This window comes from Bos taurus, chromosome 5 (genome assembly GCF_002263795.3).
Source record: "Bos taurus isolate L1 Dominette 01449 registration number 42190680 breed Hereford chromosome 5, ARS-UCD2.0, whole genome shotgun sequence".
Taxonomy (NCBI): Eukaryota; Metazoa; Chordata; class Mammalia; order Artiodactyla; family Bovidae; genus Bos; species Bos taurus.
Genome location: NC_037332.1, coordinates 107,528,727 through 107,779,009, shown reverse-complemented (window position 1 = coordinate 107,779,009; position 250,283 = coordinate 107,528,727). Strand labels below are relative to the sequence as shown.

At 42.2% G+C, this 250,283-nt stretch overlaps 3 protein-coding genes and 2 non-coding genes across 63 annotated transcripts; 4 read left to right on the top strand and 1 right to left on the bottom strand.

Annotated features, from left to right (window-relative positions):
- The first annotated feature begins 44,578 nt into the window (after positions 1-44,578).
- On the top strand, positions 44,579-70,299 carry RAD52 (RAD52 homolog, DNA repair protein). Of its 10 annotated transcripts, XM_059886321.1 has the most exons (14): positions 44,579-44,672; positions 53,734-53,804; positions 59,131-59,217; positions 60,061-60,158; positions 61,150-61,251; positions 61,351-61,492; positions 61,585-61,652; positions 63,759-63,877; positions 64,504-64,579; positions 67,548-67,744; positions 67,888-68,033; positions 68,770-68,859; positions 69,151-69,366; positions 69,792-70,299. In XM_059886321.1, the coding sequence occupies exons 4-14, from the start codon at positions 60,078-60,080 to the stop codon at positions 69,851-69,853; spliced, it is 1,299 nt and encodes a 432-aa protein (XP_059742304.1). In that variant the 5' UTR covers positions 44,579-44,672; positions 53,734-53,804; positions 59,131-59,217; positions 60,061-60,077; the 3' UTR covers positions 69,854-70,299.
- A 581-nt stretch (positions 70,300-70,880) lies between these two features.
- WNK1 (WNK lysine deficient protein kinase 1) lies at positions 70,881-201,223 on the bottom strand. Of its 36 annotated transcripts, none has more exons than XM_059887115.1 (31): positions 199,687-201,223; positions 145,273-145,445; positions 137,398-137,618; positions 135,334-135,491; positions 116,603-116,691; positions 114,576-114,795; positions 112,957-113,290; positions 112,024-112,211; positions 106,362-107,603; positions 104,024-104,107; positions 97,541-97,690; positions 95,885-96,361; positions 94,891-95,169; positions 94,119-94,216; positions 93,755-93,917; positions 93,116-93,232; positions 92,601-92,774; positions 92,313-92,370; positions 92,053-92,175; positions 90,166-91,568; positions 88,981-89,064; positions 87,433-87,516; positions 86,746-86,806; positions 84,370-84,452; positions 82,429-83,075; positions 81,498-81,697; positions 79,947-80,141; positions 79,001-79,093; positions 76,503-76,544; positions 73,998-74,185; positions 70,881-73,571 (listed from the first exon to the last, which is right to left on the bottom strand). In XM_059887115.1, exons 1-31 carry the CDS (start codon positions 200,458-200,460, stop codon positions 73,254-73,256), a joined length of 8,520 nt encoding a protein of 2,839 aa, XP_059743098.1. In that variant the 5' UTR covers positions 200,461-201,223; the 3' UTR covers positions 70,881-73,253. The 36 variants fall into 36 exon arrangements, with proteins under 36 accessions (XP_059743098.1, XP_059743101.1, XP_059743099.1 ...); XM_059887118.1 differs by having other exon boundaries at positions 79,022-79,093; XM_059887116.1 differs by having other exon boundaries at positions 92,053-92,172.
- A 138-nt stretch (positions 201,224-201,361) lies between these two features.
- Positions 201,362-222,460, top strand: LOC112446768 (uncharacterized). Of its 15 annotated transcripts, none has more exons than XR_009494655.1 (6): positions 201,362-202,430; positions 203,366-203,470; positions 206,569-206,685; positions 210,699-210,898; positions 212,639-212,855; positions 222,076-222,460. XR_009494655.1 is itself a non-coding variant. In XM_059887140.1 (2 exons), the coding sequence occupies exons 1-2, from the start codon at positions 201,534-201,536 to the stop codon at positions 203,402-203,404; spliced, it is 936 nt and encodes a 311-aa protein (XP_059743123.1). In that variant the 5' UTR covers positions 201,362-201,533; the 3' UTR covers positions 203,405-203,472. The 15 variants fall into 15 exon arrangements, 1 of the variants encoding a protein (XP_059743123.1); XR_009494661.1 differs by having other exon boundaries at positions 203,362-203,470; XR_009494656.1 differs by lacking the exon at positions 206,569-206,685 and having other exon boundaries at positions 210,706-210,898.
- On the top strand, positions 222,424-222,484 carry MIR2437 (microRNA mir-2437). Its single transcript, NR_031054.1, has one exon. It is a non-coding gene; the product is annotated as a microRNA mir-2437 (primary transcript).
- A 12,087-nt stretch (positions 222,485-234,571) lies between these two features.
- On the top strand, positions 234,572-234,678 carry LOC112446903 (U6 spliceosomal RNA). Its single transcript, XR_003034981.1, has one exon. It is a non-coding gene; the product is annotated as a U6 spliceosomal RNA (small nuclear RNA).
- The last annotated feature ends 15,605 nt before the right edge of the window (positions 234,679-250,283 follow it).

Sequence of the window (250,283 nt, the reverse complement as noted above, 5' to 3'; positions counted from 1 at the left end):
ACTTTCAGAGCCATAAGGTGAAATAGGTATCCTGTTATTTAAGTGTTTATGTTAGTGAGGTGACTTTTAGAAAGCCCTACAACAGACTGGTTCCAGATAGGAAAAGGAGTAAGTCAAGGTTGTATACTGTCACCCTGCTTATTTAACTTCTAGGCAGAGTACATCATGAGAAACGCTGGGTTGGAAGAAGCACAAGCTGGAATCAAGATTGCCGGGAGACATATCAATAACCTCAGATGTGCAGATAACACCACGCTTATGGCAGAAAGTGAAGAGGAACTAAAAAGCCTCTTGATGAAAGTGAAAGAGGAGAGTGAAAAAGTTGGCTTAAAGCTCAACATTCAGAAAACGAAGATCATGGCATCTGGTCCCATCACTTCATGGCAAATAGATGGGGAAACAGTGTCAGACTTTATTTTTTGGGGCTCAAAAATGACTGCAGATGGTGACTGCAGCCATGAAATTAAAAGATGCTTACCCCTTGGAAGCAAAGCTATGACCAGCCTAGACAGCATATTGAAAAGCAGAGACATCACTTTGCCAACAAAGGTCCGTCTAGTCAAGGCTGTGGTTTTTCCAGTAGTCACGTATGGATGTGAGAGTTGGATTATAAAGAAAGCTGAGCACTGAAGAATTGATGCATATGAACTGTGGTGTTGGAGAAGACTCTTGAGAGTCCCTTGCACAGCAAGGAGATCAGCCCTGGGTGTTCTTTGGAAGGAATGGTGCTAAAGCTGAAACTCCAGTACTTTGGCCACCTCGTGCGAAGAGTTGACTCATTGGAAAAGACTCTAATGCTGGGAGGGATTGGGGGCAGGAGGAAAAGGGGACGACAGAGGATGAGATGGCTGGATAGCATCACAGAATCGATGGATGTGAGTCTGAGTGAACTCCGGGAGTTGGTGATGGACGGGGAGGCCTGGTGTGCTGCGAGTCATGGAGTCACAAAGAGTCAGACACGACTGAGCGACTGAACTGACTGAAGGATGGAGGTCATTAGCAAAGGACTCAACCAGGGAATACAGGGTTGGAACTTCAGCCCCACCCCCTTACCTCCACGGAGGGGCGAGAAACTAGAGGCTGAATCAGTTGCCAATTACCAATGATTTGATCAATCATATCTAAGTAATGAAGCCTTCACAACAGTCCACAAGGACAGGGTTCAGAGAGCTGCCTGTTGGTGACTGCCTGGAGAAGTGGGGAGAGTGGCAAGCAGGAGGGGGCTTGTTATCTCTGTGCCCTCTCCCCATGTCTTGCCCTGTGCATCTCTTCCATCTGGCTGTTCTTTTTATAATAATAAACCAGTCATCCAGTGTGTAAAAATTTTTCTCTTGAGTTCTGTGAGCCACTCTGGCAAATTAATCAAACCCAAGAACGCAGTCGTGAGAATCTCTGGTTAATAACCCAGTCAGTCAGAAGTACAGGTCACAGCCTGGACTTGCACTTGGCATCCTGAGTTGGGAGAGATTGTTGGAACCTGTAGTTTGTGACCAGTGGGTCAGAAGCACAGGTAACAACCTGGCTTGCACCTGGCATCCTGAGATGGGGGAGAGAGGTGTACAGTAGTCTGTGATCTGCACAGCCTGATGCTGTCTCTGTGTAGATATGTCAAAATTGAGTTGAGGTGTAGGACACCCAGCTGGTACCCAGAGACTTGTTCCTTGTTGGTGTGGGGAACCACCCCACTCCTCACATGTTGGAATTACATGCAGAACCCAGTTACTATCCATATTACACGAAAAGAAAATGTCCTGGGAAACATGTCAAGGGTGTAGCTGGACAACCATTTGATAAAGAGATCATGGGTCCAATTGATGGATTTCATCAGTCATCTCATAAGTAGCCAGAAATAGAACTAAGATTATACCGGCAGAAACACTGCCAGTTTGGACTAAGGGCATAGAGACAAGACGATGGAGGAATGCTGTCAGACTCCTGAGACTCTTAGGACAGGACACTAGAGCTATCTGGCTGCCAGTTACATTACCCGTCAAGAAAACGGAAAAATGACAACAAACGCGATTCAGAGATCAACACCGCTGCTACTCCAGCCACCAGCCCACAGAATACAAGTCTGGGGGGCAAGGCTGTCTCCTTGGTTTAAGTGGAGCCTGCTACCAACCAGTGCCTCAGGAATAAAACTGCTGCCCAGGGCTGAGGGGATGGAGTCACCACTCAGGACCAAGAGGATAAGGTTGCCACCCCGGTGGGCTCAGAGGGCAGAGCACTGAGCCCAAAAGGGTTCTTCTTGAGCCTTAAAAGAGGCTCAGTTTGGGGCATGCTTTGGACCCATGCCCTTTTCTGATCTCTCTCTTTCTGAATGGAATATCTCTGTATGCCTGTCTCAGCATTGTATTTTGGAAGCACTTAACTTGTATCACAGGCTCACAGCTAGGGAGGAATTTTGTCTTAGAATGAATCATATCTCAAGTTTCAACCATACCCAAGGGTCAGATGAGACTTTGTGCTTAGAGTCGATGCTGGAATGAGTTAAGACTTGGGATTGGGGTGAATGTGTTTTGCATGTGAGAAGGACAAGAATTTGGGGTATCCACAGGACAGAGTGTTTTGGACTGAACTACGTTCTCCCAAAATTTATGTGTGGAAGCCCTAACCCACATGTGTCTGTATTTGGCGACAGGGTTGTTAAAGAGCCAACTGAGGTTAAATGAGGTCATATACAGTCTGTGGTATTTTGTTATGTCAGCCCTAGTGGACTGATTCAGACAGCACCAGGAAAAAACAGGCAACTCACAAAATGAGAAAAAAAAAAATTGCAAACCATATACCTAATATTTTATCTAGAACATTTAAATTATTCTTAAAAACTCAATAATAAAAATACAACTCATTAAAAATAGGTACAGGATTTGAATAGATATTTCTCTAAAGAAGTTGTATAAATAGCCAGTAAGTACATATAAAAATGCTCAACATCATCAGTTATTAGGGAAATCCAGTGGAATCCACTTCACACCCATTAGGATGGCCATAATCAAAAAGGTGTGTAACTGTCAGTGAGAAATCAGAACCCTCATAGACACCTGGTGGAAATATAAAATGGTACAGTCACTTTGTGAAACAGTCTGACCCTTACCTTCTAGGGACTTCCCAGACAGTCCGGTGGTTAAGACTGCCCTTCTACTGCAGGGAGCACGGGTTTGATCCCTGCTCTGGGAACTAAGATCTCACATGCCACATGGTGTGGCAAAAAAAAAAAAGGCAATTATACACCTAGCTGTATATGTAACAGAATTTAAAATATCCACACAAAACCACAATAATTTGTATATGAATGCTGCTGCTGCTAAGTAACTTCAGTCGTGTCTGACTCTGTGCGACCCCATAGACGGCAGCCCACCAGGTTCCCCTGTCTCTGGGATTCTCCAGGCAAGAACACTGGAGTGGGTTGCCATTTCCTTCTCCAATGCGTGAAAGTGAAGTCGCTCAGTCGTGTCTGACTCTTAGCGACCCCATGGACTGCAGCCTACGAGGCTCATCTGTTCATGGGATTCTCCAGGCAAGAACACTGGAGTGGGTTGCCATTTCCTTCTCCAATGCATGAAAGTGAAAAGTGAAAGTAAAGTCGCTCTGCCATGTCCGACCCTCAGCAACCCCATGGACTGCAGCCTACCAGGCTATAGCCTCATTATTCACAATTGCTGAGCAGTGGAAACTAAATCATGAATAAATTACCAAAAACCATAATTTTTAATTTCTGGCCTGCAAGAAAGTAAAGGAATTGTTCTCAAAGACTGACTAGCTTATAAAAAAGCAAATATTTATTTCTAACTTAGCTGGAGTTTGACAGCCGGAGGAGGGGCGGTCAGCTGCTGTGCTGTGCTGTATCAGATCCACCTGTCACCTGCGTTCTATTTTCCTCATGATGGAAAACAAGCACACAGGAGGTAAGCCGAGGAAACTCATTGCAGCCTCTGCTCAGGTGTGTCGTATGTCATTAACCAAAGTAAGTCACGCAGCAAGGTCCAACATAATGGTGTAGGAAAGTATATGCCTTTCCCCTTAAGAAAACTTCCTAAAAAATTGTGCACATCACTTGTTTATATCCCATGGTAAGAGCTTAGCTCATGGTCATTCCTTGCTGAAGGGTCAATTGGGAAATAAAAATTTTATTGTGGATGGGCAAGTGTCCAGTTAAAATTAAGAAGTTATATTACTGAAATAATATAGAGATTACTCTCTAACAACAATAATATAGATTGAGAGACAACTATCAATCTGCCAGAAACTTCTAAAACAATTGTTTAGTTGCTCACTCATGTCCAGCTCTTTGTGACCTCATGGACTATAGCTCACCAGGCTCTTCATGGAATTTTCTCAGCAAGAATACTGGAGTGGGTTGCCATTTCTTTCTCCAGGGGATCTTCCTGACCCAGGGATCAAACCCATGTTTCCTGCATTGGCAGGCAGGTTCTTTACCAGAGAGCCACAAGGAAAGCCTCTAAAACAATTAATGATATTTTAAAATTTTAAATAGACATTAGATGCATCTGAAGAACAAAATGAGGTAGAAGATGCAGTGGAAGAATTAAACTGCCTAATTAAACTGCTTAATAAACTCTCAAACTGCTTAGAATGCAGCACAGAGAGACAGGGAGATGAAAATATGATGAGTTTAAAGATGTGGTAGAAAAGGCAGTCTCCTTCTTTAAGCCTCCTAAGAGTATTTTAAGGAGATTATAATGGAAGGAGGTGAGTGAGTGTTCATATAATGGGTGAGGACTTTCCAAACCAGTAAGCAAAATAAATCTACAGATCAGGAGTTGCTAAGAACAGAATCAGTCAAAAGAAATCCAGCCTAGATACAATGTAGTGGAACTGAGAACCTAAAGGACAACACGTCTTAAATTCACTTGTGTTGGTTTCCCTGGACTACTGGAACAGAATGCCACAGCTGAGTGGCTTAACATCATAGGAATTTAGAGTCACAGTTCTAGAGGCTCAGTTCAGTTCAATTCAGTCCCTCACTCATGTCCAACTCTTTGTGACCCCATGGACTGCAGCTTGCCAGGCTTCCTGTCCATCACCAACTCCAGGAACTTGCTCAAACTCCTATCCATCGAGTAGGTGACGCCACCCAACCATCTCATCTTCTGTCATACCCTTCTCCTTCCTCCAGTCTTTTCCAGCATCAGGGTCTTTTCCAATGAGTCAGTTCTTCACTTCAGGTGGCCAGAATATTGGAGCTTCAATATCAGTCCTTCCAATGAATATTCAGGACTGATCTCCTTTAGGATGGACTGGTTGGATCTCCTTGCAGTCCAAGGCACTGTCAAGTCTTCTCCAATACCACAGTTCAAAAGCATCAGTTCTTTGGTGCTCAGCTTTCTTTATGATCCAACTCTCACATCCATACATGACTACTGGAAAAACCACAGCTTTGACTTTTCGGACCTTTGTTGGTAAAATAACTTCTCTGCTTTTTAATATACCATCTAGGTTTGTCATAGCTTTTCTTCCAAGGAGCAAGTGTCTTATAATTTCATGGCTGCAGTCACCATCTGCAGTGATTTTGGAGCCCAAGAAAATAAAGTCTGTCACTGTTTCCATTGTTTCCCTATCTGCCATGAAGTGATGAGATTGGATGCCATGATCTTTGTTTTTTGAATGTTGAGTTTTAAGCCAGCTTTTTCACTCTCCTCTTTACCGTTCATCAAGACGCTCTTTAGTTCTTCACTTTCTGCCATAAGGGTGGTGTCATCTGCATATCTGAGGTTACTGTTATTTCTCCTGGCAATCTTGATTCCAGCTTGTGCTTTATCCAGCCCGGCATTTCACATGATGTACTCTGCATAGAAGTTAAAAAAGCAGGGAGACAGTTTACAGCCTTGAAGAATTCCTTTCCCAATTTGGAACCAGTCTGTTCTTCCATGTCCAGTTCTAACTGTTGGTTCTTGACCTGCATACAGGTTTTTCAGGAGTCAGGTGAGGTACTCTGGTATTCCCATCTCTATCAGAATTTTCCACAGTTTGTTGTGATCCACAGTCAAAGGCTTTAGCATAGTCAATGAAGCAGATATTTTTTTCTGGAATTTTCTTGCTTTTTCTATGATCCAGCGGATGTTGGCAATTTGATCTCTGGTTCCTCTGCCTTAGAGGCGTGTGGTCTAAAATCAAGGTGACAGCAGGGCCTTGCTCCCTCTAAACAGGAGGGGGAGTCCTTTTTGCCCCTCCCTTGTTTCTGGTAATCTGCTGGCAGTCTTTGGCATTCCATGGCTTGCATCTGCAGCACTGCACTGTCTGCCTCCGATCTGTGTATCTGTCTCTTTTCCTCTTCTGATAAGGAACCCAGTTATATTGGATTAAGGGCCCACCCTCCTCCAGTACAACCTTACCTTGACTAATTGCATCCAAAATAATGTCCCATTCTTTAACACTGGAGGTTAGGACTTTAACCTGTCTTTGTGAGGAATACAGTTCAACCTATAACAGGAGATCAAATAAAAGATCAACTCACTTACAAAGGAATAGTAATTAGACTGATGGCAGACTTATGAACACACAAGGGAAGCCAGAAGATAATAGAATAATGCCTCCAAGTGCTGACGGAAAATAACTGTCATCAGAATCGTGTCCCCAGTAACACTAATGGACAAGATCAAGGGCAGAATAATGACAGTTTCAAATAAACAAAAGCACATGGTTTATTACCAACTGATCTTCATTAAAGGAAAATCTAAATGATACTTCAGAGAAAAATAATCCTAGAAAAGGGTTTGAAAGACAGCAAGATGATGATAAGAAAAATTCATGAACATGTATGTATAAACACTATTTGTCTGTAACTTCCCAAAACTGACTGAAGAAGTAGAAGTCTGAATGTTCCTTTAGAAAAGAAGTTTGGTTGGTAGTAAATCAATCAAAAATCTTCCACTTAAAAAAATGCCCAGAATGTTTTATAGATCTGTTTCTTGGAAATATTCAAGGAAAAGTTCATTTTAAACTTATTCCAAGTCTTCTAGAGAATTTACAAAAAAAAAAAAAATAGAGTGAGAGAAAACTCTCCACTCCAACTCATTTAATGAAGTTATCAAATATTGATACAAAAGCCAGACAGGGATAGTATAAGAACATTAAATTACAAAGCAATCATATGAAGAAAGGTGCAAAGATGTTAGTAGCAAACTGATAAAATGTATTTAAAAAATAGTATAACTAAGTTGAGTTTACCCAAGTGTACAAACGTGAATTAATATTAGAAAATCAATGCGATTTACTATAATATATTGAAGAAATCATATCAATAAATGCAGAAGAAATATTTTTATGACAAAACTTAGCAAAATGATTATGAAGGAAAGCTATAATAAAAAGCTACAAATGTGTATAGCAAACTATTTTTTTGATGGAAAAACACAGAAAGCATCTCTTTAAATTTAGGGACAAGACAAAGCCACTGTTGTCACTTCCATCAGTGTTCTATCCTCATCTTAACTAGCATACCAACACAGGAAAGGAAATTTATAAGGATAATACAGGAAGAGATGTAACTATTATTATTCACAAATGAGATGATTGTCATCTCAGGGTTTTCTGCGTTAAAAAATTGACAGACTAGGAACTTCCCTCACAGTCCAGTGATTAAGACTTCATGCTTGCACTACAGGTTCAATCCCTGGTTGGGGATCTAAGATTGCATACGCTGTGTGCTGTGGCCAAAAAAAACACACAAAATTGACAGACTGAAATCAGACTTACTAAAATAATTTAGTACTGTATCTAGATAAAAAATAAATGTACAGAACCAAGCATATTCTACACCCTAATTAGAAAATCTAATTTTAAAAAAATGATAACCCATGAAAAATACATATGCATGACCCATAAACATATTACTGCAGATGGTAACTGCAGCCATGAAATTAAGACACTTTCTCCTTGGAGGAAAAGCTGTGACAAACCTAGGCAATGTATTAAAAAGCAGAAATAGCACTTTGTCAACAAAGATCCATATAGTCAAAGCTATGGTTTTTCCAGTAGTCATGTATCAATGTGAGAATTGGACCATTAAGAAGTTTCTGTGATGAAAAATTGATGCTTTCAAACTGTGGCATTGGAGAAGACTCTTGAGAATCCCTTGGACAGGAAGAAGATCAAACCAGCCAATCCTAAAGGAAAGATGCTGAAGCTGAAGCTCTACTACTTTGGCCACCTGATTCAATTGGAAAAAAACTCTGATACTGGGAAAGATTGAGGGCAGGAGGAGAATGGGACAACAGAGGATGAGATGGTTGGATGGCATCACCAACTCAATGGACATGAGTTTGAGCAAATTCTGGGAGTTAGTGAAGGACAGGGAAGCCTGGCGTGCTGCAGTCCATGGGATTGCAAAGAGTAGGACATGACTGAGAACTGAACAACACAAACATATGAGAAGCACAACTTATGATAAAAAGAAATGTAAATTAGAAGCACAGTGAAATATTTCTCATTAATAGATCGGGAAAAATTCAAAATCTTGACAACACTCTGTGGGTGTGGCAGTGAGGAAAAATACAAAAGAGAGAGACCCTCATACACAGCTGATAAGGATATAGAATGGTGCAGCCCCTCAAAGGAGTCATTAAGAATTATCAAACAAAACTACCTGTGTGTACCTTTTAACTCAGCTATCCCTTTTCTAGGGATTTACCCTGAATAGGCACCTCCACAGACATTACACAACATACACATAAGGTTAGCCACTCAGGCTTTATTTGTAGTAGTAAAACATTGGAAACAGTATAAACTATGATAAATATATGCAATAAAGAAATGCAAATATAATAACCTATACTGGAAAAGGATCTGGAGAAATATACATACATGTGTATAAATATATATTAACTTTTACTGTACATCTGAAACATTGTAAATCAACTACTTCAATTTATAGAAATACGGGTAAAAACAAATGAGAAAGATTTCTGTAGACTGATAAAAAAGTGCTGTATAGGAAACATTGTTAAGTGCAAAAGAGCATATAGTATGTTACCTTTTGTGTAAGAAAAAAAGGAAGTGTTTGCTTATTTTCCTGAAAAGAAACACAGGAGGGATAAACCATATATTAATTGTTAGTTATTTAGTATGATAAACCATATATAAATTATCTCCTGTATAAGCCTGCTAGGGCTGCCATAACATACCACAACCTGAGTGGCTTAAACAACAGAAACTTTCTCAAAGTTCTGAGGTTGGAAGCCCAGGACAAGGTGCCAGAAAAATTTGGTTTCTGGTCAGGCATCCTTTCCTGGCTCGCAGATGGCCTCCTTGCTGTGTCCTCACTTGGCCCTTTCCCCGTGCAAGTGCACAAGGAGGGAGAGAGCGCCCAGGTGTCTCTTCTCAAGGACACCAGTCTTCTCTGATCAGAGACTCACCCATATGATCTCATTTAACCTTAGTTTCCTCTGTAAAAGCCCAGTTTCCAAATACAGTCACATTAGGGATTCCTGCTTCACCATACACATTTTGGTGGTCGCTAAGTTGTGTCCGACTCTTGCGACCCCTTGGACAGTGGCCTGCCAGGCTCCTCTGTCCATGGGATTCTCTAGGCAAGAATAATGGAATCGGTTGCCATTTCCTTCTCCAGGGATCTTCCCAACCCAGGAATCAAAGCCAGGTCTCCTGCATTGCAGGCAGATTCTTTACCAACTGAGCTATGAGGGAAGCCCAATACACATTTTGGAGGAACGCAAATACGTAAGTTACCTCTGGGATTTGAGTGGAATGGATGGATATAGTAATGAGATTTCTCAGAGCGTATCATTATTTATAACGTTTTACATTTCTAGTCACATAAATGGTTTACATATTTTAAGTATATGAGTTCAAAAAACAATGAAGCAAATGAACCTAATTTTATCAAATTGATATGTAACCACATTGACAAAAGTTTCATTGAAGTCACTTTTGAACATAGTATTCTCATGTACACCCTGGTAGATAGTCTAACAGCTACAAAGAAATTTTGAAAGTTACTTCGGCTTGTTATTGGTAGCATCAGTGGAATAGCAGTTCTGGAACTAGTTAATCTTTTTTGTAGAACAGAACAAACCAGTGACTATACTGGTGTCATTATGTGAGGTAGGAAGTTCACATGTGGAATGGGGGAAGGGGAAGAGGAACCCTGCAGTGGGATTTGGATTGAAGGTGTCCATGTGAACTGATTTTCCCCTGGACCTGTCCACTCGAAGGGTCTGCAAGCAAAGAAGTTCCAGTAGCAGGGACAACACAGCAAGAGCCAGGTGATACCTGCACACACTGTGGAATGGGTTACAGGAGAGGAATCCCTAGTTAGGGAGCTCCAGGTTTTTATAACAGGCTGCATGCAGACATGCCTGAATTGTGCCTTATGCATTATAGATATTACCTTATTATACTGGATAATAATAATGTTGTTCTGGTGGGATACATTACCTCTAGCCTCCAAGGCTACTCACTGTCAGCTTTAAAAATAAGATAGGTCATATGTCACCAGCAAAATGAGTTTATTTGGGAATAGCTAGAGGAGTTGCAATTCAGGAATGCAAGCTCTGGCAGACCATGGGCATCAGAGAACAAAAGAGGGGAACCTGCTTTTATAGAGAAATTGGGGGTTAGGATGGGCTGTTTAAATGAAAGTTCACCAGAGGAAAGTAAGAGTTCAGGGTGGCGCTAATTCCTCTTTGACTGAGCTGCAGAGCTTTCCATTGGATGGGCTTGTTGCTGGGCGAGAAGAAAATTTTCCTTTCTCCTGCTGGGCTGTAGCAGAGAAGGCAATGGCACCCCATTCCAGTACTCTTGCCTGGAAAATCCCATGGACGGAGGAGCCTGGTAGGCTGCAGTCCATGGGGTCGCTAGGAGTCGGACACGACTGAGTGACTTCAGTTTCACTTTTCCCTTTCATGCATTGGAGAAGGAAATGGCAACCCACTCCAGTGTTCTTGCCTGGAGAATCCCAGGGACGGGGGAGCCTGGTGGGCTGCTGTCTATGGGGTCGCACAGAGTCGGACACAACTGAAGCGACTTAGCAGCAGCAGAAGCAGCTGGGCTGTAGAGGGACCTTCTTACTGGAGATGCAAACAGGTCTGTCCTATTTGGGGTACTTGACAAGGAGTGTTAGGGCATGAGAGTTCCCTCTAAAGAATTTCCTGACTTTAATTGTAGTTGAAGTTTCCTGTGTTAATTTTCACATCGTTATTCAAATACTTTGAAAAGATAATTCAAAACAAAAGGACAATTTGTGGCTCTCCGCTCACAAGTCATGAAGAAACATGAGATCATGGAGAACTATCTCCCAGTAGGCAGTTTGTCGGTCATTCTACAAAGCAACCGGTCATAGTTCATTAAAAATATTAATGTCTGGACTTCCCTGGTGGTCCAGAGGATAAAAATCTACCTGCCAGTGCAGGAGACGGGTTCAATCCCTGATCTGGGAAGATCCCACATGCTGCAGAGCAACTACGGCCATGTACCACATCTAGAGAAAGCCCACACAGCAACAAAAGACCCACTGCAGTCAATGAAATAAAAGCATTTTTAAAGTATTAATGTCCAAGCAAACCTTGTTAGTGGCCTGCCCACATTCCCTCAACGTTTCCACCTCAGTGTGCTGTCTTGGTGTCTCTCTTCCAGATTTTGCATTTCTTTGCCTGAGTGTTTTTTGCCTGAGCTTCTGCCTAAGGCTGATGGGGAATCAGCTCCTTTAGGAGCAGCTCGTGAACAATGACTGATAAAAGTTGGAACATAGATTACCCCAGGTCCCTTGCCTTCTGTGTGGGTGGCTCTGAGGCATAGGTTGTAACTGACTCCCTGAGTTCCCCAACAGTAGAAAGCAGCTTCCTTCCATCATAACTGGCTTGATGACATACCCTATTGTTTGGTCTCTTTCCCTGTCTCGCGTCCCTGTGACATTACTGGTGTTTCCTGAGTTTACCTCTCAAATAAGCTACTTCCAGTTGAATCCTTGTCTCAGGTCCATTCTGGTAGAACTCAAAATAAGACGTCCCTGTGGAAATGTCAAACATGCAGTCAGATATGAATCTGGAATTCAGAGAAGAGGTTCGCTCAATTTGTGAGTCGTCAGCAGAAAGATGGTAATTGTTCCAGTTATCTATTGCACCAAGAGAGATTACCCTAAAATTTCAAGGCTGAAAACAACCACTTTTTTTCTTTTTTTTTTGTAACTTACAATTTTGTGGATCAGAAATTCAAGCTTGTCAGCCAGGCAGTTCTTCTGTTCCACATGACATCATCTGAGGTCAGTCATTCCATGGTATTCAGCTGCCTCTGCAGGTAAAACTGAGCAGAGATAGGAAACCGAAGATATGAACGGGGATGAAGTCCAAGCTCTGAAACTTCCAATAGTAAGAGGCCAGCGAGCTGAGGAAGAGCCAGCAGCAGAGAGTGGGCACTGCCTGCATTGTATGCTGCTGATAAATCAACGCACATTAAAAACTGACATTGTGAATATCTGTTGGGACCCAGAGATATTGAATAATGTCCTCCCAACTGAGAAGGACCTTTGAGACCAAAACATGAAGGAGGAAACCCCATAAAGTGCAGTCAGGAAGTTTATGTTGGCAACTTACAGGCATGGTCCTGTGGACCAGCATCCAGGGGCATTCACAGCTGCACTCTATATGTCACCAGAAGGGGTACCAGGGACTGGAAGGGGCCAGGCTGAAAATAGAACCTGCTACCAAGTGGGAAGCACGTCCACAGTGATGGGAACGCAGGGTTTTTCTTCCCCCAGGGGTATCTCGTGATCATTAACCACCTGCATCAGGACAAGGCATTCTTCCAGGTTCCATATCAGATGAAGGCAAGGGTAAATGTTGATAGGAAACTTAGAGGACTCGGATGCATTCCTGTGAGTGAACTGCAGCTCAGTCACGTGGAACAGGGAGGGGTAGGACTAGCGGCCCAAAATGGGGCTGACAAATGGAGTCAGTATGGTCCAGCCACATGGCATCACGTGGACCATGGCAAGAGCAGGTATTCAGGTGAGTCGAAAGTTTGATTAATTGGTTCAAGGGAGAATGGGATGGGTGGAAATAGAATTGTGTTAGCGGTTCTTCAGAGAATTTCTGTTATATACAAGAATGGGGAGATGGGAGGTCAGCATTGTGTTCCCACGTCCCTTTCTCTTCCAAGATTCCATCTGACGTCATCCACTTCTGCACTTCTGGTTTGGAACTTGTACATGGAGGCGTACTGGCTGGTGTGATAGCTTGGGATCCCCCTTTATTACCCCTTTATTATTTGCATAATGAGAAGATAACTAAACTTTAGTAATAAGTATCTCCTATGGCACTTTTTAACTCCAAAGCTGCAGGGAGGAGGAGTATGAGTATGGTTTTTTTTAATCATTATTTCACCATGCACAGTATTACCTAACTTTACCCATTATATTTGAAGTTTTTATACTTGATAAATGTCCATATTTATGTGTAGGTAAAAAAGGATTTGCCATAGTGAGGTTTATAGTTTTATGTCAAATTAAGCAGGCACAAATAGTAGAAGGCATTAATAGCAGAGTCTCAGGGGCAACACAGTTCAGTTCAATTCAGTCACTCAGTCGTGTCCAACTCTTTGCAGCCCCATGGACTGCAGCAAGCCAGGCTTCCCTGTCCATCAAAAACTCCCCGAGCTTGCTCAAACTCATGTCCATTGAGTCGGTGATGCCATCCAGCCATCTCATTCTCTGTTGTCCCCTTCTCCTCCTGCCTTCAGTCTTTCCCAGCATCAGGGTCTTTTCCAGTGAGTCAGTTCTTCGCATCAGGTGGCCAAAGTATTAGAGCTTCAGCTTCAGCATCAGTCCATCCAATGAATATTCAGGACTGATTTCCTTTAGGATTGACTGGTTAGATCTCCTTGCAGTCCAAAAGTCTTCTCGAACACCACAGTTCAAAAGCATCAATTCTTTGGCACTCAGCTTTCTTAATGGTCCAACTCTCACATCCATACATGACTACTGGAAAAACCATAGCTTTGACTAGACAGCCCTTTATTAGCAAAGTAATGTCTCTGCTTTTTTAATATGCTATCTAGGTTTGTCATAGCTTTTCTTCCAAGGAGCAAGCATCTTTTAATTTCATGGCTGCAGTCACCATCTGCAGTGATTTTGGAGCCCAAGAAAATAAAGTCTGTCACTGTTTCCATTGTTTACCCATCTATTTGTCATGAAGTGACCAGATGCCATTATCTTAGTTATTTGAATGTTGAGTTTTAAGCTACTTTTATCACTCTCCTCTTTCACCTTCATCAAGAGGCTCTTTAGTTCCTCTTCACTTTCTACCATAAGGGTGGAGTCATCTGCATATCTGAGATTATTGATATTTCTCCCGGCAATCTTGATTCCAGCTTGTGCTTCACCCAGTCCAGCATTTTGCATGACATACTCTGCATAGAAGTTAAATAAGCAGGGTGACAATATACAGCCTTGATGTACTCCTTTCCCAATTTGGAACCAGTCCATTGTTCCATGTCCAGTTCTAACTGTTGCTTCTTGACCTGCATACAGGTTTCTCAGGAGGCAGGTAAGGTGGTCTGACATTCCCATCTCTATCAGAATTTTCCAGTTTGTTGTGATCCACACAAAGGCTTTAGCTTAGTCAATGAAGCAGAAGTAGATGTTTTTCTGGAATTCTCTTGCTTTTTCTGTGATCCAACGGATGTTGGCAGTATGATCTCTGTGGTTTGTCTGCATTTTCTAAATCCAGCTTGAACATCTGGAAGTTCTCAGGTCACATACTAATGAAGCCTAACTTGGAGAATTTTGAGCATTACTTTGCTAGTGTGTAAGATGAATGCTGGGCTCCATATTGTGTCTTAATCTATCCTTGCCCAGTTTCCTTATCGAAACTGCAGACAATAATAGTAAAGGTGTTATAAAGATTAGATAGGAAAAGATCAATGCATGTAAAGTGCTCAGACTAGTGCATGTGACTCTTTGCGACTCTATGGACTAATAAACTCTTCCTAAGTACATAGTGGAGCTTCCCGGGTGGTGCTCATGGTAAAGAATCCTCCTGCCAATGCAGGAGATGAGGCTTCAATCCCTGGGTCAGGAAGATCCTCCGGAGGACATGGCAACCCACTGCAGTATTCTTTCTTGGGAAATCCCATGGACAAAGGAGCCTGGTGGGCTACAGTCCATGAAGCTGCAAAGAGTCAGACACAACTGAGCAACTGAGCACACACATACACAAGTATATAGTAAGTCCTTGATAAAGTTAGCGAGTGTGTTATTACTGAGCAGCGAATCTACTGTCAGTAGAAGACATGACTTACAGTGGCTTAAATAAGAAGAGATTGTTCTGATGACCCAGCAGGCACCCTGGAGCTAGGTGGTACTAAAACCAGCTCATCTCTACAATGCCAGGGCTTTGCCCCACGTCAGTTCCCTTAAACTTTCCCTCGTGATTACACTCCCGGCAGTCACCACAATCTCAAACAAAGGCATTCAAAGGCAGAAAGCAGGAGGCAAGGAAACAATTTCTGCTCCGGTGCCTTTCTCTTACTAGGGAGGAAACCACCTCTCGGTGGTTGTGTTTGTGTTGTGTTGCGTTGTGTTTTTCAAGATTGCCTTAGTTTGAGAAAGCCCTCTGACTAAGAAATGGAAGTGCTGGCTGTTGGTCCTAAGTGCACTGATAAGGTCCATGCAAGGGGCAAGATGTTCAAGGCACCCACTTGCCGCTGAAAGGGCATCTGATGTTGGGCGTGTACACACTGGAATACTACTCAGCCACAAAGAGAAATGATGCCATTTGCAGCAACATGGATAGACCTAGAGATTATCATACTACGTGAAATAAGACAAAGACAAATATCATGTGATATAACTCACATGTGAAATCTACAGTATAACAGAAATGAACATATCTTCCAAACGGAAACAGCCTCACAGACAGAGAACAGACTTGTGGTTTCCAAAGGGGAAAGGGAGTGGGAAAGGATAAATTAGGAGCTTCAGATTAGCAGATACTGCTATATATAAAACAGATAAATGACAAGGTCCAACTGTATAGCACAGAGAACTATATTCAGTATCCTATAATGAACTATAATGTGGAAACATGTTTTAAATAAAGGGCACCTGAAATCTTACAGATTCAAGAACAAACTTCTAATTTCTATCACCAGATCTGCTCTTCCCCATCTCAGTAGCTGGCACTCCATCCTTCCAGTTACTCAGACCAAATGCTGGAGTCCTCCTTAACGCCTCTCTTACACATCACGTTCAACTAGTTAATTAATGCTGTCAGATCTGCCTTCAGATTCTATCCAGTCACTCCCATCACCCCTGTCATTACCATGCTGGCCCAACACACTATCATTCCTCACCTCCATTATTTTAGTCCTTTTCTGACCACTCTCTGCTTTCTCCCTACCCCCACTATCCTTTTAAAAGGTAAATCATAATTATGTCATCTTCTGGTTCAGAACTCTCCAATCTCACTCAGAGTAAAACCTGGTTTCTTATGGCCTACAATTCCTCTAAGAGAGTCAGTCCTCCTGACTCTGACCTCACCTGCTCCTTATACCTTCTAGCTCATTCTGCCCAGCTGCACTGACTTCCTTGCTGTTCTTCAGTCTGGCTGAGCATGGTCCCACCTCAAGACCTGCTCCTCCTGACAAGCACACAAAGCTTGACCCCTTACCCCACTTCCTTCAGGCCCCCTTGTCCCCACTACTGCCACCTTCCCTGGCCTTCTCCTGTCCTCCCTGCCTCCCCACTGTTTTATTTTTCTCCATCTGACTCGCTGTGTATGTGTATTTATATACAAGGACGAAGTATGCTTCCTCGGAGAAGGCAATGGCACCCCACTCCAGTACTCTTGCCTGGAAAAATCCCATGGACGGAGGAGCCTGGTAGGCTGCAGTCCATGGGGTCGCTAAGGGTCGGACAGGACTGAGCGACTTCACTTTCACTTTTCACTTTCATGCATTGGAGAAGGAAATGGCAACCCACTCCAGTGTTCTTGCCTGGAGAATCCCAGGGACGGGGGAGCCTGGTGGGCTGCCGTCTATGGGGTCACACAGAGTCGGACATGACTGAAGCGAGTTAGCAGCAGCAGCAGCAGTGTGCTTCCTTACTTTTTTCCTGTCTCTCCCACAGAAATGTAAGTTCTGTGAGGGAAGGAACTTTCTTTTATTACCTGTTTTAACCCTAGTGCTCGAAACCTGGTAGGCACTTGGGGGAAAAAATTGCTAAATGAATGAGCAAACAATGCTTAACATTCGGGTTATTTAAGCTTTGTACAAAGGTTTATGCATATTTCCGTATTTTATGGTTGATAACTTTTGTGAATAATTCTCAAAATGAGAAGGTAAAGACATTTTTTGGCTTCTAGTAAAAGTTATCAAACTGCTTTTCAAAATATTTAAGCCAGTTAAGCAGAAGATGGAGGCTTCCCGGGTGGTACAGTGGCAAATGATCCGCCTGTCAATGCAAGAGATGTGGATTCGAGCCCTGGTCAGGGAGATCACCTGCAGTAGGACATGGCAACGCACTCCAGTGTTCTTGCCTGGGAAACTCCATGGACAGAGGAGCCTGGCGGGCTCCAGTCCATGGAATCACAGAGTTGGACACAACTGAGCCCAAGCAGAAGGAACCAGTTATGTGATGCTCCTGCTAGACATTCTTGGTTGAAACTTTTGCATGTGTTTTGTAGGAAAGACTAGCAAAATTGATTTTTTTTCCATATTTATCTGTAGCCATCAACAGTGCTGTTGTTTTTTCCCTTCAGTTTTATTGAGATGCAGTTGACATACAGCACTATGTAAGTTTAGAGTGTTCAGACTAATGATTTGACGTACATACATCATGAAATGATGATCACAGTAAGTCTAGTGAACTCCCATCACCATAAGCAGATACAAAAATTAAAGACAAAATTGTTTCCTTTTGATGAGAACATCAATAGTATATTTAAATGAATTAATATTACTTTAAAAAATTAAAATCTCACCCACTGGCTTTCTTGTATTCATCCACCTTTTTGGTTCTGACCTATCCTTGTTGTTGTTGTTCAGTCGCTCAGTCGTGTCCGACTCTTCACGACCCCATGGACTGCGGCACGCCAGGCTTCCCCGTCCTTCACCGTCTCCCGGAGCTTGCTCAAACTCATGTCCATTGAGTCAGTGGTGCCATGCAACCATCTCGTCCTTTGTTGTTCCCTTCTCCTCCTATCCTTAGTGATTTTAATTAAAGGTGAACTTATCAACCTACTTTAAACACTCCTTCCTGTTTTCCTGCACTAAGGGTCATATTGGCCTCACAAGTTCTGGATTCTAAGTCCTGTTTATTAGCATTTATCTTACTTATAGAATTCTCACACCAGAGGGAAAGGCAGTTCTTTCTGCCTCCATGACTATGCCCTTTTAAAAAATACCAGGCCCCTCCCCATGATATTTTCTTTATCCTGATAATATGAATATATGTATAGCTTATATATGACCTCTTGAGTATAGTTTATACAGTTGTATTTTTTCTGTTTTTGGCTGTGCTGGGTCTTAGTTGCAGAATCTTAAGCTGTGGCATGTAAACTCTTAGTTGCTGCACATGGGATCTAGTTCCCTGACCAGGGATGGAACCCAGGGCTCCTGCATTGGGAGCATGGAGTCTTATCCACTGGACCACCACAGAAGTCCCACAGCCCTGGGTTTTTTTGGCCACACCGTGAGAAAAATGTATGAATATATATTGGTCTCTGTCCCTGCCTCCTTGTATCTTGCTCAGTGGTAAGAGTGTCAGAGCATCTTTTGTTCTAATATTTGATCTTTGACCTTGGTTCCTGACACAGAGACTTAGGAATCCCTTGGCATTTCTTGTGTGATAGGAGTGTCTTTTGTTCTAGTGAGGTGACTGTGGTGGGCTTCTCAATAACTTCAGAATGGGGCGAGGGCAGTGCTGGGCACCAGAAAGACCAAACCATGATTAGAAGTTCACCCCTCATCACCTCTGAGAAGAGGAAAGGGGCTGAGAACGGAGCTAATGACTGATCATGCCTCTGAGATGAAGTCTCCACAAAAACCCCAGAACTGGGGTTTAGAGAGCTTCTGGTTGGTGAACATGTCCACATATTGGGAGGGAGGCATGCCCCAACTGAGGCATGCCTCAGGGACAGAGGCTGTCATGCTTGGGGCCCTCCCAAATCCGGGCCCTGTGTATCTTCTTATCCGGCTGTTCATTTGTGTCCTTTGTTACATAATACACGGGTAAACGCAGGTAACTGTCTCCCTGCATTCTGTGACCCGTTCTAGCAAATAATCAAGGAGGTGGGCAATAGGAACCTCTGATTTGTAGCCAACTCAAACAGCTTTTGTGGGTAACCTGGGGACCTATTTTTTATTTGCAAATGGCATTTGAAGTGAGGGGCAGTCTTGTGGGACTGAACCCTTAGTCCGTAGAGTCTGCCTAACTGCAGTTAGTGTCAGGATTGAATGGAATTGTAGTGTCAGCTGGCAGTGTAGAGAACTGCATGATCCGTGGGAAACTCGCACACTTGATGCTGAAAGAGTGAGTGTGTCAGTATCATGACAGTAAAGGAGAAATACACAGGAGGAGAAGGGCAGGTTATCCCACGTACCTTCTCACTCATTTCATTTTCTTGTTTGCAAAGCCACTGTATCAGAGATGCCTTCCCCGAATCATCCCTTGATCTAAACAGCACCACCGTTCTCATTACTCTGGCTTCTGCCTCAGTCTTGGTCATGGCACCTCCTTCTACCAGCCAGACTTTATAACTGTTTGCTTGCTCATCTTTTCTCTGCCTTCTAGGATACAAGTTCCAGGGGAGCCCAGACTTTGTTCTTTGCTCCATCCTCAGCTCCTGGATTAGTGCGTCTCACATAGGAGTGGTTTAATAAATATTTATTTGATGAAAGATGAATAAATGAATGAATAATAAGTACTACCCATTTACTATACTACGGGAGCCCTTGACTGGTAAAATATTTGGAAGTGACATGTTACACAGCACTCTACACAAAACAGAAGAAACCCGCACATCTCGTGTCTGCGTGCATGATGTCACTTCAGTCATGTCTGACTCTGTGAGACTATGGACCAGAGCCCTCCAGGCTCCTCTATCCGTGGGATTCTCCAGGCAGGAATACTCGAGTGGGTTGCCATGCCCTCCTTCAGGGGATCTTCCCGATCCAGAGACTGAAGCTGAGTCTCCTGTGTCTCCTGCACTAGCAGGCAGGTTGTTTACCACTGTGCCACCTAGGAAGGCCCACACATCTCACAGGGAAGCTTAAGACCATTTAAACTACATAAATGAGCACTTTTCTTTTAAACCTTTTTCTTCTATGCACAGCAAAGGAAACTGTCAACAAAATGAAAAGACAACCTGTGGAATGGGAGAAAGTATTGTAAGTGATGCAACTGACAAGGGGTTAATATCCAAAATATGCAAAGAGTTCATGCAATTCAACATCAAAAAACAAATGAGCCAATCAAAAAATAGGCAGAAGACCTAAATAGATACTTTCCCAAAGAAGACATACAGATGGCTAACAAGCATATGAACGGATACTCAACATTGCTCATTATTTGAGAAATGCCAACTCAACCACAGTGAGGACAAAATGACCATCTCAGAAAGTCTCTGGAGAGGGTGTGGAGGAAAGGTGTTGGTGGGAGTGTAAACTGGCGCAGCCACTATGGAGGACAGGATGGAAGTGCCTTATAAAACTAAACACAGAGCTACCATATGATCCAGCAGTCCCACTCCTGGGTATATCTGGGAAAAATGAAAACTCTAATTAAAGAAGATACATTCACCACAACATTCATGGCAGCACTATTTACAGTAGCCAAGAAATGAGATCAGCCTAAGTGTCCATCAACAGACAAATGGATAAAGAAGATGAAATATATATATGTACACAATTGAATATTACGTGCCATAAAAAGAATGAAATAATGCCATTTGCAGCAATGCAGATGGACCTCAAGAATATTACGCTTTGTGAAATAAACCAGAGAGACAAATACTGTATGACTTTACTTATATGTGGAATCCCAAAAATAATACCAGTTAATATGTATGCAAAAAAACAGACTCACAGATGCAGAAAACAAGCTGGTGGTTACCAGAGGTGGGTGGGAGGAAGAGACAAATTAGGGGTATGGGATTAGTGATGCAAACTACCACACATAAAATAGATAAGCAACAAAAAATTTATAGCACCAGGAATTATTTGTCTTGCTTCCCTGGTAGCTCAATGGTAAAGAATCTCCGTGCCAAGCAGGATTTTGATCCATGGATTGGGAAGATCCTCTAGAGGAGGAAATGGCAACCCACTCCAGTATTCTTGCCTTGGAAATCCCATGGAGAGAGGAGCCTGGCATCCACAGAGGAGTTACATCCATGAGGTCGCAAAGAGTCAGATACAACTTAGCAACTAAACAACCACCAAGAAAGGTATAATGGAATACAATCTGCAAAAAAAAAAAAAGCAAACCATGCTGTACACCTGAACCTAATCCAACATGGTAAATCAATTATACTTCAGTGAAAATTAAAGTTGTTCTATTTTTGTTCCAGTCCCTCATTCATGCTCCTTACATCTAGTCTGGCTTCTGACGTCTCTTCCCTCAGCTTCCAGATGACCACCTCCTCTCTATGTCTCTGTGCTCCTGTATCCCGCCCTGGTGTCTCTATTTCCTCCTCTTACAAGGACACCAGACAGATTGAATCAAGACCCACCCTAACACCCTCATTGTGCCCTCTTAGCGCAGTAGGCAGCGCGTCAGTCTCTGAAGGTCCTGAGTTTGTGCCTCAGAGAGGGCAGATCATACCTTTGGACTTCCCTGGTGGCTCAGACGGTAAAGCGTCTGCCTACAATGTGGGAAACCCAGGTTCGATTCCTGGGTTGGGAGGATCCCCTGGAGAAGGAAATGGCAACCCATTCCAGTACTCTTGCCTGGAAATCCCATGGATGGAGGATCCTGGTAGGCTACAGTCCATGGGGTCACAAAGAGTCGGACATGACTGAGCGACTTAACTTTCAACTTTCACCTCTTTACAGGCCTTATCTCTAGTTACAGTCACAGTCTGAGGTACTGGGGCACAAGCTTCAATGGGAATTTTGGCACAACACAAATCAGTTCACAAGTAGCTTCTAGGCTTCCCTTCTTACCTCACTGGCCATTCTCTTTGAGCTTTCTTTGTTCCTTCTCTTTTGTCTTGCCTCTAATGTTGCAGTGCTCAGGATTCAGTCTTTGGGATCCCTTCTCCTTGTTATCTACACTTTATTCTTACATTATCTCATCTACTCCCATGGCTCTAAATATTATTGTGTTGGCCAAAATGCTCCTTTCCCTTTTCCTGTAAGATGGCTCTAGTAGCCCTTAGGTGTCTTCAACTTCATTTGAAACAATTTTGTTAGATTGTATTGTGACAGCTATCAGATCAGCATGCATTTAAAAAAAAATCAAAATGGATGAATTTTTGTGTAGCTATTTTAATATTGAAAATGGAAGAGAAAAAGCAACATTTTTGACATTATGCTTTATTGTTTCAAGAAAGGTAAAAACACAATTGAAATGCAAAAAAAGATTTGTGTAATGTATAAAGATTGAACCTGTCAAACCTGATTTGTGAAGTTTCATGCTTGAGCTTTCTCGCTGGATGGTGCTCTACAGTGGGATAGACCAGTTGAAATTTATAATGTCAAATTGAAAAACTAATTGAGAAAGTCAACGTTATATCATGCAGGAGATAGCTGATATACTCTAAATATCCAAATCAAGCACTGAAAATCATTTGTACCAGCTTGGTTATGTTCATCGTTTTCATGTTTGGGTTCAATGTAAGTTAAGTGAAAAAAATCTTCTTGACTGTAATTCCACATATGATTTTCTACTTAAACTAATGAAAATGTTCCATTTTTAAAACAAATTTTGACGAACAATGAAAAGTGGATACTGTGCAGTAAGGTGGAATGGAAGAGATCATAAGGCAAGTAAAATGAACCACCAACAACCACATCAAAGGCTAGTCTTCATCTTAAGAAAGTGATGTTGTATATATGGTGGGATCAGAAGGGAGTCCTTTGTTATGAGCTCCTTCTGGAAAACCAAACTATTAATTCCAACAAGTATGGCTCCCAGTTAGACCAACTGAAAGCAGCACTTGATGAAAACCATAAAGAATTAGTCAACAGAAAATTCATTGTCTTCCATCAGGATAAGGCAAGGCTGCATGTTTCTTTGATGACCAGGCAAAACTGTTACAACTTGGCTGGGAAGTTCTGATTGATCCACCGTTTTCACCAGACACTGCACCCTTGGATTCCCATTTGCTCTTGTCTTTACAAAGTTCTTCTAATGGAAAAGAGTTCAATCCCCTGGAAGACTGTAAAAGTCACCTGTAACAGTTCTTTGCTCAAAAAGATAAAAAGTTTTGGGAAAATGGAATTATGAAGTTGCCTGAAAAATGGCAGAAAGTAGTGGAACAAAATGGTGAATATGTTGTTCAATAAAGTTCTTGGTGAGAATGAAAATGTGTCTTTTATTTTACCAAAAAACCGAAAGAACTTTTTGGCCAGTCCAACGCCTACATACCAGTGACACCTGTGTGTACATTTCTAGCTCTGACCTCTCTCCTGACTTCTACTCTGATGCTCTCTAGCCTTGCCAGTTACCTCACCTCTCTGAAATGCACTTTTCTTACTATGAATAGCAGTAACAGTGCCTAGTTCTTAGAGTATTTTGAAAATTTAGCACAACAGTGCATATTAAACACAGCATACTGTTAACAATTAACATCAACTTTATTTTTATGTCTTTGGAATTTCTCCATGAAGATGTTAAACCATATGCCTAAATGCTTCTTTCTCCAGTGAGTGGAGTGGCAGTGCCTTGGTAAGCAGTGGAGCTGCCGTCATACAATAGACAAGGACAGGAAATGAAAGAACTCCCTGTCCCCCAGGGATCATGGCTGCATTCAGAGGGGCAGAATGTTATTACTGGATTGGGAACCTGGCTGAGTCACGCACACTAATACAGTGATGCTTGAGAAAGCTGCCTCCCAGCCTCCAGCAGCCAGACTCCACCCAGTCACTGAAGCACTGCCCTCTCTATTTCACGTAAAACAGAAGGAACTGTGAATCATCATGTCGGCTCCATACCACCCACATGCTTCCAACTGCAGCCTGCATTAAATGTGAAGTCCATAATAGGCCAGCCACCAGCCAACCACGTCATGTCCTGGCCCCAGTCTGCTATGGCAGACGACATCAAAAAAAAAAACCCAACTATGCAAGAGGTGGAACACTTCCCAGCTAATGTTATGAGACAAACTTTAACCTGATGTCAAAACTAGACAAATATAAGAAAACTTCAGACCAGTATCTCCCATGTATATACTACAGAGGTCTCTAGAAAACTGTAGCAAAACAAGTCTAGCAAAATAAAAACCTTTATGACCAAGTGAGTTATTTCCCCAAGGACACAAAATTGATATAACATTGGATTAGAACAGGACAGAAAGCCCAGAAAGAAACCCACAAACCTGTGGTCAGTCAGTCCGTGACAAAGGAGGCAAGACGACACAATGGTGGAAAGACAGTCTCTTCAACAAGTGGTGCTGGGAAAACAGGACAGCTACACGTGAAAAAATAAAATTAGATTATTCTTTAACACCATACACAAAAGTAAGCTCAAAATGGTTTAAACACCTAAATGTGAAACTGGACACTATGAAACTCCCAGAGGAAAACAGGCAGATCACTCTTTGACATGAATTGCAGCAATATCTTTTTCAGTCCATCTCCCAGAATAATGGAAATAAAAACAAAAACAAATGGGACCTACTTAAACTCAAAAGCTTTTGCACAGCAAAGGAAAGAATCAGTTCAGTCTCTCAGTCATCTCCGACTCTTTGCGACCCCATGGACTGCAGCACACCAGGCTTCCCTGTCCATCACCAACTCCTGGGGCCTACTCAAACTCATGTCCATCGCATTGGTGATACCATCCAACCATCTCATCCTCTGTTGTCCCCTTCTCCTCCTGCCTTCAACCTTTTCGAGCATCAGGGTCTTTTCAAATGAGTCGATTCTTCACATCAGGTGGCCAAAGTACTGGAGCTTCAGCATCAGTCCTTCCAATGAATATTCACAACTGACTTCCTTCAAGATGGACTGGTTGGATCTCCTTGCAGTCCCAGGGACTCTCAAGAGTCTTCTCCAACACCACAGTTCAAAAGCATCAATTCTTCAGCGCTCAGCTTTCTTTATAGTCCAACTCTCACATCCATACCTGACTACTGGAAAAACCATAGCTTTGACTAGATGGACCTTTGTTGGTAAAGTAATGTCTCAGCTTTTTAATATGCTGTCTAGGTTAGTCATAGCTTTTCTTCCAAGCATCTTTTAATTTCATGGCTGCAGTCACCATCTGCAGTGATTTTGGAGCCCCAAAAAATAAAGTCTGCCACTGTTTCCATTGTTTCCCCATCTTTTTGCCATGAAGTGATGGGACCAGATGCCATGATCTTAGTTTTCTGAATGTTGAGTTTTAAGCCAACTTTTCCACTCTCCTCTTGTACTTTCATCAAGAGGCTCTTTAGTTCTTCACTTTCTGCCATAAGGGTGGTAGAATATCTGAGGTTATTGATATTTCTCCTGGCAGTCTTGATTCCAACTTGTGCTTCATCCAGCCTGGCATTTTGCATGATGTACTCTGCATGTAAGTTAAATAAGCAGGGTGACAATACGCAGCCTTGATGTACTCCTTTCCCAGTATGGAACCAGTCTGTTCTTCCATGTCCAGTTCTAACTTTTGCTTCTTGACCTGCATACACATTTCTCAGGAAGCAGGTCAGGTGGTCCAGTATTCCCATCTTTTTGAGAATTTTCCACAGTTTGTCCTGATCCACACAGTCAAAGGCTTCGGCATAGTCAATGAAGCAGAAGTAGATGTTTTTCTGGAACTCTCTTGCTTTTTTGATGATCCAGCAGATGTTGGCAATTTGATCTCTGGTTCCTCTGCCTTTTCTAAATACAGCTTGACCATCTGGAAGTTCACGGTTCACGTACTGTTGAAGCCTGGCTTGGAGATTTTTGAACATTACTTTGCTAGTGTGTGAGATGGGTGCAATTGTGCGGTAGTTTGAACATTCTTTGGCATTGCCTTTCTTTGGGATTGGAATGAAAACTGACCTTTTCCAGTCCTGTGGCCACTGCTGAGTTTTCCAAATTTGCTGGCCTATTGAGTGCAGCACTTTCACAGCATCATCTTTTAAGATTTGAAATAGCTCAACTGGAATTCCATCACCTCCACTAGCTTTGTTCGTGGTGATGCTTCCTAAGGCCCACTTGACTTTTCATTCCAGGATATCTAGCCATAGGTGAGTGATCACACCATCATGGTTATCTGGGTCATGAAGATCTTTTTTGTATAGTTCTTCTGTATATTCTTGCCACCTCTTCTTAATATCTTATGCTTCTGTTAGGTCCATACCATTTCTGTCATTTATTGTGCTCATCTTTTCATGAAATGTTCCCTTGGTATCTCTAATTTTCTTGAAGAGATCTCTAGTCTTTCTCATTCTATTGTTTTCCTCTATTTCTTTGCATTGATCACTGAGGAAGGCTTTCTTATCTCTCCTTGCTATTCTTTGGAACTCTGCATTCAAATGGGTATATCTTTCCTTTTCTCCTTTACCTTTGGCTTCTCTTCTTTTCTCAGATATTTGTAAGGCCTCCTCAGTCAACCATTTTGCCTTTTTGCATTTCTTTTTCTTGGGGATGGTCTTGATCACTGCCTCCTGTACAATGTCACAAAACTCCATCCATAGTTCTTCAGTCACTCTGTCTATCAGATCTAATCCCTTGAATCTATTTGTCACTTCCACTATATAATCATAAGGGATTTGATTTATGTCATACCTGAATGGTCTAGTGGTTTTCCCTACTTTCTTCAATTTAAATCTGAATTTGGCAATAGGGAGCTCATGATCTGAGCCACAGTCAGCTCCTGGTCTTGTTTTTGTTGACTGCATAGAGCGTCTCCATCTTTGGCTGCAAATAATATAATCAGTCTGAATTCAGTATTGACCATCTGGTGATCCCGCAAAGAGCAATATTGCATAGGAACCTGGAATGTTAGGTCCATGAATCAAGGCAAATTGGAAATGGTCAAACAGGAGATGGCAAGTGTGAATGTCGACATTTTAGGAATCAGCGAACTAAAATGGTCTGGAATGGGTGAATTTAACTCAGATGACCATTATAGCTACTACTGTTGCCAAGAATCCCTTACAAGAAATGGAGTAGCCATCATAGTCAACAGAAGAGTCCAAAATGCAGTACTTGGATGCAGTCTCAAAAATGACAGAATGATCTCTGTTCGTTTCCAAGGCAAACCGTTTAGTATTATGGTAATCCAAGTCTATGCCCTGACCAGTAATGCTAAAGAAGCTGAAGTTGAACCGTTCTATGAAGAACTACAAGACCTTCTAGAAATAACACCCAAAAAAAGATGTCCTCTTCATTATAGGGGACTAGAATGCAAAATTAGGAAGTTAAGAGCTACCTGGAGTAACAGGCAAATTTGGCCTTGAAGTATAAAATGAAGCAGGTCAAAGGCTAACAGATTTTTGCCAAGACAACACTGGTCATAGCAAACACCCTCTTCCAACAAAAGAAAGAATAAACAAAATGAAAAACATCCCACATTCAGGAGAAAATACTTGCAAATGCTGTGACCAACAAGGGATGGCTCCAAAATTTACAAACAGTTCATGAGGCTTAATATCATCAAAACTAACAACTAATTAAAAAATGGCCAGAAGACCTAAATAGGTATTTCTCCAAAGAAGACATACAGATGGTCAAGAGGCACATGAAAAGATGTTCAGCATCTCTAGTTATTAGAGAAATGCAAATCAAAACTACAATGAGGTATCACCTCACACCAGTCAAAATGTCCATCAACAAGAAATCCATAAACAATAGGGATGGTCCAGTGGCTAAAACCCAGAACTCCCAATGTAGGGCACCTGGGTTCAATCCCTGGTCGGGTAACTAGATCCCACATGCCACAAAGAAGGTCAGAGATTATGAGAGCTGCTACTAAGACCCAGTGCAGCCAAATAAATAGTTTAAAAAAAAAATAAAAGAAATTCACAGAAAATAAATCCTGGAGAAGAGAGCAGGGAACTCTCCTATACTGTTGGTGGGAATGTAAAATGGTACAGCCACTGTGGAGAAAAATATGGAACTGTTCTCCTGAAAAAACTAAAAATAGAACTACCATATGACCCTGCAACCCTACTCCTGGACATAAATCCAGAAAAAAATGGTTCAAAAGGATACATGCACCCCAGTGTTCATCATAGCACTGTTTACAATAGTCAAGACATGGAAGCAACCTAAAGTCCATCTTAAGAAAATGATGTTATATATAATATGGTTGGATTGGACAGAGGAGTGGGTAAATATGTGGTGCATATATACAATGGATTATTACTCAGCTATTAGAAAGAACAAAGTAATGCCATTTGCAGCAACATGGGTGGATCTAGAGATTGTCATACTGAGTGAAGTAAGACAGAGAAAGAGATACAGTGTATGATATCCCTTACATGTGGAATCTAAAAAGAAATAATACAGATGAACTTATTTACGAAACAGAAACAGACTCACAGAGAACAAACTTATGGTTTCCGGCAGGAAGGATGGGAGAAAGGATAGTTATGGAGTTTGGGATCGACTTGTACACACTGCTATATTTAAATTGGATAAACAACAAGAACCTACTGTACAGCACAGGGAACTCAGGTCAATGCTATTGGCAGCCTAGATGGGAGGGGAGTTTGGGGGAGAATCAGTTCAGTTCAGTTCAGTCATGTCCGACTCTGTAACCCCATGGACTGCAGCATGCCAGGCCTCCCTGTCCATCACCAACTCCCGGAGTTTATTCAAACGCATGTCCATTGGGTCAGTGATGCCATTCAACCATCTCATCCTCCGTCATCCCCTTCTCCTTGCACCTTCAATCTTTCCCAGCATCAGGGTCTTTTCCAGTGAGTCAGTTCTTCACATCAGGTGGCCAAAGTATTGGAGTTTCAGCTTCAACATCAGTCCTTCCAATGAATATTCAGGACTGATCTCCTTCGGAATGGACTGGTTTGATCTTCTTGCAGTCCAAGGGACTCTCAAGAGTCTTCTCCAACACCACAGTTCAAAAGCATCAATTCTTCAGCGCTCAGCTTTCTTTATAGTCCAACTCTCACATCCATACCTGACTACTGGAAAAACCATAGCTTTGACTAGATGGACCTTTGTTGGTAAAGTAATGTCTCTACTTTTTAATATGCTGTCTAGGTTGGACATTGCTTTTCTTCCAGGGAGTAAGCATCTTTTAATTTCATGGCTGCAATCACCGTCTGCAGTGATTTTGGAGCCTGCAAAAATAAAGTCTGTCACTGTTTCCCTGTTTCCCCATCTATTTGCCATGAAGTGATGGGACCAGATGCCATTATCTTAGTTTTCTGAATGTTGAGTTTTAAGCCATCTTTTTCACTCTTCTCTTTCACTTTCATCAAGAGGCTCTTTAGTTCTTCTTCGCTTTCTGCCATAAGTGTGGTGTCATCTGCATATCTGAGGTTATTGATATTTCTCCCGGCAATCTTGATTCCAGCTTGTGCTTCCTCCAGCCCTGCATTTCTCATGATGTACTCTGCATGGTGGAGAGTTCTGACAAAATGTGGTCCACTGGAGAAGGGAATGGCAAACCACTTCAGTATTCTTGCCTTAAGAACCCCATGGGGGAGAATGACATGTATATTTATGTCTGAGTCCCTTTGATGTTCACCTGAAACTTTCTCAACATTGTTGATCTACTATACCCCAATATAGAATTTAAAATTTTTTAAAAAACACAAAAAATACAAGTACTTTATTGCTAAAAAATGCTAACCATCATCTAAGCCTTCAGCAGATTGTAAACTTTTTGCTGGTGAAATGTCTTGCCTCTATGTCGGTGGCTACTAACTGATTAAGATGGTGGTTGCTGAAGGCTAGGTGGCTGTGGCAAGTTCTTAAAATAAGACAAAAGTGATATTTGCCACATTGATTGACTCTTCCATTTGTGAACAATTTCTATGTAGCAGCAATGCTGTTGGTTTGCATTTTACCTACAGTAAGATTTCTTTCAAAATTGGAGCCAGTTCCCTCAAATCTTGCTGTTGCTTTGTCAACCAAATTTATGTCATTTTCTAAATCCTTTGTTATCATTTCAACAGACTTCACAGCCTCTTTACCAGGAGTAGATTCCATCTCAATAAATCACTGTTTTTGTTCATCCACAAGAAGCAACTCTTCGTTCCTTAAAGTTTTATTGTGAGACTGCGACAATTCAGTCCTATCTTCAGGTTCCACTTCTAATTCTAGTTCTCCTGCTATTGCCACCAGGTCTGCAGTGACTTCCTCCACTAGTCTTGAACCCCTCAAAGTCATCCATGAGGGCTGGAATCAGCTCTTTCAAATTCTTGTTCATGTTGATATTTTGACCTTTTCCCGTGAATCACAAATGTTCTTGATGGCATCTAGAATGGTGAACCCTTTCCAGAAGGTTTTTCGTTTATTTTGCCCACATCCATCAGAGGAATAACTATTGGGTCTTAGCCACCAGCTGGTCCATGCTCCCAAGACAGGGGGCCTAGGGTTCAATCCCTGGTTGGGGAACTAGATCGCACATGCCACAACAGAGATCAGAGATCAGAGGTCCAGAGTACCACAACTGAGACCTATACAGCCAAATAAATTTAAATAAATAAATTTTTAAAATAAGAATCATTTACACCTTGATCCATCAGCTGCAGAATGGATGTTGTACCAGCATGGATGTAAACACTAGTAATCTCATTGCCCATCTTCCATCAGAGCTCTTGGGTGACCAGGTGCATTGTCAATCAGCAGTAATATTTTAAAAGGAATCTTTTTCTTTTTTCCTGAGTAGTAGGTCTCAACAGTGGATTAAAATATTCAGTAAACCATATTGTCAAAGATGTGCTGGTTTCTTTTATCCAGACCCCTCAGACTTTCTCCATATCAACAATAAGGTTGTTTTACTTTCTTATCATTCTTGTGTTCACTGGAGTAGCACTTTTAATTTCCTTCAAGAACTTTCCCTTTGCACTCACAACCTGGCTATCTCTTTGGTGCAAGAAGTCTAGCTTTTCTATCTCAGCTTTCAACGTACCTTCCTCACTAAGCTTAGTTCATTTCTAGCTTTTGGTTTAAAAAAGAGTGTGACTCTTCCTCTCACTTGAACAGTTAGAGGCCATTGTAGGGTTCTTAATTGTGTCTCGGGGATCCCTAGGGAGGCTCAGGGAGAGGGAATGAGATGTGGGAGGGTGGGTCAGTGGAGCAGTCAGAACATGTATAATGTTTATGCGTTAAGTTCACTGTCTTACACTGGTGCAGTCCATGCTGTCCCAAAACAACTACAACAGTAACGTCAAAGACCACTGCTCACAGATCACCATCACAGATACATTGACAGTGAACATTCTTGAAGTATTGTGAGAGTTACCAAAGTGACACAGAGACACGAAATGTAACAGCAAATGCTGTTGGACAAATGGTATTAATAGACTTGCTCGATGCAAGGTTGCCATAGTTCTTCAATTATAAAAACAAAACTGCAGTATCTGCAAACTGCAGATAAGTGAAGAGCAATAAAACGAATAGTTTCCTGCACTGTATTTTGTACCTACTAAGTGATCAATAAATATCTGTTGAATGAATGCAGTATAATCGGTTCACTTTTTATTTGGGAAAACGAAACCACCGTCATGTGAAAGAGACATTCAGCTTGTTCTGTGTGGTCCCAAAGGACGGATCAGGCAGTGCAGAACTCTGATAGAGAAGCTCTGTTTTCCAGTTCCAGTTGCCCAAGGATAGATTTACTGACCTGTGAATGAGGTCTCCACCAGCAGAAACGGAGAGATCACTGAAGATGCAGAGAGTTGAATGTTTCTCAGCTCTGAGGCCGGACCACTCCAGTTGAAAGTCTGGGTAAGCCACTTGCTATCTGGGAAGTTTTGGGGCAAATCAGTAAATCTGGCTGTGCCAGTCTCTGTGTCTACAAAGTGGGGATGCTTTCTTTGATGCTCAGATGCAGTTATTTCAACATTTCTAAATCAGGATGCTTATCACAGTCATTGTCAGCCAGATGGCAGCAGTGGCATAGTTGTCTGCCCGTGTTGGGCATACTTGGAATGAGCTGTGTGCAGTTGTAGGACTCCGTGTGTACTGAGCTTGACTGTCTTTTAAAAAAATGTCTTTGAAAAGACTGTGGCATAGATCGGTATTGAAAATTAACATTTTTTGTGTATGCAGAAAGATAAGGGAACAGCAGTGGGGTGTAAATTTCAGATTAGTGAATGCTGTTTACTGTTGATTAGATTTTTTCTTTTCTTCAGGGTTAATAACCTAGTGATAAGTCTTGAACTCGACAGCATCTGAGATTCAGTGAATGTGGCATCTCACTAGTTACCTCGTGAGGTTATTATAAAGGTTGTAAAGTTGTAAGGATTAACACCTGTCTGTAAATGGCCTAGAACGGGGCCTGGTGCAAAGTCAGCACCATGAAAGTACTGTTGTTTTATTTTTAAATACTTAGTCATCACTGATTTCAACAGTTTCTGCCTCTCATCTAGCTTCTGAGAGGTGCCATAAGCATTAAGGTCATGGAGACTGCAAAAGAACAGTCAAGGTTTCTCTAAAATAGAGTCTCAGAAATTCAGAGTTGATGCTACTGAAGTTGAGGAAAGCCTCTGAAAATACAGGAAGTTTTTATAGAACCAGACATTTTAAACTCAACAAGACTGATTGAAAAAGAAGACTCTGGAAATAAAAAATCAAGATTGGGGCTTCCCAGTGGCTCAGTGGTTAAGAATCCGCCTGCCAATGCTGGGGGACACAGGTTCCATCCCTGATTTGGGAAGATCCCACATGCCGCTGAGCAACTAAGCCTGAGCACCATAACTCCTGATGCTCATGTGCCCTGGAGCCCATGCTCCACAACAAGAGAAGTCGCCGCAGCAAGAAGCCCGTGCACCACAGCTAGAGAGTGGCCCCTGCTCTAACTGGAGAAAGCCCGGGCGCAGCAGCAAAGACCCAGCGTAACCACAAATAAATTTTAAAAATCAGGGTTATGGCAGCACCGGCCTTCTCTCTCTCATTCTCGGCAGCTTGTGTGCTGACCCACATTTCCCTCCACCACGTCACAGCCTGGCAAGGATTCCACCATTCTGAAGATTTATCACTTATAAAAGACGCAATTTCACTCTAAACCCCGACTGACCCTGCAGCAACAGGAGAAAGCCAGTGCTTCTCCACACTTCCTTGCCTGCCTCTGCCTCAGACCCAGCAAAGCTACCCGTTCCCAGGAAGTAGCTTAGTTGGGAAAAGATGTTTTGCATTGAAACAGTTCTGATACCAGCTGGCTCCATCTCAGAACACCTGTTTGGGTATGAAATGATAATTACTGAAAGAACACAATATGGAGATTTCCCCTTGACAGCTGCTCTTGTGTTCTCAAAGCCTCTTACTTCCTTGTTAAGAAATAGGTAGTAGAATGCATAGGAAACCAGGGCTTGTTATGTGTACCGCCTGGGCTGAGACTCACACCTGTATATTGTATCTTCTAGTGTGTCAGCCCCTGCTTTGCAGCATACAGCAGTTAGCCAGTCATTGGTTAAAATTTCCCTTGTCTTATTCCAAGGACTAAGTTCACTTCTGCCAGAGCTTCATGAGGGTCAAGCAATGGGGGAAGGCTCCAGGGTTTGGGGAAGGAGTCAGGGGTCTCAGGAGACCTGCCAGCTCTCTCACCCCAGGATACCAAGGGAGTAAAGACATGAAGGACCAGCAGGCTCTGAAAGTATTTTAGATTGCTACCCACCCTTCTTCAACTCCCCTCTTTCTGGCTCGAAAAGTGTGAAGATTCCATCATTTACACCAGATTGACAACCCAGGTAAGGAAACTCAGTTTTCATTATGGCTGGTTTAATGTGTGCTTGCAGGCAGGTTCACAAAAACCAGCAGCAGTACTGGGAAGCAGAGAATTTGCACAACTTGCCAGAGTGTGTTCCAAGTTGATAAAATAATGCTCTTGTTTTGAGGTATGATTCAATGTGGCCTGTCTCTACCATGAAGAATCAGGCTCAGGATAAAGTGTAATTATAAAATCCTGGAGCATCTTAGAAGGAAGTTGCTCGATAAACATCAGGTGCTTTAATATTGCTGACTCAGTCATTGTGAGAAGACTTGCAGAAGCATCAGGCTCCAGGTGTGGAGGTGACACTGAAAGCGTGAATGCCTCCACTGCCATAAAACTGTATTTTTTATTATTATAAAAATAATACCCACTTATTATGGGAGGATACAAAAATGTGTAAATTTAAAGAAAAATAATGTCACCTATATAGTCCCATGAAATTAAAAGACACTTTCTCCTTGGAAGAAAAGCTATGACCAACCTAGACAGCATATTAAAAGCAGAGACATTACCAACAAAGGTATGTCTAGTCAAATCTATGGTTTTTCCAGTAGTCATGTATGGGTGTGAGAGTTGGACCATAAAGAAAACCGAGCACCAAAGAATTAATGCTTCTGAACTATGATGTTGGAGAAGACCCTTGAGAGTCCCTTGGACTGCAAGGAGATCAAACCAGTCCATCCTAAAGGAGATCAGTCCTGGGTGTTCATTGGAGGGACTGATGCTGAAGCTGAAACTCCAGTACTTTGGCCACCTGATGCGAGGAACCGACTCATTGGAAAAGACCCCAATGCTGGGAAAGATTGAAGGCAGGAAGAGAATGGGACAACAGAGGATGAGATGGTTGCATGGCATCACCAACTTGAAGGATATGAGTTTGAGCGAGCTCCAGGAGTTGGTGATGGACAGGGAAGCCTGGCATGCTGCAGTCTATGGGGTCACAAAGAGTAGGACATGACTGAGTGAACTGAACTGAACTGATACAGTCCCATCCCCCAGAAAAGTTTGATGTTTCTTTTTCCTCTTAAAAAGATAAGTAATACATAATACATATGACACAAAACTAGTATCATATTGTATTTACAGTATTTTAAAACTTTTACTTGAAATAGTTTTAAACAACACAAAGTTGCAAAAATAGAACAGCACAAGGAATACCTGTGTACCCTCACCTCATCTGCATTATCTGTATTCTCTCCAGCTAGCCATCCATCATATATCCATCTATCTGTAATTAAAGGGTGAGTTTCCTCTATCAAAGCTCTCTTACCCCTAAACACTTCAGTGTATATTTCCTAAGGAAAAGGATTTTTCTCCTTTAAGGTGACCACAGTTGTCAGCCTAACAGATTCATAAGCTTATGTTGATTTAAGAATTTAATCTGTCATCCATATCCCAATGTAATCAATTAAGTGAAAAACATTCTTTATGGCAGTTTTCCCTCCAGCACAGGATCCAGTCAAGGGTCATTTCATTGTCAGATCTCTTTAGCCTTCCTGATCCTGGGACATTTTCATGTTGTTGTTAGTCCCTCGGTCGTGTCTAACTCTGCGACCCCATGGACGGTAGCCCGCCAGGCTCCTCTGTCCATGGGATTTCCCAGGCAAGAATACTGGAATGGGTTGCCATTTCCCCCGCCAGAGGATCTTCCCCATCCAGGGATCGAACCTGCATCTCCTGCATTGGCAGGCGGATTCTTTACCGCTGTGCCAGCAGGGAAGCCAGGATATTTACATATTTATCTTTTGTGACACTGCCGTTTGAAGAAAGCAGTGTCTCCACCCCTGTCCCCTAACACACAGCTTTCCCCTTAACTGGATGTTCCTTCTTCTGCATTTGTCCGGGGTTTCTTTGTGGTCCGACTGAGGCTAGCATTCACCATTGGATGCTGAGTAGGTGAAGCTGTGTCCTCCTTGGGGTGTCACACCTGGAGACAGTGCCCTGCTGTCCTCACTGACGACGCTAATCTGATCACCTAGTCAGGGCCTGTGTTTGCCCAGTTTCTCCGCTGTGCCATTACTGTTTGTTTGGTTTTGCTTATTTTCCAATCTTCCTTTGCAGTTTATGTCTGTGGGGAGACAGTTTAGGATCATGCAAATATCCTGCTCCTCCTCAAAATCTTCCCTGAGATTTAGCATCCATTGATGATGCTTTCCTGCTTCAACCTTGACCATGACAGTTGCCAGATCCACTCTAGCGCCTCCTCAACATTTTCCAGTTGGCTCTTATCACTCTTTTTTTTTTTTAATTGGTAAGGACTCATTAATTCTTCTCCATACAATTTCTCACACATCCAAAACAGTCAGATAATCTCTCAGCACCACTTCCCCCTATGGACCCTTCACCTGGAGCTCTTCCCCTCTTCTCCACTTCAGACCTGTGGTCTGCTGCCTGCCGCAAAGCTGCCTCCCCGAGATTCTCACTTCTTGCCATCTAAGGAAGTTCATGCCTCTTTTTTTTCTCCTGTGTTGGACCATGTTTCCTGAAACCTGCGCCTTCCTCTTTCGTAGTTTCTCTGTTTTGAAGAGAAGACATTATTCTCTAACCTCCTGAGAAAAGGCAGGCAGCCTTTTTTTTTTTTGGAGCATACGTGTGTCTAAAAATGTCTTTGCTTTTTCTCTCACTTTATTGATAATTTGGGTATTGAATTCCGGGTTTGAAGTCATTTTCCCCGAGACTCCTGAGGACATTGCTTCAGTGTGTTTTAGCTTCTACTATTTGCTGCACAGGAAGCCAAAGCCAGTCTGATTCCTGGTTCTTTTGATGTAACCCGAGACTTTGTATATCACGTTTTGGTTTTCATTCTGCATATTTTCATTTAAGATTCTTGTTTCCTCTACCTCTTATGATCTAAAATTTCTCAGTGTAGCTCCTTGTTAACTCATCCCACTGAATTCTGGGATGGGAACTTTCAGTTTGAAGACCTGTGTCTTTCAGGTCGTAAGAGGCTTTTTGTTTTTTTGTTCATTTCTTCCAGGTGTTTTCTTACTCTCTTTCTGAAACACATATTCAGACGTTGGACTTGCTTGACTAATGCTTTAATTTTCATAGTTTCTCTTTTATTATCCATCTCAACCAACTTTCTGGGAGTTGTTTTTTTTAACTTTATCTTCCAAACTTATTAGTGACATTTTTATGTTGGATATTATATTTTAAGTTTCTAAATGCCTTCTTTATCTAATATATTTTTTCTTTTCTTTTTTTAGAGCATACTGTCTTGTCTTATCCTAGAATGTTATTTATTGATTTTTTTTGGAAAAAAATTTGTTTTCCTTCTCTCTTGGGTTCTTTTTTCATTTGTTTTAATACCTTTTATCTCAAAGATATTCCTTGTGATCCTTTACTGTCTTCATAGTTAATAACAAGGTATTACATCAGCTCATATGGAAGCTCTCTGATTTGCCTCACTGTTCAGTTCAGTCACTCAGTCGTGTCCGACTCTTTTGCGACCCCATGAATCGCAGCACGCCAGGCCTCCCTGTCCATCACCATCTCCCGGAGTTCACTCAGACTCATGTCCATCGAGTCAGTGATGCCATCCAGCCATCTCATCCTCTGTCATCCCCTTCTCCTCCTGCCCCCAATCCCTCCCAGCATCAGAGTCTTTTCCAATGAGTCAACTCTTCGCATGAGGTGGCCAAAGTACTGGAGTTTCAGCTTTAGCATCATTCCTTCCAAAGAACACCCAGGGCTGATCTCCTTTAGAATGGACTGGTTGGATCTCCTTGCAGTCCAAGGGACTCTCAAGAGTCTTCTCCAACACCACAGTTCAAAAGCATCAATTCTTTGGCTCTCAGCTTTCTTCACAGTCCAACTCTCACATCCATACGTGACCACTGGAAAAACCATAGCCTTGACTAGACAGACCCTTGTTGGCAAAGTAATGTCTCTGCTTTTCAATATGCTATCTAGGTTGGTCATAACTTTTCTTCCAAGGAGCAAGCGTCTTTTAATTTCATGGCTGCAGTCACCATCTGCAGTCATTTTTGAGCCCCAAAAAATAAAGTCTGACACTGTTTCCACTGTTTCCCCATCTATTTCCCATGAAGTGATGGGACCGGATGCCATGATCTTCGTTTTCTGAATGTTGAGCTTTAAGCCAACTTTTTCACTCTCCTCTTTCACTTTCATCAAGAGGCTTTTGAGTTCCTCTTCACTTTCTGCCATAAGGGTGGTGTCATCTGCATGCCTGAGGTTATTGATATTTCTCCTGGCAATCTTGATTCCAGCTTGTGCTTCTTCCAGCCCAGTGTTTCTCATGATTTACTCTGCCTAGAAGTTAAATAAACAGGGTGACAATATACAGCCTTGACGTACTCCTTTTCCTATTTGGAACCAGTCTGTTGTTCCATGTCCAGTTCTAACTGTTGCTTCCTGACCTGCATACAGGTTTCCCAAGAGGCAGGTCAGGTGGTCTAGTATTCCCATCTCTTTCAGAATTTTCCACAGTTTATTGTGATCCACACAGTCAAAGGCTTTGGCATAGTCAATAAAGCAGAAATAGATGTTTTTCTGGAACTCTCTTGCTTTTTCGATGATCCAGTGGATGTTGGCAGTTTGATCTCTGGTTCCTCTGCCTTTTCTAAAACCAGCTTGACCATCTGGAAGCTCATGGTTCACGTATTGCTGAAGCCTGGCTTGGAGAATTTTGAACATTACTTTACTAGCGTGTGAGATGAGTGCAATATGAGCATTCTTTGGCATTGCCTTTCTTTGGGATTGGAATGAAAACTGACCTTTCCAGTCCTGTGGTCATTGCTGAGTTTTCCAAATTTGCTGGCCTATTGAGTGCAGCACTTTCACAGCATCATCTTTCAGGATTTGAAATAGCTCAACTGGAATTCCATCACCTCCACTAGCTTTGTTCGTAGTGATGCTTTCTAAGGCCCACTTGACTTCACATTCCAGGATGTCTGGCTCTAGGTGAGTGATCACACCATCGTGATTGTCTTGGTCATGAAGATCTTTTTTGTACAGTTCTTCTGTGTATTCCTGCCACCTCTTCTTAATATCTACTGCTTCTGTTAGGTCCATACCATTTCTGTCCTTTATTGAGCCCATCTTTGCATGAAATGTTCCTTTGGTATCTCTAATTTTCTTGAAGAGATCTCTAGTCTTTCCCATTCTGTTGTTTTCCTCTATTTCTTTGCATTGGTCGCTGAGGAAGGCTTTCTTATCTCTTCTTGCTGTTCTTTGGAACTCTGCATTCAGATGCTTATATCTTTCTTTTCTCCTTTGCTTTTTGCTTCTCTTCTTTTCACAGCTATTTGTAAGCCCTCCTCAGACAGCCATTTTGCTTTTTTGCATTTCTTTTCCATGGGAATGGTCTTGATCCCTGTTTCCTGTACAGTGTCACGAAACTCTGTCCATAGTTCATCAGGCACTCTATCAGATCTAGTCCCTTAAATCTATTTCTCACTTCCACTGTATAGTCATAAGGGATTTGATTTAGGTCATACCTGAATGGTCTAGTGGTTTTCCCTACTTTCTTCAATTTAAGTCTGAATTTGGCAATAAGGAGTTCATGACTGAGCCACAGTCAGCTCCCGGTCTTGTTTTTGTTGACTGTATAGAGCTTCTCCATCTTTGGCTGCAAAGAATATAATCAATCTGATTTCAGTGTTGACCATCTGGTGATGTCCATGTGTAGAGTCTTCTCTTGTGTTGTTGGAAGAGGATGTTTGCTATGACCAGTGCATTTTCTTGGCAAAACTCTATCTTTGCCCTGCTTCATTCCGTATTCCAAGGCCAAATTTGCCTATCACTCCAGGTGTTTCTTGACTTCCTACTTTTGCATTCCAGTTCGAGACGAGCAACCGCACGTCCAAGGAGCGGTGGCTGCACGGGTGCAGGAGGGCCTAGAGGAGCTATTCCACATTCAAGGTCAGGAGGGGCAGTGGTGTGGAGATACCCCTCGTCCAAGGTAAGGAGCAGCAGCTGTGCTTTGCTGGAGCAGCCGTGAAGAGATACCCCACGTCCAAGGTAAGAGAAACCCAAGTAAGATGGTAGGTGTTGCAAGAGGGCATCAGAGGGCAGGCACACTGAAACCATAATCACAGAAAACTAGTCAGTCTAATCACACTAGGACCACAGCCTTGTCTAACTCAATGAAACTAAGCCATGCCCGTGGGGCCACCCAAAATGGGCGGGTCATGGTGGAGAGGTCTGACAGAATGTGGTCCACTGGAGAAGGGAATGGCAAACCACTTCAGTATTCTTGCCTTGAGAACCCCATGAACAGTATGAAAAGGCAAAATGATAGGATACTGAAAGAGGAACTCCCCAGGTCAGTAGGGGCCCAATATGCTACTGGAGATCAGGGGAGAAATAACTCCAGAAAGAATGAAGGGATGGAGCCAAAGCAAAAACAATGCCCAGTTGTGGATGTGACTGGTGATAGAAGCAAGGTCTGATGCTGTAAAGAGCAATATTGCATAGGAACCTGGAATGTCAGGTCCATGAATCAAGGCAAATTGGAAGTGGTCAAACAGGAGATGGCAAGAGTAAACGTCAACATTCTAGGAATCAGTGAACTAAAATGGACTGGAATGGGTGAATTTAACTCAGATGACCATTATATCTACTACTGTGGGCAGGAATCCCTTAGAAGAAATGGAGTAGCCATCATGGTCAACAAAAGAGTCCGAAATGCAGTACTTGGATGCAATCTCAAAAACGACAGAATGATCTCTGTTCGTTTCCAAGGCAAACCATTCAGTATCACAGTAATCCAAGTCTATGCCTCACTGTAGGCCAGCTTTTTAAAAAATATTTTAATTAAAAAATTTGAAACCGCAATAAGATACACATAATATTTACCATCATAGTATTTTCAAGTGTACATCTCAGAAGTGTTATGGACACTCACATGGTTGTACAGTTAAACTCCAGCTCTTCTTCTCTTGCAAAATTGAAAGTCAATATTCATTGAACAGCAACTATCCATTTCCCCCTCCCTCCAGACCTTGGCAACCACTTCTGTCTTTATGATTCTGACTACTTCCGGTCCTCTAAGTGCAATCATACTGTGTCTCTCTCTTTTGATGGGCTTCATAATGGCCTCAAGGTTCATCCATATTGTCCAGCGTTTGTCAGAATTTGCTTCCTTTTTAAGGCTGTGAAACATAGTCCATTGTGTATACACATCACGCTTTGTCTATCCATCATCTGTCAATGACACAGACACAGGAGATGCTTCCGTCTTTTGACTAATGCTGCTATGGACATGGATGTGCAAATACCTCTTGAAGACTCCGCTTTCAGTTCTTCTAGGTATATAACTAGAAGTGGAATTGTCAAGTCATATGGTAATTCTATATAACTTTTTGAAGGCCTACCATTGTATTTGCACCATTTTATATTCCTATCAGTAGTGCACAGTATTCCCATTTTTGTACATCCTTTTCAACATTTGGTGTTTTTTTTTTTTTTTTTTTTTTTACATAGTAGCCATCCTAATGAGTGGGCAAGCAGTTATATGTGTATAGTTTTAGGCCCTGCTTTTTCCACAGAAAGTGATCTTGAACATTTTTTTTCCATGTCAATAGGTATTTTTTAAAACCTGATTTTTAATGGGTGTCCTATTTAACAGATTTCATAATGTTAACATTTTGTGTCCAGTAATTTTTCAGGTATAAATAATGTTATATAGAATATTCTTATAAAGAAATCTTTGTGTACATCCCTGACATTTTCTTTAGTGGCTCATGTTCTAGAGGCTGAATTCCTGGATAAGAGGGTGTTTTTGATATGTATTGCAAGATTGCTTTTCTGCAAGCCTGCATCAGTTTATATTCTTACCAGCAGTATTAAAGTATCATCTGTGCTGCATATTATCAGACAAAATATTTCAATGTATGATCATAAATACAAGGTCAGAAAGACTATATATATCATTAGATAACAGTGGTCAACTCTCAGAATAGTTCTGGTTTTTCATACAAGTGGTAATGTAAAATGCTAGATGAATTTTTATCATTTGTGTTTTTCAGTTAAGAATGTATTAATGTAAATTTTTATAAAACATTTTAATTTCCTAATGTAAAAAAGAAATGGTTGAAATTATGCACTTATTTCAATATGTATGCTTTTTTGTTTTATTAAACATTTTTTCCTACTTATTATCTTTCTCCTTTTGCGAAATAGCCACTCAACTTATTTGTCTAATTTCTTGAGTTGTTAAAACTTTTAATATATGAATTCACTTCATCATACATGTCAATAATATTTCCCCCTTTTTCTTGTTTATTCTTCAGAAGCTAAAGTTAAATATAGGTAGCTACATTTATTCATCTTTTACTTTATGATTAATTTATCAGCTTTTACAGTTAGAAGGCTTTTCTTCATTCTGAGGTCAGATATTAATCTGCCTATTTTTTATGTGTTATTGTTGTTATTGTATGGGTTTTATGTGTTATTGAGGTCGTGTCCAACTGTTTGTGACCCCACGGACTGCAGCATGCCAGGCTCCCCTGTCCTTCACTATCTCCCGGAGTTTATTCAAATGTATGTCTATTGAGTCAGTGATGCTATCTAACCGTCTCATCTTCTGCCCTCTCCTTCTCTTTTTGCCTTCAACCTTTTCCAGCATCAGGGTTTTTTCCAATGAGTAGACTCTTCACATCAGGTTGCCAAAGTATTGGAGCTTCAGCATCAGTCCTTCCAGTAAATATTCAGGACTGATTTCCTTTGGGATTGACTGGATTGATCTCCTTTCAGTCTAAGGGACTCTCAAGAGTCTTCTCCAGCACCACAGTTTGAAAGCATCAATTCCAGAAAAGATCCCAGAATCAGGATCTTTTCTAAAGGGTCAGTTCTTTGCATCAGGTGGCCAAAGTACTGGAGCTTCAGCTTCAGCATCATTCCTTCTAAAGAGTATTCAGGACTGATTTCCTTTAGGATGGACTGGTATGATCTCCTTGCTGTCCAAGGGGCTCTCAAGAGTCTTCTCCAACACCACAGTTCAAAAGTATCAATTCTTTTGTGCTCAGCCTTCTTTATGGTCCAACCCTCACATCCATACATGACTACTGGAAAAACTATAGCTTTGACTAGATGGACCTTTGTCTGCAAAGTAATGTCTCCGCTTTGGAATATGCTGTCAAGGTTGGTCATAGCTTCCAAGGAGCAAGTGTCTTTAATTTCATGGGTGCAGTCACCATCTGCAGTGACTTTTGGAGCCCAAGAAAATAAAACCTGTTACTGTTTCCATTGTTTGCCCATCTGTTTGCTATGAAGTGATGGGATGGGATGCCATTATCTTCGTTTTCTGAATGTTGAGTTTTAAGCCAGCTTTTTCACTCTCCTCTTTCACTTTCACGAAGAGGCCCTTCAGTTCCTCTTTGCTTTCTGCCATAAGGAAGCAAGTGAAGTCGCTCAGTCGTGTCTGACTCCTTGCGACCCCATGGATAACAGCCTACTAGGCTTCTCCGTCCATGGGATCTTCCAGGCACGAGTACTGGAGTGGGTTGCAATTTCCTTCTCCAGGGGATCTTCCCGACTCGGGGATCGAACCCAGGTCTCCAGCGTTGTAGGCAGACACTTTTACCGTCTGAGCCACCAAGGAAGTCATTCTGCCATAAGGGTGATATCACCTGCATATCTGAGGTTGTTGATGTTTCTCCCAGAAATCTTGATTCCAGCTTGTGATTCATCCAGCCTGGCATTTCACATGATGTACTCTGTATATAAGCTAAATAAGCAGGGTGATAGTATACAGCCTTCAGGTACTCCTTTCCCAATTTGAAACCAGTCCATTGGCCTGGGGACCCAGCGGCAGGGGGCGTGTTCCGGAGAGCCCGTCCCCCTGCAGTCCCTGCCGGGCTCTGATGACCACAGCAGCCTGGATGAACCGGGGGCGCCAAGCAACCGCGCAGTCCTTGCTGGGCTTGGGGCGCAGAGGGCGGTGCCGCGAGCTCGCAAGGCGCCAGGGGGCAGCAGAGGACACGGCGGCGCAGGGCATTCGGGAGCCGAGCGACCGGCACGGAGGTCCGGGTAGCACTGCCACCTTGCTTGATGGCTCTCAACAGATGGCTCTGCTCCCATCTGCTGACTTGACTTGCGGCTCCTCTTCCTATGCCCCACAGTGGTCCGGCGCGAGTTCAGTTAGACCTACTCCATTCCCACAGTCCTCTGCTCAGCCATCCTAAGTAGGATCGGGTTCGGGCCGCCCCGCCCCGGGGCGTTGTCGCCCAGACCTTCTCCCCATGGTCCTCTGCGTGCCCTTCAGGCCTCCTCGTCCGTTGCGGTGTCTCCGAAACCTTCTTCCCAGGGTCCTCTGCGCGGCCGTTGAAGCTCCCTTATGCGTGTTGAGGTCACCCCCACTGTACCGGTTTCTGCCAGACCTTCTTCCCAGGATCCTCTGCGCGGCCGTGCCTATCGCCTTTCGGCGCGTTCAGGCCCTCCGCCCACGTGGTCTCGCCTTGACCTCAGGGTCCTCTGAGTATCGCGCCTAGTGCCCTTCCGCGCTTTCGGACCGCCTCCGCTGGTGTGGTCTCGCCCAAGCTTCTTCCCAGAGTCCTCTGCGCGGCCGTGTCTAGGGCCCTTCCTCCCTCGCGGTCTCGCCCAGACCTTCTTCCCAGGGTTCTCCAAGTGGCCGTGCCCCAGGGAATTTCTGCGCGTTCAGTCTGGACAGACCTCTGTCCGCTCTGCGCTGCTGAGGCGCGTAAGTGGAGTCGCGGCCGGGTGGGAGCTCGCCTCGCGGGTCTCGGCTTAGCGGTCCAGCGTCCAGCGGTGTGTGATAAGCCGTGAGGGCGCCGGGCCGGGCGAGCGGGCGGGCAGCCAGGGCCGGGGCCGCGGGGTCAGTGATGCCCGGGGCGGGGACCGAGGGCGGATCAGCCGACGGGCCCCAGGCGGCAAGCGGCTGCGGCCCGGAAGGCGTTGGGGTTTCGGCGGAGTTTGACAGGTCAGCGCGTAGTCAGCCCTTGTGGCGCTTTCAAACAACCGAGCCGCAATCCACACACGGTGGAATCCCTCTGTCTGAAGAGACCGGCTGCGTGGCTTCGGCGCGTTCGCCGGGCCGGGCCGCGGTCGCCGCTGGTGCGGAGCCTGGGGGTCGCCCAGAGCCCCGCGAGCTAGTTAGCGGACGCGGCTCACCTGGTCCGGCCCGGGTCGGCGCTCTTCGGTGCGCGGCCGCTGGGCGGCGTTTCGTCTAGGGGGGACCTTGCTTTTTCTCCGTTAACTGATGGGCGTTTGGGCTTTTGCGCTTTCTGGTCTCCCAGCCCGTTTAAGGTCTGTTCCTCCCGGGGACTCACAGACCGAGGCACAAACTTCTGAAATCTAAATTCTCCCCCAACCTGGAGCTCCGGGCCCGGGTCAGGCGTTTGGGCGGCCTCGGGTCTGGTTGTTTCGGGAAGGTTTGTACAGTTTTCTGTTCTCAGTACAGCACTCCTGGACCCTTGGCGGTCACGAGCAGAGCAGCCTTCGTGTGCGGGGCTCGCTGGAGACGCCGCCAGGCCGGCCGTCCAGTGTTGGGCACCGGGTGGGCTGGACACGAGCGGACGGATGATGTAGCAGAGCCGGGGGACGGGGGAGCTCATCTCCGAGCAGACCTAGCGCGTCTTCCGTGTTTTGTGTGTTCACGGACCGGTCCCCGAACAGAACCAGCCCTCAGGGCGCCTGGCCGGTGTGCTGGGTGACCCTCGCGCTGTCCCTGCCGAAGTCCGGCAGGCCGCACCTCTGCCAGCTTGTTTCAGACTGTAAACCAGCGGCCTCGTTGTCCTTCAGGCCACAGTTTACGCTTTTTATTCGTGACTCCACTGTTTCTTTAGCACATCTTTAAAAAATTGGAAGATTCTTTAAATTCTGTAATTCTTTACAATTTTCCAGTTTCGCTCGCACGACATCGTGCGCATAAGGTTGTGTGACAACCCTCGTTTTCCCACTACCCCTGCCCTGCCCCTCCATCCTTCCCTCCCGCACTGGCACCACCGCTGAGCTCACTAGTGAGTCCGCTTCTCTTTTGTTGACTAGTTTGTTGTGTTGTTTCAGTTCCACCTGTGAGTGACATCACACGGTGTTCATCGTTCTCACTCTGACTTACTTCACTTAGTATAACGCCCTCCCAAGTCCATCCCTGTCTAGAAGGTCCTCCAAACTTGTTGATGCAGAAAGGCAGGCGTGTTTCCGATGAGCTTTGTTCAGGTGTGAGTTAGGTGCTGTCCACTGTGAGTTCAGTGTTAAGGAACCAACACTGTGTCTTATATAGGCTGCCTTTAATTGAAACATGCAAAGCAAGGCTTTGTACTGACTGGTTGATGGAAATGAAGCAACTGGAGGCTCGCACTGGCGGATACCTAACCGTGCTTCTGCAGGAGCAGTGGCTGGGTCTAGGGTCAGTCAGTGCTCAGATTACCTGTGGAACAGATCACCACCAACAGTGAGAGTGGACTCTGTGATCAGTTTAATTACTCAGAAAGCTCTGTGGGGATATTTATTCAATTTCTGTGGCTTCTAACATTTTTCCACTCATGGTATTCATTTTTAATAAAGCCCTGGCAGTTTTGAAGTGGAGAAGAGCTAAAATAAAGCTACCATTCTCTTTATTCTACAAGTAGGGTAGGGACTGTGCTAAGTCCTAGAGATCCAGTCAGTAGTTAGTATATGGCCCCTGTGTTCTCAGCAGTAGCGTGGATTATAGTGTTACCTGTGCTGCGTGCAGTCGTGTTTGACTCTTTGTGGCCCGCCAGGCCGCCTGTCCATGGGATTCTTCAGACAGGGATACTGGAGTGGGGTGCTATTTCCTCCTCCAGGGGATCTTGCTGACCCAGGGATGGAACCCATGTGTCTTGCGTCTCCTGCATTGGCAGGCCAGTTCTTTATTGCTGAGCTACCTTGGAAACCCATGTGCTGTGATGTCTGTCTAAATGCTGTGGGAATTTAGGATTCATTCTGTTCCGAGTGTAGTGAGGTGTGTCAGGTTTCAAGGAAGAGAGGACATTTTGATATCTTTTTTCTTCTTAAATAATGGTTTTTCTACTCTTGCTAAATTTAAGAAAAGTTTTACAAGCATGAGAGCAGCATGTACATAAGTGAAAATAAAAGAAAGAATTTTGGTATCTAGTCTTGTTGGTCTTTATCCTCATAGTCAGCACTTCACTGATTACTGAGCTTGGTCAGCTCTGCCTCAGTGACGCACATACAGAATCCATCATGCTTGTCATCTGTGGCTGTCACTTAGGTTGAGCCTCTGTCGTTTTCCTCTGCTGACTGTTGTAATGTAGACTCCAACTGTGCTCTCCTGCAGTTATTCACTGATGACAAGGAACGTTTCCAGGTGAAAATATTGTATAATTCTCAACTTAGAATTTCCACTGCTCCCCCATGTTTACAAACTAAAGTTTTAAGCTTTGAAAAGTGGTTCATTCATGATAACACTACCGGAACGGTGTGTGTGACAGGAGGTCCATCTGCTCACCATTCAAAAGCCAATAAACAGGCCAGGTTGCTGGAAAGGAAAGTTTGCTTTGTTTCAGATGCTGGCAACTGAGGGGAAGTGTGGTGGACATCTGTCCAAAGACTGACTCTGCACCCTCTGTCCCCACAAGCAAGGGATGAGAGCTTTTATAGCTAGAGCTGGAGGGGGAGCGGTGCGGGCTACATGCAGAAACAGCACAGTCATCTCTTAGTCATCTTCAGATTGGTCCTCACTGGTCTTCCTAGCATCATCTTGGTGGTTTTAGGCACAATTAATCTTCAGTTCTGGGGTGCACTTCTTCCCATTTCTTTGCAGTTAGTTCTCAGAATTGTGGCAGCTTAAGTCCTGGGTTCAGTCTGGCCATAAAGTAGTTATGGCCATCAAGTAGTTAACTTCTCCACCTGTTGTTTTAGTATCTGTAAGACAGCTCATAGGATACGGTTCAAGGTATTACCTATAGTCCTTGAGAAAAAACTAAAGGTCCTTGACTACGCTTCATGACTACGTTATTATTTAGTCTCCTTCAACTGTTTTCCTTTGTTTCCACATTTTTCACTTTTCTGATTAAACTCATTCTTTGGAATTTTCCACAGACAAAAAGCAAGCAGAGGACATGGGTGGGGGGCAATCCCCCAACCCCTTTAAGCATTAAACTTAAAGCCAGCAGTCCTACACATCATGAGTAGTTATACCCTGTGACAACGTTCAGTTCAGTCACTCAGTCGTGTCCGACTCTTTGTGACCCCTTGGACTGCAGCTCGCCAGGATTCCCTGTCCATCACCAACTCCTGGAGTTTACTCAAACTCATGTCCATTGAGTCCGTGACGCCATCCAACCATCTTATCCTCTGTCGTCCCCTTCTCCTCCTGCCTTCAATCTTTCCCAGCATCAAGGTCTTTTCAAATGAGTCAGTTCTTTGCCTCAGGTGGACAAAGTATTGGAGTTTCAGCTTCTACATCAGTCCTTCCAATGAATATTCAGGACTGATTTCCTTTAGGATGGACTGGTTGGATCTCCTTGCAGTCCAAGGGACTCTCAAGGGTCTTCTCCAACACCACAGCTCAAAAGCATCCATTCTTTGGTGCTCAGCTTTCTTTATAGTCCAACTCTCACATCCATATGTGACTACTGGAAAAACCATAGCTTTGACTAGACAGACCTTTGTTGGCAAAGTAATGTCTCTCCTTTTTAATAAGCTGTCTTGGTTGGTCATAACTTTTCTTCCAAGGAGCAGGCAGCTTTTAATTTCATGGCTGTGGTCACCATCTGCAGTGATTTTGTGACAACATTACTAGACAGTTTTTCCATCCTGAACATTAGTGTCGAAAGTATCATTAGAAACAAAGCAATTACTTTCTATTGAGTGTCTGTTAACCAAAATCAGATCAATATTCCAGGAGAACTTTGCTTTTTTAACAGAGGGGAAGAAAAGGAAAGTTAAGTCTTGTATTTAGTTTACTGTTAATAGCAAAATTTATATACCTAATTATATTTAGTCTAATCTTAATCTTACAACGTAAATTTTTTTCAAAAAATTTTTTAATAAACTTTTTATCATTTTTTGGATTTGAATAAATTTGTCCTATATTTTCCCCATTGAGAAACAGCTGTAGGACAAAATTATTACCATCATTTTTTTCAATAAAAATATTTTTGTATGCCTTTTTTTTGCCAACAACACGTTGTCTTACTTGTTTTTACATACCGAATGCTTTCCTTATTATTTTTACACATCACAGTTTTTAACCCTGGAAACCATAACAAAACCAAGAAACAGGTAATTGAAATGTTATACCAGCATTTTCTGATTGGCAAATGTAGGAACATACTCCATAACCTCAAAAAACATACACTTTTAATAGCATAATTTTTTTAATAGTACATGTATGTTTAATAAACCCAAACATCTTTAGTTTTCCTCTTGGTTTTATAAGAAGACAAAAGTAGGTAAATTTAGATTTGTTTGATTTGTAAGCACTTATATTTTTTTAAACCAATTAAGTAGAGCTTCTTTACAAATTAACCTCAGCAATATCATCCAAAGACAAAAACACATACTGAGACATGCAAACATCCAAACAGAGATCTCACTGTTTTATCTTTTTACATTTTATGAATTAGGCATTGCAGTTAATCTTACCAGTTTATGGATAATAGAATAGCCAAATTTACATACTCAATTTTAAAAGGTTTTTTTCCTTTTTTTTTTTCTTGGCTTGAAGTTTCACAGTTAATCCAAGGCTGGAGTTCCAAGCAACATGGACTATGTTTGTATTTCAGGGACATGATAAGTGTTAATCTCAAATTTTTCCCTAGGCTTATTTTTGTTTCCTCAGGGTCTGAAAAAAAGCATTTTATCAAGCCAGCTTTTCCTAACTGTATATGTAAAGAGAACTGGCTTTTTTTGAATTTTAAGAGTTCCATTTTAACCTCTCTTCTCTGGAGTCTAAAGAATTCTGTTGCCATACATGGTCCAAAAAAAAAAATCATCTTTCTTTAGTCATAATTTTCCAGCTAAAATTTTTCTTAATGAATTGAACCTGAATTTCCATTTTACATAAGGCAACAAGAATACCAGTCACACAGATGGAATACACGCTCACACACCAATTGACAGATCTGTCATAAACCCTCTTCAAGGGTGACCAGTACGGAGTCACAAACAAACACTTCCCCAGAACGTCAAGAACACCCACGTAGCACTGTGCGTGTTAGTTGCTCAGTCGTGTCCAACTCTGCAGCCCCATGGACCGTAGTCCACCAGACTCCTCTGTCCATGGGATTCTCCAGGCAAGAAATACTGGAGTGGGTTGCCATTTTCTTCTCCAGAGGATCTTCCCGACCCAGGGATCGAACCCAGGTCTCCTGCATTGCAGGCAGATGCTTTTGCATCTGAGTTACTAGCACTCACAAATAGGAAGTTTGCCTGTGTGCACACCGGTGGACTTCCCTGGTCTTAGGGCTCATCATCTTGTCCCAAATGTAAGTTTTTATTCCACCAAGGAAAAGTGTACATTGGCAGCCAGTGCTGAGCAGAGGGAGGATCCTCAAAGCAAAAGGTTTTGGCAGCTGCTGAATATCCCCCAAATGCCCTACTTGGGCTCATTCACCACGGACAGGTGGATACAGCATCATGGCCACAGCTCTCCTCTGGAAGACCCAGGAGAGCCCGGTGCTGTGAAAGCACAGGAGCCAGCCCCGAATTTGCACCAAAATCTGTTACTGAAAGGGTGTGGAAGGTGGGGTTCGGCTGCTCATCACTCAAAAGGTCAGTAAACAGGCCAGGTTTGGTGGAAAGCTTGCTTTATTTCAGATGCCGGCAACTGTGCCGGGCAGTGGAGGACATCTGTCTGAAGGCCATCCCCCCTGCCCCCGGCACACAAGCAGGGGGTGAGAGCTTTTATAGACAGAGTTGTTGGGGGGTCTACATGTAGAAACAGCACAGTCCGCTCTGACAGTCGTCTTCAGTCGGTCATCAGTGGTCTGACCAGCACCATCTTGACTGTTTTGGGTACAATTCCAGGATCCACTTGTTCCCATTTCTTTGCGGTCAGTTCTCAGGATTGTGGCAGCGCATGTCCTGGGTACAGTCTGGTCATCATGTAGGTAACTTGTCTACCCGGTGTTTTAGTATCTGTAAGACAGCTTGTAGGATATGGCTCAGAATAATATCTATAGCCCTTGAAAAAGAACTATAAAGCTCTTTGTGCTTAAGGACTACATTATTATTATTTAGTCTCCTTTTACTGTTTTCCTTTGTTTCCTCATTTTTCACTTTTCTGATTAAACTTAGTTTTTGATTAAAGTTTTCCATAGACAAAAGTCAGGCAGAGGACATGGTGGGGAGCAAGGACCATAGGGCCCTGCTCTGTTTCAATAATGCCCTGTCTTGTCTTTAATAAAGATGAGAAGAGGTCAGACAAGAGAGTGGGCTCAGTCACTCAGTCGTGTCTGACTCTTTGTGACTCCATGCACTGTAGCCTGCCAGGCTTCTCTGTCCATGGGATTTCGCAGGCAGGAATACTGGAGTGGGTTGTCATTTCCTTCCTCCGGGATCTTTCCGGCCCAGGGATCGAACCTGAGTCTCCTGCGTCTCCTGCATTGGTAGGTGGAGTCTTCACCACTGAGCCACGTGGGAAGCCCAGACAAAAGAGAAAGCCATCCTTATGTGGCATGTCTCCTTCCCACCTTCCTTCTGCCCTCCACCACTAATTAGAAGTGCTTTTAGGTGAGAAGGAAATAGATAAGAATAAAGGCATTGGGGGCAATCTTACTTATCTTCTCAGTTCAGTCACTCAGTCTGACTCTTTGCGACCCCCCAGACTGCAGCACGCCAGGCTTCCCTGTCTTATCACCAGCTCCTGGAGCTTGCTCAAACTCATGTCCATCGAGTCAGTGATGCCATCCAACCATCCAGTGCTCTGTTGTCCCCTTCTCTTCCTGCCTTCAATCTTCCCCAGTATCAGGGTCTTTTCCACTGAGTCAGTTCTTCACATCAGGTGGCCAAAGTATTGGAGTTTCAGCTTCAGCATCAGTCCTTCCAATGAATATTCAAGATTGATTTCCTTTAGGATTGACTGATTTGATCTCCTTGCAGTCCAAGGGACTCTCAAGGGTCTTCTCCAACACCACAGTTCAAAAGCATCAATTCTTCGGCACTCAGTTTTCTTTATAGTCCAACTCTCACATCCATACATGACTACTAGAAAAATCATAGCTTTGACTAGACAGACCTTTGTTGGCAAAGTAATGTCTCTCCTTTTTAATATGCTGTCTAGGTTGGTCATAGCTTTTCTTCCAAGGAGCAAACATCTTTTAATTTCATGGTTGCAGTCACCATCTGCAGTGATGTTGGAGCCCAAGAAAATAAAGTCTTGTCACTGTTTCCATTGTTTCCCCATCTGTCTGCCATGTAGTGATGGGACCCAATGCTATGATCTTTGTTTTTTGAATGTTGAGTTCTAAGCCAGCTTTTTTACTCCCCTCTCTCACTTTCATCAAGAGGCTCTTAGTTCCTCTTTGCTTTCTGACATAAGGGTGGTGTCATTTGCATATCTGAGGTTGTTGATATTTCTCCTGGCAATCTTGATTCCAGCTTGTGCGTCATCCAGCCTGGCATTTCTCATGATGTACTCTGCATATACGTTAAATAAGGAGAGTGACAGTATACAGCCTCGATGTACTCTTTTTCTTCTTAATATCACTTGAGTTCATCAATTTCTTGCTTACAACCACTGTACCTAGTTCAGGCTCTTACCTACCAGCCCCCAGAGCCTTTTTTTTTTTTTTTGTCATATGTTTTTATTTCTTTGGGAAAATACCTATCAGAAGACAATTCTTGGGTCATGTGGAAAATTCATGTTTAATTTCTAAAGAAGTTATCAGATTTGTTTGCAAAATTATAAAACCACAAAGCGTCTAGAAGAAAACATTAAAAAAATAGCTTCATAATCTGGAATGGTGCAAAGGTTAGACTCAGAAAGCAACAACCTCTTAAAAAAAGAATAGTTTGGATAACATCGAAAGTGAAAACTTCTCATTTAAGGTAACTCTACAAATGAACAGGCTCTGACACCTGTTTGACAAAGCACTGATGTCCAGGGTTTGTAAAGAACCACTGGGGTTCAAGGGCTGGAACCAGTCCTTTGTCGCTGCTGCTCTGCCCCCTGGGATGCTTGGCTTCATCTTCAAGCCGTTCTTCTTCCGTGAAGAGTACCCTGTGTTTACAGCCGTCAGCGGTGCATGAGTGTTCTGGCTGCTTCACATCCTTGACAACTTTTGGTGTTGTCAGCCTTTATTTTTAGCCATTCTAGTGGGTGGAAAGTGGTGTGTCATCATGGTTGGTTTTAATTTTAGTCCTCGATTCCGAACAATGCTGAGCACTTTCTCCCGTGTTTATTGACATTTTATATCTTCCTTTGTGAAGTGCCTGCACAAATCTTTTGCCCATTTAAAACTGGGTTAATTGTCTTTTTATTTTTGAGTTGTAGGGGTTCTTTATATGTCCTTTTTATATCCTGGATATCAGTCTTTGCAGTTGCCCCTTCATTTTCTTAAGAGTTGTTTTGATAAGTAGAGTTTTACATTTTGATGTAGTCATATTTGTCTTTTTTTTTCCTTTAATAATTATGGGTTTCTAGGTCATAAGTAAGAAATCTTGGCTACCTCCAGGTTGTGAAGATATACTTCTGTATTTTCCTGTAGAAGTTTTAGTTTTAGCTTTTATGTCTAGGCTAAAATCCATCTCCAGTTTTTGTGAATGATGTAAAAATTATTTTGTGAAAAATATTAAATGTTCTTCCCGTACAGATCTCCAGTTGTTCCAGCGTCACGTGTTGAAAATGCCATTGTGCTGCACTGGAGCCTCTGTTGGGATTCAGGTGGTGGCTGATTTCTGGACCCTTTTTCTGCTCCAGTGTTTCGTCCTCACCGCTGCTTTTTGCTGTTTTGTTTTGTGTTTCACATTGTTAGCTGCTTTTGACTGTGCTGGTCTTCGCTGCTGCCCCGCCTGTCTCTAGTTGTGAGTGGGGCTCTCTGTTTCGGTGCGCAGGCTTCTCGCTGTGGTAGCTTCTCTTGTTGGGGAGCACAGGCTAGCGCATGTGGACTTCAGTAGTTGGGGCTCCCAGGCTCTGCAGCACAGGCTCAATAGTTGGGGGCCACAGGCTTAGTTACTGTATGGCATGTGGGATCTTCCCAGATCAGGGATCAAACCCGTGTCTCCTGTATTGGCAGGCAGATTCTTTACCACTGAGCTAATAGGGAAGCTCCCCACCATCCCCACAGTGTTTTAATTATAGTAAGTCTTAAAGTCATGCAGTGTAGGTCAGCAACTTCTTTGGTTTTCAAATTTGATTTGGTTAGTTTAGATCCTTTGCATTTTGTTTGAATCATCATCCTAGCAGTTTCCGCAAAAAAGTCTGGTAGGATCATGATTATGCTGTTATTGCCACATCATTTAATAGGGTACATTTTTGAGAGTGGTCTTATTAATGTTCCCTTTTGCAGATGAGAAAATTGGGGCCCAGAGAGGTTAAGGAAGTGTCCTGTTTAAGTCCTTGGAGCTCAGTCCTGACCCACGTTGGACTCTGACCCTCATACTTTGCTTTACCACTGGGGATGGTTGCTGACCTGCAGGCCGCAGCTGCCACCCCTTCTGTGGTTACGTTTTTGTTTCTTTCTTTTTGGTTTTCATTGTTTTTTTAAATTTTTATATTAGAGCATAGTTGATTTACAATATTGTGTTAGTTTTAGGTGGACAGCAAAGAGATTCAGTTATACATATACATGTATTTGTTCTTTTTCAAATTCTGTACCATTTAGGTTATTACAGAATTTTGAGTAACATTCCCTGTGCTGTACAGTAACTGGTCCTTGTTGGTTTTCTGTTTTAATAGATACCTATCAGTGTAGCAGCGAGTACATGTCACTCCCAATCTATCCCTTTCCTCTACCCTTCCACCCCAACCATATGTTTGTTCTAAAAGTCTGTGATGTGAATCTGTTTCTGTTTTGTAAAGAAGTTCATTTGTGTAATAAAGTTTTATTGGGACACAACCACACTCATTCATTTGCATATTGTTAGTGGCTTTTTGGGAGAAGGCAGTGGCACCCCGCTCCAGTACTCTTGCCTGGAAAATCCCATGGACGGAGGAACCTGGTGCGCTGCAGCCCATGGGGTCGCTAAGAGTCAGGCACAACTGAGCCACTTCACTTTCACTTTTCACTTTCATGCATTGGAGAAGGAAATGGCAACCCACTCCAGTGTTCTTGCCTGGAGAATCCCAGGGACGGGAGAGCCTGTGGGCTGCCGTCTATGGGGTCGCACAGAGTCGGACATGACTGAAGTGACTTAGCAGCAGCAGCAGCAGTGGCTTTTTGTTCACTCACTAAGTCATGTCCGACTCTGCAACGCCATGCTCTGCAGCGCACCATTCCCTGTCCTTCATCTCCCGGAGCTTGCTCAGACTCATGTCCATTGAGTCAATGATGCCATCCAACCATCTCATCCTCTGTCATCCCCTTCTCCTCCTGCCTTCAATCTTTCCCAGCATCAGGGTCTTTTCCAATGAGTCAGCTCTTCACATCAAGTGTCCAAAGTACTGTAGCTTCAGCATCAGGCCTTCCAATGAATATTCAGGACTGATTTCCTTCCTGACTGGTTGGATCTTCTTGCAGTCCAAGGGACTCTCAAAGGTCGTCTCCAGTGCCACAGTTCGAAAGCATCAGTTCTTCATTGCTCAGCCTTCTTTATGATTCAATTCTCACATCCATATATGACTACTGGAAAAACCATAGCTTTGATTATATGGACCTTTGTTGGCAAAGTGATGCCTCTCCTTTTTAATATGCTGTCTAGGTTTTCATAGCTTTCCTTCCAAGGAGCAAGCGTCTTTTAACTTCATGGCTGCAGTCACTGTCCTAGTGATTTTGGAGCCCAGGAAAATCAAGTCTGTCACTGTTTCCACTGTTGCCCCATCTGTTTGCCATGAAGTGATGGGACTGGATGCCATGATTTGTTTTTTGAATGTTGAGTGTTGTTTTTTTTAATAGCTTTATTGACGTTCACCCATACAATTCACCCACTTTAAGTATATAATTCAATAGCTTTTATATTTGCACACTTGTGAACTATCACCATCATCGGTTTTAGAACATTTTCATCACCCTGAAAAGTAACCCTGTGTCCAATAGCAGTTACTCCCCGTTTGCCCTGTTGTGCCTCCTGCCCCAGCTTATGGCAGCACTGATCATTTTTTTATAGTGGTTTAGTTGCTAAGTTATGTCTGACTCTTGCGACCCCAGGGACTGTAGTAGCTCACCAGGCTCCTCTGTCCATGGAAAGTTTCCAGGCAAGAATACTGGAGTAGGTTGCCATTTCCTTCTCCAGGGAATGTTGAGTTTTAAGTCAGCTTTTTCACTCTCCTCTTTCACCTTCATCAAGAAGCTCTTTAGTTCCTCTTCACTTTCTGCCATTAGAGTGGTATCATCTCCATATCTGAGGTTGTTGATATTTGTCCCAGGAATCTTGATTCCAGCTTGTGAGTCATCCAGCCCAGCATTTCACCTGATGTACTCTGCATATAAGTTAAATAAGCAGGGTGACAATACACAGCCTTGATGTACTCCTTTCCCAAATTTTGAACCAGTATGTTGTTCCATGTCCGGTTCTAACTGTTGTTTCTTGACTTGAGGTTTCTCAGGAGGCAGGTAAGGTGATCAGGTATCCCCATCTCTTGAAGAATTTTCCACAGTTTGTTGTGGTCCACATAGTAAAGGCTTTAGTGTAGTCAATGAAGCAGAAGTAGATGTTTTTCTGGAATTTCCTTGCTTTTTCTATGATCCAGTGGATGTTAGCAATTTGATCTCTGGTTCCTCTGCATTTTCTAAATCCAGCTTGTACATGTGGAAGTTCTCGGTTCGCATATTGTTGAAGCCTAGCTTGGAGAATTTTGAGCATTACCTTGCTAGCTTGTGAAATGAGTGCAGTTGTGCAGTAGTTTGAACATTCTTTGGCACCGCCTTTCTTTGGGATTGGAATGAAAACTGACCTTTTCCAGTCCTGTGGCCACTGCCAAGTTTTCCAAGTTTGTTGGCATATTGAGTGCAGCACTTTCACAGCATTATCTTTTAGGATTTGAAATAGCTCAGCTAGAATTCCATCACCTCCATTAGCTTTGTTCACAGTTATGCTTCCTGAGGCTCACTTGACTTCGCACTCCAGGATGTCTGGCTCTAGGTGAGTGATCACACCATCATGGTTATCTGGGTCATTAAGACACTTTTTATACAGTTTTTCTGTGTCTCCTTGCCACCTCTTCTCAATCTCTTCTGCTTCTATTAGATCCTTGCAGTTTCTGTCCTTTATTGTGCCCATCTTTGCATGAAATGTTCCCTTGGAATCTCTAATTTTCTTGGAGAGATTTCTAGTCTTTCCCATTGTACTGTTTTCCTCTGTAGAGGAAATACCCTGCTTCATTTTGTACTCCAAAGCCAAACTTGCCTGTTACTCCAGGTATCTCTTGACTTCCTACTTTACATTCCAGTCCCCTGTGATGAAAAGGGCATCTTCTTTTTGGTGTTAGTTCTAGAAGGTCTTGTAGGTCTTCATAGAACTGTTCAACTTCAGCTTCTTTGGCATTAGTGGTTCGGACATAGACCTGGATTACTGTGATGTTGAGTTGTTTTGCCTTGGAAACAAACCAAAATCATTCTGTCGCTTTTGAGATTGCACCCAGGTACTGCATTTCGGACTCTGGTTGACACTGAGGGCTGCTCCATTTCTTCTAAGGGATTCTTGCTGATGGTCAGCTGAATTAAATTCTCCCATTCTCGTCCATGTTAGTTCACTAATTCCTAAAATGTCGATGTTCACTCTTAGCATCTCGTTTGACCACATCCAGTTTACCTTGATTTAAGGACCTAACATTCCAGGTTCCCATGCAATCTTGTTCTTTACCGCATCAGATTTTACTTTCATCACCAGACACATCCACAACTGGGCGTCCTTTCCATTTTGGCTCAATGTCTTCATTCTTTCTGGAGCTTTGTCTTTGCTCTTCCCAGTAGCATATTGGACACTACTGACTTGGGAAGCTCAACTTTCAGTTTCATATCTTTTTGCCATTGCATAGTGTTCATGGGGTTCTCAAGGCAAGAATACTGGAGTGGTTTGCCATTCCCTTCTCCTGCGGACCACGTTTTGTCAGAACTCTCCACCATGACCCAACAAGGGCTGCTGTCATGCTGCAGTGTCAAAGTGAAGCAGTGACGGAGACTGTAGAACCTGTCACACCTAACACGTTTATTCCTGACCCTTTATGGAAAAGGTTTGCTGACCCCTGCTTTTTAAATTTTTGTTTAAGTAATACATGTATGTATTTGAAAAGGAAATAACACTGAAATTTTTATCTTTAAAAAGACGAGCCTTGCTGCACTGTTGTTCACACCGGCACCACTCCTCAGGGATGCTTCATCCTTTTAAGTGTCTTCTCTGGCATTTATCGTTACATTCTGATAATATTCTCACTGCACTGTTTTTTAACAATTTTAGACACTAATTATTGACTAGGCCACTCTTTTTAGTGCAAGATTATAAATAAATTTATCATTTCTTAGCTGAAAGGTAACGTTTTATGATCATTTAGTTTTCTGCATTTTCATAATGTACATAAAGAAATTAACAAGCATTCAGCAATAGTTACCATTTATTTAATACTTCATATGTGCCAGGCACCTTCTAAGGCAGGTTTTAAAAACTGAAGTGTAGTGGATTTAGTGTTGTGTGAATTACTGCTGTACTGCGCGGTGATTCACTGATACATATATATACACTTTTAAAGTATCCTTTTCCTTATGGTTTATCATAGGGTGTTGGACATAGTTCCCTGTGCCGTACAGTAGGGCCTGTTGTTATCCAGTCTGTGGAAAATCTTACACCTGCTAACGCCAGCCTCCCACTCTCCGCCCCACCCCCGCCTTGGCAACTACCTGTCAGTTCTCTCTGTTCCTGATTCTGTTTCATAGATAGGTTCGTTTGTGTCTTAAGTTCCACACGTGAGTGATATCATGTGGTGTTTGTCTTTCTCTTTCTGACTTCACTTAAGTATGATCATCTCTAGTTGCATTGATGCAGTTTTATGCAGTTTCACACTAATCTTTACAGAACTCCTAGAAAGTGTAGGCACTATTGTTATCTCCATCTTCCAGATGATGAAATGTCACTGGAGAGCTTATGTGAGACTTCTCTTGGTCAAGACCTCATGGGTGATGGAGCCAGAAGTCAGCATTCGGAATGTGAGCTCTTAAACACTGTTCTGTAATGCCATGTGTGGAATCATATACTACTTGATGGTCACAGATTTGTGGCTCTGTAGGTAATCTGAGGATTTATACGCAGAGATTCATGCACAGGTCCGCTGAGGCCCCACTTGGAATCTGCTGGGTGTGCGGCAGGGCGGGGCCTCAGGTAGCAGGGGGCCCTCCCGAGGTAAGGCTGTGCACTGCCAGCCTGCGCACTAGCGTGGGCTTCATCTGACACACTGGCTCTCAGCCTGGAGCTGATGTCAGAATCGCTGGGTGGGCTGGCTTCTGAGTCAGTTGGTCTAGGGTGCGGCCTGAGCAAGGTCCCGGGAGATAAAGAAGCTGTGGGGACCATGGGTGCTCAGCGCTGTGTTCTTTGTGGACACGGGGTCTTCTGTGCCACACGACCCTTCCATGGCATCATGGTCCATGACAGTTCGGCTGCTGTGGCTTATGTTTCCTCTTTGACCCCACAGAGGTCAGGGTCACGATGCTCATATAGTTGGTGATCGTAAGCTGGTTATTGGCTCTTCCCTAGCGTGCTTTTGTAGTTTTGATTTTTTCTATTGCAAACATTGTAATTATAACATATACCACATTCTTACTGCAAAAATCACCTTTAGTAGCAGCGCCACGCTGGCAGAACTCAGCAGAAAGGTAGAAGCAGCCCCTGAGGGGTTCAGAGGCCTATTCAGCGACAGCCAGGCACTGAGGAGCTGCGCCCCTGGCCTGTGTTTAAGGCCCGTGGAGAACGTGACTTCATCTGATTGTAGCAGAGACTTGCTTTTCACCATTAGCCTTCTTTCAGACCTCTGTTTTGCTCTTCTGTTTATTTAGAGTCAACCTGAACCAGCATGTCCGGGACTGAGGAAGCAGTCCTTGGAGGCCATGACAGCCGGCCTGCCGGTGGCAGCCCCGTGTTATGCTTCGGTCAGGTGAGTGTGTCCTCCTCCCTGGAAGGTATGAGGTAAGTGAAAACCAGGACGGTCTGGGGAAGCAGTGTGTACAGCACCATTATATACATGTAAGCTGTTATTTTCATCTAGAGACTTCATTTGGGCATCTCTGTTGAGCTCTGAGAGTGTATTGGAGCTTCAGCAGTGCTGGGGGCTACATTTAGATGTAAATTGTTTTTGAATAGGTTGCATTTTCATATGCTGTAACATTCCAAGTGGAGCAGACTCTGTGTGAAAAGTCTCAGTGTTTGCTGTCACTCCTGTCCCCATGGCACTTGGATCTCTCTTTTTGGAGGCATCCAAAGTTTCTGGGGTTTATGGAGATACTCTTTGCATATAAGGGGGATTCTTGCTTTGTCCACCCACATTCTGTCTGTCTTAGCAGAGATCTGTGTGTATCGTTCCACTTGAATGGGGCCAGGGGCGAACTACCAAGGCGTCGAAAATCTCATCACAGAGCGGTGCAGTTCTCCGTGTGCAGGACGGGAAACGGTTGAATTGGAGGGCACACGGAAGCAAGGCTTCCCGCCCTGTTTTCTCCTCTTTCACGTCTACATAAAGGTCATGAGAGATTCTGAGACGGGAAGTCTTAGTCTCTTGGTTGTGGTTGGAGAGAGTTGTGGTAACATGGTAGTCACGTCTGAGGCAGTGGTTCTCCCAATGTGGTCCAGTGACCCTGGGGTCCATAGGACCTTCCAGAGCCTGTGAAATCAAAGTTATTTTCATAATACTACTAAAGTACTCTGCCTTTTTCACCCTCATTCTTTCATGAGTGAGGGTGGAGTTTTCCAGAGACTGCATAGCGTGTGCCGATGTCATTGCTCTGCTAGTTACTGGAATGTGTGCCTGTGAAGTTTTAATTCCTTGTATTGATAGACAACCCACATGAACAGCAGCTCATGGGATCCTCAGTACGTCTGAGCGTAGGATTGGCAGAAATGTCAGTTCAGTTTCCCCTTTCTGGTTCCAGTACCAGTACACAGTGGAAGAACACCAGGCTATCCAGAACGCCCTGAGGCAAAGGCTGGGCCCAGAGTACATCAGTAGCCGCATGGCTGGAGGAGGCCAGAAGGTAGGCAAATTTTCTGCCTGAAAAGTGGGGGCCCGTGATGCTGACTGTTGGACGGCGAGGAATTTTAACAAGGTGTTTTGTCTTCTTTATTTTTCCCAGGTGTGTTACATCGAGGGTCACAGGGTCATTAATCTGGCCAATGAAATGTTTGGCTACAACGGCTGGGCGCACTCCATCACACAGCAGAACGTGGGTGAGCACGCCCTCCTGGCATTGCCGCCTCCCGCCGGACGCGCCGCGGGTGAGGGCCAGGGGGGCGTGCTCCGTCCCGGCAGGAGGAGCACGGGTGAGGCAGGTCAGCACGCCCTCACCTGGCTGTCTTTCCCACCCTAGATTTTGTTGACCTTAACAATGGCAAGTTCTACGTGGGCGTCTGTGCGTTTGTGCGAGTCCAGCTGAAGGTGAGGGTGACGGAGGAGACGTGCGGCGGGAGAGAGAGCGGGCGCGGAGGCTCTGGGCCAGAGTGGGCTGTGCATTCACTCGGCCTTACTCAGGCGCCCGAGAGAATTTTGAGGAGCTTGTTCTCCTGCACATTTTTAAGTGACTATTTTCACCACATAGACAAACAGTTGCAAGGGTGCATTTTTTGGCATATTGTAAAATTCTACATTCTAAAATAAATCTGCTACATCTTTTTAAAATGTACCAATGGATTCTATATATTAATACCATAGAAGATGACATACTGTCATCTATTTTTAAAAATATGTATACAAGCTACTTTTTATTTGAGCAAGTTACTCTTTAGTCATCAGAAATTTAACATTGTTTCTTCTTGAATACATATTTCCATCCCATTTCTCCACCGGCTTTTTTTTTAAAATAATGCAAAGTGATGCTTTGTTTATTTTTGGCTGCATTGGGTCTTCATTGCTTTGCAAGGGCTTTTCTCTGGTTGCGGTGAGCAGGGCTACTCTGGGTTACAGCACCTGGGCTTCTCACCGCAGTGGCTTCTCTCGTGGAGCACAGGCTCAGCAATGGGGCTGTGGGCTCTGGCTCGGGCGAGCAGGTTAGTTGCTCCATGGCACATGGCATCTTCCGGGACCAGGAATCAAACCCGTGTCCCCTGCATTGGCAGGCGGATTCTTACCCACCACACCACCAGGGAAGTCCCCTACTGGCTTATATTATATGATTGAACATCTTTTATTAATAACTATTATACTTCTCTGCCTGTGTATGTTTGTGTATGTGTAAAAATTTGGAGGGGGGAGTAAATTTCCAGTGATCTTAAGGCTCTCTATTAAAACATTTCTTCTGGATTGAGTTACTATTAATATTACAGGTGTTATTAACACACAGTAGAGTCAATTGTGTTTATTTTGAAGAGACAGCAAAACTACATCATAATATAAAATTTTATGGAAAATGCATTTCTTGACAAGATGGATGAAGCGTTTTTTTCTATTGTTAATATATCTATAGTTAATATTACTTATTCCTAAACATTTAGAATTAATTCTGCTCTGACTTATTTTTGTAAATAGTACTGAAAACCTTGGGCTTCCCGGGTGGCGCAGTGGTAAAGAAACCCGCCCGCAATGCAGGAGATGCAAGAGACACAGGTTCGATCCCTGGGTCGGGAGGATCTCATGGAGAAGGAAATGGCAACCCACTCCAGTATCCTTGCCTGGGAAGTCCCAGGGACAGAGGAGCCTGGTGGGCTATGGTCCATGGGGTCACAAAGAGTTGGACATGACTGAGCGCACACACACACAAATTGAAATCCTTATTCACATTCGCTGGGACTGGAAAGAGTTTCATTATAGTGCTGTTCATCTCTTTGACTGTTTCTGAGTTGTATTTCAGAACCCCAGTGTTACCATCAGGAGTTACACTCGGCTGTCAGCTGACAATTACACTCGGCTGTCAGCTGACAAGTTCACCAGGCTGCCTTTGCTTTTGGTGGAAGCCGAGAAGCATATCCCACCTGACTTGTGAGAGGGTTTGCTAGCCAGTCATTAGAATCAGTTATATATAGTATTTCAAATTTTCCTTTTTCCTGGTATCCCCAAGGTTTTTCTTTTTTTAACTTTTTCATATTGGAATATAGTTGACCAATAATGTTGTCAATTTCAGGTGTAGAGCAGAGGGGACTCAGTTATACATGCATCGTTCTTTTTCCAATTGCTGCCCCATTTAGGTTATTACAGAATGTTGTGCTGAGCTCCCTGTGCTGTACAGTATGGCCTTGTTGGTTATTTTAAGTACAGCAGTGTGTATATGTCTATCCCACTCTCTGTCCGTCCCCACAGGCTTTCCTCCTGTGCGGTAGTGCACCTTAGTAAGACCTGGGCTGGCTTAGACACGTGCCTTCTTATGTAAAGAGGGAGAGAGAGAGAACTGTCTTGACACTGAGCCCTGGCACCTGTGGGTCCAGATCTAGTCCAGGAGGCGGCCCCGGCCTGACTGTCGCCCAGTCTGAGCGTGGCTGCTTGATGACGAGAGCTGTGAGGGATGGGCTCTAACCCCTCACGGTGGGGCCTGAACACCTTTTCTGCCCCCAGGATGGCTCGTATCATGAAGATGTGGGCTACGGTGTCAGCGAGGGCCTCAAGTCAAAAGCCTTGTCCTTGGAAAAGGCCAGGAAGGAGGCAGTAACAGATGGGCTGAAGCGGGCGCTGAGGTAGGCAGGCGCCGGCTGCTTTCAGACCTGTCCCCGGCCCCGCCCCCGCCTCACCCTTAGCCCCAGACGGCTCGTTTCCTGCTGTCTTTCCCTTCTGCATCCTTACTCCAAGGCCCTCTTTGGGGAATACGAGGTAGGAGCCTGTTCTGTGCTGGACTTTGCCTTCCCCACCCCTGCCCTCCACATGAGCCCACAGGTTGCTTCCTCGTTGTCTGTAACGCACCTGCATAGTTCTTTGTTATGTGTGTGCAACACAATTAACTTAGTTACACAGAGCAGGATTTTAATCTTTTTGGGGGTTAAAGATGCCTTTGAGAATTGAATTACCAGAAAAAAATACAGATACAACTTGCTTTAAAAATTCGCAGTGCCACAGCCTGTAGGGGATCTGAGCTGCTCAGTATGGAAGTCTAGTCGTGAAGGTTGTGCCCTGAGCGCTGTGCTTATGCACTGGGGTCGCAGCGGTCCCTGGGAGGGGTCTTAGCCCTGGAGCTTGCGTTCCACAGCGGGAAGGACCAGCCGGCTTTGTGAACGACTGACTCACCCTGTGCTCCGGGGGCAGGGACGTGCGACTGTCCTGCTCACTGCTGTGTTCTCAACCCGCTTCCACTCTGTTTTACCCTTAGAAGTTTTGGGAATGCACTTGGAAACTGTATTCTGGACAAAGACTATCTGAGGTCACTGAACAAGCTTCCACGCCAGGTACGTTGGAAGTGGGGATGGTGACTGATCCCCTCGTGTCTGAGTATGTGGTGATGGAAAGGGACGTGTCGGCCGGCTCTGTAGAGGGTCGGGAACGTGCACTTCCGCTGTCTTGAGCTAGCAGGAACCAGTGGGCTCGTTTACCACCGAGGACGATGAAGCAGAGTCCACGGTGGAGAGGAGTGTGCTTGGCAGAGCTCTGAGAGATGGGAGCACAGGGCCCTCCCAGCCCATTGCCATTTCTTCCAGACACCCAGAGCCTCACCAGCCCAGCCCTCCCTCTTCCGCAGCTCTGCGCCTGGAGGGGCTGGATTCCCATTTGTGTGGGTGCATGTCACGTGACTGCACTCGCCTTTGGAGAGAGGGGTCTGGAGTCCAGCGTGACCTGGGCTGGCCGGGCGCGGGAACGGCCCTGAGGCCTGCTGAGTGTGTCTGTGGTTCCTGGGGCCCCTGCAGAGCTGCCACCTGCCTGGCAGCCTCCCTCTGCTGTACTTCCGGGTCTTTTTCTTGTGCTGCCCCTCATAGAGGTGTGTGTCAACTGGCAGAACTTCGTTTCTTTCTTTCCTTTTTTAAAATCTTTTTAATCTATTATTGGACTCAGTTTGCTATTAATAATATTGTTTAGGACTTCTGTATCTTTTTCATGAGGGATATTGTAGTTTTGTTTTGTAGTCATAGTAAGAAACAAACAGGAGCCCCCAGTGGTGCGGCGGTAAAGAATCCGCCCACCAGCGCAGGAGGGCCCTGGAGAAACGGACGGCAGCCCGCTGCACTGCTGCCCTGCGCCAGGCCGCTGCCGGCCAGTGCCCGAGCAGCCCACCTCCGCTGCTGTGACTCTGCTTTGGTCTCACGGTGGCCTGAGTGTTGGCACCTCTTAGCTGGTCACTGCAGCTCCTACAGGGGAGTTCCGTCTGTTTACGGATACCTTGGTGTCACTGGGAGGGAGGGCCTGGAGCCTCCTAGGCAGCCATTTTGTTGACCTGACTGTATTTTTTCACTTTTTTTAAAATGAAGCACAATATATACACAGCTGTGAAAGTCATGATGGTACAGCCTGGCGAGTTTTTGGAAGTGAACACAGCTGTCTACACCTCAGATTAGGGAAACCGGACATAACAATTCTCTAGAAATCTTCTGCTCCCCCCACTCCACGCACTGTTTTTTTTAAAACTTTTGGCCGTGCTGTAGCTTCGTTGCTGTGTCAGTACCTGTGCTTTTTGTGCACAGGCTTCTCACTGGTAGCTTCTCTTGTGGAGCACAGGCTCAGCATGTGGGGTCTTCCTGGACCAGGGATTGAACCCGGGTCCCCTGCATTGCAATAGTTCATAGTTTACTGAACCACCAGGGAAGGCTGACTTTCTTTTTAAAGCAACTTTTTTTTTTTCAGTCTTTTAGTCAGGTTTATTCCTGCTTTTAAACTTTATATAAATGGAATTGTATGGTGTGTGCTTTATAAAGTGTTAAAAAGTACAACATAGCTATGTAGACAATGGGCACGTGATAAATGTTCAGCTGGATGAATTTTAAGGCACACACACCCACGTAGCCAGCACGCGAGTCAGGTCGAGTATCACCGCTTCCCGGAGTCTCCGGGTGCTCCCCCCGCCCCCATCACTGCTGAGGAGACCACGCTCACCACGGGCTAGTTCTGATTGTTCTTTGCTTTTGGGACTCACATTATGAACTGTTCTGTGTCTGGCTGTCATTCCACGTGTGTGATTCATTTGTGTTGAATGTAGTGGCATCTTCTGTGACATGAGTCTACACTTGGTTTTGCCATTCTGACTTAATAGACGGTGGAGATTTTCGTAGCTTTTGGTTGAATAGGGCTGCTGTTAGCATTCTTGAGCATGCCTGGGTGTGCACACACGCATTTACTGTGGAAATTATTAGCGAAGCTCAGAGGGTTGGGCATATGCTTGGTTTTAGTAGGTTCTACTTCCAGTTGTCCAGTATGGCACATAGCAAGTATGTGAGTTCCAATTATTCTGTATATTCAACAGCATTTAGCTTTGTCTTAAAATTTTTTTCAGTGCTCATTTTCAATTTTTTTTTGTGGTGGTAAAATATACATAAAATTTACCTTCTCAGACATTTTAAGGGTGCAGTTCAGTTGTACAAAACACTCTGCTAACTGTAAAGTGTTAGCATTTGACAGTCTGTAACTGTCTGTAACTCTTTGCTGTTACAAAACAAGTTCTACCCACTGCACGGTGACCCCAGCTCCCTCTCCACACAGCCCGGCACCCTCTGCCTTGTCTCTGCTTCTCGCTCCCCTTGGTGCCTCTTGTCAGTGGAGCCATCTTTGTTCCTGGCCTGTTTCACTGAGCATACCATCCTCAAGTTTCCTAGCGTAAGCTCATTTCCCCTAAAGTTTCCTTTTTTTTTGGCAGCAGCATGTGGGGGCTCAGTTCCCTGGCCAGGGATTGAACCTGGGCCTTTGGCATGAAAGCCTGGAACCAGGGAACTCCCTGCAGAAGCTCATTTCTTTTTGACTGACTGACTTCCCAATGTAGATAAGAAATTTCACAGTGTAATTTTCATTTTTAGGTTATCTTTACCCAAACGTAGTCGTCTCAACCTGATACTCCGCTATTCTGTGAGCCTCACATTACTGAGTGAGGCTTTGCTTGTGGAGCACAGGCTCTGGGTTTCTGTAGTGTGACTGATGATGCATGATCATTTCCATAGGAAAGTGTGTCAGGCACAGTTGCCAAGTAAAGATTGAAGTTAGATTTTACAGAGCATTTTGCCCTAAATAAAAACTGAAGTGAAAACTCTGTTAACACAAAATGGCACAGGTGGAAAATGCAACTGTTTTACTCCACATAGAGTTGAAGTTACTTGCACTTGTGGATCCTCTGTCTCAGCTTCTCAGGACCTCGAAGGAATGAGGGCAGCGAACTGTGGAATGTGTTCAAGGAAAGGGCAAGAGCAACTGAAGGAAATTATTCTCTCTCCTTATTAGCCGCCTCTTGAAGTGGATTTAAGTAACGCAAAGAGACAAGATTTTGAACCATCTGTTGAACAAGCCAGATATAGCAGCTGCCAACAGAATGTGACTCTGGAACCCCCTAAAGCCCAGGAGGTGACCTCACCTTGCAGACTGAGCCACTCAGCTGGCCCCCACGCTATGACGCAGGGGGACAAGGAGAGCAGCTCCAGGTATGGCCGCCTGCCCTCTCTGCTCCTCCCCCCACTTGCACCTTCTCAGCAGCACGTGGGTCCCTGAGCCCCCTTGGGAACTGTGTGCTGTTGACCAGGTAACTCGGAACCCTCCCCTACACCTCACTGGTCTCCTGTTGCAGAAGCCTGGCCCCTGGTACCGCAGAGAGCGAAGCCACGCTCCAGCGGAAGCTCCGGCAGAAGCAGCTGCAGCAGCAGTTCCGCGAACAGATGGAGAGACAGCAGCGGGCCGCCACCTCTGCTCTGCCCGCCGGAAGGACCGACCAGGGTGAGAGGCTGGGGGCACCTCTGCCTGGAGCGGCAGGTTCGGTCCAGGCCAGGGCTCGGCACACATGGGGCCAGGGCTTTCAAGCGCCGGGTCCTGCCCCATGTTTCCCCATGGGTGAAGAAAACAGCCCCTGACGTCTCCAGAGCCGGACCTCTCCGGTGCCAGAGCTGCTTCGGGCCTCAGTTACTCTGGCCACACAGACATGAGCTCCTTGTGAGGCAGAAAGTTGGGTGTGCAGGTGATGGGGCTTCTGGCAGTTCTTTCTCCATGAGCTCGCGTTTTTTTCCGAGTCCAGATTCACTGGGAGTAGTAGTTTTGAAGTCTTTTCCAGAGACTATAAACAAAGACAAAAATGGATTTTTCCCAGCTTCTCCTTAAAAATTATTACGGTTCTGAGGCCTTGGTTTCTGTTTAGTTCTTTAAAACTCCCCTCAGCACTGGCCAGCTGAAATTAATGAAGGGAAAAGCCCACAATGGATTGTGCTGGGGCTGTTCTTAGTAAGTATTATTCTGGTCTCTAGCTTCCAACCCAGACTTTTCAGTTTTTTCTCTAGGTTGATGAGAAGAATATGGTGTTTTCAGCCCTAGTCTATACAGATGAGTAGGTGGGACTGGACGCAGGGCCCCGAGCTCAATGCTGGCTCTGCGGGGTGTAACCAGGCAGCTCTGCACGCACCCCTGAGGCTGCCCAGCCCCCCGATGACGACAGGAGCTCAGCCTGCCCCTCTCTCTGCAGCGCAGCCGCCACCGGTGCCTGCTGCCAAGCCCAGCCTCCCCAGGACCCACTCACCTCCAGAGCCACTCACCCAGAGAGACCTGCTCCCAGGTAAGCGGAGCTAGAGGCGTGACCTAAGGCCCAGTCAGTACACACGCCAGGTGCCTGTGAGTCACTGGTCGTCACACACACACCTCAGAAGAGGCACAGGGATCTTCACTTCTGTTGGTTCTGCACCAAGGGATGCGAGTGGCCCGATGCTGGGTTGACTGCTCGCACATGTGCAGCTCCTCTGCTGCACCTTGGAGAGGCCTGGTGTCCTTCCACAGGACGGGGCTCTCACCACACAGAACCTTCTCGTGACCTGCTCTTTTCTCTTGTCTGTTACATTTTCCCTTGCAGACAGTCTTGAAATGTGGGACATGGCTTTGGATGCAGAGGACAGCGTGCTCAGGCCCTTGTTGAAACCAGAACCACCGCAGACCCCTGCCATCTCGGTCCTAAAGAACCACATGGAGACCCAGAACAGGATCCCACCAAGCCTTTGCCACCAGAATCCACAGGCACAGTCTGGACCCTGGCACCTCCAAACTCCCAGCCTTAACCAACACACCACAGGTAGCCGAGTGTTCTAGGAGCAAACACCAAGCGGAGCCTGGGTGTGTGTGATTCACTGAGTCAAAAGCAGAATGACATTCCATTTTAAGAAGTCTGGTGGACTCCTGTCAGAGGGGCAGCAGTTTAAGAACGTGGAGGACTACTAGTTTAAAAGCCAGAAGTTCCCCTGGGGTCCCGACCTGAGGGCTAACTCTTCAGCTGTATTTAACAGCTGTGGTTAAACGCAGACCCATCACGATTTCACCTGTAGCTTGGTCTCGTGTTAAAGGAGGGATCTGTCCTTAACAGTTTTCATTCTTGGGCTTTTGTGGTTTAAAGTAGGTCCAGTAGGACTGTTAGCTAATGACTTCTGGATTGCATCAGCTGTTAGTTTACTCCTGATTTTAAAGTCACTGCAGCTGTCTGAACAGTTTCCTTCTCCACAGGCGACTGTGATTCCTCTAGGAAGATTCAGGACATGAAGAAAAGGAAACTGGATCCACCTTAACCACAGCTCAGGTCACCTCCTAAACTCTGTCCTGATGGGACTTCCTTTTGGTCATGAAATGACTGCTCCTGCCTGAGGAGTGCGCTGTGCTTCAGGGCTCCACCTGCTTCATCCTGAATTCTGCCTGAGGACTCAGCACCTGCTCACATCAACTCGGGCATCACATCAAGCTCTGTAGAGACTCGGTGCCTTTTCTTGGGCTCCTCACTCTTTATTCCTAAGCTATTATGTTAATGAAGACAGAAATCACCTCGGCCTGTGGTACATCCCTGAGTGACTGCTGACCTGTTGCCGTGGGGCCCCCCGTTTCCTAACGCTGTCACGCAAGATTGCAGTCTTCATCACTATTGTTCATTGGCTCATGAAACTACTTCCCTTTTCTCCTAAGACCAGAGAAAAGGCATTTTTAAGAAAGCAAAATTAAATCCTACCCTGTAACAATATAACAGGCATGCCTCTTCTTATTGCACTTCACATTGTTTTTAAAAAACAAACAGGTTTTGGCCACCCCGTGTGGAGCATTTTAAAGATTTTTAAGATACAATGCTAGTGCACATTTCAACTACAGTGTCATGTGAACAGTATTCATATGGATCAGAAAACCAAAAATCTGATGGAAGCAGCCATTCAGTTTCAGTCCAGAGGCAGCTGGAGCCCAGGCCTGTCTGTGACGTGGTGCCCGAGACAAGGACCCCCATGGCAGGCCTCGGCCACCCAAGCACCCCCGACCCCTCACCTGAGCTGCAGAAAATTTTTTTCTGGTTTTGGTTATTGTTACCGCTATCTTCCTTGTCTGCAGCATCTCAGTTAAGGTCAGAATCACTGAAAAAGTTTCTGGAGATAGGAATCCAGTTATAAATTGCATACAAGTCATATCAGCTAATGTGATCACGAAAAGGCACCTGCTGAAAATGAATCCCCACAGCTCAATAAAACCAAGTTTGGTTTACTCGCGTGGCTTCGTCACATGTCCACAAGCACAAAGTGCACCCACAGCGCCAAACAGGAGTGACGGCTGCCAAGAATCCCCAAGGTTTGAATTCAGTTTATTTTTGTTTAAACAGTGTACATTGTTAAATAACGTAAGGAAAACATTTATAATTCAGAAAGATTTTTTTAATGTGGAAAAAGATACTCAAAGTGTACTATTAACACGAAAATAATTTAAACAGTTCAGTAGCACTGGTTCATTCCTCTAGGTTTCAGTTATTTCATCCACAGGAGGGGAAAAAAATCAACAGTAAGTAAAACCAGTTCTTACTTTCCATGTGAGTGAAGAGACCTCAACATCATTAAACCAAAGTGACCAGAGTCGTGCTGCACTTGGCTCCCTCCTTGGGTACAAAGTCCGTCCCCTCTGTCCACGTGTCCATTTCCCATTTCCTCAGCACTTCTTGTTCGGTCCTTACTCTTACCATTTCTCAAGGATTACAGGCAGAGAAAAAGTTTCAAAGCAAAGCTTGGAGCACCTGCCCTTCTCATCTCTTACCTTCCTAAAAGCCTCAGCTTTCGTTTGCATCTTTGGGGCCTTGGCTAACTTAAAAGAAAATGGCCAACGAAGGACAGGACAGCCAGGCTCTTCCTGTCATGGAGATTCCTGGGTTGGGCCACTGAGGTGGCTCAGGGTCAAGAGAAGAAGCACCCCAAGATTAAGAGTCCTAGCTTCTTGCCCCATCTTCTGGGAGAACAGAGATCCCCAAAATAGGCAATGGGAGGATATTTCCTGAAGTTTCTGAAAATAAAGAGAACTGCCCATCACAACCAGGCATAGCACTAAATAATACTGGCTGGTTGCAGTTATTACTTGAGGGGAGTCTTTATATGAGAATATCCATTGTCACTCTAGAAACAAAGGTAGCCGAGAGATTATGACCCTGCAACCCTCTGGACATTATACAGAAGTGAGGAGGAACAAGCAGCCGTTCCTACGGTGCTTATTTCAGATGTGGGGCCACTTGCCACAACTGCAGGACCCCACGTTGAGAAATACACGGTACATTTGCACCAAGAGGAAAGGCAAGGCAAACAATTTTTCTTAGAGCAACTTTCTGCATCTGAGACGTTTCACTATCACATTTCCCAACTTAAAAACCAGCCCCTACCCGCTTCCTTTCTCTTCAGCCATTTCTTCTCAATCTTCTGAGTTCAAGCCCAGCGCAGGTAAGTAAGGCTTAGGGCAGCCGCTGGCCAAGCACCACGTCTTCAAAACACATCTGTTCTGCAGCCTCTAGTCTCTCGGCACCAATCGCACGCCACGCTCAGCCTGGTAACTGCCCGACTTGGTGACAGCCTCCCTCCTCATTTGTCCTGAAACAGTTTTCTGCTTTAACCACTGATGTCAACTTAACTTCTCACCCTGCTCATCTTACAAAACTGCTAAATGACTTGAAAAAAATACCCTTCCAGTTTCCTTACAACACAGTCCACTGCTGGGTCACACGGACCCACGCTCTCCTTCCACACACCCTCGCTGACCAGCTGACCAGGGTCTGACGAGAAGTTGATGCAACGGCAGAAGCGATAGAAGTCCAAGGCACTAAGCATCCAGCAAGCGGTACTGGGAGGACGGAAGTATTCAAGTAGAGTGATTTATACAATTTTACATTCACATTTATTTATCTAATACAATGGAAATACAAAGGAGAAAAGTGAAATCTCAGTAAGTAAAGGACAGAGCTAGCCTTTTTAAGCCTTTCATATTTTACTCTTAAACTACTGTTGTCCAACAACATTTATACATCACAGTGTTTCCACATCAAAACTGATGGCAAAGTTACATGTCCGCAGGGAACTTAATTTTTTTCCTAATTGCTAATGCTGCAGTCAAAGCTGCGAATATCATTTGCTTAAAGCACTAATGACCTATTGTAAGAAAGGGCTGAAACCTCCATCCCTCCCCTGGTGTCTGCACTGGGTTCTAAAGACTGGCTGGATTGGGGTCGGGGGTAGGGGGAGACAGGAGAAAGAAAAACAGTGGGCGACAGGGTAGGAGAGAGCCCAATAGTTTAAATTTTTTGTCTTGTGGTTTATATTCTTGAGGGAGTAAGTAAGGGGTTGGGGTGGCTACCAAAATGAAGAGCCCCACCACCTGAAAATGTAGACGGCTCTGCTTTTCCAGAGCTCTCTAGGAGCCTTCTGACCAACCCCACTTCCCAATGGCTCGCTGCTGGGTCTGGGCAACGACAAAGCGCACACAAGACAGCTGCCCTCCCCTCCTCCCACTCAGGCGATGGTGAGGGCGGGGGGCTCCACTCCAAGGGCTCTAAGCGGGATTAAAACATTCCTTTCTGGCAAGAAATGACCAGTTAAATGCAGCACTAGTAGTCAGCATATAGGCTATGCCCCCGACCCCCCACATTCCATCTCCTGTCCCCAAACCTGCCCCAGGATCGCCTCGGGTCTACGTGGTCCGCAGGTTGGAACCTGGGGGGTTGCTGATGGATTTCTGCAAGTTGCTGATGTTGAAATTCTGTAAGGAGGCTGTTCCCACAGGCTGGAACTGGCTAAGCGGCTGGGGTGCCGGGCCACCCGTCCCGCTCCACTGCGTGCCAAACGGGGGGGTAGGGAAACCGTACTGCTGAGGGGGGCACATGGACTTGGGGAAGTGCCCTAGAGAGGTAGCTGACGCTGCAGAGCCGGGGGCAGAGCCGCCCAGGTTTGAGGTCATGGAGACGCACAGCTGACCGGGCGCAGAGAACTTCCTTGCCATGCCAGGGCCCTGGAGAGAGAACAGGCGGTGAAGCCGTGCAGGTGGGACGGGTACAGGGCGAGAGAGAGTTCTAGGCCTGGGCTGCTCTGACCTTACAGGGTCGGGAGAACAACTCCCAGACAGCCTTTCATCACCATCACTGGCTCCTGACACTCACCACATACCTGTTCTGACTGGAAGGGGGTGGCATCGCATGCCTCGCATGAGTGGCGCAAGCACACACCATTCAGAGTGTTAAGGAAAAGGGAAGAAAAACTGGGCTGACTCAGTTCAGAGCAAGGAATCCAGGGAAAGAAACTAAGAAGGGACCTAGCTGATTGCTGTCTTTTTTCCCGGAAGTGCTAGCACTCAGGAGCCCCTGGAGGTGGTCACGGCAGGGTCCCCGTGCCCAGCGACACTCGGACAGGCAGGAGGAAGCACGAGGGGTGCGCTGACCTCATAGCTCACGTGTCCTTTGCTTCCCCGCCTGCCTGAGAGACTCATGGCGTCCCGGGCCCAGTTGTCCACCAGCTTGTGCAGGTCGTCCGTGAACATGCCCTTCCTGCTGGACGTCACGGCAGGAGGTGGAGCCGGGGCGGCCTGGCTGCTCACGGCTCCCCCAACGGCGTTGGTGCTGCTGGTCCCTGAGGTCAGAAGAAGCAACAAGGCACGCCCGTTAGAAGGGACTTGGGTGGTGACTTCGGGAGAGGAGAGACCTCCCACGATGATGAAGGGCAAGCCCAGGACGGGGGGATGAGCCAGGGAGCCATGCAGAAGGGAGGTTTCAGGGTCTCAGGAGCCAAACGCTGCGTATAGCAGGGCCGGGGGAGGCTCTCCTCAGGAGCTGCTGGGAGGGAGGAGGGCCGGGGCCTCGCTCCGCCCGTCCCCACGGTGTCGGGAGCGCGGACACTTGGTGCTGGGCCTGTGCCCAGTGCCCGCTGAGGAGAGCTGTGTGGTGTAGCCACCAAGCCTGGCTGCCCTGAATGCTGCAGGACAGGGCAAGAGCCGAGGGCCCCCTGAGCACGGGCAGGGTCCTCGCGGGAGCCGAAGCACTGCGAGCACAGGCCTGAGGAGAGCTGGGCTCCCAAGCCACGGGGGAACGGGGTCCGGGACGCGCTCAGCCGTTCTTCCACAGAGAGGGAGACGAGAGAACGCGTGCTCTGTTCAGAAAGCTTCTTCGCCTGGGCCCATAAACATGAATGCAAACATCAACTTGGGAGAGTGAAGGCTCAGCCTCTCCCAACTCCCTGTGAGGAAAGCACGAGGAGGTCTCTGTGCTGCGCCCAAGCCTCTTGGCTCCAGGAAGACACGGCTGCACGGCGGCTGGCTTCTCCCCGCCCTGCCCCTCCCCAAAGAGCAGGCACTCTCTGTGCACCCAGGGAGGCAGGGGGTGCGGGGAGCAGAGGCTCTGGGGCTGTGATGAAGGGTCTCTATGGTTTCATGAGGAAGAAAGGAGTCTGTGTCCTGCCTGATTTCGGCTCTGCTGGAGGGCACACTGGCGATTATTCGAGAGGCAGGTTTGAGGGAAGAGGGAAAGAAGAGTCAGGGTCTTGTGTATTCCCCGCACCCCCACTTTCTTACCAGATCTCACATGTGCTGCAGAATAACTGTAAGCGGCCACTGTAAGGCATGAGCCAAGAGGACTCCAGATCCCCAGTCAAGGCCAGGGCTGAATGTCTACGTGCGGACACTGCCCGCTGTCACAGTCCAGCAGCGCCAGAAGCAACTCGCCCCCCACCCCCCAGGCCCCACGACGGGGGTGGCTCACCCGCCTGGGCTGGGCACCCAAGCCCGAGTGCGGGAGGAACAGCTGTCGTGAGGTGAGGCTGCCCAGCGCAGAGGTCCCGTGCTTCTCAGCACCCAGGCAACACAGCGGGCGGGGGCCGGGGCCGAGTTCCTTACAGGGCGGCACCCAGGAGGACAGTGGGACGCACAGGACACAGGCTTCCGGGACGGCAGCAGGGAGGCAGCGCAGGCGGGGACGGGGGTGGGGGTGGGTGTCAGCGCATGCACGAGGACCGTCTCGCCCCCCGCCCCCCGTGTGCGTGACCACGGCGGTGTGAGCTTGGTGGCGAGTGAGACGATGAGGACGACACAGAGGTCACAAGTGAGCAGAGCTGTCAGCAGCCACGGAGGGGAGCGCAGCTGCCACAGGCCGGCTCAGCTGGGTGCCGAGGCCCCTCGACACTGGGTGCAGCGTGGACACCGGGGGAGCGCCAGCCACACAGGCCACCTTCTCATCCTGGCTTCTGCAAACCGCCTTCCCACAGGAGGGTGACACACACCCCCCAGCTTTCCAAGCAGAAATTAACTCTAGGAAAAGCTGGCTTGGCTACTAAACCCAGGAGAATGGGGGTGCACGTGGTTGGTGGCAGCAGGAAAGCGGTGACGAAACCAGCAGAGCAGGTGTTTCTGAGACACGGCCAGCCTTCAGAGGACACTCACTGTCCTTTAAACCCTTCTCAGTTCTGCTCAAAAATTCTAAAAGCAGTGAGTGCATGCTTTCTCACCAAAAATGTTCTCCTGCCATATAGTCAGCCCCCCACCCCTGCCCCCTTCTAGTAACAAGAGCCCACTATGAGCCACGCTTACTGCCCGCCTCCCAAGCACCGTTTTCTGGAAGAGCCCCTTGGCGGCAGCTGCCATTGTCTGCACCATCTACACAGCTGGCTGACTCCTCAGGGGGCGCGAGGCAGCCCCACTCGCCCTACACACACCCGCGGGCGCCCCCACCCACAGCTGTCACAGAGCCGGGTGTGGGCTGTCACCGAGAGCATGGACTGTGAGGGGACTTGGAATCTGGAAGGAGAGCCAGTGGCAACCACTGAGTGTGTTGAAGACGACACCAGAAAAGGGTGCAGGGCTGGGGTCCAGGAGTCGAGAGGCTGCGGGGCGCAAAGAGCTCAGGGCGACGGGCTTCACAGTCAGGGACCAGAAGTAACGGAAAGAAAGGATAATTACTACAGAGCTGGTTGCAAGGGCAGACTTTTTTCACCATCTTCCCTGAAGCACAAAGAGAGAGCAGTGTGTTAAAGATTAGGAAACAGAAGTAGAAATAATTAGACTCTCCAAACAGCACACCAGGGCCCAGCAGGAGAGAGGGAGGGGAGAGGGCCTGGGCTGCGCGGGGGCCCCTCCCGGCCCACGGCCCCACCCCACGCTGTCTGGAGGAGCGAGCCCCACACCAGGCTTCTGGGGCTCTGGCCTCACTGCTGGAACCTCGAATACCCAGGCAGTCTCTCCACGCCCTGGCCCCCTCCTGCTTCTCCTGCTGGGCTGTTAGGACGCACTGCATTAAATGCATTCACAATTCCACCACAGGAGGCTGACAGGTGGCACCATCATTACAGTTCTCATTTAAACTGGCTAACACACTATTTCCAAACCCTAGACATACATACTAACCCCGTCCCCCCTAGAAAAATCTTTTAAAAGTATGTGGAAAACGAGCAACTTTCAAACAAAAATAAAGCATGAAGCCAAGCCGTGCTTCCAAACCATTATCTGTTTTGAGCACAGAGTGAAGCACCCCAGACTAGTTAAGACCCCAACACCCGAGAGCCCAATATCTCTGTCCATATTTGCTCTTTCAACTTTTTTTTCTTTTTGGCCACACCACACTGCTTTTGGGCCTTTAGTTCCCCGACAGGGACTGAACCAGGGCTCGGCAGTCCTAAACCACTGGGTTTATTTGCTTTAAATCTGCATCTTGCGATCTGCTCACAAAGGCTTACATGATGGACACTGACGTGCCTTCAACGGAGGCAGGATCTCTCATTCATCTGAACGACACTGTAACACCACCTACCTTTCCAAGTGCGATGGGAATGTTCTGAGCTAACCGAAGAGGTGCCTGTCACACAATACCTCCCTCACAAAAATGCCCTGGTCTTCCTCCTTCCCTCTGAGACACTACAGGCCACATAACACCGGACTGACACCTCCAAACACTTGTCCCCTGCTGTTACTGTCCCTTCAGTCATCTAACTGGACACAGGACTTCAAGTGCTGACTTAAGTGCCGAGGAGCTAACACTGTTGGTCAGCCTAGCCTAGCCAGGCCCTGACAGCTCAGCTGGTAAAGAATCTGCCTGCAATGCAGGAGACCCCGGTTTGATTCCTGGGTCCAGAAGATCCCCTGCAGAAGGAACAGGCTACCCACTTCAGTATTCTTTGGCTTCCCTTGTGGCTCAGCTGGTAAAGAATCCGTCTGCAATGCAGGAGACCTGGGTTCCATCCCTGGGTTGGGAAGATCCTCTGGAGAAGGGAAAGGCTACCGACTCCAGTATTCTGGCTGGAGAATTCCATGGACTGTGTATAGTCCATGGGGTCACAAACTGTTGGACACGACTGAGTGACTTTCACTCACCCACTAAGGCTTGCTAGGAAAGCCGTTGCCCTACCAAGCGGGGAAGGCCTTCCACCTCCCTCTGGGCTACACAGCCCTGGACTAGTGTTGTATGAGGCCCAAGGACCTCTGAACCACACTCAAGAGACGACGACAGTCCGAGCACATGCACTTAAAAAGTATGTCAACAGCCACATCAGAAGTTTGAGGCCTTAACAGAGAAGATCTTTTAAGCTCTAAACAAAGGTTTTTTACTTAAACCTCAGTTTTGTTTTTAAAATTCTCATTTCAACATATGCTTATCAACTACTGGAATGTGCCAGGCTGATTAGAGAGAAAAGACGTGTGCTTCCCTGGGCTCCTGCCTCGTGCCTGTGATCTCACCGGGTCTGTGCAGGACCACCCACACTCCACATGCAGGGAGGTGGGCTGGAGAGGCAGGAGCCTTGTTTTGGGGAAGAAAGCTGAGAAGTCCCAGCGATTTTGTTAAAAAGCCCATCTTGGCTTGCAGGTGCTGCCCCTCGGTCTTAGTGAGCTTAATTTATAAGACGAACTACACCAAAACCCTCTTTGAAACCCTCAGAGGGCAGTGGTGGTGAAAACATCCAGGGAAGAGATTCCAGCATCTTTACAATTGATAGGTGGTTATGCTTAACTGAGATTACGAAAACAAAAACAAAAACAAAAAAAACAACTTTCAATCTACTCTGAAAAATAATACAAAAACAGGGGTTCAGTTCTCCCTGCAGCGGCGGTCAGGAAGCTTGCTGTGACTCCTAATGCCAGAGCAAGGGGTAGCACTATGCATGGCTGGGCGCGCAGGCATCACTATGCTGAACGACCCAGCAGTCCCTTGCCCTGGACACCGTGCTGCCCTCTGGCACAGGCTGAGGAAGAGGCAGTTCTACCAGAAAATTCATTTTGAAGTTTACAGAAACCTATGATCAGATCTCCATCTTCTATCGTAATTAACAGAGGCCCAAACTTCTGAGGGCGACACTAGCTCAGCCAAGCCACCGCAGAGACGATGCACAGACACAGATGAGGGTGGACTGCGTGAGACAAGACCCGCGGCAGACACAGGGGCGAGGAAGAGTAAAGGTGTTACACACAAAGAGCCAAGCAGGGCGTACTCAGAAATCGCGTCCTCCTGCCGCCAGCTTTGAACGTCACCTGCTCGGACGCACAGTTAAACTTGGCACAGCCTGTGAGAGGGGAAGAACGGGGAGAACAGGGAGAGAAGAGACAGAACACAGCTACGAGACGTTAGAACCCGAGCTGAGAGCCAGATGTACTAGGACGGCACACAGAGGGACGAGCCTGCAGGACAGGCCTGCGCGCCAGAGGCAGGGGTCAGGTCTGTCCCCCACCAGCCCAGACTGCGCCACCCACCAGCACGCTCAGAGACAGGCTAATCTCTAACCTTCGCAAAGCTGCAGCAAAGGCACCTCCGTTTGCCATCTAGATTCCCCTCATTCTTTTCCACCCAGATGCCCAACAGCTTTTAAGTTTTGTCTAATGTTACTAAAAGGTCTTTCCTCTACAGGAATGTTCTGAGTGATCACTTTATTAAACCTCTGTTTATTAAATGACCTATACTTGGGAAGTAGATTAAAGGTAGCAACTTGAATTTTAGGGCTATTCACTTTAGTATGTCTCTCTCACACTTAGAAATTATTAAAGTCTACATTGGCTGAACAAATGCATTAACTTTCAGAAAGGGCTAAAACACCTAAGAATCTGGTTTCAGGAAACCCTAGTCCAGTATTAAATCATAAGTTCCAAATCCCAAAGGAGTCCTGCACCACACTGAGGCGTCACAGGGCTACTTTCTGCTGTAATCCCTTGAAGAAAACCTACTTCCACCAGAACGGAGCAGTGATCCCACCCAAGCGAGTTGCTACCCACCCCCCTCTGCAGCCCAAAGAACCATGTAGGCAGCAGGTTCCAGGTCAGCTGCTCCCCCAAGCCACCCGCCTGCCCCAGGCTTCTGCCCTGCATGTGGCTGTGTCTGCATTTCAAGGCTCCCGGAGGATGGTGGCTGCCCGTGGCTCTCACCTTGACCTGGCGCAGAAAGGCTTGGTACTGAAATGGCACCATCGCTGGTAAAGGCCGAGTACAGGTTGTCACTGGAAGGAGATGGCTTCACAGGCTGTAACAGCTGGTTGGGCCCTGTCTCCGGGACGCTGCCAGGAGCGGGGAGGGTCTGCTGAGGGTGCAAGACTGAAGCTGCACTCTGGCCAGACAGGGTACCTGTCAGAAGACACAGTGGTGTGAGGCAGGGCACAGCTCTCCCCCTGCCCTGGACAGTACTGTCTGCTGTTTGTCCCACCAAGGGAGTGATAACAGGTCAGAAGCTACAGACCAAAGGGCAAAAGCCTCTGGACGGGATGGGGAGTAAGAGATGAAGGAGAGGCAACAGGGCTGCAGGACCCCGTCCCTGAAGCTGCTGAGCTGCAGATAACCCGGGGGACTCAGGAGTCCAAGCTGGGTAAGATGACAGCACGTGCAGGAGACAAGGGAACGCCACTGCGTGACCTCAGCCCTGCCTTTTACCCTCTCATAGCTGAGAGTGGTCCACAGACAGTCTCTCCTTAGTCCTTCTGGTCCATGTGTCAATCAAGTACAAAGAGGTGTCAAAAAATGATACAGGGATTATAGAGTAATGCATATTTAGAGTTATTTTTGATAGGCAGCTTTCACTCATTAGCCAGGTGTCCTGAAGTGGACACCTGGCTATTCCTTAGTATAATTAGTGGAACAGAAGTACACTCCAAAAGAAGGCTGAAATTGGGATCAGAATCTAAATTAGCTGCTGTGACTTATGATCTCACATCTCATAATGAATTGGCTCTAACATCCCAGAGAAAAGGTTTGGGCCCCTGAAAACTTGCAGAGAATGGGAAGCTATTAGGCCTGCAAGTGCTGTCCAATACAGTTAACATGAGAACTGAAGAGCAAGTGCCAAGTGTACTGGAGTATAAGTATGTAAGTGTGTTACAGCTGCTTTTACTTACAACTAGTTATCTAACATTACCATAACTTCACCGAAGGGGAAAAACTCTACATAATAGAGAAAAAACAGGCAAACCACAAAAATAAGAGATTATGATTTAACTATTTTTTTGACTATAAATACTAGCATGTTCTTTATTCCCATACAGCTAAATAAAACAAAACTTTAATCAAGGACATTATCACATGACATACCCAAACACCTATATGAAATTTACATTCATCCCAATTGTGATTATGACCACTCCACTCATTAAAAAGAGAGAACTGACCTGGACTTTACTAAAGAGAAAACAGTGTGTTTTCTTCCAGCTGCCTAGGAGTTTGGGGACATGTGAGTTCTATGAGTCAAGAACAACTACACATGAAGGAAACCACCAGACAGCAATACAGGCAACACAGGAAAAGGCCACAGTACTACCCTGTCTTCCAGGCTCAAAAAGAGGTTCTATAAACATGGGGAGTGAAGGCAAGGAAGTGAGACTATAGGAAAGTCAAACTCCTTCACAATTAATTCAACTCAAGTAGCCAATATTCAACAGCTTCTACACACAGATGGAGACAGAAACACAAGACAGGATGGCCACGGCTGACCTGGTCCAGGGCTTTTATTCCCCAAAGAGCTGCTGCGACTGGACTTGCTCCCTTTGCTTTTGGTGGGTCGCCTCCTTCTCCCTGCAAGGGGGGCTGCTGGGGGAATGATGACAGCAGGAGGAACCTTGCCCAGTTTGGTGTATAAAGACTCAATTTCGTGCTTCTGGCGACTCTGCAGGTCCTGAATCTCTTTAAGATGTCTACAAAAGATAACCAAACAATTAAAAAATAGAATAACCACCTCTGTTCCAAAAAGAATTAACATGATTTCACCTTCACGCACAGGTTTACTTACTAATGAATCTGTCCCTCAAATGCACTTAATCTAACTTCTACCAGCTTGAGATTCTCGTCTGTCAGCTCTTCTTGCTGGCCTCTACCACCCAAGCCAATTCCAAAAAGCTCCTAAGTGAAGTGAAGTCACTCAGTCGTGTCCAACTCTTTGCGACCCCATGGACTGTAGCCCACCAGGCTCCTCCATCCATGGAATTTTCTAGGCAGGAGTACTGAAGTGGGTTGCCATTTCCTTCTCCAGAAAAAGCTACTAGCCAACCACAAATGGCTGATGATGTTCCAGAAGGATTTCCTGACTTTGAGGCTCTATACAGGATACTGAACTGGCAACTCAAATCCAGTTTGTCAACTGTGACCAAGAAAACCTGTTCAAGTATTCTACACCCCAGTGCCATTACCAGATTCATTCAGTAGGCTAAGAAATGGTCAAGATTAGGTTAATAACGCTGAAGTGCTAGTGTTAAAAACCACATGTAGCAGTCATGCACAGGTGCTGAGGCAGTTCTGTAACTAGGGATGCCCTGAGTCCTTCCAAGAACTACATCCAGAGGCCCCGCTCCTGTGTCACCTCTCCAGCACCAGGAACTGGGTCCTCACACAGCTCTGCCGGCCACCCTCATGGGAGAAACACACTCACTTTTCCCGTAGTCGGCGAAGCTCTAACTTTAAGTCCTCGTCTTCAATGTCTGACTCATTGTCGCTGCTCATGTAGGAAGAGTTGAAGGAATTGCTGAGGCTCTGACTGAGGCTCTGGGCAGGAAGGCTCTTGGAGCTCAGCTGCGGAGGGGAGTGAGGGCTCCCTGAGCCAGCATCCACGTCCCGGCTGAGGAAGGCAGCCTCCAGGTCGGAAGACGGCCCGTTCAGATGCGAAGGCTCAGACAGTTCGGGTTTCTCTTTCTTTGGCGTCACGGTGGGAGGAATGTCGTGTTCTGAGTCCATGAAAGGAGAGACCACTGGCTCCTCTCCCTTCACCTCAGCCATCTTGTCTTCAGTTCTGGACACAGAGAAGCGACCCACTCTGCTCGCTGTGGTGGTCACCTGAAAACGGCCCACCTTGCTAGGCTGCCCAGCTTCTGAGGCAGGTGGCTGGTGGGCGCTGTCAGGCATGTCTGCAGAGGCGCCCCGGACGGCCAGCCCGTTGGGCTCTGCTTTCACCACGGTGCTCTCGGGGCTGCTGCTTGACAGCACCGAGGACTCTGACGTGCTGGATGCGAAGTGGACAGACTTGGCATCCTCCGACTTACTTTTACCCTCCTTCTGGGGGTCATCCATTGCAACTGAGACCTGACACAATAGACCAAAGTGAGACTAAAGAACTCCCAGACACTCCATTTTCACAACAGATGATAAAACAGTGAAGCACTTCAAGTCCCAGTCTGAGTAGGCTGATCATTTGTTTACACAGGCCCTCCACCTCAGACTGCGAAAACAGAAGGAACCGCACTGCAGAGCATGACACGTCTGCACTGAGATGTGCAGTCAGATGCCCATTCTGAGCAGCTGGCTAAGCCCAGCAAATTCGCTACTTCCATTATCTCCTGTTGTGCACAGGACTCAGATCACATCTTATTAAAATATAAATAACAACAGGTCACAGAATATTGACGATTGCTTGTAAACAAGAGAAACTACAAAGATTACATCCAATAAATGTTAAATGACAGCTAAGCTTCAAGAAATAGGACAACTAGCTAGCGCTAAAGGAAGGATCCAGATTCCTGTGCTAGTTCAACAATGTATTAGAAATACAGTCAGTGAAGCCGCAAACTCCGAGAACACTTTACAAATAAGAAGAATGTGATCCAATACCCCCAGCTTCAAGTGCTATCCTGAGAATAGCTAGAAAGTAGCTAAGAAAACAGAAAAAGATTTTTTAATCCCAAAGCATCTTTATCTCATACTCTTTTTTTTTTTTTTTAACTTTACAATATTGTATTGGTTTTGCCATATCCCTATCACTAACCCAGAAAATATTCACTTGTTTCCCAACTGGGAAAATATAATTACATGGTGTCATTTGATGCTGACTCAGTATTTTCACTATGGAAATCAAACTTAAGTTATCCTAAACATGAAAACTTTTTTATACAAAGATGTTTACTGTTACTTATTAAAAAATTAGAAACTGCCTAATGACTGACAATAGGAGAATGGCTAGGTAACCCTACCCCTAAATGGGAAAAGCTACAGAGAGCTATCAGAAAAGAAGCAGGGTCAATGTCAGGTCCACACATGCACAGAGCAAAAGGAAAAGAGGAGGATGGGCAGGGAGGACAACTGTCCACTGCTTCTCTAAGTATTCTTCAGAGTACTTCAGAATACCACTCTGAGTATTCTTCATTTTCCTGAATGAGCATGTGTTATTTTAAGAGAGGAAAATGATAAACAGCTCTAAAGTGCTCCTAAAAAAGACATATCATTGATGGCAATTAGGTCCCCAAAGACAGATGTAAGTTTCTTATATACACACTCCCACCCCGGAATCGGAAATCCCTTATCATACATACACCACCACTCACCATATCGGGGATCGATCCTTCGTTACACACACACTACCCCTTAAAAGCGAGAGTCTCACCTGAAATCGCCCCATCTTCAGAACACCAGCTGTGGAAGTGGGCGCAAGGACAGGAGCTTCTGTGACTTGAGAGACTGAAAGAACTACACCGAGGAGGAAGAGAACGAATGTCAGCATCTTTTTAGCAGCTTCCTTTCCCTAGCCAGAAGCAGAGTCAACAGAAACTGCGCATTCCAAGAAGAAACTCGTTAGAGGAGAGGAACACTTCCTTTTGTCTGTCCCCCTTCGCTGCGCCCAAAAGGGGAAACGGTTACTGCTCACCTTCCTACCAGACACCTTCTGTGTAAAGATTACATCGCTGTGAAACCCTCTGTCTCCCCTGTATACCATACAGAGGACAGCACACCACGTGGAGGAATAAAAGCCACACAGCAGCAACGCGGCTTCCTGGCTTAGCTCACACGAGAAGAGATACTAAGGCTGACGGGCAGGGACACTATAGCTCTGCCCTGTAACTCAAAGATCATGAGATTCTGTTGAGGACACTAAAGACCCATTTTAAATGGGAACTAGCTATAGCAGACTTTTATAGCAGCAAATGCTCTAATATGTATATTCTTATATTAAAAATCTGTACAGTAAATTAAGAATGGGAGTACTGAATCACTGCCATTTAAAACTCTGACAGACATAAACTGATCTCCAAAAAGGCTATATATATACACCAAGTCTCCAGTGGCTATTAACTTATGAATTTACCAAGGACAGGGGAAAAATATGACGACTTGTAGTTTTATTCTACTGTTCTGTTTCATAAAGGAAGTTAAATATTTTCACGTCTATGTTTGTGTTTTTTTCCCCCGTTATCTTTCTTTTAATTTTGGTCTATGCCAAATTTACAGAAATTCTTTATACTGGCAAAACAAAGTCCTTTTTGTGACAGGCATATACAACACACACATTTCCCAGGTTTTCATTTATCTTTATCTTTGGACGTAACAGTACTTTTCCTCCATGCAGAAATTGAAAATCTATTAATGCTTCTGGGCTGGGTATTAAATGTAATAACAACATCTTTCTCTGTATCAGGGAGTAACAAACTATGATCTGTGAACCAAATCTAGCCCACAGATTGTTTTTATAAATAAATTTTATTGGAACATAGCTCATTCATTTATTATCTATTACTTCTGTGGAGCTACAATAGGTTAGATATTTGAGTAGTTGTGACAGAGACTGGATGGCCAGCAACACCTGAAGCATTTCCTCTCTGGCCTCTTACAGAACAAGTTTGTCAACTCTGCTCTAGATAGTGGGGAAAAAAAGATCCCTTTTGTTTTCTTACAGTTCTGCTTTATGGCAGCATTTTCCATCTCTGTTCCACTCTGAATTTATTTTGGCCTAGGCTAGTGATACATCTTTACTTTTTTCCAGATGGCTGTCCAGTTGTCCAAACTACTTAGTGAAATACCCCATCTGTCTCATTGACTTAAAGGCCACCCTTTTCATATTCTACATTCCATTTTAGTTTGTCCATTTCTAGACTTTCTAATCTATTCCACTGATTTTCAAGTCACTTCTTTCAAAATAAGAGCCAATTCATAGTGTGACTGTCTTGAAAATAATTTAATTTAGAAAGGTCTTAAGTGAAACTTAGCACTTTTAAGGAAGACAGGAAGTAGTAAGAGCATTCAGGCAATCTTACTAATAGTTATACAGGGAATTATACTTATGGCAGGTGATGTTGAGGAGGATGGTTATCTGGGAAAAGGCAACAACAAAAAAAGTGTCAAATTTCCCATGTTCGGTGGGACTGATGGTGAAAAGAGATTTACAACAAAACTTTATAACAACAATAGTTGATATGAACCTACAACTAACATCATGATAAAAGCTGTAATAAAACATTTAAGCTGTTGGTATGGATAATTTTTACAGAATTAAATTTTTTTGGAAATGTGTCTTTTAAAAACAGATTATTTTATAGACATGCCAATTCTAAACAATTCAGAAATAGACAAATAATGTTTAAAACTGAGAATCTGAACTCTTACATGTGCATTTTCACCATCCATGCTGTTCAAGCTTCTATATTTCTATACATCTCAAAAACTAAGAGGCTGTGAATAAATTAACTTTTATCAATATGCTTGAATTTCCTTGTTATGTTTTAGCAAGGATCTGGCCTAGCTAAAAACAGAGTTTTATGCCAAGAAACTATCATTACCCCCTAGGAAGCCACCACTCAAAAAGAAGTAAAAACCTCATGACCCTACTGCTCTAGATGTTAGTATCAGTTCTTGTCAATCAGGAAATACGTAAGAATGTCCTCTGACAGTCTCAAGGACACCTGCAAACTCTCAAGAACGTGTACCTCCCCCCATCAACTACAGGAAGGCCTGGCGTGGGAACAGAGAGGAAGAAGGGTGCTCTCACCATCCTTTGGAAGTTGGGCTTCGGTCTCCACAACTGCTGTTGGAGCCACCACAGACACGGGCTGCAAGACACACACAGACACCACCACGGCTTTAGCGTCAGAGGCTGAGTAAGAGGGTCTCTTCCCTGCTGCCTTTCCACTGGCCAGAAAGACAGGATGTGTGAAGAAACGCTTTTGTCTAAGGTGATTTTTCTTTAATAACCTAAAAACTAGTCTGATATAAAGAAAGATGGATGTTTCAGAGATTTTTAAAAGAAATTTTGAGTCTTAACCTTTCCAAATCCCTTTCTTAATTTTTCTTATGGAATGCTTAAACGTGGATATTCACAGAAAGGTAACTTAAATCAGAACATTATTTTGTCACAAGCCTAAAAGGAAGACGTTAAGACTTCAAACTTAAAAGTGTGGCCTCCTCCCAGGCATAAACACGGAATCCACAGGGCTGGTCTGTGGGAGAGCTCTAACTACAGGGAAGATGAGAAAATCAAAACCAATGTCTTGCTCGGTTATGCTACTAGGTCAGTGTTACTCCTTCATTAACCATCTCATTTCTGTTGACTGGAGCAAAAGCAAAGACTCCACTTCGGTGCTAAAGGTATTCAAAGTGGTCAAGGTCACAGCTTACATCCCAGGAACATAACACATGAGGGTTATGGGGAGATTTTATCAAGGTCATCAGAACTCACTCCAACGGCAGACGTCAGCATGCCACTCTCGGGACTGAGGGTTCTTCTCAGCTGAGCGTCCAGGTCTCCCAGGGGCTGCGGGGGCTGAAGGACACAGCATGGTGAGCACAGCCTTGGGCACGGCCAGTGCCAACGCACACGGGACACACTGCTTCCTGCTCAGACCACATGGCATGTCCTTCTCTGCTCACTCAGTACTAAACCCAATAACCTACACTCATCTTAGCTTTCCTGCTTGAATGATTCACCAAGCTCTCTAAACAGTATCATCAAGTTCTCAAGATACACAAAAACCCAGTTACATTTATGGTTTTACAGTTTTGAGGTCTTCTTTCTTATATCTGTCCTCTCCATAAAAATATATTCTGAAACATGTACAGGGTTGACTGGCAGATTAGCCGTATTGTTCCCTATTTTCTTCTTCAGTTTGGTCTTCTTCCTGAGGACCTGTCCTTGTGAATAACAGTAGGTATTAGCACACCGTCACTGCCTTGGCTTCTATCAACCGTGCGTCTCTCTAGCCTTCCTCTGCTTAGCCTCACTCCCAAAGGTCTAATTTGCAGTTTCTCATTTCACATTTTGGGCCTTCTGAGGAACTGGAATACATGTTTTTAATGAGAAAGTAAGTTCAAGACTTTCACATTCTTTTCCAAAGTTTAGCAGCTGATGGAGTGGGTTCTCTATTGGAGTTATTACTTTATTTAGCAAGTTGCTTAAATTATGGTTTTACTGTGTATCTGGGATCAATTTCCCATGTTTTTTCTTACATCTTATTCTAAAGTTAAGTCCCTAATTTATTTTCACTGTTTACTAGCTTGTCCCGTGTCACAAGCTCTTACATAGCTACAATGGGATCATGCCCAGTACTTTATAGGAATTTGACTCATGTGTGGTATTGGGGGTAGACTGGGAAAGGCCATATTAATTCACAGACTGTAGGTGATTCTGACCCCGAGTGAGCAGAACGGGTGTGAGATGGGATCTCATTATTATGTCACTGGTTTCACTTGTCTCTGAGCAATCTCATGTTAGCTGAGCTCTGCTGGGTTTTGGATTTTAAGATTAATACCTGTTTTTCATAACCATGACCCTCTCATACCCAATTACGTACTTCATTAGGAGGTCACTGAGAGAAATGTCAAACATTCAAGAAAAAAAAGGCCGTTATCAGTTATCAGGGTGGCACCCTTTTCTTAGGAACTTTCACCATTAATTTAGATTACATAAAAATTTTTCACTTGCACAATGGTGTAATCTTTCAGTATTCTACAAAAGTATGAATGACAAAGCAGTTCTATCTTTTGTCAAAATGTCACGTTTGCTATTATTTCCATAAGATATGAAAAAATATTAACAGTAAATGATTTCTAGATGATTTGCTTCTGACTTTAAGTAGGGCCTATATCATCAGCTACGGTGTTTTAAAAGCAAGTTGTTACTAAGTTATAACCAAACAGGAGCCAGAGGCAAGATCCTGCAGTGGAGAACTGCAATAAGCTTTGAGAAAGAAAGGAGGCACAAACAGAAATTTGCCAAGTTGCAGGGCACCTGAGTTAGTGAAGGTCCTGGAAAAGGTGGCAGCTGCTCGCTGGGTGGAGTACCAGCTGGAAGTTCAGTGCCCATGGGCAGCACCTACAGACAATGAAGGGAAATTCAAGTCCGTGAGATGCTGAGCAGAGACAGCATACAGAGAGCAAACCGACTAATTCAAATGCAGAAGCGTAGGAACAGGACGCATCTGGTTAAGGGAACTCTGTTGCCTTGGTTACACTCTGGTATCTATCGTAAATAAAGGACGTTATAACCGTGGCACTCTTAGAAGGGTTACCATGATATACCAATACAATGAACAGAACTTAGTAAAAGGCTGTTCCCGAGAGAAAGCAGAGCAGATGAAGGCTGTTGAACATGAGGCACAGGCCAGGCCCTCGCAAGCCTGTCTGGCACAGTGTCATCAGGCTGTCTGAGGGCACAGCACAGTTTAGAAATAACTATGGGGCAGGTCTGATAGCAAAAGGCATCAGAAATCTAATGCTATCAAGTCATCTGTATGCTGTCTGAGTGAAGCCACTGTACTACCCCTCTGTACAAGGGATCTCACGCCGAAGGCAAGGCAGAAAGAGGGGGAAGCACACAACAGGGGAAACACAGCCTTGTTATCTGGAGAAGAGCAGAGACTGAAGATGGCAGAATGAGAGGAAGGCTCCACAGCAGAACCAGCAAACACATTCTAGTAATCGTATCCTTAACGTTAGATTCACTTCTCCTTCCATCAAATTTACCACCAACTTCCAACTTTTTATAAACTCCAAATTGTGTGTCTATGGAATCTGAGCAAAGCAGAAAGCCTGCTTCATTCTCATGGAAACAAAGACTGTGAACTGCTGTGGCCAGGCACAGCTGCCTCAGGAGCACCCCACACCCTGTGGGGTACGGGCTTCTTCAGTCTCAGTCTGCACCAGTTCAGAAACAACGCCTGTATTTTACCTTCTATACATTCTTAGAAAATCTTATAGTTAACCCCCAATCCTGCCACATTTCAAAAGAGAAAAATCTCCAAGTTCAATGAACATGTATTCTAAAATCACCTTCAATTAATTTAATAAATATCTACTATAAGGAAGCCAAGCATCATTGTAACTATACTACAAGGCTGAACTGAAAAAGTGTACTTGAGGGTGGGGGATAGGGAAGAACAATATTTTCCCAACTATTTCAAAATAAGAATCTTACTGGAGGCTTAGTTAAAGGTGGCTTTGCTGGAGCAGTTTCAAGTTTCACTCCTGGCGCAGAGCTGACTGGGGTGGAAACTTGACCAGGAGTGACCATTGGTATAACTGACAAGCCAGCTGCTCCTAAGGGCAGACTGGTTGGTGGCAAGCAAGTACTGGCAGTGGAAGTCAGAGGCTTGCTTGGTGCAACAGCAGTGGTTGGGAGGCCTGCTGTGACAGCGGTCTCTACAGTGAGCGAGGTCTCCAGAGAGACGGGGGCGTGTTGGGCTCCAGAAGAACTGTGCTCACTAAAGAGAGATCGCAGCTTTTCCTCCAAAGTCTTGATGTCGTCGATCCCGGGAGCTTTGGGTTGAGTGTCGGCGTCTATCTCGGGACAGTGAGTGTGGGGCTGGTTGGGGAGTGGAGCGGGCTGAGGCTGACTATGAACCAGGGTCTGTTGCACAGCAGGCACGCTGACAACAGGTTGTACCAGGGGTGGAATACCGGGTACCTGGGGCAGTAGAGGTGCTGACATGGGTCCTGCCTGGGAGAGTACGGGAGTAGAGGTTACGACTGATGGGAGGACCAAAGGGTGAGCCGCAGCAGTAGGCTGAGAAACAGCACTGGACACTCCTGCTCCAGGGGCGGGAGAGGACGAGGTGGCAGGAAGGGACAGAGCCAGGCCAGTGGTGCTACTATGGGCCGTCTTATCCAGTGCGTGGGCACTGACCAGCACTGTCTCTGCCAGAGCTGGGGCAGAGGTACTGCTGCTGAGAGCAAGGGACGGCAGTGCCGTGAGGCTAGGGCCCAGAGCGGCAGCGGGCACGGCTGTCAGCGTGGCCACCCCGGTCGAGCTGCCTACCGCGGGCTGAGACGGCACAGGCGGAAGCTGAGCAGCAGAGGCAACAGCGCTGCCCACAGCAGAGGCTGGTGTCAGGGATGCGGGTGCAGAGGGGAAAGTGCCTGCACTGGAGGCCCCGCTGCCAGGGGTGGGAGCCTGTGCCGCCTGGGGCGCTGGTAGTGCCGAGAGAACTGCAGGGATGGTGACGCTGGGGGCCACGCTGGAAGGTGCCAGGGACTCAGACACAGGGGGTACAGGGAGACCACTGGGAGGCATGACACCTGTTCCAGGGGCCACTGTCACCTCAGTCTGAATGACCGATGTGGTCACGTCACTAAGAGGGTGGCTTGGGGCAGGGGCTGACACCGAGGCTGCGGCTGCTGCGGCTGGGGCTCCAGGGGCACTGCTCAGGGTGGGAGGCACTGCTGGAAACACGGGGCCTGTCTGACCAAAGTGGGGAGGGGCCGTACTCGGCCCTTCTGCCATCCGAGCATGTCTAAGTTCAGAAAAGGCCTGCTGCAGACTAAGGGATGAGGCAGAGTGAGACAAGTTCATTCCAGGGCCAGCAGATGTGGAAGCAGCAACTGCAAAGGAAAAGGAAAACTCAGACTCAGTTCGTTGTAAAAAGCCAGTTCAGAAGGGTGCCCTCACCTATCCTTGGGAATCTTAACAGTGCCACACACCCAAAAGGTACATGAACCCTCCTGAGCAGGTGTCAGCATGTGACAGGGGAGCTCAAGCAGAGTAGGTCATCTTGTATGAATATGTACTTCTGAAGGGACACGGAGGGACCGCAAGCTGTCCATGGTAGTAGGCATGGAGACACACATGGTGCTGAACCCACTCGGCTTCGGTCATACAGGCTATGTCTAGTGTGGCCTCCTTCCATGCCCATTTGCTTACATCCACTCTGTTCATCATCTATTTCCCTTCTCCATATGTTTATCTGTTGGTTAGTCAATTTTCTACTCCTCTCTACTGTCTACATGTCGTCATTTGACCAAGCTTCCAATCTAGGAGGGAGAGACATAGGATTTATACACGTATGTGGGATAAACAATTTCTTACCCGTATCTGAAATTTCAGTGAAAAGTTTTGATTCTCGTAATCGACTTTCTGGCACAGGACTTACTATAAACCGTCTTCCAGCAGAATGAACAACTTGAGTTAAAGAACTGGCAGGAATGCCTGCTTAAAAAGAAACAAACCACTTAACTGTGCTATTATTACATACACAGTCACCAACACAAAGCTTCAAAATTTCATCATTAGCACACACCTTCTTAGGTAAAAGGTTAGAATAAACAATAAAAAGAAAAGAAATTCACCTATCTGTTGTGGCAAGGAAGATGCAGGAATTGGTTGTTTGAACTCTCCTTCCAATTTCTACAACAAACAAAAGGGATTAAATGTGTTCTCTAACTCAATCTTAATGATCAAGCAAAGCAAATGGCCACATGCAAAGAGAATATAAATGCTGATCGTCGCAGTTACAGGTGTGATGTGGTATCACTGGACGCTCGCAAAGTGTCAGACTAGACGGCTCAGACTCCGCAAGGCAAATTCAGCATACTTTTACCATAAACAGAGCTTCACCATGGGAATGATGAACCTACCTGGGTGCCTGAGAAGCCATAGTCATCCTTGCCATGGAGACTCTCCAAGCTCTGGTCACCCTCTGGCTCCACGCTGACATCCTCACTGAGCATCTCGTCAGCTTTCTCAATGATCTCCCGCACTTGCTCCACAAACGCATCTCTCTCCAGTGCCAGAATAAAGTCATTGTTCACCTGTAAGAGGAACGCGGCGTCAACCTTCCGTACAGTGCTGGGGCTTTAGTCATCCCCACCTTCCGTACAGTGCTGGGGCTTTAGTCATCCCACCACCACTTCTGCCCGTCTGTGTAACACCCATACTGGATTTGATTACCACATAAGTCGGTTCTTCAATACCTAGTTATACACGACCTAGAAAAAAACACCTCTAAATCACAGGTTTGGTGTGCCAGTTAAATTCACACTGAAATAAATATGTTACTGTCAAAACAATTCACAGAATACTGCACATGCGCCTACGGCAGTGGATATAAAGATCAAGGACATAGGAAAAGTCTGGAACTCCAGAGACGTACCATAATTGTGGCTATCTCCTCAGGGTTGTCACCATCTAAATCAAATTTGAATGTAACCATCTTCCGATTGTGAGTCTCTAACTGACATTCTACCACCCGATCTCCCTTATTTGAAACCTAAGAAGAAAAAAAGAAAGGTACTTCATATCTCAGAACACCACACTCAGCTCTGGGACTGAATGTGACAGGTAACACAGGCCAAGCACTGCCTCTTATACTACTAACAAGGAATCCTGAAGAAAATATCAGCCTTTCAGCTACTTATATACTTATGGAGAAGGAAATGGCACCCCACCCCAGTATTCTTGCCTGGAGAATCCCATGGACAGATGAGCCTACTGGGCTACAGTCTATAGGGGTGCAAAGAGTTGGATACAACTGTAGCAACTTAGCATGCACTTGCATACATCTTTCACTAAAGGGTCTGGAAGAAACGTAAGGTCTTTGTTCTACAAATAAAACCGTATTTTTTCCCTAAAAGATAAGACAGTGCCTTCTCATAGAAAGATCGAATGTAACAATATCATTTGGGTGATTAAAAAAAAAAAAGATCCCAAACTTTCATCAATATACCCAAGCTTTATAAATATTTAAAAGTTATTAGTCAACTACATGAGGCCAGAAGTCAGCAACACTTACATTGAGAATTCTCAGTTTGGGGCGGGAAGGCTTCTCGTGACGAGAGCGGCTCCTTATAGACTTCCGATGCAGCCGCTTCGTGGTCCTGCCCTCGTGCCTCCCGCTGGATGAGGGGACATTCTCGTTGCCATCACTCAGGCCTGAAGCCACATCTGAATGTGCGCTGCAAAGACAATGTGCAGTTTATGGTGCAACGTCAACCTCCCTTCTATTCATCCTCCCACCAAGAGCGGAGAACTGCCCTTCATATTTCAACCTCCCTTCTACTCCATCCTCTCGCCAAGAGCGGAGAACTGCCCTTCACATTTCTACCTCCCTCCTATTCCATCCTCCCGCCAAGAGCGGAGAACTGCCCTTCACATACCTGTCTATAGAAGAGACCACCGCGGCTGGCTGGGCAGGCTGTGGCTGAGCCCCGGGAGCTGGCTCTGGAGGAGCCACCTGAGAGACGACCTGAGTGCTCTGTGAACAGAAAGGGAAATTCACACCTCGGCCATAAAGCAGTTTATTACTGACCATCCCCAACTACTAGTCTTTATTTTCCTTATCCCTCCCCTAAGTCCTAAAAGCACTATAACTCTCAATTTCAGCATCTACAGACAGTCGTCTTAAAGTTGCGAAGGAAATTTCTAAAGCTAGTCTCTGGTACAGACTGCATGGTATGTCATCAGCCAGAGGAGCGGCCAGGCAGCAAGAAACTACAACCTGCCATGCGCCAGCATCTCACCACAATGTGCAACCCGGCAGGCAGAGCAAATGCAGAAGACGCTCAGAGCTCTCTCGGAGGGGGCAGAAAGGGCCACTGGGAGCATAGCGGGGGAAGCTATTCTGGTGACTGCCCACGGCAGGAACTTGTGAAAGAAAGGGTTAAGAACGACGGCTAGAGGGCCAGCTAGAGAAGTGAAGTGCTAACAACCGTTATTCTTCTCAAGGCACACTCACTTCCCAACAGAACAGCCAGTGGCAACAAGGCCCCCACACTGGCATTTCATTCTGCTGTAAGAAAAAGTCATTCACAAGTTAGTTTGAAATAGTTTCCAAATGAATCCTAAGCCAGGGAACCTATGTTTCTCCTTTGTCATTTCTATCCCACTGTATGTATGCTTCAGATATAAACATGCAGGAACTCCATTTACCTCCAGAGCTGCTTGCTGGGAGGATGTGGTGGGGGCTTGTGCTAAGCTCACTGCCGGCTGGGACACCTGGACCTGTCCTCCTACACTGCCCACAGGAACCAAGAGACTGGATTCCACATAGGGCTGCACCATTGCAGGAAAGTAACCCGGGGCAGCCAGCGCCTCTGTCGGCATGGGAGGGGACAGGACTGCAGAAGGCAGGCACACAGAAGCTGCGCTGGAGGAGGGGGCAATGTTTGAGTCTCCTGGGTACTGCGATGGCAGTCGAGGTGGGAAGCCCTGTGACAGAAACGAGGAAGGGAAATTAGTGCAGGTTGGGTCATCAAATGAGCAAAACAGCAAGACATGCAAGGGAAAGAGAAAAAGAAAGGCAAGCACACAGCAAAGAAAGTAGCCCAATCTCTAATAATTTAAAGAAGATTTTCAAATGAAATGATTGACTGATTTCGATTTAGAGGACAGGACAGTACCTAACTGAACTTTTAAACTGCTACTTTTTCCGAGATCATTTTAAATAGGAAGAATAAACATAATTCCTCCAAAAAAAACCACCTACTTTCCAGGCAGTCCAACATGAAAATGCAAAAACTCTTGAAGGTATCAGTCATGCCAGTCACATAACGACTTGCTAGTATTCTAAATCTAAACCCTGAAGGTTTCCATTGATACCATGTTGGCTACCCATTACTCCTCCCATAAAAAAACGCAGCCTGATACAACCTACTGTTGAGTCATACCGAGCTCTCAGCCCACAGTGAATGTGGAGAGAGCCATTTTTCTCTCAAGGAGGGGTCTTGGAAAAGATGCAAATGATTCAGACATCTCTACTGGGTCCTTTCTCAGATGTGGACTATTTTGGCATGTCTGGTTGAGAATAGCAACCTGTGTTATTGCTGGTTATTATGATATTCAGTTACTCGGTTTTTAAGTCCCTGATGTTCTGTCATTACGACCAAACGCTCTGGGGCCCTTCATCTGCCAGCCAGCACAATACCTGGTAGAGAATATCTCCAGGGGGAAGTGGCACCTCGGCAGTCTGTCCAAGGCTGGCGGGGATCCCCATGGACTGAACTGCTGGCTGCAGGAGCTGCGGGTGAGCCTGACTCGGCAGCTGGGTCACAGGCTGCAGGAGGGCAGGAAGCTGACTAGGGACCACAGTGGGTGCCCCGGGGACGGCCGCCGCCGCAGCAGATGAAGCCAAGGTGAGCAGAGGCTGACTAACGCCAGCTGCCATCGTGACCGGCAGGGGTGGGAAGCCTGGCTGAGCCACAGACACGTGAGGAGGAGCAGAGGGGAGCTGAGAGATGGGGGGCAGCTGAGAGACGGGGTACTGGGGCAGTAAAGAGGGTGGGAGTGGCTGTCCCACAGGAAGGAAGTGAGCACCAGCATGGACGGGAACGACTGAGGGCTGTGTTGCAACTGGGATCTGAGGTTCGCCTTGGAGAGTTGGTACTGGCTGGGAAACTGGAAGCTGGGAAGGTAAAGAAAAACAAAACAGACAGACTTAAAAAAAAAAAAAAGCAAGGCTGCCAAAAGCAAGACTTGTTTATTAGCCAAAAAGAAAGAAAATTAAAACAAACACCAATCCCTGCATATATTAGTAGTAATAAGTTAACGTGCCAACAGGATGAGGGAGAGGCAGCTGCAGACGGGCGGCTGATGGACTGCTGCTGTTCTAAATCTGTGCTAGAAAATTCCACTCACACTTCACCATCAACAACAGAGAGCTCTTGCATAGGAAATGTCTTCTGCACATCCTGACTGAGGCATGTTTCACAAGCCATAATCCACTGGCACGTTTGCTGTCGCTAAACTTACAACTGCTATTATAGTAATGGCTGAAATTCAAAGGACTTTCTCCCCAGTGGACTTATAGCTCATCCATATTGCTTCCACAGTTCTCATGTCCCACCCAGGCCTGTAAGAGTAGGTCTATGACCATATTCCACTAATTGCAGGATGTAACCATGCCTTTCCACATGGTCATTTTAACACTTATGAAATTAAGATATAACTTACAATTAATGGTGCGTCAGTTCTCAGTGTTACCTAAAATAACGGTGCATTTTACAACTGACAGAGTCTCAGATGTGACAAAATATGACAGGAACAATACATTGTATCAAAATACAAGCACAAGTCCCATCCTTAAAGTTGAAAAAATGTCACTCAGAAAGGTGTATCTTCAATAGGGCTACTTTTCAAGTGACTAGAAGGATTATTTAGGGGAGAAAAAAAAAATCACTCCGTATAGGGTTTTTTTATGACTGTCAGAAGACAATGAGGGCAGGGAACAACATGTAAGTCTATGTGAAAACACGGCATAACTGCAAACCTAGAACAGATACAACTGACAATTCTAGAAAATGTCATCATTGCAGCCCTTTATCAGTTCTACATCTGTCAAACTTATTTTAGGCTGATAAACCTAAAAGTTGAACATTTTTGGATTACCACTGCTTTATAAACCCATTTATATTAATCAATTCATATGTACAAAAGACACGCCATGGACAGAGGAGCCTGGCGGGCTGCGGTCTGAGCGACTGAACGGGAACAATGCACAGAAGTAATGTTCATTCCACTTTGCAGTTTTACCACCAGGGAAGCAGAAGTCATGCGGTGCTCCTTCCAGAAGTGTGGCACTCACCTGTTTTCCCGCGGACACGTGTGGCAAGGCCTGTGGAGGTGGAGGCTGACTCACAGGCTGTGCAATCGTGGCCTCGCTGGGGGCCGATGTCTGAGGGAGCGGATACTGCACCGCCTGCTGAGAGGGGGCTGTTGGCTGCACTCCTTGCTGCTGAGAAGAAAACCATCACTCAGTTTTATTTCAAGTCATTAACAGCATGTTTCTAAGGCAGTACATCTGCTTATCAGTGTCTGTAAGAGATGGCAATTTTAGTAATCAAGACATGCACAAAGTCAAACTCACCAATTCCCCTTTATACATCTTCATTTTTCCTCTGCTGCTCTGTGTGATGGGTCAACCAAGAACTAACCCATGTTTCCGAGTCTGAGTCACCACTGGTTCTTCACCTGACATGCTTCTTGCCCCAGGAGCAGCTCAGATATTTAGACACCTTCAGATCCAGGTTCAAACAGATGTTCTCTCCTCCAAATGCCCTCCCCTCTTTGCTCCCATTTCTTGATAGCAGCTCTCAATGTGGTTCATATTATCTTAGTCTAGTTTCTCAACTGTGTAATTAATTTGCTTAAAGAACAGCTCTGACAATAGCTACAAAATAGAAGAAAACCACTGAATTTTGAACTCTGCCATAGACTAGCTCTTATACCTTTGTGATTGCTCATTTTACTGCCAAAATGAGGTTTCTTTCTTTGAAAACAAGGGCACAACCACTCAATTTGAAGTGCAGCAAAGTGAACGACATCTGGGAATCCAGCATGTGCTGGACCCTCTGGTATAATATGTCTCTACTCAAAGCTGACATGTAACCGTACCCAAATACTAAATTTTGCAGTAAAATTAATGGCCCCCTCTAGTTGAAACTCTGAACTTCACAGCTGACTTTGAAGATTCTCTAATACCTATCAGTAATTTAAAAATTAATTTTTAAATACAAAACAAACACCTGTTTGTAATAAAAATTTTAACCATTATATTACATTAATAGAGTTAAATGAAAACACCCAACCTCATTTCTCCAGATATAACCACAATTAGTGGTCTGGTGCACTTGCTTTATGGATTTTCTGCTACGCATGAGTGGTCACTTACACACATTGATTTAAAAAAAAAAAAAAAAGCCCATTTTTATAAATACTATTCTCTGACCTACCACTTTCATTTATCTATGGTACCAATATCTTAATGATGAACATTTGCTTGACTCAATATTTTGTTACTTAAAATAATGCTACAAACAATAACAGATTTCCACATATGTCCTGGTCCATACAACGAACTAGTTATTGCTGATACAAAGATAAGCTATCTGTGTGTATGTGTTTGTGTGTATGTACCTAATTGAAATACAACAGGTAACACAGATTTGATATATGTACATACTGCAAAACACTCACCACAGTAAGTCTAGTTAACATTCATCACCACATATAATTCATATTTTTTTTCTTGTGATGAGAACTTTTACAATCTTCTCTTAGTGGCCTTCAAACATATAATACAGTATTATCAACTTTAATCATGATGCTATACACTGCATTCCCAAGATTTTTGTTTTACTATTTATTATGCATCTGGACACCTCAATAAGCATCCTAGATTTTGTTAGGTAATCACCTGTAAATAATATATCTGTTCTCCATGATATTTATTTCTTATTTCTTATTACACCAATTAAAACCTTCAAAAGAATTCTGAAATGTAATAGTGACAGTAATTGTGTTTTATTTAATTATTTCCGATACTGTATCCTTATTAACTTTAAAAAATTACGAACTAATGGCTGTTGAATTATAAAAAATTTATTTTCAGCAACTAAGATATATCATAAATACCCAACTTTAAGGCAACTCTGAATATAAGACAATTATGCCCATTTTCCCACTAAAAACTAAAATAGTAGAAAATGCTTTTGGTTAACTTGAATATATTGAAACTTTAAGGAATTCACATGGAAATATCTAAGTTAGCTAAGCCATTAATTTACATAGCTAAGTAAGACTGTGTATTATATAAACAGACTAATTCAGAAATACTGCTTCCCTTGCCTCATTCCAGTTCTTCACATGCAATACATCAGCATCTTTATCTTGAGGAGACCTAGACCAGGAACAGTCTCACTTTTCTGGCACACAACACAGTACCTTTCCTTTAAGTTGTGTCTTGAGGTGAAATCTGCAGTGATAGTAGATTTGTCTGACATCTGTTTGGTTAATATTAGGATAGATGTAGTGTTCTGCAATTGCTTCACAGGAGTATATTCATGTAACCTTTAAGTTATTTACAGTGAACCTGGAATAGTGAGGTTGTTCCCCTAAGAATAAGATGTATGATGTCTCAGCTTATATAAAACCAACTCTGTTAGACACTGCCTACAAACATTCCCAACCATACACATACCATTTAAGATCCTTACAGGCACATCTGTTCTCAACAGTCTTACTTTAGTCCATTCATATTTTTTATGTTATTGTTCAAAGCAAAGAGCAGTGAGAGCCCTCTGATATGAACACTGGATCAAGGTCTGATTATCTAGTGGTCCCCTTTGTTATAAGGGGTAAATCTGAGGAAAACCTCCACCTTATATTTATACATATGATTTACCTCTCCCCTGACCTCCATCATTGTGGAACCTTGCTTACATCAAGGTTTGGACTTAATTAGCTCTTTTCAAAAAGAGCTTCACCTTCACTTTTCCCCGCTATGTTTTAGGCCATATGTGGGATCTTAGTTCCCTGACTGGGGGTCGAACCCCTGTCCTGGTCTGCATTGGGAGTGCTGAGTCCTAATCACTGGACTGCCAGGGAAGTCCTGATTTATCTGTATTCTGGTTACACTGAAGCCAAGGTTGGTTGGTTTGTCTCACAGCTGTCTACCTTTCTGCCTTCCACCTTGCTTATACTGCCCCCTAGACTCCTTATCCTTCATTTGAATATAACTCATAATCACAGTCCAGTTCAAAGGCTTTCACAAACCTACTGATATCCCCCTCTGCTCAGAAGAGATATAATTTCCTCCTTTCATGGAGTCAGACTGCTTGGGTTTAAATACCCTCTCTGAGAAGCTGTGTACATCTGGGTAAAGCAATCAGCCTCTCCAGGTCTCGTCTCAGCTTTCCCATCTGTACAATGGAAATGATGGTACTTGGAGGATTCATGTAAGGACCAAATAAAAAACCAGGTAGAGTGCTTCGCACATTGTGTATAATGTTACTATTATCCTCACTCCTTTTGTAGCGGCTGACATACATGTTTACCAGATGACTCAGGCTCCCTGAAACTAGCCTTCCACAGGCCATCTGGCCCCGTGGCCAGTGATGGGCTGTCCATCACTGCCCACTCAGCACATGGTCCTTCAGAGCATGAACTCAGTTTGGAAAAAAACTGTTTAATTAGTTGCTGTGTGTGTGTGGACTGTCAAAAATAAGCAGTTTTATAGACATACCCTCACTCCTTGCTTAAAGTAATAGAGAGGCACGTATGCCAGCTAACCCTTAAAGAATTTACAGAAAAGTGGCACCTCTGAACAAGCCAGGAGTATATGGTATGGTTTTTTTGCACAATCACCCTGGCTAATAATCAACACTTTAGCCAAACAAATGTTGTTTTAGCGTAACAGCTTGATACCATGCTTTGCATAAAACTGCCTCATGAAATCAGTTCACATAACCTATACAGACTGTGTACGATTTATCGGACAAGGGTGCTTGAAAAACAAAAAAATACTCCTAAGCCTGCGTTGAACAGAAAGTAAGAAATACTTAAGTCTCTACATGTGTTCTGCTGGATGAAATTAAGTCAGTAGGGTAGCTCATGACCTTTCTTGGCGGCAAAATACTGTTTTCCAAGAGAAAGGTATTTTTGGTACCACTTTAAGACACAACATACCATTAGAAGAGATTCCTGAGGAAAACCTGAAAAGACACAATGCCTTATTCATTTTATTTCAGAAACACAGAAATAAAGAAAATTTCAGCTAAAGTTCATCTCTTTCCTTTCACTAATAAAATTAGAGATGGTTTCCTAAGGAGGCACTGGGCCCTGACAGTACGTAAAACATAAATCACATCTAAAAAGAGACTCTAATTGAATAGTACAGAAGATTTACCATCTTTCTTTTCTATATATGGAATCCCAGAAGATAAAACTAACTAAATGCAGCTTCTTGGGCACCTTTGCATAATCCTGAGTCCCCAAAGAACTTTAATATAGGGGGGAAAAAAAACTACTGGAAGAAATCTTAGGTTCTGGTAACATTTCATTCTATCTGCCTACTAGCTATGCAACCCTGGAAAAGTCAGTCCATACTGCATACATTCATGCAGACTGTGATTCTACTTAATTCATCCTATATTTAAAATAAAAGTGTCTGAAGAAAAGCATCACTGCAACAGGCACTTTCGTCTGTACCGCAGAGATAGCCATTTAGTCACACCTTTTCCCAGAGAGTCAGCCACCTAATTCCTTTCAACTGAGAGTTTGCAGAGCTGCCCGCCCGACTGCGCACCCTCTTATCACTGCTACTCTCAAGGGCTTCCTGCACTGTCTGCTTCATTACATGCCCGAATATGAGACATCTAACAAATTCCTTTGAAAAGGAAAAAGAGCATACACTGAAACCTGTACATTTTACCGGTATTGGTAGGAAACTGGTACCAACGGCAGTGTCTGTTCTCACCCAGCTTTATGGAACTTTAAATCTGTGTTCTTATCAGAGGTTGTTAATGTAATTAAACCTGTTAAGGGTGGCAAAAATGTGACTACTTGAATTTAACTATAATTACATACAGATTAAGATACTTGTCTGGAAGAAAGGGCAGAAGCAAGACAAAACAAGTTATTTCCAGCCCTTCCATTCTATAAGACAGAGATGTTGGTCACAGAGAAAATGGATTATGTAGGTACCTCAGAGATAATACAGATCACTGTAATATAGTGAATATTACAATAAAGCGAGTCACATGAATTCTTTGGACTGAATTCCTCGTGCATATAAGTTATGTTTATACCTTACTGTAGTCTATTAAGTGTGAAATAGCAGTATGGCTAAAAAGACAATGTATGTACCTTAACTTAAAAATACTTTATTGCTAACAGATGATCACCATCACCTGAGCCTTCAGCAAGTCATAATCTTTTTGCAATAGTAACAAAGATCACTGATCACAGATCACCATAACAGAATAATAATGAAAAAGCTTGGAATACTGTGGGCATTACCAAAATGTGACACAGAGGCACAAAGTGAGCAAATGCTGTTGTAAAGGTGGTGCCGACAGACTTGCCTGAAGCACGATTAACACAAACCTTCAATTTTTTGTTTAAAACAACAACAAAAAAAATTGGTACCTATGAAGCACAATAAAACAAGGTTTGGCTATATAGCCAAGTTAATCTTGTACAAAGAACACCTCATCTTAAGCCAGCATCACGACTACATGATCACATGCTGGATGATAAGCAGGCCATCTGTAATAAGAATTAAAAACTTAAGTTTCAAAAATTAATAAAAACAAGCCAATTCAGAATTTGGTGGTTTGAAAACACACTTTGTAGGGAACTATTAACAATATAGTTCATTGGGAAGTTTTTATGACACATGTAGTGACTATAAATTTTATTTGTAACGGATAATAAATACTCAATTGTGCCCCTAAAGCATTATTTCCTTATAAATAACTACTGCTAACTAATAGCAATGATGATCTACAGATTCATAATTTTAGAATCAGCAGTTTTGCTGTTGAATACTTCAGCACTGTATCAATCTCTTGAGCTCTCTGTACCTTTGGGAACAAACTCCCCCAATCAGAAGTTTAGAACATGTTATAAAAGTTTCTGAAAACGGTTCCTAGGCTTTCATTCGCTTTAGCATAAAATCTGATACCCCATCCCACAGATTAGAAATAATTAAAAAGGTGTGTAGAATCATTAGAGTCAAGCACAAGGAAAGCAATGGTAAAACGTTCATAAAAGAACAAATCATGAAATATACAGAAATAAAATTGATATTCTGTGTAGAGTTGATCCTTGAATAACATGGATTAGAATGGCACGGATTCACTTATACGTGAATTTCTTTCAGTACTATACAATCCAAGATTAATGAATCCATGGATATGTAACCATGAATAGGGAAGACCTACTATAAAGTTACACAGATTTTCAACTGAACAGAAGGCCTGTGCCCCTAACCCCCCGTGTTGCTCAAGGGTCAACCACATTGTTAAAACAGCATAGAATCATCTGTTTAAGAAGGCACATAAATTATTTCAGGAAAAATTCTTTTGAATTTTAATATGTGTCTAATCTAATAGACTATTCAAAAATACATTAAACAAAAGATTCTTTAAAATGTTACCGAAGACAAGAAATGTTATGTTTCTCGATTTTCCTTTCAAAAACTTAGCAAGCCACTTACATCAGGAACCCAATTCATGAAAGATGTAAACAGGGTTCTGGATAAAGCGCAGCAATGAGTTGCTCTCACCTGCTGAGAATGCTGCATGGGTTGGGAGGATGGAACCCCTGTTAAACTACTTGAAGATGGCTGACCCTGGCTCTGCCCCTGTGCCTGAAGGAAAGAAGTGAATACAAAAAATTAGAGCAGCCCAAAGGTACCCATGCACAGAGGTCAGGGTTCTGCAATAAACATATGAGTTCCTGAGAGTCTGCCTGAGCAAGATGAAACATTAGCTTGATCAAGTATGGAGGGAGAGATGGCTGGGGCAGGTTTTTAAAGAGAAGGGTAGAGAAGGATCATATTATAGAACATACCATGCAAAAACCACTGATGGTTAAAACCTAACCTATCCCACTGCTCAGGCTATAATTTTTACCAAAATAGTAAGATTCGTAATAAAATTGTTACTGAAAATCAGGAAAAAAGTAACCAGACTATCAATTTGAAAAACCTATCTGAACAAAGAAAAGGGGGTATTTAGATAATGTGACTTTGGTTCCTTTTGCTATTTCTTATAGTGATATAGTGACTTTTGTCAAAAATGTAAAAAACAAAAACCTGTTACTACTACTGCCAAGTACCTAGAGCAATGGTTCTCAACCAGGGCCACTTTGGGTACCCTACACCCTTCCCAGGGACATTCGGCAATATCTGGACGTGTTTTTGGTTGGCACAGCTGGGAGAGGTAGCTGCTCCTGGTATTTAGTGAGTAGAGGCCACAGATGCTGTTAACATCCAACAAATGCACAGAATAGCCCCCACAACTAAGAATCACCTAATCTAAAATGTCAATCAGGGTGAATCTGAGAAACTCTCACCTAGAAGAAGTTAAACAAGAAGGTGAGAGTTGAAAGAAGAACTTGGCAGAGGTGAGTTATGAAGACGAGAAGCCCCACCTCTGCTGTCCATCTCAGTTCAGAGGCACTTCTTTGGAGCCTACTTGGATAGGACATCCAGTCCAACTGCATCTTAGCCATCTGAGCATACACTCCTGCTGCACCTTTCCTGTAGACTACCTGATGTTTAAAATTTCATTCTGGAAGTTCACAGAGTCAAAGTGGCAGTGCGCACATCTAGAGCAGAGCTGACAACCAGTGTGTTAACGTGAGCTTATCACACTGCATGTGCACGCAGCACAAATTTCCAAGCTCTGAATCTTTCTGCTTCTTAGTACTACTCTAGGTAACTAGTATTTGATGTATATTTTGGGGGATACTTTTGCCTCAGATGAGGGAAGAACACAGGAAGAAAGTATGAAGAACATACAGTAATTTATATAAAAGTGAGATCACTTAAAACATCCAAATAACATCCTGAATACGTAACTTAAAAGTTTCCTAATTAACTGCATAGTCTCCTACATAAGACTTATACATTGGACAAAATGCATCAAGGGAATATATAAAACAGTCAATACTGATTCCACTTCTTGAATCCTACTATGTCCATCACTTTGTCTTTAGTTGCAAGAGGCTGCATACGTTCACATACATAAACAGAATTTAATCTGTTGAGGAAAAATCTAAGAACCGAGATATCTCATGTTCCTTACCTTGCAACATATGTATCACAAATTCTTAAGACAAAAGCCCCATTACCCATACTAGATTCTAATTTAGTTACTAAAAATTAGAATTAGTCAACTTTATGGATTAACATTTTATTTGAACATATAATACATTGTGACTTGTTGGATGCCATTTTTAAAGGGCATCTTCATTTGTTAAGACAAATTCCTAAGGTGTTTCCTGTCTTTTAAGATCCTTTCATATTAGTGGAAATTCTATATATTCCTAATACTACTTCAAAAAAAAAAATTCCCTATTTTCCATTCTTCTCATTTTAGGGGGAAAAAAATTATCTCCTCCAAGTTTTAAAAACTAGCCATGTTTGTTTCTAGGGAGAAAGAAACATTTTACAGTACTGTTTGTAAATAATCAATGCTCTGTCAACTTTATAGACACTAACACGTTCACAACTAGCTGAAAACTCCATCCATTCTATTGAGCTGACCAAAAAGTTTGTTCGGGTTTTCACATACCATCATACAGAAAAACTCGAATTAACTTTCTGGCCAACCCAATACGTTACTGGACAGAAATAACTGATTCTGACAAGTAATTAAAATTCTAAGTTTTTGTGTTCTTTTTTCCAAGGGTTTGTACACATTATAGGTCAATCAAGCCGCTTCGGTCTCAAATTTTGGTCTTAAATACAAGTAGTTTAAAATCACCCTTCCCGCTCAATGGAGAAACTCCACAATAAATTAAACAATATCCCTGATGAATGGAAAAGAGGGACAGAAAACTTAAATGTAACTGTCACAGCAGGGTAGTGTAAAAGAACCGTGAAGTTTTCCTATAACCTGTGGATGGAGTGCAGATCCTCCTGAAGAAAATGAGGCGGATAAAACCTGCGGAGAGGTGGCTCCTTGGGGGAAACAGAAGAAGAGTGGGGATTCTTGTAACACTGTCTGAGGCACGCGGATAAAGGGTAATGAGACGTCAGAGCCAAAAGGAGCAGCTGCTCCCCCTGTAGGGGGAGGTGACTGAAATTCACTGGGGTCTGAAGAAGTGACCTGGGAGGAATCACTGGAGTACTCTGGGCTTCCTATGGGCCAGGTCTGTCCGGTGGGCTCCACCACAGAGATGGTCAACTCTGGGGCCTGGGGCATCTGCTGTTCTTCAGTCACAGGCTGCAGGCGGCTGTGTAGTCCTGCAGGTTGAAGAGGTGGTTCTTCCTGGTTCGAGTCCACAGCAACCTGCCGATTTCGGTAAATGCGCTGAGGTAAAACTCCTCCCCCTCCTTCTCCTGAAGAGGAGCTTGGAGTATGAACGTGAAACTCAAACACACAACTGCTTCTGCTCTCGTTGTTATGAGTTAACACAGCAGGTGCAGAATGAGGAACAAAGACAGGGTGAAACTTCAAGCGTGTGGCATCTGTACTGATAGGTGCAGAAACGCTAGACTGGGGAGAGCCTGGGCTCAGTCCCGAATCTAATCTTACATTCTGGAGGTGTCCTACCAGGAAAGCCTGTCCCGATGGAAATTCAAAGACAGAACTGGAGGTGGGGCCCCCGTGCACTGGCTTCTGCTCAGGTGTCTGCTTCATAGGACTTGACAGGACTGGTGAGCTGTATGGAAAACCCTCAAACTGTTCTGCCACCTGGGCCTGGTAATGTACCCCGGCTAGATACACTGCTTCTGGAGGGAGGAAGTAGTGAGCTTCTTCTGGAAGCATCAGTCCAGCTCTGTAGTCACTGTAAACTGGAGCTGGCTCGAACACAGGATGGGCCTGCACCTCACACAGCTCTCCAGCAACTCTACTGGCTGCAGTGCCCCACATAACTACAGTCTCTGGAGTCCAGTTAGGTGGGCTGCCACCAGGTGGAAGAAGACTCTGCCCGACAGTCCTCAGCAGGGGTTGGAACTGGTGAGTTTGGGCTTCCAAGAAGGAGGTGCTCTTACGCCGCTGGGCAATGGCCACCTTCGGTGGACAGGTGGGAGGTGGTGAAAAAGAAACTGGACGTTCATGAATAGTTGGGAAAAATATCTGTGATTCTGGGTATGTTGGGGTCCCCCCACGCGGATGCGCCATGGACTGAGGCTGTATCAACATGAATAAGACAAGTAATTCATACATTCATATGTGAAATTACATCAGACATGCACAACTGGGCAGCTCTGTGTAACCCTACAAAACGGTTACACCAAATTTATAATTAATAAAGAAATACAATGCTTTTGGAAATTATGTGCATAGTAAAAACCCATTAAATACATCCAGGGTCAATAAAACTATTCTGTGGGGATCTTTGCATTAGATAAGAGCTGCTTTTCCACAATGCTCCCCTCCTCAAAGGAAAAGAAGAATTTAACCTTCCTAGTGACTATTCTGCTTTTACCCACAAGTAACATGCTCACCTATGACTGTACCAAATCTTCCTACCCTGAAGCCTTATTGTCTTCTGCTATGTTAAGAGGCTCCAGGGTTCATTTCTGATTAACTAATGTCATGTCTTCTAACTAGAAATCAGAAGAGATTTCTGGTGGGTAGTGAAAGATACACAGCTTGGCTGGTGAGCATCATGTCTTTCCCCGTCTGCCCCAAACCATATGCAGTTAGTTTTATTACATGAAACATGTTACAGATGCCAAACCACTGAATGCCCACTTTTCTGATACCAGTTTAAGGGTCGACTAATTTGCTGTTCAAATCAGGTGAAAAGGGTAATGTAAATAGCCAACTTGATTTGACAGCATTTTTTGGTCACAGAAGCAGTTCTAGGTTAAACACTCTCAAAATGAGAATTGTACCCTGTCAAATGCAAATGGTACACACTGTAATAATTCACTTTCACGGGCCCTTTTTTAAAGGATAGATCAGTTTCACTCTTTCAATAGGAAAGATCCTATCAAAATCGGAAAACGGCTCCACTGTTACTTCTTCACAACAGTTAAAATGAGGTTTCTATTTTGAATCGGAATGCTCTGGTTTATTGTTGTTTATTCAAGAGTATTCCGAGGCCACAAGACACTATACAGTTAATCACTGTCCTAAGTACAAATCTGAAGGTTTTGGGATTCCTAGATCAGAATGCTAACCAAACCCTCTATCTGGAAAAGCAGCAGCAAAGTCCCACAGTGTTTGAAATAACCTTAACAGATAAACACATCTACAGACATTAATGGGCCAAAGCAAACTGCATGTATTTTGCGTGCATCTAACGTACTGCCAGAGTCAAGGTCCATTATTCAATCTAAAAAAAAAAAACTTGCCAAGAGGGAACATTATGCGGCCTTTTAGTTTGTTGATCCCTCATTTTAAATAGGTAACAAATTAAAAGCAACTTTCTCTCTTCAATTATTCCTCACTGACTATGGGAAAAAATGCAGCATTATTGGTATCTCTCTGGAACAAAGTGAAAACATATTTCAGTAATTTTTGATAAAGAGAAAGTTTGCTTTCGAAAAAGCCAACGAGTTTAAAATAAAATAACACACATTCTCTTTGGTAAAATGTGAAAATGCAAGGAGTTTAATACACTGGTAGGGGATAGGAGATTATAATATAGGCTAAATTTTGCTGCTCACAAACTGCTATGTGCCAAGGGTGTTATAAGCATTCTCTCTGATTGCCTCCTTGCTTTTCTCCCCATTACAGCCTTATAACAAATTACAGGAAAAACCTATTTCCTAAAAATGTACTAAGTTCAGTCCTGCTTTTTAATCGTTATTACAACTCCTGATGCCTGGATGTATTCATTGGTGATAAATGTTCATCTGTCAGGAAGTTGATGTTACATACAGCACTGACAAAGAGGGAAGGCAGGCTGGAGCGTCGGCACTTGCGCTGAGAGGCAGAGTACATAGGCAGGACCCTCTCCAATGCTTTAGAAAGCTTTTCGGCAAAAGTTTCCTCGGGGGCAGTCCGGAGGAGGGAAGGAGAAAGAGGTGCGGACAGCACTGGTGGTGGGGTGGAAGGAGCACTGGGAGAGATGCGGGACAGAGAGGGGACAGCAGGAAGATGGGGGACACAAACCGACATGCTACGGCCACGACGAGGCTAAACAGAAAACAAACACACACGTGAAAAACACAGCACTCTGAAAACAAAACAAAATGTACAATGGTAACAGGGCACAGCTGACATAAAGAAATGTTCCATCCTCCCCCCATTCCACGAAGTCATTTTCTGAGGAGACAGAATTCCACAAAGCACACTTGGCAGACCGTACTATTCTCTCTACACTGTTGGTCAAATACAGGTTTCTTAAAATTAACCACCAAAATAATGATCAAGTACCTTCCTAAACATTCTGAAATAACATTAATTGTTATGAGTGTATGAATAAGAATGACCAACTGAGGCAGCAGAACAGACTGGGAAAACGATGAGTTCTGGCTTGCAGTCTCTGCAAACTTGTTAATAAATTCTATCAGTTTAATGCACATTATAAGATGCAGAAGATCTTAAGACTGGATTGCTCTGTTGGAGCTCTGGGAACCTCAGACATACAAGATTTCTCAATCCGATTTTAGAAGGCAGTAGACAAAAAGTTGCTGGCCGATAGAATAGTTTATCACATTTGCCTATCTGTCTATAAAGCTAAAAGTCATATTCCAGGAAAAGCATTAGTTTTCTAGACATAATTCGTAATAGGTACGGGAAATATTCTGTATTTTTACTAATGTAGTCAATGGAAAAATATCTAAACTGTGAATCTCTAAAGAATAACGTTAAATTTTTTTCAGCCATATCAGAGGTTCAACTTTGGTTTAAAAGTTTAAAGCATCTTAAGATTTCAATATAGCTACAAAGCAGCAAATCTAAAGCTCTAAGGCTGTCCTGAGCATGTCTGTTATTTCCTTTTAGAAACTGTGAGCTGTTTAATTAATTAATTTTTCCCCCACTCTTGCTTCTCTTGTATTTTTCAATTTTACTCGTAATCGATATACTATTGCAAGCCATGGTAAATACTTCCTGGAATTAGGACTGATTACAAAAGCTTTGAAAAATCCTCAATATTTAGTAATTCTTCATGACACTTCCATAGAATATTATCATTAAAAGGCAGGAATGTTTGCCTTTTTTCATTTCATTAATGGTGTGCTTTTAGAACATTAATAAATATAGCTATATTTGTGGCTTAAATATTTAGCATCTTCGTAAATGGTCAATCCTTTTCCATTTCTAAATAGAGACCCAAAGTTCATATCCTGTGATGCAGGAAGCCAAGAGATTAAAAAGTTTTAAAAAAAAATCTATAGTTATGATGATCCAGAAGAAATCAACTAGAGTAGAAACTGATAAGAAATGCTGACAAATAATATTTGTTACACCACAGAAATACACTTGTACAGTCTGTATAAAGCTGTTCTTCCCTACCTACTTATTTTAAAGGTCAGAGAAGTAGATTGCTATTACAACTGGAAGTTTTCTTTCTGTAATTGTGGCCGTTCATCTTAAGATGTAGCCAATGCAGAACTAACTAACGGACTCTCAAACAAGCAAACATCTTTTATTCCAGCTGTAGGGTAAGAGACCAGAACAAGCAGAAGTATTTTCTTACCAGAGAAAAGAGTTTCATTCAATGAAGAACAAGAGTTCCACAAATCCAGATTAAAAGTTTCTGAGACAGAGGGGCAATCTATCTGCCTAAAGATCTCACTAAACAAGAGCACTGTAGTGACCAGTTATTCTCAATTCCGTCCTGAGGCAGAAGATGCATCTTGTTCACTTCTGAAGACTTCATGGAAGGTTGACCAAAGAAATGGGGTATTATCTACTGGTCTATTTGAACATTCTCTGTATGAGAAGCAAGAGTGGCTAACGTAAAACATGGGTAGTAATGTGTGTGTGTGTATGTGTATATATGCATAGGTACAAATGCACAATATATACATCAGGATATAATTGCTACAAATTAAATCTGAAAATAAATCAGTCATAAAACAGATACCAAAATAAAGGGGAGAAGCAAATGAACATATACTGGGGAAGGAACTTGTGTCCAACACAGACTTTAAGGCAAGAACACGCATAGCAACTGATGATTAAACACAAGCGCTAAATTAAATGGTCATTCCTTTTCTCTTGTGTACTCACATGCAGCATTCTATAATGGTTTGAAGGTCTTACCTGTGTTTTACACAATAAGACATCTTACAGAAAATACTTAGTAATTCTTTCAAGTAACTTGAAAAACTCTCCTTGCCCCCCACCCCCAAACCATTTGTATGTCTAACTTACATTGCTTTGAACAGTTTCAACTTTAAAGTGCTAGAGAGCATGATCTTTAATCAAATGCTGATTAGTTTAAATCCTGTGAACAGTGTCTTCACAGAGTAATGCATGTATCCCACCCTGCCTGAACCACTCCGACGGCACTCTATAATAAATAACCTGCCTCTTCTGGAAAGGCACCACTTGTACTTTTCACTTTGGACTCGTGCTGTCACTCATTCAGCGGCAGAGTGTGCCCTGAGCATGTTACAGGCGTGCGCGCTCTTGCGCAGTTACTCACCAAACTTGAGGGTGGATATACCGCATGGGGCTGAGCCTGCGTTTGGACAACAGATGCTGTGTGCCCTGGGAGGGCGCCAGTGGAAGGTGCCTGCTCATGCTGGGACCCGTACGAAACTGTCTGTTGGCTGCTGACTCGAGATTCCGTGAAGACAGAAGACCCCTGACCACTGTCAACCGTCCCGTCAGCTGAAGGAGAAGTTGCCAAAATACAAGACAGAGAGACAAATCATGAAAAGGAGATTCACATTTTCGCATCACAAACCCCTGATTTTAGAGTTAATTGGTCTTATCTTTGCACAGACCTGAACTAAATAAAGAATGACTAGTTTTAATAAGTAGATTTCTTTGTTTAATGGAGGAATCCATGTAGAAAAGTTTCATCTTAAAAAAAAAAAAGAAAATCCCCTGGCCATCACAGAATTTACCACCTGATGAACAAGGGGGAATAAAACAGAACAGTTGTTAATAGGCCTGAAGTTTGACACAGCTTCCAAAGTCTGAACCATGGAGACCAGCGGGTTCTAATTAGTTAACTAGTAGCCTCATTAATTTCTAGTTTATACGTTATTCAGCTTTGCTAAAAGAGCTGAAATCAGTTTAAGCAGTTCAATATTAAGTAGCTAAGATAAACCTGTCACATTTCACTATTAAGAAATTGTAAAAGGTAGGAATCTACAAATAGAACATCCAAGATGCTGGAACCTGCAGAATTTCTCACATCCTAATCCCATTTCTCCACTGTCCCATTCTTCTATGCTATTAGATGTGAACGTAAGAACCAAAAGGAAACAGAGACAGAAACCATTTCAAACCTCTTTTTTATATGTTAGATTCACAATTCAAAACCAAGAGGCCAGTGCAAAACGATGATCAGGAAGACAGAGTCAGCTAAGAGCGTGCCTAGCAACCTCACTGGGCCCCTGATACTCACATATCACAGACACACCAGGCTGCTGGTACTGCAGCTGCTGGTGCTGGTCGGCCTCAGGCTCTTCTGGCTCTACCTGCGTGGAGACGGACGCAGACGCAGCAGAGGCAGCGGGTCCACCAGTGCTGGTGGCAGGGGGCTGCTGGACTCCGGCCTGGGCAGTGCTGGGCTGCTGCTCCACCTGCTGCTTGAAGCTGCTCTCCTCCTGCTTTCTTTTTTCTTGCTCCTCCCGCACTAATTGACGCTGTTCTCGTTTTCTCTTAATTAACGACACTCTATCTTTGATGGCTTTTGCCATGGTCTTGTGATCACCTTCACAGACATACCCAGAATCTACCTACAGGATGAAAGGGTACATCAGGAAGCAGCAGGATAGCAAAAGAAAACAAACCAAACACAAACAACAGCCTTTGGGGAAAGGAAAACAGAGAAGGAGAGGGAGAAAGAATTGTCCGAGGACTGACCTTTACCAAACAGTGAAACCACTGGTCTGCACTATGCACTTGCCCACCGTTTTTGCAGATACTCATGGAGTAGATGCTGTTATCTTTATACAAACTCATGAAGTACATGTACCTTCACTAATTATAACAAATCAACAGGGAACCTAAGCATCCAAGTGGTAAAACCAAAAGGCTCATTTTACTATACTCAATTCCCCACTCACACATAACCATCAGTATGAACCTGTGTTGCTTTTACTTCTTTTCACTAGAAAGGAAAGAAAAGAAAAGAAAGTGAAGTCGCCCAGTCGTGCCTGACTCTTTGCGACCCCACAGACTGCAGCCCACCAGGCTCCTCCATCCATGGAATTTTCTAGGCAAGAGTACTGGAGTGGGTTGCCATTTCCTTCTCCAGGGGATCTTCCCGATGCAGGGATTGAACCCAGGTCTCCGGCACTGTGGGTAGACGCTTTACCATCTTTTCACTAGACAACCACTTAACCAAACAAAATAACTGTGGTAAATATATGAAGGTTAAAAATAAAAACTCAAATAATATAAAAACCTGACAATTAAAAATAAGTACCTCTCTCATGCTGACTGCTTCTCAGATATAAGTACTGAATGGCTCTGACACATTCGGGCAGAGACTGTCTGCATCTCTGCGCAGTAAATGGCTATTAAGGCACCATGGAAAGCCTAAGCTTGGCAAAGCGTTTCCTTGAAAACGACTGGCCAAAGCTGCCTACTAATGATCTATCCTGAAAATTTTCTTTGACATAAAAACAATGTGTGATCTGCTTATTGGGTTTATTACCCAGATAACTGACCAAAGGCTAATGTATCAATATGCAAAACAATTTTTTATTCTAACTAAATAGGTTACACTAATTAGAAGTCAGTCAACCTTACAGACTTTGAAAATGACTTCAAAATGTCCTCCAGTTCATTCCCTCTCTGTGTATCTGCCTGCCTGCCTGTCTGTCCATCCACCTATCACTATACATAACTATGCATATACATGTCTTCTAAAATAAGAATAAATCTTGGGACCATTAATGTAATTTTTTATCAATAGAATATGACATACACACTGCTTCATAAATTGCTTTTCTATCAATAGTATCAACGTATATAAATCAACATAAAATTTAAATGGCTTGATCAGTGTTAATTTACCATTTCTTGAGCAACGTCTTCTGGCACATCTTTCTCCAAGTCAAAGGAAAACTCGATAGCTTCATTGTCTTTGTATTTCCCCTTTAGTTTCTTAATATCTTCAATACGTAGCCATAATTTAATGGCTATCTTTTCTCCATCATCTTCTTCTGCTAATTCTACCCGTACCCCTGTTTCCTCCTGGAAGAAGGCATGGTTCAAAAGGTCTTTGATAGAGTATCTTCAAAAGAGAAGGGAAAGAAACAAAAAACAAAATGCCATTAGATTTAAAAGATAATTCTCAAATATGTTATGTTTAGAATAATGAAAAAGGACTACAAAAAGAACAGGAATTTTCTAATTCATTTCTATACTGCTTCATTTAAGCATTGATTACAGTTTTATTCAAGTTATGGAAGATCAAAACAATCTCATTTATGAATAAGGGCTGAAAGTGATACTTTTTATTACTGGAGTATAATTGTCTTAAAACGTTGTGTTAGTTTCTGCTGTACAACAAAGTGAATCAGCTATATGTACACATACAGCCCCTTCCCTCTTGAGCCTCCTACCCCTCTAGGTCATCACAGAGAACCCAGCTGGATTCCCTGTGCCATACACTTTTCCTAGTAGGTACCTATTTCACACATGGTAGTGTATATATGTAAGTGCTACTCTCCCTGGAAGTTATATTTTTAAATGTGTTATATACTGCTTATTTTAATAGTTAACCAAAGTCTTGTATATGTGATCTCATCTGATTTCTGGTATCCAATGAGATACCATTTCCTGATCAGCAGGAAATAGATGGATTCTGAGAGAGACTGACCATCTTGCTCAGTTATAAAAGTCATAAATCATGGAATCAAAACTCAAAAACCTTTTATTTCTATAGTACATTACCTTCTAATACAGCAATTTTTCTTTACACAATAAATCCTCTCAATTCTCGGTTCAGCACCTAGTGTACTAGGCAAGCAGAAGTCTGATTATGAACAGTTTTCTCTAGATAAATGGTCTCAGAATACCAGTAATCTAGTAAACTGTTCCATCCAGACAAGAAACAAGAGGACCACATTCTATGACTGGAGACAAATATTCCTTTATGGTTTTTTAAAAAAATGTTCTTCAAGAGATTAAGGCGTCTCCTTTTCAATCAGTGTATATAAAAACAGAAACCCAAACTAAATTTCTACTAAAAAGCCTTAAAGATCAAGATCTTATTAAGCTCTTCCAAATAACAAAGTTATGAAAAGAATATGAGACTGGAGAAGTGAAGATATGGAATTCTTTAATTTGGCTGAAATACCTGATCACTCACATTCTTCAAGAGGTAGATTATGTTCAATTTACACTTTGTACTAGTGCGTCTACTTTTTCTTCTGTGGAGAGTGACGGGGATGGTTGAAGGTAGATTATTTTTCAAAAACAGACACTGGACCTTTGCCATGCCTAACGGGTGATGAATCAGCTATATGGCAGATCAGATACTTGCCACTCCTCTGAGAAAAGCCCTCTGTTAGCATAATGACTAAGCCAGATCTCCTCCCAAGCCCTGGGTGAAGTTGTCTCTTCTTACTCAAAGGAATTTTGACATTTTGCTCTTCTTCAATTCTGGCATAGCAACAGTAAATCGAGACCAACATAGCTGAGTTGATTTTAAAGAGCCAAAATTTTACTTCATCTTTAGAATTTAACTGGTAAACAGCTAAGGAAGAGATCTACTGTATCAGGATAGAACCTAGTGAGTTTTACAAATCAGGTAGATGCTATAAGTAAGTAGCTCTTATCGAATGTAGAAGCTACATTTAAGGTGGTTCTGGTATATTCAGTCTACCAAACCACATTTTTACGATATTTCAGTATACTAAATCTGAATACTACCTCCAGTGGACAGAACTTTACTTTCAAAGATATTACAAGACATAAACAGAGAAACTAACCACAAGTCAAGTATTACATACACCTTAGGTTGACGGTTCTATTCAAAGCATATTATACTTGAAGTTTCTGTTTAAGCAATATCCAGGTCAAAAGAGGCAACTTACCTTTCATCTTTGTTTTGCCGTATGCATCCTTCAATAATTTCCTTCACTTCAGGAATTGCTACTTTGTCAAAACTGGCTGGCTTCACCCCCTGAAAATCATAAAAATGGCAACAGGAACACATCAATGAAGGCAGTGACTTTGAACTTGAATTTGAACTTGCCTCCTAAGGTTCTACCAGACTGCCTTCTCACCATCCTGGCTTTTTCCTGGTTTGCCTGCAGGATCTAGTTCATGCAGGGTCAAAGCTGGGTAGTACCAATTTAGCCCCTCCAAGGTAACAATAGGGAATAGTTAAGAAAGCGGAGTCACTTCCATGGCCACGACATTGCTGGTGACAAAAGCAGACTATCGTTAGCATCTTTTGCTATGTTTCAGGTAATGGAAATTTTGGCTAAAACAAAGCCCAAATGTTCTAATTGGTTAGAAGATCTTTTGTTCAACCTTGTTCCCTAACACATTAATCAACATAACATGCAACTCTTTTGAACAGAGAACCCATGTGTGGGCATGAATTCACACGCTTAGTCTGGCAGGTATTCTATCATTACAGTACTCCTTAACAAACTCAGTAAGAAGGGAAGAATTTAGACTGGTTTGGTATAGTAACTGAAGAGCAAATTGTCTTGTACATATGAAAACATAAAATGACAACACATCAGACACATCTGAAAGACAAACTTTCTAATTAATTTCAGAAAAAAATTTAACATCACTATTATATTAAATAGCATCATTGTAATAGTTTAAGAATTTTCACAAAAGGTAAATTCTTTGCCAACAAAAATTTCAGCGGTGTGTGGAAAATGTATATAAGATAGAAGAATAACAACCTACTCCTGTCTGAGAGGTGGTGTGGAGAAGAACATCTCATTATCTATTCCTGCCTCTTCTAAGTCACACAGACTGAGCTGAAGTAGCAACACAATATACTTTCCAAGAGGCACAGTAAGTCTATGACCACCTAACACACAGCAAGGAGGAGACAGGGACTAGAATTAATCATCTAATATCTCGGTGACAATACATATTATTTGAATTTTTCCTCAATCTTCTTATTTTTCAAGTCTAGCTAAGTCTTCCCCACCAGTCCTTGTCTTCACATAATCATTCTAATAAAAACAAAAAACAATGTCATTGAAGGAAAAGCCTGCTTTAATTGAGCAAGCTGGTATGGTATGGCATGGTATTTTAAATTAAAGCTAAAGAAAACAGGAACTGTTTTTTTTTTTTTTTTTTTAAAGGATGATGCTCACTAAAAGTTCTCTGGTAGCAGAAACACTGGAGATTTTTTATATTTGCTTTTAATTTTTACAACAAACATGTGAAAGCATAAAAGCAAACTTTTAAGATGCCAATTATAAATATAATGGGAAGAACAGTCTAAAATACTTTTAAAAAAATAAAATAAGATACTGTATATTATAAGTTCCTAGAACACTCACTATTGGCAGAAAACTATCTGAAAGATTCTTCTTTGGTAAAATTAGACACTAATACACAGCTGGCCTTTCATGTAAGGACACTTCAAATGTTATAGGAAAGAAGTTAAAGAGGATATAGAACAGGATTAGAAGACATGTTCCCACTTCCATAAACACACGCATTTTAGAGGAATGAGTCTGACCTTCTGGCAACTCTACATATTGAGTTAATAAATCACACATATACTGACTATATTAAGACTCCTCCATTTCAATTTAGCATAGGCATACTGGAAAGACGAAAGGATAGAGCATAAGACTTGAATTAGGCGTGAGCTGGACAAGCAGAAGCAGCTCTGAGCTTTGTTTCCCTGTCTAGCAAAGGGGGATAATACCTGTTTAACTATATTCATGGGAACTAGAATCATATGTGACTATCCAAGTTGAAAGCTCTGGATTATTAAGTTTGCTGACCTAAGGCACCTTTGACTTCAAAAGTAATCACCAAAGGTAATAAGGCTTAGAGTTAAAAAGAAAGCATACAATTCTCTTTGAAAAATCATCACCAAGATCCACAGTGAACATGCTTTCAGCTTTGGTTATCCTTAAAAACAATCCTCTTGTTAACCCGACCTATGCAGACAAACACACTCACAACAGGAATTTCTATTTACAGGTAGAAAAGCGAGTTGAACAACCGAGATACCAGATCACAGTCGCAAAACCAGCAACTATGCATCATATAACACACTGACTCTACTAGGGTAAGCTGCTTTCTCAAAGTATAGCCAAGATTCAGGTACAGAAAACTCTGCATCACTACTGTACAACTGCCACCGCCACTGCCATATTCAGCTGCTACTGCTGCCTTAAAGAACACTGCAGGCACTAAGACAGCCAATACAACAGAGACAGTCCAGCAGCTTGTATTCAGACATCACCCACTAAAACAATGAAAAAGACAAGAAGAAATTTAACCAAGCACCAGAAGTCAGGGTTATCCAAATATATATCAAAATATCTAACAGAGGTATTCTGAATCATGTGGAAAGAAGCAAGGATATATAGGAATTATATATTAAAAGTGACCAAAAAAAAAGGAAAAATAAGCATAAAACGTCAATGACCTTGAATGTGACCTACTGAAGTCATCTGGGGCACTTGATGGAAAGCCACTTAAAATCAACAAGCACATGTTTCAATACACAAGATGCACCATACTCAGAAGCTTCTTGTTCTATCTAAGAGAACTGTTTTTTAAATAATTGATAATTTTTTAAAAAAGTTGATTTAAGATTATTCCAAAACATGATTTAAGCACCAGACAGAACAGTAAGAAAATGTTTTCATGATAATATTTCATCTTTTTTCCCTGAATTTATTTCAAAAAAGATGATTAACTTAAGAGTCTAAAAATCCTTCAAATGACACCTCTTTTCTATACTCTGATTTAGCCCCACACAGTCTTATTTCAGTTCTGTTCTGACCAACACAAGCAAAGTTTTGCTCATCTATTCTGAATGAGGTTCAAGAACACAAAACAGAAAAGAGTACTAAGGAATATAAATTGAGCTAATGTTTTACACATAAGAAAACCTAAGTTAAAGACTGGCACCCTGTCCCTTCACCCTTCCAGAGCTAGCAACCTGCCAACTCCAGAAACACTCTTCCTCACTGCTGTGATTCACAAGACCTCTCTTCAGGCAGAAGTGCCATAAAATGTTTCTTTGACATGAAACGGTGGCTTGTTATTCTGCATTACACACAAGTACTTCTTCAACAGCTAATGTATATCCATTTAAGACACCTTTGAGATTAAAATTATATATTCTCATAAATGAAACAAAAAGGTAACTTTTATGCAATCTTAAATGGAGAACAAAAAGAAAAAAACAATTGTGATTCTCCAAGGGTACATCAGAGTTGATATTTTTAAAAAAAAACTGACATAAATCTTTATAAAATATGTTGCTTTATTTAAACTAAGAAAAACTCCAAACTTATATGCATCTCACAGACTGAGTTTTTCTGTCAATTCTATATACTTATAGTTTGCAGCTAATCTGCTGAAAAAATAAAAGTGAGTCATAATAAAAATTAAAATGAGTCATAATATAGTATTCTCCAGTTCAATTTTCTCACTCTTAAAAACTGTCAGCACTTGCTTCTTAAAAACTTAAGCTGCAGTGTGTGTCAGGGTAACATTTTTCTCTTCCTAAGAGTAAAAATTCTCCTAACCACTCAGAATTGAGAAAAGTCTCCTTCCTCCTCATAGAAAATGCTGTGTAAGTTAACTGCAGAACTAATTTATTTTGAAAAGCATTCTGAACTAACAATCCCAATACTTTAACTAAAATCTTCCATACGTAAATATCACAACACACCTTTGGTATATATTGGAAATTCTTACCCACCTCATTTATACAATCCTTTTGAGAGCAGCAGCAGCAATGAGAATTTACGAAGACAAACACTGAGCAAAAATCTCTCTTTGTAAAATCCATCAGAAAAGGCAAAACAGACTTGTTAGAGGAAAATGGGGGGGAGGGAATTGTATAGGATATAAGTTAACAGGATAACTTAGCCCACAGCATAAGCAAGGCAGACATCAAAATCAGGCTGAAGATGAATTTTCTGTTTAACACTAGCCATGCTTCCACGACCCTCAAACATGGGTTTGCTCTGCTCAGCCAACAATCTCCTTATTACTTACTGATCAGCCCTTTAAACACAACTACATGCTGAACAGCAGGCAAACTTATTCTGCTTCTCCTCCCCCTGCCTCTCCCTCAACAGCAGCAGGTCCCTACACAAACACAATTCTTCACTTGCTCAAAGCTCCACCCTCGCCATGTCCACAGGTTCCGCCTCCTTGACACTAACACCTACACTAGAAATCTGTTTATCTGAACACCCGCTTCCCCCTACTTCTGTTGACACTAAGCTTCAAAAGAAAATGGGGAATGAATTCAGTGACCAAAATGTAAACTCAGAATATACAGCCTAAAGAACACTGGACAAGAAAGAAAACCCCAATACTGGGGTTGAGCTCCCAGTATACAGAGTTCAGTCTATAGATACCTAGTCTGTGTGACCGGGGCCATATTCTTTAAACTCACTTGAAGTGAGCGTAACAGTTCCTGTTTACCTAATTTAGAAAGTGGTGACATTAAGGTAAACTGTCTTACCACGGTCTCGTGGTACATTAAAAAAATTTTAACAGCTGCGAATTAGTACACAGAAGTGGTAAGAATTTATTCTTCTCCTTTTCCTTCCCTAAAAGCCTTAATATATAGATCTACCTAAAGACATCTCCATTTACCAGGAAGAGCTCATGGACCCAAATGACTCCTGCTTTGATCCTGGTGATTAAAGAAAGGTTTCTCCTCATAGCATTTAACAAAGATGACAGAAAAAGCACTGCTCCTGGCAGTGTTATGATGGGTAACATAACAAAGTGCTGTCCCTTGTAATGTGGTAGGCCTGAATCCCCATTAAGGCAGTGCATACTGAGGCTTCAATCACTCAGGAACAGTAGCATAATGGCTTAGAAGTTATTTGATAGGAATATCTCTATTCTAAAGGCTAGAAATGACTTAACTCCAACAATTTTCCTGCTCAACATAACTCATCACTACCAAGCACACCAAGTAGGTAGTGCACAAGGCCAAGATTGGTCCTAACTACAGCAGGTAGTCCAACACTACCTTTAGCTTCAGAGTGTGAGCAAGCCTGCTCAAGACTATGATTAGATAATGAAAACGAAACAGAGGAAAACAGGTATCATGTTCTCTGCTTCATAGGTTTATCAGATATAAGTATGTGAGAATGTTTTTAAACTTTACTGTGCAACAAACAAAACCAAAACTCAGGCAGCTTTTTTTGGACAAAGGTAAAATATAGGGACAAATATCTAACTCTGTGAAGACCAGTCTTTTTAATATACCAAAATTAAGAGTTTTCACTATGTACAATAAAATACCATTCACATATGTGTAACAGTTTATAGGTTTAAATCGTCCTTCTCTTCAACTCTGCCTTTCTCTGGACTTCACCAATTTCTTTTAAAGGCATCATTATTTCCATGATCCAGAATAGAAACCTTACTCATTCTCAGATGCGTCTTCACAACATTTAAGTACTATTATTCTCTGGGAGCTCCTTAAACAAAGAGAAACGTTTAAAACAGCAGGTAACAGCGAGCTGCTAGTACTCCTACTTCCCCTCCAATGGCTAAAGGTCTCTGGCTGGACAAAAGTGAGATTTTTACTGGCTTGTTACTTCTCAACATCATTGCTTTTTCTGCATAACTGTGACCACCAATCCAGACTGACAACATCAGTTCAGTTCAGTTACTCAGTCATGTCTGACTCGTTGCAACCCCATGGACTGCAGCACGCCAGGCTTCCTTGTCCATCACCAACTCCCAGAGCTTCCTCAAACACATGTTCATAGAGTTGGTGATGCCATCCAACCATCCCATCTTCTGTTGCCCCTTCTCCTCCTGCCTTCAATCTTTCCTAGCATCAGGGTCTTTTCCAGAGAGTCAGTTGTCAGTTCTTGACATCAGGTGGCCAAAGTATTGGAGTTTCAGTCCTTCCAATGAATATTCAGGACTGATTTCCTTCAGGATTGACTGATTTGATCTTGCAGTCAAAGGGACTCTTCTCCAACATCACAGTTCAAAAGCATCAATTCTTCAGTGCTCAGCTTTCTTTATGGTCCAACTCTTATATCCTTACATGTCTACTGGAAAAACCATAGCTTTGACTAGACGGACCTTAGTCAGCAAAGTCATGTCTCTGCTTTTTATTACACTGTCTAGGTTTGTCATAGCTTTTCTTCCAAGGAGTAAGCGTCTTTTAATTTCATGGCTGCAGTCACCATCTGCAGTGACTTTGGAGCCCAAGAAAATAAAGTCTGTCACTGTTTCCATTGTTTCCCCATTTATTTGCCATGAAGTGATGGGACTGGATGCCATGATCTTCGTTTTTTGAATGGTGAGTTTTAAGCCAACTTTTTCACTCTCCTCTTTCACTTTCATCAAGAGGCTCTTTAATTCTTCTTTGCTTTCTGCCATAAGGGTGGTGTCATCTGCATATCTGAGGTTATTGATATTTCTCCTGGCAACCTTGATTCTAGCTTGTGCTTCATCCAGCCCAGCATTTCACATGATGTACTCTGCATATAAGTTAAACAGGCACATTTACAGTATACAGCCTTGAAGTACTTCTTTCCCAATTTTGAACCAGTCTGTTGTTCCATGCCCAGTTCTAACTGCTGCTTCCTGACCTGAATGCATACAGGTTTCTCAGGAAGCAGGTCAGGTGGTCTGGTATTCCCATAAGACTCTTGAAGGATTTTCCACAGTTTGTAGTGATACACATAGTAAAGGCTTTAGCATAGTCAATGAAGCAGAAGTAGATGTTCTTCTGGAATTCCCTTGCTTTTTCTATGATCCAACGGATGTTGGCAATTTGATCTCTGGTTCCTCTGCATTTTCTAAATCCAGCTTGAACACCAGGAAGTTCTCGGTTTACATGCTGTTGAAGCCTAGCTTGGAGAATTTTGAGCATTACTTTGCTAGCATGTGAGAATGAGTGCAATTGTGTGGTAGTTTGAACATTCTTTGGGATTGCCTTCCTTTGGTATTGGAATGAAAACTGACCTTTTCCGGTCCTCTGGCCACTGCTGAGTTTTCTCAAATTTGCTGGCATATTGAGTGCAGCACTTTCATGGTAGCATCTTTTAGGATCTGAAATAGCTCTGCTGGAATTTCATCACCTCCACTAGCTTTGTTCACAGTGATGTATCCTAAGGCCCACTTGACTTCACACTCCAGGATTTCTGGCTCCAGATGAGTGATCACACCACCGTGGTTATCTGGGTCATTAAGATCTTTCTTGTATAGCTCTTCTGTGTATTCTTGCCACGTCTTCTTAGCATCTTCTGCTTCTGTTGGTATTCCATCTCATTTCTGTCCTTTATTGAGCCCATCTTTGCATGAAATGTTCCCTTGGTATCTCTAATTTTCTTGAAGAGATCCCTAGTCTTTAGCATTCTGTTGTTTTCCTCTATTTCTTTGCATTGATCGCTGAGGAAGGCTTTCTTATCTCTCCTTACTATTCTTTGAAACTCCGCATTCAGATGGATATATCTTTCCTTTTCTCTTTTGCCTTTGGCTTCTCTTCTTTTCTCAGCTATATGTAAGGCCTCCTCAGACAACCATTTTGCCTTTTTGCATTTCTTTTTCTTGGGGATGGTTTTGATCACTGCCTGCTGTACAATGTTACAAACCTCCATAGTTCTTCAGGCACTCTGTCTATCAGATCTAATACCTTGAATCTATTTGTCACTTTCACTGTATAATCCTAAGGGATTTGATTTAGGCCATACATGAACAGTCTAGTAGTTTTGCCTACTTTCTTCAATTTAAGTCTGGTTTTTGCAATAAGGAGTTCACAATTTGAGCCACTGTCAGCTCTCAGTCTTGTTTCTGCTGACTGTATAGAGCTTCTCCATCTTCGGCTGCAAAGAATATAATCAATGTGATTTCACTATTGACTCTCCAGTGATATCCATGTGTAGTCATCTCTTGTGTTGCTGGAAGAGGGTGTTTGCTATAACCAGTGCTTTCTCTTGGCAAAACTCTGTTAGCCTTTGCCCTGCTTCATTTTCTACTCCAAGGCAAAACTTGCCTGTTAGAAGTATCTCTTGACTTTCTACTTTTGCATTTCAGTCGCCGAGGATGAAAGGGACATCTTTTCTGGTGTTGGTTCTAGAAGGTCTTGTAGGTCTTCATCTATATCTGTCAACATCTCACCTCCTTAAACTAAGACCAAGTTAAGATGGGCCTCACTGCTGCTTTTCTCTCCAGTATTTATTTTACACCATGGCCTGTTCAATCACCTAGCTTCATCCAATCATCTGACACTTAACCATTTCCAATTGTCTGATATCATTTAATTCGTATCACATGACTCAAATATGGTTAATAATTCCCCACACTTACAAGATGGCCATAGGATCAGAGAGCTAGAAAGAATCTGAGCTAGAGTCCCTACCTGCTCACACAAGACAACTGTAAAAGACAACTGTACGCCAGAAAGATTAATGCCATGTCAAGGTCAGAATTCAATACCTCATGGAACCTATGAGGAGTCATGTCCAGTCCAGTCTGGTATGTATCAGACACCTACTAGATATACTGCATCATCAGTAGCACCTGGAATACAACAGAATATATTCTAGGAAGTAAGGGCCTAGTCAATGGTAAAGTAAAAACGAGAATCCAAATTCAATAATGTCTAGTTCAATGTTTCAGTCCATATTACAGTACTAACTTAATCTGGGGCAGAAAGCCCTCACAAGCCAACTTCTACCTATTCCTATCTCCCCAAGTAAGTCTAGTGAAACTGGTTGCTTTTTCACTGAATACTACACATTTTCACAAGCATTTTCTTTCTACTGCTCCCTTTTTTAGTCAACTGAGTCCTACCTCAGTATTCAAGGTACACCTCAAACCACCCAGAGACAAGGAAAAACTACAATGTATCTGTATCAACCTTCTGGCACACAGATTATCTACAAGATCCCAAGAAGCTCAACACTGTATGCTGCACTTAAAACACAGCTGCTAAGTTGTTTCAGTCATGTCTGACTCTGTGCAACCCCATAGACAGCAGCCCACCAGGCTCCTCTGTCCATGAGATTCTTCAGGCAAGAACACTGGAGTGGGCTGCCATTTCCTCCTCCAATGCATGAAAGTGAAAAGTCAAAGTGAAGTCGCTCAGTCGAGTCTGACTCCTAGCAACCCCATGGACTGCAGCCCACCAGGCTCCTCTGTCCATGGGATTTTCCAGGCAAGAGTACTGGAGGGGGGTGCCACTGCCTTCTCCTTAAAACAGCAGCAACCATCTTTCTACATCCTAAGTAGATGTAGAAAGTAGATGTAGTAAAAACTACAGTTTTTACTTGTAGTCTAATGCTGTGAGAATTACAAAACAACATTTAGTTGGGATAAGGAAAATTAGTTTTTCTGAGAAATTCTCTAACAAGGATTTTAGGACTATTGTTTAGCATCTAAAACGTTGGGAATGATTTCCAACTCTGTGGTTTAAGATTAATGGTCTGATTTATTACGTCTGGATATTAGGACCCTTTAATATTAATCAAACCATAGGAGAGTACTACAGTGACTTTGAGAATCATGCAAAATGTTCCCAGGATACACTAGATGATACACAAAGTTTTTGCCTATGTGTGTAAACTAAATTTACTAGATGGAAATAGGAATAAAATTTATAAAGCAATCATTTCAGCTAATTCCAAGTGGATTTAGATCTCTGGGACATCACCAAAAAATTCCAACTGCTAATGAAAAAAATACAACGTTTTTCTCAACTTTTCAATCCCTATCTAATCAGGAATCAGCTCCACGTGTTTCTGTAAAAAAAAAAGTACGCTGAAATGCAATCTGTTATATAAAGACCAAAAGGAATTTCACTCCAACTGCTTTAATTCTGTTTTTCCCAGACAGAATGTTCAAACCTTGCAATCCAAAGGCTAATGGAATCAGTGACAAAGTCAAATTACACAAACAAAGTAATTAAAAATCCCCATTATTTCTACCTTGGTTGTCAGAAGGCTGGATTCAGCCAGATTCTTACTGGTATGAACCATTAGTTTACAGGAATTTGAACAAACCTTATGATCCCACTGGAAAACAAGCCTTTTCAAACTCCCTACCAAATCTGACTGGCTCTATCCAAGGCAATTAGCTGACCTCCTGATTCCCTGAGGCTGATTACTCTCTGGATCCATGGGAGCCTGTGCACTGCTCCAAACACAAATGCACTATCCTCTACACCAAAAACTGATGCCACTGTGATTCCTTTACTTGCAGACAAAAATTGTGCTAAGTACCTCAGCACTCTTATTTGGATTTTTTCAATGCCAGTGGGAAATTTCAAGATAACTTGAAGTTTTTCTCTTTTGAACAGGGGCTCAAACCTATGACACCAATGTTAAGACTTATCAATCTTAGACTCAAGGCTGTATATTGTCACCCTGCTTATTTAATGTCTACGCAGAGTACATCACGCGAAATGCTGGGCTGGATGAAGCACAAACTGGAATCAAGATTGCCGGGAGAAATATCAATAACCTCAGATATGCAGATGACACCACCCTTATGGCAGAAAGCAAAGAAGAACTGAAGAGCCTCTTGATGAAAGTCAAAGAGGAGAGTGAAAAAGTTGGCTTAAAATTCAACATTCAAAAAACAAAGATCATGGCATCCAGTCCCATCACTTCATGGCAAATAGATGGGGAAACGATGGAAACAGTGACAGACTTTATTTTCTTGGGCTCCAAAATCACTGCAGATGGTGACTGCAGCCATGAAATTAAAACACGTTTGCTCCTTGGAAGAAAAGCTATGACAAACCTAGACAGTGTAATAAAAAGCAGAGACATGACTTTGCTGACTAAGGTCCGTCTCGTCAAAGTTATGGTTTTTCCAGTAGTCTGCTATGGATATGAGAATTGGACTATAAAGAAAGCTGAGTGCCTAAGAACTGATGCTTCTGAACTGAGGTGTTGGAGAAGACTCTTGAGAGTCCCTTGGACTGCAAGATCAAACCAGTCAATCCTGAAGGAAATCAGTCATGAACAGTCATTGGAAGGACTGATGTTGAAGCTGAAATTCCAATACTCTGGCCACCTGATGCGAAGCACTGACTCACTGGAAAAGACACTGATGCTGGGAAAGAATAAAGGTGGGAAAAGAAGGGCACGACAAGATGAGATGGTTGGATGGCATCACCGACTCAATGGACATGAGTTTGAGCAAGCTCTGGGAGTTGGTGATGGACAAGGAAGCCTGGCGTGCTACACTCCATGGCGTCACAAAGAGTTGGACACATCTAAGCGACTGAACTGAACCAAACCCATGTACTCTCAGGTCTTCTCCCTTGAAACCTAGGGGGAAAAAGTTTAAAAACAAAGGCAAGCAAAGGAATAAATTCTAAGGTTTGTATTAGTTAAGAGATGCTTAAAACGGATTTTAAGATTAAATCTTAAATGGATTAAATTCCATTTAACATGGATTTTATGCATGCATTTAACATGCATAACATTAAGGATTTCTGATCCTACAGTTAGTATTTCTCCTTCATGTCCTTGGGCAAAATGCTTAACCCCTGAATCTATTTTCTTACCTGTGAAATTTAAGTATTATCTACTTACCAGAATACAAAAGATTAAAATAAGATAGTATATGTAAAGCACTTTGCAAGGTGATTGGCAAGAGGCAAGATAATAAATGCTAGCTCATTTGCACTCATTTAAAACTTAGTGTTAAGTTCATTAAACACATTTTAAACACTGCTGTTTGTTGAATGTCACTAGATAAAAGAATTGAACAAGAGACAGCTTATTTTACTACCTGCCATAATGATGCTAATGCTAATAATAATGGTAATACTTAGTTCAGTTCAGTTCACTCGCTAGGCCTCCTTGTCCATCACCAACTCCTGGAATTTACCCGAACTCATGTCCACTGAGTCGGTGATGCCATCCAATCATCTCATCTCTGTTGTCCCCTTCTCCTCCTGCCTTCAATCTTTCCCAGCATCAGGGTCTTTTTAAATGACTCAGCTCTTCACATCAGGTGGCCAAAGTATTGGAGCATAAGCTTCAGCATCAGTCCTTCCAATGAATATTCAGGACTGATTTCCTTTAGAATGGACTGGTTGGATCTCCTTGCAGTCCAAGGGACTCTCAAGAGTCTTCTCCATCACCACAGTTCAAAGAATCAATTCTTCAGCGCTCAGCTTTCTTTACAGTCCAACTCTCACATCCATACATGACTACTGGAAAAACCACAGCCTTGACTAGATGGACTTTTGTTGGCAAAGTAATGTCTGCTTTTTAATATGCTGTCTAGGCTGGTCACAGCTTTTCCTCCAAGGAGTAAGCATCTTTTAATTTCATGGCTGCAGTCACCATCTGCAGTGATTTTGGAGCCCCCCAAAATAAAGTCTGTCACTGTTTCCCCATCTATTTGCCATGAAGTGATGGGACCAGATGCCATGATCTTTGTTTTCTGAATGTTGAGTTTTAAGCCAACTTTTTCTCTCCTCTTTCACTTTCATCAAGAGGCTCTTCAGTTCTTCTTTGCTTTCTGCCATAAGGGTGGTGTCATCTGCATATCTGAGGTTATTGATATTTCTCCTGGCAATCTTGATTCCAGCATGTGCTTCATCCAGCCCAGCATTTCTCGTGATGTACTCTGCATATAAGTTGAATAAGCAGGGTGACAATTACAGCCTTGACATACTCCTTTTCCTATTTGGAACCAGTCTGTTGTTCCATGTCCAGTTCTAACTGTTGCTTCCTGACCTGCACACAGATTTCTCAAAAGGCAGGTCAGGTAGTCTGGTATTCCTATCTCTTTAAGAATTTTCTACAGTTTGTGGTGATCCACACAGTCAAAGGCTTTGGTATAGTCAATAAAGCAGAAGTAGATGTTTTTCTGGAACTCTCTTGCTTTTCTGATGATCCAACAGATGTTGGCAATTTGATCTCTGGTTCCTCTACCTTTTCTAAATCCAGCTTGAACATCTGGAACTTGATGATTCACGTACTGTTAAAGTCTGGCTTGGAGAATTTTGAGCATTACTTTACTAGCATGTGAGTTAGGTACTGACTGCTAACTGTATTTAGGCACTTTTCTCATTTATCCTCAGTACTAGTTTAGGCTCAGAGAAGTTAATTAACTTGCCCCAGGTATCACAGCCAGGAAATGACAGTGGCAGGATCTGAACACAGGTAGACCCACCTCCAGAGCCCACTTCCTCCATGGCAACACTGTGTTTCACTCCCTATAGTTCTGGATTCATGCATTCATCTCACAAATACTGAGTGCCTTGTACCCACTGGGTCTAAACACTAGGAATATAGCCCAGAATAAGCCAAATAACACCGCCAGCCCAAGAATATGTTCTAATTGGGGCTTTAGGTAAACACAGTAAGGCTGTGACAAAAGTCATGAAAAAAAAGAAAATAATAAGGAGACAGAAGTAAAGTGTGTGCACTTGTAAGGTCATTTTAGATGGATGGACAGGGAAGGCCTCTCTGAGCAAGCACAGACAGTAGAACCTGAATGAAATGCATGTGTACAACAATGACACACAACAGTTTATCATCAGTGCACCACAGAATGTAATTATTCAGCTGGTAAATTACACATCTCCACCCTTCACGTTGGCAGTTACACACAGGTTTAAAGGCCCTCAGGTCACAGACTGACACTGCACTAGACATTTATGGATTCAGTACAGAATTCTGATATAAGCAGGGGACCTGGAATAACAGAATAACAAATAATCCTGTTATATTCTAGATATGTAATCACAGGCTATCCATTCTGAGCTTCAGACTATTTATTTACAAAATGTAGATAATAATACTAGTAAATCGCTCCTGGCCAGGGTTGTTGGAAGAATTAAATTACATAATATATGCAAAGTGCTTAATGCAATGTCTGAGACTAGCATGTACATGTGTTAATACACTGCTAACATCTGCTATTTACATGGCAGTTGTACCACTGCAAGGTCAGACATGTAATACACTATTTCAAGGTCTATTTCAGTAGAAGCATCACTATTGCTTATATAATCATATAAATCACTGTATAACCTAGGTACTTAAAACTCTCCACACATTTATCTCAGCACCCAAAACATGGGGGAAAAAAAAGCGGCTAGAAAATTTAAAAAGGACTAGTAAAAACTGCCCCTTTTATTTCTTCAATGGAAGTCAGAAGATGGGAATGGAGGTTGGTGAAACCAAGACAACACTTCCCAAATAAGAAATACAATAATTGACAGTACAGAATAATGAACTGTGGATAATATGGAACTCAATTTTCAAAGCTAAGAGGAAAAATAAAGAACACGTAAATGCTTTCAGTATTCTTAGAAATTAAGGATTCCAACAGTTCAACTGACTTAATACCTCAAGCTTTTTATTCCAACTTTTCTGCAGCTTGACTTACTTACTATTTTGCATTTTTAAAAAGCAACTACTGAATACGACAAAAAAAAAAAAAAAAAAAAAACAACCGCAATTAAATAGGGTTAGATTTCGAAGTCAATTTGTTTACTTATAATGTTAGTAAAAATGTTCCATGAACAATGGAACAAAAATTTAGTCAAATAATGTTTGCTGTTACAATAGTCTTTTTTTTTTTTTTTTAATTTAACCAAAAATAAGGTATACAGACCTGGAAGGGACCTGTGGTGATCACTGTTCCAGCTTACACTTCTCAAAACTTTAACATACACAAAAAGTATCTTTGGATCTTGTGAAACGCTGGTTTTGACCCAATCTGTCTGGGATAGGGCCAAAATTTTACATTTTGGGGGACTGCACGTTGCACAGCAAATATCTAAATAGTGATGTGAGAACTGACAGAAGAACACATGAATAGATGACTTTATCAAATGCCTTTCTAATCCTGGAATTCTGACTCTGTCAAAGTTACTGTTTTCTGCTTGATTTATACCAAGTAGTTTCCCCCATTTTACAGAATATATTGTGTATGTACATATATAAAGTTTATCAGTTTCTAAGCCACTACTTGATTTCACATCAGTAGGATAAAGTTAATATTTCTAAGGTGATCTTATTTGCAGGGTAAATTCAACTCCTCGAAACTTACTAGTGTCCGACTTGACTATTATCTGGGATTCCTTTAACTGAATCATTTATTCTTTAAAATAGCACTGAGTACCTACAACACGCTGAATGCTATGCTACAAACACAACACTGTAAGCAAAGATTTAATAAATCAGGCTCTAGGACAGTACCTTTTAAAACACTGTATATTTCATCCCTTCTGTTCCCAACTCCTCTCCAGGTGAGGGTGGCTATAGGTTCAAATAGTTTAAACAATGAGAAAAGAAGGAAGAAACTACAGAAATATAAAAGACATTCATACGATGCAATATTATTCAGCCATAAAAAGGACTGAAGAACCAATTCATGCTAAAACATGGATAAACCCTGAAAACACTATGCTATATCAAAGCATAACACAAAAACAAAGTCTAACACAAAAGGCCATATATTTAATGATTCTATTTGTATGAAATGTGCATAACAGGTCAAATCACAGAGACAGAAAGCACATTAGTGGCTGTCAGAGGAACGACTGCTAATGGGTATAGGGCTTCTTTCTTGAGGTGACAGAAAGGTTCTGGCATTAGTGGTGATGACTGCAGAACACTGAAAACACTAAAACCCACTGAATTTTACACCTTAAAATGATTTAAACAGTTAATTTTAAGGTATGTAAATTTTTATCTTAAAAAAACCCCCACACAACCCATTGAGAGACTGAAAAAAGTTAAATACCATACTAAGACTATGGAAACTGTGATGTTGGTCTTCTTAGGGTCTATTAAGCTAACACCAGACTTTTTTTATTTGAGAAGGGGATTCTCCTCTCAACTGAGCTAGAGCTCGCATTTGCAAATAAAGATTCATCTGTTAATTGATTACACTGTTTCATATGCATTATCTTAAAATCAAATTGTTTTCTTTACTTTTACCAAATAACTACTTACATAAACTTTTACCTAATTTTATGGCAGTACTGTCTGTGCCTGACAGTCTGAAGTCAAAGAACTCAAACCATTGGTTTTAGCCCTGAGCCTCTGGTGAATAGCTTTTTACCGATAGGGCTGACTCCATCCTTCACGTACTCATCTTACTTAGTCATTATTTTAACTAGGTAAGCATATTTGGTGGGTAAGTATGAAACAGGGTAGAATTTAATACAGGTCACCCTTTCATTCTGCATTAAAAAAAATTGGTACTACCATGTAATTTATAACTTAATTTTTTTACATAGGAGAGTTATTTTTTGGACTTCATTTAACAAAAAGAAACTAAAATTCCATGATCCTTTGAGATATTTTAAGTACCAACCTTTATTTGTTTAGAGAAATAATCAGGAGTTGAATTCACAAGATTAATCAGAGACACCTACCCCTAGACCACTAGTAATGCCTGGGCAGTCTCTCTGACAGCAAAGCACTATCTGATAATTCTTAACAAAATCTACCAAGTTTCAAGTTAGAAATACTGCAAGATCCACAAAGAAGGGCAGTAGCTGAAAGAGACAGTAGAGAATGTTTATTTAGCTAGCTTATGTGTACTTAATTCTTCTGGTCTGTTCACTATCAAAACATTCAGCATTGCTAGAAGGTAAACAAAGTATTTCTGTGAATAGGTATTTGTGTTTAAAATCTAGAATTATCACCTCAAGCAATAATGCTAGGTTTAACATGCTATCTACTCTTTGGCAATAGAAAGAATAAATATGGCCAGTGAAAAATGGTTATTACATTAAAATCTCTTATGTTCTCACCACTGAAGTGATAATTCTACTCTTAAGAGAGAGAAAAGACTGCTTACAAATTATCAGAGCTGATTACTGAAGTAACTACTTGTGTACATTGAGATTCTCCTGTCTACTCCAAGTATAGAGGCTAATGGCACTCTAACAGAACATCACTGCTACTTCGACAGATCAGTAATTATTTACAGAACTCTTCAGAGAACTTTTTAAGTTTTGGTGGCATATATTTAGGAGTTGGCAACTTTCTGTTAAGAGCCAAACAGTACATAATTTAGGCTTTTGGAACTAAACAGTCTGTTGCAATTACTCGACTCTACTATTATAATATGTGAAAACAGACATAGAAAATACAGAAACAAATGAGTGGCTATCTTTACTTTCTTCATGGATACTGAAATTTGAATTTCATATAATTTTCACATGCCATCATATACTATTCTTCTTTTGATTCCCCCCTCAACCATTAGGAATGCAAAAAGCATTCTTAGCTCATAGGCTGTACAAAAATGGGTAGCAGGATGGATTTGGCCCATGAACCTTTGCTAATTCCTGGTTTAGAGTATAATGGAATGAAGAAAAGTTACAGATGGTTTAAGTGAGTAAATAAATTACACTAACCATTCTACATACAAACTGTAAATTTTATAGTCCTAAAATTAAGGTATTTAACCTCATAATCAAGTTCAATATTCAGTTTGATCTCTGTTCAAAGGATATGTATTTACAAAGGGTATTTTCATATTATTGTTTGTTTTCATAAAGATTAAGCGGAAAAGAACACCTTAGCTTAACTGAATTCTAATCTATAAAGAAAACTGATCTCTCAGCCATCTGCTGTGGCCACTTCTAATCCTTTATTTCAGCCTATTAGTTATTCCTTCAGATTACTGCAATACTTCTTAACTGGGTTTTCAACTTTTATTAGTTTCCTAATATATCCATCCTCTATCCTGCAGTCAAAATAATCTTTTAAAAATTTAGGTCTGATATTATAACACCTACCAAGTGTGGGGTTTTCTTTTTTTCGCTGTACCGAGTGGCTTGTGGAATCTTAGTACCCAGTCCAGGGATCAACCTATGCTCTCAGTAGTGAAGACACAGCGCCCTAACCACTGGACCGCCAGCGGAGTCCCATGACACCTACCATGTCTTACAGTGGCTGCAATGGTTCCCCCAGCGCTCAAGCAGAGTCTCAACTTTCCTTTCCTCCCTTATCCCTTGTCTCTTCTTTTTCCTATTTCCAAACTGCAGACACACAAATTATAGATTTTTTTCACATGCAGTATTATCTTAGTCACTCCCTGTTTCACGTAATTTCCCTCACCTGTTCAAACTCAATCAGGCACAATTACTACATGCTTTGTTACATACTGACCCTAGGAAAACTGTTTTTATACCCTATGGTAACTGTCTGGTTTACTTGTTTACTGTTTACTACTCCTTCACTGAGTAGTAAGCTCTTGATAGACAGGTTTGTCTTTTACTTAGCAATAATATTCAATACCTAGGATCTAGTAAGAAGTCTGGAACATAACAGAGATTTAAATATTTGTTGGATGAAACCATGAGCTATTATGGGTTGAACAGTGTCACCCCCACAAAAAGATATGTTAAAATTCTAACCCTCAGTATCTCAGAATGTGATCTTATTTGGAAACAGGATCACCGCAGGTGCAATTAGTTAGAAGAGCCCAATCTGGAGTGGGCTGGACACAACGCAATCTGACCAGTGTCCTTATAAAAAGAGGAGACATAGAGAGATGAGGGGTGAACACCGTGTGATGCTTTCTACTGTTGTTCCCTTCTGCATGGTTTGACGTTACCCAGCTTCTTAGATATGGCCTAAGATCACCAGTCAGTTCTGACAGGACTTACGCTGGTCACACGACGGTAGATCTGTGCAGCGTTCTGACACTCTGAGTACGGGTATTCAGACGTGGCCATCTCGAGCATGCACATCCCAAAAGCATAAACATCAACGGATTCATCGTACTTCTCTTCATACATCTCAGGGGCCATGAACTCTGGGGTACCTTAAATTAAAAGAATGATTCAGACTCAATGTGAGGAGAAACTGCAGATGTACTTAAGGAGGCGGGGGGGGCGGGGGGGCGGGGGGGCGGGGCAGCAGAGGGGCTCATCTGTGAGAGAGAAGTATGTAGAAGGGGTAAAGATGAAAGAAAGACAGGTAGGAAGTGGGGGGAGAGGAGAGAAATCACCTTAGTCTGCTCCATCAAATCTGTTACAGACCTCTCACAGCAATTCCTTTATAAAAAGAAGAGGACCATGCATCTGTTTATTTACTGTTTCAAGTGGATTACTGTTATACAATGTCAAAATAGAGCCTCACATAAAAGATAAACTGATATAACTCATATGAAAACAAATGGAAGAAAAAGGTAAGAGAACAGCAAAGAGTAAAGCAGAGAAAATGGCATCTATCTGTAAGACAGGATGATAGGTTAAAAAGATAAAAATACTTGTCTGCCCCCTACTGTATGAGAGCTGTAAAGTTAACATTTAGAGCTAGTCTCTTGCCAATAACAGTCTATTGATCAACTTCACTTTTAAGGCAGCTTTGCAGTGTAAAAAAAAAAAAAACCTGACATTCAGTGCATTTTTAAAATAATACAGTGTAAACGTCTGTGAGGCCACTCACCCTCCCCGTAGTCTGCGAATCTACTGCAGGTGTAAGAAATGTGAGGGACACCCTACAGACACACACACACCATTCAGTCTGTATTTGTGTTCTCATACTGAATTAAGAGTGTGGTGTGATTCCACACACCAAGTTTCCAATGTTTCCAAAGAAATTAAGCCCAGATACCTCAAATTACAGAACATTTCTAAGAACAGGCTTGCACAATACAATTTAAACAAGAAAGAAGAAAAAACTCTTGGGCCAGAGATTAACATACCAAAGACAATCAAAGAACTGTTTCCTTTATAGGCAACAGGGAAGGCAGAAGGGAAATTCAGCTTTAAATAACTCCCCAGAACACTATTTTTTTATCAGGATGTGCAAATTACTGGTATTCTGTGTTCTTTCTTACTAAAACATAGGATTCTAGCCCACTTAAAAATGAGTAGTTTTCTTGCTGTTGTCATTGTCACCTTTTGAGAGAATAGAGTTCATGAAGATTTCAAGCTTTCAAACTGTCGCACCCTCTTCAGAAGGGAAAGCTTATAAAACAATAGGCATTAAACTATATTTTCAGCTGCAATGTCCTGACACACAGCCTTGTCCTGTAAATCAATGACTGTCGAGGAGGGCAATTGGCCCCACAGGGGACATATTTGGCTGTCACGACTGGAGGGAGGTGGACAAATGGGCATGCTACCAGCATCCAGAAAGCAGAGACCAGGGGTGCTGTTAAGTCATCTTACAACGCACAAGACGGTCCTCACAACAAAGAACCATCCAAACCAAAGTGTAACTAGCACTGAGACAGAAAACTGTTTTAAGCAGATCTTTTGAAGAGCAGAAGAAAAAGTTGATAATGAACCATTATATTTTTACATTTTAAAAGTTTTAATAGGCAGATTTTTTGAATATAAATATATACAACAGACTTTTTCAGAAATTAAATTATATATAAATTCAGTTTCTTTCATGGGGAAAGTTAACATAGTTTATCTATTATATAAGTGTATGATACTAAGCATCAACAAAATGACCCAAGAAGGTGATAGTGCTATTACATAAGGTTTTGTCAACAAAGTTCACCTTACTTCTATTCATGTAACTTCACAAAACAATTGTCTTCAGGATGCTTCTAGAGGCATAAATGCAGAGAACTCCATATCACTTCCTGGGTTCAAGCTATGAATTTCTGAAGGTTTATTTCACATTATAAAAGCTCTGACAGAGTCAGGTTTCTAAATAAAGTGAATGTCAGAAAGCCAGTCAGACTTTCACAAGGTACCTGTGAAACATACCTATCACACTCTTGGCAAAAGAAGCCCGCTTCAGGGTGGCCAGACCTAGGTCTCCAATCTTGACTGAGCCTGTGGGGCCAGTGATAAAGATGTTGTCACACTTAAGATCCCGGTGAATAATAGGTGGAGTTCTAGTATGAAGAAACTGAAGTCCTTTAAGAATCTGACGGCACCAGCTTCTCAAAACTTTGATCTTCATCACCTTAAACCTTTTCAGGTACCTAGAGAAGGCAAGTTACACCAAACAGGTTATCAATGATATGCGTTTACTGCTTTGAAGAGTTCCATTAAATTCTAGCATATCTAAGATGGGAATATCAAATTTAGAATATTAAGATTCAGTAACCTAAGGTTAGCACTACTTTTAGCAAGGTTAAAGGGGATAGGATAACAAGTAGTTGGCAAGCAAATTCTGATAACAAAGCACAAAAAACAAATTCCTTAAAATTAGATCACTGCCAAGATGACTGACAAGAGGTAGAGTTTGACTTCTGGTAAATGGTGGAGCAACCCTTACTGGATGCAGATATAAACTCCAGTGAATATACGTGCGCGAGCGAACACATACACACACCTGAAGATTCTATAGATCAATCAAAATCAGGCACAAATTGGAAGGGAGGACACATGAGAAAAAAGGGTAAGCACTAGTCTGTGCAGGTTGCTCAAACCTGGACACAACCCTGTAGTTTTATTGGTTGAGGAATAAATACAAGGACAGAGTTCAAGATGACTGCAGCACCTAAAACAGTGTGTTCAATACAATTTTCTACAATAAAAGTCCGTCCAATACAATACCCACTAGACAATGAAAATATTTATATTTAAATGAATTAGATACATTAAACTTAAAAAGGTCATCGCCCAGCTGCACCAAATTTCAAGTGCTCAACAACTGCACATGGCAAGTGGCTACCATTTTGGATGGTGCAGATTACAGAACATTTCCATCACCACAGAAAGTTCTGTTGGACAACAGAGATCCTGAAAGGTGGCAGGGGTGGGGGAATCCAGAAAGGAGGTACAGAAGGGGCACTCCAAGTTCTGCATATTCACTCTGCCCAAATCTCTGGCTAACCTCTCAAATATATGTGTATGCAGCAGATTACAAGCAACCCAGCTAAAGCTAAAAGAACAGAGTTTTCTGACAAACTGAGGTCAGATGCTATTTCATCTGGACATAGAGAAAAAAATGAAGCACACAAATGGTAAATATAAAAGAATATACTTTCCTAGCATTATCTTTGTTACATGTGACTACCTAAAGGAAAATTTATAACACTGTGTTACAGGATCTATACAACAGACATACATAATATAAAGCTTATAGCATAAATTATAAGTACTAGAGATAAATGGGCCTATATTTGTGCAAGTTTTCTTTATTTTACATAAAATTGTACAGTATCAACCATAAGCATGCTGTGAAAAGTTAAAGATTTAAGTTTAAATAAAGATTTAAAGATTTAAACTGCTAAAAAAAAATACCTAAAATGTACACATACACACAAGGAAGATTAACTAAAAAGAAATTCTGCTTCACTTGGGGGGTGGATAAGAGATAATTAAAGAAAACTTAGGATGAAAGTTGGTTTTATGGTTTAAAAATATATAAAGAGTTAATCCTGGAGAATGAGGAAAAGGTTGTCAAAGAAGAGTAAGGCATTTACTGAAATGAAGGAAGTGTTCTATATGTTAACAGTTGTTTTTTTTTTAAAAACAGTTTTGATCAAAACTTATCAAATGATAGAACTATGATTAATATTTTCACTGCTTATAAACGTCATTATAAGGAAAAATCAAGCATACAAATATTGGAACTTTGATGAAATGTGTATGTACTCAAGTGTTTACTGATGTCTGCAACTTAACCTGGAATGAAAAAAGAGGGGGATGACTAGATGAACATATTTGGTAAAGCAGACACAACAGAGGTTAACTAAATTAAAGAATCTAGGAAGAGACTATGTATGTGTTCACTATATAATTCTTTCAACTTTTATGTATAATTGAAAAATTTTAGAATAAAATGTTGGGAAATGTCAATTATCTCTCCTTACAACTGGAAGAAAAAATAAAGAATACATATATATATATACATTTAAGCTTATATATGCATGAGAAACAATGAAAAATAAGAATTAAAATTATGACTTTTTAAGAGAAAAAATATTGGGGAAAAGATGAGGCTAGCTTGTATCTCTTTCACATCTACAAAATGATAAAATATAATAGATTGTCTATTAAACTTGTATCTTATAACCTTATTAAATGTTTAGAATCACTGGAATTTTCTATGTAAACAATTACATAATCTGCAAACAGGAGCAGTTTTATTTCTTCCTTTCCTATCTTTTTGTTTTTTCCTGGTTTCCCCATTCTTGTTCTGGGCAGGCCCCTTTAGAACAATACAGAACATAAGCAGTGAAAGCAGGCATCTGTGCTGTGTTCCTCACCTCCCAGGAAGTAGTGATGTATAAAGCTTTTTCACAGATGCTCTTAGCAGTCTGAGGAAGTTTCCTACCACCCCAAGTCTGCTAAGAGTTGTTAGTAAGGAATAGATGCTGATTTGTCAAATACTTTTTCCACATATACTGAAATGATCATACAGTTTTTATTCTGTTGCTGCTAAGTCACTTCAGTCGTGTCTGACTCTATGCGACCCCATAGACGGCAGCCCACCAGGCTCCCCTCTCCCTGGGATTCTCCAGGCAAGAACACTGGAGTGGGTTACCATTTCCTTCTCCAATGCATGAAAGTGAAAAGTGAAAGTGAAGTAGCTCAGTCGTGTCCGACTCTCCGTGACCCCATGGACTGCAGCCTACCAGAATCCTCCATCCATGGGATTTTCCAGGCAAAGGTACTGGAGTGGGGTGTTAATGTGTTGAAAAACATTAATTCATTCTATGTTAAACCAACTTGGCAATCCTGGGATAAACCCTATTTGTCACCGACATACTGAAATTCCCATGGATAGCAAGGAGATCAAACCAGTCAATTCTAAAGTAAATCAATCCTGAATATTCACTGGAAGGACTGATGCTGAAGCTGAAGCTCCAATACTTTGGTACCTGATGTGAAGAGACGTCTCACTGGAAAAGACCCTGATGCTGCGGAAGACTGAGGGCAAGACGAGAAGAGGGCAACAGAGGATGAGATGGTTGGATGGCATCACTGACTCAAAAGACATGAGTTTGAGCAAACTCTGGGAGACAGTGAAGGACAGGGAAGCCTGGCGTGCTGCAGTCCATGGGGTTGCAGAGTCTACTATGACTGAGCGACTGAACAACAACAGTGTGATGGCTAGAATCCAATTTGCTATTATTTTGTAAAGGAATTTGGTACCTATATTCACGGGGGACACTGCTCTATCAAGTTCTTTTGCTGTATCTTAGGATTTTGGTATTGGGGTTATGCTGGCTTCAAAAAAGGAACTGGACACTATTCTTCCACTCTGTTTTTTGAGAAAAGTCAACACACTTGGTCCCCCTCCACTAAAATAAAGTATGATAAATACATAGAACATAAAATGTACCACCTGAAGTTGTTGAAGTATTAGTCACTCAGTTGTATCCAACTCTGAGACCTCATGGATTATAGCCCACAAGGCTCCTCTGTCCATGGGATACTCCAGGCAAGAATACTAGAGTGGGTTGCCGTTCCCTTCTCCAGGGGATCTTCTCAATCCAGTGATTGAACCTGGGTCTCCCACATTTAGGGCATTCTTTACTGTCAGAGCCATGTTCATATTATTATGCACAATCATCACCACCATCCATCTCCAGAACTCATCTTGTGAAACTGAAACGCTATACCCTTTAAACAGTGACGCTCCACTTCCCCTCCCCACTGAGGCCATGCAACTATCACCCAACTTTCTGTCTCTATGAATTAGCCTACTCTCAGTATCTCATGTAAATGGAATCATACAGTATTTGTCTTTCTGTGACTGGCTTCTATCAGGTAGCACAATGCCCTTAAAGTTCATTCCTGTTATAGCATATACCATATATTTCCTTCTCTTTTAAAAAGGCTGAAAAATATTCCATTGTACATATACACCACACTTTGCTTATCCATTCTTCCACTGATGAACACGTGGATTGCTTCGACTTTGGGTCCATTGTGAATACTGCTGCTATGAACACGGGTGTACAAGTATGTCTTTAAGACCCCGTTTTTAATTCTTCTGGGTATATACCAAGAAGTGGAATTGTTGAACCATATGCTAATTCTATTTTTTTATTTTATTGAATAAATTGTATAGTTGATAACGTGCTTTAATTTTTACTACACAGCAAAGTGACTCAGTTATACATATATATATTCCTTTTCATATTCTTTTCCATTTATTTTTTTATTGAGATGTAATTAACATATGTTGGTTTAAGATATACAATATGATGATTCAAATATGTATATATTGTGAAATGATCGCCACAGTAAGTCTAGTTAAAATCCATCACAAAACTCCAACTTTTTTTTTTTACTGTGATGAGAACTTTTAAGATCTACTCTCTTAGCAACTTTCAAATATACAGCACAGTATTATTAACCGTAGTTACCATGCTATACATCACATTCTTAAGACTTTTATTTACAACTGGAAGTTTGCACCTTTTGTCCACCCACCCATTTCATACTCGCATGCACTTGCCCCTGCCTCACCAATCTGTTCTCTGTTATCTATGAGTTTGGCTTTTTGGTATTGTTCATATGGTATTTGTCTTTCTCATTTCACTTAGCACAACCCCCTCAAGAGTCCATCGATGTTTTTGGCAAGATTTTCTTCTTCATGGCTGAATAGTATTTTATTATAGATATACATACCATATTTTCTTTATCCATTTATCCATCAATAGACATGTAGGTTGCTTCCATGACTTAGCTAGTGTAAATAATGCTGCAATGAACATGGGGGTACATATTATCTTTTTAAGTCTGTGTTTCAGTTTCTTTGGTAAATACTCAGAAACTGAATTGTGGGGTCATATAGTAGTCCTGTTTTTAATTTTTTGAGGAGCCTCTGTACTGTTTTCCATAGTGGTTACACCAATTTAATCCCCACCAACAATGCACAACAGTTTTTTATTTTCTCCATAGCACTTGTTATCTGTCATTTTGATAACAGCCATTCTTTTTTTAAAAAAAGAAATTATTTATTTTTGGTTGCTGGGTCTTTGTTACTGCACGTGGGCTTTCTCTAGCTGTGGCGAGCAGGGGTTACTCTAGTTGCAGTATACATACTGGCTTCTCATTGCTGTAGCTTCTCTTTTGCAAAGCACAGGCTCTAGGGCATGCTGGCTTTACTAACTGCAGCTCGTGGGCTCAGTAGTTGCAGCGCATGGGCTCCAGAGTACTGGCTCATTAGTTGTGGCACACAGGGTCAGTCACCAACGGCAGGTGGGATTTTCCTGAACCAGTATTGAACCAGTATTCCTCACATTGCAAGGGAGATTCTTAACCACAGGATCCTCAGGGAAGCCCTGATAATAACCATCCTAACAGGTTACCTCATGTGGTTTAGATTTGTGTTTCCTTAATGACAGGACACTGAGCATCTTTTCATGTGTGTATTAGCTATGTCTGTATCTTCTTTGGAGAAATATCTATTCAAATTACTTGCCCATTTTTGAATTGAGTGTCAGCAGGAATGTAAAATGAGTCAGCCATTGTGGAAAACAGTTTGGTGGTTCCTCAGAAAGGTAAAGAATTACCATATGACTCAGCAATTCTACTCATAGGAACATAGATCTAAAAGAAATAAAACCAGGTACTCAAACACTTGTACACAAATGTTCAGAGCAGCATTATTCCCAATAGCCAAAAGGTAGAAACAGCCCAAATATTTATCAGCAAGTGAATGGATAAACAGATTGTGGTTTATCCACAAAACATTATTTAGTCATAAAAAGGAATAAAGCATAGATATATGCCACAACATGAACCTTGAAAAGATGGTAAGTGAAAGTAGCCAAGGACAGACACATATTTTATATTCCATTTATATGAAATATCTTGATCAGATAAACCCTTAGAGACAAAATAGTTGGTAGGGAGAATGGAGAGTTGTTTGATGGGTTTTAGTTTCGGAAGATGAAGAAGTCTTGAGATTTGTTTACATAGCAACATGAATGTATCTTAAAGTACTAAACTATATACACTTAAAAATGATGAAGACAGTAAATTTTATGTGTTTTTTACCACAGTAAAAAAAAAAAAAATTCCCATCCACAAATCCTAGAGATCAGCTAGTCCAACCATGCATTTTACACATGGAGAACTGAGGCCCAGGGAAGGGGCTCTCATTGCCCTAAATCCCAGCTGGCCAAAGTCAGAGCAGGGAGCAGACACCAACTACGGTCCAGAGCTCTTTCTACTTTACCTCTTGCTGCCTTTGCTATGAGGCTCAGAAACTGAAACAGATGAGGATGGGAAAAGAGAACATTAAACTTAAAAGAAAAATGCCTAAAAACTTAATTGTATGCAATTAAAGAAAAAATATATTGCGTGTGGGAGAAGGCAATGGCACCCCACTCCAGTGCTCTTGCCTGGAAAATCTCATGGACGGAGGAGCCTGGTAGGCTGCAGTCCATAGGGTCGCTAGAGTCGGACACGACTGAGCGACTTCACTTTGACTTTTCACTTTCGTGCATTGGAGAAGGAAATGGCAACCCACTCCAGTGTTCTTGCCTGGAGAATCCCAGGGATGGGGAGCCTGGTGGGCTGCCGTCTATGGGGTCGCACAGAGTTGGACACGACTGAAGCGACTTAGCAGCAGTAGCAGCATATTGCATGTGAAGGGGGATGGGGTGTTCTTTTAAGGTGACAAAAATGTTTAGGAACTTGACAGATGTGGTTATAAAACACTGTAAATGTAATAAATACCAATGAATTGTACACCTTAAACAGGATAATTTTATGTTGTATGAATTTTATCAAAATTAAAAAAACTACTGTGTACTGACAGAATGACAACCCACTAAGTATTCAAACCAGAAAAAGAATCTCAAGAAGATACACACAACTATTACCAATTTTCCTTAATTTCACAAATTTCCTTAATTCATTCAAATATTTATCGAGTCTCAGGTACAGTACCAGTCTAAGCACAGTCTAAGAAAAGAAAAAGACATGTGAATAAGAAGAATCCTGGAGCACAGTCTAAGAAAAGAAAAAGACATGTGAATAAGAAGAATCCTGGACAACTTAGAATAAAGATGTTGCCATAAATATTAGAAAAGTTGGAAGGGAAATTAGAATTTGCAGGGAGAGATAATCTGTTGGCTTTTCACATGTCACTTTTATGCATCCACGGGCACAGGCACAGGGGTACATCCAGGAGACCCAGGACTATCCATACTTGACCTATCCATATTCCTGGAAGAGGTGATTGATCTAACTGTTTTGGCTTCAATTTCTGATGCTCCTGTGGGAAACTGAATTATCTGTATAAATGTCACAATACAATTGGCATTCAATACAAAATTTGCAAGGACATAGCAAAAACTGCCCAATATGAAGTGATAAAATAAATCGGTAAAACTTGTCAATAAGCTTCAGCTTCATTTCAACCACTAGAGGGCTCCCTTGTCACTTGATTTCTGATCTCTCAGCCACTCAACTTTAGAAACGGCATTCACCATGACTTAAAAGTAACTAGGCTTATTCTGTGACAACGTCTCAGTTAATACTTACCAACACATAATTACCAGACCACTTTATACACCAGAGGACCTTGTGAGCAGGGAATGTGCTCCCATACTAACGTTTCCTCCTTAGGATGTTGGGCAACAAGAACTGATAAGGCCTGAAATAAGAGATTCAAGTTCTCTTCTATTTCCTCGTCAGCTTTTCTAACAGTGATAAACTTACGTTTTAAGAGTTCCAGATGTCATCAGTTCAGTCACCAACACAATGCACTTCTTTCCCTTTACTGTGGATTCCCAGGAATCATAGAATCGAACAATATTGGGATGCTGAAGACCCTTTAACATTTCAGCCTCTTCTTTAAATCGCTGCCTCTCAGACTTTGTTAACTTTCGATCCTATAATCAAAAAGCAAAAGAGAATATGATTTAAGATTAGGAGTTTGGGACTAAAATAGGTATACACTACCATATTTAAAGCAGATAACCAAAGGACCTACTGTATAACACAGGGAACTCTGCTCAATATTCTGTAATAAACCAAAAAGGAAAAGAACTTGAAAATGGATACATGTATAACTGAATCACTTTGCTGTATATCTGAAACTTAAAAAAAAAAACAGAATATGGTTTAAAATAAAAAAAACACACCAAGCCACATAGTCACACTTAGATGCTAAACATGTGCTATATTATAATGACCAACAATGTTAAAATAAAACATCCTAACACTGAAGTTGGGAGAAGGCAATGGCACCCCACTCCAGTACTGTTGCCTGGAAGATCCCATGTATGGAGGAGCCTGGTAGGCTGCAGTCCATGGGGTCGCTAAGAGTCGGACACGACTGAGCGACTTCACTTTCACTTTCCACTTTCATGCATTGGAGAAGGAAATGGCAACCCACTCCAGTGTTCTTGCCTGGAGAATGCCATGGACGGAGAAGCTTGGTGGGCTGCAGTCCATGGGGTCGCACAGAGTCGGACACGACTGAAGCGACTTGGCAGCAGCCGCAGCAACACTGAAGTTACTAATAATAACTTCATCAGCCTGTTACGGGGAGTATGAGAACAGGCTAAACTGTATTTAAGAAAACTCTCGATTATAAGGTCACGCTTGAGATTATTTTACTATCTTCACGGTTAATGTGTGCTTCAGATACACAGTTTTTAGGTACCGTTAATTTACCAATTCCAAGGTAAGTCACCTATTGACAGAGACATGCAATTTAATAATGAAACAAGATTGCATTTTGGAAGTAGTGAGATCTTAATTTCTCCCCTCTCCCCCACAAGGAAATTGAGGGATGACTGTGTATGCCTTCATTTCATAGGACTGTTATAAGAAGTAATCTACTAGGCATGTTTCTATCATATATTTAAAGTGCCTGGCACTTTACGGGTTAATTCACTTCTTATCTGAGATAAATGGAGAAAAGCACTTAATCTGATGTTCTTCCTTTAACAAAGCACCATACACACAAACTCTGCATTGCCCTGTAAATTAAAGTTTAAACTGTCAACTACCAAAGCACGTAATACATATTTTAACAAACTATTCCAGGCATACAATAACATAATGTGTTTAAACACTAAAGACGTAATGTAAACTCTCCTGTGTAACTAGATAGCCTTTCCCATTGCTGCCCTTGAATAACTCTTGGTAAAGAATCCGCCTGCAATGCAGGAGATTCCAGTTTGATTCGTGGGTTGGGAAGATTCATTGGAAAAGCAATAGGCTACCCATTCCAGTATTCTTGGGCTTCTTTTGTGGCTCAGTTGGTAAAGAATCTGACTGCAATCTAGGAGACCTGGGTTCGATCCACCAGTACTAGTACCCACTTCCACTACTACTACTACTGTTACTATTACTACTACCCTGATTAGATATACCATTCCTATCTTAAAATACCACACTAGGCATTCTTTGAAATTACACTAGTCATTAGATCTTCTAGGAGAGCTTATAAATATATACATTAATAATGCATACTATATCACAAATTCAAAAGGTTTAATAACTATTTTAATACAATTTGTTTTCAATATACAGCCTTGACGTACTCCTTTTCCTATTTGGAACCAGCCTGTTGTTCCATGTCCAGTTCTACCTATTGCTTCCTAACCTGCACACAGATTTCTCAAGAGTCAGGTTAGGTGGTCTGGTATTCCCATCTCTTTCAGAATTTTCCAGTTTGTTGTGATCCACACAGTCAAAGGCCTTGGCATAGTCAATAAAGCAGAAATAGGTGTTTTTCTGGAACTCTCTTGCTTTTCAATGATCCAACAGATGTTGGCAATTTGATCTCTGCTTCCTCTGCCTTTTCTAAAACCAGCTTGAACATCTGGAAGTTCATGGTTCACGTACTGTTGAAGCCTGGCTTGGAGAATTTTGAACATCACTTTGCTAGTGTGTGAGATGAGTGCAATTGTGTGGTAATTTGAGCATTCTTTGGCATTACTTTTCTTTGGGATTGGAATGAAAATTGACCTTTTCCAGTCCTGCGGCCACTGCGGAGTTTTCCAAATTTGCCGGCATATTGACTGCAGCACTTTCACAGCATCATCTTTTGGGATTTGAAATAACTCAACTGGAATTCCATCACCTCCACTAGCTTTGTTTGTAGTGATGCTTCCTAAGGCCCACTTGCCTTCACATTCCAGGATGTCTGGCTCTAGGTGAGTGATCACACCATGATTACCTGGGTCATGAAGATCTTTTTTGTATAGTTCTTCTGTATATTCTTGCCACCTCTTAATAGCTTCTGCTTCTGCTAGTTCCATCCCATTTCTGTCCTTTATTGAGCCCATCTTTGCATTTGGTATCTCTAATTTTCTTGAAGCGATCTCTAGTTTTTCCCGTTCTACTGTTTTCTTCTATTTCTTTGCACTGATCACTGAGGAAGGCTTTCTCATCTCTCGCTATTCTTTGGAACTCTGCATTCAAATGGGTATATCTTTCCCTTTAAACCATGCCTCTTAGTCAACAAGACTGGCAACTGTCCCAGAAAAACCTCAGTGTCAATTCACTTTTCCTACTCTGGTTTCTAGTTTCTTCTTAGTTTTTAAACCTTGGAAATCATCCTGACATCCCCACAAGCTCAACTATGCATTTAAAAGGATAGGATTTTGTAGTTCTTCTCATTAAAATTTTCAAAGTATCTGGTATTATACAGTGGGAAGAATTTTCAGCTTGTTTCATTTTCCATTTACTGACAATAGTGTTTATTAATGTATGTTTTATTAAAAAACTATTGTTTACCATATATTCTTACACGTCCTCATTTCAGGAAACTATTCCAAAAAGAAAACCTAGATCACCTGTTAACTCTCATACATTACTGCTGAATTATGAAAACTTAAAGAAACTGTAACGTTAATCTACTCTCAGAACAATCAGAAGACTAATCACACATGAGCCAAATGAATTATAATATTCTACCTACCATTAAGTAATATTTAATTTTTATATTTTCATATATAGTCTACTACTTGTCTTGGTAAGTACTCTTATTTTCTGAGGCATACAACATTCATTTCAGTTTTAGCGATTATTGTCTCTCTTCATAAATGGTTAATTAGATTTTAAATACTTGAGTACCCTGTGTCAGGCAATAGGATACGACAAACGTAAGAGACAAGTTTCCTGCTAGTCTAGACCTTCCAATGTAAGAGGCAGAGGCATTAACTTAATAGATATTAAAAAGAGAAAACATTTTTATTTGTATTTATAAAAAGAGTACTTCGAGAGCAAGTACTGGATATAAGACCCAATTCTGTGTGCACAAGCTAGTGTTGTCCCCCACCATAGCAGGCTACCCTAAGCACTGAGATCATGGGCATGGAGCTCTAGTGTTAGAATACCCAAAATGCTTAAGACCGCAAGAGTCTGCAGAAAGTGCTAAAGGCAAACTTGGAAATGCAGGATATAGACTGGAGGCAAGGAGGCTCAGAACTTTAATAACGGTGAGCTACGAGATTTAAACTTATTCACTTAAATGTGTTTATTCAACCAGAGTTTAGAGCCTCTGGAAAGTGTATCACTTACAGTAGACCACTGCAGCTGAAACTTGGAATTTACATTGTACCGGATAAGGTAGTTTACAGTACTTAATAGTAAACAAAATGTTTTCTCTCAACTGGTATAGCCAGAAACTGTCACTAGAGGTTAACCAAGACTGTAGCATAATCACTCTACATTGTTACTTAAATTTTAATTTATAATCTACATAAAGATTGTTTCTATGCTATCCACAAGTGTTTTAACATATACAAGACTTGTAAACCTTTTCTCCAGAAAACTCAAACCAAAGTAATTTATTCATGTCTTTCTCTACTGCCTCCATCCTATTTCATTCAAGCTGTCACGATCTCCCTCTGGATTTCTGCAGTAAACCTACTAGCTGTTTCCACACATCTAATCTTATTACCCCTGTACAATGTGTATTCCACTCTGTCCAAATACAGTCAGAATATTATAACATCAATTTAATCAATTCTATGGTATGCCCACTTCATCAATTCTTAGAAATGTCATTTTCCACATTTTTAACATCTCTGAAATTAGAGTGCATCATACAACTGGAATCTCAGACTCAGTGAAGTACTGTATGTCATAATCCTGTTTAAAACTCTCTACTAGCTTTCTGCAGCCTTTAGGATAAAGGTAGAAAACCCCCATGACCTACGAGGTCCTACACAATACAACCCTTGCCCACTCTCAGAGCCTTCTTTCTTGTCACTCTCATGCTTCCTTTCTCAAGCATGCCATGCCTCTTCCCATTCAGGTCCCTCACACATGCTTCCTTCTATACAGGATGCCCTCCCGTGGGCCTTTTATGCCCGGTTAATGTCCAGTCATTCACACACGGACAGCACTGTTGACTGCCCCCTACTCTAGGTTATATCATCCCCTCCTGCCTATCTGTACAGTGACATGAACTATCTATATGCCTCTTTCAGAGCTCTTAGTCACAAGTAATATTATAGTGAGGCTTATTCTAAAAGCGGTGACAAAATGCCTTTTCAGGGTTCTATCTTTAGCATCTGACAACTTAGCATTGTTCAGCTGCCATGTGTTAAATGAATTCATGAATGTGCTTTCCAAAAACTAAAGTGTGTGTACATTCTTCACAAGTAGTTAGCACTTCCTCAGGAATAAAATAAATTCTTACGACTTAAAAGAAAGGTAAGGATTAAATTTGGGCCTCTGAGACTCAGTAACTTAACACAACTCAAACACTACGACCAATCTGCAAAGGTCAAGGCTGCCACCATTTTGATTTTTAAAAGGATTTGTTAAAAGCCATTGTAAAAAGTCTGCCAACTACTCATTTATAGGAAAATATAAAGGGGGGGGGGTGCGCTAGTAACGAAACAGGGACTTCTTCCTCAACAAAAATCTACAACCAATTTTCTTCTACAGAATAAATACGCTGAATGCAACTTTTATCTAATTTTGCCTCAAAGTCATCTATACTGTAAATGGAGACTATTTTATGTGTCTATTATAGATTTTTATCCTCCCTGAAAGCTATTGATGACTTATTTTAAGGGAACCTTCTTTAACATTAGAAATATGAGAACAGGACTTCCCTGGTGGTCTAGAGGTTAACTTGGAATGCAGGGGACATTGGTTTGCTTCCTGGTTCAGGAAGATTTCTACATCCCGAGAAGCAACTAAGCCCATAAGCCACAATTACTGAGAGCACCTGCAGCAACTACTGAGCCAGCACCTGATAACTACTAAAGCCCTCAGGCCCTAGAGCCTGTGCTCTGCAACAAGAGAAGCCACCACAATGAGAAGCCCACACACCATCAAGTAGCCCCACTTGCTGCAACTAGAGAAAAGCTCATGTGCAGCAATGTAACACTCACCACACCCCCAAAATTAAAATAGATTAAATTAAAAAAAAAAACTATGAATACATATTACCGACTAAGTAGGGAAAAAGTCCAACCAAGTAATTTGGTGTTTCTTTCAATAATCTGTTAACTTGTTCTATCTATAAGACTTCTTAATCTAGGACAATTTCACATCTCAGAGAACTACACTATTTTAGCATCCACAAGAATTTGTAAAACAATGTAAAAGAGATGAAAACTAACAGAAGCACACAGACCATAAGCACACCTGGGGCTTCTTAATTAATATTTGTCAAGTGTTTGCTATTTGCACCAACTGGTTGTTTTACTTCTGTTCCCATTCTCAGAAAACCCATGAGATACAGAAATTTAGAGTCTCCCTCAAATTCACAATGAGAAGCAGAAGCACAAATTAAATTAAGATTTGATTCATAGCTCATGTTCCATTCACTAAACTAGACAAACATATCTTAATTTTTATATAGCTCCTAGAACATTTTTCTTCTCAGAAGAGCCATGTTGATATTTGTTATTAACTAGGGATCACTGAAAAGAACTAGGCACTTTACTAAATTATAAACTACAGTTGAAGGTAAAATAAGAGGAGTATATATTGTTTAAATACTATCATTTGTCAAATGTAACAAAAAAGAAGTAAACTCACAGATACAGAGAACACACTTGTGGTTACCACCGGGGGAGGGGGACAGTATGGCGTTGGGGGGGGGGTGGGAAGTACAAACTGCTGCGTATGTGACAGGCTATACAGATGTGCTGTACAACACAGGAAATACAGCCAATATTTTGTAATAACTGTAAATGGACTGTAACCTTTAAAAGTTATATAAAAAAGAGAGACTTGGACACTTAAAAAAAACATTGCTAAGTGACAAATTATCATGAAGTCAATGGTAAAATTTATTTTTTATTTTATTTTTTGGCCACACCATGCAGCATGTGAGATCTTAGTTTCCTGAGCAGGGACTGAACTCAAGGCCCCTGCATTAGGAGCAGAGTCTTAACCACTAGGGAAGTCCCTATTTCTAACTCTAAGTATCAAAGAAAATTTCGAGCAGATTAACACAGCTGTTGCTTTTTGGCATCTTTTTCTCCAACACTATCAAACTGGGTATTTCTGGGGGCTTGCTACACTATCCCTACTGCAACACTCATTACCTTCGGTGTAAATGAGAGCTGATGCAGCTAACCCACTCTATTCGTTTCATTCATTTCTTTCCACCTACATAAAATTGTTTTGACAGGCTAAATGAACAAAACCAAGGATCACTGTCACATGGCCTCCCATAACATGCACAGTTCCAGGCAGCTGGGGGTGGAGGTGGGGAGCCTAACAACAAGTGAAACAACCGTTCATCTCAGTGCCGTCCAAATAACAGTGCTCAGGAGATTATTTGCTGATGCAATTTCTTCTTGGGTGAGAAATGCAATGTAGAATGACCTACAGCAATTTGACTCTCCAGTTCCTTGCTCTGTATATTTTAAACATCCTCTGGAAGCATTTTCTCATTCCCTAAATTTCAGTATTCTCTAAAACAGCAATCCTATGCCTTCCTATTGATTATTTTATCAGCCCCAGAAACAAACCTTCCAAACAAATTGCTTAACTGAAACAGTGAGCTTGATTTTCATAAAATCAAATCAGAAATATTTCCTTTATTAGTTAATTAACATCTGTACCCCCAGAAAATTTGACACTTGAGACTTATTAACATTTAAACTTCTATGCATTTTATTTTTAGCAATATTCAAAATTTTACTACTAAAATAAGAACACATATGATAAGTCTACCCATCAAAATATGGGTGGAGAGCAGTGTCTGGAGCTCCTTGATTAGAGTATGTGAGGTCAATGCTGGAGTCCTCCCTGTTTATCACTGTCTGCACCACACTGACTTCACACAGCCCTGAGCACCTACTCCATCTTTTATAGTGATACGAATTGCTGGGTGTTGGAATATGGAAATAAAAACTTGTCTTCAGGCATAGAGAACAGCAGTTTGAACCACTGTTTGGGCCCATGCAGCATGGGTTCCAGTAAATATTTACCAAAAATTTAAATTATTATTCTGTATTTTGAAAGAAAGTTATCACATAAAGTTATCACGTAAATGACTAAGTCCAGATTCCTCTTTTACACAGGCCTTCATGGTCTAAAATAACAATTCAAAGATAGTATTTGAATTGAAATACTTAACAAAGAAAAGTATTTTGTACTCTTAAAGTCTTCTATCTACTAAATACTTTGCTTTTTAACTACAGGTAACATCTTCTTCTTCTTGAAAATCCCCAAATAATCAGACTTGAGGCTTGAAGGCTTGAGGAAAGGTGGGGAAAATAACTAATAGAAGCAAAATAATGATGCTCATGCAAAAACTCTTAACTGTTAACAACAACAACAAAGATTAATAGGGCTTTTAAGGTGTTGTGAAATACCCTGTGAAAATTAAACCTGAGTTTTACATGGCCAAATCTACAGAGTAAAGCCATGGTGGCTCAGTGGTAAAGAACCTGCCTGCAGGAGACACGGGTTTGATCCCTGGGTCGGGAAGATCCCCTGGAGGAGGAAATGACAACCTACTTCAGTATTCTTGTCTACTAAATCTCATGGCCAGAGGAGCCTGGCTGACTATAGTCCATGGAGTCGCAAGAGTCGGACATGACTGAGCGACTAAACAACAAATTCCTTCTACAAATTTCATTATGACCTTCCAATATGATACCCTTAGGAACAGGGTCTATCCTGTAGAGAAGAGAGTCTATTTGAATTTTCCTCAATAGGTCAAGTCATCAAAAGAAGAGCAAAAAAGAACCTAGCTGTTCTAACTCCTCCTCCACTGCTCCCTTCTCCCTCTGGCTCATCTTTATTCGCATTTTATTTTCTTACAAAACGTTCTCTGTTTCAAAGCAGGAAGAAAAAATAACCTACTTACACAAGAAAGTCTAGAGTGCTCTCTCAAACCAGACTTGTGCTAATTTATTTAATAGTTCTACCATTAAGCATCCTCCACGTCATCCCAAATCTGGGCCACAAATAAGTAAATGTGGGGCTTGAGATTCTCACCACCCTTCTTTTTTCAGAGGCACAAAACCAAAAGGAAATAAAAAATATCTAAAGCCTGGTACATATAGAAAGCTTTATGTTAAGACTAAAAAATGTAGCAGATACTTGTAATAGCTGAACCACAAAAGAATAAACATATTTAGTCCTATCAGAAAATAGCTATTTTCACTAAATGACTTACAATATCTATTGTTTATAATACAGCAAAATTCAGAACACTACCTAGTCTCATAAATAGGTTTCATTGAGATAAATTAGATTTATCTGAATGTGAATGCAGTTAACTGAGAGGGCTAAATTCCAATGGTTATCGGGTAGGAACTTATTCTAAAACTTTCTAAGCAAAGAAAAGAAGGCCAAGGGGGGACAAGGAGAGTTGAAGGTGGATGCAAAGATCAAAAAACTCTTGATAATTTACAGGAAGAAAATTTTACACTTCAGAGACAAAAGTTACTCTGCAATGGATACCGAAAACAAAGTCCAAATGAAATGGGGTTGATGTATGGTCACCAAGGGAGAGACCAACGAAACAAAACTTAGTGGGTCATCCTGGTAAGAACTGGCCAGCATTGGGAACTTAAATGTGGTGGGTACACATCACAAAACAGCAAGAGTTTTATCACAGAATTCAGAGTCTGATATCCAAACTGTTTTGTTTTGTTCAGGAAAGAAGTCAATAAAGTCCAGTCCAGTATATAAGAACACGGGCTTCCCTGATGGCTCAGTGATAAAGAACCACCTGCCAATGCAGGAAACTCGGATTCCATCCCTGGGTTGGGAAGATCCCCTGGAGAAGGAAATGGCAACCCCCTCCAGTATTACTACCTGGTAGATCCCATGGACAGAGGAGCCTGGTACAGTCCACGGGGTCACAAAGAGCCAGACACGACTAAGCATGTAAAAATACAATGCGTGAGCTTTTCTACGTGCCTGACAAGATATTAATCCAAGAAAATTAGAACAAAGCCAAAAAACTTTTAATTAAAAAAAAGGAGAGAAGACTCTTTAACATAGCCATTCATATGAACTTTAAATACTTATATACCCTCTTTTCTTCTAAAATCCTCTCATTAGCTCAGCCTTAACCTCTCTCTTTACCATACCCACTTCCGAGGCAGTGAATTCATACTTAACTTTACAAGGAAACTCAGAAGTACAGACAGCAGTAAGATTTGAAGAGTAAGGAATGAAAAACAAACCCAGAAAGCCTGATTTGCACAAGTACATCCATCTTTAGAGTTTTATATTGAGAATGAATACTTGATATCCTCATGCTTATCAAGGTCAAGACTATTTTAATGTACTGTTTTACCAATTCTGGAGTACAAATTATTATTTACAAATGTCTACTGGACATTTTACAGTCAAAACTTCGATGTATCTCCTACTCTACAAAGTTTCTTCCACAAATCAGCTTATCCACTTCAATTTCCTTGTTTCTCTCTGTCTTTCCAAGTAGTAAAGGTGGAATCTCCTTTAATCTCTGAAATTTCATCATTTTCCACGTGTCCTTTACATTATTGCAACCCAGTAAAAGGTATAACTACGTCCTATCAAAAAATCTATCGCCTAATTACGCTTTTTTCCACCTCATTCTATCCTTTAGATTCATATGTTCTCCAAAATACTTTTTAATCACACCAAGTCCCCTGCTCTGAAATAGTAAGTGTAAAATTAGCCAGTCAATTTTGCCTCATTACAAGAATCCTCTGGGGTAGCCAAGGATTCTCATGCACTGCCCTCACCCTAGTGAATCAATCAACAGGGGAAAGAATTTCTTACAACCACTAAGTTTGAGAAACCCTCGGGTACATCAAATCCATGTTCCAAAGCCACTCAGATCCAACTTTTCTTCTACACTTTCCAAAACAACCCATACAGGTAGGAATGAATACTGTGATCCACACAGCATACTCATCTCTTCTTCTGCACTCCTGTAACTAAAGAAACTGCCATGAGTTTTCTTGCTGTAAAATGCAAACATCATCCTTCTTGACTAAGTTATTCTGAGGAATCGACATACTGCATGCAAACTTTTAAAACTGTGAAAATCATTACACAAAAGAACAGAATTTTTATGTCAGATACTTCATTCATAGGGATTTATTCGATATATATTCATGAATACAATTCACAGTTGGCCAATTTTACACTGCAGTGGAATAGACTACTGAAGAAGTCATCTGGAGAAGTTAGCATTTTCTTAATTTGGGACTGCAAGACATATCAAGAATGGGTAAAACAATTCTGGAACCTGAAGTCAAGTGGACCTTAAGAAGCATCACTATGAACAAAGCTAGTGGAGGTGACGGAATTGAATTCCAGCTGAGCTATTTCAAATCCTAAAAGATGATGCTGTTCAAGTGCTGCAGTCAATATGCCAGCAAATTTGGAAAACTCAGCAGTGGCCACAGGACTGGAAAAAGTCAGTTTTCATTCCAATCCCAAAGAAAGGCAATGCCAAAGAATGTTCCAACTACCACACAATTGCACTCATCTCACACACTAGCAAAGTAATGTTCAAAATTCTCCAAGCTAGGCTTCAACAGTACATGAACTGTGAACTCCCAGAGGTTCAAGCTGGTTTTAGAAAAGGCAAAGGAACCAGAGATCAAATTGCCAACATCCACTGGAACATCGAAAAAGCAAGAGAGTTCCAGAAAAATATCTACTACTGCTTTACTAACTACACCAAAGCCTTTGACTGTGTGGATCACAACAAAATGTGGATTATTCTTCAAGAGATGGGAATACCAGACCAACTGACCTACCTCCCGAGAAATCTGCATGCAGGTCAAGAAGCAACAGTGAGAACTGGACATGGAACAACAGACTGGTTCCAAACTGGGAAAGGAGTATGTTAAAGCTGTATACTGTCACCCTGCTTATTTAACTTACATGCAGAGTATGTCATGTGAAATGCCGGGCTGGATGAAGCACAAGCTGGAATCAAGATTGCCAGAAGAAATATCAATAACCTCAGATACGCAGATGACACCACCCTTATGGCAGAAAGTCAGAAGAACTAAAGAGCCTCTTGATGAAAGTGAAAGAGGAGAGTGAAAAAGTTGGCTTAAAAGTCAACATTCAAAAAAAAAAAAGTCAACATTCAGAAAACTAAGATCATGGCATCTGGTCCCATCACTTCACAGCAAACAGATGGGGAAACAATGGAAACAGTGATAAAGACTTAATTTTGGGGGGCTCCAAAATCACTGCAGATGGTGACTGCAGCCATGAAATTAAAAGATGCTTGCTCCTTGGAAGAAAAGCTATGACCAACCTAGACAGCATATTAAAAGGTCTGTCTAGTCAAAGCTATGGTTTTTTCAATAGTCATGTACGATGTGAAGGTTGGACTATAAAGAAAGCTGAGCGTTGGAGAAGACTTTTGAGAGTCCCTTGGACTGCAAGGAGATCAAACCAGTCCATCCTAAAGGAAATCAGTTCTGAATATTCACTAGAAGGACTGATGCTGAAGCTGAAACTCTATCCAATACTTTGGCCACCTGATGTGAAGAACTGACTCACTTGAAAAGACTCTGATGCTGGGAAAGACTGAAGGCAGGAGGAGAAGGGGATGACAGAGGATGAGACGGTTGGATGACATCACTGACTCAATGGACATGAGTTTGAACAAGCTCCAGGAGTTGGTGAAGGACAGGGAAACCTGGCATACTGCAGTCATGGGGTCATGAAGAGTAAGGCACGACTCAGTGACTGAAGTGAACTGAAAAAAATTCTGTGCTCGACTTAGAGAATGAATTACAAATTTATATACATATGAAAGTGAAAGAAAGTGTTAGTCATTCAGTCGTGTTGGACTCTTGGTGACCCCATGAACTGTAGCCCACCAGACTCCCCTATCCATGGAATTCTCCAGACAAAAATACTGGAATGGGTTGCCATTTCCTTCTCTAGGGGATCTTCCTGATCCAGGGATCAAACCCAGGTCCTCCTGCATTGCAGGCAGATTCTTTACTGTCTGAGCCATGGGTTTCCCAAGTTATATGTGTATATTCTGGTTCAACTAGTTGAACAGAAGATTTAAGGCAGTTTGCTTTTTTAATTAACTACATTAGCAACCAGATGATAACCTAAGTGGCAGTTTATAAATTCAAGTCATTGTTAATTTTGTTAATAAACTAAGTTTGGCTGTAAGCAGGTTGGCATGCCCTAAAATGTCAGCAAATTTCCCAATTAGTTACTCTGAATTCCTTTAGCAGTTAAAGGGAGTATTTCTGCAGTTATCATTTGTAATTAAAGACATTCTCATAGGAATAAAGTATTTATAAAGGAAAACTGCATTATAACTGCAAAATAAACATTAATTTGATTTCAGTTTAATTTGAAAAACTGAAAGTATATTTTGATTTTATAGTTAAGATCTATAAAACACAAGGAATATATATTGTTTTCTACTTACACAAATAATATGTTAACAATTTAAGTTAACTTCAAACCCATTAGGAGGCTACCATAAAAACAAAAAACAAGAACAACTTAGAAATTTAAATGTTAGCAAAAATACAGAGAAACTGGAACCTTTGGGCATTATTGATAGAAATATAAAATGGTATAGCCACTGTGGAAAAGTGTGGCAAATTTACTCAAAAATCTAAACAGAATTAGCATATAATCCAGCAATTCCACCTCTAGGTTTATACCCAAAGAAACTGAAGCTGAGACTCACACAGATAACAACTTTTATACCACTGTTCATTGCAGCAGTATTCACAGTAGACATAGTGTGGAAACACCCCAACTGCCCAACAACAGATGAATGGAAAACAAAACCTGGTAAATATGTAAAATGGAATACTACTGAACCAAATAAAACTGTCGTATTTGTCAGTCATAATGACTGAATACAGTAGTATGAGTCAATCTTATGTATGACTGAATTATTTTCCTTTTCATGTCTTCTCCCAGCAGTGTGGAAGGTACCTTATTTCATTCTATCAGAGTTTCCTTTACTTGTCCAACAACACTCTTTGCCTTACATCTAGAGTCAGGCTCTCTGGAGTGCCTTACAGTAGTTTAAACCATGTTTACCACCTTCCTTACCTCTTCTTGCTACAGTTATCTGGAAATTGATTAATGCTTCCTTTTTGATTCCATAGACCATTCATCACAAATTCCCTTTACAGCCATGCTTACATTTTTAACAACTTCATTTATATTGTCAGTCATTATAAAATAGCTTCAATTCTCGATGCCTTAAGTCCTGTTTCAATACTCTAATTCCTTTAAATAGTACACGCCATGGTCTTCTGGGAGTCTGACTTTGCATCTTTAGTATTAATAAATAACTGTATTTCTCCACATGGACATTTATAAGCTGCCCTTTTTCCTAATCTTTAAAGTTCAATTATTTTGCTAGAGTCTTTGTCTAAGATGTGTATTTGTTGGTTTTTGATGAGAATGAAGTAATGAGTTCTTTCTGTCTGTATGCAAAGAACTTTTTTAACTCAGAAAAATCATCTTCTAGGCTATCAATTATTGGTCCCTTTAGAAACTCAACTATCCATAAATTGTTTCTCTCTTCTTTGAATTCACTTCTCATTATTACTGACTTTCTGTGGCATCTGCTTTTTTTTAAATGATATTCAATGTAGATTTAAATTCTGCTATTGTTGTCTTGAATTGTCTTCTCAAGCCCCCCTTAAAGTAGTCTTTCTTTCTCTCATGCCAGAAATCCAAGTTTCCATGCATCTTACTGAATATGTTAGCATTTTAATTTATACTTTTGGATCCTGCATGATTCTTCCGAATTCTCTTATACCCATGCTTTTTTCTTTTGGCTCTTTCTTGAACGAAGATCGATCTTCCAAACTTGTGTTTATAGCCCCACTGTGAGCCACACATATGGAAGGCAGGTGACTGGGAGGGGAAAAAAAATTGACAGCCATGCAGCAGGAAACCTGAATGCTAGAGAAAAGCTCAATGATTTTGTATTTTTTCTCTTTAAAATATTAAAAACTCATTGCCAAATTACAAGGTGATCAAAAAAGATGAAGCCAAAAATGTGGGGCGGGAGGGGAGAGGCGGGAGAGAGAAAAAGATTTAGAACTGTCAGTTCAGTTCAGTCACTCAGTCGTTGTGTCCGACCCCATGGACTGCAGCACGCCAGGCCTCCCTGTCCATCACCAACTCCCGGAGTTTATTCAAACTCATGTCCATTGAGTCAATGATGCCATCCAACCATCTCATCCTCTGTCGTCCCCTTCTCCTTCCCCCTTCAATCTTTCCCAGCATCAGGGTAACTTTTCAAATGAGTCAGTTCTTCGCATCAGATGGCCAAAGTACTGGAGTTTCAGCTTCAGCATCAGTCCTTTCACCATACAAATAAATATGCCCCAGAAAAAAAAAAGAGAGAGAGAGAATAGGGAAAAAAAAAAACAGGAGTAAAAATCAGCACATTCCCCAAAGCAGCAAAACATTTACAAGGGTCCATTAACAAACTGCCCAACACAAAGGATGGCATAGAAAAGTTAAAAACAAAAAGGATGCTCATGAGAACCAATTATTCCAAGTTAATAGAGGCTGATAACAAATTTTTAAAGGATTTACGTGTGATATTATGGTTTTAGGATTCTTTCCATAATCTTTTCTAAAGGAAATCGACCATTTTTTCTTAGTATATTATATGACAGTAACCTTATTTTTATCCTAAATTTACTATTTAGTTCTCTTGTACATGCCTCATTTTAACAGACAACAGGTAGACCAATATATTAACACACTGTCCTTCATAATTTTATAGATTTTTCAGGTCATCCAATTTTGCTAAGCTCTGCCTTAAATAGTTCTTTCATAGACAGCTGACAATCTGGTAACTCAATGATTCTAAAAACCACAAAGAAAAGGTCTGACTTGTTCTTCATGACATAGCCCTTTAATGACTTGGCAACCGCCATCATTGCTAGACCCCAGAGATTTTATTCTTTAGATGGAGAGGGCTGGCTGTGCTCCACTGCTTCAAGTTTATTCCTTAGCAGTAGGAGGATGACACAAGTGTCTTGGCCTTATTTCTTAATTACAGTAGCTACAATGTATTACTCACCAAGAACTAGTTACCTTACTAAAGAGTCCATATGTAGTCCCATTTATTCTGTGTATCAACCCGTTTAGGGAGATGCTATCATTATCTTCATCTTACAAATGAAGAAAATGGAGGCTTTTAATGACCTAGCTGGAATCTGAATCCAAATCATGTCTCTTTTCCTCAGTTCAGTTCAGTCGCTCAGTCGTGTCCTATTCTTTGCGACCCCATGAATCGCAGCACGCCAGGCCTCCCTGTCCATCACCAACTCCCGGAGTTCACTCAAGACTCACATCCATCCAGTCAGTGATGCCATCCAGCCAGTCTTTTCCTCAGACTTCAGTAAAAACTCCAGAAGGACAGAATAGTCACAGAAAAATGGTTACCATTTTTAAAAGATGAATATATATTTGTGCAAAGGTCTGGAGAACCGGAAGCACATGAAAATGCAAAAAATACATGGTTGCCTCCGGGAATAGCAGTGAAAGCAGGACAACACAGACAAGGAGAAACTTTCAGGTTCTGTTGTAAACATCTGCATACAGCTTTATTATTAAACAATTCAAATTTATTCCTATGTGCATGGTTTTCTCTTACAAGAGTCACAGATTACAAAAATAATAAGAAAAAAAAAGTCTTATTAACCAGAAGTAAAATTACTATGGTTCTGTGCTAAGCTCTTCCACCTTTGTATCTTTGCTCTTCCTCAGCCTGTAACACATGTATTTCCCTCCCCGCCTTCACATGGCTAATTTCTTCCGCCAGAAAACGCATATATATGGAATTTAGAAAGATTGTAACAATAATCCTGTGTACGAGACAGCAAAAGAGACACTGATGTATAGAACAATCTTATGGACTCTGTGGGAGAGGGAGAGGGTGGGAAGATTTGGGAGAATGGCATTGAAACGTGTAAAATATCACGTATGAAACGAGTTGCCAGTCCAGGTTCGATGCACGATACTGGATGCTTGGGGCTAGTGCACTGGGACGACCCAGAGGGATGGTATGGGGAGGGGGGAGGGAGGAGGGAGGAGGGAGGAGGGTTCAGGCTGGGAAACACATGTATTCCTGTGGCGGATTCATTTTGATATTTGGCAAAACTAATACAATTATGTAAAGTTTAAAAATAAAATAAAATTAAAAAAAAAAAATTTTTTTTCAGATATTAAAAAAAAAAAGAAAAAGAAAACATCCTTGACAAACTCTTGCACTTTGAGGGGGAGGTAGGAAGTAGTAGTGCTTCGGATTTACCCAGATGGTTAAGAAAGTTCCTGTCCTTAGGAAGACAGACAGTTCAGTATAATGGGAAATCCTACAGTTCTTCTCTTCCATTGTGCGGACTCTGGCTACAAGGCTGAGTAAAATCAAACTGCTATTCCCAACTGAAGCCCAGTAGTGGGATATTATGACGCATATTTAAACCTGGACTAACAAATGATTTTCGATCCCCAAAAAATAAAGTCTGACACTGTTTCCACTGTTTCCCCATCTATTTCCCATGAAGTGATGGGACCAGATGCCATGATCTTTGTTTTTTCAATGTTGAGCTTTAAGCCAACTTTTTCACTCTCCACTTTCACTTTCATCAAGAGGCTTTTGAGTTCCTCTTCACTTTCTGCCATAAGGGTGGTGTCATCTGCATATCTGAGGTTATTGATATTTCTCCTGGCAATCTTGAATCCAGCTTGTGCTTCATCCAGCCCAGCGTTTCTCATGATGTACTCTGCATAGAAGTTAAATAAACAGGGTGACAACATACAGCCTTGACATACTCCTTTTCCTATTTGGAACCAGTCTGTTGTTCCATGTCCAGTTCTAACTGCTGCTTCCTGACCTGCATACAGGTTTCTCATAAGGCAGGTCAGGTGGTCTGGTATTCCCATCTCTTTCAGAATTTTCCACAGTTTATTGTGATCCACACAGTCAAAGGCTTTGGCATAGTCAATAAAGCAGAAATAGGTGTTTTTCTGGAACTCTCTTGCTTTTTCGATGATCCAGCGGATGTTGGCAATTTGATCTCTGGTTCCTCTGCCTTTTCTAAAACCAGCTTGAACATCTGGAAGTTCACGGTTCACATATTGCTGAAGCCTGGCTTGGAGAATTTTGAGCATTACTTTACTAGCGTGTGAGATGAGTGCAATTGTGTGGTAGTTTGAGCATTCTTTGGCATTGCCTTTCTTTGGGATTGGAATAAAAACCGACCTTTTCCAGTCCTGTGGTTACTGCTGAGTTTTCCAAATTTGCTGGCATATTGACTGCAGCACTTTCACAGCATCATCTTTCAGGATTTGAAACAGCTCAACTGGAATTCCATTACCTCCACTAGCTTTGTTTGTAGCGATGCTTTCTAAGGCCCACTTGACTTCACATTCCAGGATGTCTGGCTCTAGGTGAGTGATCACACCATCATGATTGTCTTGGTCATGAAGATCTTTTTGGTACAATTCTTCTGTGTTTTCCTGCCACCTCTTCTTAATATCTACTGCTTCTGTTAGGTCCATAACATTTGTGTCCTTTATTGAGCCCATCTTTGCATGAAATGTTCCCTTGGTATCTCTAATTACCTTGAAGAGATCTCTAGTCTTTCCCATTCTGTTGTTTTCCTGTATTTCTTTGCACTGATCGCTGAGGAAGGCTTTCTTATCTCTTCTTGCTATTCTTTGGAACTCTGCATTCAGAGTTTTTTTTGGGGGGTGGGGGGAGCCTCCAAAATCACTGCAGATGGTGACTGCAGCCATGAAATTAAAAGACGCCTACTCCTTGGAAGAAAAGTTATGACCAACCTAGATAGCATATTGAAAAGCAGAGACATTACTTTGCCAGCAAAGGTCTGTCTAGTCAAAGCTATGGCTTTTCCAGTAGTCATGTATGGATGTGAGAGTTGGACTGTGAAGAAGGCTGAGCGCCAAAGAGTTGATGCTTTTGAACTGTGGTGTTGGAGAAGACTCTTGAGAGTCCCTTGGACTGCAAGGAGATCCAACCAGTCCATTTTGCAGGAGATCAGCCCTGGGATTTCTTTGGAAGGAATGATGCTGAAGCTGAAACTCCAGTACTTTGGCCACCTCATGCGAAGAGCTGATTCACTGGAAAAGACCCTGATGCTGGGAGGGATTGGGGGCAGGAGGAGAAGGGGACGACAGAGGATGAGATGGCTGGATGGCATCACTGACTCGATGGACTTGAGTCTGAGTGAATTATCTGAGTTGGTGATGGACAGGGAGGCCTGGCGTGCTGCGACTCATGGGGTCGCAAAGAGTAGGACATGACTGAGCAACTGAACTCAACAAATGATTCCTGTATCACCACACATATAAAAATACAAAGACTAAAAACAGCCAACACTCTTGCAATTTAAGATTAGAAATGGAGAGAAAATTATCAGGAAAGGACATATCAGTCATTTTAATGTGTGTTAGCTGCTCAGTCGTGTACAACTCTTTGCAATGCCAAAGACTGTAGCCTGCCAGGCTCCTCTGTCCATGGGATTTCCCAAGCAAGAATACTGGAGTGGATTGCCATTTCCTTCTCCAGGGGGTCTTCCCAACCCAATCCAACCTGGGTCTCCTGCATTGCAGGCAGATTCTTTATCATCTGAGCCATCAGGGAAGCCCACTCATATTAATAGTTAATGTTATATACTTTAGTACAATGTTCTGTGCTAAATAAGCTACAGACAAGTTTATCTGCCCCACTCAATATTTTTCACAAAGTAAATAATAAATACCTGAAAACTAAAATGGCTGACCATTTTATGACAAGTTATGATGACAGTGATCAAGAAATTCAAGAAGACAAAGTGGTTGTCTGAGGAGGTCTTAAAAGAGCTAAGAAGAGAAGCAAACGGCAAAGGAGAAAGGGAAAGATATACTCAACTGAAGGCAGAATTCCAGCAAATAGCAAGGAGAGATAGGAAAGCCTTCTCAAGTGACCAACACAAAGAAAGAAAACAATGGAATGAGAAAGACTAGAGATCTCTTTAAGAAAATCGGAGATACCAAGGCAACAAACATTTCATACAAAGATAGGCGCAACAAAGGACAAAAACAGAAGGATCTAACAGAAGTAGAAGAGATTTTGAAAAGATGGCAGGAATACACTAAAGAACTATACAAAAAAGCTCCTAATGATCCACTTAACCACAATGGTGTGATCACTCACCCAGAGCCAGACATCCTTGACTGTGAAGTCACGTGGGCTTTAGGAAGCATCACTATGAACAAAACTAGTGGAGGTGATGGAATTCCAGCTGAGCTATTTCAAATCTTAAAAGATGATGCTGTTCAAGTGCTGCACTCAATATGCCAGCAAATTTGGAAAACTCAGCAGTGGCCACAGGACTGGAAAAGATCAGTTTTCATTCCAATCCCAAGGAAAGGCAATGCCAAAGAATGTACAATTGCACTCATTTCACATGTCAGCAAGATTATGCTCAAAATCCTTCAGGCCAGGCTTCAACAGTACATGAATCGAGAACTTCCAGATGTACCAGGTGGTTTTAGAAAAGGCAGAGGAATCAGAGATGAAATTGCCAACATATGCTGCATCACAGAAAAAGCAAGGGAATTCCGAAAAAACATCTGCTTCACTGACTATGCTAAAAGCCTTTGAGTGTGTGGATCACAACAAACTGTGGAATATTCTTCAAGAGATGAGAATACCATACCACATTACTTTCCTCCTGAAAACCCTGTATGCAGAACAAAAAGCAACAGTTAAAACTGGACATGGAACAACAGAGTGGTTCCAAACTGGGAAAGAATATGTCAAGGCTTATGTATACTGTCATCCTGCTTATTTATGTACTCTTCTATGCAGAGTACATCATGTGAAATGCCAGGCTGGATGAATCACAAGCTGGAATCAAGATTGCTAGGATAAATATCAATAACCCCAGATATGCAGATGACAATACCCATATGGCAGAAAGCAAAGAACTAAAGAGCCTCTTGATGAAAGTGAAAGAGGAGAGTGAAAAAGTTGGCCTAAAACTCAACATTCAAAAAACTAAGACCATAGTATCCAGTCCTATCACTTCATGGCAAACAGATGGGGAAAATGTGGAAACAGTGTCAGATTTCATTTTTCTTGGGCTCCAAAATCAATACAGAGGGTGACTGCAATCGTGAAATTAAGAGATGCTTAGAAGAATCGCTATGACAAACCTAGACAGTGTATTAAAATGCAGAGACATTACTTTACCAACAAAAGTCTGTATAGTCAAAGCTATGGTTTTTCCAATAGTCATGTATGGATGTGAGAGCTGGACCATAAAGATGACTGAGTGCCAAAGAACTGACGCTTTCGAACTGTGGTGTTGGAGAAGACTCCTGAGAATCCCTTGGACAACAAGATCAAACCAGTCAATCCTAAAGGATATCAACCCTGAATATTCATTGGAAGGACTGATGCTGAAGCTCCAGTACTTTGACTACCTGATGCAAAGAGCTGACTCCTTAGAAAAGACCCTGATGCTGGCAAAGACTGAAGGCAGGAGGAGAAGGGGGTGACAGAGGATGAGATGCCTGGATGGCATCATGACATGAGTTTGAGCAAATTCAGGGAAATAGTGAAGGACAGAAAAGTCTGGCATGCTATAGTTCACAGGGAGGCAAAAAGTTGGACATGACTTAGTGACTGAACACCACCAACACGATGGCTCAGACAATGAAGAATCAGCCTGCAGTGCAGGAGACCCAGAGTTAATCCCTGGACTGGAGGAATCCTGGAAGAAGGGAATGGGTACCCACTCCAGGATTCTTGCCTGGGAAATTGCATGGACAGAGGAACCTGGCAGACTACAGTCCATGGGGTTGCAAAGAGTCTGACACGATTGAGCGACTAACACTGCATGCATGAAATGTACTCCCCCTCCTCCTTTTGCTTTTTTCTTTAAAAAACAAAACAAACAAAAAAAAAACCACCTCTTTCATGCAAAGTACCTCTTGGCCAAATATAAACTTGAACCAGAATTACAGAAAAGCACACATCTAGATTTTGGGTAAATTAAGGACTGTGTTGTACAAGAAGTTCTTACCATATAAGTCTTACAAACAACCAACGTTTATAACAGCATTCTGATATGGCTAAAATTTTGAGTATACACACGAAAATTTCCATTTAAGCCTATTTGTGTAGTAATTGCCTCTTTTTCTTAGTTACAAGAAACATTTTTAATATGTTTCATAATTAAAAACAATAAAACTCTATTACCAACATTTCTAGATTTCTTTTCCAAGTTTGCAACTTCATTAACAATATACTATGGTATTATGCCATCCACGAAATTTATAATACCCCACCAACCCTAACAGAAACAATTTTATGTCCCTTTTTAAAATACTAGCTCTCTATAATTTAAAAAGATCGAAAGACAATCATGTTTCGCATCTTAACAGCACATTTTCCTTAGTTTTCCACTGCAGCTGCAATTCATCACCCTAAACACCACAGTTTCTAAACCTAGCTCTGCTGCTGCCGCTAAGTCGCATCAGTCATGTCTGACTCTTTGCGACCCCATGGACTGTAGAAACCTAGCTCCACTCACCAAATAATATCAAGCAAATCATTTAATCTTCTCGGATTTCTACATCTTCACCTCTAAAATTATAAGGACAAGATCAGCCAGTGCCAAAGATATACTAAAGTTCCATTCCAAAAAAAGAGAGAGAGAAAGGAAGAAAATGAAGAGAAGGGAAGAGAAAGAGGGAAGGAAGGGAATGAGGGAGGGAAGGAAGAAAGAAACAGACAAAGTAACATTTAGGCCCTAAACTGGAATCTCCCAAAGTTTAAAAAAAAATGTTAATACTAAGGTATGGGACATTGAAAGATTTTTGTCACTTTAAAACAGTGATTAGCAGTTTCCTATAAGGCCTCTGTCTCACAGAAAACATTTCATTCAACTAACTGCTACATGTTCCTTTTAAAGCTCACCACAAAGACAAACAGAGAAAGTGAAGACAGATTCACAGGGAAATATATTATATTAAACATGTTTACTATTCTTAACAAAGAAAAGACAAACAGCAAAGAGGATGGCTTAGAAGGCTAAAGCAAAGTCTCCCTACCAACCTTCTCTGTTCACAAAACTTCAGTTTAGAAACCACTTTATCCACAAGCATTCTGTCTCCTCCTACTTGAAGTTCCTTCCCATCCCTCAAGACTAAGTAGCAGGCATTGTCCACTGCCTACTCACCATTCCCAAACTCCTTCTCCTTGCTAACAGTGTTCACTTACTTGGTTCAAGCATCCACCTTGCGACAGAAGAGAAGCAGGTCCTACCTCCAGTCCAAGGAAAGGAATCACGACTGGCCTAAACCAGTCGCAGAGTCCCATTCCCAAGACTTGAATTAGGCATGGGCACATAACCACAACTCTGGCCAGTGAGACAAGAGACAATCTGAAAGAAATGGTTTCTTCTGCTGCTGAACACCGTCCAGGTCACATGTGATGCCTGAGACTGGCACCAAGGGGCACTGGCCCGAGAATGGCAAAGATACTGCTGATGACATGACTGAATCAACCTATCTGGAAATGCCCTATCTTTTATGAAAGATTATAAATCTTTATTCACTAAAGCTGGCCTTTTGGCTACTTGCTGCCAGAAACATCCTGAAAACTCTCAGCACTTTCAGAAGACACTTTTATCAAAGTAGATGTATCTAAAAACACTATCACAGGACTTATCACAGACTATTTGTGACTTAGAATGCCTCCTTGATTTTCTCAGTGTATGAGCTGAGAATATAACCTCAATACATGTTCTGTGAATAAGTGCGCTGGTGTATGTGTGTAAGGTGTACGTCTGACATATTACAAAACATACCAAGAAAGAGTATCAAATTCACTTGGGAAATGTTGGTAAAAACTAAATTAAACAGGCTTCTTTAATGCAGGACTTCTTATGAATCTACAATACACAATATCCACTCAACTCCCAAATATTAGGAAAAAGCAATTTCAGGCAATGGAAAGTAAAGTGAATATCAACTTGTTTCATAAAAACAACTCATGGCAGCACACAAAAAGCAGATTTTTATGTATGATTGGGTGGGGAAATATGGTGGGTACATGCAAGGGTTAATGCAGCCAAATGCAGGAGTCAGTCAGACCATCCAGACATCAGGATGAGGTGGCGGCCCACATGAAGGCAATGGGCTGACACATGATCCTCAAACATCAGCTCATCAAGTAGTCTAACAAGGTAAGAATATATGGATTTAAGCCACATGATGAACAAATGCGGAATATTCTCCTCTAATAAATAACAGAGCACATGATCATAGAACTTCAACTTCCTCTAAAGGAGAGATGACAGAAACCAACCATAAGTTATTCTCTGGCCATATGCAATAAACCTAGGATTCTGATTTGCCTAAATGAAAACATCTAAATACCAACATCGGAGTTCCAAAAGATTCCCCAACAGCCCGGTCAGATCACAGTGAGACACAGAATAAACAAGCCCCAGCCATTAAACTGCTTATCCGTTTCTCAATGCCTAATTCCAATGCCAGCAAGCACCTTGAGGTTCATCAACTTGAAGAAAACATTTAAAATTAAGGAGCAACTAAACTCAATAAAAAAAAAATACCTGGGAAAAAGCAGAAGCTAGGAAAAGAGTTGAAAACTTCAAGGAAAAAAGAGAGAAAATTCTCAAATGAGAAAAGCTTGTATACACGATACAAGTTGACTTATTTTTTTTTTTTAAATAAAACCCCTTGGAAGTTAAAAAATATGACAGCAAAAATGAAATAGCATGGTTAAGCCAAGATTTTCTAAGACGCAAACTAGAGAAAAAAAGACATTAAAATACGAGAGAAAAAAAGACAAGGAAATTATTAGACCATTGTTTTAGAAGAACCAATATACATATGTAATAACAGGAGTTCAGAAGGAGCAACAGGGAAAATCAGTTCAGTTCAGCTGCTCAGTCATGTCTGACTCTTTGCAACCCCATGAACTGCAACATGCCAGGCTTCCCTGTCCTTTACCAACTTCATGGAAAATAAAGGGTAATAAATAAAGCAACAAAGTAAAAATTATCTGCTGATGGCCAAGGAATTTTCAGACACAAAGAGCCACATGGAAAAATTAGGCCCACACCAAGAAATGGCAACCCACTCCAGTGTTCTTGCCTGGAGAATCCCAGGGATGGGGGAGCCTGGTGGGCTGCCTTCTACGGGGTCACACAGTCAGACAAGACTGAAGCGACTTAGCAGCAGCAGCAGCAAGGCACATCACTGAAGACAAGCTGAGAGACCTAGAATCTTTGCTAGAGAAAAAGTATGTTACAAGGGACAGAGAATCCTACCAGCAGCAGACTTCACAGCAACATTAAAGTTAAAACAAATTATAGATTCTTTAGGAAAACTATTTCCAATCTAGAATTTGGTATCTAAATTGCCAATTAAGGAAGGGAGGAAAAGTGAAGATACTCTCAGAAAATGCAAGGTTTCAAAAATATATATATCTCCCAAATACCCTTTCTGAGACAAATATTAAGGTACACTTCAAAAATAAGGGAAGAGACCAAGAGAAAGAAATGGAATTCTGTAAACAGGACCCACCATTAGCTAGAGATAAAAGAATTGAGCGAATGAGCGAAAGGAGACCCCTAACCCGGGCATCAACCTGGAAAGCAAGCAATATGGATTGGCGAACGTTGTTAAGTCTCTAAAAGAGGAATCTCCAAAATGGAAGAATATCTAGAAGATTCAACACACTGACAGAAGATTTAAACAACCAGGAGAAGAACTTTAGGGGGAAAAATGAAACACATAGAAACTAAACAAAAACTCCAGAGAAAGCAAAAGGTTGTACAATAAGTGAAAACTAATCATATATTACTAGGCTCAACTTTGCAGAGCATTTACATAGTCATAAGGATGTAAACAAAGAGTCAGACACAACTGGGCAACTGAACAAGGATGTAAACACTAAATATTTCAACTTCTTTGCAGGAGATGACAGAAAAGGATACATGACAGATGTGGGAGTAACCCACGGAGAGAATCAAAAAGACAGTATCAAAAGTTGAAAAAACAAAACAAAACCCTACAACTGCAGAATGTTAAGTAGATATATGGAGTAAATATCTACAGAAATAACTTAAAAAAAAAAAAAGAACCCTGCAAGTAGGTATCTCTGAGGACTAGGAAATGCGAAGAGGAAGGTGGAAAGAGAATGGTGGCTGCTTTTTCGACAATAAGCCTCACAGAACTATTTATCTCTACCAATTATGTAAGCAAGCAACCTATCATAAAATTAAATGTGCTTCCCCAGTTATATATGTTTGCTACGGTATAATCTGAATACATGGACTAAATGTTCCCTCAAAATGATTAAGTGATTTATGATATGGTTATACTATTATACTTTGAAAGCTGCAAAATTGTCAGTGTGATACAGAAAATTATCAAGTTTTAAATTTAAGCAGGAAGGGGTAGAGGTGGTAACAGTATTTCAACTTTTGCAAAAAGCTGTTAATTTCTACAAACATTCATTGGTGACTGCTATAATGTGTACAGGGTTTCTTTCTGGAGTGATAAAAATGTTGTAAACTGCTTGTGGTGTAAGCCACACAACCCTGTGAATATACTGAAAGCAAAGCTGTACACTGTGGATGGGTGAATTTATGGTATGTGAGTATCTCAGTAAAGCTACCAAAAAAATGAATGAGGAACACAGGTACAAAAACAATTAAGTGAAGGACAGTCTTTTCACCAAATGGTGCTATCACAATTAGATAGCCACGTGCAAAATAATGAACTTCAATCTATACCTCTTACCATATTCAAATAGACCTAAATGCAAAACCTAAAATTATAAAATCTCTAAAACTGGGTTAGGTGAAGCTTTCTTAGATATGACACCAAAAGGATAATCCAAAAAAACCAAACTGACAAGACTTCACCAAAATTAATAACTACTGATTCTTTACAGACATGTTGCTAAGTCACTTAAGTTGTGTCCAACTCTATGCGACCCCATAGATGGCAGCCGACCAGGCTCCCGTCCCTGGGATTCTCCAGGCAAGAACACTGGAGTGGGTTGCCATTTCCTTCTCCAATGCATGAAAGTGAAAAGTGAAAGGGAAGTCGCTCAGTCGTGTCCAACTCAGCGACCCCATCGACTGAAGCCCACCAGGCTCCTCCGTCCGTGAGATTTTCCAGGCAAGAGTACTGGAGTGGGGTGCCATTGCCTTCTCCATACAGACATGTTAAGAAAATAAAAAAAAAAAACAACAAGCCACAGACTGTAAGAAAACACTTATAAATTCTTACACCTATTAAAAGACTTGCATTTAGAATACATAAAGGACTCGAAAAACAAACCGATTTTTTAAAAGGTGGGCAAAATATTTTAACAGACATGTCACCAAAGATACACAGAAGGCAAAGCAGCACAAGAAAAAGATGCTCAACTACATTAGTCATTAGGGAAACACAAATAAAAACCATGACATACCACTACACACCTATAAAAATACCTACAATTAAAGACTGACCATACCATGTATTAGGGAGAATGATATATAAACTGAATTCCTATATCCTGCAGGCAGAAATGTAAAATAACACTTAAAAAAAATGGCTTGACAATATTTCAAAAAATTAAACATATACCTAACATACAATCCCACCTTTCCATTAACAGTATTTATTCAAGGAAAATGAAGGCACGTAACCGTACAAAAAACTTGAACACAAATATACATATCAGCTTTATGTGAAACAGCAAAGACCGTGGAAACCCAAATATTCATCAAGAAGTAAATGGATAAGCCGACTATGATACAGCCATTCAAAATACTACTCAGTCATAAAAAAATAAACTACAGATCCACACAACATTGATGGTACTCTAAACTGTTACAGTGAGTGGAAAAAAAAAAAAACAAAGAGGCACAAGGAGACTTTTGGAGATGATACATACGTTCATTATCCTGAATGCTGAGATGATTTCATGGATCTACACATACACCCAAGCTTGTTATTAAATTATACACTTTAAGCATGTGCAGTTTACTGTATGTCACATAAAACTTTTAACATGAAAACATAACAGAAAAAGTGATGAATTATACGACACTCATAATCACATGAAAAGCAAACACAAACAAAACTGTACGAAAAACTGACACACAGACAATATGTTGTTTAGTCGTTAAGTCGAGTCCGACTCTTTCTCGACCCCATGGATTCTAGTCCACCAGGCTCCTCTGGGATTTCCCAGGCAAGAACACTGGAGTGGGTTGCCATTTCCGCATCCAAAGAATCTCACGGATCGAACACGTGTCTCCTGTATTAGCAGGTGGATTCTTTACCACTGAGCCACCTGGAAGTGGCTCACAAAGGTAAACAACATAATGATTTGATATTTGTATAAACTGACAAATGTTCACCACAGTAAATCTACTTAATACCTATCATCAAACACAAGAAAATTTTTCTTGTGACAAGAATTTTTAAGATCTTTCTTAGTAATACTCAAATATGCAATGCAATATTATTCATTATAGTCACCATGGAAGTCAGTACCTTTTGATCCCCTTAATCTGTTTCACTCACTCCCCCGACCCTGACTCTCGTCATCACTACCAATCTGTTCTATATACAAGTTCAATTTCCATTATTCTTTTTAAGACTCTACATGTAAATGAGGTCATATGATATTTCACTTTCTCTCTTTATTTCATTTAGTATAATGCCCGCAAGGTCCACCCATGGTGCCACAAATGGCAAGATTTCATTCTTTTTTATGAACAATATTTCATTCTATATAACACAAGTGTTTTTCTTTTAATCTCTAGATCTTCCAAAATGTGTATACAGAGTATTACTATTTCTTCAACTTGAAACTGAGGAGAACTTGGGAGAATCAAATTTCATCTATGCTTGCAATCACAGCCTCACTATCATTTGGGATAATCTAAAACTTTTATCACTAACTTCTTGAGATGGTGGGGAAAGTTTGCTCAAGAACAGTTTAACAAGAGGTCCTTAACATTCAGAAGATAAAAAAAAAAAAATTTTTTGAACTATCAGAACTGAGTTGTCCAGTGATGGTAGCCACTAGCCAAACATGGCTAGTAAAATACTACTTTGAAATGCTGCTGTCAGGGAATTATATTCAGTATCTTATAATAACCTATAATGGAAGAAAATGTAAAAAAAAACAATATATTCCTGTGTGTGTGCTGTGCTTAGTGCTCAGTGGTGTCCAACTCTTTGTCATCCCAGGACTGAAGCCTGCCAGGCTCCTCTGCCCATGGGGATTCTCCAGGCAAGAATACTGGAGTGGGTTGCCATGCCCGCCTCCATGGACTTCTCAACTCAGGGATCAAACCCAGGTCTGCCACATTGCAGGTGGATTCTTTACTGTCTGAGACACCAGGGAAGCCCAAGAATATTGGACTGAATAGCCAATCCCTTCTCCAGGAGATCTTCCCAACCCAGGAAATCGAACCTGGATCTCCTGCATTGCAGGTGGATTCTTTACCAGCAGAGCTACCAGGGAAGCTGATTAGTGTGTGTATGCATAACTGAATCACTTCTGCTATACACAAGATACTAAAAAATATACACTGAATTCTGAAGATTTAATAGAAAAAAGGAATATAAAATATAATTTATAGACTAATGCTATAATGAAATTTTGACATAGAGGGTTATATAAAATATATTGTTAAAATTAATTCTACCTCTTATTTTCTTTTAATGTGGCTACCAGAAAATGTGGGACTTCCCAGGTGGCTCAGTGGTAAAGATTCCACCTGCCAATACAGGAGGGCAGGTTTGATCCCTGGGTCAGGAAGATCCCCTGGAGTAGGAAATGGCAACCCACTTCAGTATTTTTGCCTGGGAAACCCTGAGCCTGGAGGGCTACAGTCCGCAAGTTCACAAAGAGTCAGACACAACTGAGCGACTGAGCATACATGCGCTAGAATATTTAAATCACATTATGTGGTAGTCACTGTATTTCTACTGGACAGTGCTGATTTAGGACGTTAATTTTTTACATCTAAATTTGTCATCAGTTCAGTTCACTCAATCAGTCGTGTCCAACTCTTTGTGACGCCAGGGACTGCAGCACGCCAGGTCTCCCTGTCCATCACCAACACCTGGAGTTTACTGAAACTCATGTCTTGAGTCAGTGATGCCATCCAACCATCTCATCCTCTGTCATCCCCTTCTCCTCCTGCCTTCAATCTTTCCCACCATCAGGGTCTTTTCCAATGAGTCAGTTTTTGCATCAGGTGGCTAAAGTATTGGAGATTCAGCTTCAGCTGAATGAATATTTCAGCTTCCAATGAATATTTAGGACTGATTTCCTTTAGGATGGACTGGTTGAATCTCCTTGCAATCCAAGGGACTCTCAAGAGTCTTCTCCAAACAGTGTGGCGAGTCCTTAAAAAAATTGGAAATAGAACTGCCATACGATCCAGCAATCCCACTGCTGGGCATACACACCAAGGAAACCAGAACTGAAAAAGACATGTGTACCTCAATGTTCACTGCAGCACTGTTTACAAGAGCCAGGACATGGAAGCAACCTAGATGTCCAATGGCAGACAAATGGATAAGAAAGCTGTGGTATATATACACAATGGAATATTACTCAGGTATTAAAAAGAATGCATTTGAATCAGTTCTAATTAGGTGGATGAAACTGGAGCCTATTATACAAAGCAAAGTAAGTCAAAAAGAAAAACACCAATACAGTATATTAATGCATATATATGGAATTTAGAAAGATGGTAACGATGACCCTATATGCAAGACATCAAAAGAGACACAGATGTAAAGAACAGACTTCTGGACCCTGTGGGAGAAGGTGAGGATGGGATGATTTGAGAGAGTAGCACTGAAACATGTATATTATCATATGTGAAATAGATGGCCAGTCCAGGTTTGATGCATGAGACAGGATGCTCAGGGCTGGTGCACTGGGATGACTCTGAAGGATGGGATGGGGAGGGAGGTGAGAGGGAGGGTCAGGATGGGAAACACATGTACACCCATGGCGGATTCATGTGAATGTATGGCAAAAACCACCACAATATTGTTAAGTAATTAGCCTTCAATTAAAATAAAAAATAAAATAAAAATAAAATAAATAGGATTATTCCATTTCTTAAACAAACATAAAAGAAGAGCCTTCTCCAACACCTCAGTTCAAAAGCATCAATTCTTCGGCACTCAGCTTTCTTTATGGTCCAACTCTCACATCCATATATGACTACTGGAAAAACCATAGCTTTGACTAGACGGACCTTTGTCGGCAAAGTCATGTCTCTGCTTTTTAATATGCTGTCTAGGTTGGTCATGACTTCCCTTCCAAGGAGTAAGCATCTTTTAATTTCATGGCTGCAGTCACCATCTGCAGTGATTTTGGAGCTCCCCAAAATAAAGTCAGCCACTGTTTCCAATGTTTCCTCATCTATTTGCCATGAAGTGATGGGACCAGATGCCATGATCTTAGTTTTCTGAATGCTGAGCTTTAAAGCCAACTTTTCACTCTCCTCTTTCACTTTCATCAAGAGGCTGTTTGGTTATTCACTTTCTGCCATAAGGGTGGTATCATCTGAATATCTGAGGATATTGATATTTCTCCTGGCAATCTTGATTCCAGCTTGTTTCTTCCAGCCCAGTGTTTCTCATGATGTACTCTGCATAGAAGTTAAATAAGCAGGGAGATAATATACAGCCTTGATGTACTCCTTTTCCTATTTGGAACCAGTCTGTTGTTCCATGTCCAGTTCTAACTGTTGCTTCCTGACCTGCATACAGATTTCTCATAAGGCAGGTCAGGTGGTCTGGTATTCCCATCTCTTTCAGAATTTTCCACAGTTTGTTGTGATCCACACAGTCAAAGGCTTTGGCATAGTCAATAAAGCAGAAATAGATGGTTTTCTGGAACTCTACTGCTTTTTCGATGATCCAATGGATGTTGGCAATTTGATCTCTGGTTCCTCTGCCTTTTCTAAAACCAGCTTGAACATCTGGAAGTTCATGGTTCACATACTACTGAAGCCTGGCTTGGAGAAATTTGAGCATTACTTTACTAGAGTATGAGATGAGTGCAATTTGTCATACATAAATATAATTAAGATGAAGTCTCTCACTACAATTTTACTTCCACCTTGTTTTCCTTGAATTTCACTTCCATGATGTTTTCCTTGAATTTCACTTCTACATCTAAATTCTAGTCAATTTCACTGACTTAGGAACCCCACAGTGATAATCTCAATGATACACACCAAAGCCCCATAGGAGGATCCTCAATTTTAGAAACGTTATTCCACCAAATATTTTCCTTGGTTTTCTCATCTATAAAATAGAAATGACAAGATACTACATACAGGGTTACTTAGAGAACTGAATGAAATGATGCACTACAGAACATGTAAAGTGGTACTGTTACAGAGCCACTAGATTAGTTAGCTACGTTAGTTAACTGCTACTATACGATTTTCTCTCAGGATTCAAATCTAAGACTCAGTGAAGTGAAAATTAGGTGATGAACTTTTAGGATCACTTCCAATCAAAAACCTCAAGTTAATTTCCAAAGTCTAACCTCAGAAGTTAATTTCCATATTGTGTGTGTGTTAGTCTCTCAGTTGCGTCCAACTCTTTGTGATCCCACGGACTATACTTGCCAGGCTCCTCTGTCCATGGAATTCTCCAGGCAAGAATACTGGAGTGGGTTGCCATTCCTTTCTCCAGGGGATCTTCCCAACCCGGGAGCTCCCACATTGCAGGCAGATTGTTTACTGTCTGAGCCACCAGAGAAGCATATGATAATGACTTTTAATTACATAAAATATCACACTGTACTATGAGTATACTGCCATTATTTCCTCGGTATTTAAAATAACCCAGTCCAAAAAAAAAAAAACAAACAAAACCTAGTCAAGTATACAAATTATCATTTTGAGATGAGGAAAAAGACTTAGAATTTAAGGAAATGAGAGGTCCAGAGTTACCAATATTAAGTATATTCCAAGAGAACTTCATTTTAATCCTTACATTAAAAAAGTAAGCCACAAATTCCATAAAAACTCAAACCTGGGAGCAGAAGGATGGGGAGAGAAGGAATCTGACAGGATTAAAAGACTGGTAAGTTTGAGTTAAATCTCTCTACCTTTCTTGAGGGTTAGAACCCAAAAGGAAAGAACCTATTTAAAATACATGTATGCGTTAAAATTATATATGTGTCTTCTACAAAATACCTTTAAAAACTCAAACGCAAAAAGGTGCTTAAGGGTTTTCGTGCCACCAGTTTGTGTCATAGCTAATGCCAGTCTATTAATAAGGGACTAAAGAAAACTAACAGATCATTAAATTATCTGCACTGAAGACTAAGCAACTATAGATTTTATATACGCCTAACTTCAACTGTTATGAAAAATCATTATCTGTTCCTCCCGAAGAATGAACACTATATTCAGAGCTTGTGTTACCGGCAGGAGCTGAAATTTATACAGCCACTATATTTTTCATTTTGGGGAAAATATTTATCAACAACTTTCTGCTTTATTTAACTAATTCAGTTTAAGAAAAAAAAAAGAACCCAGTTTCAAGTTTATACTTTAAATAAAGTGTTTTCAAAGAGTACACTGTAAATCACACACACACACAGATGAAACTAAAGAGATACATAACTCTTCACTGGTAAGGTAATTTGTCAAACTTCTGTCATTTAAAATGTGTATACGCCTGGTCTAAATGTACAATGTATTTCTTAGAATAGAGCTCAGTTAAAAGGTTTGAAATCTTTAAAAGTTAAAAAGGAATCTTCCCTAGTAGCTCAGACGGTAAAGAGTCTGTCTCCAATGAGGGAGACCGGGGTTCAATCCCTGGGTTGGGAAGATCCTCTGGAGAAGGAAATGGCAACCCAATCCTGTATTCTTGTCTGGAAAATCTCATGGACAGAGGAGCCTGGAGGGCTACAGTCCATGGGGGTCACAAAGAGTAAGACATGACTGAACGACTCACACAAAGGTTTGAAAACACTGCAATGCAGTCTGTGTATAGCCAATCTACTAGGCATCAAGTGACTAGAGGAGCTGTCGGGGAAATCAGGCTCAAAGTAAAAATCTTCCTTCTTGATTGTTCACGAGGAAATGAAGCATATTTAAGGCAACAAACGAAAGCTGAAAGGACCCTTAAACAATTTCACCACTCATTTTATCAGTAAGACAACATACTCACCCAAGGTCATTCTTCTATAGTTAGCATTAGAACCAAGTTTCCCATTTTAATTCTCTTTGCACTGTATTAGGCAGCAGAAAAAATGTTATCAGTATGTAAGTGCTAATTCTGAATTTCCTATTTTGGTTTCTAATAACCAAAAGAAACTGCAGTTTAACACATGCAGCCATTTCCTCAAGCACTCTTCTAGTGGATTAATGACCACACCAGCTCTCCCATTAAGAGTTTTTCCCAGCTAGTTACCTGGTACTTAGCTTTTTATGGCACTTTCCTTTTCCCATTATGCTCAGCAGTGCATGCAACACACTAAGTTTAGGAATGCAACTCCACTGCTTTGGAAAATGCATGGCCAGGGCCACAATACAAATGAAAATTTCCTGAACTTCTACATTCTGTCCCCATTTTAGAAGCAAAGTACTACAAAATTCAAATGGGGGTTTTTGGTAATCTGTGTATCTCACTCAGTATGAAACATTATAAACATTTTAAGTGGTCTCTATTCAGAACAATAAACCTGGATGTAAACACAAAAGACTTCCTATCTACTAACAAATCTTCATCAACTGAGTCAGTAAGAAAAGAAACATTCAAGGTCTGCAGTCTAAACAAGGGTGATCTCTCTACAAAGAGCAAGAAACACTAAACCCTGCCCATGGTGGGCAGATCATCACCACTCCATACCAGAGTGGTCATACAAGCAATGACTAGTCTCCACATCCTTCTTCCTAATACCCATAAAGTCATAATATCATCTGCAAGGAATCCCCAAAAAAGATACCTCAAAATTATTTCTTTAAAGAATATTAACTGCTCACCCTTAAACAATTCTATTAATGATTAACATCAAAATTCCAGATTTAAAAAACTGCTCAACACTGGGAATGGTTGAGACTGGAAGTTATTTCTTCAGATTTCTGAGCATTACACTGAGTAGTCAAATTAGTGTCGTACATAGACTATTTCAAACAAACGCAGGGAAGAGGAAATGGGAGTTGACTGAGGTAGTGTCCTTCACACTCAAACAAAAGGAAATGTCTTAGTTATTCTCTACTTCTCAAACTTCCAGGGTAGTGGTAGATATATTTTTAAAAACAGTATTTCTATTCCAGTCCATTCAATTCACAAGACTGTATATGGATTTTTTCTTAGAATATCAAGTGAAAGAGAATTTATAAACATACATATGTATGTGTATATTTTAAAATTATATTCACAGCAACATATCTTATTTTCCCAGCAGGGAATTCCTCATATGCAAATAAAAGAGTTGCTAAAGTTCACATACTAATTTTTCTAAAATATAACAAAAATAAATATAGTGTTCATCTCTTTTGAGAGAGTTGACAATATGATCATCACTGTCAGGAGAAATATATAATCAGTGGCAGTTTTAACAGAAAAGAATGCTATCCTCCTGAATGTGGGGGTGGGGCAGGAGGAGGAGGAATCAATCCATTTTCCATTTTATAGTAGTAAAATCGGCAGAACTGCCAATTTCCAGTCCTCCAACAGTATTCCCCGCTGCTGCTTACTCCTCTCTCATGTTTATTCCTCCCTCAGTTCCAAGATTTTCCTAAATTTTAATTTCCTGGCAATATGTGACTTTGATAGTAATATTTTTTGAACCCCACCCTGGCCCTGTGGTGGGGTTCGCCATGTTACCAGGGAGAAGTTATACCTGTTACTAGACTGCTGGTGCTGCTAAGTCGCTTCAGTCGTGTCCGACTCTGTGCGACACCATAGACAGCAGCCCACCAGGCTCCGCCGTCCCTGGGATTCTCCAGGAAAGAACACTGGAGTGGCTTGCCATTTCCTTCTCCAATGCATGAAAGTGAAAAGGGAAAGTGAAGCCGCTCAGTTGTGTCCAACTCTTAGCAACCCTAAGGACTGCAGCCTACCAGGCTCCTCCATCCACGGGATTTTCCAGCCAAGAGTACTGGAGTGGGATGCCATTGTCTTCTCCTGTTACTAGACTACTACCAGTATTACTAAGAATTTAAAATTTTTGTTCTGCAGTTTAGAATATATATTCCTAGTGGTTTTTTTCTTAAAATCTTTTATTTTTCCATAGTTTGGTTATGTTAATCTCTTTACAAAGTGGGTATGTCCTATCCTATATTATTAAATCATTCATAATCCTAAACCTTAATCACATAGAGTGTTTCCTTCCAATTTCAACAAATCACTTTTTAACAAATTACTCACCTGGTATGATAATCTAGTCACAATATGTCAACTTTTCTAGGTTTATGTTATATTTGTGTGCACGCATGCTCAGTTGTTCAGCCACGTCTGACTCTTGTGACCCAACGGACTGTAGCCCGTCAGGTTCCTCTGTGCATGGGATTTCCTAGGCAAGAATACTGGAGTGGGTTGCCACTTCCTCCTCCAGGGGATCTTCCTGACCCAGGGATCGAACCCTTGTGTCCCGCATTGGCAAGCCAATTCTTTACCGCTGAGCCATCTATGGTCATGTAATCCAAGCCTTTACCTTCCACATTTCTTCTGAATGAGCACCTACTTTGTATGACTAGGTCTTTGCATTCTAGTCAACAATTACGACTCTCAAATACAGGATTACCAATTAATTTTCTATAGTCCATATTCTTTTCTAAATCCCATTTTCTTTTACTGCCTTTTGGAAGTCCTTGGAAAGTAAGTAATTTCTCTCCCAAAGCACCTGCCCTGTTACAAATTCCATACAGAGCAAGAACAATACATTGAGATTCAACTTTGACCACATGTACTTAAGACACAACATCAAATGCCAGGTTAAAAACTGAAAAATTATCAATTTGGCTTTTGGGTCACACATAGACAACCTACAGTATCCATTTTAATGTGCACTACTAGGTAATTATAAAGTTTGAAGAGAAGCATACTGGCTTTTAAAACAAGAACAAAAAGAAAAACACATAAACAAGAATGACTTGGACTTAACTCCCACTTCCATCACTTGCCAGTTGTGATCTGGGCCAATTATTTAATTTCCAGTCTTTTCACCTGCAAATGGTAATTGATCTCTGTGTGTCACAAGAACTAAATGAGAGTGTATATAAAACATAGTGCCTGGTCGATAAAAAGTAGACCCTAGAAGGAACTGTTAATGAAAACACAACTTGTCATAAAAACACAGAAATCTAAAGCAAACTGAATTAAAAATCATTGTGTCACAAAAGTATTACCTGACGTGCCATTTAACTCATCACATTAAGTAATGCCTTAATTTACTCTCTAAATACTATATGAAAGAAAATAGAAATGAGGAAATAACCATTAATGTGATTGCAAAAGTAAAATTTTTAACACTGAGGAGAAGCTATACATTTGTCAAAAATCTGTATAAATTAAAATTTGAATCTTAATACAACAGTATAAATATGTCCACAACAACATAACAAATTTTAATACTAAGAAAAGAAAAATAAGAAATTAGAAATAGTTACCTAACTTTGGAGGAAAGACTTGCTACAATTAAAAAGTAATGAAGAACAAAAGAATAAAGTCAAGTTCTGAAGACATAAAATATAAAGCAATGAGAGTTTCATGATAATAAGGGCAGTGAAGTCTCAGTGAGGTCACCAAATCTCTTTTGGAAAATAATCTCGCCATGTGTAGAAAGTACATAAATATTCATACTCTCAGAACCAGTAATTCCATTTCTGAATTTAATACTAAGAAAATAGCTCTGAACAGTGAAATCTGAGGTATCAATTCGTGTTTTGCTTACAAACCAATAGGTAAATTCTTTGCCTCAATTCCCAGCCTTTGAAGTCCCTAGCCTCCAGGTCTTTTGTGTTATTTTAGAACCAGCAAACAGAAGACAATCCCTTCAACTGGGTTCTGTTTGAGAAAGCACAGCCCAAAGAGAGACACCAGAAGCAGGGGTGGTAAAAGCACTGAGAAGGAGTTTGAGGAGGTAGAGATGGGAGGGAAAGAAGGGGATAGCAGGATTCACCAGACCATTATCAGTACCCTTTTCAGTACACTGACTGGGAGGTGAGCTGGTAAAGGGAGAGAAAATGATGGTAACGTTGCTTCAGAAAATTCTAGAGAAGATCCTATTACCCAACAGTCCCTGTAACTTGGCCTTCAAAAGAACCTTCCAGGCTTAACATAAAGGAGCACGTCATTCAAGTGTTGTACATACTAACTTAAGATCAAAATGTCAGTTCTGAAACTGACATCACAAAAGCATATGCAGCAGTACTAAGAAGCAAAAGCAATTATACCAGTGAACAGGATGCTCACACACACACACACCTATGACCCCAGCAGAACATGAGGGCAGGATTTTTCTCTATTTGCCAACTAAGTACCTGGCACGTAAGAGTTTATCAGTTGATATTTGTTGAATAAATATAAAACCCACCTTGGGCAGGGAGAAACAAAAGGAAAGTATTCCAAAATGATACATAAGCATTACTTTTTTAGTGATGGAATTTCAGCAGGGTTATTTTAGTTTCAATTTTTCCCTGTTCTCTAAGATGTCTTTGAGCATACACAACTTGTATAATGGAAAAAGCAATTAGGAAGCAGTGCACTTTAAATGCATTAAGAACTTCCTGTACTTTAAAAACTTCTCTGTAGAGCTCTACAGTAGCTTGGGAGTAGACTTTGCTAAAAATTTAAATAAAGGAAGCAGATTTAAGTTATCTGAAGTGGGTAGGAAGTAAAAAAAAGAAAAAAAGCACACTAAGGCTTTTTCCCCTGTAATCTAGTCAATGTACAAAACTAAACTTCCTCAAAGAACTTTCAATGTACTGTTATTAAAGCCCCTAATACTCAACTTTTACAAACTTCTCAACCACAGTAACTGTTCTAGAAGCAAATGCCTGATTTAAAATAATACTCTGACCATGCCCAAAATCATGAGGTGAATGAACTCTCTGCTAATCTCTTAACAAAGGCTGAAGGTGAAAAACTAATCAGCTTTGCAATATATCAACCGTGACTTTAAAACTTCTGTTCAGAGTGATCAAATCCATCAGTGATTGGTTTCCAAGATTTAGCCATCACTAAACGTAGGTATTTGTGAGCCAGACATCCTGATTTTCTCTTAATGAGAATTAAGAAGAATTAATACATACTCAAGTAGGAATTCAAGTGTTTTACATACAAACTTATGATTAAAATATGAGTTCTAAAACTCATGTCATAACTGCAGGTACAGTCGTTAAAAAGCATCAAAAACAATTCTAACAGTGCACAAATAATATTTTTATCTAAATATTTAGTACTTTTTAATCTAAAATTTCAAATTTTTAACATACGAAATGCTCTTTTCTATATAAATCAGGAAAATTATGTGACCTTAACAGTATATTAACAGCGACATTAACACACACACCAATTATGACTATGAACAGAATTTGCCGGTTGATCTAAAAACCTCAAATGTTTAAGGAAAATGTTTCTGCTATACAATGAAACTAGCAAACTGTAGGACCATACAATATGATCACCGCTATAAAAACAAAAATCCAACACACTGAAATTAGACTGTTAGAAATCCTAACAATGCTTATCTGTAGATGAAGTGGCACATTTCAGGTAATTTATATTTCCTCTTTGCCCTCTAATTTACTAATTTTTATGAGAATGTATTACTTTTATAAAACTTTCTTGTAAGCCTTTGTCTGTGACTTAAGGTTGTAAAATCTATGATGGAAATAAATGAAGCTTATAATTCAGATAACTAAGTCAAAATCAAATTAACAGGTAGCTCTAAAAAGTGACTACCAAAACGTCCTTAAACAAAAAGGAAAACTGGTTTCCATGGTCATTAAACTATCATACAGAGTTTGAAAAGCTTTGTCTTGCTATCTCAAATATTTTACAACTTTATTAAAGCAGGTAGCTATATCTTCACTAATCTTTTCAACCTTCTTTACTGTACAGGAACAGTTAGTCAAAACATTAAGTATTTTGGAGAAACTTAATGCAAATAAGTTGTTGAACTATAAATAATGTCTCTTTTTATAAGCAAAAGATACCAATAAATCAATGTAACCTATTTATCAATATCATTAAACTTAGGAATATGGACACTAAATGAGCCAACAACTTTAAGAAAACACAGTGGCTATTAATGATCAAAGAATATAAATAAAGCAGCAAGTTTACACATTCAATATACATCCAAACATGCATTTTATTTGAAAATATTTACAGAAAACATTTCAAGATATTTGCTGAAAAACTGACTTCTAACATTCTCCTTGCAACAACTAAAGTACTCAAAGAGTAAGATCACAAGAAATATTTCTAATATAGACATGTTGGTAAATAGCAAAAGACAAGATAAAATTTTAATGAACTGGATGCCAATTTTCATAATAATCATATTAAAAGCACCACAAGCCCAAAAGAAAAGACATTAAAAACCCAAATTTCTGTGTTCAGCAACAGCAAAGGAATTGTGCCTTGCAAAGGGTGCTAATGAAAGAAACCACAAAAAGGAAGGTGCTAAGATATTTTTTTTTAAAAGGAAGTAGTAAACTTAATTTACTGCAGCATCAGCTCTCTTACAACATTTTAACAGAACAGTCCAGGTCAGTGGTAGCCAAGAGAAATATAATGTGAACTATGCTGCAATTTTTCAATTTTAAATTTTCATGTAGCCGTACTTTAAAAAGAAAAAAGAAATTAATATTTATTTCCTCAATATACCCAAACATTATCATTTTAATATGTAATCAATTTTTTTTAATTGGGATATTTTAACTTTTAAAAAAAATACAAAGTCTTCAAAATCCAATGAGTCTTTTTTTATACACAGCCACCAGGGAAGCTCTTTTTTATACTCAGAATATATTAATTTGGATGCTGAATTTTCATCAGAAAAAGACTGAAAAAAACACTAATTATTAAGTCAGTGCAAATGTCATCGCCATTTTTTGCATTGTTGAAATTTACCATTTGATATTGGAATACATTCTTAAATAAATGTGGTTATGTTATACATTATTTCAATGGATATTTCTCTTTTTTTTTTTTGCGACAGACTTTTTACTTGCCATTTATTTTAGACTATGGAAATGATGTTAAACAAAAAGCGATTTCGAGCAATTTTCTTACTCAAGTTCAAAATAGGTCATAAAGCAGCAGAGACAACTCACAACATTAAGAACACATTTGGCCCAGGAACTGCTAACAAAGGTGCAATACAGTGGTGGTTCAAGAAGTTTTGCAAAGGAAACGAGAGCCTTGAAGATGAGAAGCACAGTGGCTGGCCATGGGAAGTTGACAACGACCAATTAAGAGCTGTCATTGAAGCTGATCCTCTTACAACTACAAGAGAAGTTGCCCAAGAACTCAACCATTCTATGGTCATTCGGCATTTGAAGCAAATTGGAAAGATGCATTCTGAAGTGTCATCTCTTATTCTACACAACAATGAACCATTTCTCAATTGGATTATGACATGCGACAAAAAGTGGATTGTATACGACAATCCATGATGACCAGCTCAGTGGCTGGACAAAGAGGCAGCTCCAAAGCACTTCACAAAGCCAAACGTGCACCAAAAAAAGGTCGTGGTCACTGTTTGGTGGTCTGCTGCCTGACTGATCCACTATATATAGCTTTCTGATTCCTGGTGAAACCATAACATCTGAGACGTATGCTCAGGAAATTAATGAGATGCACCGAAAACTGCAACACCTACAGCCAACACTGGTCAACAGAAAAGGCCCAATTCTTCTCCACAACACCACCAACCGGACATGGCACAACCAACAACACTTCAAAAGTTGAATCACCTGGGCTACCATCCGCCATATTAACCTGACCTCTTGCTAACCAACTACCACTTCTTCAACCATCTCAACAACTTTCTTCAGGGAAAACGCTTCCACAACCAGCAGGAGGCAAAAAATGCTTTCCAAGAATTAGCTGAATCCTGAAGCATGGATTTTTATGCTACAGTTCAGTTCAGTCGCCGTGTTCAGTTCACTCAGCCATGTCCGACTCTCTGTGACCCCATGAACCGCAGCACGACAGGCCTCCCTGTCCGTCACCAACTCCTCCAAACTTATGTCCATTGAGTCAGTGATGTCATCCAACCATCTCATCCTGTGTCGTCCCCTTCTCCTCCTGCCCTCAATCTTTCCCAGCATCAGGGTCTTTTCCAATGAGTCAGCTCTTTGCATCAGGTGACCAAAGTATTGGAGTTTCAGCTTCAACATCAGTCCTTCCAATGAACACCCAGGACTGATCTCCTTCAGAATGGACTGGTTGGATCTCCTTGCTGACCAAGGGACTCTCAAGAGTCGTCTCCAACACCACAGTTCAAAAGCATCAATTTTTGGCGCTCAGCTTTCTTTATAGTCCAACTCTCACATGCATACATGACTACTGGAAAAACCATAGCCTTGACTAGATGGACCCTTGTTGGTAAAGTAATGTCTCTGCTTTTTAACATGCTAAGTTGGTCATAACTTTCCTTCCAAGGAGTAAGCATCTTTTAATTTCATGGCTGCAATCACCATCTGCAGTGATTCTGGAGCCCCAAAAAATAAAGTCTGCCACTGTTTCCCCATCTATTTGCCATGAAGTGATGGGACCAGATGCCATGATCTTAGTTGTCTAAATGTTGAGCTTTAAGCCAACCTTTTCACTCTCCTCTTTCACTTTCATCAAAAGGCTCTTTAGTTCTTCTTCGATTTCTGCCATAAGGCTGATGTCATCTGCATATCTGAGGTTATTGATATTCCTCCTGGCAATCTTGATTCCAGCTTGTGCTTCATCCAGCCCAGCATTTCTCATGATGTACTCTGCATAGAAGTTAAATAAGCAGGGTGACAATATACAGCCTTGACGTACTCCTTTTCCTATTTGGAACCAGTCTATTGTTCCATGTCCAGTTTTAACTGTTGCTTCCTGACCTGCATACAGGTTTCTCAAGAGGCAGGTCAGGTGGTCTGGTATTCCCACCTCTTTCAGAATTTTCCACAGTTTATTGTGATCCACACAGTCAAAGGCTTTGGCATAGTCAATAAAGCAGAAATAGGTGTTTTTCTGGAACTCTCTTGCTTTTTTGATGATCCAGCGGATGTTGGCAATTTGATCTCTGGTTCCTCTGCCTTTTCTAAAACCAGCTTGAACATCTGGAAGTTCACAGTTCATGTATTGTTGAAGCCTGGCTTGGAGAATTTTGAACATTACTTTACTAGCGTGTGAGATGAGTGCAATTGTGTGGTAGTTTGAGCATTCTTTGGCATTGCCTTTCTTTGGGATTGGAATGAAAACCGACCTTTTCCAGTCCTGCGGCCACTGCTGAGTTTTCCAAATTTGCTGGCATATTGACTGCAACACTTTCACAGCATCAGCTTTTAGGCTTTGAAATAGCTCAACTGGAATTCCATCACCTCCACTAGCTTTGTTCGTAGTGATGCTTTCTAAGGCCCACTTGACTTCACATTCCAGGATGTCTGGCTCTAGGTGAGTGATCACACCATCATGATTATCTGGGTCGTGAAGATCTTTTTTGTACAGTTCTTCTGTGTATTCTTGCCACCTCTTCTTACTATCTTCTGCTTCTGTTAGGTCCATAACCATTTCTGTCCTTTATTGAGCCCATCTTTGCATGAAATGTTCCCTTGGTATCTGATTTTCTTGAAGAGATCTCTAGTCTTTCCCATTCTATTATTTTCCTCTGTTTCTTTGCCTTGATCGCTGAGGAAGGCTTTCTTATCTCTCCTTGCTATTCTCTGGAACTCTGCATTCAAATGGGTATATCTTTCCTTTTCTCCTTTGCTTTTCACTTCTTTTCACAGCTATTTGTAAGGCCTCCTCAGACAGCCATTTTGCTTTTTTGCATTTCTTTTTCCTGGGGATGGTCATCTTGATCCCTGTTTCCTGTACAATGTCATGAACCTCCGTCCACAGTTCATCAGGCACTCTATCAAATCTAGTCCCTTAGATCTATTTCTCACTTCCATTGTATAATCATAAGGGATTTGATTTAGGTCATACCTGAATGGTCTAGTGGTTTTCCCCACTTTATTCAATTTAAGTCTGAATTTGGCAATAAGGAGTTCATGATATGAGCCACAGTCAGCTCCTGGTCTTGTTTTGTTTTTATGCTACAGGAATAAACTTACTTCTCACTGGCAAAAACGTGCTGATTGTAATGGTTGCTATTTAGATTAATAAAGATGTGTTTGAGCCCAGTTATAATGATTTAAAATTCATGTCTGAAACTGCACCAACCTAATAGGAATTAATGTAATTAATTCCTAGTAGAAATTAAATACAGACATTATCTGTATTTATAGGAAATGATTATGAATGTGCTGAGGGAAAAACTCACCTGGATTACTGCAATATTCTTAAAGCAAATTCATAGCAATTTATGTCACCTGTTTTACTGTAGGCTTAAAAAAAAAAAAAAAAAAGCTGTACCATATCCCCAAAAGCAGCAGTAGAGAGAATATAAAAGGACAGAAAGTGAATTAATTTTCAAATAGCCTTGCTGGAGTGAGAAGGGTGCCTAAGGGACCTCCATCCAGAGGAGCCAAGAGACTACTGGCTATTCTGAACTCTGTTATTCTCAACTCCCTGACTCCAACTGTACAGTGTTCTTCACACCACCAACAAATGTTTCAGCTCTTTGGTCACCAACTGGGTGTCCTACTGATTCAACTCATTTCTGACACTAACCACCTGGAGTCAGCAGGGACCCCTGCAGATGCTAAGTTCCACAACACTGCCTTCACTTCAGACACTAGCTTAGCTGCAAGTCCCAGGTTGCCACCTACACTTCTGACCAACCAATGAATCCAGGGTTTCCATGACCCCTTCTTCAGGTTTGAGAACTTGCCAGAGTGGCTCAGAGAACTCAGGAACCGCCAAACACAAGAGATACACAGGGCAAGGTATAGCCTCTGAGGAGGGTCACACAGCTCCCATGCCCTCCCTCTACAGTGTACCACCCTCCTGGCACCTGGAAGTGGTCATGAACCCAGAAGCTCTCTAAACTCTGTGAATCAGGGGGTTTTATGGAGGTTTTACTACTTAGGCATGGTTGAGTGAATCACTGGCCATTGGTGAGTAGCTCAACCTCCAGCTCCTCTTCTCCTCCACTCCCAGAAGCTGGGGGTGGGAGAAGGGCTGAAAGCTCCAGCCCTCTAATCATGGCATGGTCTTCCTGGTGACCAGCACCTACCCTGAAGCTATCTCTGAGCCAGTCAGTCAAGAGTCACCTCATTAGAACAAAAGATACTGCCATCTTCCTGGAACTTTCAAGGCTTTTAGGAGCTCTGTCAGGAATCAGGAACAAAGACCACATACGTATTTCTAGATTATGCCAGTTCACACATACATTTAGGATAATAAGAAGCAAGTTTGTCACTCTCACAAGTAGGGTGTGTATATAAATGGAAAAGGGGAAAGCTAGAAAGAACTCTAGAACTGGAGATATGAATGTGAACTCATGGCTTTCAACAGACAGACAGAGCTTACCAATACTATAGGGGTTTCCCAGGTGGCTCAGTGGTAAAGAACCCACCTACCAAGCAAGAGATTTGCGTTCAATCCCTGGGTCGAGAAGATCCCCTAGAGAAGGAAATGGCAATCCACTCCAGTATTCTCGACTAAGAGTTGGACGTAACCGCACGACTGCAGACACACCAGCACTGTAACCATCAATCTGTCTCTATTAGGTGGAAGTTTGATACACAGCGGCCACTAAAAATAACATCCCGTCTCAAAAATTTAAGTCTAAAACAGACGTTCAAGGGACTTCTCTGGTGATGCAGTGCTTAAGACTCCACACTTTCACTGCAAAGGCTGTGGGTTTGATACGAGGTTAGAAAACTAGAATCCAGCATATCACAGGGAGCTGCCAAAAAATTAAAAATAAACAAAAGTAATAAAAAATAAACAGACGCTCTATATCATAACCAATATAAGTAACTTAGGATACACCAGGAAGTTAATAAACACACCATCTCCCTCCTTATAGCATCTACTAATGTAAACTGGTTAAAAGGCTACTGAAATGGAGATTTACTTCATGAACTGAAAGTATAAAAGGTATAAGTTGCTCAATAACAAATTGTAATTGCTAAACAGAACAAAAAAATTCAATTCCACTGTAACTCAAACTTCTTCCTAGTTTAACTGAAGTATTTTGCAGTGGAAAAAAACAAGGACTCAGATGCCATGTGATCTTAAACATGCTATTAAACCTGTGTTTGTTTCCTCAAATATAAAATGTTTAAAAATCTGCCTTGTACTATACCTCTGAGAATTACAAATAATATGCTATGGGCATAAGACTATGCTTATCACCAAAAAAATCCTATTAGGTAAGTATTAGTAATTATTAATACTTTTCCAGATTAATTTAATTAGCAAGGAACACTCTTCAAAAAGACAAGGGCTTAAAGAAGTTATTTAGGCTTTTTGTTGTAGATACGTCCATTTCAACCACATTCTAGAAATAGTGTAATAATTAAGAATCTTTCTTGTAATAGTTTCACGTGAAATCTGCTTCCTCAAGTGACACACAAAGACAGTCATTTCAGAGATGCCCCACTAAAAAAGTCTGTATCGCCAGATTAACACCCAAATGCAGCATTAATGCCAGAGACTAACTACAGAGAGAAACAAGCTGTTTTAAGAATCAGTTTATCATGCCCAACAATTGAGTATTATAGAAACTAGTTGACAAACAGCATATGAAGTATGAAAACCTATTTTGGATTGACTTAACTATCCATAAAGAATAACCAAAACTAAAACAGTAACTGCCTTAGAACAGACTCTTATCTGTGGCACAGAAAGCAGACACATTATTATATATCAATGTTTTAACTCTTAAAGACCTTTCCCTGCTCATCTATCCATGTTCTCCAAGATCATGCCTTCTACTTACCCAATCTTTCTTGCCCCATATTTGTTCAAACCTGTCTAAAGAAATGGCCTGCTCTTACCGTCTCTACTTCTTAACCTCCCTTGTGCATGTGTGCTCAGTCACTTCATTCATGTCCAGCTCTCTGCAACCCCATGGACCATGCCCCACCAGGTTCCTCTGTTCATGGGATTTTCCCAGGCAAGAATACTGGAGTGGGTTGCCATGCCCTTCTTCCTCAGCCACTCTTTAAACTCACTGCAAGTCTTCCACTCTTCTGAAACTGTAAGATCACCAAATATCTAGAGTGAATGTGACATAACATTAGTTATTGTTAATTCTGCATGTGTATGTGAATTTGTGGTAATATCCTTTGTATATCTTTGAATATATTGAACTTCTCTGCTATATTCCTTCCTGGAAATTTTATTCTTTCTGTTCTGTTCTCCTGCTGTTTTGTTTAGTCTCCCTGGGCTCCTTTTTCCTTTGCCCACCCTTTAATTATTGCTGTTTTGCCCTAGGCCCATTATTCTTCCCTGTCTTTTCCTCTGTTTCTCTTCATATATATCCTTTCCTTAGATAACTGCATTTACTTCCATCATTTCAGCTATGACTAATACAGACAGCCTCTATTTCTACCTCAGACCCATTCTTTTACGCTTCAGGAATGTATCCAGTGGCCTGGTTGAACTTCCTCCTGGAGGTATCACAAGCACCTCACACTCATCACGTCAACTGAATACACCTCCACACCCCTTCCCCTCAAAGGCTTCCCCTCCATTCTTTCCTATTTCCTCCCTCAGCTGACAGTACCATTTTTTATTCCCACCCTCTCGCCTGTGCTTCATTTTTCCTCCAAATTCCACTTCATCAATAAACCCTGCCCATTTTCTCTACTAAATATTTAAAAATTCCGCTCTTCTATTGTCTTAGTTCAGGCCCTAGAAATCTCACACTCATACATAAAACTAAACTCTACATATTCGTACTCCTTAAATAATTCTCCACAATTAATTTTATACTCCTCTGCTTCAAATTCTCTCCACTGCCTACAGCCGAGTATTTGTGTGGGAAGGGTGTGTGGACAGTTCAAAGAGCATGTAAATACGATAATGTCTACGAACTCTTTAGCATGTTAAAGAGATGTTATATTGCATTTCCCAAGTCTACCATAACCCAGGATGAGTGACCAGTCCAAGCAGAGAGAAAATCCACAGAGATGAATATAGTCACCCCTCAAGGTCCTCAGGGAGCTGGTTCCAGGGACGCTCCCCAGCCTCCACCCAGGATGCACAAGTCCCGTCTATAAAATGGTGCATTACTTGCATTTAATCTATACATATATTCCATATACTTTAAATAATCTCTAGCTCACTTATAATACCTAACACAATGTAAACGCTACATAAATAGTTGTAAACACAATGTAATACACACAGTTGCTACAAGTGCAAAAAATTCAACTTTTGCTTTCTGCTATTTCTCTCTTCCAGTATACTTTCCATCTACAATTAGTTGAATCTGTGAATGCAGAACCTGCAGATATGGACAGTGACTGTACATCATGTTGTCTGGCTCAAAACCATTGGCCAGGAAGAGAATCCTATCATTACCTCAAACAACATGTTTACTTCTGTCAACTAACAGAGACAATGACAACATTAATGATGTGCTTCACTACTTCATTTCACTTCTCACTGTTTGGTTTATATATTAGTGCTCGATTAACTCAACACCATTCACCAGGTACCTAATGACGAAAACACAGATCACCTGTGTCTGAGAAACTGCAACCTAGCAGCTCAAAAGGCATCTACAAAAACAGTGGATTTTCTTAACTAACCTGAATATGATTATACCAAGCAGATTTCCAAACATTTTCTTAAATTATTCTTAAAATGTTAATTTCTTAATATTTCTTAAATTTCAGGGAAAACTGTATTTGCTTGTGATGACAAAGCTTATCTGACGATTCTTTTCTAAAAATCATTAAGCACATTAACTTAGCACAGCACATTTAATATGTCAATCTTACAATGCCAAGACTCAAGTCAGAACATCAAAAACTAAATGATTTATGAAAGCCCACTCGAAAAGCTAAATTAATACAAATTCAGGTAGAGATAGTCTACAATGAAGTCAACCACAAAACCAAGCAAATACTAAAGTTTCTTCTCTCCTGAAGAACATATCAATAACCAATCTTTTTAGAGCCACACACAAAATTAAGCCTGCCAGTTGTCAAAGGCATAATCCTCTTCCAAACAAAAAAACTCTTAAGAAAAGCTTCTGGCAATTTCTTTTCAGTCCAAAAGCTGCTCTTCAGTCTAAAAGCTGTCTTAAGATTTAATAAAACCCTTAAACTCAACTTAAGATTTAATAAAACCCTTAAACTGAACAATATGCTCCTAAAACCCAACTACGAAGTTTAAAATAATTAATCTGTAACAAGTGATAATTAATAGCCTTCGAAATGGATTTTTCTTTGAAGTATCATACTTTACATTTTTCAAAGTACCTTCACATAGTATTTCAGTTGCTCCTCAGCAATCCTGTGAAGTCAATAAGACATGTTACTAATAAATCAGTCTTACAGAGTTAAGTTCCTTACTCAGGGTCAGATAATTGGGTAACACAGAATCCAAGTTATCTGCCTCAGAGCTGGTTTCTGCTATATGTGTTGTATTATACCAGAGTGAAATCTCAAAATACAAGATTAGAGAATCTGCTGTGGACCAATGAAAGGCAAGGAATATGGATGAAAAAACCCTGAGATCTACAACTATTTCTAACTTAGTAAGAGAAAAAATTTAATACTTACCAAAGTATATGGAGCATCTACTTATGTCTTCAAAGAGCTCAAAGACTAATGGAATAGACAAAGAATGTAAATGATTTTTAATCAATGTGAAGAAAGAATGATCCCAAGAGCAAAGATCTCAGCAAATTCTGGAAACTAGTCATTCAGAAAGACTGCCATTTGGGAGCAACAAGTTATGAAATTAACAAGAGGAAGTTAGGCAGAGGACAGGTAAAGTTAAAGGATGTGAAAACACTGATGACACCATGTTCAATTCCAACATTTCTCCTGTAAGAATGGTAGCAACAGTATGGAGGTTTGCTATATTTTTCAAGAATAAATGTAAACAAATCAAAATTTTCATCAGTACCCTCAAAAAGGTAGCCTAAAAAAAAGATGCTGCATCATCACAGTTAATATATATGTGCCACATTCGGTGCTAGAAGTTTTTTATATATCCTAATTCATTTAATCATCACAACAACTCTGTAAAATAGGCACTCATTACATTTCACTTTACAGGTAAGGAACTAACAAAGAAGTTTACCCAAGGTTACACAATCATTAGCTGAGCCAGGATTTGAATGGAAAGTCAGGCATTTTAGTTCTTAATCACGGTGTTATACTGCAGAAAAAGAGTGCCTTTTCCAAATCCAAGTGCAGGTCATGCTAAGTCTCACCTAATCCCGCACACTTGATTTTTAATACAGGACCAAAAAAAATATAAAATGCGAACAATAAGTAAATATAAAGAACTGGCATAGCAAAACCTAGAAACCAATTATTGTGAATTTTTCACAGTATATGAACATTTTCAGAAATTATAATTTGAACATAACCATTCTTGCAGTTTTTACAGCTTTATCTAAAATATTAACTTATCAGGAAACACAAATAACACACTTGATTTCTGAAATCAAGCTGATTTCTGAAAATGAGAGCCCAGTTTTAGCTGAATGTTTCCACAGGGATTAACCAAGATGACTCTAAATGACCAGGATCTTGCACTAGAATCTGAATGTCAAGAAATGAACTCAGTCACCCACAATAGATTCCCAGTTTGTTTTACACAAAAACAATCTCTTTCCAAGTTCTTACACTACAAACAATTGTGATACTAAAGATCTGAAAAAAGGTAAGAAAAATGGAAAACATTTAAGCCCCTAAAACAAAGAACTATATTAAAAAAAAAAACAACCTAAATATAATCTTTGTCCTGTACAAAGGTTATTTCTTCAAACAATAAGTCTACATATATTTTAAATTAACTCTTACCTAGCCAAAATTATTCTGTCTTTAATTATTATTCTGTCCTGTTGAGAAGGGACAAAGGATTACTTCAAACAAGTCACCAATCATTCTTTAATTTGCACAGCAGCTACCCTTGAGCTACCTGAATTTTGCCCATACTCCAACAAATCAGTGGCTCTGAAAATTTAAAAGCAAAAAGACTCCAAAGACTATTCTCTGAAATTTAGTTTCTGAGACTAAAAGTTAGTACAGATTCCTAAAAACCAAGGAATGTGGCACAAATTTAAAACATTAAGGTAAGAAAAATCCTCACTATTCAAAATGGGAATAACAGTTCAATGAATTAAGAACAAAGAATAAGTTATGGTTTCTTAATCACAGAACCACAACAAATTTCTACACACCATCAAAAAACTTTTCATAAAACATTGATATCATATACTCATGATGAGACATGAGCCTTAACTTGCTAAAAGCCAGAAAAAAGCATACACTAAGTATTTTGGAGTTTAATCAAAATTTATGATTTGACTTCTCCTTTCAGGCAGATCTGGAAATAATCTTATCAATATATTCAGTGAACTCTGTATTTAGAAGCAGCATGGGCAGAAGTGCTTAAAGTAAATGAATCGCAGTGTATAATTATGTTTTATCAAAGCAATTATGCTATGTTTCTTTAAAACAAAAACAAACCCTCCCTAAAAAAGGCAATGTAAATTCTGTAAAGTCCAGCAGTAACAACATTTTCTGATCAAGCCAAAAGAGAAGTAAAATTAAGGCACATCACCTGCCTAGTAAAACCAGGTAAGTAAATATGCACCTTAATGGATCTCAGTTATCACTTAAGATCCTGTAGTATCAAAGTACTACCCACATATTAAGAGTCAGTATTTGTTTTAATAGATAACTATGCATATTGTGACTCTAAAAATAGGCTTGATGGAAACAAATTTGACTCACATACCACACCCATCCATCCTTCATCCCCAAAAGCCTATTTATTTCTCCATTTGAAGTGATAAAATCGCTACCCATATCATAAGTCTGGAATCTGCCAGGGTTACAGGATCAGATCTCTCCAAAAATCTGACAGTAACTTCCACATCAAAAACAGAACTGCTTCATTTGAGATTTACCAATTAACCATCTACTAGACTACAAATGCTTTAACATTTCTCAAATTATTAGATCCTAACCAGTTAATTTTATTCCTTATCAACCCAAGAAAGTCATTTACAAATAAGTTACTCTACTTCAGGTTCTTCATTTATCAAATAAGAAGCTGGGCAGAATAGCCTAAGATTTCTTCCAGTTTTAATACATGACATTTTTAACTCAACAACACAATATTTCTCCAGTCTTCCTACAGAAAAATTTGTAGTAAGTATACATTTAGTGAGAAAAGTTTATTTTTTCCCCAATGATTTAGTAATCCTTTGGCTTGTCCTTTAACTTAGATCCAAAGACAATAACTCAACCACTAACCTACTGAGTAGGTTGTTATCAAGTGTTTTGGCCAAAACATCATAAATACTGTCCAGCTACTGCTATAAAAGATCTTGGGACTAAGATAATCACATTTTAAAAACAAAAATGGAAAACTGTCAAAGTAGGATCATAAAAGGAAGGTTCCAAAGCAGGGTACCACTCAAATGCATTTTCATTTGGTTCTCCAGCCAAATTCCAAACTAGCATAAAAATAATATGGCACTGTTATACATAGAGAGAAGATATTCTTTTGTTTAACCATGACCATGCCTAGAGAACAAAAATCAAAAATTCATGAGTTCTAGAAAAAAAAAATGAGAAGCTTAGACAAAATCGTGACATTAGACAAACTGAGGTTTTTTTCACCCACTGTATCAGTAGTTTCAAGATAATAAACTATCTGAAGATTCCAGGTGCAAAAAAAACATACATTCTGAGAAGTCTTAAAAGTTAAAAATTGAATCTAACAAAGTTAATCCATAAAGTGCTCAACACTTACTTGGGTCTAGTCTTGAGAGTAAGGTAACAAATAGAGGGGAAAAAATTATTAAAAAACACCTATTCAAATATGAAACAATAAAAGAATACAATACAGGATCAGTAGCAATAAGCACCTTAGGTATTAAAAACGTAACAGGTGTTTGTTTGCTTGTAACTAATACTCTGCCTGTAAGCCAAAACAAATCAGATCAAAGTTTCTGAGTAAGAATGACCAAGGAATAAAGTTATAATTTGACAATTAAAAAAAAAAACACAGGTCTACCACCTTTCGAACTCTTAAAACACTACAAAATTGAGTTTTTATTTCACAATGCCTTTAGAAGTTCTGTATCACTAACTATAAAATTTAAGAAATTATATTCCTAAAAAACTTGTCAGTTTTTTAAGTTTACTTCCTTCCACATGTTAATTTTCCTTCACACTTGATATGACCTTGGTCATTTGGAAGGTGACATTCAAAAGGTTAAATGTTAACATATTGGGTCACGGATAATAGATAAATTCCTAGATCACTCAGGTACTTTCATATCCTATTTCAGCTTGGTTCATTTCCTTTGCCAGAAAAATATGGATACTGGCATTTTTCACGTATAATGTCAGTGGTTTTTTTATTCAGTTCAACTCCACTTCTTCCAATAACCTATGTGAACACACATAGGTGAGGACAACTTCAGTCAAGCTGCTACAGATCAAGCCAACAAGTAGCCCAAACCCCGTTATAACCTTGTCAACCAGGATGACACACCATTATTTACACCATGAAAACCTCCTAGAGGTTAAAAATGAAGCCTTTGTCACTCATTTGTACCCTTGAGAAAGTTTAGCTTAAAAATCTTTTACAAGATTAAAACAATGATAATGACATTACAACTCTCAAAACACAATTTACATAAGCTCCTGTATTACCCACAGAACAGCGAGTGGGCTAAAGACACACTAGTTTTAATAACAACGTCTGCTCACGGTTATCAAAACTTGCTTAAACATCATCAGGTGGAACGATATCAAACACCCAACTGTAACTTTCTAATCTCAAACTATCCAGTGAAGGAAGCCTTTTTTAGTTTATTAGATGCCGGTGCGACCACCAACTAAGATTCGTCGAAAAGAAGGTCATTCGTGAGCAACGTTCTTAAGACCGCCTGTTCTCAGGAATGGAAACACGCATCTAACACACCAGCAGTTCATCACTGCAGACCTCTGATGAACACAAGGCAAGAGGACTGTACTTTCCGAACTCAAAAACTTCCCCGCTCATTCCGTTTCCTGCCAGACACTAAAACAATGACGAGGAGGCAACGCGCTGGTATCCGGATGACTTTCACCACTCCTTCCCTAGGAGCGAATCTCTGGCTACAAATACTAACGCCTCACCTGTGCCAACACCCCAAATCCTGGTGACTCTTTCGAAAGTTGGCCTCCCCCCACTCGCAGCGAACAGTCAAGAGGAAGACACGTAAAGGGAAAATTCGGCCAAGTGGCCGAGCCAAATGTGGGACCCACAGCACTGTAAGAGAAAGAAGGTGGGGTATACCTGCAGCTCACACCAGGCGACCTCCACGGTGGTCTCGGTGTCCAAACCCTTGTAGACCGTCTTAAAGGAGCCCCTGCCAATCTCGATGTCAAACTTGAGAAAGCGGCCGTCGTTGGACATGCCCACGGCCTTGGTCTCCAACTCCTCGATGTCATCCTGCTGCTGGCTCCGTTCCTCCTGGGGCTCCTTGGCGCTGCCGCCGCCGCTGCCACTTCTCGACGTCGGAGGCTCCTCTCGGCTCCCCGCGGGGCCCGGCTGGACAGCCTGGCGGTCTCTGCCCGCGCTGCTCGGGGCCGAAGAGGTGGCCGGGCTCGCGGCGACCGGCTCCTCAGGGGCGGCGGCGGCGGCGGCGGCGGCGGCGGCGGGCGGCTGCTGGGCCACCTGGGCGGCAGCGGCGGGGATCAGGGTCTCCTCGCGCGGGGGTTCCGGGGGGCTCCGCTGCGGGACCACGGCAGCCGCGCCGGGCTGAGGCAGCGGCAGAGGGAGGCCGGGCAGCTCCAGGGCCGTAGCGTTGGAGTCGCAGATGACGCTGCGGCGGAAGAAGCGGTGCTCTGTGGTGGTGGTCGCGGCCGCCCCCCGGCTGTCCTTGTCCATGGTATGGCGGCGACGCCGGTACTCCTCCGTCCGGCCGGCTGCGGCGTCGGCCGCTGCGGCGCCCAGTTTCTCCCCCACCGAGGAGTCCGAGCTGGAGCCATTCTTGGGGGCAGGCGCCGGGGGCGAGAGGAACAGCGAGCCCTGCGCGCTGCTCTGCTGGTCGGCGGCGCCGCCAGACATGGTGGGAGCGGGAGCGAGGCGGGCTGCTCGAGTTCGCGGAAGAAGGGGGCCGGCCCGGGGCGGCGGGGCGACGGCCCCTCACTCAGCACTGACTCGGCGGCCCGAGCGGGAGGCGGGCCCGCGGGCCCGGCTGCGGCGGCCGCTGCGGCTCTCGAGGCGCGCTTGTCGGGGGCGGCGGCGGGGCGGAGGCACGGGGGCTGGCGCCTCACGGCCCGCACCCATCGTGCGGCGAGCGGCGGACGGGCGGGCTGGAGGGCCGGGGGCGCGCGGTCATGGGGGCGGCGCGGCGGCCCGCACCGAGTCAAGGAGGCGGCGGCCGGCTCTCCACCGCTGCGGCCCGGGGCGGGCTGGACCCCCGAGCGGCTGCCGCTCGGCGCGGAGGCGGACGAGGCCGCGATGGGGCTCGCGGCCAGGCAGGCGGCCGCTCCTCCTCCCCGCCCTGCTGGACGGCCTCAGAGGCCGCCCATTGCCCGACGCGAGGGGCCGAAGCGCGACACGAAGGAGCGGCCCCCGGCCCCGGGCCTCACCGCCCGCCCCGGGCCGGGCGGACCCCTTCCTCTCCGGGCCGGGGCCGGGGGCTGACGGAGGGAGAGCCGGTGGGGGAGGGCCCGAGCCCGGTGCTCCTCCGGGCCGAGGAGGGCCGGGAGAAGTAAGGGCAGTCACCCGGTCGGGCGCCTTCTGTCACGGAGATGAGTGCAGAGAGGCCGCGGAAGAAGAGCCGCGTCCGCCGGCGAAACTCCGCGCTAAATGGCGCCGGGAATCTGAAGCCTCCACACAGCCCGCTCGGGCCCCGCCCCCCGCCGCCCGGGGCGCCCCACCCCCACTCCGCTCGCGGGGCTCTCGCGCAGGCTGTCTTGCCCTGAGACGCTCTGGGACTTGTAGTTGACACCTTGAGGAATGAACGGGACAGAGCAGGAAGACGCCTACGACTCCCGTGATGCCCTGCGGTGGCTTAGCCTGAGGCCCCACGGGAGCTGTAGTTCCCTTTGAAACCGCCTCTTCTGGAAGGCGGATGGGAGCGTCACCGCGGGTCGCTAAGCCTCATCCTTTAGTGGGCGCTAGCTAGGAAAAGCATGACTTGGGCATTAATTGTGGAAGAAGGGAAGAGAAAACAAGAGAAGGACTCAGGAAGAGGGGAGAGGCTCCCACCATGCTGTGTTGAGGAGAGAGCAGGCTCTTGGGATTGCCATGGATGGAAAACGAGCTGCTGTTCCTATTTAAATACGGTGGCGCGACCGGAGCGTGGGCGGAGAGCCGGGAGGAGCCGGACCCCCTCTGCTCGGGCCACAGACTTTGTGCATAACACTGATTGGCTGGGGGAGGGGGGAAGCTCCCTTCCATGGCACTTAAGGCCGCATCCTGGGCTTCAAGCCCAGGACAGATCCTCTGACTCGCAGAGACGGGCCGCCCCACTGCAGTCAAGGGTCACAGCGAACTCCGCCCGGAAAAAGCGCACAGCGCGCGGGAGGGGATGGATTCGAGAAGAAACGAGGTCTACGTATCTTTGCGGCTTTTACCACAAACTTGAAGGAGCTGAGTTGACTTGGATGAAACTTAATGTGCTCCTGTCTCTCTTGGTGCTTAGTAAAAACAGCCTGCCTCTTCCTTTAGAGGTGCCTGAGTGTGCCCGTGTGATCCACACCCCGGCTTTGGACGTGCGGCTTTCTCGAAAGCATCCTCGGGCTCCCTGGACCCCTTGCTCCGCGCAGCCGCCACTCAAGATGGTGCAGGTGATGAGCACCAGGGGGCACCCGACGGAGCAGGAAGCCGGACCCAGACGGCGGTTGAAAGTCTTAAGCCCAACGGTAGGAGCGGGAAGCGCTGAAACGTGCGCAACTGCTCCGAGCGCGCGTGCGCTCCGCCCGGGCTCCGGCCCCGGCCCCGCGCCCGCGGCGGACCGGCTCCGGAGCGCACGGGCCGTGCGGCCGCACTGGAAGACCAGCGGTTGGAAGCAGCCGGACGGAAGATTGGTTAGCGCTTCGTTTCCTAGCAAATGCCCAAAGCTAGCTGCATGAGCTCCACTTAAGAGAGAGGTCTGGCTCTACAATCCAGAGCGATTTATCTGATACGTAGAACAATTACTCTTTTTTTTTTTAATGTTTTTAATCAAAAGCTACCCTTTAGGTGTACAAAAAAGTTTGTTGTAAAGCCAGCGGTTATTAGGTTTCATGAAGCTAGCAGATTATGAACATTTTAAAACAGTTCAGTAGGGGCCACTGAAGTCTTAGTGTTCGCATTCCATTGTTTTAGAGACTATCCCCTTCCCTCATTTGCTTTGGTAATGGTAAATATCATTACGGTGTATTAAGTGGTTTGTCTTCATTTGTAAACTTGGTGCAAAGGGGAGAAATGCCTCTTACATGGGACTTCTTGAGGCAGCTCCTTAGAACTTGACGCAATTGTTGCTTTTTACTAGGGAAAATAGCCTACTTTAAAACAGACAATTGATTATAAATTGGTGAGTTGAAAGGAGATCAGTAACTCACAAAGTTCGTGTTTGGGGAACATAAAAAATGAGGATGTTTATGTGAACGGCCATTGAAAGCCTTTGTTACTACCTGGTCGTACTTACTGGACCATGAAGCTCTGGCCACACTGCACTGAACACAAGCCGCATGACAACCACCAGGCCCTATCGACAGTCAGGAACAGCTAAATTCATTGTAAATAATTTCATTGTTAACTCAAAACCCATGTGACGGCTTTTCCAACTTGTGTAATGGTAGCTTCACCAGGAAAACAGGTGCAGTGCTAGATTTAAAGATTAAACTGTGTATGTGAATATTTTACTACCGCACTTGCTTGTTGGGCTCCCTTTTTAACACCTACCCACTTTCAGTGGTATTTGCTATGAGTCATTATTATTATATCCCAAATCGTGCTTTTCCTTTCTCTGTAAAGTCAGGTGTCCAGTAAAGAACCGACCTCTGTAATCCAAATATAAAAAGCATCAAGAGGTAGCAGAAAGAACCCAGTGGATACTCTAAGCAGAGACTGGACTGCCTGGCAGGTGGGTCCATAAGAATACAAGTTTTTATTTTCTCTCACCATGTTCTTTACTCATTTAGGTCCCTGTTCATTTTCTCACCCTGATTCATGTTTCTTTCTAGCTCCCATCTGTTCCCATTTGATGTTTACGTGGTCCCTGCCATTGGTAACTGAACAGCAATGAAAGGCACCAATGATTCAGACAGTGGCTGAACACACAAACTTATTTCATGTTTATTTGGCATATTCATAGGGTAGCATCTTGAAGTGTAGAGGGGGGGAAAAAAAAAAACCATCTTAAGAGAATTTCTCTTTCTCCATTCTTCATGCTCCTTGTCTTGCCTATGGTAATTCTTTTTTTTTTTTTTTTTGGTAATTCTTATTTCACCTCTTTGTCACTTGCAACCAGAGGAAGAAAAGAGAATCAGGCAGTTAAACAAGGAACAGATTTTGAAACCTTTTTTTATTATAAAAGAAATAAAGGCGGGGTGGGACTTGCCCCATATCAGAGCATATTGGAAAATCATAAGATTAAGTCTGCTTATTGTGATAAGCACAGATAATGGAGAGAATACAGAAACGTGTGCATAGGAGGTCCATAAATGAGGAAGATGGCAATCTTCTTCAGGTCAGTGGGAAAAGGTTAATAAACAGTGCTTGAACAATTAGTTATTCCTTTGAAAAAGAAATTAGATGTCTACCTCACACCATTTACAAATTGATATCCACACAGTTTAAGGAGCTAATTTTTTTTTTAAAGAACTCTAAGAATTTTTGAAACATAGGGAAACATGGGATAGGAAAGGACTTCAAAGAACAAGCCAAGAGCCATAAAGAAAAACATTTGACTATGTTAGAATTGACAATGCTGATCGATAAAGCACAAGGATGAGCTGGCAGAAAAACTTGGAACCTGTATACTGGAACCCTAATAGCCAAAATACATAAATAACACCTTAAATATAAAGAAAAAGAAAGATAGCTGTATAGAAAAGGGGGAGAAATTAGGAAAAGAAAACTGAGGTAGGAAGAAATGCATATGGAAAAAAAAAAAAAACACACACGAATCCAGTAACTAGGGAACTGCAAGTTAAAATAAGATATGTATTTTTCCCTCAAAAAAATTGGCAAAATTTTTATGGATTTATAATATCAAGGGTTGACAGAGGTGTGGAGAAACTCATGCGCTGCTAATGATAACATAAATTAGTACAACTTTTTTTGAGGGCCGTCTGTTAGTACTTATTAAAATGTGCAGTGTGCATAGCCATTGACCCAGTAGTTTCCCTTCTTGGTACCCAGCTTAGAGAAATGCTTGCGCATATGCACTAAAAATAACTCTAAGAAGGTCCACTACAGCTTTGTCTATAACCAAGAAATGAAACAATCTGCATGTATGTTGACAAGAAAATAAAGTATGGTATAAATTTTGATACCATATAGCCATAGAAGAGCACAAAGTAAATAGATATGTAGTCACATAACAATAGTAAATAAAAAACTCAAGTTGCAGAATAATAGGTATTAGATCATATATTATATTTTAAAATTGTTTCTGTATGTATTAATATTAAAGTCTGGGCAATACCCAAATAGAAAAGATTAAGCTGACTAATATCAGGACCACAAGAAAGGCCATCATATTAAATCCTACAGAAATTAAAAGGATAATTGGAGAACATGCTGAACTACTTTATGCTGATATATTGACAAATAAGATGAACAAGTATGTTGAAGCACGAACTATCAAAGTTCACTTAATGAAAAAAAAAGAAAACTTAGTGTCCCTATATCAAAGAAACTGAATTTACAGTTGATCTTCTCACAAAGAAAACTCCAGACCTGATGAGTTAATTGGTGAATTATACCAAGCACATAAGGAAATATAGCCATATAATACAAATTCTATACAAACTTTTCTAAAAACAGAAGTGTAGAAGCAATTCCCAACTCATACTATAAGGCTAGCATTACCTAGTTAGCAAAACCAGACAAAGATATTACACAAAAAGAAAACTACAGTTCAATACCTACCATGAACATGATGTAAAAATCCTAAACAAAATTTTAGTAAATCTAGAGATTTTTTTCTAAAAGGGTAATACATCATGTCCATGTTGGGTTTATCTCAAGATTTAATAGTAAACATAAAAGTAATCAGTGTGATTTGCCATTTTTTTTTTTATTGTGGTTAGTTTATTTAACTTAGCATAATGTCCTTAAGTTTCACCCATCTTGTAGCATATAACAGGATCTCCCTCTTTTTTAAGGATGAAAATACTTAATTTTTTTGTTTAGTCACTAAGTCATGTCCGACTCATTGGCAACCACATGAATTGTAGCCTTTCAGGCTCCTCTGTTCATGGGATTCTCCAGGCAAGAATACTGGAATGGACTGCCATTTCCTTCAGGGGATCTTCCCAACCCAGGAGTCAAATCGGTGTCTCCTGCATTGCAGGCGTATTCTTTATCACTGAGCCACCAGGAAAGCCCTATCAACAAAAAAGAGAAAAATCATACAATCACCTCAAGAGATGCATAAAAATCACTTGACAAAACTCAACTACTAGGAGTTCCTGGTGGTGCAGTGGTTAGGACTCAGGTTTTCACTGCCATGGCTTGAGGGTTTAAACCCTAACTGGGGAACTAAGAGCCCTGCAAGCCACATGGCATAGCCAAAACAAAGAAACAAAAAACTCAACAACTGTTCATTATATATATATATATATAAAAAAAACCCTTCAGCTGACTATAAATAAAAGGGAACTTTTTCAACATGATAAAGTACATCTACAAAAAACCTAGAGCTAACATCATGCTTAATGGTAGAACAAATGCTTTCTAGGATGGCAAATAAGAATATTCATTCCCACCACTTTATATAACATGGTACTAGCAGTCCTAACCAACGCACTAAGAGAGGAAAAAAGATGAGACACATGTAGACAGTAAAGAAACAACCCAAGGAATGCAAAAAAAAAAGGCCCTACTAGAACTAAATGATTTAACATGGATAGTGGATACAAGGTCAATATACAAAAACCAATTAATTGCATTTCTATATACAAGCAATGGACAATTGAAAATTAAAAATTTTAAAACATATCATTTGGCTTTCAGACTTCAGCAAGTTTCCAATGACTGCTCCCTCACAGAAATATCAACTTGAACGAATATCCACATGCCAAAATACCTTCACAAGAGCTAAGGATTTTAAGTGGCAATTAGAGCACTCAGGTAAAGCAGAGAAATAAGATGCATTGAAGAGGGAAGGAAAGACAGTTTTACCTTATCCTTAGCACCCCTTCCCCAATCCCAGGCAGCCCAATGTGAAGAGAGATACCCTCCCCGTTGGAGAAAGGGAATGAAATGACACTTAACTTTACTGAAGTCCCAGGACAAGGCCTACCCCAATGCCAGAGAATGAGCCTTAATCCTTTCCTCATACAATACTGAAAATTAACTTGAGATGGATCATACACTTAAATATAAGTTAAAACTATAAAACTTCCAAAAGAAAACATAGGAGAAAATCAATGTGACCTTGGGTTAGGCAAAGAATTCTTAAGACACAAAATGCACATAAAGGAAAAATTGTTAAACTGGACTTCATAAAAATTTAAACAATTTGTCATTCAAAAGAAGTGTTACCAAAATGAAAAGGCCACAGACTTAGAGTAAATACTTCAAAACAAATATCAGGAAAAATATTTGTAAACAGAATATGTAGGGAACTCTTACGACTCAACATTAAGATAAACAGTGAGTGCAATAAAAGTGTGCAAAAGATTTGAGCAGATACTTTATCAAAAAAGATAAATGGATGATAGATAACCACATGAAAAGATGTATAGCATCATAGTCACTGACAAAGTGAAAATTAAAATCACAATGTAATATCATCACATACTTACTAGAATGGCTAAAATTAAAAAGAGAATACCAAGTGGTGGCGAGAATGCCAAGTATCTGTTTCTATCACACATATGATGGTACAGCCAGTATGGAAAATAGTGTGACTTTGTAATCAAGTTGAACATACACTTAACTATATAATCCAGCAAATCCACTGCTAGATACCCACCCAAGAGAAATGGAAATATGTGTCTACACAAAGACATGTCAGAGCAATTTTATTCACCATAGCCCAAAACTGGAAACACAACAAATATCTATTGACAGGCAATTGAATGGATAAGTAAATTGGTATTTCCATGTACTGGAATGCTATACAAACAAACTACTGATATGTACGGTAATATGGATGAATCTCAAGAGCATGATGCTAGCTGAAAGAAGTCAGACGTGAAAGGTGACTGATTTCACTTACATGTGAATCTAGAAAAGGTAAAATTATAGAAACTGATCTATTCCTGGGGCAGGGGTAAGAAGGGGCAAAGGGGACTGACTGCAAAGGAACACGGAACTTTTAAAGTAAAGGAAATATTTTCTATCTTGATTTTGGTGGTAGGTATGGGCTGTATTCATTCAAAACTCATTAAACAGTACACTTTAAATAGGTGAATTTTAACTGTACATAAATTATACCTCAAAAACCAGAAAATAAATAACAAAGTGGAAAATTCTTAAAGAGATAGGAATACCAGACCACCTTACCTGTCTCCGAATAAACCTGTATGCAGGTCAAGAAGCAACAGTGAGAACTGGATGTGGAATAACTTATGGGTTCAAAATTGAAAAAGGAGTACGTCAAGGCTGTATACTGAAACCCTGCTGATTTAACTTACGTGCAGAGTACATCGTGCAAAATGCCAGGCTGGATGAACAAATCACAAGCTGGAATCAAGACTGCTGGGAGAAATATCAACAACCTCAGGTATGCAGATGATACCACTCTAATGGCAGAAAGTAAAGAGGAACTAAAGAGCCTCTTGATAAAGGTGAAAGAGAGTAAAAAACCTGGCTTAAAACTCGACATTCAAAAAACGAAGTCATGGCATCTGGTCCCAAAACTTCATGGCAAAAAGATGGGGAAAAACTGGAAGCAGTGACAGATTTTGTTTTACTAGGCTCCAAAATCACTTTGGACAGGGACTGTAGCCATGAAATTAAAAGACACTTGCTCTTTGGAAGGAAAGTTATTGACAAACCTAGAAAGTGTATTAAAAAGCAGAGACACCATTTTGCCACCAAAGGTGTGCATAGTCAAAGCTATGGTTTTTCCTGTAGTTACGTACAGATGTAAGAGTTGAACCATAAAGAAAGCTGAGCACCAAAGAATTGATGCCTTAGAATTAAGAATTGTGGAGCTGGAGAAGACTCTTGAGTGTCCTTTGGACTGTGAAGAGATCAAACCAGTCAATCCTAAAGGAAATCAATCCTGAATATTCATTGGAAGGACTGATGCTGAAGCTGAAGCTCCAATCCTTTGGCCACCTGATACAAAGATCTGACTCACTGGAAAAGACCCTGATGCTGGGAAAGACTGAAGGCAGGAGGAGAAAGGGACAACAGAGGATGAGATGGTTAGATAGCATCACCAACTCAATGGATATGAACCTGAATAAACTCAGGGAGATAGTGAAGGACAGGAAAGCCTGGAGTGCTGCAGTCCATGGGGTCACAAAGAATGAGACATGACTTAGTGACTGAACAACAATAAAAACTATGCAAAGAAGATTTTTTCAGTGGCATATAATTCTGCCAAACCAGTCATTAATGATCAAGGAAAAGTATATGTGCTACTTTAACATTCATAATTTAATAACATTTCTCTTAAAATGGTTTTACTGAACATAATTTGCTTATTAATCTTCACAGATTACAGTCAGATTAACTCTGTAACTAGAAAGAATATTTAGCAAGTTCAGTAACAACAGCAATAATAGTTCATCTTCCAAATGTCTGTATGCATTTAGACCAATTGAAGACATTGTAAAATTTGTTCTCTTAGGATGGCTGAGAATTAGGAAAAGAGCTCCAAGTTCTACACTGAGTAATGATCTACAGTAGACAGAAGTATACATTATTTTAAGACAATACTAGTAGTCCTTAAGTAGTAGGCTCATCTTTCTCCAGTTGAATCACAAAGCTCCTAAAATTATACACAGTACAAGGATCCCCAGGTGGTGCTAGCGGTAGAGACCATACCTGCCAATACAAGAAATGCAGGTTCGATCCCTCGGTCAGGAAGATCCCCTGGAGGAGAGCATGGCAATCCACTCCAGTATTTTTGCGTAGAGAATTCCATGGACAGAAAAGCCTGGCGGGCTATATATAGTCCATAGGGTCGCACAGAATCAGACACAACTGAAGTGACTTAGCACACACGCACACACAAGGCAACAACAGGGAAAGATGAAGGAAGAGGAGCCTGGACCACCCAGGGGTATAGTGGATGAGACTGGCAGAGCTGGACTCTTCCTCTAACTGAATTCATAACAAGTTGGTTTTCCTTTGTCAGAGTGGCGAGTTACTTCAGCCTACTCCCCTTGGGACTTCCAGTGAAGTTTCTTTATAATTTCTCTAAGAAAATCCTAAAATGATTCTTTCTTTCCCTCTCCAAGACTCCCCCTCCATCACACTCCCCTAAAGCACTTCTCGGGTTCTTTTATGTGCATCTCCTGATTAGGTTCCCACTGCAGAGAGAGTATGTCTGATTTCATACTTTATATGCAATATGATTTTAATTCTTGAATAAGGGTGCTAAACAGTAACAAAAGTCATGATTCTACTGGGTTAGGGATGTGCATGTGGTATCTAAATTTGGATGTAGGGGTTTCCTAGAAAAAGACAAGACAATATTGCTATTGCTTCATAGCTTAGCACATGTTGGGAGCAGCTTGTCAAAGCAGACCTTTTCAACTGCTAGGCTGATTTTAGCTGTCTATCTGCGCATCTCTGCAGCCCTGATCACCGAGCTTCAACAGAGGTATTAAGTTATGACACAAGAGGATTGGGCAATCTTATCACTTGTCTCTGCCTATAACAAACCAGGACAGATTGAAGTGTTGGATTAGCTACCCAAGAATCAGGACATAAGTGCTAGGCACTGGTTAGAAAAAATTGTCACAGGTAGTAATTAGAAGGAGGCCCAAAGGCTGAACCTGGCCTGAAGAGAAATTTAAAACCCTTTTAAAGACTTAGCCCCTATCTTATTGCCAAATCAATTTTATTTCAACTTTTTATAAATGGGGGAAAATGTCTTAAGTCAGCAGATTCCTGTGACACATGGTTATTACCTAAAGACAGATAACATCCCAAAAAACACTGACTAAGATGTTTTCAAGTGGACAGGTCCTCTCAAGAAGCAGCTTCTAAAAAAAAAAAAGAAGAAGAAGAAGCGTCTTCTGATCATCAAATTACATGAACAGAACATCATGTAACAACTGGCAGAAAAACCCATCGGCTTGTTATGGTGATTGTTACTGACTTTTCCACATATTTAAGCCTTTTTTTCCACATCGGATGTAGGCCTTCTGTAAACAAGGTGTGTGCTTCATAAAAACCGTATCCTGTACAATACCTGGGATGGGGCCCTGGTCATAGCAGATGTCAACCATGTGATTAATTTGAAAGGTTAAATTTAACTCTGTGTATCCAAGATCTCCCCCACAACACACACACATTTATACACACTCACACACATTTATACACACACACACATATTTATACACACTCACTTACATTTATAAACACTCACACACAACAAACCAAGTTTATAATAAATTCTATTCATCGGAACAACAAAGGACATATTTTTTTAAATTACATTATTTTATCTGTTTAAAGAATGGAAAACCATTTTATTTATCTGTTAACACTCTTTAAAAACCAACCTTCACTGTTTTATTATTCCAGGAGTATACATATTATTTTTAGAAAATTTACAAAATAGGATATAAGGGGGGGAAAGTAAAAATCAGTCATAATTCTGCCATAGAGAAATAACCACACTAATATTTTGGTATATTCCCTTCCAATATTTTATCTGTGTTTTTATTTGTGGGTATATTTCTTACTTTCTTTTTTTTTTAACGTATGTGTTGTTTTATTTTTAACCTAACACTAATCATATTTCCATCAAAATTATCACTAATTTTTAAATATACAATATTATTTTACGTGTCAGAATAATCTTTCATCACATGGTTGAACTTCAGTTTTGGACTTTGAAGTTGTTACCAACATTTCACCCCCATATACAAGCATATACAAGATGCCTTTGGAGGGTCTGTCACTATTCCCAGGCCCATAGGGGAAGCTACCTGTCGTGGGGAATAGAAAGAGGGTAAAATGTGAGCTGACCCCGCTGTGACAGAGACCTCCTTCCTCTCTTTCAGGACTAGCACATCAACAGACTTCCCTTAAGACGGCCTTTAAAATTATTATTATTCAAGTACTACCTATAGGATATAAAGCTTCAATTATTTACCTCTCTAACCTCACTTGTCCACTTTGCCCTACATCTTTATATTCATTCCTCCTTCCCCAAAACTGGTTTCTCTCTCCAATAATACAAATGCCAATTTCCTTCATGAAAAGAACACTTCAAACTTAATGCAATCTGATAGTCCTGTTGCATTGTAATTACACATAGAAAATATGTAATATTTTCACTGGATATTCACTGGGTATTATTTCACTGGGTATTATCACTAGCACATTCTCTAGAGGAGTTGGGGAGAGAACCAAAGGGAACTTCTTCCTGAGATTGTGTTTGTCAGTATAAGCTCGTGTCAGAGCCTTCGATTCTTACTGTTAGAAGCTCTGTAATGAGTCTGATTAGAAATAGCTCTCTTAAAAGATGTTAGCTAGACTTACTGCCCTTATCATTTTGAAATATATACAGATTCCACATCATTATGTTGACACTTGAAGCTGATATATTGTTGTATGTCAATTATATTTTAAAAGAAAGAAAATAGTTCAGTAAAGGAAGAGAAAGAACCTGCCAGCCTGTGTTGTTTTCATCACTCAAACTAATATATTTCTTTTTCCATGACCACTGAGAATAACAAGAGTTGACAATGGGGAAAAAGTGGGGAAGGAAATAAGTAGGAAATTGTGACAGACAGACATGTGGGCCAAGCTTCATTTAAAGGTCAATAAATTCATTTAGATATTATGATATCTTGTCAGCGTCTAACACACTGTAATCTTTCAGTATTTATTTAGTATTAACTGGAGTTTTTGTTTTTTTTTAAAAAGACCTTTATTATTTTTTCAGGTAAAAATACAGGCACCAGGAACAGTCAGTGTTGTGTCCAGTGAAGTCTGATGTGCCTGATCCTGACAAGAGCCCACTGCACAGCTAAGATTGACAGTAGTCGCGGAACTTGAAGGGGCGATCCGTGTGACTCAACCTGAAGACAGTCCTAACCCTCACATTTAATTTAGGATGAGATGGTTTTCCAGCTGGGTTTGCATGTCTGTGTGTTTGAAAGGTGATGCAATGGCATACAGTTATTTTACCATAGTTTTAATTCTTTAAGTGTGTTCATTGGCCTTTAGTTGTTATTTCTCAGGACAGGTCCAGTCTAATAGCATCCTGTATTTCCCTAGAATCTTTCAAACTCAAAGCTTTTCACATAGCCATACTATTATTGTCATTTTCCTGAACTCCCTTTGAGGAGGGGTGAGGGGTGCAGATAAAACAGGTGAGAAAATGAATACACAGAAAGGGAAGCGTGATGCCCTGGTCACCCAGCCAGTGACCAGTGGGCTCTCTTAGTCCAAATTATCACATCTAGCTAGGCCAAGGCATTGGATCTTAGTGTAGCTTATGGATATTTTTTTTCCCCTTGTACGTGCTAGTGAGAAAGAACTGAAAACAAACTTTTCTGGGCAAATAGCAAGTGCCAAGGTTGCTCTTTCATTCTCTTTGACTGATATGCAATCTGGAACCAGAGCTGAAATCCTGAGAGAGGAAACTACATCTGCAGATGATGATCCAAGACTTCCTTAACACTGAATTTGGGATTTTTAAGACACGAGGCTGGGGGACTTCCCAAGCCATCCAGTGGTTGAGACTCTGTGCTTCCACTGCAGGGGGCATGGGTTCAATCCCTGGTCAGAGACAAATCTCTTGCATGCCGCATGGTGCAGCCAAATACATAAACAACAACAAAAGCCCACAAGGTTGTTTAAGCACATGCATTCTCCAGGCAAACGAACTGGGTGTCTCCAAAGGCCAGACTGGTAGGCGATACCAGGAGACACATTTCAGCCTAATATAAGCAAGAATTTGCTAATAATTAAAACTGCCCTAAATTGGGATCAACTGTCCTGTGAGCCAGTGAACTCCCTACTATAGGAAACATTCAGACAGAAGCTAGATGACTGATCTGTACATGATATTGAAGGGAATTCCCACAATGGATGGTAGATTGATTTGGATGACCATTAAGGACTCTCAACTCTTAATAATTTTTTCATTCCCTGATCCTTGACAATGTCAGGCAGATTTCCTTAGCACCCCTTTACACCACCCCCAAATAAGAATGAGAAGTGTTTTTATCTACCTGGTGCTTTTTGGTTACAATCAATGGAGCATGTAAAGTAGTAGCTTCCAAGAAAGAAAGATGACCTAAATAGAATCATAAAATAGGGTCTTAGAAGAAAATTGAAAAACCCTTAGAGATAACCTGGTCCTATTCCCCACCCTGTGTGTGTGTGGCAAGTCACTTCAGTCCTGTTCGACTCTTTGTGACCCTATGGACTGTAACCCACCAGGCTCCTCTGTCCATGGGATTCTCCAGGCAAATATATCAGAGTGGGTTGCCATGTCCTCCTTCAGGGGATCTTCCCCACCCCGGAATCAAACCCACATCTCTTGTGGCTCCTGCATTGGCAGGCGGGTTCTTTACCACTAGTGCCACTTGGGAAGCCCATCCCTCACCATACCACACCCTACCCTACCCCACCCCACTTTAAAAAATAGATTTAGAAACTATGGCCTAAAGAAACTATCATCCCAAGAATCTTACATTCATCTACTAGCCAGGTTTGTTAAACCTAGAATATTCCTTTTTAAACTGCCAAATATTTGTTGAGTGCCAATAGGGAATTACTTTTCCTGATGATAAGGATTTGTTTTAAGATCACAGAATTGTGTACAAACCCCATTGGATAACTCAGATTCGAATTGGAGTGTCTGTGGATTAACCAGAACTTTCTCCTCTCTTCCCTGAGTGTCTATAGTCTAGGCTACTTATACACTCGATAAAGAGCACAAAAGGATATAGAAGCTTAGAGGGGAAATTGGAGAGCGATGTTGGGATAAAAATTAGTGGCTAAAATTTGAATGTTGGATTATCTTTGGGTTTTATTTTTCCATGTTACCCCTTCTCCTATGATCAATTCAGATCAGATCAGATCAGTCGCTCAGTCGTGTCCAACTCTTTGTGACCCCATGAATCGCAGCACGCCAGGCCTCCCTGTCTATCACCAACTCCCGGAGTTCACTCAGACTCACATCCATCGAGTCAGTGATGCCATCCAGCCATCTCATCCTCTGTCGTCCCCTTCTCCTCCTGCCCCCAATCCCTCCCAGCATCAGAGTCTTTTCCAATGAGTCAACTCTTCACATGAGGTGGCCAAAGTACTGGAGTTTCAGCTTTAGCATCATTCCTTCCAAAGAATATCAATATTTATTGAGAACCTATTGTGCACAGAGCATTGTGATCATCCACAGAGCCATTAGAGGGATTATAAAAATTAACTATTAACTCCATCAAATTAGCATCAGGCTTAAGACAGCCTCGGGGAATGTTAATGTAAGGTCAAATATCTTTTTTCTTTGGTTACCGCCAGCACCAAATAGAAACAAATTTGCAGCAGGGCTTACGTGTTTGTAAGTCACATTCAGAAGATAAAACTAGCTTTGTTCACTCTCAATAGGTAATTGAGAGATTAGTAAATTTCAAAACTATGTGTAAAATATTGGATGAATTTACAAAAATGCTTAATTAAAAGTAAACATAATTTGAATCCACAGCAAACACTGTACTCAATGGTGAGAGACAGTGCTTTCCTCTAAGATCTGGAACAAGACAAAAATGTCCGCTCTTGTCAGTTCTGTTCAACATTGTATGAAAGGTTCAAGCCAGGGCAGTTAAATAAGAACAGATTAGAAAAAAGGAAAACTATGCTTATTTGCAAGTGACATGATATAGATAATCCTAAGGAATTACTAAAAAATGATAAGAACTAATATTGAATTCAGCAAGTTTACAGGATACACAAACAACATACAAAAATCAATTATATTTCTATATACTAGCAATGAACAAACTGAATTCAGAAAACAACTCCATTTACAATAGCATCAAAAAGAATAAAATAATTAGAATTTAGCAAAAGATGTGTAAAACTTGTACCCATATTGCAAAAAGAAATTAAGGAAGACCTCAATAAACAGAAAGATGTCCTGTGTTCATTGATTGGAAGAATTAATATTGTTAAGTTGGCAATACTCTCTAATTAAGCTACAGATTATCACAGTCCTTATTAAATCCCAGCTTGCTTTTTGGCAAACACTGACAAGCTGATCCTAAAAGGTGTACAGAATTTCAAGGGAATAGCAAACACTATCTTGAAAAACAAGAGTAAAATTAAAACACATTTTCTGATTTCAAAAACATACTACAAAACTACAGTAACCAAGGTAGGGTGAAACTGACATACAGATAAACATACAGCTCAATGGAATTAAGAGACTAGAAATAATCCCACCCGTTTGTGATCAGTTTATTTTCAACAAGAATGCCAAGACCACTCAATGGGGAAGAATGGTTTTTCAGCAAACGGTGCTGGGACAACAAACTAGCCACAGGGAAACAAACAAAAAAGAAAGTGAGTTCCTACTTCATACCACACACAAAGATTAACTTGGAAGGGATCATGTATCCAAATGCGAAAGAAAACCTAGGCATGAATCTTCATGAGCTGTAGCTGGGCACTGGTGTCTTAGATATGACACTAAAAGCACAAGCAGCAACAGCAAAAAATAGATTCCCTGGACTTCACCGCTGTTAGGAATGTAAAGTGGTGCAGCTGCTCCCTCAAAAGGTTAAACGCAGGGTTACCCTGTAATTCCAGCAATTCCAGCTGGAATTGGACTATTTATGTACTTGATAAATGGGGATAAGAGGATAAAGAAGCTTAGGAAAATTCCACTCCAAGGTATATCCCCAAGAGCAATAACACATGCCTACACAAAAACGTGTACATGAGTTTTCACAGCAGTGCTGTTCATAACAGCCAAGAGGTAGAAACAAATGTCCATCAACTAATGAATCGATAAATAAATGGTGGTATATCCATACAATGGAGTATTATTCAGGTATAAAAATGAATGAAGTACTAATACATGCTACAACATGGACAAACTTTGAAAACATTACAAATAATCTGCCATTAATCCCACCCAATATACCCATTACCTCAGACACTATTGTTTGTACTTCTGTAAGTTGAATTTGGGTCTTTTAAAAATATCATCCATGTTTCTACTTAACATATTCAACCTTTTCTCTAGCCTTTTGAACCTATGGAACAGAGTTATAATAACTATTTTAATATCCTTGCCTGCTAATTCTAACATCTGCATCAGTTCTGGGTCAGTTTGATTATTTACTTTTCTCATTATGGGTCATATTCTCCACTTATCTGTGTGTATGCCCAATAATTTTTCATTAATGCCATTCATCATGAACTTACCTTGTTGAGTGCTGGATATTTCTGTAGTTTCAATTTTTGAGTATATTCTGGAGCACAGTTCAGTTCAGTCACTCAGTCGTGTCCGACTCTTCGTGACCCCATGAATCACAGCACACCAGGCCTCCCTGTCCATCACCAACTCCCAGAGTTTACCCAAACTCGTGTCCATCGAGTTGGTGATGCCATTCAGCCATCTCATCCTCTGCCATCCCCTTCTCCTCCTGCCCCTAATCCCTCCCAGCATCAGGGTCTTTTCCAATGAGTCAACTCTTTGCATGAGGTGGCCAAAGTACTGGAGTTTCAGTTTCAGCATCAGTCCATCCAATGAACACCCAGGACTGATCTCCTTTAGGAGGGACTGGTTGGATCTCCTTGCAGTCCAAGGGACTCTCAAGAGTCTTCTCCAACACCACAGTTCAAAAGCATTAATTCTTCGACACTCACCTGTCTTCACTGAAGCAACAGCAGCAGTAGCAGCTTTCTTCACAGTCCAACTCTCACATCCATACATGACCACTGGAGAAACCATAGCCTTGACTAGACGGACCTTTGTTGGCAAAGTAACATCTCTGCTTTTTAATATGCTATCTAGGTTGGTCGTAACTTTCCTTCCAAGGAGTAAGCGTCTTTTAATTTCATGGCTGCAGTCACCATCTGCAGTGATTTTGGAGCCCAGTTACTTGGAAACAATTTGATCCTTTCATCTTATTTTTAAAAATCTGAAAAAAAAAAAATCTGTTAGGCAGGACCAGACCTGCATTTAATCGAGAGCCAGCTTTTCTCCTACAACTGAGGCAAAATCCTTCTGAGTACTTTGCTTAATGATCTGTGAGTTATAAGATTTCCAGTCTGGCTGGCGGGAACAGGCACTCTGCAGGCCCTGGATGAGTTCTTGTTTCTGCAACACCTTCAGGTGGTTCTTTCCCTGGTCTTGAACAGTTCCCTCGAATTCACGTGCTGGTGACAATTTTGCTGAACAGCTGAGGGGGACCCTCTGCAGATCTCTAGACTTTGGTTGTTGTTGTCATTTTTTCTGTGTGTGTGTGTGTAGTGCTCTCCTCTCTGATATTCTGCCCTGCAAACTCTGGCTGTCTTGGTCTCCCTGGACTCTAGCTCAACTTCTCAACTCAGGGAATCTGCCAGGCTCTACCCAGATTCCACCTTTCCGTGTCACCATCTGGAAAATCTCTCAAGGCAGTAGGCTGGGCGTGCATAGGGCTTACCTCATTCTTTTCCCCTTTCATCAGGTCTGATGTCCAATATCTTGGTTTTTTTTTTTTTCAGACTTTAGACTTTCTATTTCATATTGGGGTATAGCCGATTAATGATGTTATGCTGGTTTCAGGTGAACAGTGAAGGGACTCAGCCATACGTGTACATGGATTCATTCTCCCTTAAATCTGCCTCCCATCCAGTCTGCCACCTAACATTGAGCAGAACTCCATGTGTTAAACAATAGGTCCTTGTTGTTTTTCTATTTTGAATAGCAGTGTGTTGATATCCAATATCTTGAAAATGGCTACTTAAAATACTTTCTCTAGATTTTTTTGTTGCTTCTGGTAGGAGGGTAATTTTGGTCCCTTTGACCGCCATCTTGATAGGAAGTGGAAGTCCAAGCTCATACTAAATTTAGCACAAAAAAAAAAAAAAAAGTAGAATTAACTGGTTCACAAAACCACAGAAAGGAAGAAAGTACACTAGCCTTAAAGCTGACTGGATATATCGACTCAAGTTTCACCAGAGCACTTTCTCTTTCTCTCTCCCTCGGTCTTTCCGTCTCATTTCTACTTCTGTATTTTGGCCGCATTCAAGTGGGAGTTACAGCCACTGTTGGCTCTAGAGCCCACCCTGACAGCCAGCATGCTGAAGACAAAGACAGACCTCCCTTTCCTTCTCCAACTAGGACAACTCGGTGTGAGAAAGAGCTTGATGTGGATGCGTCCCATGTCTATGTATGGCTTCCCAAGTGGTGCCAGGGGGAAAGAACCCACTCGCCAAGGCAGGAGACGCAGGAGATGTGGGTTCCATCCCTGGGTCGCGAAGATACCCTAGAGGAGGAAATGGCAACCCACTCCAGTGTTTCTTGCCTGGGGAATCCCATGGACAGAGGAGCCTGGCGGACTACAGTCTATGGGGTCACAGAGTCAGACACAACTGTGTCACTGAGCATGCACACACGTCTAGGTACCAACCACTAAGTCCTGGAGGGTACATTAAAAGGCTGACCCAACAAGCAACGACCAATGATATTTCACTGTTATTTTAATTTGCAGTTTTTTATTTTTCCTGAAATCAAGTGTTTTTCATAGACATTCATTCATCCAGTGGGTATTTACTGAGTGTCTGCTGTGTGACAGTCACTATCCTAGACACTAAAGGTCTATTAGACTTTTGTATTTATTTTGTGACTTTCCAATCATTTGGTCATTTTTCTACTGAAGAACTTGTCTTCTGCTTATTGATCCATGAGAATTTCTCATATATAGACAGCATCAACTCTGTCACACACGTAGCAATATTTTGAAAGTTAAGTCATTTGTCTTTAATTTTGTTTTTTATAATATTTTGGTGTACAACTGTTGACTATGTAAAGTCCTTTAGATTCCTGACCTTTATGTTGATATAGTCTTCTCACTTTTAAGTTGGTCACATTTGGCATGTTAGCCAGTTTCTACTTGAGATCCACTGAGTCATATGTAAAAAAATCAACTTTTGGCAAGTGTCTCTTCTGAAGTTTAATTGACTCCTGGTCCTTGTAAGACTCCCAGCACTGCAGGCAGCGATGCAAAACAGGTTTTCTCCCAAAAGGCTAATTAAGGGAGGGAAGACTTCTGCTGTGTTTTCCAAGCTCATCTCAGACTTGGGTTATAAACAGATAATCTAGGTGGTAATGTCATCAGATTATCAATTTAAGAAAAATCTGTGAGTGAGGAGACTGATAAGTCAAATAACAACACATTCATTTTTCATTTAGGACACTTTAAATTTTGATCTGCTCTGATCTGAGAGCTGACTTAGTTTCTGGTAGCCCCAGGAGAAAAGCAGGATGCCTGCCTCCATAAAAGTCAGTGTGCAGGAACTGCTTCCGTCATAGAGACCCACTTGTTGGGAATAAATAAATACCCTGCATGTTCAGGAAAAGTAACAGATGGAGACTGAGGCTTCTTGGCTATGTTACAAGGGGTCCTCTAGGCTCCAAATACAACTTTTTTTAAGTGTGTAAAAGAAACCTTTCCTGTGATCTTTTGCTTGGCAGATTAGGGTCCAATAAAACCTTCTGCAATGACAGAAATGTCTAATATCTGTGCTATTCAAGATGGCTATTGAGCTCTTGAAATATAGTGAGCAAGGCTGAGAAAATAAATTTTAAAATGTTTATGCACTTCAATTAATTAAAGTTTAGCTAGCCACATGTGTAGGGTTACCAGACTTCAGTTCAGTTGCTCAGTCATGTCCAACTCTTTGCGATCCCATGGACTGCAGCATGCCAGGCTTCCCTGTTCATCACCATCTCCCGGAGTTTACTCAAACTCATGTCCATTGAGTCGGTGATGCCATCCAACCATCTTGTCCTCTGCATCCCCTTCTCCTCCTGCCTTCAATCTTTCCCATCACCAGGGTCTTTTCCAATGAGTCAGTTCTTCACATCAGGTGGCCAAAGTACTGGAGCTTCAGCTTCAGCATCGGTCCTTCCAATGAACGCTCAGGACTGATCTCCTTTAGGATGGACTGGTTGGATCTCCTTGCTCTCCAAGGCACTCTCAAGAGTCTTCTCCAACACCACATTTCAACACCAAAGCATCAATTCTTCAGTGCTCAGCTTTCTTTATAGTCCAACTCTCACATCCATACATGACTACTGGAAAAACCATAGCTTTGACTAGATGGACCTTTGTCACCAAAATAATATCTCTGCTTTTTAATATGCTGTCTAGGTTGGTTATAACTTTTCTTCCAAGGAGCGAGCATTTATTAATTTCATGGCTGCAGTCACCATCTGCAGTGATTTTGGAGCCCCCAAAATAAAGTCTCTCACTGTTTCCAATGTTTCTTTTTTTTTGTTTCCATTGTTTCTTATCCATTTGCCATGAAGTGATGGGACCAGATGCCATGATCTTAGTTTTCTGCATGTTGAGTTTTAAGCCAACATTTTCCACTCTCCTATTTCACTTTCATCAGGAGGCTCTTCAGTTCTTCTTTGTTTTCTGCCATAAAGGTGGTGTCATCTGCATATCTGAGGTTATTGAGATTTCTCCCAGCAATCTTGATTCCAGCTTGTGCTTCATCCAGTCCAGCATTTCTCATGACGTATTCTGCATATAAGTTAAATAAGCAGGGTGGACAATAGACAGCCTTGATGTACTCCTTTCCCGATTTGGAACCAGTCTGTTGTTCCATATCCAGTTCTTACTGTTGTTTCCTGACCTGCATACAGATTTCTCAGGAGGTGGTCTGGTATTCCCATCTCTTTTAGAATTTTCCACAGTTTGTTGTGATCCACACAGTCAAAGGCTTTGGCATAGTCAATAAAGCAGAAGCAGATGTTTTTCTGGAACTCTCTCACTTTTTCGATGATCCAACAGATGTTGGCAATGATCTCTGGTTCCTCTGTCTTTTCTAAAACCAGCTTGACCATCTGGAAGTTCACGGTTCACATACTATTGAAGCCTGGCTTGGAGAATTTTGAGCATTACTTTCCTAGCATGTGAGATGAGTGCAACTGTGCAGTAGTTTGAGCATTCTTTGGCATTACCTTTCTTTGGGATTGGAATGAAAAAGCAAATAAAAATATAGGATGCAGAGTTAATTATTAATTTCAGGTAGGCAACCAATAATTTTGTAGTGTAAGGATAACCCAAATATTGCATGGGGCACAATTACACTACAAATTTAGTCTTTAATTATCAGAAATTCAAATTAACTGGTGTCCTGTTTTTTATCCAGCAACCTTAAATGTGTGGCTAGTGACATTGGACAATGCAGGTAAGAATGGACTGCCCTGAATTTCTTCAAAATTACTCAACGACTCCCACTGGATGATTTTAAGGAGGAAAAATGGTCATGGTCATATTTTGGCAAGAAAAAGTAACCTGACTTCTGAAAGAAAGCCATCAGATGCCAAGGCCAGGACTACCAAAGCAATGAAATTCAATCCAACAATCATTTACTGGAAGCCTTCCACGTGCAGAAGAGATACTCAGCCATATGCACCAGTATAGCTGTACAACTGCCGAGGCGCGTGTCCACTGGATTTGGTTGGTGCCTGTTTTGGGGAATGTAAAGGGTCAACCTCAGAGGGAGCCATTGGATGGATAAGGTTGTTTGTTCAGTTGTGGTTTTTTGTTTTCCTTTGTCAAGATCTAACAAACTCTAATCTTCTTACCTTTTCTTCCTAGGGCTTGACATGTGTTATGAATAGGACTTTTAGACCCCTATACAGTATAGTTAAATCAAAGTGAGCATACTGGTGCATGCACACTCTGGGGAAAACCCCCACACTTTCCAAAAAGAGCACCAATGGATCCCTCAGACAGAAACTCCAAACCAGTGAATCACTATTCAATTCAAAAAGACATCTGTTGAGTGACTACTCTGATTCCGGGCTACGGGGTAAGTTCCCAGGTATTGCAGTCCATTGATTCTACTTCCTTAATTGACAAGGAACATGCAAATTTCCCCATCACACCCCAGACCTCGCTGGCCTGTACTCAGGCCACCTGGGCCAGGCTCTAGCCCATCAGCACTCTGGAAAGCTGCCAATTACACGATGGCCCTTCCCAAATCTCCGCTCCTAAGTGGGCTTCTCTTCATTTTTCCTTCATGACTACTCTCTAAAATCATGACAGTCTGACACTTTCCCTAGATTTTGAACTTTGAACGTGGCTCACCACCTCGTGGTGGGTTAGCGAAGCTTCCAGCCGCCGAGGTGTTAGCTGCTGGTGGTTCACAGCTGAGCCCCCTCCGAAGGGTCAGGGAGGGTGAGGGAGCTGCCTCGCACAAGGTTCTACCCCTCTCTGGGGCGGCCAGCATGCAATGGCTGGTCACTGGGGATGCAAGGCCACACCGTGTTTTACTGGAGACAACTCTGCACTGTTGTCCAGCCACCGTGGGCTCAGCAGAGGCCCTGGTGCTGCAGCATGCAAACTCACCTCCTCCCCTTACGGCCGTTCACATGTCGTTCCTGAGAGGACACTCCACCTCCCAAACAACAACAAGAACAACAAAAATAACTGGGACTTCCCTGGTGATCCAGTGGCTGGGACTTCACCTGCCAACTCAGGGTGTATGGGTTCAATCCCTGGTTGGGGAACTAAGATCCCACATGCCCCATGGCTAAAAAATAAAATAAAACAGAAGCAATATTGTAAGATATTCAATGAAGACTTTAAAAATAGTCCACATCAAAATAAAACTTCAAAAATAAAGACAACCCCAACACCCTGCATGCATGTCTCCTCCTAGGAGTCTGTTTCGGGGGAGACTTACCAAAGACATAGGTTGTTGAAATATCTCTTAAGTAAACTTCCAGTTTCTTAGGACAAACTTCTTGCTTTGTTCAGCCTGGCTTTTTCTACTGCTTGGGGAAAAACACGGCCTGGACTGCCTTCTTCCAGACAGATGGGCACACTTCAGAGAGGCTGAAGACCAAGCAGTTTCTGGAATCAGAGCAACCATCCAGGGTTGGTTGGTTTATGTGGGATGAGCAGACTGGCAGGTGCCTGCAATTAATCTTCCTGTTATTCCTCACTAAGGTGCCGAGGACCTAATCCAGTCCTGGCTAACAAACCAGTCACTTGTTACAGGGAAGACATCCCAGGAACTGATTTCACCCTCTGCTGGGAGAAAACTACCTCCACTTTCCTCCGGCAGATCTCTCCCTCACCCTCTCCTGACAGACCTTTCTCACAAGAATAAAAGCTGCTCTCTGGGGTCTTGGCAGTGGACCTCACCACCTCTGATTCACATCCACCGAGTCCTGCGGAGCTGGACCAGCATCTCTCTCATCACCAGCGGTCCTTGTCTGTTTTATCACCGGCACTCATCTCCCCCCGGGCTCTGTGCCTTCCTGCGGCTTAGCTGGGAAATGAGGGTGGAGCGGAGGGCAGGGCTCATAGGTGTGCAGTTCCTCTGTGTACCACACTCTGTGCTGGGCCCTTCACATGCTCTCATTAAACCTCACTATATATGTGTGTGTGTGTGTGTGTGTGTGTGTGCGTGCATGTGTATAGTGTGTGCTCAGTCGTGTCTGACTCTTTTCAACCCCTTCCAGGCTCCTTTGTCCATGGGACTCTCCAGGCAGGAATATTTTCTACTCCAGTATGTGTGTATAACATGTACAATATATAAGCCCTTTCCCCACCCCCAACACACAGTCAACACCAAGGTTCAAAGAGTGACATAATTTTGTTCTCTGAGATGTGTAACCTCTCCTCTAGGAAGTTGCTGGCTTAGCTAGGTTTCCATATGATTGTGAAGCAGTGTCCTAGGTTAATGCAACTCATGTCCGCATTGGTCAGACTTGGTCTGATGGTGGTCTGGAGGCAGATCTAGCCCTTTAGTACCCCCTGACTTTACTCTGAGATCCTTTACTGTCTAAACTGTCCTAATGCTGGCCATCAGAGGAGGCATGGGAAATTGGGAGGGTCTCCCACCAGCTGCCCAGCCTTCTTGTTGTATCACAGATTAATGAACTTATTTGATGAGTATCTACTGCACTGTTGCTGCCTTCAGTGTGCAGGGAGCATGGCTGGGGGATGCTGAGGCCCAGGAAGGAAGGGTGCAGACTTGGGTCAGACAACCTGAATGTGAATCCAGCCTCCATCACTCAGCAGCGTGACCTACTGAAGATCTATGTGTGTGCTGTGCGTGCTCAGTCCAACTCTTGTAACCCCATGGACCGCAGCCCACCAGGCTCCTCTGTCATGGGATTCTCCAGGCAAGAATGTTGGAGTGGGTTGCCATGCCCTTCTCCAGGGGCTCTTCCTGACCCAGGGATCAAACTCGTGTCTCTTGTATTTCCTGCATCAGCAGATGGATTCTTTACCAGTGTGCCACCTGGGAAGCCCAAAGATCTACTATACTAGATACTAATCTACTGTACTAGATGTTGTTAACCTTCTGGGTCCTCATGTTTCTCGCTTGTAAAGTGGAGATAACACACCTACCTCATAGGGTGGTGTCCTTCTAAAGAGAAGGATGGATCCTGATTCAGGAAACACATCATTTGGGAGAGGAGATAAGATGTGTGTGTGTACACAACTTGACACAAATTTAGAAGGTGATGGATGCTATGGTGGTAGGAATCACATGTGATGAAACTTAAGAGGAAGGAATGATTACTTCTCGGTGAGGAAATCAGAGAAGACGTCTTGCATAAATTAACATTCAAGATGATGGATGATATTCACACCAACCAATGTTAAACCCGTGAGTGGCAACCTTCTAATGGACCAGGAAGTACCACCCAAAGTTTAAAACAGCACCAGACTTCCCTGGTGGCTCAGTGGTAACGAATCCACCTGTCAATGCAGGGGACACAGGTTTGATCCTTGGTCCAGGAAGATTCCACATGCTGCAGGGAAACTGAACCTGTGCACCACAACTGCTGAGCCCACATGCTGCTACTAGGCCCATGCTCTAATGCCCTCCAGCCACAACTACTGAGCCCATAGTGCTGCAACCACTGAAGCCCACACTCAGCAACAAGAGAAGCCACTGCAATGAGAAGCCCGTGCATCCCAACAAAGAGTAGCCCCCGCTCCTGCTTGTCACAACTAGAGAAAGCCTGCACATAGCGACAAAGACTCAGCACAGACAAAAATAATAAAACAAAAAACACCACCAAGTAACGGAGCCCTGGAACACTGTACCGTGAGGCCAGGTGCACACTGGGGGCGATGACATGCCTCTGAGATTAGATGCAGGTAACACACACCCAGTCCCCTGATCCTGCTGCCCAGATGGCTCCGTGGGTCATTCTGACCCCAGGCAAAGCATCTTCTGCCCAAGTGACTTCAGTCTGGGCAACACTCAAGACTTTACAGAGTTTATATGGTCTAGTTAGGAAAGTAAGATTCACATACAAAATGATTTTTATAACACTTATTGTTCTTTCTCATGTTTAGAAAAGCAATCCAATTTTACCCTAGAAAATACAGAAAATTAAAAAGAAAATAAAAATCATTCCAAGTTTCCCTGTCCGAGATTAACCACAGTTAACCCTGTGAAGCGTGCATTTTTTACCCACTCATCCTCCCTGCCCCCCACAGACAACGCACTGCCCCTCCCCTCACCTCATGTTTGCTCAGGGGAGGGAGTTCCTGGGGATCATAAAATTCTCCTGTTTCCTCTTTCCCTTCTGGAGACTTCTGCAGAAATTTTAAATTGTTAAGTAGTCAAATTTATCAAGCATTTCTTCTACAGCTTCTGAATGTCATACGCTGCTTAAAATACTTTAGTCACCTGTATGAGCTTGCAAGCCTGCAGTAACAAAGTACCGTGGACAAGGTGGCTTAAACAATAGAAATTTATCTCCTCGCAGTTCTGGAGGCTGGAGGTCCAAGAACAAGGCATTATCAGGGTCGGTTTCTTCTAAGGCCTCTCTCCTTGGCTGTAAACAGCTAGCTGCCTTCTTCCCGTGTCTTGTCTCTATGAGTGTCTATGTCCTAATCTCTTACATGGACACCAGTTATATCAGATTGGGCTTCCCTGGTGGCTCAGTGGTAAAGAGTCTACATGCAATGCAGGAGACCAGGGTTCGATCCCTGGGTTGGGAAGATCCCCTGGAGGAGGGAATGGCAACCTACTCCAGTACTCTTGCCTGGAGACTCCCCATGGACAGAGGAGCCTGGTGGGCTACAGTCCACAGGGTCACACAGAGTCAGACATTACTGAGCAACTGAGTAGGAGCAGCAGCAACATATTGGATTAGAGCCCACTGCCTCAACTTTATTTTAAATTTAATTACCTTCCCTATCTCCCCAAACAGTCACGTTCTGAGATCCTGGGGGTTAGGACTTCAAAATATGAATACTGAGGAAATACAGTTCGGCCCATGATATCACCCAAGATTATTTTCTTAAATTCTCCCAATGTTTTACTTTTACAGTTTTATTTTTAGCATCTAAGTATTTGATACTTTAGCATCTAAGTATCTAAAGGAGGAAATGGCAACCCACTCCAGTATTCTTGCCTGGAGAATCCCATGGACAGAGGACCCTGGCAAGCTATAGTCCACAAGGTTGCAAAGAGTCGGACACGACTGAAGCAATTTAACACTAACACATTTGACACATCTGGAATTTGTTTTGGTATATGAGGAATGAGGTAGGGATCCAGTTTTGTTTTTCTAGGGCTTCCCTGGGGCTCAGAGGTTAAAGCGTCTGCCTGCAATGCGGGAGGCATTGTTTTTCTAGATAGTATGTTAAATGTTTCAATTCCATTTATTAGTAATCTCCCCACACCCCAATCCTGAAATTCTATCTTTAGATGTAAATATCTACCTTTATCTTAAACACATACAGCCCACATGTATGTTTGTATCTATTTATGAATAGCTAGTTTATACCACTAATCGGTCTATACCTGTGTCACTGGCAAACTTTTAATAATGGTAATTTTATAATATATTTCAATCTTCTAGGGCTAATTTTACCCTATTTTTCTTTTCAGAATTTTATTACAATTTTTGCGCCTTTACGTTTCAGCATTTACTTTGGCATCACCTTCTCTGTACACCTTCGCTGTAAAAAAAGTTCTGAAAGCATTTTCGTTGGAATAGCGTTCAGTGGCTCAGCAGTAAAGAATCCACCTACAACACAGGAGACATGGGTTTGATCCCTGGGTCAGGAAGATCCCCAGGAGAAGGAGATGGCAACCCACTCCAGTATTCTTGCCTGAGAAATCCCATGGACAGAGGAGCCTGGTGGGCTATTAAGTTAAATAGCCAGACATGACTTAGCTATTAAACTAAACACCAAATGTATAGATGAATGAGCAAGACCGTACATGTTTGTATAATGGAGGCTCTCCATGTCCATATCATCGCTTAGCATTGCTTATCCTTCTGTACTGCTTGAATTGTGAACCTTGTGCATCTTATTCTTTTAATGACCAGGAAAATGTGTATTTCCACTCAAATAAAAACAGTAAAAAACACAGTGGAGTAAACAATGACTAGCAAAGATAAATTTATCTGGAGGAGCCATTCTGGAACTCCTTGAGTTCTCAACCCCAAAATTACGTCTTCTGTTCATGGCTGGGCTGAGCCTTGCTTTCTCAAGGTTAGCGCAACATAGATGCAGCAACACGTTTTGACACAGTGTGCACATTGCAACCATGAGAAATGTTGGTTCTCCCCTCTGCTGCAGCTCATTTCTGCAAATTTAAGAGACACGCCTCTCTCAAAGGTTGTCCAGGCTGAGGGAGGCCGACTGTGAACTTGGCCGGTTTATGTGCATCCCCAGCCAAGGCCATCCTCGTGTGACAGCTCCCAAGAGGCTCGGGTTCCCAGCGACAAAGGATTTGCTCCGGGCCTTCCTCCAGCCTCACCAGCAACCAGCTGTCCTTCTCCCTGGAGCTCCAGTGTCCTGCCCGCCCCTGCCAAAGCGGGCCTGGCACACGGAGCCTCCTGTCTCTAACGCAGTGAGAAGGTCAACAAGGAGCCACGTTTCTCTTGAGACGGTGGTTTCCAAGATGTTGGCTTGGTTGCCAAGTAAAGGCCGCTGGTTCTCATCATTTCTTCCCTGCCCCCTCTTTCTTTCCTCCATTCACGCCCGTTCCCCTCTCAGGTGGGTGGTGGGACGAGGAGTGTGAGTTCCATGGGCTCTTCTGACCAGCCGAGCTCCTGGTCGCTGCCTCGCTTCCCAGGATTTATGTCAAAGACACAGTGAGCGGCAGAGGGAGCTTCCGGGGGACGACGTGCTGCCAGGGAAAGAATCTTTCTGAGAATAAAGTCAAGACAGAAGAAAACAGAGCCCACAGACTCAGGGGGACAGTGGACACGAGCAATCCGTCTGACAGCGATGGACCCAGCTTCGCTGAAGATGATAACTCTGAGACCTACAGCTTTTGTCTTTTCTCACGAGGAAGCTGAAGTTGGTTTTTTTGTCATGTGCCAATGAAAGAGTCCTGCCTGATTAACGCCTGGGCTGAGGCTCTGAGATGTGCATGAATGGAGAGCTGAGATGAGCTGATGGTACAGGGAAGATACTGACAAACGTGAGCACAGTAGAAACTGGACGCATCACTTCGGTTTTTGTCGTTTGTTTTGTTGTTGGGTTTTTGTTTTTACTGTTCCATGTCCTTTTATTACAATCCTGTCCTTGTGTTTCAAAATGAATGGCTATTTAACACACAACCCGAAGCACTCCTAGAATGGATCTGACCTTCCCATTTCTTTCTCAATATATTGAATCAAAAGGAAAAAAAAAAATCTTCAGAAAAAAAAAAAATCACCAGGTTTGGTACATCCCAGAAAAAGCACCTTTACTAAACAACAGGAAACAAAAATATGCCAGGAATCTGACCAAACAGACAAAGCAGCAGGTGAGATTCCTGACAGGAAAGGATGACTCCCGGTGGAACATAAATAGATCCCCTCAAAGTACACATATTTCACGTGAGTGGACACATCGCTTTCACTGAGAACTGATCAACATTCAGGGGTTGATCTGAACAAGCACATGAACTGAAGAAGCCACTCCTTCTAATCCCACTCCCTCTTAAGTAAGTGTTAGTCGCTCAGTCATACCCGACTCTTTGCGACCCCCTGGACTGCAGCCTACCAGGCTTCTCTGTCCATGGGATTTTCCAGGCAAGGATACTGGAGTGGGCTGACATTTACTTCTCCAGGGGATCTTCCCAACCCAGGGATCAAACCCAGGTCTCCTGCACTGCAGGCAGATTCTTTACTGACTGAGCTACAAGGGAAGCCCACTCCCTCTTAGCCACCACCCAAATACCATCACCACACTCTGACTGTTTCTACAACATACACACACCAACCGTTGCCTGCAACCTCCAGCAAGGAGAGCAAGGAAGCAAAGAAAGCCGTGTGTACATCCACCAACCCGCTGATAGTAAGACTGGTGTTGCTCCTGAATCTCAGCAAGCTCCGGGAGATGGTGAAGGACAGGCGAGCCTGGTGTGCTGCAGTCCAGGGGGTCGCAAAGACTCAGACACAACTGAGCGAGTCCACAACAACAGTAACCAAGGTGAAGGGCACACTGTCCTAGTAAGTGATCACACACAAATACTGATGTGTAAGGCCCTAGGAGAAAAACTGTGGTGCTTTCAGGAGAGTGGAAAACACTGATCCTTCTTTCAGAGAGTTTATAAGGTTCATGGGGAGATAAAGCCTAAATAGTGTGTGTTCAGTCACTTCAGACTCTTTTGGGGCCCGTAGCCCGCTGGCTCCTCTGTCCATGGGATTTCCCAGGAAAGAATACTGCAGTGGGTTGCTATTTCCTTCTCCAGAAGATCTTCCCAACTGGGGATCGAACCCTCATCTCCTTCATGTCCTGCATTGCAGACAGATTCTTTACTGCTAAGCCACTGGGAAAGCCCAAAATAATGTATATAGAGAGTTATTTAAAAAAAAAAAAATACAAGTGTTTGGGAAACCGCTTGGCAATTCCTAAAAAAGTTAAACATGGGAGTTACCATTCTATTCCTAGGTATTTACCCAAGAGAAAAGAAAACATAAAACTTACATATAAATGTTCTGTTCTGCTGCTGCTGCTGCTAAGTTGCTTCAGTCATGTCCGACTCTGTGCAACCCCATAGACAGCAGCCCACCAGGCTCTGCCATCCCTATTTGCAATAGCCAAAAGGTAGAAACAAACCAAATGTCCCTCAACTGAGGAATGGATAAACAAATGGAATACTATTCAGCCATAACAAGGAATAAAGTATTATGGAACAATAGTAAATATATGTCTGGTCCCTGTCCCTGATTCCTGGCATGGAGCTCCTAAAGTCCTGGGATTTCCTAAGTGATAGGAGAGTCTTCTGTTATTGATAACCATCGCCTTTCAATCACATCTGGGTCTATGCTAATGAGCTGACTCTTGGCGGCTCTTAGGTGGCTTCAGGATGGGAGCTGGCAGCAGGAAAGACCAAGCTATGGTGAGAGGGTTGCAGCTTTCAGGTCCATGCCCAACATCAAGAAGGGAAGAAGGGCAGGAGACTGAGTTCAATGACCGACGGCTAATGATTGAATCAATCGCATCATCAACTCCCCCAAACCCCCTAAATAATGGGGTTCAGAGAGCTTCTGGGTTGATGGAGACATCAAAGTGCTGGCAGAGGGTGTGCCCTGAGAGGCCTCACCACACTTCACCGCCTGCACCTCTTCCATGTCTGTGCCGACAACAAACTAGTATGTCAAGCGGTCTCCCGATTTTCGAGCTGGAGTCATCCCAGTGAGGTATCAAACTTAAGTGGGGGAAGGGGTCATAGGACCCTCTGAATTTGCAGCTGCCTGGGCAGAAATGTGCAGCTTGTTTCTCATGTGGGGGCAGTCTTGTGGGACTGAGTACTTCATCTGTGGTGTCTGAGCTAACTCCAGGAGTTAGTGCAATAACTGAATAAAATTGTTGGGCAACCAACTGGTGGCAAAGAATTGGCTTGTGTCAGGAAGTAAGAACTCAGAAGTACTGACCCAGGTTATGAAGTAGATGAACCCTGAAACCATTAGGCTAAGTGAGAGAATCCAGACACAAAAGGTCACGTACGGTTCCATTAATAGTAGGCGTCCAGAATGGGCCAATTTATGAGACAGAGAGTGGACTAGTGGTTGGTGGGGATCTGAGAGTGATGGGTTATGGACACGGGTTTCTGTTTGGAGAGATGAGAAGATTTGGGAGTTAGATGGTGGAGACGATTGTACAACTTTGTGAATATACTGAAAAACCACTAAATTGTACATTTTAAAAACAAATAAGGAATGGGACTGCCCTGGAAGTCCAGTGGTTAGGACTCCAAACTTCCATCGCAGGGGCATGGGTTCGATCCTTGGTCAAGGAACTAAGATCCTGCATGCCACATGGCGCGGCCACCAAGTAAGAAATAAATAAGGAAATAAACCTTTGATTAGAAAACCAAAAGGCTGGCATGTAACCCAGTTACACAGGCGGAGTTATCACACCGGCGGCCTCTGCACAGAACGATACCCTGGGCGGAGGCGCTATAAGGACAGACCAGGGAAATTACAGCTTCCGGTCAACTGACCGTGACTTCAGAACAGCTGATTCCATAAGAGCGGCTATTTTCAGGCTATCGCCTTTGCTGAGCCTGATACAGAAACCAAGTATTTCTATCTTGATCACAGAGCCATACCCTTCCTTGCTGACTCTTAACATTTACTTTCCTTTTGTCTTGTATCACTGCTTACAAGAAATCATTTGTTTCTGATTTAAAAAAAAAAAAGAAGAAGACCTATCAGAAGACTAGGGCTACTGTGTTAGCCTGTGTTCTTCCTGGAAAGCAAGGATTGAGACCAAAGTCTGAGTAGAAGCGTTGGTGGTAGGGGGTGGGGGTAGGTGGGCAGGAACTGGGGACGGTGAGACAGGAAAGGAGGAAAACCAATACAAAGGTGTATTTTTGGGAAGACTGTTGTAGGGAACTGAGGCTGCGTGTCCTTAGCACTTTCCAAGGAGCCGTGCTGAAGGGCCTCAGAATCATCCACCCCCTTCGCTCAGGAAGGACTGCTTCCTGATCCCATGGGTCAAGGTTCGCCCCATGGGGCACCGACTCACCTGCACTCCCAGGCAGTGTGTGCCTGAGCACCGAGGGGATTCTTTGGGTATCCCCAATCTCAGTCCCCGAGAACTGTGCCCAAGAAGAGCCAGTGGCTTCTCCACAGGACTCACACCATTGGCCCCCCTGGTTCTTGGGACCTCAGATTTGGATGGAGCTGTTGCACCAGCTCTCCAGGGCCTCCATCTTGCAGACGTCAGACGGCGAGACTTCTCAGCCTGACCTTGCATTAGAGGACACTGGATGCATGTACGGAGAAGGCGATGGCATCCCATTCCAGTACTCTTGCCTGGAGAATCCATGGACGGAGGAGCCTGGTGGGCTGCAGTGTAAAGTCATGCCTAACATAGATCCTTGGAGAAGGCAATGGCACCCCACTCCAGTACTCTTGCCTGGAGAATCCATGGACGGAGGAGCCTGGTGGGCTGCAGTGTAAAGTCATGCCTAACGTGGATCCTTGGAGAAGGCAATGGCACCCCACTCCAGTACTCTTGCCTGGAAAAATCCCATGGATGGAGGAGCCTGGTAGGCTGTAGTGTAAAGTCATGCCTAACGTGGATCCTTAGCCTGACATTCAGTGAATCATAATGAGCTGTCCAAGAGATCATGGGAGCCTCTTCCTTGGTCTCCTAGATCGCTCCTCTGGGGACAGTTGGGTACCACATCGTGAGGACACTTGAGAATCCTTACAGAGAAAACCAAAGAGGAGCTAAGGTTTCCTGCCAGCATCAGTCTGCCAGCTACAGAGAAGATGTAGTCTAGGAAGTGAGTCCTCATCAAACACTGTGAAAAATAAACTTCTATAGTTTGTGAGAAAAATAACTGGGGCCCTGGAGTAAAAAGTGCCAATTGATAATTTTTTAAAAATTAAAACACCTTAACTTTACACACTGCTAATGTCAAATACATTTCAATTTAAAAATCCACGCAAGGGACTTGCCCAGGGGTCCAGTGGCTAAGACTCCACACTCCCAATGCAGGGGGCCCAGGTTCAACCCCTGGTCGGGGAACTAGATCCACATGCTGCAACTAAAAAGAGATCTCACAAACTGCAGCAAAGACCTGGTGCAGCCAAATAAGTAAGTAACTAGATAAAACATTAAAATAATAATCATAATGACTACTTTTTTAAAAATAAAAATTCATGCAAAAAAATATAGGCCATGAAAGCTAAGAGTCTGATACAGGACGAAATTGTTTCAGGATGAAGAAGTAGGGCATCATGGAAGAGGTGAGACTTAGATCTGTAATATTAACACAGATCCACAGAAGAGTTATCTGGTTTCAATATTGTATTTACCTAAATATAATATATTTTGCTCATCAACTGCTTACAGTTTAAGTAATCCCCACTTTCCTTACCTTAGCAGGGAACTTAAAAATATGTAAACATAAAAGAAAATAAGAAATGGGAAGGATAGTCTTTCCAACAAATGGTGCTGGGAAGTCTAAATAGTCACATGCCTGAAATTGGCTCCTTTCCTTACTCCATACACAAAACTAACTCAAAATAGATGGAAGACCTAAACATAAGTGCTGAAACTGTAAACCTCTTAGAGGAAAATATAGGGGACGTTCTCATGACGTTGGATCTGACAGTGACTTGGCACCTGACAACAAAAGCAGAAGCAACAAAAGAAGTTAATAAATTGGATTTGATCAAAATTAAGGACATTTGTGCGTGCTCGCTTCAGCAGCACACATACTAAAATTGGAACGATATAGAGAAGATTAGCATGGCCCCTGCGCAAGGATGACAGGCAAATTCGTGAAGCGTTTCGTATTTTTGGTAGAAAAAACGGTTCAGTGTTTCAAAGGACAGATGTGAATATAACTGTGACTTGAAATAGTGGCAGATGAATATGTAGCTTATCACTGATTCAGAATAAAAGTTATTTTTCAGAAACAAACAAACAAAGGAACATTTGTGCATCCAAGAATACTATCAAGAGAATGAAAAGACAGACTACAGAATGGGGGGAAGGGCTTCCCTAGGGGTCCAGCAGCTAAGAGTCTGAGCTCCCAGTGCAGGGGCCCCGGCTTTGAACCCTGGTCACAGAACTATATTCCATATGCTGCAACTAGGAGTCTCATGGCCCTACTAAAGATTCCACTTACCGCAACTAAGATCCAGTGCAGCCACACAAACAAACATTTAAAAAAACATGGGGTGGGGGAGATATTTTCACATCATATATCAGATAAGGAATCAGTATCCAGAAGATATAAAGAGTGACTACAATTCAATAACAAACAAACAAAAAAATACCACTCAATATAAAAATGAGCAGAAGGCTTGAATAGATATTTCTCCAAAGTATATACTCAGATGACTAGTAAGCACATAAAAAGATGATCAAATCACTAGTCATTAGGGAAAAACAAATCAAGACCACAATCAGATATCACTTCACAGCCACTGGAATGGTTATTATACGTAATGTATTCTTTTAAAAAACGAAAGTAACAAATGTTGGTAAGGACGTGGAGAAATTCAAACACTTGTGCATTGCTGATGGGAATGTAAAATAGTGCAGCCCTCATGGAAAACAGTCTGACAGTTCCTCAAAAGCTAAACATAGTACGACCATATGATCCAGTCATTCCACTTCTGGGTATACACCCAAAGGAATTGAAAGCAGGAACTCAGACAGATATGTTGCACCCATGTTCATGGCAGCATCACTCACCGTAGTCAAAAGGAGCTCCACAGACGGATGGAGAAACAAAACGTGGTCCATCCATACACAGGAATATTGCTGCTGCTGCCAAGTCTCGTCAGTCGTGTCCGACTCTGTGCGACCCCATAGACGGCAGCCCACCAGGCTCCCCCGTCCCTGGGATTCTCCAGGCAAGAACACTGGAGTGGGTTGCCATTTCCTTCTCCAGTGCATGAAAGTGAAAAGTGAAAGAGAAGTCGCTCAGTCGTGTCCGACTCTTAGCGACTCCATGGACTGCAGCCTACCAGGCTTCTCCGTCCATGGCATTTTCCAGGCAAGAATACTGGAGTGGGGTGCCATTTCCTTCTCCAACACAGGAATATTATTCAGTCCTAAATAGGAAGGAGATCCTGGTGCTGGCAACAACAAGGATGAACCTTGAAGAAGTTGACTATGTAAACTAAGCCAGAAGCAAAAGAATGAATGTGCTTGTATAAGTTACTTGAAGTAGACACATTCCTAGAGACGGAAAGTAGACCAGAGGTTATACCAAGGTCTGGGGAGGGAGGGAGGTGGTTACTGCTTAGTGGGTACAGAGTGTCCATGCTGGGTCACAAAAAAGTTTTGGAAATAGATATTGGTGATGGTTGTAGAACATGCTGAAGGTAATTAATGTCACTGAATTACGTACTTAAAAATGGTTAAAACGGGGACTTCCCTGGTGGTCCAATGGCTAAGACTCTGTGCTCCCAATGCAGGGTCCCCAGGTTCAATTCGTGGTCTGGGAATTAGATTCTACATGCTGCAGGTAAGATTCTGCATGCTTCAATTAAGACACAGTGCAGCCAAATAAATAAATATATATTTTTTAATGACTAAAATGGCAAATTTTATGTTTTATGTATTTTGTCACAATTGAAAAAACAGAAAACAGTGCCAAAAGAAAGGAAAGAAGGAAGGACGGAAGGAAGAGAATAATGTTAAAAGCCCTTCAAAGGAACCCCTTCAGTAACATCCAGGGCACCCAGATAACATCTTTAATAAAGCAATTTTTTACAGGCCTCTGGAATACGTGATAAGGTGACGTGATGAGCAGGACAGGTGTGTGATGAGCACACACCTGTGTGTCGAGTGGGGGCATCTGCAGCTGCTGTTGGTGCCTGGTGGTGACGACACTTTGAAAAAAGCAGCTTCAGGCTGGATGGTTGGCTCCGGTTACTCTGAAATCCAACTCCTTCAAGGTTGAGCTCCCCTCTTGACCTCCTTGTTTGGCTGCTCTTTGGTTGTAATGAGCCAAGGCCCAGGCCAGCTCACCGCCTGATTCAGGAGACACTCAGACGTACCATCCAGGTGTCTTTTCAGCTTCTATCGCAGGCAGCTAGAATCCTCAGTCTGATACTCGACTACCCATCCTGCTCTGTCATCTCTGCTTTTATTTGTTTATTTTTGTATCATTTTATTTGTATCATTTTGTTTGCTTTTACTAATTTTATTGGCGTATGGTTGCTTTACAATGTTATTGTTTTTTGCTGTGCAGCAAAATGAATCAGCTATATGTATACATATTTCCCTTCTCTTTTGGATTTTCGTCCCATTTAGGTCAGGCTTCCCTGGCTCAGATGGCAAAGAATCTGCCTGCAGTGAAGGAGCCCCAGGAGACCTGGTTCAATCCCTGGGTTGGGAAGATCCCTTGGAGAAGGAACTGGCAACCCACTCCAGTATTCTTGCCTGGAGAACTCCATGGACAGAGGAGCCTGGTGGGCTACAGTCCATGGAGTCGCAAAGAGTTAGACACGACTGAGCAAATAACACTAAGTCCATTTAGGTCACCACAGAGCACTGAGTAGAGCTCCCTGTGCTGTACAGCAGGTTCTCATTTAGTTCAGTTCAGTCGCTCAGTCGTGTCTGACTCTTTGCAACCCCATGAACTGTAGCACACCAGGCCTCCATGACCATTACCAACTCCTGGAGCCTACCCAAACTCATGTCCATTGAGTCGGTGATGCCATCCAACCATCTCATCCTCTGTCGTCCCCTTCTCCTCCTGCCCTCAATTTTCCCCAACATCAGGGTCTTTTCAAATGAATCAGCTCTTTGCATCAGGTGGCCAAAGTATTGGAGTTTCAGCTTCAACACCAGTCCTTCCAATGAACACCCAGGACTGATCTCCTTTAGGATGGACTGGTTGGATCTCCTTGCAGTCCAAGGGACTCTCAATGTGTCTTCTCCAACACCACAGTTCAAAAGCATCCATTCTTCGGCGCTCAGCTTTCTTTACAGTCCAACTCTCACATCCATACACGACTACTGGAAAAACCATAGCCTTGACTAGATGGACCTTTGTTGGCAAAGTAATGTCTCTGCTTTTTAATATGCTGTCTAGGTTGGTCATAACTTTCCTTCCAAGGAGTAAGCGTCTTTTAATTTCATGGCTGCAGTCACAATCTGCAGTGATTTTGGAGCCCAAAAAACTGACACTGTTTCCACTGTTTCCCCATCTATTTGCCTGAAGTGATGGGACTGAATGCCATGATCTTTGTTTTCTGAATGTTGAGCTTTAAGCCAACTTTTCACTCTCCTCTTTCACTTTCATCAAAAGGCTCTTTAGTTCTTCTTCACTTTCTGCCATAAGGGTGGTGTCATCTGCATATCTGAGGTTAGTGATATTTCTCCTGGCAATCTTGAGTCCAGCCTGTGCTTCTTCCAGCCCAGCATTTCTCATGATGTACTCTGCATAGAAGTTAAATAAGCAGGGTGACAATATACAGCCTTGATGTACTCCTTTTCCTATTTGGAACTAGTCTGTTGTTCCATGTCCAGTTCTAACTGTTGCTTCCTGACCTGCATACAGGTTTCTCAAGAGGCAGAGCAGGTGGTCTGGTATTCCCATCTCTTTCAGAATTTTCCACAGTTTATTGTGAGCCACACAGTCAAAGGCTTTGGCATAGTCAATAAAGCAGAAATAGATGTTTTTCTGCAACTCTCTTGCTTTTTCGATGATCCAGTGGATGTTGACAATTTGATCTCTGGTTCCTCTGCCTTTTCTCAAACCAGCTTGAACATCTGCAAGTTCATGGTTCACATATTGCTGAAGCCTGGCTTGGAGAATTTTGAGTCACTCAGTCAGGTCCAACTCTGCGACCCCATGGACTGCAGCATGCCAGGCTTCCTTGTCCATCACCAACTCCTGTTAACCAATAAGGTTCTCGTTAGTTATCTATTTTACACATAGTAGAGTATCTATGTCAATCCCAACCTCTCCATTCATCCCACCTCCACCCTCCTGTCACCTCTGCCTTTGGAACCTCAGTCTTTGAGCCCTTCTAGGTGCTGAATGGACTTCAAAACCATTGCTTTGCTTCTTCCTGTTTAGCACCTGCTGTTGTGACTGCCCTCCTCCAAGAGGCACGGAAAATGACTCTTCCTGACCATTTCCTTTGACCATGGTGCATCCCCTGCTCCAGGGGGAGTGCAGCCAGGAACCCAGGTGCTCTTCCCACTCTATTCCTGCCTTCAGATCGTCTTCGCTGGACACCAGAAGTGCCTGTCCTGCAGCCACGGCACGGCCAACCCTGTGGCAGGCCCTCCTGCACTTGGCACCGTTTCCCCTGAGAACTTCCTGCTTGTTCTTTTCCGTGATTCTTCAGGGCTTTGTCTTTCTCCGGCCGTATCCTGTGGGGGGATTCACCTCTCTCCTTCAAAGGCTTACACCAGGCAGGATCTCAGATCATGACCATTTTCAGAGAACTGTGTACACAGGAAAAAGTCTGAGACATGCTCTCTAAAATGCTCCTTTGCTGAAATTTAATTTTGACATCTTGCCACATGAAAGATTTTTTTTTTTTTTTGAATTGCGGTAAAATAGACCAAACGTAAAATCTGCCATCTTAGGCATCTTTAAGTGTGCAGTTGAGTAGTATCAAGTATATTCACACTATTGTGCAACCAAACCCCAGAACCCTCTGCGTCTTGTAAAACTGAAGCTCTGCCCCCATTAAATAGCAACTATCCTCCCCCCACCCAGCCCCTGGCACCACCATTCTTCTTTCGGTCTCAGTGAATCTGACTGATTTTCCTCATTTGAGGGCAATCATACAATAGTTGTCTTTCTGTGTCTGGCCTATTTCACTTGACATAATACTCTCACAGTCCGTCCATGTTGCAGCATGTGTCAGAGTCTCCTTCCTTTTGAATGCTGAATAATACTCCAGCATGCGCATACACCACATTTTGCTTACCTATTCATCTGCTGATGGATTTGGGGTTGCTTCCACCTTTCGGCTACAGTGAATCATGCTGCGGTGAACACGGGTGTATTAAATATTTTTCACTTCCTTCGGGTACATACCCAGAAGCAGAATTGCTGGATCATAAGGTAATTCTATTTTTAATTTTTTTTAGGAACTGCCATACTGTTACATAAAAGTTTCAGAGGATAACAAAATCACCCAGAAATGATCAGTGGAGAAGACTGGATTAAAGTGATACAAGGTGATAAGTCTGGCATCTTTAAAACTCATCATCAATATTTTCTTTGGCCTTGGCTTTTCCTTAGATCTGTCCCTTTCCTTTAATTTAGGCTACAGAGTGAAGATGGTAGTCTTCTCCAAGTGCCCCAGGCCCATGGTAACAGTCTCAGTTTATTGGAGAATGCCTCTGGGGTCCATAGTGGAGGAGGAAGCAGGATTGAGCAGAAGGAGGAGCTGAGCTGCCATGCAGGCGTTGATGGCAGTCTTGCCCAGCCCAGCAGGACACTCAGGAACCAAAAGGTCTTGTCACATAATTCTGTGCTGGGCCAGAACAGCAGTCTACACACCCTCCTTGGTCACTGGATGTGGGCTGTCTTGGAACGAACATGACCTTGAGCTTGGGGACCCTCTGCAGCTGAGATGGGTTCTGAAGCCAGAAGCTGGGGCCACATCTCCATCCTTGAAGGGGAGTCTGTGCGGCAGATCACCATGTCCACTGTAGTAGTTTCTGAGAAAGACTGCTGACCACAAACACCAACGAGAAGGTGGCCAGGCTACCATATGATATCACTTATATGTGGAATCTAAAACATGACGCAAATGAACTTGTCTATGGCACAGACTCCCAGACACAGCGTGGGTGTGTGAGTGCCAAGCCGGGGGAAAGGACTGATGCTGAAGCTGAAGCTCCAATATTGCGGCCACCTCATGCAAAGAGCCGACTCATTGGAAAAGACGCTGATGCTGGGAAAGACTGAAGGCAAAAGGAGAAGGGGGTGAAAGAGGATGAGATGGTTAGACAGCATCCCTGACTCAATGGACATGAGTTTGAGCAAACTCCAGGAGATAGTGGAAGACAGAGGAGCCTGACATGCTGCAGTCCATGGGGGTCACAAAGAGTCAGACACTACAACAATGAAAGAGATTCACAGATACAGACAGCAAACTTGTGATTGCCAAGCAGGGGGTGGGGGTAGGGGTTGGGGGAAGGATGGATTGGGAATTTGGGATTACCAGGTGCAAACTATTACATACAAAATGGAAAAACAACAAGATCCTACTGTATAGCACAGGGAATCATATTCAACATCCGGTGATAAACCATAATGGGAAAGAATATGAAAGAGAAAGAATATATATGTATAACTGAATCATTTTGCTGTACAGAAAAAATTGATACATTGTAAATCAACTATACTTCAGTACAATAAAGTTTTAAAAAATGTGGCCATGTTAGTACAAAGCAGGTCATTTGCTGGAAGAGGGTCTGTGTGGGTTGGTGACGAGCACAGAGCAGCTAGGTAGGAACCCTCGGCTTTGTCTTCCTCAGCTCGGTGACCTTGGTGAGGTTACTGACCCCCCTGTGCTCCAGCTTCCTCCTATGACAGGGGTCATGCTAGAATCAGCCTCATATAGGCATTCACCATCGCATCACACCCATAACCAGCTCCGTATGTGTAACTGTCACCACAGATGCTTTGAGTGAAGATGGGGTTCTAGAACCTGTGGAAGCAGCGGGGAAACTAGGAGGGTGAGGATTCAGAGAGTGAGGATAAAATGAACAATGAAAGATGAGCAAGGGAGCCCAGAGGTAAGAAATGAGACACTCAGAGAAAATAACACAAATGGCTGGGAATACAGTGTCCGATTGAACTTTAAAATCAAAGGGCAACAAACAAAACAATTTGGAAACATGAGCTGGGAGCTGGTTCTCTGAATATTTCTGGGATCTTGTAGCAAAATCTCTTCTTACTCCGGCTCCCTCTCCTCTTTCCAATGACACCACTACTTTTCTCTTTCTTCCTCCTGGCTTTGCAAGTCCCAACCCCTACGGATCCATAGTGGGGGACCACCTTTGTAGGCACATCTATTACAAGTTGTAGTACGACTTGGATGATGCCGTGCAGCAGGTCAGGGAGAGGTGGGACGAGAAGATCAATGCACAAAAGAAGAGACTAAGACATCATTCTGTCAAGTAGGGGCTCCAGGCAAAATGAGCACATGGGAGTGAAACCCGGGAGCGTGACGTGCAGCCCCTTCCACACTGGCCATCAGATGCCCCTAAAGGTGGGAGTAAGGGAACAGCCAGGAGCGCAGTCAGCCTTGCTGCTGGGATGGATCAGAAATGGACAATGTGTATAAAAGTTACAAGCCCTTCAAGATAGAACACAAACAAAATAAAAGGAAGAAGTGAGAGAGCTCACATACACTGAACTGACAGATGACCTTTCATTGTCCTGACTCGATGGAGTCCTGCTCCATCCCATCCACATGAGTAGGGCCTCTCCTTGCAGACGCCTCACCCCTGCACAGCGAGCCCACCCAGGCCTGCAAGAGGGGCTCCTCTGGGCTAAGTGTGCTCCGAGTTCTAGACTGTGTCCCTAGCGCCTGTGTGGTTCAGCATTGCACTGACAGCAGATTTCTCCCCTGACTTCCCAGCATGACAGCACATCTCTGAAAAGCGGCTGAGCTCCTGAGAGAACTCGGGATGGGAGGAGAGGAGCACGCAGAGATCCCCACGCCCAGAGCCCCGCTTTCCACCGCACCAACAATGGAGCGCTCCTCTCCTCCCTCCACCAGCAGGTCCATTGTCCTCCGGCTGCAAACGAGAGTGGGATAAACAGCAGCTGCGAGGCCCCTGCCCTTCCTCCTCGGAGGCCCGGGTATGGAATGTGAGAAGCCTGGCCTTAGTACAGCCGGTTCTGACCGCTCTCCAAAGAGAGCTGAGGAGGTGGGGACATCAGACCACTCGTTCAACACAAAACATCGTCTGCAGGGAAAGGCTGCGCAGTTACATCAGCCGTCATCATTAATATTTTCCTATATTCTGCACATGCAGTAACTAGAGGAACGACATAGTTTTGCATACTTTATATATGTGTATTTGCATCTGCCTGGCTCAGATGGTAAAGAATCTGCTTGCAATGCAGGAGATCTGGGTTCAATCCCTGGGTCAGGACGATCCCCTGGAGGACAGCAACCCACTCCAGTGTTCTTGCCTGTAAAATCCCAAGGACAGAGGAGCCTGGTGAGCTCCACAGGATCTTGAGGGTTGCAAAGAGTCAAGACATGGCTGAGCAACTAACACACACACACACACACACACACACACACACAAAGCCTTATGTAGTCTCTGAGTCAAAAGTTAAGTTTTTCTCCTTTTCTAATTAACTTTCGTGGCCCCCTACCCCTCGGATTTCTCAGATACATAGTAAATCCGCAGTTCCTGGAGTCAGCGTGCTCTGTGAAGTTGCTCCAGGTGAGGGGCCTGCAAGTCTCTTGCCACGGCATTTCTGTCAACTGACCATCTGTGTGTATTTCTGTTTAAAGACATCTTCTTCAACATGTGTTGTTGGGTCATTAACACTGTACCTAGGGCCCACAGCACACAACTGGTGTTTACCAGGTACACAGATTTTCTCTGAGAGGCCTGGCCCAGCCCTTCTGCACTTGAGAACACCAGGCAGCACTTTACCATGACACCCAATCTCAACAGCAGAAACATGAACGACAAGTATATAACTACGAAAACATGGCACCAAGTAGACATGGAGTAGGACACTTGTCTCCAGAAGAGGCTGAACCGAGAAGGTCAGCATCGCCCCCACCCACCCCCCACTGCAACTGGGAACACGCACGTGTTCGGGCAGCACTTGTGTGCATCTGCAAACATCCTCAGAAGCCCTGCCAGCGTGCTGCGACTCTGGGGTCACAAGTACATTTTAGCAAGGAGACAAATTCACAGGTACAGAATCCTGGAACTGCATGGAGTAGAGAATGTCCTGTGGGCGAACCCATGAGTGAAGTCGCTCAGTCCTGTCCGACTCTTTGCTACCCCATGGACTGTAGCCCACCAGGCTTCTCCGTCCATGGGATTTTCCAGGTAAGAACACTGGAGTGGGTTGCCATTTCCTTCTCCAGGGGATCTTCCCAACCCAGGGATCGAACCCAGGTCTCCCACATTGCAGGCAGATGCTTTAACCTCTGCGCCACCAGGGAAGCCTGTGGGCGAACCCGTATGGAACCTGAAATCAAGAAATCCCGGTTCTATCAGCTTTCAGAATGTGGAGAATTCTATTCCGGGGCCACTTGGGACGCACTGGCCACTGTGCACAGAAGTGACGCTGCCGTGTTCCGACCCCTGTCACTAGATCACCTACGGGGAGATGCTTCAAAGTCAACGATTCTCAACGTATGGCCCTGGACGCAACTTTTAGAAATTCAGATGCAAACTCTTATAACATAAACACAAGGTCCTACTATGGGTTTCCCTGGTGGCTCAGACAGTAAAGAATCTGCCTGCAATGCAGGAGAGCCAGGTTTGATCCCTGGGTCAGCAAGATCCCCTGGAGAAGGGAATGGCAACCCACTCCAGTATTCTTGCCTAGAGAATCCCATGGACAGAGGAGCCTGGCGGGCTACAGTCCATATTGTACAGCAAAGGGAACTATATTCAATATGCCATGATATACCACAATGGAAAAGACTATGAAAAAAATAAAAATATGGCTTCCCTGGTGGTCCTGTGTAAAGAATCCACCTGCCAATGCAGGAGACATGGGTTCAATTCCTGGTCCAGGAAGATTCCACCTGCATCAGAGCAACAAAGCCCATGCCCCACCACAACTAAGCCTGTGCTCCAGAGCTGGAGAGCTGCAACTACGGAAGCCTACGTGCCCTGGAGCCTGTGCTCCCAACTAGAGAAAAGCCTGGGAAGCAACGAAGACCCAGCACAGCCAAAAATAACAAGTAAGTAAATTTAAAATATATATATATATATATACACACACACACATCTATAACTAAATCACTTTGCTGTACAGGAGAAATAAATACAACACTGAAAATCAACTCCACTCCAACTAAAACATTTTTTAAATAAGAACATGTAAATTCCCGGGCCCCACTCAGATCTACAGGATCAGAATCTCTGGAGATGGGCCCAGCAATCTGGGTTTTAAGAAGCCCTCCAGGAGACCCTGCTGTGTGCGCAAGTTTGAGAACACTTTTCTAAGTCACACAGCTTCCTCTGGTCCCCAGTGGCTCCTGGCCTGCAGTGGGCCTGACTCATTCTCCTTCCGTGTGGGAAGAGTCATGGCTTAAAAGTCAGAACAGAGTTCACATCCCACTTCTGCGTTTTACAATGGGGAGACCTGAAAGGACTGAAATACTCTGACCCTGCAGCTTCTTCATTTATGAAAACATGGAGATGAAAAGAAATATAGTAGATGAGAAAAAGTGCTCAGCACACACGAGGCCCTCAGAAAATGTTAGCTTTCTTTTCTTTCCCTCCCTTTCAGTATTCATCCCTGAACAAAACATGAAGGGTGAAGGGAAAAAAGAAAGAAAGAAAAAAAAAAAAAACAGAGAGACAGTGTTCTTTCTTTAGAATAGAACAGAGCTTGGGGCTTATCTCAGAGAAAACAATTACTATGTTCATCTCTCTCTCTCCCTCCACTCCGCTTCTCCCCTACTTCCCCCAATACCCCGTGTGTGTGTGTGTGTGTGTGTGTGTGTGTGCTTGGAAAGCTGAGACTCCGGTGTCAGTATGGCTAGAGGGGGGAAAACACACTGAGGTCCTTTAAAGAGAACTCAGACTATTTTACTGAGCTCCTTGACCTTCATAAACAGTGAAAAAGCCAGTCCCTAGACTCCTTATATCCTTCCTGTTTCCATCCTGTCTTCTGCCTCCACCAGGCAATTCCTCATTCTGCTCTCCTTCAGCCTAAGGAACTAGAAACTCCTTTCAGCTGGCTTGCTAGGATCCTCAAGGACTTTATTTGAACAATGGGTGACTGCAGATTACTGCCAACCACCCCTGTGACCCCCCAGATGGAACTGAGGGAGAATCCAGGTTTCATCTCACCAGCCCTTCCTTCATCCTGAGTTTGAAGTCACTAAAAACAAAGGAGGGGCTTCCCAGGTGGCGCTAGTGGCAAAGAACCCGCCTGCCAGTGCAGGAGACACAGGAGATGCAGGTTCGATCTCTGGGTCAGGAAGATTCCCTGGAGAAGGAAATGATAACCCACTCCAGTGTTCTTGCCTGGAGAATCCCATGGACAGAGGAGTCTGGGGTCTACAGTCCATGGGGTCGCAAACAGTCGGACACAACTGAAGCGACTTAGCACGCAAAATCAGAGAAGCCTAGCAAGGTGTTGTATTCAGAGATTCTAATTCTGCATGTTGGAAAAAAAATTTTTTTAATGATTTATTTATTTGGCTGCACTGGGTCTTAGTTTCGACAGACAGGCTCAGGCAGGCTCAGCTGCCCCATGACATGCAGGATCTTAGTTTCCTGACCAGGGGTCAGACCAGCATCACCTGCTGCTGCTGCTAAGTCACTTCAGTCGTGTCCGACTCTGTGAGACCCCATAGATGGCAGCCCACCATGCTCTGCTGTCCCTGGGATCTTCCAGGCAAGAATACTGGAGTGGGTTGCCATTTCCTTCTCCAATGCATGAAAGTGAAAAGTGAAAAGTGAAGTCACTTAGTTGTGTCTGACTCCTAGTGACCGCATGGACTGCAGCCCACCAGGCTCCTCTGTCCATGGGATTTGCCAGGCAAAAGTACTGGAGTGGGGTGCCATCACCTTCTCCGGCATCACCTGCATTGGAAGGCATATTTTTAACCACTAGACCACAAGGGAAGTCCCAGAAGTTGCCTTTTTTTTTTTTTTTGGTTCCTCCTAGGACTGCAGTCTTTCTTTGACTGCCTTCCCATACACTGTCTTTCTAGAGACTTGCTGCTGCTGCTGCCAGTGTCTAAAATAATTTGTCACAGTCTTGATTCCTGGCCCCCAAGCAGTGGTAACACTCAGCAAACTAACCAACGTTTACAGTGAGGAAGAGACGGTTATGGTTTGGAATTTAGTGGAATTTAGTGGTTAAAAACCAGCTGCCCTGTTCTGAGTCAGGGAGATTCCTGAATGCAGGTTTCGAGATGTCTCATCAGCCTTCCTCACCTTAACTGTTTTATACGTCAACTCAGGCTCTGCTTCAGCTAGACAAGCCTACTACTATTTCCTTCCTGATGCAGTTTCCTTCTCTGAAAACAGAGCTGGAGGCAGCTCAGACCCAGCAAAGAGAGACGACTGATCCAGATCATGTTTGGGTCCAGGGCTCCTTCTCCAGCATTACACCTCTCTTCCCAACCCCTAAGCCATTGTCTTAGGCCTTCCCAGTAAACTTTCCTGTGTGTGCTCAGCTGCTCAGTCATGTCTGACTCTGTGACCCCATGGATTGTAGCCCGCCAGGCGCCATGAGATTTTCCCAGCAAGAATACTGGAGTGGGTTGCCATTTCCTTTTCCACCCTGAAACCCCAAACCTTGCTTTTTCCTTTCTACCAAAACCTGTCCTCAAACCTTTCAAATCTCTTGAAAATCTGGCTTCTCTGAGCAATCAGACCTTTCTGATCCTCATCAGACTCTGATCTTCCCATTTACTCCAAGATCCTCTCTCTTTCAAGCAAAGAATGATACACAGTAGGACCATCGAAATTTCTGACTTAGAGGATTATCCCAGTTTTTAACAGATAAGGACCCCAACTAGCTACATCATTAGTCAGAGGTCCCTAAGCTGGTTAAGGAACAAAGTCAAAGTCTAAAACTCATGTCTCTGAGTCCACAGTTCAGGATTTTGTTTTCATTACATGAAAGTGTCTATTTGTGTTTCTTTTCTCCATCAATATTCTAATGTCTTTTTAAATTTTTTCTTTATCTACTTATTTATTTGCCCGTGTCAAGTTTTAGTTGCCACACTTGGGATCTCTGTTGCCCCGTGGGATCTTTTTTGTTTGTGTTTAGTCGTGGCACATGGGATCTTCTAGTTCCTTGACCAGGGATTGAACCCAGGCCCTCTGCATTGGGAGCACCGAGTCCTAGCCACCAGCCACTGCTGCTGCTGCTGCTGCTGCTGCTAAGTCGCTTCAGTCGTGTCCGACTCTGTGCGACCCCATAGACGGCAGCCTACCAGGCTCCGCCATCCCTGGGATTCTCCAGGCAAGAACACTGGAGTAGGTTGCCATTGCCTTCTCCGGGAAGTCCAAATATTCTTCTTTTTATATCTTTACATGAGGTTGTTTCTTCAAATTTCCTTTGTCATCATTACTGGCAACATGATAAATCTCAGTCGACATCACGACTCAGCATTTCCCCAGAGTACCCCATGTGGAGCACACAGTGGCACCCGGAACCCCTGCGGATGGCCCACTCCCTAAACTCTTTCTCCTTATGTCCCAAATGACTCTAGCTTTATCCTCCAAAGAGAGTCCAGCCCCCTCAAGCCTCAAGGAGGCCAGAGTTGGTACAACAAAAGAAACATTGCTACTGATGCAGGAAATCCACTCCTTTATCTGAAACATGAAATATCAAAATACAGCTAGCTGAACTGGAAGAGCCTGACAGATGGGGCTCACAGGGGACATCATATTGTGGATACTGACTCAAGGCTCCTCTAATAGGACTCACAGGACCCGATACCCACTAGTGTGAAAGTGCCAGACCTCAGAAGAGCCATTATGACCCAGCTATAACGCACTGGGAGCAAAGGACTCCGGCTGAAAGCTGGGCCAATCAAACTCTCTTATGGCAATTTAGAATTGAGGCCTCACACACTGGTATGTGTCCTTTGGAGGCTAGAATTGTGCAGTGATGCAAAGTTAGGGCCCAAGTGGCCTTGCCTGATGATACTGTGAACGAGGGAGTGAAGCAGAACCTCAGAGAAGCAGAGGTGAGACACTCAAAGAAATAGACAGGCACCTTGGGATTCCCATTCCTGGTTCCACCTCTTTGTGACTTGTATGTATGCATGCTCAGATGTGTCCAACTCTTTGCAACCCCATGGACTGCAGCCCACCAGGCTCCTATGTCCATGGGATTCTGGAGTGGGTTGCCACTTCCTTCTCCAGGGATCTTCCTGACCCAGAGATCAAACCTGCATCTCCTGTGTCTCCTGCATTGGTAGGTAGATTCTTTACCACTGAGCCACCTGGGAAGCCTGTTTGTGGTTTGCAGGAAACCCAGTAAGTCCACCAAACCTGTTTATTCCCCTTTCTTTCTTTTTTTGCTGCTTGGCCTGAACTAGTCGAGTGGGTTTCCTCTGCAACAAAGAAGTCTGGACTGAGACTCTTCCCTTCCAGAGCTGAAAGGTGAACCGGGCAGCTGACCCTGGCTGGGAGGTCAGGGCAATCTGGCCAAGGACTGGAAGGTGGTGACTGTTTCCTTCTCTGTAGGCAGTAGTGTTGGTCAAGCTTGGATTTTCCATGCATCGGGGCTCTCAACCTGAGATATTTTCCTCTGTCCACCCTGACTCCCATCTAGGTAAACAGAGCAGCGGTTGCCAGCCCTCAGCATTCACAGAACTTAATTTCCCCTCATGCACTTCCTTCTGAAGCACCTAGAAGACACTTTTGCTTGTTTAGAAGCAAGCCCAAAACCTTATAAAAGTGAATCCAGGGACTTCCCTGGAGGTCTGGTGGCTGGGACTCCACACTCCCAATATGGAGGGCCCCGGGTTCAATCCCTGGTTGGGGAACTAGAGCCCACATAGCGCAACTAAAGTTAGCATGCTTTAAGTCAGCATGCTGCAACTTAAAGAGTCCACATGTTGCAACTAAAACAAGAAAGAAAGAAAAAAAAAGATCCTGCATGCTGCAACTAAGACCTGACACAGCCAAATAAATAAACATTAAAAAAGAAAAAAGGGAATCCAACTGGTTTTGGCTTTTTGCCTCTAACTTCTGTTGGGAGCAGAGATTCTCCACCTTCAGTCACCAGCACTGCTTTTATAATCTTTGATAATTCTACATACCACTGGTACTATAATTTCCTTACTATTTAAAAAAATATATATATATTTTTTTTTGTTTATCCTAACCTGTAATATTCATTAATAAAACCATGGGCTTATAATGCATATTATATTTTTTCTAATAAATACCTAAATGCAAAACTATTACAAAAAAAAAAAAAAAAAGGTATTTTTTTTAACCACCTAAGATCATCTCGTGTGTACCTTAGGAAACACTAGTTATCATGTGGGTTTGGGATCAGCCAGGCTTGGTTCAGGTGTTAGCTCTGCCATTTAATACCTGCATGACCTTGGACCAGTCACTCAATCTCTGTAAACTTCAATTTTGTCACAATAAGTCTGTCTAGGGACTTCCTCTCTGGTCCATGGCTAAGAGTCGGCACTCCCAATACAGGGGGACAGGGAACCCCCAGGTGGGGAACCCGATCCCACAGGCCGCAACTACAGATCTCACCTG

What these genes read in the sequence shown, in the direction of transcription:
- LOC112446768 (XM_059887140.1), top strand. Translation starts at nt 201,534, where the DNA reads ATGACTTGGGCATTAATTGTGGAAGAAGGGAAGAGAAAACAAGAGAAG. An exon ending in AGCAGCCGGACGGAAGATTG is followed by an intron (nt 202,431 to 203,365) that starts GTTAGCGCTTCG and finishes CTGTAAAGTCAG; the next exon opens with GTGTCCAGTAAAGAACCGAC.
- WNK1 (XM_059887115.1), bottom strand. Translation starts at nt 200,460, where the DNA reads ATGTCTGGCGGCGCCGCCGACCAGCAGAGCAGCGCGCAGGGCTCGCTG. An exon ending in ACGTGTCCGCGGGAAAACAG is followed by an intron (nt 96,362 to 97,540) that starts GTGAGTGCCACA and finishes TTACCTTCCCAG; the next exon opens with CTTCCAGTTTCCCAGCCAGT. An exon ending in ATGGCTTCTCAGGCACCCAG is followed by an intron (nt 92,371 to 92,600) that starts GTAGGTTCATCA and finishes TGTTTGTTGTAG; the next exon opens with AAATTGGAAGGAGAGTTCAA.
- RAD52 (XM_010805640.4), top strand. Translation starts at nt 60,078, where the DNA reads ATGTCCGGGACTGAGGAAGCAGTCCTTGGAGGCCATGACAGCCGGCCT. An exon ending in CCGTGTTATGCTTCGGTCAG is followed by an intron (nt 60,159 to 61,149) that starts GTGAGTGTGTCC and finishes TTCTGGTTCCAG; the next exon opens with TACCAGTACACAGTGGAAGA. An exon ending in TTGTGCGAGTCCAGCTGAAG is followed by an intron (nt 61,653 to 63,758) that starts GTGAGGGTGACG and finishes TTCTGCCCCCAG; the next exon opens with GATGGCTCGTATCATGAAGA.